We start from the raw sequence: 272,622 nt of genomic DNA on the forward strand, positions 1-272,622 counted from the left end.
ACGCGTTTTCAATAGAAGAAATGAACCGTCGCACTTGTATTCGTACAATGGGCCTCGTCGCAGCACACCGCCCGCAAAATCTACATTGAAACGAATAAAACCCGATAGTGCACGCGATTGCGCGTGTTTTATAGGTTTATCTTATTTTGCGGCGGGCTGTCTGACTGCGCCAGACTTCCCGGTATCTCGCGCGCGTTTTGCATCTGTTTCTGGTACATTCTCCCGCAATTAGTGACCAGTGCGTTCGGCTGGCCGGTGGCGTTTTTAATGTCCCAACGATTTGCATTTTCCGGCGCTCATCTTCGCGTTGAATTGCATTTTATATATTGTATATTTACATCAGGCATATCAGGCCGTATTTCAGCCGGACACGCAGATAGACGGAAAAAAACATATATGAAACATTAGTATACTGCGCACGATTGAAAGGATCAACCGGAAAACGCAAAGTTTCTGCAAGTGGGCGCACAATGCGCACGTTTGCGTTTGATGTGACAACAGGTTGATTGCGGCGGGTTTTCCTGTGGGCAGGAAAACCTCTTTCCTCCCGCACATGTCACGTCCGTTTCGATTGGACGTCGGGCGAAAGTGGTCCGTCGTCCAGCTTCGCGCAGTTTCATGTTTCAATTGCGCGCGGCGTCACAATGTGCCGCCGCTATCGTCTCCAGCGCCGCGCGCGTTGCTATGCAGATACGCAGCGAAAGCGGAAAGAGATATCGGAAGTGGCGTTTTTATTTGCGTCCCCGGCCGTTTTCATCATAGGACATAGGTACATACATCCAGCGTAACTATCAAATGAAAACTTCACGTTCGCGTGTAAAAAATAATTAAAAACAAACGCACGTTAATTGCCAGCCCGAAAAAAGCAAATATATTCGGCCGGGCGCAATGCTAACAATAAGTAACAAAATTTTATTAAACAACGCGCGGAATATTGCGAGCGCGTCGATCCAATATTAATAAAAATGCAAATAGAAATAAATGTAAATATTTTCCCATTTTAATCGCATATTATTCTCTGAAAATAAATTGCACATAAACACAATTTCATAAAAAATAATTGCCAGCGCAATTAAACGCAGTGCGCTGAACGTGCTCTAAGCCAGCCAACTAGCAACGCAATAAACATTCTTACTCGTTCGTTGTCACCGAACGCACAACCAAAAAAAAAACAATAACGAAAGAAATTCCCACAAAAAAAAATTGTCCAAAACTGAAAATTGCGAATTTCAGCACTTAAATTGCGCACAAGAACAACTGTATGCGTTCTGAAATCAATCTGCTATACATACAGCCACGTATGCGGTAGATTTCATTCGTTATCAACCGTCAATGTCGGTGCAGGCGTGCAACAGTGAAAATCCACCCGCGGCGTGTCTAATATTAAATATAACCGAAAACGCATCCAGCGACGAACGTGCACAAAACCCACACACGAAAATTTGCGTCGACTCTCTCGCGTATTTTACGTGTGCCGGTTTTTTGCCATCATCTAGTTTTTTGTTGCAAAAACGCTGTGGGGCGCGCGCCGTCGCCGCAATCGCTGCCTGCGCCAGTTATCATAGCCAATAATAGATGTGCAATGCGTTTCGCTCGCGGAAATTATTTAACAATGGTCAAAATGAACGAACAATAGATCGTTGCGCACCGCACGGAAAAGCTTCGTTTCAATCGTCGATCGGTATGCCCACCGACGCACATAAACTGCCAGAAAAAAAAAACCCACACACGAATTCCGAGCTTGTTGAGCGGATAGAAGCTGGAAATTATGAGTGTGTTAAAAGTGCCCATCGGTGTTTAGATTCTATTTCAATAAATACTCGTATGCCGTCACTTAGATGATAAACGACCCGTCGATTGCAGAATTACAAATGAATGGCTCTGAGCTGATAAGCAAAGACAACAAATCATCGAGACAATAATAACAAACTAAGTAAACTGCATTGAAAACTCCGTACATTGTATCTCCAGCAGTGAGACGATAATAAGCACGATCATTAAAATCCTACGGGGATGTCACAAATGCGCAAATATTTGCACGCAATGCGAACGTTTGCAAAACGACTTGTATCGTTGCTGAAAGTCAATTAGTTCGCATTGTCCTTGAATTCGCCGAATCCGGCGCACAAATTTGTTTTATTACATTGAATGCATTAATTCGATTAATCGGAGCTCATCCGATGTGCGTTCTCGCGCAAAATTTCAAAAAACCGAAACAACGAGCGTTCAAGGTGAACGCAATTATGTCAAATCGACTTGATTCCGTTTCATACGCGGATCATCATTTTTAATTGACGTTGCGTAACGTCAACATTTGTTGGAAAGTCGTGTCCCGGCTGTTTTTCCATTTCGAAACGCATCTGTCTTTATTTGTCTCACGTCTCCGACTGTTTTAATTTTATTTTTGTTAAAAGATATGCCAATTTGGAATATAATACAATGCAACGTTTGGCTACGATACGCAAAAGTGAAAGTTATTTATTATTGGTATTATTTTTAATTTAAAATCCGTGTGCGTGGTGGATTTGTGGGTGCGCGCATGAAAGAATAAAAGTTTAGGGTCAATGTCGCCGACCGCGTAATACGACTAATTGTTCCAGCATGAACCGCGCGGATATAAATCTGGTGGCGTGCGAGGCTAGCCACGATCAAATCGAAATCAAACGTGTCGCTTCACACCCATAAATTGACAAATATGGGCAATAAACCAGCGCCTAGCTATACGTAGATAACCCGAATTTTAATGTTGTAACTTGTAAGCGAAGCGCGGTGGTATGGCGCATAACGCACAACCGCTGGCTCCTTTCCTGCGGGCAATTTAATTAAGCAAATGCACACAGCGGTGCGAGACCAGCAGCCGCCGACAAACGGCCAGCGACGCAACCAACGACTTGTTGTTTTAATCGAATTCTCTTCGTTTTTTCCGGGCCGGCGTGCGTCTCGCGGTGTCCCGCGGGGATGCGTAAGCCGAAAACGCAAAAACGGAATTAATCGCGATAATAGCCGCCACCGCCGCCACCGCCGCCGTCGTCTCTGTCTCCCGGCGGTGGAAATTCGGCACGCGGGACACGCGTCGCATCTGCGGGCGTGCATAATGGCAGGTTGTATTAGAAAATCGTACGATTTTATTGTTAAAGTTTTAATCCGTATCGCGTCGGCACGTCCGGACGGCGGCGGCTGCAGTCGCAGGAAGGAAACCAATAAGAAGGTCGTTGTGATGCCGCCGCCGGCGCCGAAATCGGCGGACTGTCGATCGTGTGCGCGCTAACAGACCGACATTTATTAACAAACTTTTAACCCGAGACGACAATCCGACGATTTCAAACAATTTCGTTATCGTTGTTGTTGTTGTAGCTGAAAAATTTGTTTCGCATGCCACATGAAACACGCGAGCGTATTAATCATACATCGATTTGAACGGGATGCAAACATCAACAAATTAGCAATCGTCGAAAACGCAAACAAACTTATGTCGTGCGTGTGCGCACATTCTGTTTGCGCTCGAGAGCGGGCAAGAAAATTGCGTTGTGTTGCTTTTTTTCACAAATTCAGATCGATCGCCGCTGCCCGAAGCAATTACGATTAATCGAGCGCATTACCTGCACGGATGCATGCACTATAGATGACGATCGGTGCGCAATTACTCTTGTTCTAATTAAAGCAAATTACAAAAGAAATTACGAACGTATGAAAAAATATTATCGAGTAAAGTGCATTGTTGCGCCATCTGTGGGATACCGCGACAACTAACAAATAAACATGGTGAATTATAATTTAAACAAAATTTGCGTAATTTGCGCTGAATTACATCTACTTGGCCGCAAATCGTCTTATTTAGAAGAATAATTCGTTTTAAACCCACAGTTAACATAATACTTTAGTTTGTTTATTTCTTTTCTATGCAGTGAGTAATTTAATCGTCAAATTTGTTTGTTTTTCAAATCACAGCAGAATAGCCAGCGACTGTGAGTCGCCAAGTTACTCATTAAAGTGATTAGTTTTTTGTTATCAATTTATTAAGTCTACATTCCAATTGTAGAAAGATACGATGTTTAGTAAGCAAGATAAAATAATCAAGTATCAAAATACGCAGAGCTCTTTTGCGTTGCCAACAATTAACAAAGAAAAAAGCGTAGGTAATAGAATGTTTTCTTTCGATTTGTATTTTAGATTTACTTTCATTAAAATAAACTATGTATAATATTTGTTTTTTAAGTTACATTAATATAATCAAATAGCACGTATTCAAACAAACCCCTCACATTGCATCTCCTCGATTAATTTTATGCGTGGCAAAACTCACACCACCAATCGCGGCTGTTTGTAAACGAATTAATCAGTGAAAACAATTTCAATTCGATTAAAACAGCGACAATTCGCCTATCGCGCCGACAAACTCCACAAGAAAATCGCGATTATTCATCGCTGAAAAATCGAAAAGTTTCTCATTGAGTTCGACATTGTTTCGTTACAATACTGTTTTCCATTCGCGTCCATCCCTCACTAAATTTAATATAAAACTCTCAACTTAAGCCGGTCATTCGCCAGTGTAAAATAGAAAATAAAGCGCTCTTTGCATTTGGGTATAAATCAATTATTTTGGATTAAACGTTTAAATGTATCATACCTAGATTAGCGTAAATCTTATTTGCTTACAAATTACAATTAAAATATTTCGTTAATATGTACAGGAACTATACGCTATTTTTTGTTTCAGCTAAAGTACTTATTCTTATTTTCATCAAATAAATTTTTTTTATATATATATATTTTATATATACCATAATTTGCAAATATTTAAGTATAAATTTCATATTGTTGTCACTGCATTCTTTCGTTTGCTTAGTCTGCTGTGTTATTTGGAGTCGACGTCGTCCTAGCTTAATATACATGTAGCCTACGCACTATGTGAATGAATCCGAAGTGTTTTCATGTCGCGTGAATGGCGTAGTCACAGCACCTCAGGCCTCGTTCGAATCGTGTGTGTGTGCACTTAGGCCGACGACAAAATGTTCACGTGCACATTCGGTCACAGATTGCCGGATGTATGTTTTGTTATGGTTGCCGGATTCAAGACGGGTTTTGATTTACCTTCTACTCGGATGCGAGCGGTTTCGCCTCCCCCATCCCGTCTAGCTAAATAATACTGTCGCTAAAATAAAACCAGTCTGGAATCGTATATCACATTGTTTTCAAATCATATAAAACATTAATTCGCGTCCAATCATTCGGGTTAGGAAAGAAAACACGTTATCCTATTAGTTAAATGCGCGGCGCGTGCGAATTTCGACCGATGCGCTTCGTTTCGCGTTGAATTTTCGGCGCTTTTCTACAAACTATTGGTAATGTGGTGTTGTGCGCATGTGTCATGCGGGCAGTTCGTCTTTGGTTTTCATCCACCAGTTCCACATTGCTTCAGATTCGATTTCGGGAAGTTATTTCAATCATTATGTACATAAAGTGTATTTTGCTGAGATTCCATCGTTTTTTTAATGCTAAACATTTTAGATTTGCAATGGCAGAAACCTGATTTCAAGAGAAAATTGCGAAGTATTTACACTAATAATGGCATTGTCCACTTGTTTTGGTTTTTTGGTTTAGTAAAATACCTAACTAAATGAAATCAAATCTTCTCTTGCATCAAAACATCCACTGGTAAATAAATAACTTCCAAATAATTGAAAAACTTCGTATTTACATCGTTAAGGTTTGATTTTGTGAAAATTGCACAATTTGTCGGTGTTATCTGTAAATTAATATAGTCTTAAGCAACCTTTGCGCATTATTTTCGCCCACTTAAAAGCATTAAAACTAATCTCGTAAAATTTCCGCTTACATCACTAGGTGTAAAAAATATATTAAAAAAGCAACAGATATTAGCATAAGCAGACGAAACTAAACAACTGCATGAATTCATTGTCTTGCTTGTCATCGCAAGTGGACACACCGTTTAAGAAAAAAAAAACTGATGCGCACGAGCAGCAGAGCAACCCGGCCCACATGACACGTTTACGTTTTGCCGTCTATTGCTAATACGTCTAATTAACCTACCGCCTAGCTAGAATATACCTACGAAGACATTTCCACATTTTCCTACAAATAATGACACCCTGTAACATTAAGTATGGCCATTTCGAGTGGGCGCCGTGGTTGAGTGAGCTCAATGTGCATCACATCCTCGTCAAATGAATCGCGATCGTGATCACCTCCTACTAATAAACCTAATAAGGCATTTGCATAATTTGTTGTAATTTGGTCGTTTGTGTTGTGTCTGCAATTGGATTCAACGTGTTCGATCGGCAATTGGTTCCCCGCGGCGCGGTACTATTGTAATCTAGACCTAATCAATTCGCCACCCTCCGCTGCAGCTAATTATCGCTGTTTCGTTCCTTCGTAACTCGTTTAATGCCCGTTTCGCTATGTGTACCTACCTAACTAGATATATTAATAAAACAAATAGTGGAATAAATCAACTCTATGGCACTTAAATCCTTAGATCAACATTCTAGCGTAATGTTCGCTTTGAATCGTCGAAAATTTAAAAAAAAAAACGTCTGCGCTTGTCATACAAATTTCGTTTTTGTTTTGTCATTGCCACCTTTCGCCGCATTCTTGTGAGTTTCTGCGCCTACCTATGCAGAAAATGTAATTGTGGTCCGAATGCCTGGAAAGGTGGCTGGGCTCAGTAGGTGGCTAGCACGTTGCCGTTAGCCGTTGGTACACTGGGAACAGGATGCGCATTCGCTGGATGCATCAGCGTCTGCTGCAGAATGGAACCGCCAGCCACCGATGTAGCGAGCGCACCGGCTTGCGTCGCCTGTGCCTGCATACTGGCCGCGCTCGTCGACACAGAGATCGGCGGTTGTTGAATTTGGATCTCAACAATCGGCGCTGCATTCGCAGGCAGCTCCTGCTGATGTTTTCGTAGATGCCTAAAACATCTTCGATGTAATTTTCTCCTTAAAAAAATAAATAAATGTGTTACCTAAGCATGTTGCCTTTTTCGACAAACGTCCTGCCACAGTCCGGGCAGGCATGTGGACGTTCACCACTGTGTGATCGCCGATGCGACACCAGATGCCCTTTGCACATGAAGTCCTTCTCGCAGAGGTCACACCGGAACGGGCGTTCTGCTTGCGCGCCTTTATTGTGTGATCGTTGATGGAAGAGCAGGTTACCTTTAAGCGGAAACGACTTGCCGCACTCGCCGCAGCTGAAGGGCCGCTCACCTTTGGGAGGAACGTCTTGATAAGTGCGCTTAAGTGGGAAGGCTACGGAAGCGGCGAGGATTGCTTACCTGTATGCGATCGCATGTGGTTTATAAGGTGTTCTTTACGCGTGAATGGCTTACTACACACATTACAACAATGCGGCGTCTCGCCAGTATGCTGCCGCAGGTGGTTGGTGAGGTGTTCCTTACGCGTGAACGTCTTCTGGCAGAATTCACAACGATGCGGCGATTCGCCCGTGTGTATCCGCACGTGGTTCGTGAGATGCTCTTTGCGCGTGAAACTTTTCGAACAGAAATGACAGCGATGCGGCGATTCGCCCGTGTGCTGACGCACATGATTGGTCAGATGCTCTTTGCGCGTGAAACTCTTCGTGCAATAGGTGCACTTATGCGGGGACTCACCAGTGTGCTGACGCACATGATTGACGAGATGGTCTTTGCGCGTGAACGCTTTCGGGCAATAGCTGCATCGGAAAGGCGTCTCGCCGGTGTGCTGCCGCACGTGGTTGATGAGGTGTTCCTTGCGCGTAAAGCTCTTCGAGCAGTAACCACAGCGATGCGGCGATTCACCGGTGTGTTGCCGCACGTGATTCAGCAGGTGCTCCTTACGCGTGAACGTCTTCGAGCAGAAGTCGCAACGATGCGGCGTCTCGCCCGTATGCCACATGATGTGGTTCGTGAAGTGTTCCTTGCGCGTAAAACTCTTACCGCAAATCTCACAACGGAAGGGTGTATCGTTGGTGTGCGAACGCATGTGGTTGGCGAGATGCTCTTTACGAGTGTATTTCTTCCCGCAAATCGTACACTGATGCGGCGTCTCGCCCGTATGCCACATAACGTGATTCATAAAATGTTCCTTACGCGTAAAACTCTTCTTACAGATATCGCATCGATGCGGCGTCTCACCTGTATGCTTCCGCACGTGGTTTACCATGTGTTCCTTTCGTGTGAAGGTCTTGGCGCAGTACTGGCAGCGGTAAGGCGTTTCACCGGTATGGCAACGCGTGTGGTTCTCGAGGTGTTCTTTGCGCGCAAAGGACTTCCCGCACACGGTGCAGTTGTATGGCTTGTCAGTCGAGTGCCGCTTCATATGGCGCTCCAGCGACGCGGCGTTCGCGAACACGTGAAAACACACGCTGCACGTGAACATACTGCCGCCGAGATGGCACTTTCCATGCCGACTGAGCTCCGCTGCATTCGGGAACGCCTTGCCGCATACCTGGCACGTGAACGGCTTGCGTTCTGTGTGGTAACGACGGTGGACTATTAGTTGGTAACGAAATTGGAACATTTTTCCACAGATATCACAAACATGTGTGCCTTGACGGGAGAAATCACAAAATAACGAAATTACCATGTGCTCACAACTTGCAACACACAACAAAATATTGCCAAGATTGCCAGAAATCATCAATTCAAACAAATTTACAAACAAATTCACAAAACAAAAACAAGTTTTCTTGCATTCACTGATTGAATGATTGACACATATTGACTTTATTTAAAATATTTAACTATTGACTCTTCTTCACATGCATGAACCAACAATCTTGATTTCACATTGAATAAACAGATTCTGCATTGTATTATTTCATACCTGCAATAATAGTTGGTGAATTCTCCGCGTTGATTCCGCTAGTGGAGGCTTCCTGCTCATTCTCGAGGACTTTCGGCACCGAGGCGATGTTATTCACAACGCCGCCCTGTAAATTAACACCCTGCTGGTTCTGCCCGGTCTGCACCAATGTGCCGGCCGTGGGCTCAGTCTGAATCTTGCCGAAAACTTCATGGTACGCCAGCAGCTGATTGAAGTCGTCGACATTCACCTTAAACATGTTCTGCACCATCTCGACGCCTATCGTCTTCGCCAGGTCTTGATCCGGTAAACCTGTCGAGATCTTCACAATACTCCCATCCGCAGTGCGCACATCCATCAAGTTGGGTTTGATATCCTGCAGGCCGAACTGCGCAGACAAAAACTTAGTCGCGCTCTGCAGTGTTTTCTCATCCTTAATGTCGTGCATTTGTTCATCACCGCCGGCGGAATTCGCGTTTTGTTCGGCTGTTTCCATACGTACGACATTATCAAGTACTTGCTGTACTTGCAGCTGCTGGAGATGCTGCACGGACATCGCCTGTGGCGGCAGTTGATTGTTCTCGCCCTGGATGTGCAACTGTGCTTGTGCAAGATGAGTAGCCAGCTCCTTGTGCTCCTTATTGTCATCAATCACTGATACCATGTTGTCTTGCACCTGTACTTGCACCATGTTGCTCTGGCCAAGATTGTGCTGTGTCTGCTGCTGTTGGTGATTGTTCAACTGGTTGTTGGGAGTGTCCAGGTGCATTGTACTTGTAGGCACTGTTAGATTTGCATTGTGTGACAGCAGAATGTTGTCTGGTTGGATCAGGCTTGAGTGCTGAGTCACAGATGTATCCTGCAGGAATAATTAGTTACTTTTAGCAATGTTTGTATGAGTTAGTAGTGATTGTTTATTACTTGAGATAGTTTTTGGTTGTCGTTGCGCGCGGCCGAGCCAGGCAGGCCGTAAACAGACACTTGTGGTATTGGTCCTGGCAGTAGGTTGGTGAGCACCCAGTATTTGGCGACAGAGCTGAGCGCGACGGCGTTGAGTGCGGTCGTGTTCACGCGCAGATCGGTCACGGCTGTCGTAGTGCTGGTCTGTGACCTGGTGGAGCCCTAAAAGCGCACAAATGAGACGCTGGAGGTGTGCGAGCGACGGCGCCGGATACATACTTCATTGTTGCCATTGTTCGCGTGTGCGGGTAGCGCCTGCGAGCCCTCTGCGTTCATGTTGGGGGTGCGATGCGTGCCCGGCGGATCAAGTCATCGCGCGCGAGGCCGTGCGTGCTGTGTGTTTTTCAAATACAATCACGTGAACTCGCTCGCCGCCGCCTGTCAATTCATTGTTGTCGGCCGAAGGTGCCGAGGGACGCGAAGGGAAGCCATTACAAGCGCGGCGCGGTAGCGGCGGACGCAGGAGATATTAGAGCGCACGTCGGCGACGGAAAACGCCGGGGCTATCGTACCACTATTACTCCGAACACTTCTTCAACGGTCACAAGCGTTTCCTGCACACTTTGCGCTGACTTTTTACTCACAAGTCGCATGGACGCGCGCGGGGTGGTGCAAACATATAAACAAACTAAGATGGCCGGCGCGACGTTGCCATGCGTGCATCGCGTTCGACCCAATGCGCGTTTTTTTTTTTTCAAAAATAAATTCGACATCTTAAATCATAAACACTCACTGATTCATTATCTAAATTCACACCATGAAACAACTTGTTTTTTAACCTATTTCTGTTTAATCATGGAGTGATAGCACAAATAAACTCAATTTTTCGAACAAAAAACATGCAGTAACTTCAAACATGGCAACGCCGCATTTGACCACAATGAGGATGCGCGTGGGACGCAAATCTGCGACGCACAACTTTCAAAAACAATAACAAAAACCCAATGTTGATTCTCAATGATGTATTATAAACATGTATATAAACATAAATTTAATGTAGATTTTATAACAAATAAATATCAAACGTTCTTCTTTCTATTCTTCAATAAGTTCCTCGTTAATCTCGTGATCATCTTCAATTTGCTCGCTGGGTTTGTTCAGATTGGGGACGAGAGATGTTACCGGAATACTCAAGCCCCTCGCAAGTGCATCTAGCAATTCTTTATTAACATAGTATGTGATTGGAGTTTGCGTGGTCGATGCTAAGATTTGTCTCAACTCCAAGAAATACAGTTTGGCATCGTCAAACTTCTCGTTTTTAATCGCCATTTGAATCATGAGCGCATAAATGTCCCCGCGGCGCACTGACGTCTCCAATTCGCTATCACCTCCGCTCAATAACATTTTACACTGCTGTAAACCAGAATTATAATCCCCGCGCTCAAAAATGCGCTTGATATCAACAAAGCGCTTTACTGCAGTTAATTGCTGCTGCATGATTTCCGTCGCTCTTCGATGTGCAATCACATCATTCGGTTGTGTTACTTTCGCTAAAGATCTTTGCGCTTCAGTTAAAGCACCCAGAGCTTTCTCATAGTTCTGGAATTCATCAATTTCAACATGTGCACAGGCCACATAAAAATTCGCTAAGAGATCAAGGGCTTTGCCTTTCAAGTAAAAATTGATGATGTTCTTGAGAACATCCGGTTGATTCTGCCAGTCAAGAGTTTGTAGATAATTCGCCGCCATGATGTAAATCTCTCGCTGGCGTGACACTCCAGCAAAGAAAATAATCTTGTCGGTGTCACCCGACTTCAGGAGTGCTTTCATTCCTTTGATTTTATCCCCAGCCTGGGTAAACTTCTTTGTCGCCAGGTGATAGTTACCTTGACTCATCAAAGTCTCTGCGAGACTTTCCAGAATACGCACGCGCAGCTCCTCCGTCACCTCTGCTTTATTAGGTGTGAGTCTTTCAGCCAACTCTTCATCAAGTTGCACACTGTGCGCTAGGCAGAGATCAATCGCATCGGAAAACTTCTTTCCGATAGCAAACATGTCCACAGCTTTCTCATACTGTTCATTAGTAATAAAATATTCAGCACACTTTTTAATCAAAGCCGGATCTGAGTTTTTATCTAGATCCCTGGCGACCAATTGCAGAGTGTCAAACTCACGCGTTTCAAATGCCATGTCCAGCGCTTTGTGGAACATTCCACCTCGGTGGTACAACATGATGGCTTTATCTAAAGCATTAGCTCTCTCGAAGTATCTGGCGCATTCCATTTGTTCGGCCAGACCTGCTACCAATCCTATGTTCCATAGTTCTTCGTCCATGTGGTGCTCAGTGCAGAGTCGCACTGCGTTACAATAAGCGTTCGCTCTCTTGAAGAACGCCACGGCATATTCGATATTCCCTAAGGTTTCATAATGTCGCGCCAAGTGGTAACACGCTGCTTTATCACTAGAAGAACGTGCAAGATCACACGCACGGGATTCATCCCCCAGGAAGCAAAGGACTCGCACCTGGGAGTAAACGTCATTCGCTTTGCCGTAAATCTGCAAAGCTGCTTGCATGTCTCCTTGGCTCTCCGTGTATTGGCCCCACCATTTGATCAAATCACTGAATAGAAAATTTTTACATGTTAATAACTAAAGAAAACAAAATAAATCAACTTACGGATCGGTTGCCCTTGACATGTATTGATGTAATAAGTCAGGGTGATCCATCAGCATTCTAGGTACATCATACTGGTGAGTCATTGCTTTTTCATAGCGTATAATCGCCTCATTCAGTCGACCATCTGCTTCCAATCCGCGAGCTGCTGCATGTTCCGTATTCCTCAAATGAATCCTATCTTTACTATAGGCAATCGCCAGAGACAACTCTATTCTATTTCGTTGGCGATAGAGTTGGTTCAACAGATCATGGCGATTGCACTCAGTTAATAATTGCTCAGCCTCTTCCTACATACAATTAATTAGGTTAAAACATTCAATAAATCAATTGGTAACACTTGATACTTACCAACATGCCGAGTTGCACCGCTAACACAGATAGTTTTGCTTCAAACACCAGACTCTCATCATTCATAGCTTGTCGCAATGCTCGTGCAGCACGTGCGTTACCCATGTGTCCCAGACACACACCAGCTACATCCAAACGCCGAGTCTTCACACACATGCGTGCCAAACTACTCCAGACGCCTGTACTTTGAATGGATTTGATTGCTTTGAAAGCCTCATCCATATTACCCAGTGATAGATTATAGCTAAAATCTAAAACTGCGTCTTTCGTTGCCTTGTTACACGTCTCCAAACCATTGAAGTCATTCATCAGTTCACGATGCACGGAGAGTTTTTGCAATATGGCGATGTACGGTGTAGCCATACCCAATAATCTGGCTTCTGGGTCTGTCATGCGGATGTCTTGAATGGAAATACCGCGATCATGCGAATAAAACATGGTAACAAGGATTTGTTCTTCAAGATCCAAGGGTTTCTGATTGATTTTCTGTATTCGTTTCAGGTCATCCATGATAATCTTGTCTCTAGCGGACATTGATCGTTTCTTCGCATTGCAGCAAAGCAGGCGTGAGTCATCCACGTCCCAGCAAATGGTTAAAATCACGCGATTTGAACATATCCGCGCGAAATTCTCCTGGAACGTCTTCTCTGTCGTCCCGTCTTTATCATAATACTCCTCGGCTTCACCATTGCTATCCTGCGCTTTGTAAAAATCATATTGTACTATACTGTCATCTTCAATGTCCCAGATGTAGAGGATCCCATCGGGGATTAAATTGGCATCGGCCAATGTGAGCGCAATTCTGTTACCAACTCGATTGGACTTTGCTTGAATGATCTCGCCAAAGTCCGGCACCATGTCATACATTGACTTCACTGGAGTCGTCAACTTTGGTTCATCGCCTGATAGATTATACAGTTTCAGAAAGCCGTCCATTGTGAACACTGTGAGGTTTTCACCAGCTAGCTCCATTCCAATTGGTTCCCCTTCGCTGGCAATCACAGGAATCTGTGATAAAATGGTCCCCGTTGAACTGCGAATTGTAATCCCAGTTTGGAACATCACGATGACATTCTTCACATGCAGGCAGATCTTTTCGTTATCGCATGGGAAGTTGCCTAGTTCAATAGCAGTCATTGCCGTTTTTCTGGATAACGAATAGACGGCGATTGCGCGTCCATTGGTAACAGCCAAGTATTCTTCGTTGATTGCCAAGTCTCCAACTTGTATGTCGCACTTTACCGAAGCACGTCCTTCCGGGGTTTCTATAAGGATTTCATTTGCGGTTCGTTGAGTTGCCCAGATTCTTTCTGTGAAAGAAGCTGCAAGTAATTGTTCCTTCATAATGTACACGCGTGTCACACAGTTCACACTCAACAATGGCCGCCGCAACTGAATCGTACCCCAATGCAATTGTTTCACGGTACCGGTAACACCACTAATATTCTGTAACTCCCAGCAATCCTCGGGGTGTCTGGACTTGTTGTTCGCCGCACGTACCCAGAAATAAATCCGGCCGCAATGCGTACCCGCACATATAGTTTGATTCACACGACAATAAGCTATGCACGTGAACATCTCATTCATTTGCCGACTGAGATCTTCGCCGGGAGTACCAAAGTTCTTCAACATTGTGGGCAGGACGTAATTGTATTGAGTATCTATATCCCACACCTGCACGGTGAGATCCCCAGTAAGGATTGCTAATGAGGTGGCACCACACCAGATAAGACCCTGGTTGATGGTCCCACGGTTCATCTGCCCTCGTCCGCTCATTTTCACTTTGACCAATTCACTCAGGTGACCCTGGAAATCCACACGAAAGTGTCCAATGGTAAAACCCTCCATCATCACAATGATTGAGTCTGAATTCGGATGGTAGAGGATATACTTCAAGGGGGTGCCTTCGGTGTTGAGGACCTCGGCACATGCGCCACCTTGGTTGATGTAGTAGATGACGCCGCTCTGGGTGCCCACGAAGAAACAGGTGTTGTCACTGCCGTCCTGGACACGGAATTTTCTCGCTGTTGTTTTGGGGCGCCAATTGCTGAACATGTCCAGGGCTCGCTCGTCGCCATTTACCGCGGCTTTAGCTAAACCTTCAACGTCGTATTCGGGTGAGGTCTTGATGGTCAATCGGAAGGTCACTTGAGTGATGCTATCTTTGAGATCATGGTGGAATGCTGTTATTACTTCGCCCCTTGAATCCACTTTCCAGCCCACCAGATTACCGGCCTTCAAATTTGATTTTTTGAGTGTTTTTCTAATAAAAAAAAATTAAATAAACTTACTGTATCACAACTGACTAGCCTGCCTCCCTTTTCGCTAAACTCCAAGATAGTAATCGGCCCCAAGTGAGGCGTAGCGACGTGTTGAAATTCTTTATCTCCGGTCCATACCTTCAACTCAGCGTTTTCCCATCCGGAGGCTAAAATATGCCGCTCCGGGTGCCAAGTCAATGCAGTCACTTGCGAAACCGCATGATATGGGAAATTCACATCATTCAAAGGCTCACCCTTTAAATATCCAATCAATTATTCATGTATTCACAATCACACAGTGTAATTCTTACCAATTCGTCGAAAATCGTCACGAAACCGCCGCGTTCCTGCGAATAACTGGCCACGGCGAGCAGCGGCGAGAGAGGGTGCCAGATTTCGTCTGTGGTGATGGTGTCCGCCTCGGCGAAGTTCACCGGATTCTCGAAGTACAACGTCATCCTATCTATGCGGTAAAATAATTTGAAATAAACGACCAAATAAATTTATTGCGTCTGATCTTTATCGTGTGGATTTTCTGAAGTCATTTCAATCGATTGAAATCGATTGTTTGAAGCGTCGTCAAACCGCATCGCCAAGGCAACCGAAACGCTGATGCCGCCAACGCCGGCGCGATGATGATTATGTTTGCCATGGCCTTGAGGTGCGCTCGGGCACGCAAAGAAGTATCACCTGTTAGTTACCTGAGCGCCGGGCAGGTGAAATGGTAGGATTGCGGTCTTAAGCTTAGATGGATTCGTATTGTCGCTTGCGCCACGCTCTGAAGTTTGAAAATGTTTTGCAAAATATTTCTTTACCGTTTTTGTGGCCAAATAATCATAAAATTTATAATTTAACAATTAATTTGTAGGTTTATTGATATTTTTTAATAAAAAATTGAGTAATAAGTGTTATTTTTAACAAATTAAGCAGGAAAACGTTTTTTTACTGTTTTGTCAATGAATTAGATGAAATAAATTGGCAAAATTGTTAAATTTGCGTCTCTGGTAGGAAAAAATGTATAAAAAATGATTTTCAGTTGTTTATTAAAGAGATAATTAACTGTATTATTTGTTTTATAGTAACTGTGCGTCCAAGTTGTTAAAAAATTGATTTTGTCAACAAAAAAGTAAGTTTTCCCTTTTGTTTCATAAATTTCTCAGTAAAATTTGGGCTTTCTTGGCGTAAAACATACTTTCCAGAAGACGAAAGAACAAAAAACGTATGAAAAATGACTCCTGGAAGGATAACAAGAGGTGGTTTATATAAAAATGTAGTTTTATTAAAGAATAATTTATAATACAATATATTCTATCGTCCAAATGAAACAATGTAATCAATTTAATATAATATTGTAGGAAAGATAGATATAGTTCACAACTTACTACGACTCATCAATATCCACGTTGAACTATGAATCAATACAAGAACACGCCAGCGTCGTGATTCCTCCGTAATTGAGCTTAAGTTTGTTAAAATTTAAATGTCTTAACTAGGTGTATCTCGTTACTTCGTGAATGTCGGGTTAATGTGGCTTATCGTAGACGCGAATCGGGGGCTAGATAAATACGACGCGAGCGGAATTCGTTGAACGTGCCCGGGCGGGCGGGACTGTGAAGCGGTGGTGCGCCGCTCGTCGTGGTGACGCGGAAGAAGGAAATGGGGGCGCGCGCGCGCGCGGCAAGCGGAAAACGCGCCGAAGCGTACGTATCACGTGAACCCCTCGGTCGGCATTCGTTAAAAACAAAACCAGCGCTGAAGATATTGCGTTAATAATCGAAAAGAAACCTCCTAATTCGTTAAGTAAAAAATGAATCGCGTGTGCGGGCGCGCTCATCGCCGCAGCAGCCGTACACGTCGACGCCGGGCGCGTCGCATCAGTTCTCCTGCTTGTTGCGGCGCTGTAGCGCGGCGGCTAGGTCCTGCCGTAGCGTCTGCTGGTGGCGTGCGTCGTTCAGCGGCTGCTCGCTGCGCAAGCTATTGACGATGTCCTTCGTCTTGCTAAAGTAAATCTCATTCAACGTGTTGCGGATCTGATTCTCCATATTCTCGACCATCTTGCCGATGTTGGCGATGTGCGGGTTTGTCTCGTTGCAGGCCAGCGTCTGCTCCACCTGCCGCGTGAGACTACCACCGAGGTTCATTGTGCCCGAGCTCGGTTTGTTCGTCTGCAGCCAGAGCATCACCGTGCTGGTCATCTTATAGAGCGGATTGCGACCGAGCGTGCGCTCTGTCACCTCGACGACATGGATTGAATCCCAGCAGCCCTTGATCTTCTTGCTGCCATCGCCCGTCTTCTTGATGAGGATAACGCCGGCGAAGCCGTATTCCAAGTCCCAGAAATACACCGAAGAGACACCGCCCTCAAAGTACATCTCCCGATACAAGTCGAACGCGCTGTTGGCCTCAACCTCCAGCTTACGGAGACGCTCTGATGGCAGAGAGCCATCGTCCAGCGGCGGGTCGTACGTGTTCGACCATGGCGACCTTTCAAACACATCACAAACATGAATTTAACCATCACACAACATGCATGAGTCATCTGTACAACCATGCATGAGTTGTATTACCTGTAGGAGTCGCCGTCGCGGTTGTAATCACAAAGAAGATAATCCTGCTTAGTCTGCTTGTCTTTGACAATCTTCAGAGGCTGGTCCACTGAGGAGAGCAGATCATCACACAAGCCTGGAGCCAGATCAATTAGGTCTACCAAATTCTTTTCGATTTCCTGCGGCGGCAAGCGCCGCATCAGGTCTAGCGCGCAGTCGAACTGTTGATCCACCTGAAACAGCAGCCAGCAGGCGGTCAGAACACTTCTCGGGTATTCGTCATGCAGTAGGGTGTGACAAAAGGATTCACCGGAATGCGACGTGGATAGATATGGAAGTTGTATTGGGGTTGGCGGACCAGTCCTACATCGTCGTCACCACCGTGCAGGCAAAGCGTCAGGCTACCTACCATCTTGGAAAGTCGCGTAAAATAATAATTATACTATTCGCAAAATGTTGGAACGCGCTCTTCTATCACAATTTTTATTGGGTTGACAATTGTCAACTCCTTGACATCAACGATCGCGATGTTGCGAAGGTTAAGTTTTTCTCACCAGGTCTACTCATCATTGTCCCCACTCCAAGTGCATTAAAACACAATTTATTCAAAGTATTACTTATTTTTACTTAAACACTAACTATATTCGTTATAGATACTATTATTAATTACAAACATTGATTTTATTGCTATAAAAATGCTTAAAAATCCGATTGATTTACAATTTCTCTAGATTCTGGGGGATTTAAAAAAACACCAGAAAAGCCTTGAAGTATACCCGCCGCGAAATTCGAAGTTTTCTGCGATTTTGTCCATGTTTAACATGTTTTCGACGATTTCACAAGCATAAATAATCAAAATTCACTTGCAATGCAGTAAACAGGTTATTTTTGAGCATGTTGGTCGTTTATTGCTCGCAATTTGTACGCAAAATGTCTTTTAATAAACATCTCTGGGGTGGCCGGCTTCTTCGTCTATTTATGGCCAGTATCCGCATTCCAGCACGCGGGTGGTCCCGCGCTCTCTCTCTCACTCAGCAGCTTCTGCGCAACAAAAGCAGTTAAACCGAAGGCAAAAGCGCAACCAGAGCTTAACTGGCATGTCTTCCAAGAAGGAAAACTGCACGCGAACGACGCCGTAAGACTTCAATGTTGTCGTGGTTCTCGTGACGAAATGCTGCTGGTGCTGTTGCTCGCAGCGGTCGTGCGCTGCGGCGTGATCAACACGACGAACGCCACCGCCAACGACTACTTCCCCTACGTGCGCCATTCCCCCGAGAGATTCGACAAGTCTCTGCTGGACTTAAACCTGGATTACTGCCCGCGTCCAGCGAAATGTGTCCCACTGAACTACACAACATGCATGGGCGCGAAGCTGCCGTACGATTCCACATCGCTCAACCTCACCGACCTGAAGAGCCAGGAGGAAGTGCAAGAAAAACTCGCGATGTATCAATATCTACGCTTCATTCCAAAGTGCTGGGCGGTCATACAACCCTTTCTGTGCGCGCTGTACATGCCCAAGTGCAAGAATGACATGGTGCACCTGCCCAGCAAGGAGATGTGTAAGATCACAATGGGCCCGTGCCGAATTTTATACAACACGACGATATTTCCCGACTTTATGCGCTGTGAGGATGAACAACTGTTTCCATCAAGGTGTAAAAATGATATTCATGAGCTCAAATTCAACACTACAGGCTTTTGCATGGAGCCTTTGGTTCGGACAGATCATCCAGATTGGTTTTATCAAGGTAATACACAAATCAGCATGTTTCTAATCATTTTTATACAACTAATCACTAATTTTCTTTGTCTAGATATTGAAGGTTGTGGATTAAGGTGCAAGGATGCATTCTACACAGAAAATGAACAATATCAAATCCATAAACTGGTTGGATATTGCGTTTTACTGTGTATCACCTTCAACTTGTTCACAATCGTCACGTTTATGATCGACTGGAAGACAGCGAATAAATACCCGGCGTTGGCGATCTTCTACATCAACATCTGCTTCTTCGTGTCATACAGCGGCTGGCTGGTGCAGTTCCTCGGCTATGAAACACGCGAAGATGTTGTATGCAAGAAAGATTTCACGCTGCGTAAATCCGAGCCGAGTGCAACCGAAAACCTATCCTGCGTCATCGTCTTTGTCATGGTTTACTATTTCCTTATCGCTGGAATGGTATGGTTTGTGATATTTGCTTATGCATGGCATATGAGCTCCCTGCAAGCTCTGGGAAAGATCCAGGAACGCGTTGATAAGAAAAAGGCATACTTTCATCTAGTTGCGTGGAGTTTACCGTTGATGTTGACCATCACGACAATGGCGCTTGGGGAAATTGACGGCGACTACGTTACGGGGATTTGTTTCGTTGGCTTTGTCAATACAGCAGCCAGAATGGGCTTGTTATTGACTCCGTTAGCAGCTGCGATTCTAGTGGCTGGTTATATTATCATCCGAGGGTTGATTCTGTTGATTAGAGTGAAGATAGAAAGTCGTGAGATTATCTCGGAGCATTCAAGTCGTAAAATTCGTTCAAACATCGTCCGGATGGGAGTTTTCGCTTTGTTTATGCTGGTGTTTTGTATCATTACGTTTTTCTATCATGGTTATCGAGCTATCAACACAGCCAACTGGGAACGCAGCTTATACCATTATATTTTGTAAGTTATTTATTTGTTTTCTTGATTTTCTATTGCAATATTTAATACTTTGTTGTTTCAGGTGTAAATTGACGAGTTTGAGTAATGATTACTCCTATTGCCGACAAGAAAGTCGTCCGAGTGTGGCAATGCTACAACTGCAGTTGATTGCGGTCTTTGGTTCTGGAATAGCAATGGCGTCGTGGATATGGTGCGGTGCAACGTTACACGCATGGGCGCGATACATCCGTCGGAAATTTCACTGCGAGATTGACGAGCCGATGAAACTACAAAAGCATAAAATCATCGCGAAGGCTTTTGCTAAGCGTCGCATGTTCAATCAAGGCGGACGCATTTCAATCGAGTGTCAAAATCACACCGACCCGGTTGGTTTACACTTCGATTTAAATTCAGCGGCGAGTAATGAGCTCAGCACAACCTGGGCGGCTAACTTACCACGATTGGTGAGTCGACGTGGTGCCGTCCCCAACGAGGTAACCGGCTCGGCATCCAGTAATAATCATTCAATTGATTCGGAAATGAGTTACAGCGTACGACACGTGAGTATTGAAAGCCGGCGGAATTCCGGGGACAGCCAGTTGAGCGTGCAGATTGCCGAGGTGAAAGCAACACGTAAGGTAAATACACGACGCTATCGTAATAGTTGCCGGCGAAAGCGTGATTTTCGCCGGCCATGTCGCGATGTGTTGGGTAAGAAACTTAGCAAGGGTGGTAGTAAACGCGAAAGCAGTACCAGTTTAGACTCGCATTTCGGCCAGCAGCTGCTTAATGTATTAGACGCTAAGCAATTTGCACCAAACATGAATCGGCGTGCTGGAAATGCCGGCCTTGATGGCCAGCATATCAACGCACTTTTGAGTAATGGCCGACTTGTGATACCTTGTCTCAAATCAGGCAGCGAAGACGAAAATGTCTCGGTGACAATCTCCGAGTCGAAATTCAATATGGTCGTCACAAACAACATGGATCTGAATGATGAGTTAGTGATGAAGTCGCTGCGTCAGGGACTACACATCGAGGAGCTGGATGGCACATCATCGTCAGAATCGAGTTGTGATGAAGAGCGCCGACCATTGGTGGTGCAAATTCGCGCAGTGAGTGACGGTGAGGACTCCGACGTTGAAGCAGAACGCGCAGACGCAGGAAAAAACGAATTGTGCTCCAGCAATTCATCTTATCCTGAATTAAAGCAACTAATGCAAAGCTCGATTAATTCAGGTGCGTAAATTCGACACTCAGAATATATTTATTCTGGCTGAACAGTTCCAGTGCAACTATGAGAGCGAGACTGACACCAAACCAATTTGATTTTATTGGGTTTTATTACTACAGAATGAGCAACGAACAAAATAATTTTCTTATGCAGGTCGTGCCTTGATACGTACCTTGGTAAACGATTAACGTAAAGATATACCTAGTAGTTTATAGACTAGATTAATATCTTTGAAATCTGAGATTAATGAATATGTACATAGTAGTTAATAAGCCTAGAATTATCAATTGTATAAAATTGTGACAAAATTTGACGACAAAAAGACTGCCATACTATTTTTATACTTACCTGTTACAAAATATTTGCAAGTAATTTGTATTTTACAGTGATTATAATGAGAAATGTGCTTTTGCAACGAATTGAATAATTGTTACTTTACAAACAGTTTTATACAAGAATGTATTTGATTCTTTTACACGTGTTTCATATGAAGAAATATAATCTAAACCAAAGACTCTTTTGTTTATTGTAGAAACTTGTGGTGCAGATTACCTTGGAATTTGTTTATAATTCTGATATATTTTAAACCATTACAATCGATGGTAATATGATTATCCTGTGCAAAGTTGCGAAGACTGCCCGCTGAATTGCGTTTGACTGCTCGCTGGACTGCGTTTGACTGCCCGCCTGACTGCCTGCTCGACTGTCAGTCTCACAACTTAACCTGACAAACACTTTGGATTGCTATTAAATAAAGCAGAGTTTTGAAGTGCAACCATCGAAAATTGACTGCTAAATTATAATTATTTAACTTCCTCTTATAAAATGCCTAAGGTACGACGCAGCAAGAAGCAGCCTCCTGAAGGCTGGGAGCTAATCGAACCGACTCTGGATGAACTGGACGAAAAAATGAGAAGAGGTACATGTTTAACATAAAAATCCATTTCATTTAAGATAATCAAACAAATTTTTTACTTAGCTGAGAAGGAATCACACGAAGGCAAACGCAAGCAGGAGTCTCTCTGGCCCATCTTCAAAGTGCACCATCAGAAGAGCAGATACATTTATGATTTATTCCACAGACGCAAAGCAATCAGCAGGGAATTGTATAATTTCTGCATTGATGAGAAAATTGCAGATGCCAACCTCATAGCCAAGTGGAAAAAATCTGGCTATGAGAATCTATGTTGTCTTAGGTGCATACAAACCAGAGACACCAACTTTGGCACTAACTGCATTTGCAGAGTACCAAAAGGCAAATTGGAAGAGGTAAGTCCTAAATTTCTAAAAAGTTAACATTACACTAATTTAATTTATTGCACAGGGGCGGATTGTAGAGTGTGTCCACTGTGGCTGTAGAGGATGCTCTGGTTAAGCAATTTGCTGATAGAATCATTTATGCTTTGGTATTCATGCACTTACTTTTAAAAATAATGATAATGTAAACCCTTTTTAGTAATAAAACAATGTGAATCTGATAGGCAGTGAATAAACGCACTATATTTCCACGTCTCTTTGCTGCATAATTGTAATATATTAATACTGGAATGATTTGAGAATCACAACTTCGCATATATCAAAGAAATCGCAACACATTTAACGTGAGGTAATTCGATCAGTCTTGGTTCGCTCGAACATATAAAAATACGTATCGTATTCGAAATGTATCTAAACCTAGAGTCAATCTCAAAACAACTGAGATCTCATTACGTTAGTTATTCCAAATAGAAAATAAATATGAGAATCGTAGAATATGCATGTCTTTAAAGCAGTCGGTAAGTCAAATGAACAGACTTACTCCTGCTTTCAAGAACACTAACTGCCTAGAACTAATGTAACATTTGTTATACATTTAAACGAGAAAAAGTAGCAAATTTTGCGCTTAGACAACAATGGCGGTGACCTCAGGGTCGAAACCAATATGGCGGTCGGCCATGGCGTTGGCGATGTCAAGGATAAGCTCCTTGTAGATAATCGGGTTGACGTTCTTCGACAACAGGTCAAGGAAGAAAAGATCGCCGTAGGAGAAGTTGTCGATGATAATATCAGTCGTCTTCTGGCTGAGGTAGCGACAGCGCGCGCGCAGCATCTTCTCGCGAATGGTGCGCGATACTAACATGCACGAACGGTACAGCATTTGATACGCTGAGAGAATCGCCAACAGCAGGAACCAGAACCACAAGAAGATGAAGAGTTTCTCATTGACGACGTTCAACGGCAGGAGGCACAATGCGTCGCTGTTCTGCTCGCTGCCGCTCATGCCGTAGAAGCGGTACTCGCACTTCGCCAACTTCGGGAACACCAGCGTCATTGGATTGATATCGGTTTGTACCAGCAGGTCATAGCCATAAGTGATGAAATATCCAGAGAGTAACCAATCCGTGAGGAAGATTTGTAAGAACTGTTTAAAATATTGCATTATCACTATTTGCATTTTAAAATTAAATTTGATTTAAAAAAAAAACTTACAACATTGCAAAAGTTTAGAATTTCACACAAAGTGAACCTGAGCGTGTAGTAATTGTGAGCATATTTGCGACATATCAAATAGTTCACGATCCGCATCTTGTTCTCGTTATTCCAGTTGGATGTAACCAGAGGTCCACCAAGATCCTTCACCAGCAGTCTCATCCTGCCAGCCTCCCAAGTCTTCCAAAGATAGTGAGGAATGTAGAATAGCAGTGCCTGGAAGCAGAAGAACATGCACACCCACTGGTAATACTTCTGGACAATGAAACCATTGTTGTTGGTCTTGGTGGCCGGATATCTTTGATCATGAGGTGTAGCAGGAGGTACTGGAGTTCCCAAGCCACTCAAAAGTCCATCTAAGAATGAAAATGTGTCTTTAAACATCTTGAAACATAATTTAATCAATGTTACTTACATTTTTTATGCTGGGTTTTAAGCAGGATGTAGGTGCCATGAGTCCAGCAGAAAGTGTTCACCTGAGATTTCTCGGCGATGTCCACTTTGCAGTCGATCGGATCGCCGAAGTATTGCTTGGAGGTGAGCAACAACGAGAAGAAGAGCAGAATGCATGCGGTAAACTTGTAATGCAGTTTGAATACGTGGTTATCCGTGTGGACTTGCTCCAATTTGGCCAGCGCCCTTAATGAATGAACAAAGTCGAGCATGATGGATGTTAATCGTTAACTTCGTACAGACGAGCACGTGTTTTTCTTCACTCTGGTACCGGTAAGCTCGCGCCTTTTTGCAAAACGCGTTTCGTACGTTTACGGTGTGCGATAGTTTGCAAACTTTGTTCTTTGTCTTGCGTATTGTTTTTGAGTGTCGCTAAGACTTTGTAATTAACTTTATCCAGAAGAAAAGAATGTGTATTCTTGTTTTTTGTTTCCAGTACACACTAATATCAGCTCACAGATTACATTACACGTTTTTATTAAAGAAATCGCAAGATATTTCCGTTTAAATTCAAATATCAATTTGAATTTCATACTTTTTGTTTTCTCCCACTTCTTACCTCTTGCTATGTAACCTCACATCCAAATCATAATTAAACGTGAATTTAACCAAGATTCTTAAGCAAAACGCAAGAAATAACTAAGATCATTGTTATACAATTAGTTAATAATAATGGCAAATAGCAGATTAGAAAAGATCGGAACAATTTACACTAGGTACGTTTAACAATCATTTCATAAAACAGTTTTAATCAAAAGAGAACTTCACAGGACTCGAGGTTTAATTCAGTCAGGAGCCTTACAATACACTGAAAGGCCACTGTGGTTTGATGTCTATGAAGCTTTTCCACCCAAAGAAGAACCGCGTTATGATCGACCAGTGCCCAACATGCAGATTAAAGAAATTTTCTATGAAGCAGACAAAATCAGAGCGTAAATCACTTTACATCAATTTTTTTTTATTAAATCAAGTGTAATTATTGGTTATTTTGCAGTCAGCTGCACAAAAATCTAGGCAGAGTAGGAACAGTACATCTACTGAATCAACACACACCAAGTTTCACACAGAAATTCATTAAAACCTATAAAAAACTAGAGGGTCAATATGGAGCAGGACAATGTGAGTCTGATCAGCTGTATACAGAAGCATTGGATATCCTGAAGAAGGAAAGGGAAGCACAAATGGCTGAAAGCAAAGATGATCTTGATGGTGCATTGACCAGTGCATTCAAGAGTGCCACTCAGGAGCAGAATAAGAGTGCCAGTGGCACCCTGACATCAGTAAATGTCAAAGATTTATTTAAAGATTAATTTGTTTTATTCTTAGATAGAAACTAGTAAATAATTAGGCACTATAAACATGAAAACGCGTGGATTTTGTTTGTGAAATTTATTATGAAAAATGATTGCAACTTAAGCAAGTTTATTCAACAGAATCTCGGATCCTTTCGTCTTTTGTGTCTTCAGCAATTTCACGCAGGGTTCTAGAAGTGTTTTAAGTTGTTCCTGTGTGGATAGCTTGTTGTTTGAGTAGATGTCAGCCAGGAGGAAGCAGCCTCTGTTCAGTTTCACCCAAGATTGAACCTGAAACAAACCACAGATGATTAGGCAATCAACAATAAACTATTTTTAATATGGTGCTTACAATATCATCAGTTAAGCAGTTGACGATTGCTGCGCCAAGAGTATCATCACCCTGAATATTTTTGTCATTCTGGATCAACTTTTTAAGCGACATATTAACACCGCTGTTCTCGATGTACAGCTGTCCATCTGCTTGCACCTCTTCAACTACAAGCTGAGCGAAACCTTTGAATGCCTCGCCGGCATTCTCCATCACTGTGTCATTCCTAAGCACTTGCGCAGTGACGAGTAGAGCTTTGGCATCCAGACACCACGTCTTCGGCAACTCGGCGATTTTCTGCAGGAGGGGTTTGGCGCAATGATCGATGATTTCCTTGCGACGCACCTCTGTGTCTTTCTTACAGGTAGATTCCTTTCTACCTTGTTCCAGTTCGTTTATAAACTGAGGATGAAACTGTTTGCGGTCGCCGGGAGCGACAATCCATGCCAATACACGTCGGCCCCAATCGTCGACAATTAATTCTTCGGATTTGTTGATTATCTCGGCCAAGATGGCTTTGTTTAACAACACGGTGTCGTCAGCTGAGTCCAACAGACAGATAATTGCGGTGTGAGCGTGTTCATGTTTGCACATCTCAACTACGTGCTCTTTGATTGCTTTCATTGCTGCCTGGAAACAAAATAAGTTAAAATCATGGCCAAGCATGAATTTTTTAAGAAATTTTAAGAAAAACTAGTCGCCTGTGTAAATTTGTTTGTGCATTTTTTGTTTTTGTGTATTATAAAAAAAATTGTCGAACGTTGATTCACACAAATCTACCGTTTTCTGAGAAAAACATGTCGCCAAGAGCACCCGATTCTGCTCCGCAGAAACCACTCTGCAAGAGGTGTACGCGTTATATACGCTTTATACGAACCTTCCGCTCGCTGAAAGCCGCATATATTACGCGCAAATACGAAGAGCGCAAGCGTAAATACGCGGATGCACTTAGAAAATGTGCGAAGCCCGCGGCAAAGAAGAAGTGCGCCGCCAAAAAGGTCGTGGTCACGCCGGTGAAAAAACCAACAGCACGACCCAACAAGCAGAAAAAGAAGCGCGCACGCGCCGCTAAGAAGGAAAAGAAGATGGATCCCGCTGATCCAGCTTAAACGTCACGTCACCTTGTCCGCTTTTCTCATCCAGATCCCCAAATTTAAACATTAACCACAAATTCACTTGTGTAATACAAAAAACTTGCTCGGAAATATTTAAATTTGTCGTTTTGCGTGATCAATAAACAATGTACTTACTTTTCTATCTTTATTTGTTCCATGCCAGAAACAAACCATGGCGGCTTTAGCACCGTCTTTACTGTTACTCAAAACAACAATATGCGGGGATAATTGTGAGATCAACTCAGTGCGATCTTCAACGTTACACTCGCTCAAAAACTGTGCGATCACAGTCTGCACAAGACCAGAATCCAGTAAATCTTTGTTTAATATTCGTTGCAGGTTTGCTTTGGTTGTGCTCAGCGCAGCCGCCTTGATGTCTTTGCTGTGTTTGTATACATCCCGCAGGTGCTTAACGCTGGTGTCCTTCGTCTGCTTGTACACATCGCCGAAGAATTCTTGGATCAAGTTTACTTTATCCGCCGGCGTTGCAAACTCGCTGTAGGCGTATTCGAACACAGGAGCGCTCACTGCATGAGTGCAGAGCTTCACGGCATTCCCGTAGAAGGCCTGGATGCATTTCGAGCGAATTTCTTGATTGCTGTACTTCAACATGCGCTTGACGACAAATTTTCCGTATTTTGACTGTAGCATTATGACGGTGGATGGGATAATTTCCTGAATTCAAAAGTCAAATCATGCATTACACATTTGAATATTATAATTTTGATAAACTTACTGAAGATATCTCATCTCTAATTTGTGCAGAACCAAACTTTAACATATACTGCACAATCCTGGCCATATCATGTGAAAGAACAAACTTAACATAATTCCCCTGATTTCCAAGCAGTTGATGCAGTTCCTTGATAAGTTTCGTGCGCTGTTCGCCTTCCATCTTCTTCACGCGGATTTGTTCACCGATTGCTTTCGCCTTGGTGATGACGTCGATGAGACTACGGGTGGCTTTGCGCTTCAGCCGGAGTTCTTTCTTCTCCTTTTTAAACTCATTCCAGTCGGCGGGTTTCTCTTGCAGCGCGCCTTTGGCATTCTTTGCGTTTTTTACTTTATCATATGGGGGTTTTGGGTTCTTATTAAACTTGCTATTCGCGTTTGCGGCATTTTTGTTGGACTTTTCAAACTTTTTACCACCGGTGTTCTGTGCGGGTTTTTTAACTGATTTATTATTCGGCTTTGCAGGGGTGGAAAGTTTTGCTTTCTTGGGTGGGGAACCTTCTGCGGTATCCTGGTTTTTAGTCTTCATTATTTTAAACAAGAATTTATTCACTAGCAATAGTTTTGAAGTCTTTAACAAGCAAACCACGTTATTTACACTAAATGAAAGCAAGTAAACGAACACGTGAAGTATAATTGGGGTTATGTTTGGTTAATAACTCTAAAATCAACCGCAAGGTGGCGACAGTGTAATGTATTTATGAAAACAACAAGTTGTTAGTTTGTTAGTTTTTCGCTCTTAGAGATATTTTACTTAATTACTCTTCACTTCTTTTATAATAGAAACATCTATTAAAATACAAATTAAACGTTAATCACACAAAGTTTTCTTTTCCGTAATTTTGATAATTTTTTATTTCTTGCAATGAGTTTTGCTGTCGCTACTCTTCTGATTCGTGTACATTCGAGTGGTTCGAGTCGAATCGTGCGCGCGCATGCAAGCGCTTCACGCTTATACTTATGGTATACATTCGGTGACAGAGTCTCGGCGATCAGAGCCGCTCAACACCTACAAAGGCTGTCAGCAGTGTCAGCTCTGTCAGCTCTCGCTGTGCGCGGTGCATGGACGATGATCGCGTGCGCCTGATAAACGCGGACAAAGCGCAGCTGAAGAGAGCAGCCGCGGTGTGTGCTGGTGGCGGTCGCGTAATCAACTTCTCGGACGGCGCGCGCGGACCTACACCATGCACGTCTGACCGCCGCAAGATGCGCGCGGATACGCATTCGTTATCAGTGAAACCAACGAGATAGTTCCGAATCCCGTGCGACGGCTTCGCATTCACATGAACGCGAGCGCGCCTCAGCGCTAAACAACCGCCAACGGTGAGTGCTCCTCATTTGTTTTAACCTCACAGTCGCTGCGCTGACCGTCGCTAGACACTATGCGTACATCCATCTAATCACGCACGAACGATCGTGAATTACAGAGCACCAAGGTGAGGTATCTGTCGTCATCGCCGCTCAACCGTCGCGTCCGTCCACGAGATGATAGAGCGCACCTTCGGAAGCTCCAGCGGCACTTACAATGTGCACGCGCTCGAACTCGCCGCCGAGCGCGGCCGCACACTCAAAGGATTCGATCTGAAGGTGCTCTTTCTCGACGACACCGAGCACGTCTTTCATGTGGAGAAGCGCGCAAAGGGTCAGCAGTTGCTCGACCAAGTCTACCAGCACCTGGAGTTGGTGGAGAAGGATTACTTTGGCCTACAATACAGTGAGAATGGCAGCACTCCCATGAACAACAAACCTGAATGCATGGTAAGCCAAAGAATAAATTATTTTAAACAAATATTAATTAATTATATACATAAATAAACAGCGTTGGTTGGATTTGAATAAATCCATCAAGAAACAACTTGGGGGTTGTGCTGAGAAAGTGCTACATTTTCGCGTCAAGTTCTACGTAAATGATCCCAGTAAACTGCAGGAGGAATACACGCGCTATCAGTTCTACCTGCAGGTGCGGCGCGATATTCTCGAATCGCGTTTGCATCTACCGCCGTCCACGGCGTGTCTTTTGGCCAGCTACATTGTTCAATGTGAGTAAATTATCAATTCGATAAATTAGTAATTCACCAATGGGTGAATCATCAATGCATATGCTGAATCAATTTATGATTTATGATTATTCTAGCTGAATTGGGCGATTATCAACCTGACGAACACGCTGCCAATTACCTATCTAATTTGAAACTTGTCCCCGGCCAAAACGAAGATCTTGAACGCAAGATTTCTGAACTACATAAACTGCACAAGTAAATTTCAATCAAATAATTTCATATCGATTATGTATTAAACTATAAATATTATTGTGTCACAGGGGTCAACTACCAGCTGACGCAGAATTCAACTTTTTAGACCACGCGAAACGCGTTGACATGTACGGTGTTGAGTTACACCAAGCTAAGGTACACTTTAATACAATTTTCTTATATAAAATGATTTTTAATTTGTGATTGTAGGATAACCATGACAAAGAAATCTGCCTCGGCGTGACTTCCATTGGACTAGTAGTGTTCCAAAACTGTGTTCGCATCAATACGTTCTCATGGTCGAAGATCATGAAGATCTCCTTCAAGCGTAAACGGTTCTTCATTCAATTACGCCGTGAATTGGTAGGTTTTAATGAAAATTTTTATTGAAAATATGTTGATTTTGATTGTGTGCAGTCGGAGAACTACGATACGTTGCTGGGTTTTAACATGGAGACGTACAGATCGTCGAAGACGCTGTGGAAGGCGTGCGTGGAGCATCACACGTTCTTTCGGCTGCACTCGCCGAAAGTCCGCCGTCGATTTCCGCTTTCGCTGGGCTCGAAGTTTACGTACTCCGGGCGGACGGAGTTTCAGACCGTGGCGGATGTTAAGCAACGCGGTAAACTCGAGAGGAAGTTTGTTCGATCGCCTAGCAAAACTTTCGTACGTTTTTATTATTATATTAAGCGTTTTTTTACTGTTTTATATAAAATTATAGATCAAAGCATCGCCTCCACCAGCATTGGAAGACAAAGGTAAAATTCTACCGGCACCAGCTCGTCCTCCACGCCCATACGACAATAAAGTGACATCTCTCGGTTCGAAAGAGCCGAGAAAAGCCTGGGCGGAAAACACGCATTTATCTGACGAGTAAGTTGTCATCTGTCATTTTTTATTTTATTTTTCTTGATATTTTATCTTTCTGATTAAAAATGAGTTTCTATTACTCATTTCTAAAATATTTCTGCATGCGCAGCGATGGCGGTTTCCTCGACTGCGCTATCGAAGGCCCTTTCTCGCCTGGCCTAGCCGGTCGAGTGTTGAGCTACGCCGATGAGGAACCCCCATCACCGACCTCGAATGGTCTGTACGACACCCCGCCGTACAGCGCCAGCCACTCGCCGGTCTCACAAAGCGCACCCGATGATGGCCTCGTCACCATCGTCATCTTCCCCGACGAGATGGGCAAGTACGGCTTTAATGTGAAAGGCGGCACGACGCGCGATGTACCCATAGTGGTCTCACGAGTCGCCACCAACACACCTGCGGATAAATGCAATCCGCGACTCACCGAAGGCGATCAATTGTTGATGATCAACGGGCAGGATGTTCTGCATGCGTTGCACGCCGATGTTGTTGCGATCATCCACGAGGCGCGTGACTTGAACGGTGGTAAACTTACACTTGTCGTGCGTCCGAACGCCCTCTATGGTATTGTCGATGAAGAATACGAAGAGCCACCCTATCAATATGTACCCGTTGATGAAATTCTGCGCCCGCCATCGCCGAGCAATGCTTTGGAGCAAAGTATTCTTCTGCTGGCGGACGGGCTGGGCAGTGGTGCGCTTATCTCACAATATGAGTTATTGTATCGTAAACATCCGGATTTAACATGCGATGAAGCCGCCAAGCCGAAAAATGTCAACAAGAATCGTTATCGCGACATTTCACCTTGTAAGTTGAATGTTTAACGCGTGAATTATTCATTAAAAAATTTGTTTTGTTAGATGATTCGACCAGAGTGATTGTGAATAACTCACCGACTGGGGATTACATTAACGCCAACTATGTGAACATGGTGATAGCGAACAGCGAAGTCGTGAATAACTACATTGCAACGCAAGGTCCGCTCCAGAACACGATTGAGGACTTTTGGCAGATGGTGCTGGAAGGCGGCTGTGATCTCATCGTCATGCTAACGACAGTCATCGAACGCGGGCGAGCGAAATGCGTAAAATACTGGCCTAGTCTGAACGACACATTGTCGCTCACCAATGTTACGATTAAATGCACCGCAGAACAAACCGACGACTCGGGCAGTTTTGTGTTTAGGGATTTTCTCCTCACCGACAATAAGGTAAAGTTATTTTTATAAATTTTTATTTACAACCGATGAAAATCATGCATGGTATTAATTTAATGCAAGTGAAATATTCATAAATTCTGAGTTAGTGAGTTAATAAGTTGTGTTTGCGTTGAAGACGAACGACGAGCGCACCATCCGCCATATGCAATACGTAGCGTGGCCGGACCACGGCGTGCCCGACTCGCCGTCGCAGTTTCTCGCGTTCACCGAGCGCGTGCGTGATGCACGACAGCGCTCCACTGGCTCACCACCGGTGGTCGTGCATTGCAGCGCCGGCATTGGTCGTACCGGCGTGCTCGTGCTCATGGAGACTGCAATGTGCCTTATGGAAGCCGGCCAACCCGTCTATCCACTCAGTATTGTTCGCACCATGCGCGAACAGCGCGCCATGATGATCCAGAATGCTGTAAGTCTCACCATATCACCACTAAAACAACACACAAAAAAACATATGTTTCTCTTTGCTTACAGAGTCAATATAAATTCGTCTGCGAGAGCGTGCATTCTGCATACATGCAGAAAGCCATCTAGACCAAACCGTGGCGCGCAAGCGCACACACATTCACATGCAAAATGTCCGTGGCCTCCGTCCCTCTTGTAACGAAATCAACTGTCCCGTACTGATATTCTAAACAAAACACAAAACGGTTTACAGTCAATACACCAAATTGCAGAAGCGAGCAACGCGCAAGGTGCGTGGCTCGCAGGAGTGTTTTATTAAAATTTTCTAGTAGATTTATATATTTAAGGAGACACGAGTAAGATATTTATATTCGAGAGGAAATTATTCAGAGATTATTTATTGAGAGAACCGCGTGGGGTGCGCGCCGCCGCCCAGCACCGTGTACAAAGTTTTGCTGCGCGTGCGCGCGCACTCCCTTCTCGTACCTAGGTTTTAAGTAGAGTAGCGGTGTTGTGTTGTCCATTGCTTTCGGGAAAACGCGCCCAAGAAAAGCGCACAAATGAAATTCTAAAACATTTTCACATCATACCCCCAATTTGATGCAATCAAATTTGTTTTAGTGAATTTAGTCATTCGAATATTTTCAACATTCGCACACACAAAAAAAAAAGCATTGATCAAATCGAATTTGTTTGATGAAATCCTGGTGTATTGGTACCAAAGCACAATTGTGACCTGCAGTACACAACGTTTTAGTTTTTGTTGTTTTATTTTTTTATTTTTTGTTGAATTAATTACATACGTGTGTGCATTGTAATCGTAAAACGCACAGTTTATTGTAACCTAGGACTGAATCATTGATAAAAGTGTAGAAATGAACTCATTGCATACTTCATAACTCATAACTGTGTGACACAGGCACCAAATGCATGCTGGAACAAAATTAAACCTAACTGAATTTATAGAGTTTTGTACATGGTAATGTGATTATTGTTTACTCTATCTCTCTATCTCTGAATTTGAGGTTGAAACACAAGGAAAACAAAAGAGTGCTGAATAAACTTAAGTCGGTTTTATATCGGTTTGCGGAATTTCGCCTGGATCCACACCCTGTACATTTTCAGCATGCGGCCGCGGTTCACCTGGAGGCGTCGATCAACACGATTATCAACTTGTTCGAACCCAGCGCTCTTAAATGTTTCGCGTATTTCTTCCTGTGTGAAGAAATATACTCGTGTGTTGTCTCCGCGTGCGTAGAAATTCTCGCCGAGGCAGCGTCCCGGCTTGAATCGCAGTTGTGCTAAGTCATAACGGCCGTAGTCGCGGAATAATAAAATTCCTCCTGGTTTCAAAAAGCGGTAAAGTTGTCTAGCAACTGACTGAAACCTAAAAGTAAAAATTTTAGTTTTTGTGTTGCTTTGAAATTTAATATTACTAAATCATACTTATCAGGATGTATCGCGGATAAAACAAAATTAGCACAGCTACATCCGCGGTGTTTTCCGGAATGGGTGGGTTCCAATTGTCTTCCGTTGCGTCCAGGACAAAAGCGTTGCATATTTTACTATTGTACTCGGGATTTTCTTTAAGAATATCAATTGCTTTCGCACTAAAGTCACAGCAGTAGATGAAAAGTTCTCGGTCCTTGGAATATTGTAAGATTGGAAATATTGTATTGCCTACACCGCAACCAACTTCAAATATAACTTTGTTGGCTTCGTCCTTGAGTTCCGGAAACTCTGTGAACAACCAGTGTCGGTCTTTGAAGAATCTATTCGTGTGAATGTCGTAAAACGCGTCCCAATGTTTATCTGCGTTTGTTTCAAGTTGTTCTAAATCTCCACTGGAGAATTTCACGATTCCGTTGTGTGAAACTTTCTCCCTCGCTGCATTTTCCTGCTCTTCGTCCCATTGGACGTCGTCCCTGCGATGAGAAAAGTATGAAAATTTAAGTAATGTGTACGTTTGGTTGCATACCACGCGTTGAAGTCAAACACTCGCGACTGCTCGACGAGAAAGCGCTCGCCGTGCATCGGTTTCTTGCGGTAACGAGTGTGACACGCACGCAGCAACCGGAGCGCAGCTAGTGAACGAAATAAAGTGTGCGTACCAAGCATTATGCGCGAAGACGTCCTCTTCGTCGAGTAGATAACGATTGCCGAACTGCGGCCTAACCTCGCTGGTTCCTTCGTCGGCCATTATCTTCGCTACTGTCGGTTAGTTCCGCACATCGCCACAAGCTGCGCAACGCCCCGCAGGAATGCAATCCCACTTCGAAGCGGTCGCAAAATCGCCGAAAAGTGCTTGAAAATCGTCGCAAAGAGACCGGCAGGTGGTGAAAGTGGCAGTGATCGTACGCAGGAATCCCCTCGAGGTGAGTGTGGCTGAAATTTGCGCCTAATTCGCTTGTTTTCGGCGTCATATCGTGTCACTTTCGAGCACGTCCGAAACTCTGATAAAACGCGCAAATTGATAAGTAAATCGCTTTAATTTGTTATGTTTCGGCATAAAAACGGTAATGATCGCTAAGGAGGATATTCATAAAGAGTAACGTCATCGTTTTACGTTCGAAACCAGCGTAATTACGACGAAAATTAAGATCGGTGGCGCCGTCATTTGTTTCGAAGTGGTTCATGTAGTGGATGCCGTGACGTCGCAAGCGCTGCGAGCACTCCCAAACCCGCAAGCAGCGCGAGCGGATGACAAGTCGCACTCCGGTCTTCCCCAGCAGCAGACGGGTGCAATCTCGCCGAGACACGCATCCATCGCGACACGACGGTAGCCTGCGCCTCCCGAAACGATCGCGTCGAGGGCGTACGTTGCGAGAGATCGAAAAGTGTCGACGACGGTGAAAAGTTGGCACGCACGCAGGGCGGCGACGTTCGACCGTTTTTTTTTTCCGCCGCGTCCTGCGCCGCAACTCTCTGTCAGTTCACCGCCAGCGCATCCACCGAGGAGGACGACGATCACAGCTCACGACCGACGTAAACGCGCGTGCCATCGCCACCAAGTGCCTTTCGCAACGCATGCACGCATCGGCACCAACACCCATCGCAAAACCCACCGCTGACGTTGTCACCGCCGTCGTCGTCATCGTCGACGCCGACTCCTCGCGCACACAAGGTACATTCATCATCATTCGTATTTCGCATTTATTTTCGCCGAATTCGCCGGGTTGTGCATGTATAATGCATATGTACATGTATAATGCATTCCGTATGAGTGGTGTGGGTGCGCCGACATGGCCTACCTCAACCCGAAACGATTTTTTGCTGCGCTGCGGATTTTTTTTTGCGACACCATCTCTCGCAATCAAACAAAACAACCCGCCGCGATTGTTGCCCAACACACAGCGCTAGCGGCGATTTGTTTATCGCTCGGCGCTTGTTTGTTTACCGATGCGCGCGTTTGTTTTGCGCCCGTGTTGTCAAACGACAAAAATCGATCCTCACTGCGTTGCGCTATTTTTTTTTTCTTTCACTTTGTTTTCATTTGGCGGCCTTCCACACGCGAGTTCTATTGCGCCGCAGATTGCACAAAATAAAATAAAAAACACACACACCACATACACACGCATACACAGTGTGCAAGCAGTCGAGCGTTAATTGCGACGCGACGGCCTTGCGTTTGGGGTTTTCGGCTCTCTTTCCCAACGGCGGCTGCCCCTAACCTCACTTTGTCATATGAGGACGGAACGCAGTCGATGCTGATGATGATGATGAATCACGGCCGGCGCCGCGCATATTTGCATTATGTACCTCAAATCGGGTAAACGCGCAAAAACGTTTATCGAACGCAACAGTTCGCAAACACACACACCCACGACGCGCGCGCGGAGATTCCTGTTTGGCGTGCGCGAAGAGCAGCCACACGCCGCACCAACTGGTCGTTATTTCGATAAGGTCATGCCATTGCAATGAATTATTTCGATACGGCGGCCTTGCGCGCCGCACGAATCTCTCGCAATTATTCAATCGATATTTCGCGCACACCGATGAGAGATATATCAAATTTGTCAACGCGCCGCGCGCGCGCCTCTGGAAAATGTTGAATACAGCCCACGGCCTTGCAGGTGCCTTAACAAGTTCGTGGGATTTACCTCGGCGCATTTCTCCAAACGCATTGTTGGTCCAATGAGATGGAGGTCGCCCTCTTCGAGCGTCTTACACCGCGCGCTTCGCCTGCTCCGCTTCGAAATTGGCATAAACAATACGAAAATGCTTATAATATCGAGTGTCGGGCTCCGCTGGCTGGCTGCTGCTGCTGCTGACGGCGGGGCGCGCTGCATCTCTTTCTGTGTCATGTGCGAGCCGGTCGTCTGGTCATCGACCTCGTTGCGCCGTTTCGTTTACAACCGTGCACCGTGCGTACGGACGCGCGGAGAGTGTATATCGCGGCTCGTCTCTCCGCTGTGTGCGCGCCGCGCCGCTCGCATTGAATGTACCCTGATCTTGTACGCCGGAGCGCGTCGGAGAAAGCTCAATGGGATATGCTAGGTCACGTCGTAGCCTTATTCCGTCGTCCTCTTTCACTCTTCAAATCCGTATGCGCGCGCGAGGCCCCCCCCGATGTGGCGCAAAGAGAGGAAGTTTCATTAAAAATCGACGGATTTTTCGCCCCGTGGAAATGCGCCGCGTTGATTTCACGCTCACAAACCAGACCAGCATTTTTTTTCTTCGCCCCCCCACTTGCACCCCACATGAATTAATTCGATTTTATCGCCGCGATCAATTTTTTCATGCGGGAGGACGGACAATACACCGAATATAAGAATAACAATCATCTTTATCCTCTCCAGTCAACGTTTATTTTTGTTTTCAAGAGTGTAAAATTAAATGATTGTCATGCATGCAAACACGCTGAACGCTGAAATGTGTGTTGTTCATTAGCCGCTTTGTGCTGTTGTGCTTTCCTCGGTTTTGTTTTTGAATTTCGTCAATTGGGAAGTCCCTGACAATGCATGCTGCTCGAACGCGTGAGTTCATTATTGCGGCGCTTCCACGAAATGAATGAATTATACAATATCAATATAACATGAGCACGGCCGGGATCTTATCAGCGCGTTAGATAAGTTAATAATAACCGCGCGCGCGCGCACACAAAGCGTCGTGTGTGTGCTGGCTTTAATTCTGAAATGGTACTTTGGTCGGAATTTTATCTCCGCCAGTGCACACACATTTCCAGCGTCATCGCTGTGCACACATTCGGTGCGTATCGGGCATGTATTTATTGATATCTGAAGGAAAATGGAAAAAATATTTGCTCCGATTGCGAAGTTGATGAACTTTCATAACGATGCCAACATGTTGGCGTCTTCTTGTGGTTTTAAGCATCGGGGGTGTCTGCAGTCGCGCCGACGAAATTAACATACCACATGTGTGCACGTGTGTTTTTACCTTGTCGCCATGCTATTAATAGCCCGACACCGTCGCGCGCGTTTACTACCTACCACCCCTAGATTCGTCTGTGACTAGGGTGCACCCCTTTTTGTGCGCCGGGTGGGTGTCGCGCCCGTCTGGAAAAACCACACACACCGACAAAAACGCATTTCCTCTTTTCTTGCATGATGCGCCCCCCCCGAATATTGTGTTATTCCGCGACGCATTTAGAACGCGCTGCGACGCATTCTTTTCGTCTTTTGTTTCTCCGTTGCAGTGAATGACTGTGAAGGCGGCGTCCTTTTTGCGTTTCGCTTCTTTGCTTGTAACGTTTTATTATCGGCGGCGACGCTGGCTGCTCGTCGTCGTCGGCGGCGCTGGCGGGCGGGCGGCACGCATGCCCCTTTAGCGCGACGGGCGCGTCTCTCTCGCCGCCCCGACGAAAATCGATAGCCACCAAAGAGATGAATCGTTTGACGCCCACGACGACGCGTCTCTTCTTTTCATCGCAATTCTCTCGCGCGCGCATCGAGGAAAAATCCATCGCAACTATTTCGCCTATGCACACACACAATTCATTTCGCTTCGGCGTCGTTATCGCAGCGTGAATTTAATCAGGAAATTTTCTTGTGCGTTGTGTGTGCATGTGCATGCTGCACGTATAATTAAATCAATATTTGCGGGCGCGCTGCTCTCAATGCTACAAAAGCGGCGTACCACCAGCGTGCGAGTTTTTATTTCAGCGCAGGACACACGTATTATGAATGAATGTGCCGTTCGCAATATTTTTTCTTGTATGGAAAGCGAGCGTTCTTTTGTTTTCGATGCGCGTACACAGTGTGTCCGCCGCGAGGGTAATTGGAGACGCGATGCAGTTTTTGAATTTGGTGCTGCGGGCGCACACTTCGAATTGGGTGACGTAAATGTGCGAACGCCCACAAGCGGGCAGGCGGCGGGCGGCACACGCATACACACACGAGACGCGGGCACCGTGCGAAACTGGCGGCGCGTGCGCGCCGCTCGCGGCCGATTCGCGAACTCGCCCCTCGAATGCGCCGAGCGCAGCCTGGCTGCGCCGTGTGTGAGTCGCGCCGACCGTCGAGCGCATAGCAGCGCAAGATGGTGTCCGCGTAGTGTGTGCGTGCGCGTGGGGAGTGGCGATTCCATTAATTCTCGGTTGCGCCGTGGCGTGAAGATTTTTTCGCACGTCGATAGTCGCAGCCGACACGGGCCTGTGTCCGCTAGTCATTGCATTCCGATCGGACGCGAGCAAGTGCTGCGTCGTGCCGCGCCGTGTGTGTTGTTATCGCCTACCTTCCACAGGACGCAGGGGTGAGGCGCGCCGAATGCGACTGCATCCGCGCCGATGGACCTTTGACGGCGCTCTCGTGCCGACCGATTCGCGAACTGCGAAGAAGGGCTCCGGTGCGCGCCGCGACGGCCGTAACAGTTGTGCCCCGTGCCCATGACGGCGGCGTGTTGATACAGGGACACACCCCATTTGTATATTGCGCCGCGCTAACAACCTGTCTGTGATAAAAACAAAAATAAGCAACTAACGTAAACAAATCGCGCGAGCTCGTGTGCGCGCCGCAGCGATGGCCGTTCGCATGGACAACGTCGCCAGGAAACTTAACTACAAGATGACAGTAAGTGCACCCCCTCTCCGGCGCCGCCGTCGCAGCCACCGCCGGCACGGTTGCGATTATTATTATTGTCGCGATGATTTTAAATGCGCGGACGGCCGTCAGAGGGTCGTCGACCTCCGCCCGTCAAATTTTATTTCGATACCCGACCGCACACCGCCGGCGCATGCACGAACACCACATGCTGCTAGCCGCCGCCGCCGCCGCCTCGGCCTGCCGTCGTCGCATCATCATCGCATGCACATGCGGAACGAGCGAAATATTGGGGATGGCGATGCTGTCTGCCCGAAAATCGTACACACCTCGCAGATCACATCTCTACGTATCCCTTCAACCCCTATTTTCTTGGCTTGTGTCATTTAATTCATGCATGATTCGTTACTCAGACTTTTTCTTGCCGCTTTTACCCATAAATGAACGTGAAATGTACTAATGAATATTAGCTGTAAACGTGTCGGGTGGAAACATGTGCGTCGTGCGCGCGCCCCCCCTGAAAATGCAATGCACCCCATGTTTCGTCGGATAGGCCATATGTTTGTTTGTATCAAATCGGCCACGACGGCGGGCGCGGTGCGTTTTTCGTGTGTGAGCGCGCGCGCCGCGTGCGTCGCGTTGCGTCCCGGCGTGCGCTATCGGAAATCGAAGCGAGCAGACGTCTACGCCCCTCTGGAAGCCGGAAGTCGATGACGTCGCCGCTGCGAGCAACTTGCGTTCGGTTGCACGCCCGCGTACGCGCCGCGAATGCAAGACGGCGCTGCCTGGCTGGCTGCTGTGGCTGCGGCTGCGGCGCGACTCTTCTTCCTCCGCGGTTCGGCACTTCGGCTTAGCGGGGCCGCATTAGTCGTCGCCGGTGCCTCTAGTCGCTAGTAGCTCATTTACTTGTTACGCGCGCCGTACACCGAACCGGATTCAGTCGTTTGATCTTGTCCGGATGTGGCGGATGTTAACGTGTCGCGCGCTTCTCGATTAGTCCTTATCGTGCCGTGCAGTGTTCGTCCTTAAGAACGACATCAGATCGACGAGAACTGGTGGGCGTGTAAGGGGTACTTGGCTTAGATTTTCATTTGGTGAGTTGATTTCGTAAACATTTTATCGTTTTCTACCGAGTTTGTTTACGCTAGCGCGCACGTAACGGTTGACGCAAACTGTTTAGAAGAAATTTCTGACTCATGAGAATTCATCACGACGTATGCGCTTGATTTATTATTAATTCTAATAGATGCTACGCGTAACATCGCTGGTATTTCGTTGGGTTTTTTTATCGCGTTAATTGCGTGCGAATTGCCGCGGTGCGTCGTTTTGGTGAAAGAAAGAAAGGACGTTTGCTTGCTGCTCTTCGGTCGGTCTCTTCGCCCAGCGCGCAATTTCTAATATGCATCCGGGTCACATCCTATCGCCGCGCGCGCCGAACCGCCTTGTCATGCCGGCGTTTCACTTCGCGAAAACTATACAGGGTGCTAGGCGGCGGCGCGTGCATCGATAAAAATAGCCGGCGATTGTTGCAAGTGTGCCACGCGACGCGACCATTGCGACCGTAATATGAATCATTTTGATAACTAAATCAAAGTGGGATCGATGCAACGCGCACGAGATAAAAGCCGGCTTGCGGTATGAATCACACGACTCAGGTGCACGGCGCGCATGCATGCGCATTGTGCATGCGGATCGCGAAAAAGGCGCCCGACCTTCTCGCCGATTTATTATCTCTACGCGCGGAATTCAAGGAAATCGAAAAGTTTGAACAAAGTCGCGCTTTTTTTTTTCGTATTTCTATTTCAAGTAATTCGCAGCGCTATGTAAACACACACACACACACAGAGCTAATGTATTGAATGGACGAGAAAGAATGTAGTATTGCGTTTGCGGCTTCTACTTCCACTACGGTAAATTGCATTCCTCTACTTCTTCGCTTCTTCTGAATGCGCGTGGCCGGCCGCTCGTCCGGCCGTCAATGAAGTTCAGTCCGCGCATGCCGACGTGTACGTTTCGAGTGTTTCGTGGTTCGTGCTCGTGTCGCCATAATTAAACGCATTTCAACATTATCGTTCGTCATGTAATCAATTTTCGTGATTTGCCCGCCACGAAGAAGAGCGCACACCGCCCCGGAGCACACGCAGAGAGGTAAACACAGAGAGACACGCAGTCGATATATTCGTATTTTTACATCAAAAGAGCTCTTTAAATAGTCGTCCGCCGCCCCGTCCCGCGGTGTCTTGACACGAAATGCGAATGGAATGTGGAGCAAGTGCATCTAGCCGCCGTCCCCGCCTGCCCGCCCATCTGCGCGCCGGCTTCCATTTCTCTTTTCTCTTCGGCGCGCACGCTAATTTGTTTCATATATCGAACGATGTAAATAAATATCGGCGCGAGCAGATTTAAATTGCGGCGGTCGGGCGCGCGCGCGCGCGGAGAGATGGCACGACCGCGCGCCGGATGGGATGCTCCTCCTCGCATGCGGCGGTCTTGCTTGTTGCTCATCGCCGACCTTGAAAAGGTCAATGACTGTAATGTAGGCGCTGCGGCACACAAAACAGGACAATCGACGATGTCGCCGGTGTCGCGAAGATCCCGCCGCATAGTTGGGAAGAAATCTTCGGCCCCGCGCGCGGCGCGAAAGAAACCATTCTCCCTAATGGCGCGGCACCATGTGTAAGTGTGTGTGCCTTACCATTAGAAAACGGTTCGAAACGTGTGCTTTCACGAACGTCAAATTCATAACGAGAGCCTGGGCGCTGTTTCGTGCTCATGCTCGCGCTCACGGCCATTTATTTTGCCAATTGGCTAACCGCCAGTTCCTACCTTCGGCCGGCGTGCACCGGCGTCTCTGTTCAATTAGAACGAAAGGAAACCACGAATGAGAAAACTCTTAGTAAAAACCGGCGAGATGTATTAACTTCCGGGGCTGATCTATGGATGCTCGTGATCGCCGGAATGAAATTCCGACCTCATGCCACGCATATCGAGATAGTGGACTAATAATCTGGTTTGTAATTGTCACAGACATTCCTCGAATGCTTGTGTGCTTGCGCGCACCCACAACACACTGTTTACATTCACATTTGACATTGTTCTTCGTTTTCGCTCTACCTGCCGAGGACGACGACGCTTACCGATCTCTGGCGTTCGGAATGCGTTTGCTTATCTAGTGGGATTCTTTTCGATTTTTAACTCTGCGCTTGTCCTTAAACCTCAAATGTCGTCATAATTCCTCAAGCCGAACGTATGATGTTTCGATTCCGATTGAATCGCGTCGGTATGCGCGTGGCGGTTGCGGTGAGAGGCCGCGACTCTTCGCGCGATGAGCAGTAGTTCTGCTGGGAGCAGCGCGAGAACGAGGCGCTCTTCATTCTTCGACACTCGCGGCGCGCGCCGGCGAAAGAAGAGTGTAAGCGACCTCTGATAACCCAGATTTTCAATGCCTATGCGCACATCGTAGCGGCGTCAATCGGTTTTTCGAATCGCCGACGAATTGGGACGCAACATCATGAATCACAGCACCCGGACGACGAACAAATCCTAATGACTCACAACATTTTGTTATCTTATCGCGCATACTGGAGTGCGTATTATGTACATGCATGTCGTCTATTTTGTTAATATTAACATTATAGATTTCGTACCGTTCCACATGCGACTGCACAATCATTAGATAAGTGCTATCTTATATTGTGAACGAATTAACGTCGTTTAATGCGCGCTGTATAAACTTGAATTTAGCGATAAGAGGCATTTAAAAGAATTTTCAGTCAGTTGTGCTCTTTGTGTGATAGTTTTCAAGGCTTCCAGCACTTGAAAATGTAAACATTTGGCGGTAGCATTCGACAACAACATGTAAATGATGATGATGACGATGACAATGCGTCAATTCAGTGTATAACATTGCCGCATATCATTTTTTCGTTGGTATTTCGTTGTGGGTGATGATACGAAGAGCAACGACTAATCGGCGTTATCTTTTGTTCACAGAGTAGTAACGGAGGCAGCAGAGCGCCGTTTCCTGGCGGCGTCAAGCCTCCAATGGCTACGCAACATCAGAACTTCCGCAGCGGCCAGTGGCCTAACCACACGAACTACTATCAACGCTATCCCCAGTACACGGCCAATAGCACCGGGAACTACACGTCCACCTCGAATTCGGTGAGTTTTACTACCACCCAAGCATCTCCAAATTGTCCAAATGTAACAATCTGTCACAGAGACAGGAAAACGTCAATGTCACATTTATTTTTTTTATATTTATGTATCTTGTTTGGATTACATCGAGTATTTTTTCGCGTTTATCCATGTTATTTGTTACTTTGTTCTGTTGTTTAAAATGAGACTGAAGAAATCGTTGTATTTCTATTCGCGCTTGCAGTATGGAAACCAGAGGGTGCCGACTGCCGCCTCTCCCAGCAACACGAGCAGTTCCAGCAGCCACACGGGCAGTCAGAGCGGCACGGTATCGACGTCGTTGAGCAACAACGTGCCCCAGGGCAATGGAAATGCCGCCTCCTCCGAGCAGCTATCCAAGACCAATCTTTATATACGTGGCCTCACACCCAATACCACCGACAAGGACCTCGTTAACATGTGTTCTCAGTAAGCCTTGCATCTATCATCTTACCCCCTTTACTCTATAGCACTTGCTGCCAAACAGGAGGTGGTCTCACTTTTGTCGGGGCTGGTCATTTAGGAATGAAATTTGCGCTCATATTATATTGGTCATGCTCGTGTTTATCAAATTTGCGAATTATTTTTTGGATTGTTATTGCATGCGTAAACCAGAACGAAAGGTACGACGATTGTGTGTGTGTGCTCGCCGTTTTTTTTTTATTTTATTATTATTTCACGACCACTGCCTCGTCAATAGTGTTTGCGCCGTTAGCGATGCAATGCAACAACATGATTAAAACGTTTTTATTATAGGTACGGTACCATTATTTCAACCAAAGCCATTTTAGACAAGAATACAAATAAATGTAGAGGTAATATAACGCCCACGATGCGTCGGCTGTTGCACGCCCGATGTCTAATTGGATTTGTGTTCTGTCGTTTTGTAGGATATGGTTTCGTCGATTTCGAAAATCCGGCGTCGGCCGAGCGAGCTGTCAAGGCGCTGACTGCGAAAAACGTTCAGGCGCAAATGGCCAAAGTGGGTAATTGGTTGCATCGTAGGCCCACTGTACGTTTGCATGCAAGTAATACCTTAGCTTATTGAAACATGTTTCCCTTTTGATTTGCCCTTTGATTGATTTCGATACCGACGCCATGATAAAAGAGTGCTGAATACCAGAAAAGAACTCGCGACCAAAAAAAAAATAAGCGCTAATTGACACTTCTTGCAGAATTCGCAATGCGAACGTATCTGTTTTCGATTGCTAGACTCAGTCGCTCTTAAATGTCGATAACATTCCCCGCCGTTAATAATGCAAGTAATATGTAACAGTAACATTGCGAACGTAACCAACAGTCGCTGCTTCATGTTTTATGTTTTTAATACTTCGTCTTGTGTTATTCCTTTTTTTTTTTACAAAATAATTTTTGGTTTTTTATTTACTGTATATTATTTTCATTCGGAATTCCCCATATTCATTGGTTCACATATATTAATAATACCTGTCTGGTAATCGGATAGTGCATGACTCTCGAGTCAAGTAGTAACTAGGCTGTGCTCCTTATTCTTTATTTCAGTTTGATTAAGTATCTATTTTCATTTTCATGTTTCTCATACATTACGATTCGTTTCTCATTGATTTGGTTTGGTCCGTATTGCGTTCTTGAGACACAAGGCTGTTGGCAATGATACCAAAAGATATTGATTTCAAGCATGAACCATTAACATAATGAACAGCAACATAATATACAACAACCGTACTTAATTATTTTCTTTTCCGATTTTCTTAATTATTGAGATTGTTCCGAGGAAATATATTCACGGATACGCCTCATGTTAGATGCAAAATCAATACACGACTGATAGTAGTGTCACAAGTTGAACTCCGTTTCCGGAATGCTGAATTGTGAGGCAAGATTTCATTGCGTAGCGTGTATCTCTTTATTGAAGTTGACGCTGTCAGCTTCGACATTCGTTGTTTCGGACATTAAAATCAGTTTACAGCTACAATTTGGAAAACAAACTTAAACTTGATGCTCACATATCGATGGTTGCGCGCACCGCAACCGCGTCTCTTCCGTGAACTATAATTTGTAAATATTTGAACGCAGTTATATAACTAACACCTGTTATTGGATTAATTTTCATTGAGTTTGTATTAATTTTCTTAATAATCGAATAGTTTATTTAGTCAATTGACGAGTAGGAGGAACCAACGCTGTGCGGAGTGCGCCGGAATTCTCAATCGTCCTTTACTTTCCACAGCAACAAGAGCAGGACCCGACGAACCTGTACATCGCCAACTTGCCGACCACCTATAAGGAGTCGGACGTCGACAATATGCTGTCCAAGTTCGGCCAGGTGATATCGACTCGTATTCTGCGCGATTCGGTGGGCGTCTCAAAGGGCGTCGGCTTCGCGCGCATGGAGTCGAAGGAGAAATGCGAACAAATCATCAACATGCTCAACGGGCACTCTCTGCCCGAGAACAAGGAGCCGCTCCTGGTGAAGTTTGCCGACGGCGGTAACAAGAAGAAGAATCTGTACAAGAATAACGATAACAACAAGGGTATGATCACTACAATGATCACCGGGGGCGACGGCATTGCTGCCGTTAGTTACGACCCCAATGCCCTGGCGCCTAACGGCGTTGGTCCGCACCAAGTCATCCCTGGTACTATTCCAAACTACGGTAGACACTTTTCACAGGTACATTGACGACTTCAGTGTTTAATTTTTGGTGCAGGTTTAATAATATTTTCGTTTTGTTTGATTGAAGGTGCCCAGCTATGCTCAGTGGGTGCCGCAGTATGCGGTTATGCAGGCGGCGGCGACCGTGCCGACCGTCGACGATGGCTATAACTTGACGGCGGCGCATTTGGGCACCTACAAGAACGACGGGCAGCCATCGCGCATTTCGGTAGTCCTGCCATCGGAGACTGCCGTTCCATACCAGCAGATTCTGCCGCCGCAGGTAATTGCCGATCGATTTTACTCACGCGCTCTTAAAACAGTCTGGCGTTAATCTCACACTCTTTGTGCACGCGGGGCGCGCGCGCGCGCGAGATGTGACATAACGTGCGGCGGATCGCTTTCATTTGGATTTTTGTTTGAATAATACAAACTGCAATAGTACTCGTTTCAGTTGACCGCTCAGATGGGCGCGATGCAGATCGGCACGGCTCCGTACATCTCGCATAACTATCCGTACTTCTCGCCGTCGATCATCCACGCGATGCCCATGCAAGATTCGGAGCACACTTCGAACGCTGCTAGCCCGGAGGACCCCTACCAGCCCTACCAGTCGAACACGCAAAAATAAATGACGAACACACGCAAAACTTCGCCGCCCGCCCGACATCGCGATACCGGTCGGGCGATCCATATACTACCGGACTTGCGACATTTACCATTCGATTACAATTCGAAAATTACGATCACATACATAAATGAAGAAACAACAAATTCACACAAAACCAACAAAAAATATGAGAGAATCGCAGATTTCTACAAACAAAACAGTGCCAATCTTCCGATATTTGTTGGCATTGCCCGCAAATAGTTTTATTTTATCGCGTTTTTTTTCTTCTTTAAATTGATTTTTGTTTGCTCGATTTGTTGTAGCGTCTTAACGAACGGAATGAAGCGTTTCTTTCGGCGACGAAACTAAAGATATGAGTTATCTTAGCAATTTTGCGTTAACTTGTTCGTTGGTTAGTAATTGGCCGTCACTTGATTGTGGGACTGAAGCATTAAAAGAATGTTCCTGTTTTGTAAAGTTGTGTATCGGAATATCAAAAACAAAAAAATTGAAACCAGAGAGTCTAATGAAAGTTATTAAGGAATTTTACGCGCAGAGAGAAAATTAAATCGTTAAATTACATATAAATATTTAAGTATAGAAAACGGAGTCAAAAGTGGCTTTATTTTTATTTTCATTTGGTAAACTGAACAAAAAATTATTGAGACGTTTGGGCTAAGGAAGCAGTAAGCTTGTAAATAGTTAGCTTTTAGATAAACACTAGGTCGAATTGGATTCTGAGATTAGAGGATGCGTTGGAGGAGGTGGAGAGATTGGAATTGATAGCAAACCATTTTTCAGTCAGTCAGAGCAGAGGGAAAGCGTCGGAGCGCCGACGGATCGCAAGCAATTGCGATTGTAAATAGAAAAAGTGTCGGCCATTCGATTCGAACTTATTTTTAAAGATCTTCCTTCATTTTGTACGAATCAAACGCTGCGAAGCGACATTTGCAAAGTGTAGACAGTAAAATGATGAAATTCGCAAAAGCAGGCGCACGCGTGCGACAAAATTTTAAGGGTTAATAAGATTTTTAGATAATAAGTAATATTAAGTCACACTTTATTTTTTGAACATGTTACATTACATACAAATGCAGTACCGCAGCAACGTTGAACGAATAAAAAAGCTACTAATACGCGAAAACTACGCCGCAAACTAGAAGGGCGACCCGGGTACGCACGTAAATGCTCATCAAACTATGAATGTCAGTTTATTGACGTACTGAATCAAACATTTCTTCCTGGAAAACATATTATAACAAGCGAAAAGAAATGCGAGCCTCGGCGCGAAGGAGGCTAGACGTTAAGACGAGACAGACTTCCAATAAATGTAAAGTATTAGTAACATAACAATCACGTTTCGACCGGCGCAGACAAGACGAAATTGACACAAAAAAAAATTTGCAAAACACAGATTATTCCGATTCGAGTCCGCAGCGCACTCGTTTTCGTTTCATTTCTGAATTATTAGTTCGATTAGCAGTGGTACAACAACAGCACCGTGTAAGCGTAACATTTTTGAAAGGCATTCGATTTTTGTGAGAAATCGGGAAGCGAAGGAACGACTTTCAATCGAGATCGAGTAATAAGACAAAATTAGATGCGATTAGTTCTCTCGGTTTAACTATAAAGGAAACAAAATAACATAATACAATATAAAGGTAAATAAAATAACATAAAATAAAACGACTGATATTTTATATATGAACAACTTACAAATTGTTGAATAGATTACGGACGTTTTTTACGGACGGATTTTTGAAAGTTTTTCGTTTTTCTCGATGTTACAAACTTTGAAATGAAACTAATGCCCGAATTTCGTTCCACACACACAGACATACAGACACACACTGGCGGCGACGCGTACCGCCACCTGCGCCGCCGCCCCAACTGCGCGCATTTTGCACATTGAAATGCGCGCAGTTGATCAACGCGGTGCATGTGTGGGGTGTCGCGCGCGCCCGCGAATATGGCTTTCCATCGTTTTGTTTCATCAGTTGTGAATTCCCATGAATTACGGTTTTATCTAGAAATCTAGACTGATGTAGCAAACGAATTGCGATTCGTGTAATAATTCAATTAAGAATAATAACACTGCTTAGCGAGCAAATGAAGTTCGAGGCGCCTTTCGATTTGACACAACTTATTAAGACCGAAGGAACTCACAAATCTGTTAAAAATTAGTCGTTTGTTACATAACGTTTAATGAGAGTTACAAAGACAACACACGAGCGGACGAGGAATAATGGAACGCATTAACAATAAACAATCCGAAACACAGCAAGGGTTTTCTGGCAAAAAAATATAAAAGAAATCACGAGAACGAAACACACGCAAAAAAAAATAATTGTCGAATTGGGTACAATTCGCACGGTAGGCTTGACATTTTTATAACGAAAATAGAATTTTTATACACACTACTCATGATAATCATGATTAAAGCAAAATGGTAATTGATAAAAGATACACATTAATACGTTTAAACATAAAACAATGGACTGATGACAAACTAATTATATTTTAATTCAACTTAATTAATTCCGGAGATTATTACCAAAAATTACTAGCGACTAAAGAATTTAAAAGTTCAGCAAATGAAGTTTATCATTCGAGGCGTCCTGCTAATTTGATTAGCATGTGCTTCAGACGAATGCGATGTTGAGAAGGTGAAATGCAGCAGAGTCGCAGGTGAATGCGAATTTCGGTTCAACGCATTTCGTTGCTCGGATGTTCCCTCAGTTTACATTAAAGTTTAAATGGTCTAGTCATTAAATTTGTATAAAATAGTTATTTAAATGTTAATCATAAATTAATATATTTTATTAATTTTATACATTACACCTACGAGACGAAGAAGAAAGCGATGGGGCAGCGGGTAACAATGGGGGCAGAATGATAGGAGGATGCGCGAGATGAGAGGAATTGAAAGAGTCGATTTTATTTATTTTTTATTACATAGGACTATTATTTTTGGATAGCAATTTTTATTTTTGTGTTTAATTAATTTATTTATTATTTCGTATGACTCTTGCTAGTTTACGGTAGGGGTTGATGGCGCGGGGCGCTGTTGTGAAGGAGAAACGCTCAATTGTTTTTATTTTTAACGGATTTTCGCACCGCCGGAAATCTGCATATTCGCGTCTGATGGCGAAATGCGTTGAACTCGCGGAAATGACGAACGAACCACGAACGAATTGTGATCTTACGAGGAGCTGGAACATGAAACAACACACGCGGACTAGACACGACCACTAGTTGAGAAAACAGGTTTAAAAGCCGTGCACTATGAATAACGCTGATACGAACGCGCGCAGCAGCAAGCGAGACGAAAGAGATTTCATGAAAGAAAATACACACGATTGAAAAGTAATTCGTACCGTGCCTTTTCAGATTAGTCCAGACAGGGATCTACTGAAAAATAAATTAAATTGAAAAAGAAAATGAAAAAAAAATTACATAAAAATATTTTAATATATTTTTTTAATAATAACTAAAAATAAATACTTCAAATATGAATGAACTCTTAAACCTAAACAGAATATGCGTTTACCAGTTATCGATTCACAGGAACAAAAGACAAGAGCCCAGAAATTTTTACGAAATCCAAACCGGAAATTACCTGCAATCGGCTTTCATATTCGGTCGATGAATTTTTTATTTCGAGAATCTGGCTTTCCTTCAGTTATCAAATGTCACACAGAGGAAATACTTATAGTGATGTAATAAATAATTAAATTTCAAAGAACGTACACTAGAGATCTTATTTAATTTATTTAAGCGTAATGTTAATGAAGCTAATTAAGAAATAGTATCAAGTATTACAAAATGGAAACACACACACTAAAACGCGCCTTCAGAAAGTTTTTATTTGTTGCTATTGCAATGAACAAATAAAATGTGGGAATTCGGGAATGTACTGATAAGCAAATTGGTCGGATGAGTGCAAATTTAAGTTGTTATTAATTTTGTAATGTTCAACCACACCCAGTTAGATGCGTTTCGAAGTTTAACGAACCTGCAAAATTCCATTGATACGACGATAGCAAAAAGTGATGCGAGAGTCTGACAAACACACACTGAAAAATGAATTCGAACTAGAACGAAACAAAACACGGCACATGTATTTAACTTAAAATCAAATCAAAAGCCACATTTTCGACCGTCACCTGGAAATGTGTAATGCAAAAATATCTTAACATTCACACACTTAGTAAGAGATGATCCTTTATGAGATGACAGAGATGCCTATTTATACAGAATTTTAAAATTAACATTTACTATACAACACGATTACATTATTTGTCAAAACCAAGTATAATAATGGAAAACCTTTGTACATAAACCTTAAATGGGAGGAAAACAAAATGAAAACCAAACGACTATAAATGAAATGAAAAACTAATGCTAAGTTTACGCGTAGTTAGCGTTGTATGTAAATTTAAATCGATAGGTGTTGGCGCGACTCGGACGGTCGCGAGAGAAGACACAAAATATGGGAATGCGATGTGCTGATGTGCATGCAGAGACAGTTAACTGATACGTTTCGTTCTTTTTTACACGACACTAAAGTGGATTCAACGCAAAACTAAAGTAAAACAAAGATTAAACGATGAGACGACGGGGCGATGATAAACGTAGAGGATGAATACTTAGTAACGTAATGTATTTAGCTAACGATAAAGAAAACAACTAAGCGTAAGACTAACTCTAAGCATTAGACTGTAGGTACATAGGGATTAGACACATAGATTTATAAATTAAGTAGTAGCTAGACTTAACAAGGCGACGCGAGCAGGATACGAATGTTAGTTGTAATTAAGTCATTGATATACAAAAGTCTTCGAAGGAAGCGAGGCGAGTCAGACGACGCGCAATGGTTGCGCGCGAGCAAGTTGGCAGATTCGTAATTTGCGCTGAGAGAAAAAAAAACCAATTGAAAAATATATATAAAAATAGCTTCTTTAGTTGTTTAGATGGGGCTTTTACCTATTAGCGTTAGTTTTTAAGTAACATTAAGAAAAATTCTAATATTAAGTAAGCTTAAACTGGAATGTGTGCGCACGAACTTAATCGCTGCGAGAGGAGTGGAACGACACCGAGAACGGTTAATGCGTAACGGCGAGGAGCGAGAAAAGTCGATTGGGTGAAAAGCTTAAACAAGACTTTATTTTTGAGTCACTTTTGAACATTTTTCAAGTCAAACTTAAAAATGGAGGTAGTAACGGACTTTGCTTCTCTCTTTTGAGGAGGTACGAAGATTAAAACGGAGAAAATGAAAACTATTTGTAATTTATAGTTTTAAGTCCTAGTTAAGTAGTTAGTTAGTGATTATAAAAATTATTTAAAAAATTGAAAGAATATTTATTAGTTTTAAGTTCTTTTTTTATTATAATATTGAATACGGATAGTTAAGATTTAAGTTTACATGAAATGATAATTAATTAAGAATGTTGTTATGGACGCATTGGATTTGATGTTTTCTTTCTTAAACCAAACACGTTTCGTTGTGCCGCCCGCGGCGCGTTTTTAGAATTGTCCTATGGCGACTGATTTTATACTGCTGAGGATGTAAATTGCTTGATAGTGCCATGGCGCGAGTTGCTCTTGAATTCGGGAATATCAATGCGAATCCAATGCGTTCAAATCGTGCGTCGTTTTTTTTTTTTTTAGTCATTTGTTCGCGAGTTTCTTTTGTATCAATCGTTATTCGTACTAGTACAGCCTGCATGTAATGATTTGCAGCTCGTTGCGAGCGCCTTCTTTGTTCTTCAGTCGATCTTAATTAATGTTCACATTTTTGTACATTTATTTTCTGATTTCGATGTGTTTTTAGTCGTAAGTTACGTCTTAAGTCGTTTTTAAATCTTAAGTACATACCTAGTTTGTAAAGTAGTCCAAAAACAAAAATGCCGATCTTATTTTCGTTCCCGCTGTGTGGAGTGGGTGGGAAATTGTGGAAATGGTCGAGAAACGAAACAAGTGTATGTTTGCTTATTTTGCGAAATGCCATTGAAGTTGAGTCAAAGAACATTGCGAACCTAACGCAAATATGATGAATGTTTTTGTTGGATATAGAAATTACTTGACGGTGAACTGGAAGGGAACTAAGTTTAATGATAAAAAAAAAGTTAGAGATAAGCAGAAAATAAGGAAGCAGTTTGTTAGGAACGTGCGAATGCTTAATTATTGAAGAGCCGGAAAGCAACTAAAGCGATGAGAGTAAGAATAAGATGAAAGAGACACAGAGATATAATAGATATAAGTATAAATGTTTTCTATTGTTGCGTATGGTAAACGAGAATTAGTTGAACAAATTGAGAGAATGTTGAGAAAGCAGATGATTTTGTTTATTGATTTGTTCCGTTTAAACAATTCCTAAAGAATTCGACATGGTGGTCTTCCGCATCCTGTGGGCCACGACATGAATTGAAGCGAGTATGTGTTTGATGTTCTACGGGAACGTTATCAAATTATACCTAACATGGAGGAAATCATTTATTTTTTTGTTTTTTTTTTGCGTATGTTTGTAAGTTTTATTTTTCTGTGTTGGTAAAATAAAACTGTACTTGTCCAGGATTTTTACCACGAGAAAAACGACCTGCGCAATTTTTAGCACACCCACCTATTGCATTTCTACAGGAACATGGAAGACATTGATCGCCAGCAGCATAAAAACGTAATGTATATTACATAGTATTATAATTCTTGTTTCTTATAGCTCCTCATGATACTTTTGAACAGACGCGGTGTATAGATACAAGTCATTGGGTAATGTAGCATTGTACAACTCATTGGCAATAGCGAAATAACGACGACGTAAATGATATGCAGCCGCCTTTGGTTGGCGTTGACGCGTGAAAATACCCTTATTATTTCCTCCAACTCTTGTATACGCTGAAACATTTACCGAATTATTACAAAATCCGAGATATTTTGATGAATATCTTACTTTGCGCGGTTTTAAAATCAGCGAAGTTCCATACATACTCGCCTATGAACCATTCTTTGTCCCTGAGATGATCAAACGCTTCAAAGTGCTTGGAAAACAATGCAACCTGATATTCTTCGGTCCAAATATACGCCGGATATAAATGTAATCCAGCCAGTGTGTCCCCGCCATACTCCGACATCAACACCGGTTTGTTATACTTTTCATGCCACTGCGTCGCTTCTTTAATCACATTCAACGTGACCATGTCTAAATGTCCCGGGTTACTGTACCACGCATTGTAGCGATTAAAGCTGATGAAATCCATATGTTGTCCCTGATCAATTTAAACGCATAAAACATTGTTTTTTTATGATGTTTTTCAATACTTACTGATTGATCTTCACTAACACCTCGTGCTACCGCCAATGTGATAGGTCTCCTCGGGTCTAGTTTTCGTGTGTGATTCGCTACTTTACCAAAATATTCGCCCGCTGCTTTCGTTTGAGTGCGGGGTTCGTTGGCAATGGACCATGCAATCACACTGGGATGATTTTTGTCCCTTGCAATGAGCTGTGTGAGTGAACTTTTATGTTTTTCCAGTAATGTCGACGAAAACAAGCTGTAAAATGTATAATGAAAATCTGGTCTGAAAAAACAACAATTTATCAATCCAACGTGAAACAATATTTTTAAAATTGCACTACGGTTTCTATAAAATTCTAGCTCTAGTTCGTACCGTGCATTTTTCATATTCTAAATCTCACAGTTCTTACTTACTCTGTATCAACACTTGGACATTCATCTATTACCATAATCCCTGTCTCATCAGCCAGATCCATGATCTCTTCAGCGTAAGGATAATGGGATGTTCTGAATGTATTACCACCGACCCATTTAATCAAATTAAAATCTTTAATAATCACAGGAAAATCTAAACCTTTGCCACGGATGTCAGAATCTTCATGTTTTCCAAATCCGTGTAGGTACACCGGTTTACCATTCATGTATAAAGAGGTATTGCTCCAGGTGACTTCACGAATTCCCACCTTCAAGCGGTACACATCAACAATTTGATCATTATCGTCATTAAAAAGTTCCACTTCCATGGTGTACAAATATCCGGGTTCCGGATCCATCAAATAGGGCCACCATAATTTGGCGTTTGGAACTTTGAGCGTTCCTTCGTTGTTTGGCGTGCCTACTTCGGAGGCGACCGCCTGACCATCGCGATCATACAACGTCAATCGTACAGCATTGTTTACTCGACTGCTGACGTTATAGTACACCACACCAGTTTCACCATCCTGATCAATGACGGTGACCACGGAAACATCTTCGATGAACTGCTGTGGCGTTGTATACAGATGGACAGATCGATGAATACCGGCATAATTGAAGAAATCAAAGGTATATGTTTGGATGTATTTTTTTCCATTGTCCCTAAATTAAAACTTAATATAAATAAACGGTTTGATCTTCATCAGTCAACATTTTAATTGTTGTTCGGATGGGGTCGTCGGGTTTACTCCCGGAACCGTAGATTGTTGATGTCGAAAGGAATGCGCAGAATGTTTACGCATAATAAAGTGCAAAATCACTTACGTGTTGACTTCTTGAACATTGCCTTGGGGCACTGTGGTTGGCAGTAATGTGTTGTCACATGCGACGGTGACACGATTTTCTTGACCGTATAATAAATACTCGCCCAGTTCACTCTCAAACGGCAAATGACCCATTTCATGTACCAGCAATAACTCCCCATTAATCCACTGCAAGGAAATGAAGATTTATTTGTTTATTGCACTACCTGATGTGGAATTTATGACATACCACTTGCGCAGCATATGAAACCGATGAAAATCTTAGCCAAACTCGTTGGGAAGCCCATGATTTAGGCACGAAGAAAGTTCTGTCGTACCATACTACCCCTAAATGGTCACGAAGTTCTGCATCCTGTGTAATGTCATTGTAAGAAGAAGGTACCGGCATTAAAATTGAAGAAACTTGTTCGTTCTAAGGCAAACAATTCATTAGAAATGTTATTTTTAGACGCATAATTAAACATTACTCGGTTCAAATCGTGAGAGTACCATTGTTGATAGAAGCCGAGAGATTTATTTGCCGTTGGGGGAACCGCAAAGTTCCAAAGTCCGTCCAAGGTTCGCACTTCACGAGTTTCCGACTCACGGGGGTAGAGAATACAATCGATTTGGACAGCCGCGTGCGCCAGCACGAAGACGTATATCAGTGGTCCCATTAGCATATTTTATTGTTGACTTTAAATCGGTGCTGCAATCCGCTACTCCATTAACCCACCCGTTGGGATTGGTGATCGCCCGTTGGCTGCAATTTAAAGCAACGTGTTTTGAAGCAGTGTTATCACAACCTTCAGCAAATATCTTAAACTTGTTTATTCGGTATCGGAGTGCGGTCGCGATCAGTCGACAATAATAGTCGTTCGAAATTCGTATCGTATCGCGCCCTGTCGCCGTACCTTCGACAAACTGTGAACACTTTCAACATTCGTGTGTAGTGCCAGTGTGCCGGTGTATAAATCGGATAAACTGAAATTGGGACATCGGCATGCAGCGGGCGGGCGACGATCACGGAACGCGCCACGCTGCGGACCGACCTGATCCGTTTAGCGGTTTTTCTTTTGCTTTCCCGTCGGAGGGTGCCACGGCCTGGACGCGAAAGGTAAATGACATGCCTGGATGATTAGTGTTGTCGCTAGGTGAACATTCGGCGATTATTCAATCTATCATCCGATTATTGTTTTTGTTTACGCGCGTGTGTGTGCTATTGAGACATCGTGCATCATACGAGAATGCAAATTGGTTTTTAATATCAACAAATAACTAGTTTAGGTACGTATTTTTCGAATTAGTTTTTTGTGTGTGACAAACACAAAACTAGTTATACTTTGTTGTTATACATTTGTAAATATTTTAATGACAATTATTTATCGTAACTGTAAAAAGCATTCATAATAAGTTATTTCTATTCACCTTTTCGTGATGTTTATCGTGATTTATCTTTTCGATCAGATTGCCTGAATCGCTAGCGCAGCTCGCGCGCACGCTGGTTATCTGATGAAATGCGTAAAAATGCGTTGCCGTTCGAAATAATTTAAACAAAAAACCAGCATCGAACAAAGAAATAACCAACGCAACAACAAACGCCGCACAAAGGACACACACACGCATTGTTGATGCAATAATGTATTATCATATTTATTGCCTGTTAATTGTGCGTACGAGCGTTGCAACTTTCAAACGCAAAAATGTTAGTTTGAATTTTCAATATGAGTTTTCTTTTAATGCTGGTTTGGTTTTTTCTTACTTATTTTGTAAATGCTCTTACCTTTCGCGGCGTTTTCTTCACCGGCAGAAAATTTTCTCTTTTCGTTAATTTCTTTTTACTCGTGTGAAAACTACTTCCTGATGTGTTACACTTTTGAACACGCGCGAAAACGTTGTCAAACCGTCTTTGGGAGCGCGTGTCGCGCTAACGAGCGCTTAACTTACTTACCGCGGTTTTCGTGTGCGCTCAGCAAGGTCGGCGCGCGTCTGCACGTCGGGAAGAAGCGCTGGCCTAAACGATGCGATGTGTGCGGTGTCGATCCGATTTGGTTTCGCTAGGTAGTTAGGTAGCTGACACGGCTAACAACACTATTAGCACTGCGTCGGTTTGTCACCGTGTAGCCCCTTTTTATAGAACCAGGCTATCGGGTTAAAAGTTATGAGCGAAGCCACTAGCTGGAGAGCGCACTCCGGAGTCGTCGGCGCCGGCACACTCGCGGAGCGCTCCGTACTACCAAAACAAACGTCAAGCCGTGATTGCCTCATTTACGACTGTTTACTTTTTCTGCTCTATATCTGCATCTTTACTATCAGCCGCTGCATTCCGAAATTTCGATGGAAACCAGGACGCGGCGTAGTGATACGAGTGGTTTCTTGCATTCGAAAAAAAATCACTGCACATGACGACAAATATTGATTGCAGCAACGATTACTTTGTGATTCTTGATTATGTGATCACGAATGAAGTGGCACAGCGATAAACGGCACTCAATAAGGGTAAAAATATCCGTGTTATCGTCAAATTGAAAACAACTCTTTACATTCAACAACCTAGTGCAATGTGCAAAGTTACACCTACAATTACTTTAAATTAATCACTTTTAAAATGTTTGAGTTTAGTGAGTGGCCTCATAAATTTTAGGGAAAATTTTACAAATTGCGTACTTAAAGTAAAAAAATACTTAGATTACTCTCAGATAAAAATCCCATTAAATTATTAGTTGTTGCGTCTTTATTTATTTAATTTGCGGTAACAAAATTTATAGCTCATCAAACGAACGCGTTTGCATCGCGTCATCAATAACATATTCTTCGAGATCGGCCGGCAGCGGGGCGTTGTAGAGTTTGTGCGCAATATGAAAATATCTCTTGCGCAATAAGTGTGCGGCGGCTTTCGGTTGCCGCTGGCGCGTGAAGATGCCTTTCTTGTTCCCACCGACGCGTGTCGTCTCTGAAAATGAGGAATTATTAATAGGAAAATTTGCGAACAGATGTCAAGTACGCGTGTGCAATAAATTCAATGTGCAGCTAATAAAAATGTTAAATTGTTATTGCGGCTGTACACACAGCCCGTCGCGATTATTAGCCTGTGATGCACAAACATTGCTGAGACTCGAGCGGCCGCAAAAGATTTCGAGCCGTCGGCGGTCTTTTATAGCAATTAACACTGCACACATATTAGTTACAGTTGAAGTCATCATTATTTATACATTAGAAAAGTTGTAATTATTTATTAATCGAAGCCAAACGCGCTAATGTAACGTGAATGTGTGGTATATAAAATTAATAAGAGGTTCCTATTCAAGCCTCAAAATTTTAATTTGAATACTCTGCCGATATCATATGCATTCCAAACAAATTCCATATAAAATAAATTGCCTATAATTTTTTGGAGTCATTTTATGGCCAGAAAATAATGAAATTCTGCAAAATACGCGCTTTGATGTGTTTCCAAGAGCCATAATTGGAATTATTCATTTATTTGTTGTACTAATATTTAAATGTCAACTACGTATCGTAGTGCATTACTCACTCTGAGATGTTTTGAAGTCAGCAAAGTTCCAAATGAATTCACCAATGAACCAACCCTCGTTTCTTAACGTATCGAATGCCTTGAAATGCTTCGTTAAAACATCCACTTGATACTCCTCAGACCATATGTATGCAGGCGACTAAACACAAATATTAGTGATACAAACACTCGAAAGTTGACGAAAAAAAAAGTTGCCGTACAATGTGCAAACCCTCCATGGTGTCAGCTCCGTACTCCGACATCAACACCGGTTTGTTAAACTTCTCTCTCCACGCACGCGCTTCCTTCAGCAGCATATTCACGATCATGTCCAAGCGACCCTCGTTGCGGTACCAGGAATTATACCGATTGAAACTGACGATATCCAAGAACTGCGCCTGGAAGCACACCATTGCATACTGGTTTTGTTTGTTTTGTCAAGAGTATCTTACCAGCTTGTCTTCGTGAGACTCCCGGTTGAGACTGGCAGTGATGGGTCTTGATGCATCCTGCGCTTTGGCAAATTCCGAAACATTGCGCCAGTATGGTTCGCAATTGGCTTGTTGACTGCGGGGTTCATTGGCGATGGACCAGGCTACGACACTAGGGTGGTTTTTATCTCGTTGTACCAACTCCTTAATAGATATCTGGTGGTTCTTCATTAGTTCATCAGTTACATTTCTGAAAATAATTTTTAAAAAAACAGTAATTTTTTTTTTTTAATTCAAGTATATTCTTACTCAATATTGACAGCAGGACATTCATCAATGATCATTATTCCAAGTTCATCAGCCACCTGGATAATTTCTTCAGCGTAAGGGTAGTGCGATGTGCGGTATGCATTACCTCCGATCCATTTAATCAAATTATGGTCTTTTATTACTGTAGTGTAATCCAATCCGCGACCTCGCAGATCGGAATCTTCATGCCTACCGAACCCGGTCATGTACACTGGTTTTCCGTTCAGTTCAAAGGTTGAATTGGTCCACTTCAAGGTCCTTATACCCACTTTCATCCGGTATACATCAATCAACGACCCAGATGTATCATGCAATTCTATTTGCAGTGTATAGAGATATCCTGGAGTGGTGCCTTCCGGGTTCATTAAGTAAGGCCACCAGAGTTTTGCATTCGGTACTTTTATAGCACTATCTTCACCATCCACTGATGTTATGAAATTATCATCTGCATCATACAATTTTACACCGGTGACCAACCCGCTGCAAGTGTTACAGCGAATATGCACATTGCAATTGATGACTCCCATTGTTGAATTGATAATATCGGTAGTAATGGTCACATCGTCAATGGCGTTCTTCGGTGTTTTGTACAGATAAACAGGGCGATGAATACCGGCATAATTGAAGAAATCGAAAGTGTACACTTGTTCTGCTTTCTGACCATCATCAGTTTCGATCGTGGTAACATTTCCTTGTGGTATCGTCGTTGGATACAGCCTATTATCAACAATGACAGCTAGATCGTTTGCTTCGCCGTATTTAACAACGTCTGTGATTCTAGCTTTAAAGGGCAAATGGCCAATCTGATGCTCAACCACTAATACTCCATTAACGTACTGGAAATTAATCAAAATCACGCAGCGATTAGATGGGATGGTACTTATTGTAAATGATTGCGGGTACATACAACATGTGCGCGGTAATTTACAGAACCAAACCGCATCCAAACGTCTTGGTTCGCCCATGATTTGGGCACGTAAAAGTTCCGTTCGTATCGCACCTCGCCGACATGATCGCGCAGCTCGCCTTCGGTGACCACATCGTTGTAGCTTGCCGGAACCGGCATCAAACGCCCCTCGCTGTCCTGTAAATCGCGTTCGTAATTAATGATGGTGCCAAAGAAATGTAAATCAAACTCTTGTGGTGTATTGAATTATATGCTGGCCGATGATCTGTCTCTAGCCTAGTTCAAGCCGGTTTGTCAATGAGACGTGTTCGATAATTTTGCTTAAACTTTCAACCTACTTCACTGTCCGTGGTCTCGACGTAGAACCGCCACAGGCCATCCAGGCTGGTCATCTCGCGCGTCTCCGAATTCTGCGGGAAGAGTATCCCGAGCTCCTCGCCGTCCGCCCATGACGGTGTCGCCGCAATCAACAAGAACGCGAACACAATAAACAAAGTCATTTTCTTTACAGCACAACGACTTTACTTATAACTACTGCTTGACACGCTCAGCACTGGTCGGGCGATAAACTTTCGGCGGAAGTTTAATAATATTTTAATCGCACATTAACCGCTGCAATTGTTCCAACCGCTTTGTGCGACGAGAATGAATTGTTGTGAAGAGTCGAAGTACTTAAAGGTACCGGCAGAGCTCTTCTTTAATATCACTGTATATAATATGATAATCGAGTTTCAAGTGCACTCAAACATATTACTGATTGCGCGTTTTGCGCTGAGCACCAATGAATTTGTTTCCAATCACATTTAAAACGTGCTTTTCCGTGCATTGTAAAATTCCGCTGTGCACAATCGAAACGGTATTGTAAATATTATTTGTTTACTCAAGATAATTTTGCTTCTCCTTAGCGCAGTTATTGAACAACTCGTTTAGATTTCAAATTGTAGTTTAATGCTGCGCCTACAGCTCCGCAACTTAAAGCGCACGTGTTTCATTGAATGCATACAATCGCAACTAGTTGTTGAATATTTTCTAAAGTATTCTCGTTCGGCGTGCATTTGAAAAGCAGGAAAACAAGTAAATATAAACAATTGATAATCATACTTTTAAACATTGTTGCTATTGCTTTACCTTGGTGTGCCTAGCGTCAGTTATGAAACGTAATTTGTGAGCAAAGTTTACTTGATAAACGCATTCATTTTAAATATTTAATTCTCACGCGTTTGCTCAATGATAAAGATGGTTCGTGCTTGTAAAGATAGTGTAGGTTTTAGTTGATATCTATAGTATAATTATAACAACCATTATAATTGCATTAACATTTGCTTTTGTTTATAATGTAAAGTTTGATAAATCGCTAGATGCACGCGCGTTGCATTATTTTTCTTACATAATCATTGATAAATCGCCAACGCAAACGCGTGTAAAAACAGAAACACAACTGTATAAAAAACAAACTAAAATTATTAAAAACACAAGCGAATGACAGTCAAATTTAATTCCTGTCCCTGCAGGAGTTGTGGAAAATGTAAGGTGAGTTGGTATGAAAGATAATTAGAGCTGAGAATGAGAATTTGTGAGTTTTTTCTGAGTTTTTATTAAATAATTTTGAAAATTTGCATTCAAACGCAATAAAATTTTGATATTACGTTGATTGTTCAAATGTGTGAAGGATTTAGCAGTATTTCTCTGGATTAAATCCTAAATCCAGCACTTGTAATTCGCTCAAAATATGCACAAGCGCAAAAATGAATGAAAAAGAGAAGTCTGCTGCGAGCGAAAGAGCCAACACGTATTATAATATGCGAAGAACGGAAATCGACGCGCGCCGTGGGCGTGCAATATCCGGTCTTTTCAAAGCCATGCGCACGCTTAATGACACGAATGGTCAATGCACCTATTTTTCGTTTTAAGACTGTCCATTAAAAGATTACAATTACAATTTAACACTTAGTTACACACATATGCGTGGACTTGACATTTGCAAACAAATGCCGGCTGAAATAATGGGTCTGGATGATCGTCTGGATGAAACGCACGCCTCGCTCTACACTTTAATGGCCATTGTCTTTGCGAGGGCTGCGACGAAATTTAATAATAGTCACGAGCAAAAATAGAACATGATAACTTTAGTACTAATAAATTTTCGCCCAATTGATTGCTACAAATTTGTTTGTGGTCGGTTTTCAAGTAAGTAATACATTGATTGATTAATTAATGATTACTTGATTGATATAACCGAGATTTAGTTTATTGCTTCATGTGCCTACAGTGGTCGCGCAAATGCATCAGTGTGATTGAACTATTGAACGTGATTCAATTAAATTCACAATTCCACTCGACCTAGTTGTGTCGCGTCAACTTAAAACTACTAATAAGTCAGTTGAATTAACGTGTTTCATAGATTATTAGATTAAACATTTTTTTAGAGCAACATTTTTATTTTTGAAAATTTTTCTATAACGGCTACAATAAATTACACAATTACACACATTGATCACCGCATAATTAAATTAGTCATTTAGATATCATAGACGTATCAGAGTCGACGAAGAGTGTTGTGAGATATCGGCATGCAAAGTCGCGACAAGTGGCTGAAAGAATAAAGGATGCATGAATAAGATGCCAAAAGTGGCAAATGGCCAAAGTGGCGTCGAGCTCAATGGTGGCAAGTGGCAATTTATCAATTATCTCATTAACTACGATTACTATAGCGGGCTACTATAAAACTATAGTGATGGCCAAAGACCAAAGACTGAACTCTACAGTCTAGCGCGCCTTCGCCTTCGTAAACACGCACATAATGCGACGAATTAAGAGTTGAAATTGTTTATTTCATTATCACGTCCATTAAGTGTCGCCAATAACAAATCAACGATCAAATGCGCGTCACATTTGATGCGGGAAATTATTTCTAAATTAGGAAAGTTTATTCTCTACGGAGACACTTCTCATCACATTACAATACATGATTATCAATCGTTCTGCGCAATTGAATTGAATTCATTGTGTGATAAGCGCGAGAGTTATGTTGCTGGATTTTTACATTTATCTCGTTTAAAGAAATAACGAGCACACTAGACCAGCGCAGTGTTTTTCAGAAGCTGTAACTGTAATTGAGAGCAGTTATGATATTATTATATTTTTTCTCCAAACTACATAAAAACATTAAGGCAATGAATCACATTCATTTTGCCGACCAGTTTATTGCGTTTTTTCGGCGAACAAGTGGCGCCTAAATGTTGCATGCGTTTTTTGTTCTTCAGCTGAATGCTATAAATTTTATACAAACTCGTGATGATTCCAAGCTCAAACGGAAATCCGTTCGTTGGCAACGAAGATATTAATCATCTAACGATGTGTGGTTTTTTTTTTGAAAATGTATGCATAGCCACTGGTTAGCAATATTCGATGGCTTCCGAATATTGTAAACTAAAGGTGTCAGCGTGTCTACGCACTATGTGTTAATATTCTCATTCGTATTCTTTCGGATTCATTGTTCCATGCTAATTATTATTCGTACGCGTGTCGCGCAAAGGTCTGCATACAAAGTGGATTCTAAATTCAAACCGAGGGAAAAACTTTTTTATTTTGGGGTATTTCTGGATAACTAAATAGATATGTTTTTCTATTTTCACCTTAAAAGCGCCAGTTTTTCTACGGTTTTTAGATACAAAAAGTGGTACTTTATATACGGTCGGCCAAGTCGTGAGTAATATTCATTATCTACGGGACGGAGCTTGCACCTGCGCATTTGCCAACGGTTAGTTCCACGTGGAATTAACGTGGAGGTACAAAAAATAGCGTAAGCAGCACGTGACTAAACGTTGTTAAACACTCGATTGCTTAAACGCTCGTGAGTAAAGTCCCGGTTTAGCCACTTGATGCATAATATACTATTTACTAAACTTGTTTTCATTTTCAAATCAAAATCAAGTAGTTAATACATAATACGCGATAGTAAAATATATAAATAATGTAAATAATAACGTAAATAGCAATAATTCTTTGTACTTTGAGAATACTTCAAAAACTTCTTGCTGGGTAGAAATCGTACGCATGTATTTTGTTTTGATCCTCGCTGTAGCAGCCAGTCGGCGTCGGGCATTCGTATAAAATTGCCGTTCTTTGGAGTGGCGTACTCAGTTGCTGCAGTCGGGTGCTCGCAGTCGCACGGACTCGCTCGACAGAAAGACGCACACAACAGAGCGCGTGTTGTTCACGGCGCATCGGCGCACATAGACGGCCGCCGACTTGCAGGACGCCCCCGTCCCTCGTGCGCGTCCAGAAACTTTGCCGGCACGCCGAAATATCAACAAACATCTAAGCGTCTCGCGAAGTGTGCGCGCCGCCGATGTGCGATCAATTCAAAATTCCACCACGACCTAAACCGGTGGCCGCTGATCGATGTGAGCGGTAAACAAACACACGAATGCGTTTTAATAAAGAACACGTGCGCCGGAGGACGAAGCTGAAGAGTTAATGGTAACTAATGACGGCGTCGGACGCGCAGCAGCATGAGCAGCACAAAGAGTCGACACTGAGTATGTCAGCGGCAGCGAGGAGCGGCCGGCATTCATACAAATTCATAAACTAATGTGCGTGTGATCATCCAAAGGAAATTCAGGCGGGTTCCCAAACTTACGCATGCAAATCAGCGCATGAATCAGTTGGGGTTTTTGACTGCGGTCTACACAGGAAGACGGCAGAGTAAATTTTACCCAACGGGAGTAAAATTATATTCTGAATAAACAAATAACAAAACAGCGTCAAATGCTTATCAATCCGAGTTGCGCGCGCATGCTAGTTGGGACTATCTTCGACACCTGCAACACCTGGTTCAATCGGATTTAAATATAATTTTAATGATTAAACGAACGTGTTCAATAGTGCACTGCCAAAAGATATTTTAATATTCACTGCCGGAGTACGCGTATTTGCTTCCAATGAATTTACGGCGCTGTAAGTACCCAGTCGTCCTTACCTGAAGAAGCATTACGGGTACCAATAATGACAAGGACCAAAATGTGTTCAGCGACTAAAGTATTCCTGCTCACGCTCTTGTTTAGTGATATTTTACAAGTTGGAACGCCCGTGAGATTAAAAAGGGAATTTATTAACGAAGCTATGGTGAGTACAATCAATCGTTTGCTTCTATTAATTATGCTACAAGGTCCCAACGCCAATTGGAGAAACTGGGATAACCTGATGGCGCGCAGCGAAAAAAAATCTCGCCTGAATGGGCGATTGTAAATTGATCTTGAAAGAAACGAGACGTTCACGTTTACGTCGTGTCGAGCGCTTAACACAATCAAAATTGTTTATAAAACAAACGACAAAGGAACGACAAACATACGTCGCGTGTGAAAGCACTCACTTCGAAAATAAACAATACATAATTAAAGTATGCTAAAAGTAAGCTTCTTCGAACATTGTACAATAAAAATACACGCCAGGTTGGTGCCAAACGTGATATCAGCTATTTTAATATCGCGTATAAAAGGGTTTAACATTGTTTATCGCCCAGTATAACATGTTTCAAGTAACATATTGAAATCTCATTTTCTCACATGTTCCATTCTTGTTTGAGGTTTTTTTTTTCTATATTCATATGTGTTATGTACATAGTTTCGAAGTTGTTTTCGCCGGCACGACGACCCCACAACATGTTGGGCTTTGTTCTCGAGCGTTTGTCCTTTCTTAGAATGTGTGGTATCTGTGACAGAGATACGGCAAATTTATCTAGCGAGATATCGCTCGAAGATCTCTTGTTCACATCGAATTGAAGCGCAACTAATTGTTGCAATTGATGCGGTTAGATGGGATGCAAATTGCATTGCGCACATCCAATAAACGCGCACAATTCCGCGATTCCAATTGCAGCTAATGAGGAAACTGCGAATTAAAATCGGTCAAATTACCCAATACTGACGCAAATCGAACCCCGGCTGCGGCCCGACATCAAACCTGACCATCGGAAGCACGCTGCGGTTTCGCGTTACAGCCCGACCACCAATGATAATATTTCACAAACGATAAACTGTTTTGTTCGCCCGTTTCGGCAGCGCTGTGCATCACACTGCCGACGCGTTAATTCACGTAATTAGCTACAAAGGAAAGTAAATTAGAGCGAAAGTTCAATTTCGAAAAAATGGACCCCTATCGTCGCTGACGCTGGCCTTCCGGTTTTGATTACTACCACCCCTCTCCTTGCTGCATTATATGTATTTATCGAGCAAATACTGCGATCGACCCAACAGCTGCGCGGCTTTTTCATTTTTTTTTTCATTTGATTGTGTTGGTGCACGACTAGAAAACCCGAATACGCGGTGAAATTTCGTTTTAGTCACTTGCGCGTGCGGTCGTGCCCTGCTTAGTCACCCACAATCGGCGGCGATTTTTACGCATAAGCAATTTGCAATCAGCATATTAATAAGACGCTGGCGCTCAGGTATGCTGTTTGTTAACATCGTATAAGGCTTACATGGCGCGGCATGAAATAACTGTCGTTGTAATACAGCACGATGCAAATAAGAAAATTAGTGTGAGCACCACAACCACAAGAATATTACATCTAACCACCGATGAAGACGAACTGAAGAAGCAGGAAGCATATGTTAATCACATCAATTTCATGCATGTTGATATTCAATCTTGTTTTTATTGTAATTTTGAAAGAAATTGTATTGCACGCTGGAAGTTTGTGTTTTTTTGTTGAATGTTTGTGGTCATATTATTTCCCTGGCGCGAAGTCGAAAAACGTGCAAATAGTAACAGTCGAAAGCGTGCTGATAAATTCATGCTGGTATGGTGAGTTCACTTGACCCCGGAAGGGTTACCAAGCCCCAAAACAGACAAATCTATATTACACAACGAAAATAATTTGGGTGAATTTAGGGAAATTAAACTTATAAACACAATTTTTTTGTTATTAAAGTTAGAGTGTCGAATTTAAAATGTTGAACTTCTGGCAACCCTAGTCGCACGCCCCGTTGCACCGTTAAAGCGCTAATATAATATGTAATGTTGATGGAAATGTTGCAGTGTGGGTGTAGTGGTGGCGTAATATAAAACTAAATATCGATCCTGGCGCCAGGCGTGCATGCTTAGTCACCCTCTTCGTCGGCGGCGTCGCCCGCCCTCGGCGACTCTCACATCCTTCTCGCGCATGCAACCCAACGGTCACAAGTCGCAGCGGCCGTTGGGTTTCCCACATTGCGCTCCAGTCGGCCGTATTTATTTGCTTTATCTATATTTGTACTGATATTAAGAAGACGCACGAGACAACCCCAGCGTGGTACGGCCACAGCTGAAACTCCCAAGACTGAAATAACGGAAGGAAGCGTGAATAAAAGGTAGAGCGGTGTGAGGCGGCGGCGGGTGGAGAAAAAAAAAATAATAGAAGACACACTGGTGGGCTCGCGACTGTCTGACGCCTGGCCGCGGATTACGGCCGACGTGCCCGAAGGGTTTTATTACATGTAATGCTGAAAGGAACACGTCGCTTTATATGATTGCAGTCGGTTTGCGTTGTCTCTCGCCGCGGGAAAATGCAATAAACAGGACGTTGCATTTGTTTGTAAACTTTGAACTTTTTGCGGGGCTTTCTGGCCTGCTGCATGACTTTGAACCCGTTTTTCAATTAACATCTTCTGTTTATAATTTGCGCGCATGTGTCTGACGGCGAATCGGCAGGCAATTGGCTGCATGTGGAAAGTGAAGGTCCGCGCAATTATAATGTAAATAAACTTATTTACTTATTTACCTTGATCCCGGCGCACGCATGCATCTCGTCTAACGAATAAATATTCAAACAGTGCATCGGGTGCATCGCGCTGCACAGAGTCGGTGCATTCGCTGCGATCATTCGATTTTACTTGCGACTGCCGTACGCGAAAAAAGAAGAACGAAAGTTGTTAGCCGGCTCTGCAATTGGGCCCACATTGCGGCGTGGCACATTGCGACTTATAATTGGCGCAGTATGTTTACGTTTCAGGTCACTACAGTGGCGGATTACGGCCTAGGCGCACTAGGCGCGCGCCTAGGGCCCCGGCTGCCTGGGGGGCCCCGGCTGCCTGAGGGGCCCCTGGCACTTATATGTCCCATATAGACATAGTAATTCCACAAATACTTCATCAGTTGGTTTTGACCTCAGCCTTTATGAATAACGTATTGGTTTTCACTTGGCGCCCAAAACGGCATTTCACACGTGTCCGCAAAGCAACCGTCACGGATATATAGCTGACTTAAAACTTTTTATCTCCGATTTTATTTCTTTATGACAAACTGTTTAAAATAAAATTTTGATGTTTTCTGCCACGAATTTTTGTGACCTTTTCTTGAATATTGCATTAGAAAGTTGTACCTATAATGCGAGTAGTATATTGCCAATTTTTTTAAATTTCGAACATCTGTGGAGGAGATGAGTTGAGGAATATTCCATTGAGGTTGTAAAATAGCGGGTAACTCTCTTTTTTGGAATATTAATTATTCCGTCTTTCTATCATTTTTTACATTTGCGGAACACGTTGTACCAACGTTTATCCTCCTACAATTTTTATCTTGATTTTTGGGGTGGTAGTTGGATTAAAAAAAAAACAGAGTTCAAAAGAGTTCGATCAATTTGAGACGGCACTGTTAACAATTTTCTGGAACAAACTCCTACAGAGAATCGAAATTACCAGCAAATACTTACAGGAACCAAAGACAAATATTCTTAATAGTGTTAGTTTATTAAAATCATTCAACATTTTTATATTGTATGTGATGTATTAACATCAGAAATTACTCGAAGGGGCGATGTCTATATCAATGATCTTAACGATTTTAAAATTTTCTTTGATTTAAAATTAAGCCGTGTTGAGACTAATAATTGTGTAGAGCGATTATTGTCTAAGTATGAAAAAGATATTGAGTCAGAATATTTCACTGATGAGTTAACTCATTTTCTAAAATACATACAAGAAGAAAATATTAGAGATCCACATGAAATGTATGCAACATTAAGTAATGGTCTAAAATCAACTTTTCCAAATACAGTAGAGTCCGGTTATAATGACATCGAAGGGAATTGACAAACACGTCATAATAAGCGGACGTCATACAAAGCGTTTTGTGAAATGAAAACCCTTTTTTATGTAAATATGTACATATACATACATATTACCTAAATCAAAATCAAAATTGCACGTAATCAGCACATTATAACACATACAAGTGTATTTTTTACTGCAAGTAATCTGTAATTTTTGTCTGCTTTTGTTTTTTCATTTAATTAATTTTCTTGTGATTTTCGAAGCCTCTTCGGTTTCTAAACATTTGAATTGAACGATTGCTTAATACGGTTCTTGTTTTTTTTTTAAAGCATTGAGATTGTCGAATGACCCACGCCAAATTCGGATTAATGGAAAATACGGATTAAGTCGTGGTCAAGGTGCTGCTGCCCGAATGCTTATATTTATTATTTAAGCATTTGGTCTTTCCGATAGTAAATACATAAAAGTAATTTGACAATCATAAAAGAAATGTAGCAATAAATATAAAAAGTTCGCCACGTGTCGAACGTCGTCGGGTATCAACGAACATTACCGGAGGTGTAAAGAATCATGTTGGTCATTATAACCGGACATAATCTATTAAAAATGGGTCATAATAAGCGACATGTCACTGTAAGCGAAGTCATTATATCCGACTTTTTTATACAGAATTTTATATGAAAACCAAACTTGGTAGTGTAGTTACGTCATAATAACCGGTTGGTCAATATAAGCGGAGTCATAATAAACGGATTCTACTGTATACACACAATACTGCAAATTTTTTTTACCTTGCCCGTTTCTAATGCAAGTGGAGAAAGGACATTTTCAGTTTTAAAACGAGTCAAAAACTATCTGCGCAATAGTCTTTCACAAGAGCACTTAAATGACTTCGCATTAATGTTTATAGAAAATGATATTTTTAAAAAACTAGAGTACGACAAAATTATTGAAATCTTTGCCCAAGAGAAGGCAAGAAAAGTAAATTTGTAATTTGTATTTAAATACGATTACCGTTTTTGAGCACACGTACTATGAACTCGAGAACCAAGATAGCATTGAAAACGATAATCCCATCGCGGATAGCATGGCAGAAAATTTTACCTGTGATATTTCAATCGGTTCTGAAAACAATTAACGCACAACACCTGGTCCGTCGCGAAGAGCGAATCGGAAGATAATCCATTAAATTTTGGAATAGTGCGTGTGGATTAGGCCTGCTGGGGATACCACGATAAAAAAAAAACGCGCCACGTACTCTACCTCATGGTGGTGAGGAAATGAGTTTTTGGCACAAACGAATGTTGAAGTAGACTTTGCGGCGCCCGTACGCTAAAACTATTAATTTTACTGGGCTAATAACCGTTTTTGAAAATTTTCGGATTTAGGGGCCCCAAACTTGATTTGCGCCTAGGGCCCCACTGGAGCATAATCCGCCACTGGGTCACTAACTTCATTAATAGCATCGTCTACCCTACGTATGTACATATTGGCAGCTGAATCTAATTGCAATTCGCATATTGATCGTCTAACACAAACGCGCACGTCTTACGTCCATCCCGAGCACGTACGCGCCGAGAAATTCAAATAATGTGCACACGTTGGCGGAAAAAAACTTGGTCTCCGTGATGATTTCGTCCAATTTCATATCGCGGCTGCGGTCGTCGCACGGCATAAAAGTTACATTACATTTAGAAGCGATAAAAACGCGCGCTGCTTCTTTCGCAGCGGCCCGAGGTGCGCATAAAAACGTCGTAAAAACGCAAACGCGTTTCACACAAAGTGTGCAATGCGCTACAAGTTGAAATAATTGTTAATGCGCCAATACCGTGCGCCCGCTACACTTAGCAATCGTAATCGTAATTGATTTCAATTGGCAATTATGTGTTCATTCACTTTTGAAGTTCTCCTGCGCTCACACGAAACCACGATGCGTTGTCATGCACGACAGCTAGACAAGAGTTATCAGGAACAAAACAGCTCATATTTCAAACATCTATCTCATACCTGTGCAAACAGCACATCTAGATCATCATAACTTAACTGATTGGGAAAATTCCAGCGTTGTGTGTTATTTCTGTGCACTTATGTTCGAATGTCGTCCGATAAAGATATATAGGAAGTTAAGTCCACAAAGCCGCTCCTTGAAAGTGAATAAAGCAATCGAAATCGCACGATAATAACGCTCACCTTAAGTAGGTGTATTTAATAATTCAACTTGGCTTAACATTACACTCCAGAAGACGTTGGTATATATTGATCAGATTGCTTGACTGGTTGATTGAACCATTTGTCATCGATCTGCAATGCGAAAAAAAGCATCAGGCGGAAAGTAGCTTTATTCAGGTGGACAAATCGACGAAGCAATCTTGCGGACGGCGTAAACAACCCATCGCATTAGAGTCGAAGCTATTAAATGCCCGAAGAAATAATGTGATACAAGGGTATTGCGTGCGGATAATTGACCGGCTTGTTTTCGCCGTTCTGCAGCCGGGAACTGTCGCAAAAACGAGCAAATAAAATATAATAAATGATACTTGCCATCTTGCTTGATACGCTCTTGACATGATGTACTAAATTCGCAACCAACAACATTTTTCTGCCTCTGCCGCAGAAAAAGTTCTATTGAATTATTTCGAATGCGCAAAAACGGGCGAGCAGAACGTGTGTGTTCTTTGAGTGGTTGGTTTTCTTTGCATTTGCGAGCAAACAATTTGACGTGACTGTCGTCCGCGCGCGCTGCTCCTGTATGCAGATGTCTTACACTGCAATTTTGATCGAAGGAATAATCGAACTGCGCGCTCGATTGCATACGGTAATAGCGAGCGCTTCTTGTTCGTGTGGTGGAAAATTGCAGACTTGTAGGTTTGGCGGATACCTAAGGGCTCGCAACAAACACGAAAAAAGAAAGAAAAAACCTGCCGACAATGCGAAACCGCCGCACGACGCACAAGAAGCGCATGAAGCCTTGGCACAGTAAGACAGAAAGACGGTAACGCTAAGTGAAACAATAATGCAGTAATGCATTAAAGCAGTGACGCGGCCACAGCGGCCGATCGAATATGGTAAAGCCCACTCGACCAACTCGACCGGTCCGTTTTTCTGGCCGGGCCGGACTCTTTTACTGTTGTATGTGCAATGTGCATGGTGCGAATGCGCCATGTGCACTCGTTTATTGCGAATATTGCAAGCGCATCACAACGCGAGCTTCTGAAAAAGCTCAACAGGAGCACAGAAAAATATTAATATTACGCGAAAAAACGTGAATCGAAAATTGAAAAGAAATTCGAAGCCGATTGGCACTTAGATTTTTATTTTCACACAGAATCGAGACACGTTGCTATGACAACCGTAGACTAACAACAGTCTTTGCGTGGTTGTTGAGTTGTTGAATTTACCCAGCGTGCATAATAATATTGCTTATTACGCGAGGTAAAAATGCTTCTATGCTCCCGACAAGTTTTTTCCATGATTTATATTCAGTACAATTAATATTTCTCAATGGAAAGCAGATAAAGAAAGAAATTCACAATCATGACATGCAATTAAACAAGCAATTAATCAATTAATCCACGGCTGTAATAAAGATTGCGCGGAATGAACAATAAAACACTGCTGTGCAAAGTAGCAACCGCATCGTTTGTCTTTCTTTTTTGTTTTCGTTAACTTATCAGCGCAAAATCCTCCCGTCTTGCGCGAGTCACATCATGCGTCTCTGCCAGCAAACAACGCGCCTAGAAAAGAAGCGAGCGCTTTGTAATTTATCAAAAGCCCATTAATATTAATCGACCTATGCGAGTGACTGACTGCACATCAGCCCGCAACAATCTTACATCATATGCATACATTTTTCCTCTCATACAATGTGTCTTCTGCCAGCCCAATTAGAAATGAAAAACGCGCCAGCTGAAGTCGTTCGCAGTAATCATCTCGCCGGCTATCAGCATTAAAACCTAGTTATCATTATGTGCGTGTCTCGTTTCGCGAGCGTCAAAACGCGACGCGTAAATAGCTCCGGAGATAAATAGCGACTAGATAAAGCGCGTGCTCACGCTGTAACGACAATGAACTTTTACACTTATATGTTGTATTTACATTCACCATTCACATATTTTCAGTTACATACTGATTGGCGATAACCTTTTCCTTCTTTGGTGCTGCGATTTTTTCGAGCGTAATCGAAACGGATTTAATGTTGTGGATATAAAAAGGGAGATCACTTTGCACATCCCGCGCTATTTGTTTTATAAAAATATAAAAACTCAAAAATACGTTACGAGTTTGTTATATATTATCACTATAGGCGATTTCATTCATGTTGCTGTTATTATTAGGCACTTTTATTTGATAACGCAGCGTAATATTTTATTTTCGTGCTTTTACTACCCTCGCTCGTAAAACTCGTAAAACGTATGCTGGATTTTTGGTCTAGTCTAGTCTAGTAGGTTTCTGTTGCTTCTGTCTTCATAAGTTCCGTCTTATCTCCGCGCTCCAGCCGCACGAAACAAAGCCATTCATTCATATTCAGTGGGTCTTTGTACTTTTTGTGTTCGAGGCAATTCATTGCTTCCTCTTTCTTTTGTCGTCGCTTGGTTATCACGCGACCATGTGTCAGTTCCGGCTTTACGCTGATCCCCACCGCAGCGCAGCAACGCATCTATTCACTTTCCTATGTAAATAAATATGTCAAAAAAGAGTTTCGGTTGTTTTCGGCCCCGAGACTTGAAGCTGGCGAGAATTGATAGTCTACGCGCATAATTTCCACGCGAAATTATCTGCACGCAGAGCCTCCGAGTTGATTAATGATTAGGAAGCGCGCGAATCATTTGTTTTGCGCTCGAGGCCTAATCACTAATCACGGACTGCAGACGTGAACTGTATGATCTTGCTTCGTGTTTGCAAGATACAATGCAATACATGCTTTATGCGCACGATGTAAGGTAGTCCGGCATTATCTGGTCGTGCCGCGCGTGGAAGTCGACCCTTTCAGATAATGCGATTACAAATTATGGCGCAGTAAAACCGAATCGGAAAAGGTTACGGATTGCACGTACAGGAAGCGCGCGCTTTGTCTCTGCGCGCCTTTCTATCGCTAATCGTACATGGCGTAACTGTCATTGATTCAATCGCTAGTTCGATATCGAACTAATAAAAGCTGATTTATCACGGAAATATCAAGGACACGCGCGGGATACCGTCATATCAAACAAGAAAAAAACCAAACAATCACATCATACACGTGCCGCGTGTTATATCACATCGGCGCTCAAATATAGTTCTTTGAGCCGCGCCGCGCAGATAAGACTTTGAAATTGTCGACATGAACAACATCAAAATCATCGCCTGGTTAATCACCCAATCGAGTGCGGCTGATGAGCGCCGAGTGAAGTGGAACACGCTTATTATTTATTAATATTAATGACCAGCCGTACGTGATTTCCCGTGTAAATACTTACTGATTCGATCTTAGCGTGTGGTAGCTGATGAGTAAAAACTAACAGTGACCGAAAATTGACGTATGATTCATCATCCTCTTCAAATGCTTATTTAATTCAGAGCTGACCACACTAGCACTGCATCATTCGTATGCGAGACGGGGAAAAACTATGAACCGCAAATTTCAACGGGAGAAAATAAAAATTGACGCATGCTTTAATTGTGGAGCGGCGCGAATTAAATCCGGTTGCAGTTGCGTAAGCAATCGGCGTGCAAAAAAAGGTGACTAAACGTGCATTCTAACTGTTCATCCTCTCACATTCGCACGGCGGACGCGCCTCGAAGTGTCAGGTTTTACAGCCGAAAATCACCGCTTTTTCCTGCGGTCATCCACGAATATAAATGCATAATGCAACATGCGAGATTTCCTTATGTCGGCAGTTGGGTCACCGGTTGGAATTCGCGACAAATATTCCATTTCCTGGCTTGCGCATGCAAGATTTATCACGTTATCACGAAAATATGCCACTATTACACCCATCCATTATGCATGATGCGCGCCTGCAGTGCGTCGTAAAGAGGCGCGCGATGATTTTCATTCGCATGTATGCCACGAGTGCGTTACGACGCAAAGTGACATCGACAATAAACGCAATCGCATCAAACATTTTCATAATAACGGTACCTATCGTTAAACACCGTGCGTATAAAATACGTGTTGCTTTGTTTCTTCAGCTGGCGCGAATTGAAAAGGACGCGTATTGCGTTACACGCGTTTTACGCCCCAAGGGCTTCAACTTTATTTTATTCCGATTGAATTGAAATCAGCAGGAGGCAAGTGAATGGCTCCTAAAGATGCATAGAGGATTTGCTGTAATGTAATTGTTGTTTTATTACGACAAGCGCGAATAAAACGTTGAGTGTGCTTTCGAAAATTAAATTCTTGTGATATTTCGTCATTTCCTGCTGGCGCAGACCTGCAGTGGGATGCTGCAAGCGTAAAACTAAGAGTTTCGGAAGTTCCGCCTCGTCTAGTCGTTCATTTTTCCCCCTTTTTTTGTTAATGTTGTAAACTTTAGACGCAAATATTTAGTAGACTTTTCCGGGAATACATCAAACGCGCAAATTTGTATGCAGTTGCAAATGCAGCGAAGCATCCATCCAGAGGAGTGAGGAATTAATGAAAAGTGAAATGCCGTCTGCGTTTATATTTAGATTCTATTTCCTTTAATTTATTTAAAGTTCACATTTATACAAACACTATTTATCTCGGAATTTTAATAACCCGAGCGAAATTAAACAATGTTACTTTGGGTACAAGTAAATGCATCGCCCAAGGTGCGCATACATCACTCCAGTTGGTCCCCGGCGTGCCGCTGGAGTTCATATAAAATATCTAAATCTAGATCTGTCCGTCGAGGAGTGGCCGGGGCTTAGAATTAGAGCCGGGCGCGATGTAAACGAACGAAAACGTGCTGTGACGCGCGTCGAAGAAAAACAACGTCTTGGTGGAGCAATCTTCGCCGAAAATAGCCGCCGACGCAGGGCAATGCCGTAATGCGTCCAGAACGTCGAGAGTCTGCAACGTGTCAGCGTCACTTGCCGCCAATAGGGAAACACTTATTTATATCAGAGGCGTTAAGGGCAACGCAACTGCGTGAAAAATTAAGGGCAAGGGCACAAGACACAGGATTTCCAGTCGGTCTTGCGTTAGGTTCGCGACAAACAAGTGCGCGCGCGCTGCTAAAAATACACGCATCGAGAGTTGAAATAACTATCAAAGTGCCAATAAAACGTTCGCCGGTTGCTTTCATTAATTAGACGGACGGTATAATTGCGTATCAAGGACGACAGCGCGTCATTCATCATTCGCGCCCCGTTCCTGCGTTTCGCAATAGTTTATGTGCGTTTCACACGCACTCGTAATCGATGCCGGCCTGTGTGTTGTTACATTTATAAAACGCAAAAAATACTCGATGTAGAACTTTGGTAAATGTTGTTTTGCTGTTTATTTGTTGTTTCCCCGCTTGTACGCTGTCAATCAAGGTGCATAATTAGTCACACTCGGGAAAATTGTTGCGGCACTCGCGTTGCGCAATCACGCCGATTAGAATTACAATTCATAATGGCTGCATACCTGGAAACTGTAAAATGTGCGCGCGTATAGTTGCACATTTGATTGACAGACTGTTGCCGGCCGAAGTCTTTCCGCTGGTGGTGCGTGGTGTGTGAGCCAACAAGCTCGAATTGTTTCGTCCATAAAAAGTCAAAGCCACTGACAATAAAATAACATTTAAGCGTTTATCAACTTCGGTCGGCTGCGGCCGGTTGGCAGGCGCAGAAATAGCTCGCCGCCGCGGACAAATGGCACAAATCCGACGCGCAAATGCAACAAACATTATCGGCGGGCGCGCATGCCGGCGAAGTTATGGCGCATTCTTTTCCACGGCGTGCGTGCGAGCGTGCCCGCGCCGGCGAAATAGAAATAGACCTTTAATAGTATAAATTTCAATTGAAGATAAAATTAGAAACGGTTGGGGAGTCGCGGTACAAATAAGGCGAATATCAGGCGTGTGTATTCTTTGTGCGCGACATTGTCTTATTGTGGCCGGAGTTTCCATGCACCATGCGCGCGGAAAAATGCCATTGTACTTTTTCTACCGCTTCGGATATGGGCCTCCGGTGAGTAATGTCGATATCGAGGCCGCGCCCTTTCGGCTTTGTGTCCGTATATGTGTGTTTTTTCTGTCTTTTTAACGAAATAATTACGCTCGTGTCTGGCTATGCCCGCAGCCCGAATGCTACAGTTGTAATTGTTTCGCCGCATTGTTTCACGCTTGACTAATCGCGCATCTGTTGTGATAGGCAATTAAATATCGATTAAAATATCAATTTCTCGAGTCAATATAGTGCACAAAAATGGGATTGTCTAATTAAGTGTGTTTGTAACAATACAGCACTAAATGCCATGACTTTATGACCAAATCACCTTTCGGGAAACTCTAGCCATGTGTGTCTATAAACAAATGTTACACAACTAATTAGGTATTCAGTGCTATGAAAATTGAAATCCACCGCAACTGATTTAACGCGTTTATAACTTCATAATCTCCTGGGATTGGAAACCTGTATTCAATTTATGCCCTTTCTCATGCGCGCGCTGGTAACGCGCAACTAAAGTTGCAGATTTCACAAATTTGGTTTTCACCAATTTCGAATTAATGAGAATGTTACACGTGCACTTTACAAGTGTGAAAGTTAGCAACTCGCGCCGCAAATGACTTTCCAACCTCATGCATTATTTACGCCTGGGCACTTTTCTCACTTCAGCGATAATAATGCGTAAATATTAATGCGTCTCATTTCGGCTTCCGACAACTCGGCTACACTCGCAGAAAAGTCGCGATGGCGAACGTTGTCCGCATCACGCGCCGCTCGAATCGAACCTTTCAAGAAGCCGTCTGCAATTTATAGCCCATCGCAGCCGATGTGGTTGAACCCGCGACGATCCGCGCGTTCCCACATGCGCACCCGATTAATGAGCGAATTTATGAATGATGCTCATGTTCGCGCTAAGAGGCCAAGACGCGCTCGCACCGTCAGACGTTTATTAATAATGCAATTTCTTGTTGTGCGCTTATAAATAGTTGCGCCGCAAGCCTCAACATATTTGCACTGCCAGTAATGTAACTAAATTCGTTTCGTAGATCATCAGTAGTCATTGCCGCAGACATGACTAAATTTGCGGTTTTCTATTAGCAGAAGATGTCACAACTTTTAGGAATATCCGAAAAAAAAACGCGCGTGGGATGGCGCCAAGGCGCCGGGTGAATTAATCATCACCCGGATGGATGATCTTTGGGTCTAACATATCGGAATCAGTCAATCACCACGTCTCTTCAGACGAAAAAAGATTCATCCCGGCTTTTTATACCTACCTTTGAAAAATGACTTAGGGTTTCAAGATAACAATCGAGTGCTTTTAAATTTTAGTCGTGGTGAAGATTTCACTTTTCGTTTAATGAAAGAAGGAAAATTCACGATCGATAAATGTCGTATGTAAATATGTACAATAATTATGTAAATGGGTTAAATGCGCTTAGATGAATTTATGAATACACAATGCACAATAAATACTAATAATGACAACGTATAAATCTCACGATGCAAGCACGAAGAGATGAGAAGAAGATCCCAATAAGCGATATAACATGACGATAATGCCGGCATAATGCGACGTTATAATATGCACGCGGTTTCTTGTCCTGTCATTCACCAAAATTGAATTATGGAACGAGAGTAAGAACAAGCCTTTTATGATAATCACGAAATCGGTTTTCAACGCCGTCTGAATACGACTTTTATTCGAATTTCGACCGCGGCGGTTTTTCTGGACGCAGCCGTCATTCGTCGTCGGCTTGCCTAGGCGCGATGAAGCAATTCCGCGCGTTGACACGAAACATTAGCGCCGTCAAACGTCCTTAGTTTATAAGGTTTTTATGTTTTCGAAAAGCTCTCCGGAATGAAACGTGCCTTTGTGCCTGTCGCATCCGATGGCGGACGCATGCTGCAACCGTAACCGTATCCGAAATGTTTAAGGCTTTAAGAGCTTTAAAGCTGTTGCTCTCGCGTCGCTTCTTATAAATGTCAACGTAGCGTTTTTATTTTTAGCGCCCGACCTCGCCGAATGTATTTGCTTCCCTCGTCGTGCACGTATGCGTGTGTGTGGACTACATGCGAGACAATGCGGCCGATGGTGCGTGGAGTATTTGCCGAAAAACGCGTGGCAATAAGCGAAGACAAATTCCCCCTCATCAATTAAGCGACACCGGCGCGAGCATTTTCGACATTTTTCTCAAAAACGCCACCCGCCCGCCGGGAATTATGAATCATCACGAGTTTGAAGGCGCGCCGCCGTGTTTCTAATTAGTCATTGTAGCGTGCAATTATCTACACACCAAATAAGATCAAAGCGACGCATTTATTACGTTGATATTCAGAAAATGCGTGTCCAAAAACGCAACTTTAAAAGCGCTTTTCGTATTGGATGAGTGTGCACATGTTGCACGTTCCAGGCAGGACGCGCATTAAATCGCATAAACATCGTACCTACATCCCGAGCATATGTAGTTTTTTATTGAGCTGTTTTTGCTTGCATAAATTTCGTCTGCTTTCCATTCATATATCTTTTGTCCGCGGCCGGTTATTGCCCGAATCACGTGGCGGTGTTTTTTCCGGTGCGAGATTTTTTGCGACGTTGACCATCGTCTCGTGTTGCAAAGCCTCTCAGGTTTACAAGGAAATAATGACCATAGAAATATAACGATCGGCACGCCGATAAATTACCGCCGTCAAAAATCAACTACATGTCTTCCTTGACATAAATATATTTATAAATATATTTGCTTGCAATTCAATAGGGCTCAAACGGCACAATATGCGTGCCTCCAGTGATTTATAAATCAATAAAAAGCGAAAGTTATAAATCGTCGCCCCAGCGAGGACGAATTTCGAATGCAGTCGCCAAGTGAAGTGAACCTGTAGATTCAAGTTCATTGGTACTGCAGAGAGGAGAAAAAAAAAGAGTAAAAATAAAGAAGTATGTGCTTTCGTGGAGAAGTAGATGAGATGATGAATGTGAAATCTCTTTTTGGATTTGAACCAGTAACGAGCTGTATTATACTGCACAGGCTGGCGATGCATGTGCAAGCAACAGAAAAAAAAATCCGAAGAAAAAAGTAATGTATGACGAAAATAAGAATCAAACGAATACGAATTTCGTTCGGTAAAGCCTGAGCCTGATTCCCTAACAAGAATTTATGTTTCCTTTGAAATTTACACAATTTTAACGAATCAACATGAGTGCTTTACGCTTTCTGCGCGCTTCATCATTACTCTTCATATTGTCGCGTTATTTACGAATCGCGCGTAAATTTTGTTGGGTGTGCGCCACATCAAACTAATTAACCCCGACAATTAATCATCGTTATGTTGTTGGAAACGTAGTAGCACCGCACTGCGGAGGCATTCAGTTTCTGAAACGAGTTAAACACGTTCTTATAGACCTATAGTACCTATGGAAGTATTTATTCTAATAAAAAGTGTCGTTTGACTTTCAGCACGATTATTTAATGAAATACGGGTATCTCAGTCACGACGTGGCCGGCGTCGGTGCACTGCGCACCGAGGAATCCGTCCGACAGGCTGTTAGAGATCTCCAGCGTTTTGCTAATCTGCCTGTGACGGGGGAGCTGGACGAACCCACTGCCCGGTTGATGATGACGCCAAGATGCGGACTGCCAGACGTCCAGCCAGGATCACGATCCAGGCGTAAGAAGCGTTTTCAAGTGCAAGGACAACGATGGTCGAATACAAACCTGACATGGAGGTTGGTATATAGATTTTTTGTTTGTTTTTGATCATGCATGTATTCCGTATGTACTATGTAAAAGTATGAGGAATATTTTTAAGTTAACGCCCACGCGTTTTAAACTCAACAAGTGGTTTCGCTGTGCTGACGAATGCTGGCATCTATAAAATCATTCCGAAAGTTCTACAGCAGGCACCGACTGGTGTAAAAGCTCACTTTGCTTTGGCGTAGTGCTTCGAGATGGCGCTGTAGGGATTAAAAGCTCAATATGCTCGTGCCTTGAGACTTTTGAAAGTTGATTGTATGAGTTACAGCTTATAATGAGAAGTTCTTGAATCGGAGCTTATTGTAGTTTGATTCTTGCGAAATTTCTTTCAATAGAACGGATCAAACTCGGCGCGGAGTTTTGTTGAAAATTTCCGATGGTTTCCGGAATGTTGAAAGTGCTTAAAGCTTCTTAAGTTGCCAGTCGAAAGTAATTAGGTCTTGTTGGAAAGCACGTTTTGTTTGCTTTGCGATTCGCTTTCAATTTGCGCGCGATTGCCGGCGACTTTTTGCGCGCGCTCCATCGCCTCGGCTTTCAAGTTCTGATCAGTTGATCAAATCACTATTGCATTTCTTTTAAATTCCCCAAAGGACTTAGACAAAGCCTTCTTTCGCCATCCGCATTTTACCTTTATCGCGCCGCTCTCGCGGTTTAATATATTTTAGAATAGGTGCACACTTATCCGTCTTAGCGCATGCAGGCGGCAAGACACCGAATGTTTCGCGAAATTTTCCAGCTTTGCGCTGGTCGAATGGCGAACTGATTGCGTGTGACCCAGTGAATAGCGCTAGGATGCGTTGCATAACATAGCAATAGTCGTCGTACCCCCTTGAGCCCTAAGTGCCTTTGGTTTTTGTGCCTGCGGCTGACGCGCCGCTCCCCGGCATCCGTGGGCCGGGGGCGGGCGGGTCGGCGGCGCACTCACGGCGCGGCGCGCCACATCAAAACACCCACCGATGTGCCTCAGCCGCGACACCCGGCAGCGAAGGGGGTGCGCTCGCGCGAGTGAGGAGCGCTTGACAGATCGCACTCGACTCGTCTATAAGCCTTGTCGTTACCTTTATTGTCTCCCAGCTCGTTCTATCGCGGTGGCGGTGGCGGCGTCGTGTTTCGCGAGCGCGTATTAGATCCCGACCCCCCTGTACCGCATTCCGCTCGGCGCGCCCGCCGGCCCCCCGACCCACCAAGCGCTTCGTGCCGCCAGCTTTGCGCGTCGCATCCTAGTCACTTTTCACTTGTCAACCGCACCGCCGCCGCCGCCACCACTTCTTGGGTAACTCGGGTATCACTTACTTTCCTATTAAGTTGAATCGAATATAAAACGAATTAAATTAGCCGAGCATAAGTAGTTGTTACTACTTCAAAGAATCAGAAGCGCTCGGCAGCTGCGACCGCCCCCCCGCCTCCACCGCCGCTGGCGGAAACCCGAGTAGAACAATTGCGACTCCCAAGTTTTGTTTGGAAATTGTATTTATTCCACGGAGCGAGCGCTGTCGCGCTTCCTTCGGTGCTGCGCGCTGCTAATTGGGCTCCGAATTTCAGCAGCGCCTGTTTGAGCAGCCGCGTGCGCCGGAAAAGTATTTTAAAGAGAGAGGCGGCGCGCGCGTTAAATATTTGTTCGGACACTTTACGATTTCGAATTAAGGAACGCTTTGTTCTATTAGTTAAATTAACATCGAGCCATCGGTTCGGGTCCGTTTATTAGCGTCGCGTCGCGCGTCTCGTGTTAATTTAACTCTCCGTCGAATTCCGATACAGGCACAAAGTTATCAACATGTGTGAGCGCGGCCAGCGATATGAAATAGAAAATAGATTACACACCTAATTTAAATTGTACCATTTGCACAGCGCCCGTCGCGATTCGAATGTCTGAATCGAGTTCGGAAATTAAGCGTTTCGAATTTCCAACCGTTCGCGTTTGTTCCGCGAAATTTGACATTGGATCATTTAGCATCAATGATCAATGTTGCATCCAACGAGTCAATCAAACTACAAAATTCTTTTTTGCTTATCGTAAATTTGAGCCTGAAACGCTACCTGCTACGCTTTGGTAAAGTTAATAACTCTATGAGCGCGCTTCTTTTATTCTGCCCTTTCGCGCACCCGCGAATAAAAACGCGCGCTGTAGCTGGATATTTCCATTTTCAACGCTAATGATATTTAAATGTCATCGATCGCATTAAGGTCGCTTAATGTAGCGCGCTGGCAATATGCGTGGCGTCCTGCAGGAGTCTCAATCAGTCATCAACAACAGATGTATCTGCCACGTGCGCGTCCTTCGCGATTCGGCCAGCACTGCTTATGGAAATAATGAGATCCACTAATTATTTAATTAATCGCTTGATTAATACTGTGTGCACTTTAGGCGAAGTCTAAATTGTCGAGTAATTAATTACTCGCTCAATCAATCAGTGGACGGCGGTACTGATATGGAGACGAATACGCATTGCGTAAATCTGCTCGATGACTCGATTTCATTGTTCGCTCGTCGTCCTGCGCTCGAACTTGACGGGTTTGTGGGACGCACACAATTTTGAAGGGCGCGTAGCGTTGATGCCTTGTCAAGTGCATACCAATACCTCTACCTGCTTTTACGCTTCATTATCTTCGTTAATTTTTGCGCGGTAAGGAAAATTCACTGGATTTGTGTTTTTTTCCCTCTCCCTGCGCCGTAAGTGGGGTTGTTGAGGAAAAAAATGAAAATTCTTAACAAATTTTGTGTTTATTACAGTTGCATGAGGTATGTGCGCTGTGTGACAATTACAACTATGTCATTTTTGTCACTTTTCCAATTTAATTTCAATCAGCGACAGCATGCGGCATCCGTTTCACTCGAGGATTTATTTCCCCGCGATGCTCTGCATATGCTGCGATTTCGGGGCCGGGGGGCGCGATTTTCGTATCGGCCATCGGCACTTGACGCATTCGATTCGATTTGTGTTTTTTTTTTCCTGTTCCGCGGCGGGCGTGTGCAAACTTTGTAAAATTGAAACAATGAAACTATGAAATCACGCGCAGGACATGCCCGTGTCATGTTCATGATTTACATCCGCAGCGCATCGCGAAAAGTTCGCGCGCTCTGGCAGTTTTTATTACATCGCGGATTAAATATGTAAAGTGTGTGGGCATTGACGGTTAATTAACTTTTTGTTCTTTGCGCTTAAAGGAACTGTCATGTTAGCGTGTACGTCACCGTGGAAACACACGTATGCAGGGCGCGCGTGACGCGCGGGAGCGGTGCGTGCGTTTTGTTGAAATACCCGCGAATTGTCCCGCGCCGCCCCCCTTGGCTTGCGTCGCCCGCCACTCACGGGTATGCCGCGTGCATCAGAGGCCCTCGACGCGATGACGCTGCACGCGCGGCGCGATGATACAGAAATGGAAATGTGTCTGCCGTTGACACACACGATATTGAGAGATTGGGACAATAAGCAATTGTTGAAATACTAATAATAAAACAACTGGACGCGGGCGGCGGTTGCGAGCGCGTCGAATGTGTGTATTAACAAGCGCGCCCCGGCGCACTTCAGGCGCCCCGCTTAAAAATACTAGACGAAAAGAATCAAAGTCGGTTTCAATTAAAATTAATTGGTCTCGTGATTCGATTCGATCAACACACACACACTTCTAGATGTTCAAGTGTGGGACATGTACGGGTATGCAAAACGAGCATATTTACTATATTGTTTTGTAGTGACAGATTGAAAATCGTCCCCGCATTGTGTATTTGTTACGCGGTTTTGTTTCGTTTATTCCGGAAAATGCGCGAGTCTCTCGAATAGCTCGTTTTCCAGCGCGGTCAAAAATTGCGTGCGCTCTAATTTGACTTGGTTGTTTGTGCCAATCGGTCGCGGCGGGGTTTGGGGGCGGCGGTGGTTCTGTACTCGAAAAAGTGCGCGCGGCGCGCAAAACCCCGACGAAATGCGATTTGCCCCCTCGGCGCGCCGTTTTCCACTAATTATATTTTATAAATTGCGCGTTAATTTAATTGGCGCCGATGTACAAATTGTACTTGCCATGTTTAGCGTTCGGTGCTCGATCTTGTAATCGACGGGGATGGATGGATGGATGAATGACTGCGTGTTGTTGTCGGTGTCGCAGCTGATTGCCGATCGACAGGCATTGCCGATGGGTCTTGACGCGTCGCCGCCGCTCTCGGAATTGATTTGAATTGATTTAGTTTGCGCCCTGTCGCCACTAGCCGCGATGTCGATAATACGCACTCTTTCATTTCAATAAATTTGATTTATTGTCGCACGCTACGCGCACACGAGATTATTTTAAAATATGAGTTAAAATAACCGCACAGGCTGCATTATCATACCATTGCCGGAATTATCATCATTACTGATGAACATGCATCGACATGGGCGTGGGTCTAATCCAAACAACCGATCCGAAATCCTATATAATTGCAAAAGTCAACAGAACGTATTAGGTTACGCGGTGAATTATTTTTGTCTGTAGGTATTATATATTTTATTTCGCGATTCGTGATTCGGCTTGTGTGCGTGTGCGACGCGCTATGATGCGACATGTCAAAATTCGATTTTAATTTAAATGTTAATTTCACTAGTGGGATGCCGCGATGCGTCGCAGTGCGTTTCGCACGAATCGCACGTATTTTTCTATTCGCGTTTAAAATTTCAATTAGGCTGAAATAATAGAATTTAATTAAATAATTAATAAATTAATGGAGTGCGCCAAATCGAATTAGAAAGCACTCACGATACAGGTCGGCGAATCGTTTGAAGATTACGGCATGAATTAACACGATTTCGAGTCCGACTCGAACGCATCTTGCACTTATCGGATGCGATGGATGCGAAGAATTAAAAAGGACTTATTTCCTCTTCACAATGTAACAAATGTACCGATGATTAGCCTAATTGAATTCGCCCTCTTCTTAGCAACGGCCAGCGACGCACTTGAATGCGGATATAGATCTGCTGATGAGAAAAGGCAAAGGCTTGTGATACGCACATCAAGCGTATGAAATTTCGACTTGGAGAATTCCGAATGGTTGCATATCCTGGCTTGCGCCGTGATTACTTTTTGTAATCTTCGTGGTTTTTTCGTGCATCGTGCGCCCGCCGTGTGGGTTGCTTGGCGGGGACTCGCGTATTCTTTCAATATTTCTCCTCGAGCCGCGTCTCGGCACTCGAGCGAGCAGCGGTCGGAGAGTAAAACGTAAAATATGTTTAGTGTGTGATGAAATTTGCGGGCGAAATGCCTGAAAGGAATGTCTCATATTTGTAGTGGTGGCGACATTAGGCGCGCCAAGTGCGAAGCCCGAAAGCGGGGCGAAATGATTGGTAATGGCCGGAAGAGGCGGCGGAGGCTGCGAACAAGAAAAGCTGATAAATATTATTGCTTCGTGACCGGCTTTACAAAGTAGTTTAATAACTCACTTAGCGTTAATATAAATATAGTGAGCTGTGTTTTGACATGCCGTGAAAAACGCTCAAAACGCTCCCTTGGCTCGCCGACGAAAGTTTCCAAACCGCTCGAGGGAAATTGACGATGATACATTTTTTAATATCAAATTAAAAATGTCTAATTAAGTTAATTAGATCAAGCGTGCACTAAACTTGATACGACTCATAAAAAATTGCGGTGAGGTGGAGGAGCGTCTTGGGTTGTGCCGGCGGCGGCCGGTGCCCATTTCCCAGTCGATTTTCGTTTAGTTCATTTTGATCGTTTCCAAGTTCATAAAACATTCGTGATTGAACCGACCTCGCCTTCGCCGTCGCGGCACGATGCGTTGTTATAAAGGAGCGAAGAGCTTGTAAGTGCGCCTCGGCGGCGGCCGGCAATAAGGCGAGCGCGCGCGCGACCAATGAATCTCGGCGAGACGGAGAGGCGGCAGGCGGCTGGCGGCGAAGACGAAGCGCGCGATGAACATTTTGATTTTTATTCTCGTGGCATTTTTTCCCAACCGACGAGCGAAACCCTATAGCTGGGTGGATGCCGACGATAGTATCGTGTGACACGAGTGCATTTCGGTGCGTGTGCGCACTCGCCGCCGATATGATTTCCCAACAATGTAGCGCGCGCGTTCGCGAGCCGCGTGTGTGCCGCGCGCACGAGAGCCGCGCGCGCGGTGGGCGAAGGGGTTTCCCGTCGCACACGCCGCCACGCCGCCTCTTCGGCTGCGCGCCGGCCGGCGTTATATAAATCTCGCCACTCGGTCACGTTTCTTCAGTGGTGATCGGGCCGGCGTGAACGGCCGGCTTCCCGAAGAGCTTTGCGGCACTAAACCGACGAGCTTTGCACGCCTCTCGACGTCAGCGGCTCAAGTCATATTCGCCGCAAAGCTTTTAATACCGATTGACAACCAGCACTTTGCGACGCGTTGAGCAACCGAAACGAAGTACAAAACTAACAGCGCTTCGATATTGCCGTAAGTTTCCCAGCATGTTTATCTACTCTATTCGATTTTTTTTTTCTTGCTCGCAAAAAAGTTTCTCATAAATTTTGATTCAAAACTCGCGCCGATGAAAAGAACGCGTGTGCATGACAATTATTTATTTATCTGCGAGCGTGCACGGTCAGCCGGGCGGGATTTTCGCGTGTAATCACAAATTGTTAATTGTTAATGTCGCGCGTAAATTGCCAGGAAATTGGAAATTATCACTGCGTCGTTCGGGCCGCCGTTAAGTCGTCGTCGCCGACGCACGGTTATTAAAACACCTTCAGGCATTTGCAAATTGTCTTCGGGAACTTTCCTCGCCGACGTTTAGTGTTTACCGTCGTAGTTTTTTAATATCAAGCTCGAAAGTTTTATTAGCTTTTGAGTCAACAGCGACAACAACGACGACGACGTCGGCGGAGTCTCCACTTTAATTACGCCACTGAAGAAATGCGATTACGTCAATGTTTCGTTTTTATTTGGTCGAAAATGATCGTCAGTGTTCATCAACTTGATTTCATCGTAATATACACTGCGCACACGTGCGCAGGGCCAGATTAAAATTTAATTCACAATTGAGTACTTCATGCATGCACGCCATCGACAATAGTGGGTGGCACCGCACAAGAAGCGACCAACGCAAAAGAACCGAAAAGAATCGATAGAATCAAATCATTTGGAAGCGAATAGAAAAATTGAGCGCTTGACGCAGCGCCTCGCCGCGTACATATGTAATATGTGTGCTCGTAAATCAATTTAATGCTGTACACGCGTCTCATGCACGATCAAATTGTTTATAATAGTTCACAGCGGCGCTGAATAAATAGGTTAATTTGTGTATGGTTGTGAAGTGTGGCTTGGATTGAATGCGGGCCGGCCTGCCGGCCGTCTGCTAATTCGTTCTAACGCGTCGCCACTTTAAACAAATTCACTTTTCGAGCGGGTTTCAATTAATATTCGATTTCGAGGCGCGCGCGTACTCGAAGCGCGCGATTTACATGCTTAACAGCCCGGAATTGGGAATCCGGGCATCGACGCGATGCCTAAGATCGCATTTTTGTACCTATCCCTCGGCGTTTGGTATTCGTGGCGCCCCATCCGCAATGCAAATGTTTGCGTGATTGCGTCAACTGCCAACAGTGCTAACAATCAAGCAGATATTCGCTCGCGCAGATATGTCAGCGGCACGGCGGAATGCCCGAGCGGCCGAGCCGAATCAGCGCTCGGTGAGCATTAGGTCAATTGGCATCCAATCGTCGTTATTCGATGTTAATGAGGGCCATTGTAATCGACGGCGGCATTCGGATGCCATCCCGAACGAGTCCAGCGCTGCCGCTGTCCGGGCGAGTGGAGTCACCATCATCAAGTGGTCGAAGTGCTCTGCTCGCTCGCGTCTCGTCGTCGTTGACACGCATCAGCAGGCGCGCGGTTTTTTTTTACTGTTTACCCGCAGCCGGCCCTCGTGCCCCGAGAGAGCTGATCGTTAATAATTCGTAAATTACGTACGCACACGTCATGCGAGCCTCCACAGCGTCTATTTAATTGACTGTTCTATTATTAATTTTGTTTTCATCGAGCGGGGCCTGGCCCGCTCGCATTTATGTTCTTTTCTTGTATGAACTTACAATGTACACGCGACGCTTTCGGTCGCTCCGCTCGCTTCACTTTGATCAACAACAAATCTATAAAATCTTTTATTTCCGCCGTGTTAATACTCGCTTGCCTGCGCGCTCGAAATTTCCAATTTAATAGTTTTGGGTTACAGTTTTAATTTCCTTTCCTTCTAATAGCAATTACCGAAGTAGATACAATTCGCTTTTTCGATCTGGGAGATAGATCAACGTCGGCGGTGAGGGTGCGGGCATGCCACGCGCTGCAAACGTATCTCCCGAACGAATTCAACGAAGCCAATAATAAGTTTTGTTTTGTTTCAACATCTCAACGTTTATCCGCTCGTTATTCCCATGTTCTCGTGCAGGCGTGCACTTTGTGCTCTCGGACATGCAGGGAATTAGGGGTTTGAAACGAAGCAGCAACAAAAACCGAGCAGTGTTGCGTCGGGTTGCAGGCGAAGGTGAACTTGCTCTCCGCGTGTTCGTGCTTTCCTTCCATTGCGCGCCGCGCTCGAGACTTATCCCGTTAATTTGTAATTTGCAATTTTATAATAGAATGGGAAAGCGCTCTCTCGCAGCGCGCATTCGCGTATTGTGTTCGTTAAGTAATATAAACGCGAAACAAAAACCGAGAGGCACGAACGCGCTGAAAACGTTGACGAGCGGCGCGAGGACGCGGAGGAGTTTCTGGGCAACAAAAAAGCAAAACGCGTTCGTGGCGCAAAAAGAAGACGCGCACTGGGCCCGAAAATTCCGCGCGTCCGCGCGCTCACAAAAGGAAACCGCAGCTCGAGTTCCTCTTGGTACCGCGCGCCGCGAAAAACAGTCGAAAAGTATAAAATCCAATATACTTTTTAATTAGTTTTTCTTTTTGCGTGTCCGCGCCGCGCGTTTTTTGTTTTTCATTTAAATCAAGGATTGACTTCCGCGCGGACGCAGAAATGTTGTTAATCTGCATGTAAAAGAGATGCGGGTCGTGTCGCGCCGCCGCTTGCTGAAAATGAGATCGCGACGCCCGCGTGCATTGCAGTCAAAGTAAAAGCACCACGAAAACCTAACCCAAATGTGAGTGCAAAGCAATATCCCCGAAGTTTATTGGATTAATCGTAAATTTACCGCATCTAATAGAGGACGACGTCTTGGCACCTCATCTCTTCATGGTGGCGTCTTTCAATCTTCTAGTTGCTCATCTCATATTAAATACACGGGTTGTTTGCGAAACCCGTCGAGATTTGCCGCGCACCGCTCCTTCTACAATCGCAGCAGCGTTGTGAATATTTATGCATATCTCTTCCTGATGCGCCCACAATCTCAAACGATGGTAACCAGCTGCGCGCGTCGGGCACAAAATGAAATTTGATTTCATGTTTTAGGAATCAGTACGTTGTGGGTTGGCGTGCGCAACAACCTGTATGCATTGTAGTCGAAATTGTAGGAATAGGTAGTTAAACGCCTTTGCCATCCGCCCGCGCCGTATATATCGCGGCGGGAAACGCCAGGGAGCGTTAGGAAACCGTGTTCACTATTGGAAACATCCTTCGATCAACGTTAAATTTATTATGTCACGGCATTTCCTTCCAAGCAGCGTTTCGCTTCGGCGCGACGTGCATTTGTTGCCGGCGCCGTAAATATATAACACGCTCCCGCCCCGAAACCGACAGAAAGCACAGCAAACAATTTTAACCTTCTTCCTGGCTGCCTGCATACATTGCGAGGTTTTTAGTGCACTCCCTCCATCGCGCGCCCTTTCTAACCCGCTTCATTACAATGGCGAGACAAGTGCTGGAAAGGTGCGAGCGCGCCGCGGCATGCCGACGGGAAGACAAGGAAGAGCTTCAATGAAGCCGTTAGTCAAGTATCGACGTCGGCTAGAGTCCGTCGTTGACACATTCCGTTGACCTTTTCTCATTTGCCGTGATGCCGAGGAATGCTTCGAAATCAGGCGCGGTGATTTTTTATTTTAATTTCGCAAAATAGGAAAATAAGGCCGCAGATAAGTAGATTCGTGCGATTTACTCCAGCGATTGGCGATGGAAATTGCGCTGTAATTTAATGCAATTCGCGCGCCCGCCGCGCGGAAAAGTGGCGGGGGCGGCTGCGGTCTCTAGGGTGGTGGTGTGAGGCGAAGAAGCGCGCGCGCGACAATTTGCCTGTCGTCGAGTTTCGCAGCATGCTCGGCGATTACCTTCGCGGCACTTGATTGTGCGTGCCTTCACCGAAAGGAAGCCGCCGAAGATAGAGGCGGCGTCGAGAGCACGACTGTCCGTCCGGTGACTCACTCAACCTGGGTGTGATGTGTCTTTAGATGTGTCATCACAACCTCCTTGAGTGAGCGACCGGGTGGGCATCATCAACGAGAAGCCCCCAGCATCAACATCAACCAGATGATGAACCAGACAGCGCATACTAATTACGAATTATTACCGCCCCACCGCCTAATTACCTTTCTAATTTTTTATGCTTCATTGTATCATTAGATCTAGCTTAACCGGCCCTCTTTCCACTTGAGCCCGTCTGCATCGTTGGCGTCTGTTTCTCGCATCCGAATTTTCTTAAATTCACAAATTGCCTGCGTTTGCAATTAGCACTAACAGTCCCGAAGTCGCTTAATTGGTTAATTAACATGTAAAAGCAAAAAATTCGGGGGAAAACCTGCGCGAACTCTTTATTTCTCGCGTTCCATTTCCATTCCTATTTCCACTTTCCACTTAACTAATATCATTCCTTTCTGCGCTTCCTTCCGCGCTCCGGCTTCCTGCCGCCTCCGCACGTCCGGCCGCTCAAACGCCCAATAAAAGAAAAAAAAAACACTAAATACCGCGCCGGCGAAACGTCGCTTTCGGTAAAATTAAAAAATCTGCGAAATTAATGTCGACCAAACGTCGTTAACTGGGGGGCACGCAAAGGCAATTGACGCATTTGACGAACGGCGTCGTCGCCGCCGCCTTGCGCACGTCCCTCTCGCCGCTGTAATGTATTTAATGCGTGCCACTTTATATTAAATGCGTACGTAAATTGAATCGAATTGAAGCCCTCTCGTGCCGGCCCGTCCTTCGGCCGCGCGGAATGCTCACGAAGATATGAATTTTGTTCGAGCGGCGTCGCCGCCGCCCCCGATGGCAGCACGGGGGTTTCTGACGCGGTTTGCTTCGCCGGCGGCGCGACTGATAATTAAGTGACATTTAACAGCGCCGACAATATTCTTCCACTCTTTTCGCCTGCGCCATCGCCGGCGAAATTTACGACTACGAAGCACTCGGCCGGATGTTAAATGAAGTTGATTTTCATTTATAACAAGAACACGACGAACTACCCAACGAACGCGCCACTATAACTCATTAGTCCTATTAATGTCCTGACACTAATCAATAAACTTTATTGCGAGCACAATTTTATGCAGTTCTGGCTGCTTGATTGTTTCAGCCTGAAGAATCGTAACCTGCCAAACTCTTATGAAATTCGGTATGTCTTTTCGAAGGCATTGGACTTGTGGGCGCGCCACTCTAAGCTCACCTTCGCCGAAGTGTTCGACGACAAGGCGGACATCGTTATCAGCTTCCACCGGTGCGACCTAACAACATCAATTTCACGACATGATTCTAATTATCTATGTGTCTAGGGGGGACCATGGCGACAACTACCCTTTCGACGGCAAGGGCCAGATCCTGGCACATGCATTCTTCCCAGGCTCTGGCCGAGGCGGCGACGCGCACTTCGACGAGGACGAGATCTGGTGGACGAAGGAGAACGAGACGTCCGGAGAAGGTAACGATGATATTAGTAAGGCGTTCTACGTGCGGCGATCTCGCGATGGCGGTGCTCGACGCCTTTGTGCGCGAGTGGAAAACTTCGGCCGGCAAACTTCGCGGCGCCTTGTCGAAACTTCAGCAAGTTCGGCTCGAATATAAATTAGCTTTCGTCGGCGTGGTGACATTCGCACTACTCGCGCGCGCCGGCAATCGTCGCCCGCGCGATGAAAAGGCTCCGCCGCCGCCGACAAAAAAGGAGATTCACTTTTATCTCAGCAAGTCACACGTCCGCTACGGATATTATGAGCCGATAACGTCGCCGCGCGCAAAGAAACTAAAAAGTTTTTGATGGGGCCTTTTTATTGTAATATGTTGCGCGCGATTGGCGATAAGCGATGTTGACGAACTTTAAAAGCGCGCATCGATTAATTTTTACACCCTACGCAATGCAAACAGACGTCCGGGCGCACGCGGCAAAAAAACCATTGATTAATCGAAACTGATGAACTTTAAAAGCACGACCGAGTCGATTAATTCGTTGGCTTTTCGGGGTAAAAACATCATAATAGGCGCGCACTTTGTGAAACATTTTCGGCAACGTTTCCCGCATTCAAATTTTTGACTTGGCCTGAGTGCAACTCACGTGCGGCGTATAAATAAACCCGTAAAATTTTAACAGCGGCCGTATTACACAAATATACATTAAATACAGTATTAGCAAGACGCCAATAATATCTCGGCGCAGTCCTGCCTGACGCAATATCGTGATCCGCGATCCGATTTTAGTCGAAACCAAATTTTGTCGACTATTTGCAAACTAGCTCTCTAGCGATCGCCGCGAGCACGTTTCGCTCGCGGACGTGATCGCAAACGTGCCAATCGGACCTAAACGAATTCCAATTTTTAATTCGCTTGCAGCACGCCGAATCTCTTTTATTATATGTGCGCGGTTTGCATTTAATTAAAGTGGCTTAAAGTGTGATCGTCGCGTTGAAGACAGGAAATGTAATTTTCGCCCGCGTCGAAATACCGCTCGCTCGGGGGTGGACCGCATCTCATCGCTTTGGCAATTTCGGATTTTCACACGCCACCACCAAGAGCCAAGCATGTGCGGCTGGACGACAAACTGCTTCGTTGCGTGGATCTTCCACTTCTACATCAAGGGTAATCGTATTTAATCCGACGCGATGAATTAAACGCGCGAAAATAAGCGGGGCGCGAAAATCGGCTATAGGTTTTTTTCTTCGCGCCACTTATCATTTGTCTAACTTAAATTATTTTGCGCGCAGGGGGCTTTCGAGCGCGCGATTATATGTTTTTATCTTAATGAAAATTTGGTACACTTCGACGCGCCAAGAAGAGGGTCGTTTATAATTAATTGCAAATAGAGTGTACACTGTACACGCATTGAACTCAAATCGTTGCGAAAGTTCAAATCACGTCTCTCGCTGCTGCTACCGCTCGAACCTCTTTGCTTTCCAACTTTTCTCATCCGCATTATTGTCTGTCAACAATCTTAGGTATGAAGTTTTTCTTCCATTTTCCATATCCATGCGTATCGCGTTTCCGTTCGTTTGTGCACACATTCTTTGCAGTCATAACATGTCAGACATTCCTTTTAATAACTTTAATGCACCCCCAAGTGAACCCAGCCTGCTGCCAAGGCGTGGTGCGGCTTTGACATTGCAATATAGCTTTCTACTTCCTACTCTCATTTTGAAATCTATCTATTCATTCCCGACATCTAGTGTTTTCTATTCTGTAATGTTATCATAATTCGTCGGCGGCTTCTTGTTACGTCGCAGCGAGGATCGGCGGTGCGCGTTTCCGCTCACGATCCGGGTACGTTTCGTTTCGGGCTGAAAACTATGCGCGATGACGAAACTTTGCTCGTGACATTCGTACAATAGAGGAAATATGCATTCGGTCGATGTGATGAGAGTTACTTCCCTCGACGCTCGCGCTTATATTTTCTTATTATGATGATTATCGTTGTTAAGACACGATTTATCCTTTGAAGGATTACACTTGAGTTTCGAAATGAAATGCGTAGCGGGACGGGACGGGTGCTCGTCTCTCGAGGCTGGCGTTGATTGTGAATAAATTGCTTGAATTCGCGTCTGGCCGGGGCGGTTGGGGGCAACGATCCAATTATAATTATCTTTCCTTCGGCCCATTGTCAGCGTGTTGTTTTGTTTTGCGAGGCAATGCATGCGGCTGGCTGCATGCAAATGGCGGTAGGCAAACTTTTTAAGTGTTCTCTCTCAGTGCGAGAATGCACTACAATCGTATTATAACGAACAATCAACGTATGCGCGTGAATATAGGATTTTATTCTGGTCTCACGTTGCGTCACGTTTTTCTCATTGTTTCTTATTGTGTTTCTCAGGCACCAGTCTGTTTCACGTGGCAGCACACGAGTTTGGTCACTCGCTTGGACTTCAGCACACACCCGTCGAGGGCGCCTTGATGTATCCTTTCTATCAACGGATTCAGAACTCCTTCGATTACGAGCTGCCCGAGGACGACCGGGCCGGCATTCAGCAGCTTTACGGTATTGAACAACCACAAGCGCTTCCTATTACCTGGTGATTAAACGGCTTGCATTTGTTGTTAATTAGGCGCTAGGGTTGAGAAACAATGGGGTATAATACCGAAATACCATTTCACGACAACGACCACGACCACGACGACCACACCTCGGCCGCGGGTGCGGTACCGAGATCGCACGCGTACTTATCATACGCACAAAGTGTATAATCCGCGCAAGACCAACCACCCGAAATACCCCGGCAAGCCTTACTATACAACGACCACTTCCACGACAACGACGACGACGACCACGACGCCTGAGCCAACCACACAACCACACCGCCGGCGGCATTCTACATCCAAGGATCCTCGCAAGCCACCACCACCCGACACCTGCAATACGTCATACGATGCAGTCGCCGTTATACGGCGAGAAGTTTTTATTTTCAAAGACGCTGTGAGTTTTTAAACTGTTTTTACCACTCAATCATGGGCTCTTTGTTTTATTTATCAATATCACGCAGCATTTTTGGCGGATTGCGGACAGTGGTCTCCTTCGTGGTTATCCAGTTGAGATTACTAGGATGTGGAGTGGTCTGCCGCGGAATTTCACCCACGTGGATGCTGTGTACGAGCGCCCTGATGACAAGATAGTGTTTTTCATTGACCAACTTATCTACGTCTTCACTGGGAATACTCTGGAACGCGGATATCCGAAACCGTTGACGTCGTTAGGACTTCCGGCTGACCTGAAAAAGATTGATGGCGCTACCGTATGGGGACACAACGGCAAAACGTTCTTTTCAGCGGAAATCGCTACTGGAGGTAAACTAATATAGGACGATGTGCAATATCTTTCTAATTTTATTGTTGATTCTTGATTATATTTTTTAGATATGACGAAGAGTTGGAACGCGTGGAGCTTGATTATCCTCGTTCAATGGACATGTGGACAGGCGTTGGAACCGATATTGATGCCGTGTTCTTATGGAAAGATGGTACGTAATTCTTCATTCGCTGCAAAATCGTTCATATTACTAATTGCTTTTGAAATATTTTCAGGTAAACTTTACTTTTTCAAAGGTAAAGGATTTTGGAAGTTCAATGATATGCTAATGAGAGTTGAAAAGCCAGAACAAATGGATTCTGGTCCTTTCTGGATGGGCTGCTCGAAGAACTATAAGCGTCTCGAGAGCGATGAGGGGTCGGGTCACAAGTCTATCAGGTTTACCAGCGCGGGGGCTGATATCAAATTGTCTTCAGTTCTTGCATCTCTTGTTTGCTTTGCATATGCGCTTCGTCGCTAATTTCTACGTATATTTCAATATTATAATATAATAATCGAAATATTATATTATAATAGAAATAGCGCGACATATTCAATTAAAAATCCATGTCATACCATGTTAATTTTCAGACTGAAGCAAATGTCCAAAAAAAGAAATGATGAAAGTCTTACGTCTATTTCTGTTTGCGTTTGTAGCATGATTGCAAATATTCATTGAACTATTAACTTTATAAACTTGTGATTGTGATATTGGTGCGATTCTGCCTGCGTTGCAATCTATCGGTTTCTTGAACAACGTATATTGCACAATTCTATTTTTGTCGAAGCAGATTTATTTGGTCATTTTAAACCATTTTATACCTATTTTGTACTGTTTTCAAGGCAAAGTGTACACAAATCTGTGATATTTCCTGTTTTTAGTGGTAGCATAAGAAAATCTAATTGTAGGATATCATATTTTGTAGAGCATTAATTTTTGACACCGATAATTAATATATATCTATATAGTACTAAATAGTTATTCTGAAATATTTATAACAGTTGTAATATAAGATAGGTGATAAGATTATGATAAGTACATTTATTCCTGACGAGTACTATCATTTATCATAATTTTCTTATTCTTGTAAATAAAATGTATCAGATAATATACTAATTTTAAGCTAATTGATTGTCGAATCTGGTCGACATTTTATTTTATCAGGTGGTTGTATTTATTATTAACAATTAACAGTACCATTGTATAGAGGGGTTCTTAATTACTTTATAATTGTAATTTGTTACACATTCGTGCGCACCGTTTGCGAAATGATAATGTAAAATTAATGTACGCAATCGCAGCACACCCTATAGGAGTAATCCAACTCAAAATGAGTATAACACCTATAAAATTGCTAGGAACTATGTAAATGCTGAAATAAGCAATATCAAAACAAGTCACCTTGTTTTAAAGGAAAAACAACTTTTTTACCGCTGTGAACTAAACCAATGCTGGCGCTCGTGCTACGAACGTTCCAACGTTTCAGTCTGCTCTTATATTCACGCTGCGTGGTACCGTTCTTTCAATATTTTGGATTAAATTAATTGTATTACATTTTATCAATTAATATCGGCCTTTAATGACAATAGACGTGTCCAGTGTTTTGCTAAAGATGAGTTCCGCGTGTAATGATTATAAACTCGTGTGTTTATCTCTGTATTTCTGTTTCGACGGCTATTGGATTACTTAGATGCTGAGGATTGGAATTGGAAATATGTGTTCTGTTGATAATTTCGAGTAAGTACCATAGCTCGTATAATTAAAATCCGATCAAAAAGTCGATCAAAATAGCACTTGTCTTTCAAGTTCGTTATCCGACGGAACGGACTTAGCAAATGTGCAGCATAGTGCAAGTTGTAGAACACGTGCTCTTTCTGTATTAGTACTTTCTGTAATTACCCTATGTAAACTTACTAGGTTTGTAAACATTTTCACACTACAATTACATTTTTATCTCAAATCGTTTGTAACGAGAGTACCGTAGTAACTAAAAATTAATGCGTACCGTCGGATGCGTTTCCAGTGACACTGCAGATTGCGGGTTAATCCATGTCGATCGTAGGTTTAATTGCACGTATTTTTCGCAGTTCTTTTGATTTCCTAATTCTGCAGTCGCGTTAACGGGTTATTCACTGTCAAAAATCGAGGAAATAAATTATCAAGCATCCCCTTGCTCATTTTTTCTTATGAATTAAAATTTCATCTCTTAAATTTCCAATTTAACTACCTTATTTTATAGAAAATTTTCCGTAGATTCAGACTTTGTGATTCGTTCCTCGTCAAAAATTGAAAAATTTCAATTTTTAGCAGTTTCAGTCGCGGGGTAAAAGGTCTACCCCCATTAAATAGTTTAGAATCACTTAATAATATAATAATAATTGTAATAATATTATAATTAGATTCATTTACTTTGAATAAGTATATCCTATTGACTTATATATTTGTGGTTTTGAGTTATGTGCAAAAATTGCTATTTGTTTAGATAGGGTGGTGCATGCGCATTCTCGTGTACGTGTGATACACGGACACGGCCACTTAAGTGCGTGACCATTCACTGACTCATACGCAATCGCTCACTGCCTCATATGTACGCCATACTTTTTGAAACGCTTTGTATTTTCTGGAGGTACAATAAAGTATTCTCAGGAAGCGCTACGATGCATGTTTTAACTAATAATACTGCGAGTGAAAGTCGACGTGCACAGTTGTTATGCCGGCACGCAGCTCTTACTTCGTGCGGCAGATAAGAATACTCCGTCGAGTATTCGTGTTTCTCATTGTAAATTCGGTATATCGCGTTTTATTTTATAGAATTTAGTGTTAATTGTCATTCGGTAAATATTTATCGCGTATGTAATCTTCGGAAGTCAATATTTTGTGTGATTATTACAATTTCGCGTGAATTTCTGATGGGTTGTCGTCGGACGCCGGCCGGCAGACTTTGTGTGTGATTATAAATAATATTTTGGAGTTGTGCTAACCATTTTTGACTTCTGCACAACCCGTTGGGTCATAGTGTTACCTGGTACGAATACTAATTTAAATAATTATGGAGAACAACACGAAATTTATGGTAAACATTGTAACTAATATTTTGTTTCTTCTTTATTTCAGTATTTACTCACATTTGATTTGCGGTGTTCGATACACTGGTAAGTAAAATTTTTCATCATTTATAATATCTGTTTTCCTGATTTCTTGCAATTAGAAAATTGATATCTTTCGCGGAAATCTTTGCTTTAATAAAACTCAAATCATAAATCATAATTTCATGATTTAAATTTTAGTTCACTAGAATGAACTAAATCATAAAATGTATTGTATTAGTTTTGAAGACAGTTCTATTATCAGTGTTTGTCTATAAACAACTTTCTTATCGCATTCGCCGTGCGAGATGCTACGCATAAGATTCTCGTCGCGCTGTCGCATGCAGCACATTTTAGTTTAGTTCTTATCACAAGTACCGTGTCTATTGCAATTCGTGCACAAGGTCGCGTGACATCGACGCGCTGGCTTTGCGCATCTATTGCTTGTACCTGCCGGGGATATGCAGCAGGCACAGGATCCTATTGTGAACTGTCGCATCTTTGCGTGCGCAGTTTCGGCACGCTCTATTGATGGATTGCAGCTAGTTTCGTGCCGCTCTCTGCCATGTCCAAACGTTTTATCAGACTTTTATTTTCAAAATTTGCATTATATTCGGTTATCTATTGACTGAGTCGTAATATGCATCTGCAGTGTTTTCCTAATAAGTAATTGTGCGTTTAATGTGCCTAATTTTTTTTCGCTTGCTTTTAATGTTTATATTTCAAATTCAAATGCTGCGGTTTTATTGTCGGTTATTGTGGGACGTGGTCGATTGCTAGATCAATTGGAAACCTATTCGTGCTTAAGTAAGTTACTTTTATCTGACCATTGCGATACTCAGCACAGAAAGTTTGTTTTCTCCCATGTGTGAATATAATATTATCATATTGTATGAAATGTTTTTGTTTTAACTTATGTTTTCTTTTAATTACAGTACTTGCCGTATTCTTGCAATCCGAGGAGCGCTGCATTGGTAAGTTTATAATTAAGTTATATTATTCAGTTAAATGTTTTATCACATTTTACCTGCGTATTGCAATATCCCACAAATTAGGGGGGTCGTATAAATTTTACATAATGGTAATATGGAAAACGGATCATAGTGCGGAAAACCTTTGTAAAATGATCAAACTTTTTATCGGATTCTGATAGCGCATGAGGGGTTTAGCTAACTTATTTTCTAGAGAATTATCTATAGATTAAGACTCTGTCATTCGTTCCTTTTTATATCTTTTAGTATACGAAATATTCGCAATTGATATGAATCGTCAAAAATTGAAATATGTCAATTTTTAGCACTTTCAGTCGCGTGTTTAGACCTTTTATCCCATTAAAATAAATTATTTCTATGATTGAAAATTTTCCAGTCTTCCATAATATGCAATTTTATGGTTGCTATCTCTTTTAGTTTAAAAGATTGGCAATTTTTTTCTTAAGACATAAAATTTCATCTCTCGGATTTCCCTTTTAACGATCCTATCTGATAGAGAATAGTCCGTAGATTACGACGCTGCGATCAGATCCTGTTTATATCTTTTAGGTTACGAGATATTCACGATTGAATAAAGTAGGCAAAAATTGATAAATGCCACTTTTTTGCACTTTTAGTCGCGTTTTTCGACCTTTTACTGTAGGAAATATAATTATTTTATAGTTTTATCTGATAGAGAATATTCCAATCTTTCATAATCAACAATTTTCTGGTTGCTAGCGCTTCTAGTTTAAGAGATATTAATTATCGAAAATCGTCGATAAAATTATCAAGCACCCCCTTGGCGATTTTTTTCTTAAGATTTAAAATTTCATCTTACAGATTTCTGTTTTAACTATCTTATCTGATAGAGAATGGTCCGTAGATTAAGACGCTGCGATCAGATCCTATTTATCTCTTTTAGTTTACGAGATATTCGCGATTGAATAAAATCGACAAAAATTGCAAAATGTCACTTTTTAGCACTTTTAGTCGCGTTTTTCGACCTTTTACTGTAGGAAATATAATTATTTTATAGTTTTATCTGATAGAGAATTTTCCAATCTTTCATAATCAACAATTCGTTGGTAGCTATCTCTTTTAGTTTAAAAGATATTAATTTTTGAAAATCGTCGAAAAAAAGAATCAAGCACCCCCCCTTGGCGATTTTTTTCTTAAGATTTAAAATTTCATCTTACAGATTTCTGTTTTAACTATCCTATCTGATAGAGAATGGTCCGTAGATTAAGACGCTGCGATCAGATCTTATTTATCTCTTTTAGTTTACGAGATATTCGCGATTGAATAAAATAGGCAAAAATTGCAAAATGTCACTTTTTAGCACTTTTAGTCGCGTTTTTCGACCTTTTACTATAGGAAATATAATTATTTTATATTTTTATCTGATAGAGAATTTTCCAGTCTTTCATAATCAACAATTCGTTGGTTGCTAGCGCTTTTAGTTTAAGAGATATGAATTATCGAAAATCGTCGAAAAAAGTATCAAGCACCCCCTTGGCGATTTTTTCTTAAGATTTAAAATTTCATCTCACAGATTTCCGTTTTAACTATCCTATCTGATAGAGATTGGTCCGTAGATTAAGACGCTGCGATCAGATCTTATTTATCTCTTTTAGTTTACGAGATATTCGCGATTGAATAAAATCGACAAAAATTGCAAAATGTCACTTTTTAGCACTTTTAGTCGCGTTTTTCGACCTTTTACTGTAGGAAATATAATTATTTTATATTTTTATCTGATAGAGAATTTTCCAATCTTTCATAATCAACAATTCGTTGGTAGCTATCTCTTTTAGTTTAAGAGATATTAATTTTTGAAAATCGTCGAAAAAAAGTATCAAGCACCCCCTTGGCGATTTTTTTCTTAAGATTTAAAATTTCATCTTACAGATTTCTGTTTTAACTATCCTATCTGATAGAGAATGGTCCGTAGATTAAGACGCTGCGATCAGATCCTATTTATCTCTTTTAGTTTACGAGATATTCGCGATTGAATAAAATCGACAAAAATTGCAAAATGTCACTTTTTAGCACTTTTAGTCGCGTTTTTCGACCTTTTACTGTAAGAAATATAATTATTTTATAGTTTTATCTGATAGAGAATTTTCCAGTCTTTCATAATCAGCAAATTTCGTTGGTTCTAGCTATTAATTATCGAAAATCGTCTTTTAGTTTAAGAGATATGAATTTATCTTTTTAATTTACGAAAATCGTCGAAAAAACCTATCAAGCACCCCTATCTTGGCGTCGATTTTTTCTTAAGATTTAAAATTTCATCTCACAGATTTCTGTTTTAACTATCCTATCTGTTAGAGAATAGTCCGTAGATTAAGGCGCTGCGATCAGATCCTATTTATCTCCTTTAATTTACGAGATATTCGCGATTGAATAAAATCGACAAAAATTGCAAAATGTCACTTTTTAGCACTTTTAGTCGCGTTTTTCGACCTTTTACTGTAAGAAATATAATTATTTTATATTTGTATCTGATAGAAAATTTTCCAGTCTTTCCTAATCAGCAATTTTCTGGTTGCTAGCGCTTCTAGTTTACGAGATATTAATAATCGAAAATCGTCGATAAAAATTATCAAGCACCCCCCCTTGGCGATTTTTTTCTTAAGATTTAAAATTTCATCTCACAGATTTCTGTTTTAACTATCCTATCTGTTAGAGAATAGTCCGTAGATTAAGGCGCTGCGATCAGATCCTATTTATCTCCTTTAATTTACGAGATATTCGCGATTGAATAAAATCGACAAAAATTGCAAAATGTCACTTTTTAGCACTTTTAGTCGCGTTTTTCAACCTTTTACTGTAGGAACTATCATTATTTTATAGTTTTATCTGATAGAGAATATTCCAATCTTTCATAATCAACAATTCGTTGGTAGCTATCTCTTTTAGTTTAAAAGATATTAATTTTTGAAAATCGTCGAAAAAAAGAATCAAGCACCCCCCCTTGGCGATTTTTTTCTTAAGATTTAAAATTTCATCTTACAGATTTCTGTTTTAACTATCTTATCTGATAGAGAATGGTCCGTAGATTAAGACGCTGCGATCAGATCCTATTTATCTCTTTTAGTTTACGAGATATTCGCGATTGAATAAAATGGGCAAAAATTGCAAAATGTCACTTTTAGCACTTTTAGTCGCGTTTTCGACCTTTTACTGTAGGAAATATAATTATTTTATATTTTTGTCTGATAGAGAATCATCCAATCTTTCATAATCAACGGTCAACGGTCAGTCACGGATGCGTTTTCAGTCTCTCTACAAAATGTCTGGTATTATTCTTTTGTATTTTTAATTCTGAAATCGCATTGACAATTAAATATTGCTCATACACTGTTTTTAAAACGAAATTTCAATGTCCTTCGCCCATGCCTGTGCGATGCCGTCGGGCGGCACTTGAAAAATTGCATTTCGAGCACTTCCAGTCGCGGTTTTAGACTTTTTACCCCATTAAAAAAATTATTTTAAATTTCCGTCTGATTGAAAATTTCCAAATCTTCCATAATCTATAATTTCCTAGTTGCTACCTCTTTTAGTTTAGAAGATATTCACTGCCTATTTTTTCTTATGAATTAAAATTTTATCTCTTAAATTTCCAATTCAACTAACTTATTCTTTTCATATGCCGAGAAATATTGAAAGTAAAAGTAAATTTCGTGTATGTGTATTTCAACATTGTAAATTTTTAGTTTCGTCTTCTCAACTACGTGTTTATCAGTACGTTTGGGTATAAACAACTTTTTTTGTACGACTGACGCGTGATATCCCTGCATACCTGCCTTGTACCCCGCTACGCGCAGCGCACACGGCAGTTGTTAAACCGCGTGGTCCGCGAGCGTGTCTCTCTAATCGCCACGCGTTTTGAGGTTTTAATTGGATTAATCGTCGTGTATTCTTTCGACCATCGACAAAATGTTCGCAATATGCATGTGTGAATGTTTTGTTTAATGATTTATGGCGATTAGAGTCTTCGTAAGTTAGAAATAAGTGTCCGTTAATCCCTGTGCCAGTTTTCAGTTGATAGAATATATTACAGGATAGAAAATCTCCTCATCAATGCACAGGTGGGTAGACAATTAAAATTTTTGCGGAAAGTTAGGAGGTTTAACTTAAATTGATTTTTCAATAACATGCTTCATTTAATTATTACAAGCACGGTTTTAAAATTATCTGAGGATTATTAAAATGACAATATTCATGTGGTCGACCACGCTTACTTTGCCGCCGGCCGTCCGTTCGGTCATGTTTTCGAGGATCACGTAAACATTTTTAATCGAATTGCATCATTAAATTAATAATTCTTGTTGAAATAAAATCTTAAACGGTGAATAGTTTTTCTTTTTCGCAATCTCAGTATATCTTAATATTTACAAAGAAATAGTTATTTTTATGGTTTTTAACCACTGTGTTGCTACGCGCCGTCGCTTGCCGTCTGTTGATTTAGATGTTTTCCGTCGGATATTCTATCAATTTATGATGGTGCTTCACCCGTCGGTTACCTTATACAGTTGATGCTACCATCAATTAATAAATATATATTCACCATATCTTAAAATGTATGTGTTTTATTTTTGTAGCACCCTTTGCTCAATTTTCCAATGTTTTTCGGGCAAAATCTCAGTTTTTATATTAAAATATTGTTGTTAATTTGTAAATTTCCTTTTTCATATTGTAAATATTGACTCCCTTTGTAATTTCTAAAATTTTCTTTTAGTGACACCCTGTATATTAGTTTTCCTAACAGCACGTCGAAAACTACCTTTAGTTGTGAGTTTTGAGTGTTCTCAGTTTTGAGTATGGAATTTTCTTTCTAGAACACCCTGTATATATGTTTTTCTTTGTGTCCGTGAAAATTTTGCTTTAGCTGTCGTTTTCAGTATTTTCCCGTTTGCACATTGAATTTTTTCTGGTACACCCTGTATATTAGTTTCCCTGATCGTCGAGTGAAAACGAGCGGCGTTTGTATTGTCGAGAGTTTTTTGTTTGCACTTTAAATTTTCCTTTTGTAACACCCTGTATATTAGTTTCCATTTTCAATCACCTAGAAAATTGGCTATTTACTAATATAATTATTTCGGTATAACTTTATGAAGTAGTAGTACTTGATGGAATGTGAGCGGCTGTGCGGGTCGTCCTGTTTCAATATGTGGCGACATGAATTCTGTTGACTTGTAAAATATAAACTTGTATTCTATTGTTAATAAATAAATAGTAAGATACATTGACTTCTTTGATTTGTGTACCCCTTCTATCATTTCAGGAACAGGTCTCTAAGAGAGTTCCCTCTCTCAGGGGATGATCCCCACTATAAAAATTGTTAAGGTATCCTGTATGATTTGTGTTCTCCATCTTTCATTTCAGCTGCAGGTAAGAATTTGTAAGAAAATTTTTAAGTGTCCCTCTCTTGAGGCGACTTAAAAATTAGAAATATTTTACAAGTCCTTAAAAGGATGTCCTTATAAGGAGTTCCTCTCTCTGGGGTGATCCCCCACCATAAAAATTGTTGATATGCCTGATAATTTCGGGGATGAAGCGCAGAGACATCGTAGCTGTAGGATGGGCCGGGAGCAATGGACGCATCGAAGCAGTGGGCGATCGACCAGAGCGCCGGAGGCGCTCTGGGAGATCGACCGTAGACTGTCTTATAACGACACGTGCCAAAAAATTTAAAAATTCCGTCACCCCGATTCACTTTTCTTCCTGTACTCTCTCTCTTCTCTTCTTACTTCTCTCCTATTCTCTTGACTTGCTCCTTCCGCCATCTATCTTCTACTTATTCCTATTGTTGCTCCGTACTCTGCTCTTCAACTCATTTCTAACATTTGAATGTATATTTTTGTGGTATGCAACCCACATTTCTTAAATTTCTAATTATTTAATAAAACTGCTCTCTACAACTGAGATTCGAACCATGAACCACGAATCTCTAGCATGCTAGCGTACGCACATGCCACCTGAGCCACCGAGCTCTCATATCAAAGTATATTCGTTCCAGGCGTAAATGTTGTTTTTGTTACCGTTTTAAAAACAACAACATTTATGTACTCGTTATTCGCATTTCAAACAGGTACTATTCGCATTTCAAACACACACGTACTATCAAATGTGGTCTATAAATCTAATTCTGAAAACGACAAAAAGGAAACATAGACAAATATACTAGCAAATGTAATATTACAAGTATAGTTTATTGCAACTCATACAATCACAAGAATACATGTTGAATTTTAAAGTTATTTGTTAAAATTAAATTATTTTCAGAGTATTTACTTATTCAACGCTTACCTCGCTTTTCCATAACGTCTGATAAATTCATTTCGTCCATGAAACATCATCATTAATTAATTCATTCATCGAATGTTAATGTTGCAGTTACCTACGTGCACTTTCTCGGTTAAAATGATATACACGGGGACAAACAGTGTTTAATTTCACAAATTAATATCATAACGCAAATAAAGCCACTGCAGTGGACTTCTTAGCCGACGTAAGATATCCGACGACCGACGGCAAAAAACGTGCGCATATTCTAAAACTATATAATTCTGACTTCCACGCGCGAGAATTCATTAACTGCATGCCGTACTAGTCCGTTAATTGTAAATGTTGTCTTTGCTGATTGATTCTAATTCAACTACCCACTTAAATTCACAAGAAACGTGCAAACTAGTTACGACGATCAACTTGTGAACAAAACACGTGTGTACCGAACAGCATCGCACGATCGACTAAACAAGGAAAAGATATAGCAGGCTACGTGAACAAAGCAGATATGAAAATGATAAGAATTTCAATACTCGCAATTGAATGTGGGCACGATTGTACACCGACGTCACGTTCAACTCCTTGAGATCTAAAAACAAACACAAATCAGATGCACTGTGATTTGTTACTTTAATTCATTTTTAATTCGCTAAAATTATCCTTTATTGGCGGATTCATATACATTAATTATTATAGCAATGCAATTAAAGTTAAGTAAAAACTTACTGTACGCTATACCCTCACAATATCGCTGTAAAACGATATATTACAAAACCATTGCAAGTCAATGCAATGTGAGGGTATAGCGTACAGTAAGTGTTTACTTAACTTTACTTAGCTTATACTCACCCTCTCGTACTACCATTGTATTTCAAAAGCAATGCAATTGCAACTGTAAAAATTAAAAAGTAAAACAGAGGTAAATTTTACTTTATATATAACATTAAGGGTGCATTCGCGTTGGACGCTTACGCGCTGTGAGCGCTCACGCTTATAAGCACAAATTTTTAGTGTTCGAGATGGCCTATAGGCGCTTAGAATCAATAAATAAATTTCGTTCGTTTTGGATATTGTGAGCGTCAATAATCATCAACATGGCAACTGTTTATCAAATAATTTAAATTTTTATTTTTTAAATTTTAATTTAATTGTAAATTTTATTACTTTCTGGATCAGTTAGCTCAACAGAAATTAATTTTGGTTGACTGCTTGCCATTTTTGCGGGATTGTAAAGAATTTAACAATTTAGAAATAAATGAAATTTTTTGGTTAGCTTATGCTCAAGTTGCATTCGTTTTGACAGATAATAAAAATTGGCGCTCACGCTTTCGCTGCCCTACCTCTGTGGCGTGAGCATAAATGAGCGCGAAGTCTGTGCTACGAACTCAGCCATGAGCGTACTTATGTGACACTCACAGCGCCAAGTCGAACGATGAAAATGACATGTAAGCACGCTCACAGCGCGTAAGCGTCCAACGCGAATGCACCCTAAGTCAACTATTTTGTTCGTTCATCCATAAAGTACTAAAGTGCACAAAGACGTTTCGGCAAATTGTTAGAAATTACTCACTTTAATATTTTTCCACTAACAATTTATTCCACAGGCGGAACACAAATGGTTTATTTTCAAGAATTAATACTTGAACAATTTTGATTAATGAATCCAATTCCTAGAAATCGAAGCCACAGAAAAAACGGCCGTCGGCGTCAAACACACGAGGGCACATGATACTAAACATGACGCTAACTAAATCGTTTGCTTTTCGACAGTAGAACTAAATACCGCGGAATTTAAAATAACAGCGCAGCACAGACTAAGTGGGAAATATTGATTTTGATTGCTATCCGGATAATGTAACATAACCCGAATGCCATCTAGTAGCGGCAACCCAAACTAATTTACAGTGTAGTGTGAACAATACCTAGCGCTATCTAGTTTCGAGAGCAGGAACTAGAACCACGTTGCGGGAAACTAATATTGAAAACTGTCATATAAGGGGGAAATTTGTCAATCAAAATACAAGAATGCCATTTTTGTTGCTAATTAATGAGCTAATCACCAAAGTTATTTATGAAAATGATAAAGAATTTCAATACTTACAATCTGATGCAAGAATGGTTCTCCTAAGATATCGGCCACAGAATCAAAACACCTAAAACAAGCAAAAATCAGTCTTTCGAAACACAAAAATGCAATTTTTGTTGCTAATTAATGAGCTAATCACCAAAGTTATTTATGAAAATGATAAAGAATTTCAATACTTACAATCTGATGCAAGAATGGTTCTCCTACGATGTTGGCCTCAGGTGCAAAACACCTAAAACAAGCAAAAATCAGTCTTTCGAAACACAAAAATGCAATTTTCGTTGCTAATTAATAAGCTAATCACTAAAGTTATTTATGAAAATGATCAATAAATTTAATACTTACAATCTGCTGCAAGAATGGTTCTCCTACGATATCGGCCTCAGGTGCAAAACACCTAAAACAAGCACAAATCAGTCTTCCGAAACACAAAAATGCAATTTTCGTTGCTAATTAATAAGCTAATCATTAGTTATTTATGAAAATGATCAATAAATTTAATACTTACAATCTGATGCAATATATGATTTTAAATATGTTTGTATTATCTATAAAAAGAATATTTATTTCTTAACTAACATCATAACATAAATTGTATTTGCTCTCACAAGCAAAAAACGTGATAACATGATAACATAGTTGATAGACGATCCCTCCTGACGCTTACACTAGGGTCATTGTAATATTCAATTTGATTGGGGTTTCTCCAGTTCTGCGTTTAAATTCGTCCTTCAATCTAAATAAAAAACATAAAATACATCAGTATAAATAGACACTCAAACGTAATACTCACTCCTCTAAAACCAATTTCTTTCTGGCACTTTGCTTGATCTCCATGCAATACCGCACAATGCACAAGGAATGCGTGCAATCTTTGGAATGATAATATACCTTTTGGTAGTATTTCTTGCACCTCTCACATTTGATTACGCTCGAGGTAGTTTTGCATAACTGCACGTGCAAGAGCAACGCCTTCATTTCCAAGCATCCGTCTTCAGGGCAAGCAAAATTGAGGCAATAGATACTATGAATTAGAACCTGAATGTATTTTTCAGTTTCTCTCTTGCGAGCCTCCTGCTGTTCCCTGTTGAGCACTAAATGCATCTGATTCATGCTAGTTCTACTTTCTTCGTTGTAATTAGAGAGTAAAGATTATAACTGTCGGCAGGATTACCTCAGTTAAAATTTGATTTCAAATTAAATTGACGTTTGTCATTACAATGTCAAAAATAAATGTTAACGACTAGAGGTTCTAGACGTTACTATGGTAATTAGTTACCGATAAGTAAACGAAACAATTGAAACTTAACTCGAGAGAAAAACAACGATATAACAATAATCATAAATACAAAACAGCATAGCAAAAACTCAATTAGCCAAGTAATATTGAAGCGTGATATCTGAGATAGTAATAAACAAAAATGGCACTATGTGCTAGCTATAACCAGTAAACAATTAACTTGTAGCAACTACCTTGCAACAAACCAAAGCTACCTAATACTAAACTTCTACTAAAATACATGTTCCCATAGCTCTAACATTTAAAACTAAGAAATAACAACAATTTTTGCCCAGAATTGACATAAATATTAATAACAACGTTATATACAAGATACAAATGTATAGGCACATTGATTTGTGTACTAAATAGTTAAATATTTAGTCATAATATTTCTAGCACCGACATAATTTTCGCATTCTTTGTAAATAACAACCATATTATAGGCCGCTTCATGCTTCAAGTCAAGTACGTCTTCGTACTGCTCATATAGGGGATGTTGGAATTCCAACACAAGTTTATAATAATGCACGGCAAGGTGCATTATGCCATACTGATGGTACATGCGACCTAAATTGTAATATACCTCCGGCATTGCATCTTTGCCACGTTTGTTCGCGTAATTAGAAAAGAAACCGTAACTGCATTGCGTCAATTTTTTCTTCATCTCGCGATACTTCTGACAACTCATCTGCAGAAACGTAACCCCCAGTAGCATATACACAAACGGCGTTGGCTGTTGTTTCAGATAAGGCAGTAGATACATATTTGCAATACGATACGACCCCGAAGTCATGGCAACGCAGCTTTCAAGAACTTTCAAAAGTCATACTTGCGTGTCTTCCCCAGACGCATTAGAAAACGTGTCTGTTTCATTTCTTCCTGATTTTGCATGGCTATATTAAATAAATTCCAAAGACGATGATTTGGTTTCGTAGTCTTTCTGATTAACAAATCACGAATTATAGGAAACGATAATGCACTATCTCTAGTTAATAAGCAAGAATACAGTGCCACAATTGTTATTTCGTAGACGTACACCTTGAATCTTTGAGAACAGAGGCCATAAAACGCAAACTTTTTCAATTCGATATAAAATTTGTTCTTGTAACAAAAATTCAAGATACTCCGATATAATTTGTATTCCTCTTCAATACTAGGTTCGCGTATACTTGTAATATCAAGACTCACCAAATCATCGCCTTTCGTCTGCCTAGACCTGTTCAATCGAGTGATTTTCTCCGTGATGGTCTCCTGGAACGTCACTTGTCGCAATTCATCCTTATATTTACAAACTACGCAATGCCGCCGCAGAAAGACATCCACACAATCCAAGTATTCCTGCGTCCTTCCATGTTCAAGCAGAAAGTCCATTTGCTTCATAAGTAGTTCCACGTCCAGTTGATGTGAGTCGGGTTGTTGGGACATAGCAACCAGTGCCTCGTCATACCGACCTGTGTTGATCAACAGTTGCGCGAGCGGATGTCGCACTTCCAGATGCATCGGTGCTAAACGTACAACCGTCTGATACGCATCAATAGCATCAGATTTGCGGCCACATTCACTCAAACATTCTGCATACTTCAGCCACACCGCAGCCAGACTAAAGTTATTACTTTTGATTAATGGAATGAGAAGTTGCAGAGCTTCCATGTACTTTCCCTTGGACATAAGCGCTTCGGCCACGTCCAGGTACAAATCGCCGTTCTTCTCAACATTCTCTTCGTCTTCGAGAATCGGCGAGATTAGCGTATCAACAAAATCAAATGCATCTAGTTTAACCAAACATATAATAAATTTAATACGCAAATCAATCTCGAGCGTCTCGGGCATTGTGAATGACAATACCTGAACTTTGTTGTCTTCATTTAGGAATACTTCAATGTCAATATTGCAGTATTGAACAAACACATCAAGGCACTGAGGATAACTTTCATTCAATAGCAGCAGTTCCAGGTACATGTTGACTAATTCCGGAGTGATGTGCTTCTTTATTTTCATAAATGGAACAGAAAATACTTCTACTCCCTTGGCATAGTCTTTTTCTATATGATAATGCTCAGCCAGCTCTTTTGCCAAGGCAATGATTTCAGAAACACATTTTTTGCTATATGTATGCAGCAATTGCACTTTGCACCTTATTGCAAATCTATTATCCTCTAAAATTCCAATCAAAATATTAATTAATGGAAATTCATATAAAATATTCAGATAGAGACATTTTCAACTTACTTATTAGTTCTAAAAGTTGTATCCTTCTCAAATGCAGGTCATAATTTTTTGGTTGGGCCCTCACAGCTCTTGTATAACAAGTAACAGCTCCTCTGTAATTCTTCTTAGTGTCACAGTAGTAATCTCCCAATGTAACCCACCTATCTGCATTATTTTTGTCTAAATGAGCAGCAATTGTTAAATACTCAATGCTGGTCTCTTTATTCTTGCTTTCATTAATTTGTGACAATGTCTGGTAGGGTTCAAAAGCATGTGGCTCCTGTCTTATCAACTCATAGCACATTTTCTCAGCTGTTGCCCAATCACCTCTGGCAAATCTTAAATTTGCTTCACCCATAAGACCCCGCAAGTGCACTGGTATTTTGGATCTCCTCCTGTTCCTCTTCACCTTTCCTTCCTTTTTAGTTTTCGTCTTTTCCTTTTTCTTGGTTAAACCGATCAAATTGTTCTCAATTTCATCTTCATAATTTTCGTTGAGATTCTTTGACACGGTAACTTCTTCGTCGCTCGATGAATCGGAGTCATCTTCAGATGAGGAAAACGCTTGTGTTCCGCTTGTTCCAGGGGCGTTTAAAAATTCTAGTTGGTCTTCAATTTTACGCTCCATTTTTTAAAACGTCGGAGGTGATGAACCGAGCCGGCACAACTTGAAAACAAACAAGAATTTTTAAGGTTAAAACACGTTAAATACTGTATATACGGCATATCATGGTATGCAACCACATGTACATCGAAATTTAAATTTACCCACAAAAATAATGCAGAAATAAGTATAAAATAATTAAAAATATTGTTTATAATTGCGCCTAACCAAAATTAAATTAAATAAAAAAACTGAACCAAATAAAATTGGAATTTTATTATAATTTTTTGTTATTATGAAATAAAAGCTATAATTATTATTTCATTTAATTTAATTTCATATTTACGTCATTTCCTGCGTAAAAAATAATAATGATAGCGTCCGCCAGACAAACAAAAAACTGATATGTATAAAAAACGCGCAAAAAGGAAACAAAAAGAGCAAAGTCCTTCACAATTTTGAATATAAATAACTATCGGTTGTTTTGAAACAAAAATTGATTTCAATAAAATATTAAAGTTTAATGAAATACAAACAATCATATTTAATACATTGCAATAACATTTGGTTTATTTATCTTTAATAATTACGGTAAACTTCATTTTAGACTCGCGCGCCAAAACCGATGATCAATTTTAAACTAGAAATTCTATAATTCATGTTTACGTTCGCAAATGATTAAACATTCCCTAAGTCTGAGAAGATAAAACATTAATAATCAACGAATTTTGAGATTATTGTCACGACTTGTAACCTTTCACAATGTGTTTGTGAATAGATAAAACAAAACATCGCACAGACGCATACCTTGCCACATAAGTACACCGAAACCACTTCAATTGATACTTTTAACGCGATTGTTTAATTTATTAGGGAGTGGGAACCGCATTGAATATATCGTAACCTTACGAAAGCCTCAATGTAACCGTCGCATTTCGACGTCAATCACCAAACAGCTTTTATTCATTGTGTTGGCGGAGCGCTACTTTTTTAATTTCAGCATCGTGTTTCACGCATGCGTTCGCAGCTTAGTGCGCGGCGGCTCGAGGTCATGATTCAAATCACAAACAGAAAATAATAGATTTATTAGTCGTTAGACGAGTGTCACATATTGTTGGTACACAGTTAGTGTCCGAGATTCATCCGAGCGTGTCGCGGCTAGGAACTGCATCGATTTAAACCTTTGCGTCTTTGTGTGTTTGGTAAAAAAAATTTCAAAGTGCGCTTGCGAGTTCTCAGTCGCAAAATGTACTTTATTCTCTTTTGCGTTGCAATCGCAACGGCGGTCTGCATCTATTGGAAGCTAATAAGACCACACTCCCACTGGAAAAGACTCGGAGTAAAGCAGGGAAAGCCTGCGTTTCTCATGGGCGATAACTCCCAGGCAACCAAAAAACACTCGTTCGTCGAGATGGTTCATCACATGTACAAACTTAGTCCACAGGATAGGTAATTGATGATTTGTTATTGCGGACTGATTTATTAAGATTTATTCGCGCTTATTTTCACTTAGACACTGCAACTGGAATGTTTCCAGCCGATTTATAACTTGGACTTAGGTATAACTATTTGTTTTAGATACACAGGCGTTTATATGATGCTGAATCCCATGCTGTTGGTACGCGATCCCGAGTTGATCAAACAAATCACCGTGAAAGACTTCGATCATTTCTCTGATCATGTTCAGATGATGCCGACGGACCATGACAAGATGTGGAGTCAGAATTTATTCACGATGCGAGGTGACGTTTTTTCGTTATTATAAACGCCGCCCTGGGAATCCCGAAAGCAAAAGCCAATACAAAAATGTGTTTGTATTTTAGGTGAGAAATGGCGCGACATGAGAGCGACGCTAAGTCCGGCATTCACCGGCAGCAAGATGAAATTGATGTTTGAGTTGATGCGAGAGTGCGGCGAGCAGTTCACCAGCCACTTTGAGGAAACCTACGGCGATGAGACCGTTGAGCTCGAGCTGAAGGATGCTTTCCAACGTTTTGGTACCGATGTGATTGCATCATGCGCGTTCGGCGTCAAGTGTGATTCTCAACGTGAGCGCAACAATGATTTCTATCTAATGGGCAAAGAAATGACTGACATGGCCTCGTTCAGGAAGAGAATGATGTTCTTCGTCATGTTTATATCACCAAAATTGGCACAAGTAACTCTTAGTACCTATTTTTAATCACAATTTACTAAAATGAGGAAAAGTTTTTCGGTTTCACGTTCTTCCCGAAAAAAGTCGAAGACTTTTTCTTGGATCTGGTGCGAAGTACAGTGGAATATCGCGAGAAGAATAATATTATTCGCCCCGACATGATCCATTTGTTGATGGAAGCGCGCAATGGACGCCTGCAGCACGATGCGCTCGAAAACACCAAAGATACCGGCTTTGCAACCGTCGAGGAATCCGCAATTGGTAAGGATCGTCGCAATAAAACTGAAAAACAGGAGATCACGCTGGAGATCATGACCGCTCAGGCCCTCCTGTTTTTCTTCGGCGGTTTTGACTCGGCTGCGACTCTGGCCAGCCTATGCTCCTACGAACTGGCGCTAAATCCTGATATCCAGGAGCGTCTACGCGAGGAAATCCATGAGACCTTGCGCGAATGCAACGGCAAGATCACGTACGAGGCGTTAATCAATATGAAGTACATGGATATGGTCGTTGCAGGTCTGTACCAACCAAAAAAAAAAAACCACAAAAACTGTTTACTACTTAGAAAAAATTTCCAGAAGCCCTAAGAAAATGGCCGCCGGGGTCAGTCGCTGACAGACTCTGCGTTAAGGACTACACAATTGAACCACGCTGCCCTGGAGAGCCACGTATCAATTTGAAGGAAGGTGATAAAATCTGGATACCCTACATCGGCCTCCACCGCGACGAAAAATACTTCCCGGACCCGGAACGCTTCGATCCCGAACGTTTCAACGACGAAAACAAAGCCAACATTAAGCCGTACACCTATTTTCCGTTCGGCTCAGGGCCGCGTAACTGCATCGCGTCGCGCTTCGCGCTTCTAGAGACCAAGACGGCGATGTTCTACTTGCTGAACAAGTACGAACTGACCGTGATCGACAGGACGCCGATTCCCCTCGTGCTGGAGCGGACTGGCTTCGCGCTGAACGCCGAGGGCGGCCTTTGGATTGGCTTCAAGCCCATCAAGCGGGCCGCCTGAAAGTTTTATTTTATTTTTTTCATGCTTTCACGTTTAATGCGTTATAATCCGGGGGGGACGTAGCTGTTAATGTGTGAGCGCCAAAGCACATATTAATAATATTTTGTGATCGCCGTGCACGGGGGAAGTTTAGATGCGGGGGAGCTATACGTATTGTTTCACAGTTTCACAGTTTCACAGCCCGATTAATCACTCCCTGCAGCACTATTGCTTTATTACCGGTCGCGAGCTGAAAACTTCAAATCAAATATTTGAATGTGCAAGATCAAAGTGAAAATAGATTCGTGATTGCACTAAACTTTTAGGAATTCAATATAACATCTGTATTTGCGTGAATTAAATAGCGCTCGACTAAAAAGTTGTTTTTTTCCCGCGAAAATTGGTTTATAAAGAGATTTATACGCGGCGTAGAAAAAAATCATATTTTATAGGTGCTTGTTCTCAAGGAGTACGATTAAAAGAAGCTTACCCTATTTGTCCTAAAGTGCGTTGGGAAAAAACGCGAATCGACCGCCGTCACCGCCATCAAGGATGGCGCAGTTTTATGATTTCATATGATAATTGCCTTGATTTTATTCACTTCTTAAAGTGCCTCTTCAAGACGGCCGAAAATAGACTTTACGACTCGGTAACAAAACGCAGGCCTACACAAGGGGTTGGCGATTATGAAAGGATCTATTTAATACGTCACTGAGCGCGCGCTTTTCGTTGATCGCGTCTCGCGTCAAGCATTGTGTATCGATTTACGGCCGTGCAAGATAAAAAAATACCAGCGAATTGAATGAGTCGTTTTCTGCCATACTCTAGATATATTCTATATTTCACGCTTCGGGAGACGGACGCGTTTGCGTTTCGGACGCGGCGCCGTCTGCGGGCGGCGCGGCGCGCTTGTTGCGTGCGCCCAGAATCGGGGGCGGCGTGTGCGACGCGCGCGCGATTTCGCGATTGAAAAGTTTGGCCGCTCTCGACGCTCGGGCCATCGTGTGACGCGCGATGGTCTCAGTCTTCTCGCGTCCTCCGTCTGGCGAAAGTTTTCTGGTCACCTCCTTGGATGTGCCACTGATGTGTGTACGACGTGCGTGCGCGTTTTCCCACAGCCGACAACTTCGCCGAGAGCACTCCACTAATGTATGTACTATTTATAAAATTTTGTGTAAATATTCAATTGCGCGCACGCGGTTGTAAGGTACTCATGCATGCAACGCGTACATAAACGTCAATCATTTTCATGGCGATGCAAAACGGTGGAGTGATAATATTAAAGAGCACACCGCTAAAGGAATGCCCCAAAAAGTTTGATAACATTTTGAATATTTGCCATCCATCGTCCTAAATATATTTGTTCAGCAATACCAGGAAGATACATTTTTTTGAAATATATTTCTGCATAATGCGATGCGCAAACTTTTCTGAATAAATACGCTAGCGGAAAAAATTAAAATGCACCCAATTTAAAATTATCATAAAAACTACGCGGCGCGATTTAATTTGGCGCATAATTTTCATAATCAATACAAAAATATGTGTTGTGACTTCAAAACTTTATTCAACTTAAATATTTCTCGCTTCTAAATTTAGTTTATATTTAAGAAAAGAACAGCAAGAATTACGTTTGTAAACTACAGTTCATTTCAGCGTAAACATTTTATTTGCAAACTTTTCGTCATTATTTTAAAATCGATCAAATCCGCACGTTTTTTTCTTCGTTTTAATCTCCGTGTAGATGATGAAATGGAAACACTTTATCTCACAAAACGCAGAACGCAAAAAGTTGCCGGGGTTTAAAATGGAAAACATTTTCGTAATCTTTTAAAACCTTAGCCTTAGTTTATCTGCCAAACGCCCTTCGTGTTGAAATAGGAGATAACAAGAAGTTAACACAAAAGTTAATAAAAGACATCCGGCTTGCTCCCACGTTTTCCGGACGAAAATGGCTCGCTTACCGAAGACCGAGGGTCTGCCGCCCGAAAGTTTTGCACCTCTTTGAACATCGCTCATAACAATGTATCTTCATTGCCGCGCATTGTCCTAAAGCCTGCCATATTTTTGATTTAGTTGTAAAATTTTCCTCCGAGTTATTTGACCTCTCCTAAAGCATCGGCCAGCAGACGCGATTCTCTATCGGCGGAAAAAAACGGCGCAACTTAAAAAAACACTCGTAAAACACAAGTAAACGAAGCGCACGAGCAATTTGAAAACTATTACATCCAGCAAAATAATTTCCAGGCGTAATGGATACTTTGAACGACAGTTATATGAGCATCGCGAAGGAAGTGCAGGATCCGGAAAACTCGTACACGCCGTATGAGGAGCGCCCCGAGACGTACATCGTGCCTGTCGTTTTCTTTATTATTTTCGTGGTGGGCGTCCTGGGCAACGGCACATTGGTCATAATCTTCTTACGACATCGCGCCATGCGTAACGTGCCCAACACGTAAGTCAAACGATGCGGCGCTGAAATAGCACCACATTGCTCCAGGGGGGTAAATAACAAACAAAGTAAAACAAATTTGAGGGGCGGTCAGATGATTTTAAGGGGGCGCGCGCAAAAGATATAGACATGACAAAACTGTTTTTCGTTGCCCGCATTCGGTTTCCGTCGCGCGGTGAAAGTTTGACAGCGCGCGTCGCGATACCGTTGCCATTCATTATTCCGTTATCTCTCCAGCGCCTGCAAACTTTCATCTCATCGGCGGAAAGCGCTCCGCAAAGAAAACTTTTGTCCACCAAATTCAGTCGCCCGCCCACCCACGCAGCCTCTTTTCATTAACTGCGATAATCGAACGCGCTTGAAAAAAAAAAGCGATTATTTGACGAAATTGACTGACAAGCATCGTCCGCTGCGTTCGACATCCAGGTACATCCTCTCGCTGGCACTGGCAGACCTGCTGGTGATCGTCTCGAATGTCCCATTTACGTCCATCATCTACACGCTACCATCGTGGCCGTGGGGCGCGGCGCTTTGCAAGATCAGCGAGACGACCAAAGGCGTCTCCATCGGCGTCTCCGTCTTCACGCTCACAGCGCTATCAGCGGAGCGGTATTGCGCCATCGTCAACCCGCTGCGGCGGCTGCAGGTAAGTCGATCGTTCCGCTTGTTAAACCTGGGGGTGGCCATAGCGGCAGGCGATCGGATTAATTACTTCAATCGACCACCGGCGGCCATAGTAATGCCGCGCGCGTGGCGCGTTACCAATATGCGACGGCAATGTGGCGCACGTAATTCCGCCCGCTAATTAATACTTCATTTCCGGGCGCTCATAGTAAATACAGAGCGCGCATTCATGTAGAAAACTAATTTGCGCGTCGTTTCTTTGCCCGAGCCGGCGGCCGGCATTGTTTCACACTTTGCATGCAGGCGATTTATTTGACCGTGTTTGAATAATGAATAACGCTGCATAATTGACGTGGCGGAGCCGGGCAGGCAAAGTTCCAGCAACAAGCCGTTTATTTGCGTAGTTTCTTCAACGCATTGTATTCAGGGCATTTCCGGGTAAAGGGTGAACTCTAACGCCCGTGATTTCAATTTCACGTGCGCTGTTATTGTTGAATATTCGATGCACAACGTGCGTAGCCGGTTCGCGGTGACAAATGCGTCGCGGCGCTGCGTGCCGATGCGAATGAAAAACGTGCCGCGCGAAATTAACAAACGCGCGCGGAACTGATAGAAAATTATCGGCGTATTCCATTTGCGATTTGCTCATTTCTCATTTGTAACGAGCGACGCAAAATGCATTTATCAAGGGTGGAAAAATGCACAATACCTTATCCTTATCAACGCGTGCGATCGATTTTAAATTCGATTTACTATGTCACACGCGCATGCCTTTCTCTTAGCGTAATTACCGATCGAGATAAAGCGCGCACATATTGTAATGCTAATGCTAATACCAATCAAATACCAATATAGATAACAGCAGCGAGCGCCTCCGTGCATCTTACTATTGTTGTCAGGCGCAATTAGCGTGTAATTTATCGGCACTCACAGACGCGCCGCCGCCGCCGGCGACGCGAAACTCGAGCGCGGACGATTCCTGATCGTTTCGCGGTCGTTTGCGGCGCCGGCGTGCATAAATTGCGCCCGCGCGTCAAGACGTTTTCATTAACTTCAATTACACTCGAAGTTACCGAATTTCGCGCGCCCGATGGCAAAGTTTTAATTGATTTATTCAGACGAAGCCGCTGACCGTGCTCAGCGCTATTCTTATCTGGGTGCTGGCCGGCCTCCTGGCGCTGCCCGACGCCATCCTCTCCGACCTGGAGGTGATGCCTGTGAACGACACCCGCCAGCCGAACATCACCATCTGCACACCGTTTCCGAACGTCACCTACTCCCGGTACAGCGTGGCGGCAAAGGCGCTGATCTACTACGTGATTCCGCTGTGCATCATCGCCGCCTTCTACGTGTTAATGGCGAAGCGTTTGCACGCCAGCACCAAGGAGATGCCCGGCGAGATTCAGGGCCAGAGTGTGGCGCAGACTCGTGCCCGCCGGCACGTTGCTCGTATGGTGCTGGCGATTGTCTTCCGTAAGTTACCGCCGCCGCCCTCGTGCTGCAGCACGTCCCCACGTTAATTTTACGTTTCAGTCTTCTTCATCTGTTTCTTCCCGTACCACGTTTACGTGCTGTGGTACGTGTTCAATCCGCATTCGGAGGAGGAGTACAACGAGTACTGGCACGCGCTCAAGATAATCGCATTTTGTTTGAGGTACGCGCAATAAACACATTGCGACTTAATTACTTGTTTGCTAGTATTCCCCTATAATAGTGAAAATATTCTATCGGCCAACATGCTAATTACAATATCTCATAATTACAGTTTCATAAATTCGTGCGTCAACCCGGTGGCGTTGTACTTCGTGAGCGGCGTGTTCCGCCAACACTTCAACCGCTACCTGTGCTGCCGGAACAAACGCTTACTGAAGCGGCCGACGTCCAACACTAACTGCGAAACGAGCTTCAATTCCACCTACAAAAGGCCCAACCAAGTAGGTGCCCGCCGATGTAATCTTGCCCCGCAACCCACATCATACGCAAATAATAATCATAATAATACGCGATGCCGCGAAAAAAACATATTCAAAATGAATGAATACCTCCTGCTCCCACACCGGCTGTGTTATTATTTTTTCTTCGTTGTTCGATATTGTTATTTGACCTCGACGTGTTTTCTTCCGGCCGCGTGCGCCCCCCTCCAGATATTAATTAAAACAAATCACCGCACATTTATTACAGGGCACGCTAATTGAACGGCACAGCGTAAAAGCGAAGAGCGGCCGAGGCGGCGGTGGCGGCATCAAAATGGGAGGTAAGAGATTTGCGAGATTGTTACAATAGCGTGCGCGGTGTGAGCTAATGTGCGGATGTGTGTTATCGCAGGGCGCGTCGACTTTCGCGAGAGCGAGCGCAGCGTCGACGACGTCAGCGAGACCTTCGTTCGCATCGAGATCCAATCAGATTGCCACGAGAATCAGCGCCGCGTGCACATGCATCGCACACCCAGCGGGCAGAGATGAGACGCCGGAAGTTGCGGTGGCGCGTCATGCGGAAAACGCGACGCGACGCACTAGTAGGGAAAAAATTTGTGAATAAAACGCCTTCTGTCAACACGGTTAAACGAATTTCGCGTGCACACGCCGCGAGTTGCGGGAAGTGAGCGCGAATTCCAAAGGCGGATGGAATTATTTTCGTATTTCCACTAAATGTTGTCTGTATGAATGGTCGTAGGCACCCGTACAAACCAGTACCACGAGCAGGGATGGCAAAAGTCGGCGGCAGCGAAGAAAATTGGATTACCGCGGCACCTAACGAAAGCGAGTCTCTTATAAGCACTGAATGATGCGAAGCGGGGGAGTGAATCTGCCCGAAGAGATATTTTCTATTTCCCATTGTACCATACACGATATTCTCGTATGTGTGTGTAATAACGGCATAACTAGGCGGCTGCGTGCCATGCTATATTTCTGTGTGTCTATTCAATGTTGAGATATTAAACGTTTTATGAGTTGAAGCGACGCCTACGTCTCAATCAGGAATGTTTTCGGCCCTTTTCACTATTCCGCCCCGGCCATTTCCTATGTTTTATGGTCCCACGTACACACACACACCTATTTGCACAAAATTTTTTGCACCCTCGATGACTTTTCTATATTCCAGGCAGGCGGCGATAAGGAATATGGAATTTCGAACGGTAGGCCCTCCAGGCGCTCGAATCATCTCCCCTTGCAACGACCCATCCTTTTGCGGCACTCTATCGCCGCTGTTGCTTGTTGGTTTAATTTTTTTCTTCCCGAGGCTAGTGCCGTGGAGGTGGCGGCGTGGCACCAAGAAAGCGCCCTTTGAAGACGCGCTCGCGTCCCAACGTTGTCTGCCGGCGACACATTCGCTACTTTTTTCTCCTCCACAGCGCGTAGATATGTTTGCCAAGCTTTCGCGCTGTGCGGCTCTGTTGCGCGTATCGCGTTCACGCATTTTCCTATCGGGAATTTACTCCCACGGAGCGGGCGCGCATAAAGCCGAATCATATAGTCAAATGTATACGCTGGCAGAATGGCGACGCAGGTCGCGCGAAAACTATAAGCTTTGCATATGTTTACAACCCTATTGAATTATGACTATTAAAGCACTTTGCGCAAAAACCGAACGCAATTTTCGCCGCTTCAAACACAGCGCGCGTTTATATGAAGAACGACTAGATGCAGATACAAAGGCCGGGCACAAAGAACCGCGCAAAGCGCAGCTGGGCATAAAAAACGCGTTTCGAGTATAAAAGGTTTTTTTGTGATGTGGCCCTCGAATGGGAAGTTTTCAATATTTTACAAACAAACCGCGCGCGCGAGTTGAAGCGCATTGAAACCATCAATAAACGCACGGCGTGAAAAATGCAAAATCATAAACTTACGCTTAGAAATAAATCGAGCAATGCTAAAACGCTAATCTTATAAATTGCACCTCCGTGCGGGTCGTGTGCACGAATGGAAAATTTATATTTAAATTTTCCTCGCAACCGCCTCTTTCCTGCTCGAGGGGTTGAAGGCGGGGAACGCCCGGCCGATCTACTTAGCAAGGCTAAATGAAGATTTTTCGAGTTCCGAGAACGAGCCAATTAATTGCGACGTTTTGGATTTCCGCTCGCAAAGATAATTTGACACACGACGCGCGCCTAGCTGAAATGTGCACCAAACCAAAAACACAAACAAATTTCTATTGTGTAACTGAATTGTATCCCCCGCCGCGCGGCTCTTGATCGCGCGGACCGCGGGTCTCCAAATCGTGAATCCGGATTCCGTGCCTGATAATTCAATAAAATGAACCAACTCGCCGAATAAACGAATGAAAGCGAATCGGAAATTGAATTTATTATGCTTTATCGCAGCCTTTATTAATACTTCGCTTTCATTTTCGGGGGGCGGCACGAGTTCGGTTCGTGCCGGCGTAAAACTTTTCCAGCGCTGGTTTCCAGCCCAATTAAGTCAAACATTTGAGTTGCCAACATTTATTTCTGCATTATTGTTAATTATATTTCACGTGTTTTACTTTAAGTTGTTGTTTGGCGGCGCATCAAGCGATTCGCAGATATTTTCGTCAACAACCACACGCGATGCGCTATAAAATGAACTGGATTCGAGTTGTGCTTCAAAAAAATATTCTAACGCGTCATCAGAATGATAATCTTCTGGTAGGTATTTATTTAACTTTTTACTTCCACTTGAATCTCGAGTTTAAATATTCATTGCTTCATCATCTGGCTAGCTGGCTAGCCCCGCGCGGCTATAAAAAACGCGATGCTATGTATTTATTTAAAATATTCATTAATTATACCACTACAAGACCATGATGAGTACGTGAGCCTCTTGAGAGACGCTGCTGAGTAGCTCAAATTAATTAATCCTTGCAGCTGTATTCTTTTTATCTGCTGGTGTCGCTGAACATTTTACATCGTGCATTGTTTCGGCTCACCATCGGATTTGACTTTTATTAGGAGGTTGTTTACGCCGGGGTGAATTCCCCAATTGATGCGCGGCGCGTGGCTGAATTGCGAATGTAAAAATTCTCCCCGTTTTTTTTTTCGACACGCGTCGAAGTGTTATTCCGGCTGTAGATTACCGACAAATTATGTGCGCTTTTTTCCGACGTGCAAAGGCAAAATATTTTTATTTAATTTCGATGCTTCAACGAGTGAATTGAAGTGCGCGGCGGTCGTTGAATCACGATATCAATATCATGCTGCCGGCGCAAACCGGGCAGCGATATATTGATAATAAGTGCGAGCCGAAACGCGTCCTCGTGGGTATTGTTAATTATCGGCGTCTCTTCGACAGATGGACCGCTGCGTCGCGCGGTACAGCCGCATAGCGGACGACAAGTCCGTCCGCATTATTGACGGGTTCGGGGCCGCCGTCCATGGTCGATCGGCGAATAAACCACGCAGAAATTGACCGGTGACGCACATCGGTCGAAACATCACCGGCATTTACAGAAACACCGCGCGGCTACTGGTCGTGTCCGTACCCGTGCACCATGCAGCCGACGCGGTCTCGATTTAATGATTACAGCTGACGCTCAGCTTGCCGGCGTGCACTCGCCACGCGTTTTTTTTTTGTTTGCGTCGTCTCTTGAGAGCGGCGTCGTTTCCCGGAAGATAAACGAATTCGAATTTCCAATCCCGAGCACCACCCCTTGAAATTACTCGACAAAAAGGCAAATCCGGCCAGGCTGAACGACTAAACGACGAAGTGCTAATTAACAACGCGTCGCAAAGTTGCCGAAGGCATAAATTACAATAAATAAGCCCACAACAATAATACACTTCGGCGTGCGACATACAGAGAACGCGATTACGTCAAAAGCAGCAAACGAGCATAATTATATCCAACTTTCCTCGTTAGAAAAGTTGGCGAAAATTTTCAGTAATGCGGGGACTGGCTGGGCGTGTGTGCTGTTGCTAAATAATTACGCACATTGTAATGAAAACAATCGTAGATTTTCATTTGCGACGGCGAATATTCAGCTTGATTAGTCGGCGCAATTTGCACCGTACACGATGTGCGATTTGTCTGAGGCGGCCGCCTGCCGAACACACAGCGGTCGTGTCGCATGTTGTTGTTGTTTTGGAAGTTGTGTAACACCTGCTTCCACGCATCGCACATCGCACACGAGCCTACGCCGGCGAGGACGAGGTGTGCAGATGGCTACTACCCGTACCGCCGTACACCATACCCCAAATACACTTCTTGTAGCCCTCGCCGCACTCGCCGACGAGTGCGTATTGTTTAGTCTACAGGGTGTGAGGGACGGGTGCCAGCTGCTCGACAACTGCTTCACTTTTGATATCACTTTGTCAATTAAAATCTCGTTTTATTTGCCGAGTTTTACTTCGATAGGAAAGTTATAGGCAAAAAACATGGCGCTAGCAATCAAAATTAGTACTTACATTCACGTTACGCAGCCATGAGGAGAGAAAACAGAACAGCAACAGTTCACACCAACCACCTGTACACTACTAAAGTTAGAAGCGTTAGAAGACTACTTTTAGTCAATTTTATTGACGAATATCTAAAGTAGATAACCTGGAGGACAAGATAAAATATCAACATTATTTTCGTTGTTTACATCAACAATTCGACACTTCTACTGCAATCCAAATGTTAATTTATACTTAGACTATTGAAGGTGTGTTTTGGTGTTTTGTAACACCCAGTAGACGGGGATCTCCCCTATTTAATAGCACCACCAGTGCGCGTAGTACGCCAGACCAATGTATGAAAGGAGCGCACGCACGAATCGCCCGGCTGGATCGAAAGAGCGAACTACCTTACGGCGCACACCGTGCAACCTACCACATCTGCCTCGGCCGGCAACAGCTGCCGCACGTGATTTCGTAATTGTGCCGGGGTTTCGACCATGCAGGCGCGCCGCGCGCAGTCGCTTCCATCCGCTCCTTCGACTTAGTTCCGATCTCTTGGTGGTGTGCACGAAGCGCGACGCACCTCGTGTCTCCCCGGTCTGGCGCACAGGTACCACCTCGTAGTGCGAGGCGCACCTTCTTCCGAGGAAGTCGCTCGACGGATGTGCGCGCGGTGTCTTCAGTTCAAAACAAGTGAATCAATCTCGCGATGAAGCGACGTTCAAAGGGCGGCGCTGTGATAAACAAACCGATCGGCCGGCGTAAAAAGGTAACCCCGATTCAAAGCATAAACTAATTAATTTTAAGTTTTCGACATAAATTTCCGGGTAGTAGAAGTTGCAATTAGCAGACGTTTCGATGATTTCATGCACGCCTTGGCACCCCCACGGGGCACCGTCGTAAAATTGCAAACGTTAAAGAGTTTAATGCATGCACGTCTTGTCTTCGTATCATCGACGCCCGGTTCTAATTCAATTAATTGCTGTCTTGTAGGCGAAGAGCGATGATAACCTGAACGTGATGCTCCGCATGTGTCTAGAGAAAGTCTGCGAGCTCCAGCACGAGCTGAACAAGGCGGACGAGTGCGAGGAGGACGCGCAGGCTGCCGGTTACGCCGCGTGCGCGATGGAAGCGCTCTCCTTCCTCGCGCGCGAAGGCCTTCCGCAAGACCACCCGATGGTGACGGCCCTCACCGAGAAGCTCGCCGGCGGCGCGGATGCAGCCCCCGCCGATGATCACGACCAAGGTCAGGCCTGACACGTGCGCGCGCGCGCTCTTCACCCAGTCAAAGAAAGCACGTTCGAAAATATCGCTACAAGTGCTACAGGATTTTATATATAAAAAAAAATTTGTATTCGAGTCACGTATGAATCTAGTCATTAGGCGTACTTTCGCGTTTAGAGCTCAGTGAAAAGCGCAACGGATGAAAAATGTCGCAACAACAAAAGCTCCGTGGCAACGGCATGAACGGAAAGGATGTATTCAACGTCTAGTCATTTTTGTTTACAAAAAATTTAATGTTATTATAAGAGACACATGTCAATTAAATTTATGCGTAGAGTAAATAATTTTTTAAATAAACATAAAATAAACTCTGCTTGTCTTCTATATCCTTAAAATTAGTTGACATTTGGAATTCGTTCAATGGCACCATGATGGCATCCGATTATTTGATTCTTGGGTATAGACTAGGCAATTATTGCAGGCTAGTAATAATAATATCAATGGCCGTAGTTAAAAATGCTTTCATTCTTTTCTCGGAGACGAGTGAGGGTCTTGATGCAGTTCCACAGAAACACCGCTGTGGTACTGCAGGCTTGGTCCCTGGAAGAAGTGCAGAATGATTTTCTTCAGTTCGTCCTGGTTTAATTCGGCCATATCGATGGGATTGAGGAAGTTGTGCAGTGCCTCGGCCGCTGTCCCCGGGTTAGTACGTTGCGCTGCGCTCCAATCTGGGCCCGCATCAGATCGTTTATTCGCCATCGTCATCCTTTCACGTCGCCAACTTTTACGAGCACAATATTTTATTTATTCGTTATCTCCGTGGATATGGATGTTTCCTATCGTTATGCGCGCGATGATTTGCTTGCACTGACTTTTATCGCTTTTTATTCAAACGACTTGAATGCGGCTGTACCGAAGTCCGGATCCGGCTGACGGGGTGTTTACAGCTGTGCGGGTGCAATATGCGTTGTGGAATGCGAGCAGTGGAAATTGCGCGGCCGCGTCGTCGAGGAATGGGAATAATATCTCTCCCTCGAGCGTGGTACGTGCGCGCCCGGCAGAAACAGCACTGAAAAACTAAAACTAAAAACGCAGCGCGCCTCTCATATTGCACGGATGCACGTGGCCAGCGGCGAAGGCAGCGGGAGCGTGCGAGGGAACAGGGGAGTGACGAAGAGCGTGCAAGTTTGGCGACACCCGTGCATGTGGACAACACAACACAGCGCAGGCAGGCAAAGCGAGCTTCAATCGAGGGTGTGTGCCTCGGTGTGTGTGAGTGGATGTGGGCTGGTCGGTTGGCGAAAGCCAAACATATGTGCGCCATCGGTAGGAGCGGGTAAATGAAAGCCGGCAGCGCGGAAGCTTCGCAACGTGACGGCCCCTGGGGTAAGCAGGCCCCGCAACGCGAATGCTTATTTAGTGCACTTATACTGGCACTTTAGCAGACTTACCGGGCGGCTAACGGCCCCCGATATCAAACGCGGTCACTTCAAATGGAAAGTAATTTATGGCAATGAGCCGGACACTGGAAGCAGTGGAAAAGAGCGATTCTCGATGTTATCGTGCGGCGCAACACGGCGCGACCCCCGAGATGCACGAAACCTAGCGGCGAGAAGCAATTACGGCTTTGTATTAATAGATTAGATCATTTAGTGCCTGTGTGGCTTTAACATCATATTCGGAGAGCTTCGCGGTTCCCGGCGTGGTGTTGTTTATGTAGTTCCCTTTGGTGCCGCTGCGAGAATGCCACAACTTATCGCAACTTGCGGCAAACTTGACCGCAATTTCCAGCAGCAGCACCCAATTTCACAAGCGAATTTACTGCGACACGCTGAATCTTAACTTCAATATGCATATTCATGTAATTCGCATGTGTGATGTGTTCCAGACACAGTCGGCGCTTGAATAATTATTATAAGGATAATAGTCTTTCACCGCAACTTCGAATGACATGCTTTGTATTCGAAGGTGCAACTCGAAATTCAGATTTTAATTGTGTGCCGCTAAAGGGTGGTATTAAGGGCTTTGCGCGAAATATAGCCAGCACCCACTTTAGCTCAACTGTAAACAAATCCTTTTCGGTTGGTACCTACGCAATTACTCAGTTCGGTTTTGATTGCTTATCATAACCGATATTTGCGCTTTAGTTGCGTAATAAACAGAGAAAAAATATTTCAAAACAAACTCGCGTAAAGTTGGCAAACAAAAGCTTTCCATTTTCATTTTATGCGGCTTTGCAGCTACGTTCAAAACGCTCGTGGGACTCCACGCAACTGCAACTTTATACCTTTAGTATGTAATGCACTCATGGTTTTCATAGAAATTCGATTTTGTTGCCATGCACCAAAATATAAAACCAAAAATTAATTTGTAATGCAATACAGCGATTTGCAATTTTTAAAATTAAGCACACATGATTTTTATTCAAAAAAAAAACCAACGCAGTAAAGAATAAGGAACAAAAAGCCTCAGAAATCAGCTCCGAGCGAAATTATTGACTTTTTGCGCACATCGCGCGCAAAAAAAAAATGACATGCAAATTTGTTGTCGGTAACGGTAGCGCTATGAGGGCGTCGCACAATGGATGAAATTGGGCAACAGTAAAAGCAGCAAATCACCGAATAAAATTCAATTAAAACTGAACGCGTAACCATCGCTCTCGATATTCTTCAAACGGTTATGAAAGCAAAATTACCTGTTTATCGTTAATTATTCCAGTGACAAAGGCCCGAAATATATTCTCGTCTAGTTAGTAGTCATGTTGCATTTATGAATCGTTAATTGTATATATAGAGAGAGAGTACTGAATTAAATTGGTCATAGAGTATCATACATAATTAAAATCTCCAATACATTGATTCGTAAATAGATATTTCCGGCGATGCTTTCGCTGAAAGCAAGAAATTAATTAAATATTTGACATCACTGGGCGATATTCGCAGTGCGCACTCTTCTTTCTTGCATAAAATGATTAAATTCTCGTGCATGAATTTGTGAAAGTATTCTTATAAACGCACAAGCAGCATAAAATTCTGGATCAAGTGATAGCGCGGCCACATGCCTTACCAGACTCAACATTGTTTCATTATAAAAGTTATAAATTTTCTTTATTGCATGTATCTATTCACTCATACAGACCGTACAGGACTTTGAACAGATTGCAATTTCCGCTATTTTATACAAGGTGAAGTGGTACAAGTGTACACATGGCCGTTTATTTATTATTTATTACAAAGTGCAAAAATAATTTTTCGCATTTATTCGGATCATTGACTTTCAATGAGTTAAACATCGTTTTGTTATTTTTGTTCGTAAAAGTTTTTGAAGCCATCTATTCATGTATTCAAGCAGCATCGTTGGCTACGTGTCCCCAAATTCCTAAAGAAAAGCTTTTCAAGTGAAATTGATATTTTGATCAATGAATATTAAAAATATATCTCTACTGCAATCGCTGGAGGTAGACACTGTAAAATACATCAAGCGCTTTTATCTCCGCCGTAAATAAATATGCGAATTTGTTCTAAGGACCGTTCTAAGGAGGAAAAAGGACTAACGATGTTTACGTTGCCGGTTTTGATAGCTTGTCAAAGACAATCATAGTATAATTTGATTCACAACCTGTATCACCTCGTACCAAGGTGAATGAATTTGATTTTTTGCACATATTTATATTATGTAATTCACTAATTTCATATCTGAGTCATTTTATGCCAACAACTTTTTGCTCGACGTCAACGCTCCACTGGTGCAATTAACTAGCGTAAACGAGTACTTACCAACTTGTCAAACAATTACCAACTCACGATTCAGTGAAAACCACTGTTTTATTGCCATTCATATGCATTTCAAACAATATTCAAGTTGCAATGAGTTAAATTTCATTACCAAGTACAACACTGCAGCGAATTTACCGAGGTGTAATGAATACACCATAATTAAATTAGTATTATGAGCGCAGTTCAGTAAATTTCCCAGCGCGTTCGCAAATCTTCGCCGCGAATGCCAATTTCGCGCTGAACTTCAATTGTGCACACACCACTTGTGTAATATTATGTTTAAACATAGAAGTCGCGCTCGCATATAGTGCTATTTGCTCACGTATCAAGTTTCCAGCAACTGCGCCGAGTGACATATAAAACGTTCGAAAATAAAAAGAGATTAGAAGAGATTAACGCGCGCGCGAATGGCATTGGCGTTGGATTGTATGATAAGCGAATAATATACGCCTTTTAAATCGGATAATGTAGGTAATTAATTATTACAATCAGAGATTATATCACGCGCAAATTTATACTAATTAGGTATACGGATTTATTGCTGCCGGGACGCATCGATGTGACAATGGTATGGCGGGTTAATTGTTCAAAAATAAACCACAATGGATATGCTTCACAGATTTTTAATATCGCAGAGCGCACAAACGCGCCAGCGAGAGCAATATTGCGAGGGCGTTTATCCGCGGAGAAATTCCTGCGCTCGCTACCGTTCCCGGCCGATTCCGATTCAACACGGTGATTCTGCCGTGGACTTCCGGGTAGATAACTCGTCGCTTCTCTATATAGTTGCTGATGATTTCGATTTCGTTGGTGTCCTCTATCGTGCGATTAAACGCTTTGTCACGCAACACCGTATAGCCATCGCCACCACTCAATATGAAATCATGGCTCACAATGCCGTAGACCTTGAAATGGTCTAATGGTTGATACACAGGTACTTTACAATCAGCGCAGCGTACGTCCACTTTCACCACCCGGGAGCCAACAGGTTTCGCCAGGTCGTACGTGATGCGCAACCCGGAGACTTGCAGGAATTCGCCGCGGGACGTCTCGCCATTGCTGCGGATTCCCGTCTCCAGAGTCTGGAGCAGGTCGGCTCCAGTAAGCCGGAAAGAAATCACGTTCATATCATAGGGCAATGCGCCGAGTATTTCACCACTAGTGATCTCGCCACTGTCGACCGCTGAACGGAATCCACCACCGTTCAGGATAGCAATAGACGTATCTGACCATTGGGAACTTCCTGCATAATTCATCACGACCTGCTCCAGATAAGCGTCCGCGAGCAGGTTACCAAAGTTGCACTCTTCCAAGCGACACTTGTCAATTGGAAGGTCTACGCGTGATTGACCAACAACCCTCTTCGTGGCTGCCTCTAGACCAGGCCTGTACACATCCAAAGCCTCCTGCAGTTCGAAGACTTTCGGTACTTGACTAGTCAGGAGAATCGGTTGTCCTTCATATTTGATCACATCGCCCTCATCATTGATGGTGATGTTCAGTCGTCCAATGTATTTAGTATACGCGTACGCTTGAACGACCGGCACGACTTTTCCGGAGGCCTGTGTTTCCAGAACCGGATAAGGTCCTTCGGGTACCTCGCTATCCGGTTGTTGTCCGTTCCACAGGAAAGTGTTTGTATGACCACCGACGACCAAGTCCACTAATGGACACTCCTTGGCAATACGTTTATCTGTATCGAAACCGGAATGACCCAAGGCAATGATTACTTTAACACCCTCGGCGTCCAGCTTTTCCGCCTCGGTGTTAATCGATTCTACCTCGTCGAAGAACGTCACATTACCGGTGGAGGATAAAATTTTCGTGTCCGGCAACAAGTAGCCGATGACGCCGATTCGTACGCCGCGCACGGTCAAAACATGCGATTTCGGAATGCTGGCCGTGAATTGTGCGTCCTTAGAGAAATCCATGTTGGCAGCCACGAGCGGAACTTTCAGATTTGTTAGAAACGGCATGATTCCCGCAATACCATAATCAAATTCATGATTTCCAAAAGACTGAAAAACAATCATTTTACTCAGACGATTTTAGAATGATGTGATGCTAGGAAACACATGTAAGTAGGCGTTTTATGAACTATTGCTGACTGGTCTACTGCTTGAACGAAAGAAATCTTTACGACAATTTTTAGTTAGCCGCCTATAAATACAAACACGCGCTTATTGTGCGGCGGGTTTTTCGTTCACGCCTTGCCAGAAATGCAGTTTAAGCGTAAAAATATGCTTGCGCTGTGGTTTATGGCCGGTATCAAGTGCATTTCATTCAAGCGGGAAGGCTGTTTAAAAATATTATTTGGATAATCATTTTTTTTATAATGCAAAAAATAGCGACGAGGTCAGATATAATCATGTCTCTACGGTTCTATGATTACGCCTGTAGCAAATTAGTTATAATTTCATTGACTCTACTATTAGGTACCAGGTGAATTCAGCGACGAGATATTGTGCCTTGTGACCGAAAGCAAAACGCAATTAAATTGATATGCAAATAAATGTTTTGCTTACAATGCAATCAGGATTTAATCGGTTGATGAAATCAACGGCGATTTTCCATTTGTGTACGCTGAACCACGATGTGCCCGTGTAGGTATCACCGGCGTTAAGGAAGAGCGTTGCAGGACCAGCCGGATTTCTCGCCGATGCGTTACGATGCTCACGCACAACGTGCGCAACGCGTGCGAATCCACCATAGCACTTATCACTTCCGATTTGTTTGCACGTACCGGAGGTTGCGGAAGTTTCGTCGAACCGGCCGTGCATGTCGTTGGTGTGCAAGATCGTCAGGTCCAGATCGCCGAGCACAGCGCCGACGACGCACAAGAACAGCGCGATTGTCCGCAGCATGTTCGCGAATTGAATAAATGCCGCACGAATTAAGTATGCGTATTAACGAACTAACAAACAAGCATCGAAGTCCTTCCGGATCAGTTTGAACCGCCCGAACCGACTTAAGTCACTAACTAAAAGTTAAATCAGTCGCGCAGTGCGCGCTTTGGAAGTTTGAAGCGAGTGAGCTAACTTGTGATAGCCGACTGAGCGCGTTCGCACCGAATGAGAGTCTCGCTCGTTGTTACGTTTGCGGCGAGACTAGGCAAGAGTTTAAAAAAACATGAATGCTAAATGCCGGGCTCGCGACCGCCGGCTGGAAGCAACTTGACTTAAGTCAGAAAACCAAAGACACCGGAGCGCTTATAGTACCTTCCACGAACGGTATGGCATACCTTTTTATGCATTGCACACACGATTACGAAATATTTTGTTAAAACTATTCAAGTACAATCCAATATTATTATTTCGTGCCACTATTCGAAACGCAAAACAATTTCGAAAATTGTTAGCGCACGTTGATGATATAAGTACCTGCATTTTTATTCACCGCGACACTTTTCGATAAAATTTGGATTTTAGTGGTGTCAATTAGAATAATGAACATAAAGTGGGCAATTATATAAAATTCCACGTGCGAATCGACTATATTCAACATCGAAATTATTACGCTGTAAATAACGAGCGTAAAAGTGTATTTTCACAAGATAAGCGTTATGAATACTGTAAATAATAAAATTTATAAGCTCGTAATTTCATTACTGTCTTGAAAACGTGTCACTAATGAGTGTTTTACGAATCGTCAATGATATAGTGCAGTGTGTGTTCTCATGGATTCATCATAGTGGTAAAACATCATATTTTATGTTAGACATGTGAGTCGTGGGAAGATTTAACATGAAACTAATCACAGAAACAGAACCGCGCGCATTTCTTCGAGTGAACGCTCGCCTGAACCTCTATATTCCAGGCATTTTTTCCAGCCGCCCAGAGTACTAATACGCTGCAATAAATCAATGGAAATAGAGTGGAACAGAGCTTCCTTTTGGTCAGGACGAGGCGTCGAGCACTTGAATGTTTGCTACTGTGAGGATGACGAAAGAATATGAAAAAACTTGTGGCGTGCGTAATGAATGCAATGATGAACAGCACCACTTGAAGAACTTTGCTTTTTTTCTAAAAGCAAAACTTTAAATAAAACCGACAAGTTATTATTGAATTACTGCGCTGTATTAAATGGCAATTATTTTTGACGCAAGAATGCCGTGTGACAGTATGTGTTACATGCGTAATTTGCCAATCGGGTACTGATAAGCGTAATTTTTTGTTGCGGATTTGCATTTTACTAAATTGCATTACACCGCAAAATAGACAACAAAACTTTAAAAACAAAGAATAAAAATTGATGAATTGCCAAAACAAGGTCGTCGCGCCAACGACGAAACAACGAAATTTATTGCAAACTAACAAACATTTGCAAAATTCAGAAATGTTTTATTATTAGAAGGCAATAAGGAAAATCGGTTTAGCAAGTTTACGACTATCGATTGCGATTCACGTTGCCATAAATAAGCACACTAAAAACTAAAAACAATTCTCATCATGCTTGTGATTGTGGCTAATTGAATACAAGTTTTACAACTTGGAAATGAGTGTGTTTTGAAAAATATTATCATCGGATGGTAAAGTTTATCGTTCTGACCCAATTCAACTGTAATAAATATATTTTAATGATGAGCCAATTATTCAACATGTCAGTCATACCGACAACAAAAAACCAACGAGCGTCGTAAAATCTCTTTGCGCATATCATTAATCAACGAATCGTTTATTTGCCAGCCGGCTGTAGCACTCCTTGATGCATTCCTGCACTCCTTCGATGTTCGCTGCGGGTTGCCTGACAGCTGTGAGCACGCGCGCTTTTCCGATAAGCGCGTCGAGTATCCGCAGAATACTTTTCCGATCGGCAGCTTCCACAGCAGCGATTTCATCAGCTGACACATCCGGTTGACCTGCAACGATTTTGAGATCGTGATAAAACGGCCAGTCTTCCTTGCACGCCTCGCAGTTGCAATCGAATAAGTACTGCGACTTGAGCTGCTGTCGACGCTCATTTCTCGGCATTACAGCAAAGTGGTACCTACAAACGTGAAAGGGGATGTTCAATTTTGTACTAATGATCATTACGAACAGCGAAAACAAACCCATAATTATCGAGTAGTTCTTCTCCTTGGCGAATGAATCGTATTGCTCGCAAGACCGTTGTGGCGCCATAACAATGCCGCATTACATTCGGTGCGCACGAATGGTTGACCATTGAAAGAAAACTGTACGCACCGGCCCCTACTTCAATCATACTCCCGCTGGGTGGTGCCGACCCACTGACAGAGCGCAGTTTTTCGTTGATCGTGTGGAAATTGGACGGCCCGGTTTGCATATGTCGCAGGAGTAAGCCCTTGAACACATCGCGGTTCTTTCGTGGGCCGAGATCATTCGCGGTTGTAAAAAATGTCGTGTTCGCCTCGACGAGCTCGTAAATCAGGGCGGCGGTGACAGAGCGCCGAAAAAGGTCGGCGACGCTACGCATCGGCGTATTGGTGCACAAATTGTGGATCTCTTTATACCGGTCGGATTCGTACCTTTCTTCGGGGAGGTCATTTTCAGTCGGATATGTCTCAATCACGTCGTAGAGCGGCGCGGTGATGATGGCCAGCCGGATGGCGAACCGCGTTAACAGCGGTAAGCTGGGGCTGACGATGAGACACTCGAACTGATGATGATGCTTCCACGCATGCGATTTACACGCGGCGGAGCAGTACATCGCAAAGGTGCACTGGTCGCACGGGACGGGCGCATAATTCATTCGCAGGCATTGTTGACAATGCGTGGCGGTCACGTCGGGGTCGGCGTGCGCGATTGCGACGAACGCTTTTTCCACAGCAATTACCTCGCCGATTTGTATATCCTTTGTGGCTGCCACGAACCGCCCGCAATCGATGGTCTTCTTTATCGTTACCGAATCCCCGGCGCACGCAATTGCACTATTAGCGGCGTGCGTTACCCGCGGTATTACCTCTTCATCATCAACTCCAACTTCGTCAGCCTTTTTCGATTGTGCTAGGCGCGCAGATTCGAGTTTGGATTCGACTTCGGCCGTGTTTGCGTTCGCGCATTGGGCGGCTAATTGCAAATCCTGAAATGAAAACTCCATACAACCGAAGAAGAAAAAACAAAACAATATAGACCAATGTAGTCTCCTCAAGAAGCAATCACCTCGATACAACTGTCGAAAAGTTCCAATTCGTAAAGCACATCGCTTCTTTCAACATAAGCCTGACCGAGATATTTACCGCCCGCGACTCCGTGTGCTACGGCTTTAGTAAGAAGTTGTAAAACGTTGTACAATTTCTTTTTTGCATTCGGCGGTAAATTATCCGCTTCCTGCAGGAGTAATTTGCATGCGGCATCGTCCTTGGCGGAACAAGTGCGTACCCGACCGCAAGGCAACAGATTTTCGCGCTTTAGCAGCTCGTGAGCGAACTCCACGCGCGCTCTATCATCCGCTAGCCGAGCGAACTCGCTCGATACGGCAGCAACCTCGCCAGCAGCTGCTAGCTGCGAGCACAGCGCGTTGAAAACCTCGCCGATGGTCGCGGCGTCGCTCATGATAGCAGCAGCTGAAGGGCACGCACCCACATGGATCGATTTTCCAACTTGTTTGAAGGCTCGCACCGCCTATGCGAAGAGCGGGTGCGTCAGTTGTGAGCCTCGCCTTGCAGGAACTGGCCGTGTGGTGTGCGCGTCTCCCGACTTTCCTTCCCTGGTAGCGGCGGTGGCGGCGCGTGTGTGTGGTACAAGGCGCGACAATGTCCCGATACGTCACGCCGTTCCTCGTTATCAATCTGGGCGCCGAAATGGTCTTCGTCGTCGCGCAACGGCTGCAGGCGCAGGGCGTCGACCACGAGCGTTCCGCACTTGGTATGAGACTACTCGCACAAATACCCAACGTGTCTGCCTGCGGTCTATATTTGTTGCAGCGTAAATAAAATGCGTGCACTGCGTCCACCCGTCCGGCACCAATGCCACCATACCACACTGTTCCACACCCGGCACGTACACATGCGGCTTAAGCGCGTTTTCGTTTTTTGCAAGGACGCATGCGCTGCGGATTTCAAACCGACGAGTTTTCTTTGTTTTCCACACGCTCAGCGCACAAACTTATTCGTTTTTTAACTTGCATACATCGTATTTTGTGTTTTGTTGTTCGTTCAATAAAGAAACTGCGTTCGATTCACCTTCACATTGTTTGCGTTCTGTTGATTTGTTTGTACTCTCGTATTAACGCACCAATCGATACGATGTGAATAAACTTTACTAGATTACGATTAATACCGTGCTTCCTCTATTCCATATCGTACCCTATAGTACTGGACGAAATCATTTCCGTCCTCGTGTCGCAGCAGCTAGTCACTGAAATAGTTAAGCCGCAGGCGGCTTACACGCATCAGGCGCTCAAGGACCTCATCGAGGATGTGACGCAGTCGTCCATGATGCGACTGGACGCTAAATCGATGGATAAACTCTGGGACCTTATCACAATGGTCTTCAAATGGCAGATCACGCTCAGTGAGGACCTGCTCAAGCTCACGCAGCGCCATTTATACGAAATCGAGAACTACGTTACGCATGAAGCAACGCAGCTGCAACTGCACAAAGTGCAGAATGTCTTCGATAACTTCACGAAGATCCTCAGCTCGAGCGAAATCACCGAACTACGTGACGCCACGCTCAATTGGCTCAAAGATTTCCATGTACGGGTCTCGCTTCTGCTTAGAATCGGCTTGCAGGACAATGAAGGACGTTTTGTCGTTGACAATCTTGATCCGTTCGCGGAGGATATGCTGCGCAACCTAGGCGAGAACATCTACAGCGTCACACAGAACGGTAAACTGCTACGCGACGATGAAAACGAACGAGATATGGACGAGGAAGAGCCCAAGGACACAAACCGCAACGAAGCACTGGAACTAGAAATGCTTGCTGGACAACTGAAAGGCAGCAGCACCGCCGGTAACATTACCAGCAACGTTCTCAAGTTGTCTATTAACTATAAAGACAACCGAAGCGCTAATCATTTCGATAGTATTGCAACACGCACGGACAATTCAGTTGGCGATAACAATAATGGCAGCGCTGGCAGGCTGGAGGACATGTTCGAAGACCTGCAGCTTACAGGCGCCCCAAATGACAATGACAACGACAACTTCAACGAAGACTTGATCAATATGATCGAGAACAGCGCGAATTAACTTCACTCAATCAAAACAATCACGTACTGATCTGTCTCGCGTTAATAATTATAATAATAATAAGCTTCAAGAGGCCTATTTCTATATACTGTATATGTAAATTATGTATGTATTCATATCGCTAGGGTAAGTTGTTGTTGCTGTTGATGAAAAATAATAAAGGTTCCTACACTGCAAGGGCAAATCAATCAACATTGAAAAGAACTAGCAAGTACACTGAAGTTAATTGAACTGTGCAATCAATATTCATGCATGAACTTTGATAATTATTAACTTCTTACAGCTGGCAGACTGCCACATGAAATATTGATCAATACATTATAGAACTTCAATTATTGTAGCATGCATGCATGGCAATTCACCTTTTGAAGAACAGCGAGGTTATTAATTTGCAAGCTATACCCTAACATTACTTACAGATATTGATTTCTATGCTATTAAACTACATATTTTATTTTGGAAGCCTTCGATATCATTGTTGCAGAAATAGATGTTCATATACATACCTGAAACAATCAATATGGTAAGTATACATAATATATTTACAGAATTAAATATATGAATAGATTAAGGCATATTACGAATCGATTATTTTCATAGGCAGCCTTAGTTACCTTAGAAGACTAGTAATGTGGTAGTGTAATGGGTTAGGGGGCCTTGTAAGTGTAGAGTTCATTTGTTTTCCTCAAATGTCAGTTCACACACGGTTTATAAAATCAATAAAATTCTAACCTCAGCGCAAGCGCTCCGATTTTTCGCCCGTTTTCCTTATTTCGCCTAACAAAAAAATTACATATTTCGATAAAACATGAATCTCAGCAGAACCGTCACCATTTTCAAGCAAATTCGGAGGTTTGCGCACACCATGAACTCATCAAAATTGATCTATCGTGAGTATGGTGACCCCCTGAGCGTCGTAGAGAAGATAGATGCCACAATTCCACTGGTGCAAGCGAATCAGCTGCTTGTGAAAATGCTGGCAGCACCAGTCAATCCTGCGGACATCAACACCATACAAGGCAAGTACCCTTCTAAGCCGACCTTGCCTGCTATCCCCGGGAATGAAGGCGTAGGTGAAGTGGTGCAGATCGGTACACAAGTAACCAATTTCTCGATCGGCGATCGTGTCGTGCCAATGACAACTATGGTAGGCACTTGGCAGTCGCATACGATCTTAGAGGCCGTAGAGGCGTTCAAAGTTCCCGCCGACTTGGGGCTGGTAGAGGCGAGCACCCTCACTGTAAATCCCTGCACGGCCTATCGCATGCTCGTAGATTTTGGAGGCCTCACCAGAGGCGATGTTGTTATACAAAACGGCGGTAACTCTGCATGCGGTCAAAATGTAATCCAACTGTGTAAAATCTGGGGCTACCAAAACATAAGCATCATTCGCGATCGACCAAAAGTATCCGAATTGAAGAAATTCTTACTCAAATTAGGCGCCTCGCATGTTATGACAGAAGAAGAGCTACGCACAACTCAAATATTCAAAAACCGTGAGGTACCACGGCCGAAATTAGCTCTGAACTGCGTAGGGGGCAAAAGCGCAACAGAATTGATGCGGACACTAGAACATAGCGGTACGATCGTGACCTACGGGGGTATGTCCAGGGAACCTGTAACTGTTGGAACAGCAATGCTCATATTCAAAAATCTACAAGTGAGAGGATTCTGGATGACCGATTGGTCAAAGAAACACGCAAAATCCCCTGAAAGACGTCAAATGCTCGAAGAACTCGTTGAATTTATGCGTAGCAAGAAACTGAAGGGCCCCGTTGCGAAAATGGTACACTTTGACAACTACAAAGAAGCTCTGACGAATACTCTGTCAGATCGAGGAATGACTGGTCTGAAGTACATCATAAACTTTAGCAAGTAATGACTGAATATATCATGTAGACATAAAATTTTTAAGTTTTTGAAATAAATTCATATTTTTGTCACCACTTGCCTTTCTGCCACCCAAAGTGGAACATTTTCTTTCAGATCTGTGATGAGTTTATAAATATGTACGTTTATTTCTTATATTCTTTGTATATTTGAATACATCTATATTCCTATGTATAATATAAACGTTTTTTTATATACAAAATTGCAGTACATATAATGCATTTTATATTTAGTTCAAAGAGCCGGAAGAATTACGTATGTATTTACGTTAAAAAAAACGATAAACGCTAAGCTTACTACTTCTCCGCGTGCGTTTGTACTCGTTATTTACACCAAACATTTGCAAATATAAGATATAAGTGTCGTAATAATATTGGCGCTTAATATGATTACATATAGAAATTGAATAATATACATTATACACGTAAAACGAAAAATTCAAAATATACTCTTATAATAGAATTAGAAAACATTCAATCAATTATTACTTTAATGTTACATACAATTATTATGCGTCGAGTGAACCCTGCAGCTGGTTCACTCAAAAACATTATGGCTCTTGTAAATTTTGCATTCGCATCGTCAATCTGGCTCGAATCTCCTGTCACTTGGCGCAAAATAAATGCAAGGCGCATGCGGCATGCCTGGAAGACAACGTTGTTCTTGCACCAAGTGCATAATCTGTCATATTGTGTTTAATACTTGTAAGAATAAATGCGGACGCAATGGCGTCAGTAGATAAAAACACAAATCAGACGTAGCTTTCGCTTTCGGCGTCGGTTACCAGCAGCAACCTGGCCGTAGCGTACGTCGGGGGTGGTGGTGGCGGCGGGCGATAGATCGGCGGTAGATGCACGGGTGGTAGGTGTCGTAGAGGCGGTGGCCGACGCGGTGGTATCGGTGGCCCGCAGAGGCTTTCGTTGGATGTGCAGAATGCCTCGTCTTCTTCGATCCAATTGTTGTCGAGGGTGCGCATCCTCGCCGCTTGGCGACTCCAGTCCGATCTGTGAAACGAAGGGTTTGTGTATAACAAGCCCGGTGAGTCCCGGTCGTCCTCGGAGAGTGTGAGACCTGAATCACGGGATAATGATTTCTGGTCCTTGGAGAGCTCGACTGAATCCAGAGAAAGTCCCACAGCTGTAAAACATGAAATTTTCGTGTTTTTTTTTTGTTTTAAAAAAATTAATTTAAAGAAAACTTACAATGAAGACTATCTGATTCCTCGGCACCACTATCATGGGCGACTTCGCCGAGTAATGTCACCACTCGAGAACCAAACAAATTTTGGCAATGATTGATCAACATCTCGACTAAAGTCGGAAGTGTACGCATCGGTGCATTCTGCGACGGCTCCCAGAGCAAACTCGGCCCAACACAGACTCCTACACACAAAAACACAATAATTAGCGTTAGAATTGTCGTTGACATCGAACGGAAGCGCGTACCTAAATTGGCGGCCGACATCAGATTGAATCGCGATCGCTTCACGATGTTGTGCAGTACGCTGACAATATGCGCCAACAGCATGTGATTTTCCCTGGGCAACGTCCGCAGTAAACGGCGCAATTGTTCCACGCGGCCGGTGCTCGCCACGTTCAGCCATTCCTGTGCGTTACCGCTGAGAATTGGCTCCGGCAGACTGCGGAGAAATTCTTTCAACAATGCGGCTAACAGCAGCGCGGGCGTCGACGCGATTTCCGCGCAAATGGACGCTCCTACAACAAGCAAACAATGGCGTACAGTGTCATCCGGTAATGACGCATTAAATCCTCCATACCTTGACAGTCAACTTTTTCGCGCAGCTCGCGCAACGCCCTGGCGGATGCACAGCGCCGGAAGATGCCCTGTGTTTGTGGTCCTCGCTGGAACAACGCTCGGAGGATAGACATCAACACCTGCGGCAACACGTTGTTGACGCAGAGGCGATTCAGCGGCACGCCGAAAATCTTACACAGGTTCTTTCTGAACAACTTCAAAGGTGTTCTGCAAGTAATACCACAACATAAACATCATTAAAAACTATTCATAAAACAAACATTTAACATACTTTCTGTTAGCAACGGATGGTTTGCAGTTCGGCTTCAATTCGAAGACAATATCGCTGGGTATCCGATTGTTGTTGCAGTGAGTCAGGTCGAAACCCTCCTCGGTGCAAAGGGACTGGCGTATCCTGGCGAGTTGGATAGAGTGTGGACGCTCACAACCCAATAGTGGACAACCAGCCGAATCACGATCTTTCGCGTACAATGTGTAGCCCCATTCGTTGGCTCTGGTTTCGTCTAATGCTAAACGAGCCAACTCACCTGAAGACGTATCTGGTCCCACGCCAATTGTTTTTGACTGAAATCACACTGGTAAGTATCCGGGAAGAATAGGAAAGCATTGCAACTTACGCATTCCGTTCCGGACAACGGATCCCGAAATATGACTTTGATGTTGGTGACGGGCGGCTCCAGTCGAAGCTGCGCCTGCAACGCCTGTTGCAATTCACGCCACCATGAATCTCTCGCTGCCTGTGTGCAAAATGACACCAGGAGGGTCCTGGCAGGATTTGGCCATCCAATAAGGAATCCTGTCTCGGATTCAGGGCATGCTGCGAGCCATAATTCAGACACCCTCACGCTCTCCTAGAATTATTCCCCAAAAAGTTATTTGAAGTTCGAGAATAAACTTTAGGATTAAACTTACTTTAAGCTTGAATGTGCCACCGCTGCGTGGCTTGGCGACCAGCAGCAGATCAGAGAACAAGAACAGGTGACGTGGTTTCGCCGTCATCGGGAAGTTGGGCAACGCCATGGCACACGGTGCTTCGACCAGAAAGATACGATTGCAGTCGCGACTGAGCTCGTGCGCCACCAGCGAGAGGTCCGAGAACGACTTCTTTCGGAACGACTTGGTCTTCTGCAATACGCGAACAATTATGTAGGTACATGAGACAGGTTCAACGATATCACTCAAATATGCTAAGTCCGTTGGCCAAATAAAACCGTCGAGGCAATGATATTAAAATCCACGCACCAAATGCAAATCTATCTAGAGATAGAAATGCACACGCACCGCGATAAAACGCATAAACGACATAATCCCACGTCATTCGTAAATGATGAAAAATCTCTTGCGTTACGTAACGCCAACATGACAAACCAAAAATGCTTTGTCATAAAAAGCCCAACTTGAGATTTGGAAGAGTCCAGATTGAAAAAAATCGCGTCCGGATTTGTTTTGGGGAAAACAGAAATGTTCGTCGACGGTGTAATCTCTTAAGTCGACGCTCGCTTCGATTTGGTAATAATATAAATAAATGTGCATCATCTTCGGGTCTCGGTCGCACGTAATTGTGCGTGCGCGCCTAGGAAGCGAAGAGCAGCGCGAGGCGAAGCGAAGAGAAAAAAAAAACGAACCGTAACGGCGCGGATTACGACATTGCAACATTACATTAGCTGCCTGGACCTTCCTGCTGCCATGCGGCCAGCGACAGCCGGCCGGCCGCACGAAAAACCAAAACCGAAAACCGACCAGCTACGTGGTGTAAAATGTAAAATGTTTCTTCACACATTTGTACATCGCCACGACGACGAGACATAAATAAACGGATAGATGTTGTGTGCTGTTGCACACGCTGGTGGTTAGCCGGAGACGTCGACGACGACGTTGTTTGAAAGCGCAGGCTCCGAATAATTCGCCAGGCGGAAAAAAACGCAAATCTCCACCGAAACGACGTGGTGGAAATGTTTCACGTGTTTGCGGTGAGCCGTCGTGCCGTCGAGATTTTCAATTAAATAGGAAAAAGCGCGTTTTTGCCGCGCGCGTGTGCACCGGGAGGACAAAAACAGCGAGATGAAACAAAATACGGAAGCGCGTGCAAGTAGATCATAGCCAGCGCGCACAATATTCTATTACGGCGGCGAAAGAACGCGCTGTGATGCGGTCTCGTCTTCTCTCTGTGTTTGTCGATGCCAGATGAAGCGGAAAATGCAATGCACACACCCATACACCCGATGCGCGTGTGTGTGCATTGCATTGCCTTGCCCACATCGGCGCAACGAGCGAATTCCCCGAGCCTAATGTCGTATTTTATAACTTTTAACAACGCAAACGAAACAGAACGATAAATGACGTAACGGCGCTGATTTGTGACTCCCGTCTGCGGCCAGCAGTAGTCGGACTGGCAGTGCACATGGCCCGCTTTTTAGATAAAATATCAAATATAATAAATAAACGAATGCAGCAGCATGAAGAATGATCGCTCGGCTGGAGCGGTTGACAGGGACAGTTTTACGATTTGCATTTTTAATTCCGAGAGCGCCCTGGAAATTCAAGCCGTGTCTAATAAATCAAATTTTGTATCGCCGCCTGTAAATTATTTCGACAGCGCGATTTAACTGTATATCTGCGTGTCATGCAATTGCAAACGGAATCAAATCTCCAAACCCCGAAATGTTCCGTGAATGAATCACCAACGACGTTTTGAGCCGAACAATGAATGCACTTACGACATGATACGATGAATTCGCTTCGCTTGCGTGAAGACCCAAGTAATCATTGGGGAAGAGGTCCTGTATCCTGTCCAAATCCTTTTTTCTTCCGTTGAGGGCTGGTTGGGATCCGCTTAATAATCGGCCGTAATCCGCAAGGCGTTCAGCCTGAAACAAAAATCAATTTCGTTGAAAATACCAACAAAACACAAACTATAAAATAAATTTTTATTGTTTCTCGCATTTGCTATGCAAGAGCGCTTTCAAGATGAGAATATGTAATGAAATTAGAAACGTATCTAAGCGTCAGAGATAGAATCCAGCGGTCGTGTTGCTCTCGAGTGCAAGAGTCGTAAGTAACTCTAAGTAACTTTCTTTTTTAATAGAAGAAAAAAGTAATACAAGGTTGTTTGTCACACACGATAGCGAGTACATAGTTTTGTGATGTTTGCCCGTGTGTTGTCTTAATGTAAACGTTTAACATTCACTCCGACAAGACAAACGAGACGCGCGCGCGTCGGCGCATTCTCGCGACCCAACGCATTCAATTCCGCTGCGCTGCGCGGCGCGTTGTCGTTCGATTTCGATTTTTACATTCCCCGAGACACACTGCAGCCGAAACAACAATGCGCTTCGAAAAAGCGCGCATGTTTCGAGAATTATTATTACGCGGCGCGCCGGATTCGTTTTAAGCGGATAAGTGGCTGGAATTATTGGCAATTAGAGATCTAGGTCCACGACTTTTATTTTCAATCATCGCCGCGTGCGCCGGACACAGCGAGAATTATGAAATTTAATTGTGATCGAGAATTAAGAAGCGATTTCCAACTCGCCGGCGCGCTTAATTGCCAACGTAATTATTTGATTTAACAAGCGGTATTATTAATAAGTTTCGCAATCGCGCCCGAATTCAATCCGCTGCTGCACCGAACACGTTTATGTTTACATCTCGAATTGAAAGTAAATACAATCAATTCAATTAACTCCAGTGCACGATTTTTTCCGTGCCCCGAAAATTCAAACCACGAAATAGATAATTTTCCAATTAAATGCGTTTACCTCGCGACGCGGTAAAAACACTAAAGAAACGTTCTCTTTCCATCGCCGGGCTGGTATAGGTATCGATGCTTATCGGATCCGCCGTTATTCGAGCAAATTTTTGACATCGCATTACACGCACCGAGCGTACGTAATTGAAATTTATCTGAAAAAGTGATCTCCAATTACCGGCCGCCGGTAGCTCAATTAGTTCGACTGTGGCCCGCGCGCGCGCACCATCGTGCTTAATTAAGTTAAACAATTTCATTTGCGTCTCGCCCCGACGCCGTCGTTTGATTGATGATTTCGGCGAATGCTGCGTACCGTTTTTTTTTTCTTCTCTCTGGTCTTCTTTGTATATTTATCATTGTTCGGCGGTGATTTTCGGGCGATCACATGTCCGAACCTCGTCGAGAGAGGATTAAATCGGTTTACTGTTAGCCGCTGCTAAGTAGCGCTTCTTTTGGTTATCGATAACGCGCACTCGAACTTCCCAACGGTACATAACATACGTGGACAACAAAAAAACTATTCAGAAGCATCACTAACCAGAGATATTTATATAATCACAACTAATAAATAGAGCAAAAAAAAACAGTGTTGAAGTTTAATTACGGCAAATGCTTGTTGATAATTGTTTATAATTAATAATTAAACAGCAAAAAACAGTCGTAAAACTAAAAATGGTGGCCAATTAAAGCGCAAATAGAAAAAACCGCGTGTGAAACTCGCATATAATATAATCAATCGTAAATAAATAACTAATAAACCAATTAATTTTTTTTTCAAAGAGGATTTAACTAACTGTTCATCTGCCATTTGGAATGGAATGTGATATCATCGTATGTATGATGTAATGATTGACAATTTGATTATTTGTCAAATGTTCAACAGCGGCAAAAATCTGTTTCAAGTTTTGAATCGATCGTTAAACTCTTAACTTCCACGATTCTCCTGTTACTAATCCCAGACATTATTTGTAAGCAAAGTGCACGCAGTGTTTATTATCCTGACTCACAGATTTGCACTGCGTTTACACCATCATCGCCCGCTGAAAGAATGTAATCGCACTAATTGAGGCAGATAAATTCGATCGTCGAGAGCCAGGCAGCAGCACGTTATGAATTGCAGGAGACGCGTCTAGGATAAACACAGCTGTGTTTATGCGATGCGTGCGTTTCTGGTTTTTGTTGGGCACAAATTCGAATTCAGTGCGTATGCGTGCGCCGCTGTAGAATGTCAAACGAAAGCAAGCAAATCTCTTTCGCAAGTGCACAGGCGCACACAACATCAAAGCAACCATCCGCAACATCTGTTCCCATCGGCGCGCACGCAAAAACCGGCAAAACACTGAAATGGTGCAACATCGGCGCTGCGTTTGTGCGTCGATTGTTTATGCATCAATCACCGGCGATAATCCGCGGCATTCTTGCAATATTTGCCGCCGATTTACGAGCGCGCGCATCAATCGAAAGTCACTTAGCGCGAATTTATTACCGCCGCACTTAATTAATGGGACGCGCGATTAGATGTTTTTTTTTTTGTTTAGAGCGCGCGAATTCACGCTGACGGTGCTGTCGAATCAATTCATTAAGCAGAACGCAGGCTTGTTTTATTATCGAGTTCCACTTAGTTTTTGTTAAAAATTAATGCGTTATCTCTTTAAACTTAACGTAAAGTTTTATTTTGCGTCGATGTGCATAAAGTTCACGTTTTGTAACATTCGAATATTTTCGAGAACGAAGACGTGCATATTGAGTTTCTAGGCATAAATTAGCTGAGCCAGGTTGCAATATAATGCATGCGAAATTAGCATACGTTGTTGCAACTATGCAATTATTATTTAACATTCAATTAACGACAGCACGCTTTGCATAAAATAAACATTAGCGCAGTGTTTGTTCATTTTTCAACGCGGTAGTGATGGCGATTACGATGCAAAGTTCGCCGTAAACCGCTGCCAAAATCGCACTAAGCAATTTTCATTTCTCGGTAAAGCGCATTTTTCAACAACGCCGCGAAGACGTTGGCCAATCGTCGCCGTGCACACTATAGGTACCTAAACGTATTGATGACAAGAGAGGGCTTGTGTCAACACTGCCGATCGGCAGCGCAATGACTTAAAACAAGAGCCATTTGTTTTGCAAACAATTACGATATTCATTACGCTTTATTTATGCGTTGTGCCATTTCAGCGTCGTTGTTCTCACGATCAAATTGTTTCTGGCCGGAGAACAATGATACGCGCTCAGTTTAAATGTTTAATGAACTGAAGAATGCATTGCCTTCATTGACGTGCGCCGCGCACCAAACTGAAGACCGAGGAAAAAAAAGTAAATCAGGACACTTATGTCGAGCGTTATTTCTTGAAATTTTTCACTGTTACTGCAAAAAAACATGAATAATTTTTCGTGAAAAATTGTCACACAGTGAAGAAGTTTACAGCCCTGTTATACGACACGCCTCGACACGACCGAGTTCTCTTGTCACGTCATTCATTATGATTATCATTGCCATTATTATTATTATCTTCATTATTATTAACATAAATGCTATACCCATAATCGTGCATGAATGCGAAGCAATCATGCAAACGTACGCGTCTCGCCCGGTCGCTGAATGCTGCACACATGAAAAGCCGAACCCGACCAGTAACCACTTTTCTCGCAAGCCCATCTCCACACACGTGTGCGCCGTTGTTTCGCGTACATTTCATTTCTCTTCTTTTCATTTTTTCCGCCTTTATGTTTTTAAACAACGCGCGCGCCTGAAAACGCACGAGTTTTTTTTCTTTCTTCTGTTTGTCGTCTTTCTTCCAGCGCGCGCACACACAAGAGAAGAGATATACCACACATGCATCTTCAGTGCGCGCGCGAGACACGTCGCTGCCCGCCGAAGACACGACACGAAAAACGCAAGTGAAAGTTTTGCACTTGCGGCATGTAATAAATTAAGCGCATAATTGCCACTCATAATACACTCATATCGAGTTAAAAACGCAAGTCAAGAGACGCACACACACCAGCGGAGTACCATGTGCATAATGAGTGCGGAGTGGCGAGAAAAAAGAAAATCATAATATCGCTTGTAGAACGATTTGAAGCAGTGTCCGAGCGACGTCCGAGCCAATTAGGAGCAGGAGCATTCCGCGCCTATCGCTGATGATTCAAGTTCAAGTTAGAGATCAGGCGCGCTTTAACGTTTTTCAGGTGAAAGTTATTTATTGATCGTTGATCATCTAAGATGTATGTGTTTCAATTTCAATGCGCAGATTCGATCGGTGCTGTCGCATTGTTTCGCCCAACGCGAACTTTCTTTCATCAATATTGATCATATTAGCGCATTCGCGCGCGAATTAATTTGCGTGCGGCGGCGAAAGTACGGTCCACTTTTATGATTTTAATGATTATTATCCAACAGCATTCATTTATCGACTGATCGACTAACAATTAAAAAAACTTTCTATTTCATTGTCAGCCGCAGTGCGCAATTGAATAGTATTGTGTAAGATCGCAATCTTCCTTCATTGCTTCCATTAGAAGAAGTGCCTGTCGATAGGTTTTTAATTGTTCGTCGCTTTCTTCCTCGTCCGCACACACACACACACACACACACACACGTGAAAAGCAATTGTGGAGCGCGCGCGATTTTCGCCATCACCGAAAGGTGCGGCCCGAGCAAACATTCGTCAAACTTCCGTCTCATCCGCTCGTCATTTATCTACCTGCGCTGATGGTGGAATTAGCGAGCGGTTGGGAACTTCCGACGCACTCTCGAGAATATAATAAGTCGGGTCCGAAGAGCTGTGCGAGAAGAATGGCGCACCAGACGTTTCAGATAAACAGATAAGTAGCCGAGACGAGACCGAGACGCCGCAGATACACAATTGTCAAGATTGGCAGCGCGGCTCTTAAATACGTACGCGTTTTGCCGTGTGTCCCGATGTTGTGCAGCGCGAAAATTGAAAGCATGAAAGCAGGAAGTCGGCGTTGAACGCAGCGGGAATTCTGTTTGCTTTGCCGCGACGAAAAATACGCGTTTAAGAGATAATTTCCGATCGGTTGAAAAATGCGACGCGAGCGGAGAGAGATTTTTCAGGCCGATGTACACACGTCTCTGCCGCAATCCGCTCAAGTGATCTGAATGCGACCTAACTGTACGCGAACAAAATACGACCGCAATGTAAACATCATCTCAATATGATATCAATATAATAAACTCGATACGCCGATAGGTGCTCATCGAAATTTTTGATTGACATCGATTGTTATCCAAGTTATCGTTGCGGCGCGCTGCGTTTTTTTTTCTTTCCATTTCGTTTATTTGCATCCAGCGTGCATTCAATCTTCCTTGGACGTCAGTTTTTCATTTTTATTGGTCGACCTGGAGGGAAGCCCGCGCTCGCCGGCATTATCATTATTTGCCCGGTTATTATTAGCTTTCTTGCGTCGTCGTTTTCGTCGTCTGTTCTTTTGTGTTTTTAATACATTTTTTCGTATAATACGGGTACTATTAAGCCATATAGGTGTACGCAGGTATTCTGAGGCAGCAGCGCAGACAAATGCATCAGCGCTATTAAATTGGGATGTGGATGCATTTTTATTGATATATTATTCTTATTATGGCGCGAAGGTATTTTATATTATGCGTATGCATTATTCCGGCAATATGATAAGTTACTACCAATTTTATGACTTTAATTCATCATCCATCGCGCGATGGCATTTTATTCGATTTTATCAGCCGTCGTAACTTCGAGGCGATGTCTATTACGATGTCTATTATCATATCGATATCACTGCCTTCTTTTTTCACCTCGATTTTTACGGGCGCGCATTCGGATTGATTTATTACGATTTTAAGTCGTATTTAATGGGCGGACATTCATATGATGATATAACGCAATAAAAAAAAACACCACACGTTGCTAATTACATTTACACATGCTCAAACCTAGTACCGACTTGGTAAATATTATTATTTTCTTGTTCGCGCACACAGCGCGCAGAATTTTATTCTCTGATTGTTATTAAACACTGGCATGTTATATAAACACCCCCATTGTGTGTGTGTGTGTGTATGTGATTGTACTTCAGGTCGTTAAATAATAATGCGTAAATAAATTTTGATAACAAAACAGCCGAAATAATGATAACAGAAGCGTAGAATATGTCTGCGCGCATAACATTAGCGGTAACAATAGATCCGACAGATAATTACTCATAAATTACACGATATTCACGTCAATTAAATTTAAAATTACCTAAACACAATTAAACGTTTTTTCCCTTCCAAGTTCCAAGGCGCGTGGCCTTAAGATTCAAAGAGAATGTAAATGTACGCATACGTAAGTCAATTTATAAAAAAAAAATCTGTTCATCAATCATACCTGGATCTGCCGCAAACATAGAAATACATAAATTAAATGTTAAACGTTCCAATGAAGACATATTTCAAGGACGTGTGAATTGATTCTGTTCGTTCGTTATTTTCGCCTCAAAAACAAATAAATTAAATAATGAAGGATATTTCAGTGTCACATGCTTTCGTGCATGTCCTGCCGCACGACGGGGCCACCGACAGAAAATGAAAACGCACTTTTAACAATAGAATTAACCGCGCCGATAAATGCAACAGTGAATTACAGGCGCGCGAGAAGCAATTTTAATATGGAGATTAATCTCGAGATTAGGCCCGAAGTGAAGTGAAATACAAATTAAAATAAAAAGACAATGCGCGCGCGCGGATCGGGACAGCGGACGAAGAAGGCGACGACCGTTCCACATTTCGTACTTATCGCTTACAATTTTACTTTCTATTGTATGTGTCTCTTTGTCGGGCGGGCACGCGGCGCGAAAGAAACGCGTCGTCGGAATCGGAGGTTTTCGAGAATATAACACAATAATAAAGCAAGTAACTGACATGCAAAGCAAACACATCCACATGGTGTTGGATGGAAAGAAAGTGGATGTAAATTCCAGCACGGTGCCCCGGCCATTATCTCCTTCGCTGTGCGGGTTCATCAAGAAAATGAATTCCTTTCAGTCACGGAAATTCCGATCCCCTCGAGTTGGTTTTGTGTCGGCGCGTGGAATTCCGGCACCACCTCGTATGCTGGTCGTGGCCGATTCGTGAACGAAATGAAACGCAGCCGTGCCTAATCTAAGGTTAAGGTAAACACGAATGAAGGTGACTCCGGCGACGCGTGTCCTGCTTATTACGGCCGCGCGCCGCACGGCGAGCTTTTACCGCGTGCCACAACGTCGATCTCCACCCACGATTGTCGCCGGGCCCGCCGTGTGTGTGTATATAGACGAAAATCTCTGGCCGCCGCCGCGTTCACGCCTCGTAATAATTCGATATGCGACATTAAATCGACGCTGCACATTCAAATAATCGCGCGCACGTGCGCATTGTGCGAATTCGCCACGGCAAAGAAAAGCTCGCGGGAATAATTGCGGTTGCGCGACGACGTCTTTCCGACTCGTTGACGCCCCGGCAAAGCGATCGACACCTTCGCGCGCTCTTGTTATAATTATATCATCGATGTAAATGAATCGCGATCATCAACTACGCATCACTAGCGACAGGCGTAAATAAATGTTTGCGGGCGCTAAATAAAATGCTACACGCCTATTCGCGCACGCGTATTAATTTCATACTTATTTGCATATCATACGGCCGAGGCAGTCAGTAATACAACACCGCTGTAAGAATTAAATCCGCGTTCGTTTTGGGCGTTTGGAACACTCTGCGGCCACTTAAAAACCTCATCGAATATGCATAAACATATCTCATTAATCTGTTAACATTTTTCTTGGATAATTAAATAGCGTTGATTTTTTTTTTTTTAGTTTTGGAAACAAATCGGATACCGACGCAATTAACGTTTGAGAACTTCGGGCAATAAATCACAAATTCACGTAGATTTCTAAACGCGATGCAAATTATTTAGTTCGCGGCTAGGAAAAGTGCTGGTCCATTGCATGCAGTCGCATTTCGCGAATTGCAATTGATTATAACAACAAATATAAGTTTCGAAGGCGCGCGCGCGTGGAGAATATAAGTGTCTATGCATCGTTTCACAAATGGGTTACATTAGATTGCCGCGCGGCGCATTCGCATGCATTCGCGAATTTTTGCCGTTTCTGCTTGTTTATCAGCAGCAGCAACGCGCAGACATTTCGTGTCTTTCCTAATTCATCTCTCGCGAAATGCCAGCGCGCAAACAACGCGTTTTATTACTTCATTTCGATTCATTTCGCGGATTCGGATCGCACTTGCGCAATTTCGGCGCTTTGTCGTTGGCTAATTGCGACGGCAATGCGCTGGATGCGGTCGAATCGGCGGTTTAAAGTTGAGATGGAAATTGTGGGTCATAAGTACCGCGAGAGCGTTGGGTGCGCGCGCGCGCGCGCAACTCGATTGCTCGCATTCCAGAGCGCGCACGGCTCAACGTACTCGCGCTCAACACTTCGCGAGTTCTTCGGGCGAGTGTGCACGGTGCACAACACACACGGGCTGCCGGCGCGCGGATGATCCGCTTCGCGGCGGGATGCGAAACGCGCTGATTAGAAGCGGCCGCAGGACGGCAGGAGCGCGTCGCTGCGACGTCGTCGTTCCGTTAAAGGTACGCAAAAGCCTGCGTGCCAGCGTGTGCAGTGTGCGCGCGCGCCTGCCCTCTCCCGTCGTCGCCGGGCGCGCATCGCGTCTGTCTCCGCGGCTACTTCTTCGTATTCCGCTGATGTGTGCTTACATTTTCATGTTTTTCCTCTTGTCCGGCCGCGTTGCGTGTTCCCGCAGCCACCGCGTCTATTGTACACTTATACGGCGAATATAGCTAATGCAAAGCAAAAGCAAAGCACTTAAACCGCAGAAGGCGAGGAAGAAACCAAAGAAGAACGCGCGACGAGACGCAAGGAGGAGCAGCACCGCGTACGCATATGTATAAGAATATAAGGAGCTGCGCGCACAGCTTGTTGATATGTTGGTTGATGAAGTTTAACGACCTTTTTCGATTGCAGCCGCGTTTTGTTTCGTATTTCATCTCGGCGCGGTCGTCGCCGGGTGGTTGTGCGCCGCGCACGCATGGCGAACTTATTAGGATTCCACATCGCCGACCATCACCAGGACCCGCCGTCGTGTTCCTCCACAAATCCGAATTAATATGGCACCATTCCGGCGATAAAGGAGCCACATAAACAAGAGGACGCACTGGCAGCACACGCGAGGAATGCAATGCCACGGCGACGATGACGACGATGACGGCGACGACCTTTGGCCTTAAATTTCGCGAAACGCCGGATCTTAATCGCGATCGCGCGGCCCCGGCGCGCTCGCTTCAGGTAAACCCCGACGGAAATATCAGGTTTTGGGTCTGTGCGCGCCTTTGTGCGAAACGTGCGCGCATTTTTGCCACGACCTGCCTGTAGCCTGTAGCCTGGGTAGGAGGTACTTTATTGGGCCTCGCATTTCGGGGATCCATCTGGCGAGCGCGCGCGCGCGTGTCCCTTCGGCCGCTGCTTCCCAGCATATAATATAGGTGATGCGAAAACCCGAAATGCACAAACGAGTTAAATGGCATTCGCGACGGGCGTCCGCGATGACCTTGCCGATTACAGTTATGGCGAGCGTGCCCAGAGCCAAAACGTTTTCCGCGCCTCCTTTACATATTTTCATTGTTTCTTAACCCATCATTTTAATTCGTTCTAGGTGTCTTTTTCTCCGCACAGCCTATGGAATCAGATAACGTGGACGTGTGCGAAAAAATGCGGACAGCTCGCGGGCCGTACCACAACGCGCGATCGAAAGTAATCTGATAATGCGTTATTAGCATTTTCTTCCCTTTAATTTAGCCGGCGTGTGGTGTTCCAGAAATTCCTTTATCATCGCCTCCATTTCGTCACTTACTTTTCGACGACGCGTCGCTTGATTAAATTTATGTTTTCTTTTCGAAGACATGCGCCTTTATCTCATCTCGATTTCTCATGCCGGGCGTGCAGCGGCGTTCGGATGTGCATTTCATTCTTTCGGGGTCAACGTTTTTAGGACTCCTTATCGCCCCAGCCAGTCAGCGCTGGCTCATCTTTTAAATTAAAACGTAAATAAATAACACATTCGAGGATCTCAAGAATGCAGCAGCAGCCGAATTCACTCCACTTATTATTATCACACGTTATCAGGCGTCGCGAGTGACTTTTGAGAATATTTTCTCATCAGCAGTGTTTCCATGTCGTTAACACTGCGGCAATCATCGCGCACAGCATAAGTAGCTAATAATTTTAATGAGCTATGAACGGTCGAACAAAACAAGAAGTGAAATTTTCAGGTACATATTGCAATGGCCAACTCTCTCGTTGTTCGGTTTTATTGGCGGAGTGCAATTCGTCGAATAGAGTTTTCATGATTTCCAATTTTCGTAAACATGCGCGTAAAACGCGCTGCGTTATTGCACTTGTCGATAAGAAATCAAATCTGTGTTTGCACTATTTTTCGATTTGTTGCCAACCATACACAACGCATTCACGCCTGCAACATTCACGAGAGGCGAAAAAAAAAAAAGGAAAACGATTGTGTGGAATAAATCAACATCGCATTGCGTATGCTAAGTATAGATCGGTACGCACAAATAGCCAATTGGTTATTTTCTAAAGTCAACAATGTCAACCATACACAAACATGTCGGTTGTGAGTAGAAATTTAGGCCGTTTTGAGCAGCGCGCATGTTCATTTGACCCTACGCCGGAGTTGTTTGCCGACATGACATGCAAATCCTTACAGCTCGGACTTCTTGCAAACATGCAACTATTAAATTCAGCTCTTTCTCTAAATAGAGACGTGCGCATGTCATGTCAGCGTATTACCATTGTGCACTTGTATTCGGATGCGCGTAATTTTAGCGCTGCACAGCGCCGCGGTCAACTCTCCAGCCCGACAAGAATAGAATTTCGAATTAGATGTAAATGCCAGGCGCAGGCATTCGCAAAAAGATGCATAACTTGCGCACAAATCGCGCGCGGAATTAAAAACGTTTGGGAGGCATCCGCACGCACGCGCCGCGCACATTTCTCGAACACCATGTGAATAAAGTTGTAAAGATGTCGGATAGAGAACTGGAAGTCATTAAAACCTTTCTCTTTAATAAGCGCGTTCGAGTTCTTGGCACGTATTTAACCCTTTTGCACTTACTCGATTCTTCTTGCGCGCGGCGTGCGAGAGATAAACTTCGAAATGAGTGATTTTCACTGCCGGCATGGCAAATGGGGAAGTGCGTTTTTCTCGCTGGCGCGTACCTTTTGAAAATATTAATCAGCGCACGACCGGTCGCGCATGAATCGGCGCGTTTTCCGCGTTTCCAGCAATTCCGGCCGCCGAGCGCGACTAAACGATTTTTGATTCTTTTGCGCGTGCGACACAATGCGAATGGACGAATTTCTATCAGCAGGGTTACACAACTTCCGGTCGGTCGGATGCTCGCGTGTCGTGATTTCACATGTGTGCGCGCGGATGATGGACGCGAACGCAAACATTAAGTTCATCGCTTCCATCTATCTCTGTGCATACATTTACAGCGTGAAAAATACAACGCGCTGGAAACGGATATAAGGATCGTCAACTTTTCTTTTCACCGACGCCAACAAAACAGAATCGAAATTATAATCCGCCGTTCACAAACGCGCTAAAATTTCAAACCGGCAACAGCGATTGTTGTGTGTCGCCGCGTGCAGAAAAATTTCCCATCCGCGTAAAATTCGTCTAAAAGTCCTCTTGAAAATGTAGTTATTACAATAAGTGCTTGCTTTCCAACTGCAGCTACATACCACCGATCGTCGTTCGCTCGTCACACCCTGGGAAACACATACGTTTTTCTCACAGCTATTACACTGCCACCGGTTGTGTTCCCTCACACATAGACACAACAATAATAAACACACATTCGCCCATACCAACAACAACAACAACAGCAACAGCGAGTATGTGGTTTCGCGCGCAACAAAGTTGAAATTAGTCGGAATTAAATACACACTCGAGCATGCGAGTGCGCATACGAAAATGTCGGGTACACGCTTGGTTAGTTAGGTGCTTATTAAAGTTTCCGTTCTACATGACAAACATATTATGACCTTTTTTTTGTGAAGCGCAACACACATGATGAATTTCGTTCGTAATTAAAACCGGAGTGTCGAATCGAGATCGAATTGGAAACGTATAAACCCGCTGAGCTTTTTGTCGCAGCGAACGTGCACTAATACGTTTTTAATTTCGAGCATTGCGCAATTGAATAATGACGATGTTCGGATGTCAGTTTTTGATCCAGAATTCAGCGCTTCATGCATGACTGCCAACTGGATTAATTTCGAATGAATGAACAAACAAGCACTGCTTACCCACAAATCACGCATTTTTGCACAAAACACACAAGTTTACAGGTTAAAATTAAAACTCTTCGCGTGCACGAGTCCCGCGCGACAAGACGACCTTTCGATGACTGCAGGCGCACGAAGCCAAAATGTGATTTGACAAATTTTCACTCAAATTGACATGACAATCATCGCCGCGTCTCTTTCCAGCACAACCTGTGCAGTTTCTTTTCTTCTTCGCACGCAACACAGGCCGGTTCTACCTTTCTTAACCATATTATGCATTTATTGTCTGTGCCTGCGCTTATGTTTATCTATTTGTCATTATTCCACGTTTGACCCACCCTGGCCCATCGGCCGGACAGCAAGCGAGGCGTCTGGTCGAGAATGGGTTCATCACGTACGGTGCGCAGTAGCTTCTTGCCGTGCCATCGTGGGAGTCAGTCCAGTTGTTGCGTTATAAATATTAGAAACGGAATTGCACTGTCGTAAACGAGCATAATACAATTCGAGGGATTCCGAATGGTGACGTGACATCGAAGATGAGCGAGTATAAAAAGTGCACAAATATTTGCTGTTATCTTTCGGGCGGACGTTGCCGGCTTTTATTTGTGGCCATTTCCGCCGAGCGGACCAGCGGGCGGGTCTCGTCTAGTCGATTCTCGTTATTTTTCAACAGGTTGCTGTTTTGGCACGTATTTACGTAAAAATACAGTCATTACCAGCACGTCATTAGACACGCGCACGCTTGACTCTTTTTTTCTGTGTATTGTATATTGTATGGTAGGGGTACAAATTCTCGTCGGAAATTATTTAAAAAAAAAACTTAAAAACACATAATTAAATATTGAATTTTGTTCGCAGTTAGCGTAAATCATGAGTTTGCCGTAAAAAATCTAAATATAACAAAATTTATTTATACTTGCAGTGATTAAAGTACTTTAGTCACGGGGTGGAGCTTGCGCATGCGCATTTGCTGCTCAGCTTTCTCCATGAAAATCAATGCTCCCATAAAAATTTTTAAAATTTATAGAGTTTCTGTGTGCAATTTAAATTTTTCTCAATGATTAGCAAAAAAACATGATGTATTGACACCGAAACTCAGTGGCATGAGACAAATTGAGAAATATATTTTTCGTTTTTGCGTTCAACGCGCGTCATACTGCTTTGTTCTAAGCCTGGTATGCACGACGCGTACGGAAAGCGCAAAGCGGCCCGAAAGTTTATCTCTAATATTATAAATGCATGATTGTATGCAAATCAGAGCTGCGGCGTGCTCGGACGCTTGGGAGCGTTCTGCGTCCCTTCGGTGCGCGCTCTCACCGCGCCGCAGAAAAGTCGCGTGTAACGCAATGAAGCAATGAAATACTAACTAACGCAATCAAACGAAAAGCGTGTCCATTAAGCTGTGTGTTTGCGCCGCGGACGAGACAAACGACGAGTAGGCGCACAGTGCGCGCGGCCGCTCTCTTTATGCGTCTATAATTTTGATTTCTTAATTCCATTTAATTTACTATTACTCATTGATGTCCGCGGCGAGCGCGCCTATTTAGCTCGCAGCTCGTTCGGCGCTAGGAAATCTAGGATAAGTGCTCGTAATGAATGCTTGATTAGCTACGTTTCTTGCGCATCGCGACTTGTAAATGATAATAATTAATTGCGTCCACCGGCGAGAGCGCCTGAAAGAAATCTTTGACATTTTCTGCGTTCACATGATAAATTACTTCGGATGCATTTTAACATCGAGCGAATTAAAATCGCAAGAATCGAAAATTCGATTTAATATCTTGAGATTCATAGTCGTGGCTAAAGTACTGCACTGTAGGTAAATGCGCCTGCGCAAACTCCACCCCGTGACTAACGCCAGTGACAAAAGTACTTTAGTCACGGCCTTGGTCGTCCGTGATTAATATAAGCCATTAGCCAATCAGGGCTGTGCACACTGGACTAATAAAGTACTTTTTCTACTTCCACCTTTAAAATGCCCGTTTTTCCTAGATTTGATACACAAAAAGTGTTTTTTTTAAACACAAACAGTCACGGCTGTGACTAAAGTACTGCATCGTTAGCAAATGCGCAGGCGCAAGCTCCACCCCGTGACTAACACAAGTGACTAAAGTACTTTAGTCACGGCCTTGGTCGTCCGTGTTTAAAGTAAAGAAAATATTTAAAATTAAATAATTTTTCGCTCACCGGGTGAAAATCATGCGAAAAGAAAGGTTATTGGTCGCATTATGCGGATTCTCTCCTTCCATTGCCCCGGCGTAATTGAAATTCTCATTCTAATCGCATTTATTTAATTCCGAATCATATTCCACGTCGTATTCGTGCGCGCTCTCGTTGCGGCCGCGCGTGTTGCGGTTCGGAAATTATTCGCGTAGTTATTGGGGATTATTACCCAGCCTCATTGTCATACAATAGAATTACGCCGCGCTGCACGCTTTGTTCGCGGCGTGCAGCGGAGTTCGCTGACGCTGACGTCCTCCCTGTTCCTGTTCCGACTCCTCGGCGCGGCGAACAATCGTGGATGCGCATTCTATTCATAATAGAACTGTTATCTCAACCTTTCCAGCCGCGACGCGCGCGAATTTCGAGCAATAAAACTATGCAAATTTCCGCGCCGCGGAATGTACCTACCTATATATATATAATATCAACTTGTTTTTTCGCTGGTTCTTGTTTAAAATATATATCTGCAGGCGCGAGCGGGACCGTTATCCCCGCGTGCCGAAAATGTCCAGAGTGAAATGATAATTACGCGCATTGTTTCATATTCGATTCGCTAATCATCGACGCGTGGAAACGCGTTTCGAATATTTTCCGCGAGATCGGCGCTGACCCGCGCAGCACTGTGTGATAAATCTATTCCGGCGCGAACGTGCGCGCAGCATTCAATGCATATATCATATTGTTGTTAATTCCCGCGCGATAATATATAGAATTGCGTTGTCGGTGCAGCGACAGAGCGCTTTCGTTTTGCCCGAACAATCCGCGCTCGACGTGCGCGCTGTGTCGAGCCGTCCGTCCGCTCGAAAAATGTGCGAACTCGAAACTCGTACGATTTATTATTAACTAGGCGCGGTCATATTATAAATTACATTATACGCATGTCATCCGCGCGCGCGTGCGCCGGTGTGAGTGCGCGAATGGATTTGATATAGGTGTTTATAAATAATAAAATATAACGCGCGCAGGCTGCAGGGCTGGACTCCGGGGCGGCCGCGCGCCGATTTCAACCTTAATGATCCCAGTTGTGACCTCATTTGCTTATTGTGTTACTCATTTACGGCACTCGATCGAATGGCGGCGGTATCAATTTACAAATTCCTCTCGTCCGAGTCCTCATTTCGCGCGCGTACAATGCCGTGCAACGCCACAATGCGGCTTAATAAAATGCATTCGACATAAATGTGATCCATATAAGTGCGCCGAGAGTCTGATATAATGTATAATGCGCACTTAGAGAGTTATTTGTTATTTGCCATTCGACGTTTATTTGGCGCGCCGCGCTGCATTCTATAAGGCGTTAAACGCTCCGCAAGTTTCATGTGCACGATTTAATCTCCCATTCAAATACATATTCAATTACATCCACTCAAAAATAACACGATTAAATTTTACATGCTTATGATGTTTGTTGAGCCATGCGCATGCGCAGGTGTACCGTTAAATATATAAAGAAAAAAATTGATTTTTCCGCTTTTTTTTGTTTCGAATATTCGTAGCATTCTTTCGCGTGTGCAAAGTGCAGATGCGTTCGCGTTGGGACTTTAGATTCGTCGTTTCGAGCGCACATTTCAAGGCTTCTCCGAGGGTCGTTTCCATACGCGAGGCGCACGATATTCGCACGCCGGCATGCTCGGCACGCCATATCTAGCGGCTTCTAGCGTCCGCGCGAGCATCGCATGCTCGACGGCGGCGACTTTTTCCTCCGATTATGTCCGAGCCGCGATTTACGCACGCGTCTAATTGTGAAAAATTGTAAACATTTTAAACAGTATGACCTCCTCGACGCCGAGCCGCGAACAATGCGCTTTGTTCCGCTCGTGCGACAAGTGATTCCGAAGTAATCCAGAAAAGCAAAAAAAAAAATATCAACTGCACTCACCTCTTTGAGACCGTCCAGTCGGCCAAGACTGCGCGCCTGTCGGAGTCCGGGCTCGGGCACCCGCCGGCCCTTGCGGCGGCGCTCCAGGAGACGCGGTTTCCTCGTCGCGCTGGTCGCGCTCGCCGGCAGGCACTCGTCATTGTCCTCCGGGTCCGAATGCACCTCCGGACAGTGATAGGTGTGGCGGCGGCGCGCCGCCGGCGACGTTATGCGCGTGATCAGGTTGTCGAACATGCTGACGGCGGTGTTTCTTCGGGGGCAGCAGTTAGTCGCACATCCCTGAAACAATTAATAGTATATTAAGTATCAAGTGGAGTAAAGAAAAGTTTTTGGCACAAAAAAAAAAAACAAAAAAAAAACACGTTTATTTTACTCCCACGACAGTTTTTTCACCGTTTTGAAAACAAAACGTAGTGCGGATGCCTAAGACCGTGACAAAAATACTTTAGTCACGGGCTTTAGTCACGGGGTGGAGCTTGCGCCTGCGCATTTGCCCATGGTGTAGTACTTTAGTCATAGCCGCGACTGTCCGTGATTAAAAAACAACATTTTTTGTCTAAAAATCGCGAAAAAATTGACATTTTAAAGATCGAAGTAGAAAAAGTACTTTATTAGTCCACTGTGCTGGGCCCTGATTGGCTAATGGCTTATATTAAGTCGTCCGCGGGTACGTGCCGCGGAAAATCGCATAAATATTAAGTGCCCCGCGATACGCGCAACGAGAGCGAACATTAAAAATGTAAACTTGATGATGATAATAATGATACCCATGCACGATATTTAAATATCTGCGCAGAGGAGCGCGCGCGCCGCCTGCGAGAGAGGAAGTCGACGGGGGCAATTATCCGGACTAGTTTTCACACACTTAGAAACTACGACATATAAACTTATCGGACAAACGTTTGCCATTTTCGTCCGATCTTCTTCCTCATCTGCTTGTCTTCCACCGGGCTTCTTATCGGCGCGACGAAACGTATGCGTTTATTCACTTATTCACCTTCGCCGGGGAAAATTCAATCTCACGCGAAAGAAAACGAAACCGTCTATACGCTGCGCTGACGAGACGCAACAAGACAAGTGCGTAACTCGCGTAATTGCGAGTTTCTCATGATTATAATATTATTAATGCGATTATCGCGGCGATCGCGCGGATTTGAATTTCAAATTTTTCACCGTAAATGTTTGTTTTCTCGCGGCGGCGGCAGCGGCGGCGCACTCATTAAAAATCCAACATATTGTTGTTCGCAACATTTTCCGATTTTGCATGCGACGTGATGCGTCTCGAGTGTTCTCAATAACTTGTTGGTAATACTAATTACACGATGCAATTGCGAGTGATACTCACACCGACCGACGACTTTTTCCGCTCGCGTTTTTCATCATCATTATCATTAAATGCATGTTGCGAATGGTGGTAGTCTCATCCTTCAGTCGCCAACACACACACGCACTTCGCACGCAGCCAGCAGCGACAGCACACGCAATTCTTCACTTTAATGCCGCTTGCGGGTTGGAGGAGAGCGCGACTCAAGAGCCCGGCTAATAGTTTATACATAAATGTATGAAGTCGCGCAAGTATATGCACGCGTAATACGTATAATACTCGTAATAATCTTCATTCAAACTTTTCCTTCGCGTACACGCTTTTTTGCGCGAGCGCTCGCGCGATGGCGAATAACCAGCTTTTTTGCGCCGCGCGACATGCACGCCGTGAGACGAGTAGATCGACAAATAAACCGCGATGAAAAATGCATAATTTTCGCATGCATTAGTTGAATTTACGGACGGCGAACGCGTCGAGAAACCGGAATTCAGAGCGCGACAAAAACGACACCGACACCGAAATCCCCAACATAGTTGATTGAAAAAACGACATCGAAGTGCTTCTCATTGATAAAATATTTCTATCCGCCAATCGCCACTCGTTACGACTTCGTTATCAGGTAATAAAACCGATTGCAACTTAATGAAATTATTTTAATTTTTAATTAATTACGGAATAGAGCTGCGGCGCACCACGACACATCCTCTCCACGCACGCTCGCAAGAGACCTCACCATTTCCATGCAAAGCACACATAAATTTAATCATTTTAATAACTACGAGCGCGGCACTAACGCGAAACTGGAATCGGAATTGTCGAAGGCTTTTAGACGCGGAAAATGCACCGACTTAAAAGGCGAAACCGTTTTATTTTCCTCGGCCCGCTCGCCGCGGCGTACCACCTTTTTCCATTTATTCCGCATTACATATTCAAAACGTATCCGTCTTTCTTCAAATAATCAGCTGAAAGATATGCATACATGCACATTGCCATGAATATTATGTACACACTCGTTGCGTAATTTAATAGAAAGTCATTTAGTGTTTGAACTCGCCTGCCGATCGCTCGGAATAACTGGGTAAACACTAAACAGCTTCGCAGCGCGCAAAGATTTATCATCACACCGCGTCGTTTCCTATTTTGCATTAATTAATATGTAATCTGTAATGAGCGCGATCAATCAACGAATGTTCTTATCGATTCCCTGCGTGTTGGCGGTTCAAGAAACGTTTTATTTCGCTTTTATTTCGCTCGCAAGCACGCAAGCAATATTTTCATATCTAATTTTCCTTCCGTTTCGTGCGCTTCGCATTGTTCCCCCGCCGTTTCAATTCGCGTTATTGTTATTATTTACAATGCTTTGACACTTCGTTGAATCCATTTATCAGAAGAGTAACAAAACGTAACGAAACGTTTAGCAGGCGAATAAAAAAACAAGCAGTGAGTGAGAGTAAAATTGCATTTATTGCGATGAATGAAGTCATAAGACCTGCGCGTCTGCGTATCCGAGCACGAAAATAAAAAAAAAGAAGAAGAAACTTACATCATCAGCGCACAATGCCGATTACATAAAAGTCGATTAAATGTGCTTTTGAACGCGCTAATGCACGAAAACGCCGCGATACACAAACACGTGCTGTAATGTCAAAAATAAACAACAATAACCACTACCGGAATGCGCGGATTTGAACGCGAATCGACGTAAAAGTGCGTGCATGAAGCTAATCACATGACCACATGATGTGCGCGCGCACACTTCCCGGTATTCATATCTTAAAATGATCGTTTAATTTCGCGTTGAAGCAGGTTATAATTTCGCGACCCTGCTTAATAAATCTACATCCACCTTAATCATGTTAAAGCAAATAGCAATCTAAATGTATATCTGCTTAACTTAATTAAGCCGAGCGAAGTATTAAGAAATAAGTGGAGCTTTTTGCGCGGCGACGCGCACAGTTGGCGCATTTATAATTGCCGAGAAATATTCCGTTTTCGCGTGGCGGGCGCGGCATTTTCCGGTAGTGCGAGCCGGAATCCCTTCGCGTTTGCAAATTAGTTACATACACGTTGAATTACAAGCGACATGCATGTGCGGCGCGGCCGCTCGGCTGGCAGCTCGCCGCGATTCTAATTTGTAGACATGATGTTCGAATGCATGCGAGAACAGGCTGTGGAGTTTGGGCCGCATGCGCGCGCGCATGCTCGCTCGCTCGCTGAAATCGCGGAAAACCGTAAGAAACTACTTTAGCTAACGGTGCATTTGCAAATATGCGCGCTTTTTTCGCCGGCGCGCTTGCAGCGCGAAAATAAACAATAAACGAACGCCGCAGCGCGGTGCCACGCTAATTGATTGGATAAATTGTCAAAGAGAAAGGAAAAAGGAACGCGCGCGCGCCTGCGCGTGTATACGCTGGACATTTTTACTTTCGCACGGGAAACGCGGGCGACACACACTCACTGTGTTATCAACACGTGCGTGCGCAATTTGCGCGCTGTGTAAAAATAGCAAATTAAGGAAATTAACGCTGCGCGCGGAATGCGCGACACCGCAACGAAATTGCATTCGGCGCGCTCGTGTTAATTACGGACAATTGCGACAATTAAACACTTCCTTCCCGTTCGTCAATGCGATAATTACGCGACAGACTGCGCAAATGACGGCGCATTCGGTCGTTACTCGTTACTCTTCTATGATCACGTAGCGGGCAGAAATTTCACATTTTTCACTGCGCGCGCGCGCGCTAACAACAAAGTAAAAGGCCGATTACACTCAGAATATATTCCTGTTTCACAGCCAAGGATAAATGATTATTAAAAAGTGGCAATACACAGTTATCGTGTTTTATTACCTGCAGCCTTTAACAAAACGCGGGAATTGCGCGCCGTGCACGACGACACAATGAAAGGCAGCCGAACGCGAAAACAAATAAACTCAGCGTAGGTACAGCGTGAAAGGTTTACGTCTTCGGCACACGGCAAACAATAATAACATTATTAATTAAATTACGCTGACAATGCAGCGGACGACCGCAGGCACGCGAATAACAAGCAACAGAGAAGAGAATTGCAGTGTTTACACGGAATTATTCTAATCAACAATATGCTAGGGAAGTAATTAGGCGCGGGCACTCGCTGGCAACTAATTAAACTGTTAATGAAAGAGGCTCGTGTCAATTGTAACATGTTCGGCTTTAAGATTACTTCCTGCATTTGTGGCAAATGAAATTTGTCACCATTTAAGCGGAGGATTTTATTAACGACTGAAAAGGCGAACGCGTTTGATTGTAAATTAATTATGGAAGATGGGCCACAGCGCTGGTGAAGAACAAGGCGGCGCGCGCGCAGCCGCTGCATTCCTGAGGACGGGCTGTCGGCGTCGCCGCCGCAGCATCACCGTTTCGCTAGTGCCAATAAAACGAACGAAACACTGACGAAACACATAAAATCGTTGTGTACCGACGACGTTACCGTTAAATCGAGACGATTGGAGACGCACCACGTTGCGACTACCGCGGCCCGACGCGCCGGAGCGCTCTCCGTGCTACGGTATATAAAGTATTTTCCGATGCGAGCGTGGATTGGATAGGTCATATCGCTGTATGAACACACCGCGCGCGCGACTCGTGTGATCGTGTCGCATGCGTTTTGTTTGATGAGCTGAACGCGCCCGACCTTTCGCGGCGGATGGATTCGGTTTTGCATTCATTACGCCCCCGAAACAATCCGTTTTGGGCGTGCCAGCACACGTAATTATCAGGTAAGACAAGATGAATTTTTCAATATCAATTTAGCGGTTGTGCTTTTAGTTGGAGTTTGATTTTGAAGAAAAAATCGGGTCGAGATGGGAAATATTGAAATTCTTCGTCATAGTAGCGCTTCGTGGAATGAAACGAAAAACGTGACGAAATCGACACATTCACTATTCGTTCAGTGGTCCAATCGACGACGACGGGCCGATTCGCGGCGTGCTCCGCAACACAACTTCTTCGTCGCAGAGAGCTGCTGCTGCTGGCTGGCTGCTGCCTCTCTCGCCGGTAAAACCTGAATTTTAACTTTTACGGCAGAACTTAGAGAGTCGAAGAATTCGTGTAAATTCGCAGTAAGGACGTGAATCACTCAATGAAATCTTATATTCCTTGAATGGTTGTTTATATCGTGTACAACTTAAAAACTCAGATAAACCCATACTAGCAGATGGTGATCATAACCGGAAAAGCAAAAAATAAAAAAATAATAAAACGGCGATGACCGCGAGTTAAAAATTCGCCGGCCGAGAACAATTAGTAAATTCATCAAATCTGTACAATTAGCAAACAACAGTCCGCGGTGTTATTTGTGCAAACATCGCATAAAAACAGGTTTTTTTTCGAGCCTGCAAACGTCGTCCTTGATTCGAAAATTAAATACTAAAATTAACAACATCGCATAAAATAACAACACGACGAAACATCACATCACGTCATGTTTTGTCCGAAACTCTCATAAATTATAAACATTTTATTTACGACGCGCGGCCGGTAGGAGGAATTTGTCCAAACACGAAGCCATCCATCGCACAATGTAAAAGGAAGAAAAAAAAAAACGAGAATCGAAAACTAAATCGTCTGCCCACCTAACAGCATAATATTCCCATAAACATAATTAACCCCTTTGCTCAATCAACTCTACGGCGAACTGCGCAGGAATCAAGTTTTTATAATTTATAATCATCCGCGCAGAGCGTTCGAGACCGTAAATTTCCCTTATTCCCTACTAATGTCTCGAAAACGAGCGGATGACGACATGCCTGTCTTCGCTTCATATTGTCGGTGGACATATAAATTATCACAAATTAGTCATGTCTAGTACGCTTTTATACTTGAAATATCCCGAATATAATTGCGTCGGATGTCTGCGACAACAAAAAAAAAACATTAATCGTGTGTCTGGACCTCAAAATTCAATCTCGAAAATTTCGGGGATTCTCGGAACGAATGCGGCGTTTAGGTTTAATCCTCAATCCTTATTGGGTAACGAAATGTCACGGCAATCAAAGCGAAATGATGAAAAATATTTTTGGGGTGGCGTGGTCATCGAGAGGGAAATGCCGCAGTAATTTCGCCGAAGAGGCGCACCGGTGTTACTAATGCGCGCATTCCGAAGGTGGTTAAATCTATGATTAAGTAATTACGCGGTGCATGGACACTTAAAACGCGGAAATTTCAGCCGCGGCGGCGTCCGCCGACCTGCGCGCCGGTGCGCCGCGCTTCGTTAGCGCTCCGCACATATTTCATTCGGCGCGAATCGTTAAAGTCACCTTTCACGCGGGCACATCGTCGACGCGGTCGACACTTGCGACTCGCGAAAAATCCGCGAGCGCGCCGGGCATGCATGCATGTTCGTGCGGATGGCGTGCTTAAATACGCGTTAAAAGTGGCGATTGCCAATTTCGCATCGCGCGGCGCGTGAGACGAACGAAGGCAGCGGGAATACTGTTAGGTGCACCGTGCACCGTCTATTAATAAGACGATTGTTACAATGTAATCGCCGCGCGGCGCGAACCGGAGCGTTATCATTCGCCGGGCCGGACGCAGGTAAAGCACCGAGAGATGCCCCACGGCGAAGATGGCGAATTTCCTATTAATCATTTCGCGTATCCGCGAGCATATGGTATGCCGCAGCGCATTTGGAGCTGCGGAAAGCGCACGGCGAACACGAGTCGCGAACATAATATGATGATGTTGATTTTATAGGTATCGCATAGTTGTGTGCGCCGCGGAGAGAAGCCCACCGCGCGCTGGCTGAACGTGCAGCGTTACATACGAATGGGTTACATAATCACGCCGAGTGCCGGAATAATATAATGTGTGTAAAAGTGCAGAAAATACAGCTACACCTGCTCGGCGAACAGGAAGCGAGCGCGAGTCGCGCACAATAAAACGCGGCGAAAAATGATTTTGAGCGGAAAAACGCGCGGAACGTAATAATGACGTTAAGAGAACGCTAAGAATCGCTTATTGCAGGAAATGCCAGCGAATAATAACAACATCATGGATCGTTTGCATTGCTCGGATTAGTTATAACTTGTATAATTACCAATTATGCGCGTTTCCCTCTCGCTGAATGCAAATTTACCGCGCGAATTAAAAATCATCGGACGAATGGCACACAAACGCACAATGAGCGTGTGTACGCCCGTGAGCACCATGGCACTGTGAATAAGTGAATTGAATAGAAGTGATGAGCAATTATACGGAGAAGCGATCAATCGGCTTACGTTACAGTCGGGGGGCATAAAAGAAAATATATAGAGAACGAGAACGCGAGCGCGCGGCTTGGTGAAAAATCGATGAATCGCAGTGAATAGGATCACTCCACTCGGGGCCGAACGGAATCAAATCAAATGCGCGCTGATGCCACACACCGCACCGCCGGCGGAGAGATGCGTTCGTACAAATTGACCTAAAGACCTAAAGAGTCGTCGAGCGGGCTCGCAGCGCGACGACCGCCGGCGAGAAAACTAAATGTTACTAAATGTTGGCTTTAGCTTTAGCTAGACTTTTGCATTGCGCTGCCTGAAATGAATTGCACGACTCTAGAGTGGATTTCTGCTGATGTAACACAGCCATCAGCACTCGTGAAGAAGACCTACATCTTCGATTTGTTATTTAATTTTTTTTCGTGGCTTTTAAGTAATAGCTAGAGACGCGTAATTACCGCCTGAGAAGTGGGAAACGTTTTGGCGTCGTTCGCGCCTTGTGCATTCTTAAACAACACGCATTGTTTGCCGGCATTGTTGTCTAACTTGATTTTTATTCTCTTAAACGTCCCATTGTTGATGTAACGCGCGCGTCGATTTAAATTCGTGTTACGAAATTCCCAAAATGTATAATTCAATTTGTTTTTGTATCTAAAAATATCGCCTTGAGATCATCTATCTTGATGCTGTAATCCACAGCGGTTGAAACTAACTGTCTGGTAAAGTGAGTGCGATCGCGCCAGCGATAAAATAAACGAAATTAAAGTAAAAAAGCAATTGGCATGGGAGTGCAATGTGGTAGCTGATTAATTCGACGCTAATTTAATCTGTTTAACAAGTAGTTTTCCGTCTGGAAAGAGGCTTTCCGGCGGTTCCCATGCGCGATTATAATTACAGTTTGAAATGAGCGCACTATAAGGTCATCAAAAGAGAAATAAAAGCGCCAAACATACGGGAAGAGGCGGTTTTCGATGGTTGAGATGGAATCATAGCGATACATCGCAGAGCTAACTGTCAACAGTTCGTTAAGTTTAACTGCCCCATATCTATATCAACGACGATTTATGCCCGCATTGCCAAATTTGCGCGAGTCGTTGCGCCTGAAAAGGCGACCGCGCGCGCGCTGGAGACGAAAACGGGAAAAACTCTTATTCTTTTATGCGTTTTCCGACTTCGCGTTTACGACTTCCCATTCCCAGCGCAAGAGCAAACCTAGTTTACTCTTTTTCTCTCCTCGCGAGCGAGCGCACAGATAAAACTATAAAGTGTTATTGTCATTTTATTGTGGCAGTAGATTACGAGATTAGCACTACGTATTTGTACCGCATGGCGAGTCGGGGAAGCGATACTTCAAGAGCGCCTTATTCGGCGAATTCAACTCGGCGCTGCTTAATCCAATTCCGCGGAATAGACGCCGTGTGATTATTTAATTGTGACCGGGTGTACCACTCACTAAATCTACGACATTTCTATCGAATCACACATAACTACATACAATCTGCCACCAGCTGGTAACCGCAGAAATGAATGCCGATAATATTAAACAAGACAACAAACAACAAAACACATTCAATTTACTTACCTCGGTTAGTCATTTAGTCATTTCGGCGAGCTGCGGTTTGCGAATTGCTCGAGTGACATGCAAATTCCATTCTGTTTACATCGTTCGCATGAAATGACATCGAATTAAACAACAACATGCATGACTTTAATGACTATTCGATTCAATCGTGCGTGCACTAGTTTTCAGCCATATTTGAGCAGATAATACATTTCACTGGTGGTTTTCCTTCCTGACGCGTCACCATACGCCTTCACTGCACGATCTGTTGAACTGAATAAACACTCTCAACAACACAACACAACACATACACAACATGAGAAGACAATCACAATTAAAATCAAACTTGATCGAATGTGGTGTGGTAAGAAAACCGATTGGAAGATGCGTTTCTACTAAATTTTTTTTATTTGAAAAATTGATGAGTTGTTCCACACGAATGATTAATTCGATTATAATTATGAGTAGTAGACATAGATTCGTCTAAAATATACCATGTGGTTAAGCATTTATCTAGTTCTAGCGTAATCCAGTTTCCGACGAAATAGAAAGCAATGAAAATCAAATCTGAGTCGAAACCGCAATTGTTAATGATTACTTATTATCCCCGTTGATTTGACTTATCTCAAACGTCCGGATCATTCGAAACACATTCCGAGCACTGCACTGCGAGGCAAATAGGTCGCGGTATAATGCTCACGTAACAATTTCCTGAAGAAATTTGCGATGCCAAGAAGAAGACGCACTCAAAAACGCGTTTCGACGAATCTTTCGTTCGCAGAGCGACTGTAATGAAGTGGCTCGCGCAATTCAGCGCTAGTTAAGTGAGCGCACTAACGGTTGACATCAAAAATGTGAACAACGCGTTATCGTCATGTGCAATTAACTCATCAAAATGAATTTTGAGCAAAAAAATTACAAAACTTGTGCGACTTGTGCCTGCGCATCAAACCATTAATTAGTGAGCAATAAAAACAATTGCAGGAATATATAGCACGTGAAGCGAGTGCGGACGTGCAAAATGTCCGTAGACGTAAACGTAGAACTTGAACTTCATCGCGGGCGAGCACGATGTAATATTTATAAGTATTACAATATTATTAATTAATTGCAAGAAATTCTAACGGCGCACGCCGGCGTGCAATGCGATTATGCGTAGTATGGCGCATGAAACGCTTATAAGGACATTTAATTTTCACGGCAAACGCTTATGAATATCGTATTCCTCTTCGGGATTCAATAACGCGGGCTTTTTACAACCGGCGCGCGAATTGATGAAAGAAAGAGGAAAAGCAATGTGAGCGTCGAATTTAATTTCGTGCGCTTCCCGGTAATCGTAAACCGAATTCCGAAAATCCACCGGTACTTTATTGATACGCTTTAAAGTCGAAAATTGCTTTTGTTCTTACTTATTACTTAACTTATTGCGAGTGCGCCGCGCTCGCCGTCGTCTCTCTGTACGGTTCTTTTCTTCTGGTCAATCATCGCTCGCATCTTGATATCGCCGGCCGCGCGCGCGGTCTTTACGGTGGTAATTTTACGGACAAACAAGCGACCTCTTGTCTTAACTCCGAGGCGAGGCGCTTCGTTATGGGCTAGATGTGGAAAAATTCGGAGAAAACCAAGATCGCCTGCCCTGCCACAGCCGCACGCAGCTAATTAAAACCGAACAGATTCCGGTTTACGCTCACAATTACAGAATGTGCGTGTAATGCGATATTTTCAGCGTGCGGGGTGAGTGAAATCCGAAAAAGAAATTATGGCTAGACCCATAGAGAAAAAATAAACTCGAAGCCGAGGGCGGTCGCACCGAAATCTGTCATTCAGGTTAAAACAGTGAGGGGATCAAATGGCGCGCACCCCGGGCGAGTCTAATGATTTCTGTCGTTTTCGGAATGTTGGTGAACCCAAAAATCTGATACTTCTGCTTGTTTATTTACGTGTTTTTCATTGTACATGTGTCCGTTTTTATGCCTGCCGTTTTCCAGAAATTTATCGCTTTCCAACAGCATTTATATCCGTGTGTTTATTTAGCATTTTTTTTATATTTATGTTCATTTTATGCGCACCTCTCTTGGTTTTCCTCCGGGCTGCGCCTGCCTGGCGAAACGCTGCATTTGCGTGCCATTAGTTAAAGTGTCCCGGCAATCTTATAACGAGCGCAAATGAATATAAATGAACGTTAAATTAAAAATATAAGCGTGTGGTGCGCGCCGCGCGACTTCTTCGCATGAATAGCGAAGGCGAGTGCGGCCGCGCGGCGCGCCGATGAAAAATATGTGTAATATGTGTGATAAAAAATGGGATCAACCGTTAAACCCAGTGGGTTTGACCCGAAAAAGAAACGTCGCCGTATTCATAATACGCCGGACCGGACCGCGGAGGGAACCACAGCATCTCTTCAGCTCGCGCGCAAGCATAGAAGAACCAAGAACGACCGACGACGTTCTTCATTCGTCATTCGGAGACTCGAAAACTATTCACGGAATTGGCGCGCTCATAACAGGTTGCTCTTCGCGCCTAATTTATTTCGTCGTGCAGTACCGTCCGGCCGACGTGCTTATCTCTTATCCAGCGCGCGCGAACACGGTAAAAACGCGCGCGCCGGACGCAATTGAATTGAAAAAGAAGAAGAAGAAAAAAACGGACGACGAACCACAGCGCCCGTGGAATTAACGATGACACCGGCCCGCGCGTCGAGGCGCGCCGGCAAACCGGCCCAAACTAATAATAATAAACGACGATAATTTGTATCCGATAATGCTGCAGTGGGACCGCATTTATAATTATTATACGATGACGATATATCAAGCGCGCGCCCGTTTTACATATGACCTTGTCTCCTCCATCGCCTCGCGCACGAAGCGATCCACAAACGACGCGCGCTCCCAGCGAGACCCGACCGTCTTAAAAATGTCTTCGCCTATCACCAATCGTTACGTTAACGTTAACTTTTTGTCTGGCCTCGGCTTTGTTGTACAATGTTGTTGTTTTATGCGACGCGGCGCGAGTGAGTGTTATGGCAATTCCTGTTTCCAGCCGGCTTGCGCGGCAGCCGTGAGCGCTGCGCGCCCGCAAAGAGGACAAAACGAATTTAATTTAGGCCGTCGCGCGCGTCTTCGCTCCGTCTTCGCTAATTATTCGACATTTAAATTTTTCCGACCGCCGAGGGAAAAAATGTGCATTAAGTAATGCGAAGATTTATAGACGATATAAAACACGAGCGAACAGGACATGACCACATGAATAAAATACAACGAAAAAAAAAAAAACAAGCAACAGACCCTAAGAAATAAAATTTAAAAAGAAAACCACGCGCAGCCAAGAAAGAAGGAATAAATAACGAGCTTTTAATGCTAGGTTTTCGGCGTGTGTATACGTATTAAGTAAGCAGTGCATTCTGTAAGCGCGTTTTCATTCTTCAATTCTTCCGTTTCTTCGGTAAATTTGATTCTTAGCGCTGCCCGAGGTGCGCGCACAGGTCTCAACCTCTCAACTTGTAATTTAAAGAGCCACCAGCAACGGCTAGACCTAACTATTTCACGTATAACGCAGGTTAGAAGTGGACTAAAAACACGCTGATACTAAAGGTTATAATTTAGGGTCTCTAGGGCAGATGCCGGCCGACATGCCAGCGATGACCACGGGCGCAGCAGCGACTGGGCACTCTCTCGCGCGAGCTGAGGTTTTCACGCGGAGTGACTTACGATCGCAGGGCGGCGATTAAAAAAGAGTCGTGCACGTGCGAATGCGTGTGCGAACAGAGCGAAGTTTAAGTACGCAATACCCATAGCTTCGGGCGCTTGCGCTTTGCGTTTACGCGAAGCGCATTAGAATTGTGCGCAGGAAAACCCGCGTAGCAGCGCAGCGGCCGCGCGCGCAATGCATGTGATCCAACAAGAAGCGACCACAATCAGTAAAGTTAAAGAACTGTACGGGCACACCGAGTCAGCGCTGAAGAAGTCCCAGGTCTCCCAGGCCGAGAGACGCAGCCGGCTCGCGTCTTATAAAGTCCGAGCCAAAGAAGCAGTCGCAGAGTGCTGCACCTGCTTCTTTTGCTTCTTTTTCGTTCCGTTTTATTCGTGTGCGTGGTTTTTTTTTGATCTGCCCGGCCGCGCGCACATATATCTTTCCCTTAATTTCATTTCCATTTTATAAATTTCGCCAGCCTACTCGTTTTTACTTTTCGCACGGCGCGCATTTAAATTCGTTCTTGGCGGCTGGCAGCGAGTTCAAGTTCGAATTTCGCCGCGTTCGCAATGTGCGCGCACAGCCCCGACATAAAAAGAAGTTTAACCTTTCCACCAAAACTCACTTATGTCACTAACGAGCGCGCAGAAGCAGGTTGCTTAAGTCGTGCGTCACGCTTACGTTATTGATATTCAAATTCGATGCGCTGAACTGACTTACCACTGTCGCAAAGTGTGCTTAAAGATAATCCACAATTGACGCAATTTTTCGCTTGTAACACTGCACTAGTACGAGAGTCGAGTTCACTGTTGTGCGATGCGTTATCATTTGCCCCACATGCGGAAATCGTCCCAAAACAAAACGTGTTGTAATATAATAGTCTTCTTCGAATCGTTGTGTGAAGTTAAAGAAAATGTCGCGATTGGAAATGCGGTTGTGTTTCCAATTGGAGTCCGGTGTGTGTGCGCTGCGTTCTATCACGATTTCTGGATAATTGAACGGAGCGTTACGCGGACATGGTCTACCCGAACATGCGTTTCGCGCACAACTGACTCCGGCGCACGTTCGACTTAAGCGACTTGGTGTTTCGCTGTCGCTCCGCGAGTGCGCTGGTTCGGCGCGCTGGGAATGGTGCGCGCGTCGTTTTCGTTCTTCTGTTTCGCTCGCCTTTACTACACTACTACCTCTCCACGACGCACGCTCGCAGCGCACGGGGAGAATATTTCTCTCGTCCGCGGGCGACCATCACATCACATCGGGGGTATGTCTTTCGCGCATCGCGCAGAAGTGACTTATCCTGCACCTGCGTCGCTCGCAACAGTTTTGCGCCGCTGTGTATTTACTGCCATGACCGGCAACCGTCCACCTCATACGGCAGGTATACAGAATGCCATTCTTCATCTTCCTCTCAACGCGCGTCCTTCTCCTCTGTATATACACACACGTAACGCATAGACAACGTAAGGTGCGTGCGTCGAACCGAATAGACTTAAGTTACTTGCGCATCCGTCTTCGCTCTCGGCCGCCCATCGCACAGGCGCGTCGTTGAAGTTGCCTAGAAGACCTCTTCGGGGCAAACGCCAGTACGCAAGCCAAATAAAGAAGAAAAGGCTGCCGGGCAGCGCCGCGAGATGAGACGCGCGCGCGCGCGAAGAAGGTGATGTTGAATAATAAGAAGATGAGTTGTTGTTACGTTTGAATTTGTGGTTGTTATGGGTAGTAAATCTTAATGTCGTACGCGTCTTCGACCGTCTTCGCCCTCTCCCATCTCGTGCGCATATAATAGTTCGATGTTTTAATGAATTTCTGATGAGGCTTAATTAGAGATGCACGACGGTGCCATCACGATGATGAAGATGAAGATGATGTTCACTGCATGTTATTGAAATACATACAAACACACACACATACGCACGCACTCGCTGCGTCCGTGCATGTGAAATAAAAATCGATTTCGAATAAGACAAAAAAAAAAATCACAGGCGAAGGGATTCGAGCAGTAGGGTTGAGTGATGATCCACACTTTAAAAACGAGCCAGCACGCATCAATTGGACACAAGTGATACAAAGTTTTAGAAGCGATTCATTCATTTCATTCGATTCGCATATCTGGATTTCTCGACGTCATTTCTCACCTTCTATGCCCTCAATTTTCATGTGGACTAGTTTCCCGCCGCATCTGAAAAATGCATTTTTATCAGCGCACTTATCAATCAACATTGTTTGGCATGTGCGTACACACTTACCGAGACTGATGGTGTTATGCGCTAAGTATTAATGAGCGATAACTCGAATGGGTCAACAAAATATGTGATACGGCGCGATGAACAATAAACCGACAGATAGAAACAATTAGAACACACACAAGAGAGTGTGGATAACTGAAATAAGCGAATGCCGCTCGTGCCAGCAACAAGAGTAATTCATTTATTATATTATCGCTTGCCATGTTTGTACATTATTATAAAACTTTATCGCAGCGGCGGCGTGGCGGGCCGTTCCGTGTTCAACATTGTTGAACATTGTCGTTAAGATATTGAACCGGAGTGAACAAACTGCTTGACCAAACAATGAAAAAACAAATGATAGAAATCAACGCAAGAAAGCATGACATGTTGGAAAATTTTGTTACTTATATGATAGCAGCGCAATAAAACTAATTGTGCCTAGGTGTGTGAGGAAAAACAATAGAAAGTTCGACAGAATTGCGACATCGCGCGCCGAGAGAAAAAATCAACACAAAGTGGCACTTGTTTTTCATTGTTCGTAATTAGAAAACAATTGGGACGTTGTTACGTAACGCGCACGATTTTTAATTGAAAAGATGTTTTTTCAGCTTTATATAATTTTATTTTAAGTGGTGCTTATCGAAAATCACAACCAAAAACGACTTCCAGCTGAACTAATATGCGGCAAGCTGATAAAACGAGTGTGGTGTGGTGTGAAGGAAATATGGACGCGAGAATTCAACTCGACGCGGACTCCCTGAAAACACCCGCACATAAATAACGCATTCTGGAGCGGCGCGCAGCGTAACAACGTATTTATATAAAAATATGCGTCGAACGCTCGTTACTTACATCGTTTTGATTGTGCTCTAAGTGGCATAAGTTCCAATAAGGCTCTCGAGCGCTGCCCGCACGCTCGTTATTAGTCGGTTTAAGTTTCTGTCAGTGATGTAAGTAGTCGCAGGAATGGGAATAAGTTGCTGCGGCTCGCTGCGCTCCTCCGCGGGAGACGGCGTTTCGGTTTTCTACCGGGCTAACATTCGGTTTTCAATTAGAATTTCTACCAGCTAGAGCCGCATGTGCTTCGATGAAAAAGTTTCGGCCCGAAACTCGTGTGCGCGTATGCAAACGAACGTAAACGGTGACTATCCAAGCGAAACATGAGCATAAACACGCGGTTATTATGGAGATACAAATGAGGAACGAAAGATACAAAAACGAGCTGAGCGTCTCATCGCATTGTAGCGTTTCTAATGACGTTGACGTTAATTTCGAACACGTACGCGATATGTAGAAAATTTAAACATTGAAAAGTCATTCGTTTCGAAGATAAATATTGTAAATATTTATACGCAAAAGTTTTGCGTGCCGAAAACAGTGATTACTAACAATAGGTGCGATCGGAAAGTTATGCAGTGCGAAAATGGCAACAAATCACCATTTCAGCAACGGAGATGCAAACATACGCATTACTAATCGTTGTTATAACTTCAAAAACTTCAAAAATGTACATTAATAACTATCAATTGTTGATATTTCAGAGGAACACAATGCTGGATAAATTAATTGCAAAAATTACGCATCAAGTTGTGACAAAAGTACTTTAGTCACGGCCATTGTCGTCTGTGTTTAAAGTACCACTTTTAGTATCTCAAAACCGTGTAAAAGCGAGCGATTTAAAGGTGGAAGTAGAAAATAGTATATTAAATAACAAGTGACTAAGCGGGAGTTTGAGTCGCGAGATTGATTAAGAGCGAGTGTTTAATCAATCGAGTGTTTAACAGCGTTTAGCCACGTGATGCTTACGGTATTTTTTAACTTCCACTCTATTTCCACGATGAGGGTTTTGTATTTGAACTTTTGTAGTTCCACCCCGTGACTAAAGTTCGGGACTAAAGTTCTTTAGTCACAGCTTTGTCTATCCGTGTTCAAACTACCACTTTTTGTGTCTCAATACGGTGAAAAAACTGGCGATTTAAAGATGCAAGTAGAAAAACATATTTTTAGAATTTCAATAAACAAAATGAAAAAGAAATTTGATGGACACCTGTCAAATACAAGAGTACTTTGATTAAAATTATGTTATGTTATGAATTCATTCGTACGAAGTCCAAAGTTCGACGGGATATCCAGCACTCAAACTCAACATTCGCATTGTATACGAAAGTGCACTTGACCATAATGTACATTTCAAACGGATAAATATTTACACTAATTAGCACTTGATGTTGATATGCAATAGTGTTCTTGTTTGGCTTGCTCCATGTTTCTAACAGTTAATCTGTATAAGAAATTCTCGCACTTTATTTATAATTACAGTCCATTGGTATTCCAATATGCAATTTGTTAAATTTCCGCCTGGATTTAAAGTGGAAGTTTGGAATGCTGTTTCTGCGGCAAAGTTTACACAAACAATAGGTGCTTGCAATAAACTAAACATTCCGTTCAATCTGCACGATGCTGGAATTTACTCGCACTCAAATACAACATATTTATAATTAATGTTTGCCGTACACACCTCTCACAGGTATATTATACAAGTAGAAAGGGTGCCAAAATGTATAAATAACTTTCAATCATTAACTATGTCAACCCATGGCATTGCGCGCTCGTTTTCACCTTGTTTTCATTCTACGTGAGTGATTTTCACAACGCGCTGATCTCGTTTGGCATTTGTTCGTGTTCCATGCCGATGACACCAAAAGTTTGTTAGCGTTTAGCAAACATGCGCCCAACTTTTGGAAGTTTGGCTCGTTCACACCGGCGAAACCGGAATATTCATGCATCCGCGCGTTTTGCATGCAGCCGAGGCACTTATGCGAACAAATGACGACCAGTCGTGCAAGGTAAGTACACGCCAAAAACAATTAAACAGCGTTTACTTGTGATATTGAATCAGCGCACTTGTTCGCGCAAATCGTCGACTTTTCAATCTCGGTCGGACGCATCGACATCGCCAATTGCACACCACAAGTGTCTCCACATGCTGTCTCTTCACTTCACATGCGTTATTGTCCAACTTTTTATTTGTTGCTTACTTTTGTTTGTACTACTTACAACGTACTTACTTGCTTACATACTGTGAGTGTGTTTCATTTGCGGACCGTGTCATATCTACTTATTTCTGTTGATGTTTGCTTTTCAATTATTTTAAATTACAAAAGTTTTATATTCACGTGAAATACTCAATAATTTTTTTTTGAAAAAAAAAATCTGTTGAATGTAGCCGTTTCCAGTAATAATATAAATCAATTAAAGCAAACTTTTCTTTCACCAGATGGTCCCACAGACTCCCGACGTGCAATTTCTAGGATTACCTTATCTATCAGTCTCGCACGCCGACCCGAAGGAAAGTAAACACCAAAAACGAATATGAAGGAGTTTGAAAGCAAATCAAAATCGCCATAAACCGCCAATCGATTAATTGGCATCGATTATGTTGGGAAAATTTTCTCCGAAGGCAAGCGCGCTTCGCTAATGAACGTTTCGTTTCATATTAAAGCGACGACCCAAGCCCCAGCGAAAAAAAAAAACCACGACGCACCAATAACAACGTATCCGAGATACCTACGTACGAGACCTAAACGTGCGCGATGCTGAATACGAAACGCAGAAATCAGAAATTGCGTTTCGTTTCGTTTGAAAACGCTTCAAAACACACGTACGGCACAAGTGCTGCTACAACATCGAAAAACGTGCATGCCCGTATGGTAGTATGGTAGTCGCGAGTGAAATCGCGTGGCGCACCTTTGTGTTGTTGCCGTTTGATGTTGATGTTTCACCTGACACCAGGCTTCGCCTGCACGGCGAAATGCCGACCAAACTTCATCTTCGAGAGTTGAAAATTTCGCTTTCCAAACCTCCGACGGCGCTGATACGACAAGCCGACAACTTCGTCATGCTCGACATACGAGTGTGTTCGCGCTACCATTTCGCTTGTGGTGAAAAATTTCGCGTTATTTACATAATTTCATCCGCGGCCAGCCGGCGACTTCCGTCAGAGTGACATTGCGACATTATCTAACCCTCGGAAGCATACACTTAGCATACATCTGCATAAATTTACAAATATTTATCCAGTGAACTTTTAACGCGTTAAAATGTTAGTTTCACCATAGCGCTATGCACCTAGTTTTCGAAGCTGTGCGCAGATCGTTCGAGAATTTCACTTTTCTACGAATATAGACAAATAGCTCGAAGACAAGTCGATTATTTAGGCGCGCTTTAGTTTTGAATACTGCAAAAGCCTCCGGCTACACGACTAGCCAAAGTTAAAGCTAAAAGCAGTGACGCATACATTACTAAAACAAAGATTTCAAATTTAAACGAAATTGAAAGTTCCGCCGTTATTAATTAAATAATAAATAATAAATCTCCGAGTACAGCGCAGCGGATGTAAAATGTCAATAGATTGTTTCGAAAAAAACATCATTTAGCTATGTATAAATCCAATTATTGTTAATAATATGACGAAACCGCGTCACGAACCTTCCCGCCGGTGTCACGAAGATTTCGTTTTCAATTGCGCACCAAACCCATCTATTAAACATTTGTTTAATGAGTGCCGCAAAAAAAAAAACGCAACCATAAATTGATTATTGCCTGCTGAATGTAGGTATCAAACACAATTAGAAATATTGATATACTCGCACAAGCGCACGTAGAACGTTAATTGAGCGAATGAGTAAATTTACGCGGCCATGAGCTGTCGGTGTAAACGGAATCAACTGAATCATCCGCGAAACGTTCTTTCGCGCGTTTCTGCTCACGTTTTTTCTCCTAGCGCTGTGCTGCGCAGTCAAAGCGAATGTCTATCGCCTAACATCAACAACAACCAACATCAAACGTTAGATGTGCGTTTTTTTTTTTGTTTCACGTGATTGAAGAAAAAAAATGTGCATACAAATCGTGAATCGACGTTAACACGGTGCGAAACTGAAACTGAGCTAATGCGTTTATTGTGTGCGCAACGGATAGTCAATATCCTGTTTAATTATGACGTTGTTTAAGTGATATTTACACAAATTGCATTAAATGTACAATTCTTGATGTTTTTCTTTAAATTTAAACGATTTTAGCAATTTTTAAAACATAATACTTTGTTTTAATTGCAGTTGGGAATAAAATATCTTATTCCGCAATAAGTAATTCGTAATTACTTCATTCACACCTTAAAATAATTTCGCTTATCGCGTGAAACGCGAGCGGCGAACAAGACGAAAGCGGCAAGGCCACCAGCCAGCGATTGAAGCGATATATCCATGGCGGATCTGATAGCGTCGCGTAAACGATCAATAAAAGTAAAAAGTTCGCGATCGCTCGAAGGAGCGTCAATGGACGCAAAAAATATTAATGTATAACACGGCGGCGTGAGTCCAAAAAGCGCACAGGTGACGTCTTTCCGGCCGCCGAAAGAAAGCTAAGGAGAGTTTCGTGTATGTGTAGATTCGTGTGATGTGCATGTTCGGCCGCCGAAAGATCCGAAACACGTCTGCTCGTAAACAGGTAAAACACGCGATGAAGATGAAGCACTTATGCTCATGTTGCTCCGAGTGATTTCGATTTCGATTCGAAAGTGATTTTTGATTTTGATTTATTAGACGGATTCTTTTTATGATTTCTATATTTCATGCGCGGTGTTTTACGATCGCCATCTACGCAATCTAAGCTCGTCTTAAACTCTTCCTAAACGCGCGGAATGGTGGTTTTAATTTCGTCAATGTGTTCGTTTAATGTCCAATTTTTATGTGCGTGGTGCGTTTTTCGATTCGGATTGCATCAATTTCGTTCGGTTTCATTTCACTTCATCATTTCTTCAATTTGTCTTTTATTAATATTATTACGAGGCGGCTAAGAAGGTCATTTCTCGCCTGCGCGTTCATCAAAATTTCTCACTCAAAGTGCCGAACGCGCGTTTCGATTTCGTCGGACTTACAACTTTTTTTTATACTTCGATTCGATTTTTATGGAGCTTCTTGCCTTTGCCTTTAATGCGAGATTTACTTTCGTCTGCCGGTTTATCTCGGCGTGTTTGACACGCTTTATAACAGACAGAAGGCTAGCCTCTGCTCAATATCGCTTAAATTCATTACCAGCGCCATTACTGACACCTCGCAGTCAGTAAAAGTAATTTCTAATTTGATTGCATTATTTATTTAACAAGTAAGTACCTGCCGTACCTGCGCGACTACGACGGCGAGAAGATTCAAAAGTAAAAGTTGGCTGTAACCACGAGCGAATGTCGTGCGCACATAAAACTGCGTCGTAACATCGTACGTCGCTTAATTGGTGTCATCTTCATTTTAATTTCTTCTTTGCCGGAGTCGGCGACGCATCGAAAACAGGGTCATACACATATTACTTCGATAAATACAGGACTAAAGTGCGCACAATAATAAAAGTAGGCATCTCGCAATTTTCTGCGCTAGAAAATAAAGCCAGCAGTTTTCGTGCGAATTCCTGCGATCATATGCACGTGCATTGATCATGCCGCCACGCGTTTGCGCGTTTTTCTTCAATCCGCGCACTAGTTTCATTGTCTCGGCAGTATATTCACAAATTCCGCGCTGCTGGCGCACTAGTTAGGAAAATCGTTGAAATAGTTAAAACGCCTAAAATACTCAAATGCGTTTTGCTTCATTTTCGCGCCGAGATGCATGAATCCGCGCCTCGCCTTCGCTTGTGCACCGCACACAACACCGGCGAGAAGACCTTGGCGGTGGATTTTTTCGCGCGGCGCTTTTTCCGCGCCCGCAGCGCTGCGCAGCTACTAGAGACGTCGTCGTATCATGCATGCAAAGTGCAAACTTATAGCTCACACCGAGTTCTAAATAGTTGAAGTTCACATGTCGAAGACTAAGAAGGTTAAATTACAAGATTCTCGCCTGCGCGCTACACGCGCATCGATTTTATAGATTAATTCAGCATTCAGGTGTGTGTAACAACGCCGCACAGCAGCCGTTTAACATTCTGATTTAGCAACGAGTAACAAATAAACTGGCGAACAACAAACAAACGCACCGCGTCGAACAGGTGTTTGTTCGTTTAATATGTACAGGTATTAGCTAACAGCCGCTGGAATTTATTTCGACGACATCGGTTTGAAAGCGCAGAACTAATACCACACACACGCATTTGTTTGACACTCGGGATGCTGACAGTACGCGCAACGCCCTGTAGCAGCACCTGCGCAGCATTTGTTCATCGCGTAAATGAGAGAATTTAAACAAATGTGTCGCGGTTGATTTTGAAATCGAAATTCTTTTTTCGTTCTCGTTTCATGCGGCGCGCGCACATTTTACTACATCGACACCTATGGCAATAAAACCAAGGACATTAAACGTCTTATTATGTTTCTTGTTTTTTTCTTTTATTTATTTCGAGTTAATCAAGTTATTTATCGATGTTATTAGGTTTCGAGAATGTGTAATTGTGAAATATGAAATTATTGTTGAAAAAGTTTAGTTTGGAGTCGTTGCTTGAGGTGTGGAGCGTGTTGCGTCAGAGTCGTAATAATCTTATGCCGATTCGAAAAACTTCTTCAGTTTTTTAGCTGTTTCAGCCACGCGAATCTCTTGACGTATTCTAGCTAAGTCCATATCGTTCAAATCAATTATTTCAATCGGTTGATCTTCTGTTTCTAGGATTTGTAGGGTTAGATGATAATATGCTGATTATATTCTACGCACGTACCTTTTGGTAGTGGTTCTGGTGGTGGTGGTGTCCGTCGATAGGCTTTACGCGCCAATCGCTCCTCTTCGCGTATTTTTTGTACTTGCCTATCGATCAAGTCCGAAATGCGCTGTGCGCTCCTCGATGAAAATAGGAAGCCTCACCACTTTTCGGCAGTCTAAACCGTTTTATCTTCGAAATTTTCGGCGAAGGCGCAGGTTCCGACCAGCGTTTCAAACATGCAATACACGTGGTTTGTTTCACATTATAAGAACCATATGTGGGTCTGTCAGTGTCCTCGGTCACACATTCTTTCGATTGGCTCGAATCCGGCAGGAGATTCTCCATCAAGTTTTGTAAATCCATGGACGCTTCCTCTCGCACCTTTTGACTAAACATTAAAAAACATGTAGATTTTGTTAGGCGACGTGCGGATAATGCCCGGATGAAAGTCCAAGTATGCGCTGCGGTAAATAAGGTGTCGATCCGCGCGCTGACATGCTATAAAATAACATGTAAAACAACGCGCAGGAAAAAGAATCAAATAAAGCCCCGACGCATATTACCAACAATGAGCATGCGTTACACCGACGTCGGGGAGAGGAAAAAGAAAATTATGAATTACGCATGCAACGCACATGTTCGGAATGCTTGACGTCGTCGCGGCCGATCGGGCCCCGTGCAGAGAGAGAGAGCACACCGTGATTTTACATACGAAAACATTGTGGAAACATTGTTTTACGAAGCGTGATTTTACTACTAACAATTACGCCGACCGACGACCGCGCGTACGTGTTCGGCGTGCGTCATTCCGCCTTATTCGTTATTTTTATAATGTATGTATTATTTCCACGCTGTGGATTGCCTTCGATTGTTTCGCTTCGGCGTGTTTCTAATGACATGTGTCTGACCGTTCATGGAGGCACTGACTTTTCGACAGTTTCCCTCTGTTTACTTACTCGAGGAGTATTGCTAACTCTTCCAGTGGTAGATCCTCATCAAAAGTTGTCCGGTGGTCATCTTCGTTGATCTGCATGTTGGAAAATCCCAGCTGGAGATTTTTCATGATTTTCGGCTGGAGTGTGATCATCGTTTCGCGTTGGACGACGTCTTCGTCACTGCACTGATCAATGTTCAAAAAGAATTCTGGGTCGTGTTTGCTCAAGTTGCACACCACCGATGATGGATTCTCGATGGGGGCGATATCCTTCATGGTGTCTAATGTTGTTGTAGCAAAACTACTTTTTTCAGTTGGTTCCAAAATGGTGGACAGATGCTCGGCGGAGTTGGAAGGACCAGCGCTTGAAACGTCTCTGCTATACTTGCAATCGCATTTTGGGCATGGGGGAGGTGTTGGAATTGGAGCGGGAGCTGGAGCTGGGGCTGGAACTGGAGCTACTAAGGCGGGTGTTGCTCGCCATGTACGGGCGCTAGGAACCAGCAGTACGTTACTACGCACCAGACGAATTAATTCCTCCAAGGGTTCCACATCAACGCGAAACGATATCGAACCCTTTTTGGGAATTGTTTCTAATTCAAAGGATTCGCAACAGGAGATGATGTTTTGACCATGTAGGGATCTATAGAAGGCTTCCATCTTGGGCTGCATCATCGCGTTCTCAATGCGAGTCCTGTCATGTGCCAGATACATGAATTTCCGTATCATTTCCGGATTGCTCACTTCCAGCGCGATTTTAACTGAGTTGATGATACGCATGATTTTGGTATTGACAATCACCTTGTCTTCTAGGCGTGGGTCCCGTTTAGGTTCAGGTTTATTAGGCATGGCCGGGAGCTCTGGGAACGAAAAATGGAATGTCTGGGTATGGAGCGGATTGTAGACATACCTAAGAGGAAGAGTGGTAGGTTTTTAAAGACTTTTTGGCGGACACAGCTCCTTCGTTTGGCGCGTCCGATCAATCTCTCCAACGGTGACAGCTGGCGGGCCTTGAAACTCTGCCGTGGCGTTTTCGGCGGCATGCCCAGCGTCTCCGTCTTGTGAGCAGTCAGCAGATATAAGCAAAGGACTTTGTCAATGTCGAGCTCCCCGTCCGTGAAGAGTAAAATGTGCAGGTCCTTGAAAACAAAAAGATGTGAGGATGATAGTGGATTAGCATATTTTCGGCCGGGCAGCTAAAATAAATAATACGCGCGATGGCCATCATGGAACGACACCAACTTGCATGTTGACCGACGAGCTCTTTATGTAAGACGACTTCAGCTGACATTCCCCGTTACGGTGGCGGCAAATTTCGGGACGGTGCTGCGCCAACGACGACGGCTGGAAAGTCGAAAGCAAATATTAATTAAAATCACGAGCGGAGCAAAGAGAGAAACAAATGAAATGAGATTTTCAGTCCGTCAGCCGAAAGACTGATATGCCCCGTGCAGAATGTGGACCGCTACAGCATCTACACTCCGAGGTTCCAGGTTTCCAACCGCTGATGACGCCAGATAACGAACGAGTTGTCTTTAAAAATATAAATAAATACATCTTGAATAACGCGCCGTCCGAAAATTAATTTAGATAAACATCTCGTAGAGAGTCGCGAATGCAAAATGCAAAATACAAACACAAAACGTGTTGGTTAGGGTCTCGCCCTCTCTGCGAGAGACGCTGTGACGTTTTCAGCTTTCTTCATTTAAATTTTAAATGGTAATTGCACATTCCAACGCCACGAATGATAATAAAATGATAATAACATTCAAGCACAATGTTTCAAAAATTATGCAAAGTGTCGTGATGCGTTATGCGTACCCCGGCGCTTCTCTCCCCCCGTTGGGGATATATAATGTTGTATCTTTGGTAGGTATTATTACGTATTCGCATTTCGATGGTTTTTTCGAGATATGAACGCTCCACACTAGAGCGGTAGGAAGCATCGACGTGATCATTCTTTTTCGGGATGGCTGAATGGTCGGCACCGCTCACAGTCGGAGTTCTCTTATCTAATACCATGGTTGGAATAAATTGTAATAAATCGAAATAGAGAGGAATTGTAAACGGTGCAGTTTGACTGATAATGTATTGCAAAAAATTTCCGAAATGTGCCAAATTCAAGCTGATATGATTTGACACTAATCAATTTGTTTTTTGTTTTTATTTATTAAAAGTTTAAGCATTCTTGATTTAGTTGCTGGTTGGTTATGGGTATTTTCTCATGGTAGACACATGTGAAATGCTTGCAACACGACGAAAACGAACGTGAACAGGTGGATAAATTGGTATTATTTATAATTATGGGCCGACCGAGAAAAATGCATATTTACAATTATCTCGTTTAAAAATGAACTATTAATTTATGACACTCCATGCCTCTCGCGGGCTGCGAGTGGTACCCGTTTCTTGTAGCCATCGTCGGAACATTGTCTCTTCCTTCGATTGCTTTTGCTCTGCCTTTACCTACATACGAACATATTCACTTACAGGCATAGAGCGCGTCGTGCGTACAAATATTAGAGATCGGGGCGAGGTACAACACAACAACAACAAAAAAATTCCAACGAAGGTAAAAACAAAACGAGGCCGTGCCCTGCGTACCTTTGAGACATCGCGTCTGCTCCGTGGCTGAATTACGTCCAACGACGACTACTACCAACCGTCCGCGGCGTAATGGAATTTATCATTTAGTTTTTAATTTTAATCATACGCATAACCGGCCCACGAAGAAGCTAGGCGAAGCGAGGAGGCACGGAGACTTGTACTTTTAATCATTTACATGAATTTAATCATGATGTCCGTACGCGGACGCAGCCGCGTTGGCTAGGGACGCACATCGGCGAGTAAAACTAAATTAACTAATTTATAAGCTGCGGCTGGAAGTGACTTAAATAACCTAACTTAAGTTATTTCGACTTGCCCGCCGCTACGCGCGATTTTCGAACGCTGCGTGAATTCGTCCTTGGTCAATCTCATTCCTATTCACATTCTCATTTTCATTTGCAATCGACGACGCACACACGCACGCGCGCAACTTTTCGCCTGCGCAATTGAAATTAGGGCGGTTGGTATTTTCGAGCGTTTGAAAGATGCGAAGAAAATCGCTGAAACAAGTTCTCGGCACCTTCTTCGCGTATGCATATTCTGCACATTTCATAAATACGTTTCGCACGTTCGCGGCGCGCCGGCCGCGGTGAACACACACCTAGAATAAAAAAAACAACACATGCACGCGCGCACGCTCGCGCGTTGCGAATAAAAGCGCGCCGAAGAAAGAAGTCAATACACGCAGGAAAGAATGAAACTCATTATTATAACTACTTGTTACCGACTTATAAACTGATTAAATGTTGCCGAGTGTGAGTGTGGAGACGGTGCGTGCGTGCGCGCGCGCGCAGTGCAAGGGGGAATGCCCACCGATGCGAGCTGCAATTGCTATGAAGTTGTTAATTATCCCATTGTTCGCAAGGTATCCTACGGGGTGTTTGAACGTCGACACATATCGGCACCTATTCGCGCATTAACCGCCTCCCGCAAACAGTGCTTAATTTCACGCGCAGCGTAAATCTATATTCAAAATTTCAGCCGGAGTCGCACGAATGCAACGTGGAAATTTTGTTTGTGGTTGCGCATGCGTTGCAGTGATACCTTGTATACGAAGACATCAATAAATAACTTTTGACCAGCATATCTACCTACCATACAGGTTACAAGTAGGTATCTCTCTACACATGATACAGATGGGCGAACTATAAATCAGTATTGCAATTAATAAATGTTGCGATGGTACTTTTGCACACTGTTATTCATGTTGCGCTGTTTTCTGAGCGTGTTGCAATTTTGTCGGTAACAATGAGGCTAAATAATGTTGTCCTTTGGTGTTCGCCCTTTCAACCTATCGCATTTTAAAATATATTTTCTTTGAGTGGGGATGTAGATACCAGTTTGAAAATAATCAACGGATTGCGATGATGCAATTTACATATACGTGGAATATGCAGCCTGATACAGAACTTTTTAGCGAAACGAAGCACTGGTATTCGAATTATTTATTCATATAAATGCGCCTGACATCATACCAGTATTTACGTTTGGAATTTCTATATATTTCGTACTTGCTGATGCTTGTGTGGATAATATATCGCGAATCAATGCGGAAAATTTTGTTTGGCGGCTGGAATTGATCATTTATCAATTGGAAACACATAATTAGATGATTCGAGTTACAATTTATATAGTAGAATGTTAAATCTACAAACATTTTTGCTGAATTTCCTGCAGAAATTAATAAACAATTAAGAATTAATGAAATATAAACAAATAATTATCAATTATTTTCTATGTGTAACATAGGCAACCATGAATACATCAAATTTGAAAACGCGGGAATTTTACGTAAAGGTTAAAGACTGATCAACAATTTTCTCAGATAAATTCTCCGCTGTATTACAGAACAAAGGCTTTAAAATATGTTACCCTTATATAAAAGTAAAAATTAAAGACTTACGACTACAACTGACGATCCTGCTTTAAATATTCAACTCCGTAGTCTGTTCTGGGTACACAGGACACAAGCAGCTGTTATTTTTTAGATCACCAGCACTATCTCCACGTTGTCCTCCACAAAATGATTACTACCACTTCTGTTCTTGTAAATAAATAATATTCTCTTGATTCTAGCACTGATTAACAAGTTACATTTCACAATGTCAAAAATTCTGTCACTTGTTCAAGTGCTCAAACGGATCAAACTAACATATTACTTGCATTATTTGTTACCTATCCTGCCATCTACCGAGATGCGAGGACACTATCCCGACATAACCAAAACCCCTTGGCAATCCAAATAAATTCGTTTACGTGTTATGCTCATTTTGGAAAATCAAATTCTACTGTAATTTATCAGAATGGACCTCAAAAAAGACTTGGACGAGTATCTCCTACTTCAAAGTGACCAAAAGAAGTCTTTCAAACTCACAATACCCAACATACAGAAGCCTCAGTGGTTCAATCGAGCTCCACATCAGGAAGAAGATGAGACTTGGTTCCAGCAGACAAAGAAAGGCTGTTGTGAAGGATGCTGTCCAACACTGGTAATATACTATCAATCAGCATATATAAAATTATACATTTTATTTGTATCTTGCAGAGTCGGATGCAGAAAATTGTTGGATTTGGTTTCTGCCTTTGCATGGGAATTTTATGTTTTTCACTCTCACTGATGTATATACCAGTATTATTATTCAAAGCTAGGAAATTTTCGTTGTTATTCACACTTGGAAGCTTCTTTGTGATCTTGAGGTAAGTATCAATCAACTACGAGAAATAACTGGCCTAATATTCAAATTTTAATTATTCTATGTCATATTTCACAGTTTATCATTTCTCTGGGGTCCAGTGGCATATCTAAAGTACATGTTTTCACGCGAACGCGTCTTCCTGTCCATCGCCTACGGCAGTACCCTGTTTGCAACCCTCTACTGTGCAATGCACCTGCAGAGCACACCGCTGACAGTGCTTTTTGCTGTCGGTCAAGTGATTTCACTGCTGTGGACCGTCATAGCAAACATTCCCGGCGGCACAACTGGCCTGTCGTTCTTCGGCAAGCTGTTTAGTCGGTCGGTTAGTCAAACTCTGCCTATTTAATATACAAATTACGTACTTTTGTACAGATTTGACGATCGTAACTTTTAAATTATTGTATGTATACATACCTGTACATTATATACAACATTCTATATCGTTTTAATATATAACCGCATTATCGCATTATCAAAATCATGCATGTATACATCAGATTAAGTTTAATTTATATGTGATATTGATAATTGTAAGGCTCATTTTACCAAACTTTAAGGAAACGACTGTTAAAAATCAGTTTTACTTCAGTTTATGCATAAAAACATTATATTTGTGTGTTGTACGTGTGTGAGACCATAAGATTTTTGATATGCTGGTACTCATTTATTAAATTTTGTAACAGTACGTCGTAAAACAAACTATGACTAAGTCTTTTGACTAATTTTATCTCTTAAATTTAAAATCGACGTGTCTCACATTTGTTTCGAAAGTATTCTCCAACTTATATCCATATTAAAATACATATTTATACACTTATCACAATATATCTGTGTGTAACGTTGAATTTCTGTCACAGGCGCACAGCGTATGTTCACTAAACGCTTATCAAATACATATTATTATACTAAACGTGGCAGAAGAATATTCCAAGTCATTTAAAATCGAGTAAAAGTAAAAGCGCGTTTTTTTCAGACGCTTTGATAAACATTGAATAAAATTAACTTTACAAAATACAACTCTACAATTCGTCCCTAGCTTTAATATAAGAGCATGTTATTATCATCAAACACTAACCGTAATAATTGCGCGCGCTTCAATTGCTTAATTTCTAATGGTTACGAAAATAGGTATCATTCAAGCATGGATATGTCGACAATTTAATACTCGGTGTAAGTCCATTTGTTCATGAATTGCTCTTGAAAGTCAAAGACGTATTTCGATGGACTAGTGGGTTCAGGCACGGCGGCCAATTGTGCTTATTGAAAGATGCGCGACTTCGCGAGGAACTGCTGTCGTCGGATTGCCTTCTCTTCTTCCATGCGCTTGCGCTCTTCCTGTTCTTCGCGAATTTCGCTCTCAAATTTGCTTCGTTTAGAGAGTTCGTTTATCTGAAAGAAGATGGCGTTAGTGTTAATTGAAAATTTATTTAAAAAAATTAAGGAAAAAATTGCGAATTCACTCAAAACTTATCATTTTATCAATCTTACTAGAATTAAATTATTGCGTATCAAAATGTCATGGCTGCTTACTTTGGCTTCGAAAAATTCTTTGGCGCCGACCACGCCAACCTTGTCCACATCCACCTCAGTCAATTTGGCCAACTGTCCAAGCCCCGAGTCGGCGTCCAATTCACCAGCGCGTGCTTTGCGATAAACTAGCAGGAACTCTCTGAAGGATAGCCGACCATCGCCGTCCTCATCCACTTCGGCGATCATGCCCTTCAAGCCAAGGTGAGTTTGTGGCGCCCCCAACACTTCCATCATGCGCTTCAACTCATCTAAACTCAAGTAGCTATCTTTGTTTGTGTTGAACCTGCAACAAAAATTATCATATCTCAATATTTGTTTATTTATACGTGCTTGGCAAGGCACAATAGAATAGAAAACAATTAAAAACAATAATGATCGTATTACATTGCACGCTGTTGGTTTACCATTAAAGAGTCGCGACGATAACAGCGCTAATAAAAAAACGATAACGGCGGCATTCATTGCGCGGTACAACATTGCAATACATACCACAATATGCGAGGCAAACAAATACAGCGATATTGTGTATTGTCACATGTTCAAGACACGATTTTAATTTTAATATTCACCACGACGACGAGCGAGTTGAAACAGTGGCATGACGCACACGAGCAATTTCGGTCGTTTTAATAATGGGGTTTATTGTCTTGTTCGGTCAGGGAGTCAGCGGATTGTAATGTGATGCTGAAATTTAATTCAAAGACAAACAGTCCTTGAACCGAACGCAATTAACGCCTATCAATTCACTAGAAACACACTGTTTTGAATGAGTTAGCATATTTGAAAATTGAAAGCTAATTTACAGATTGAAACTAAAATCACAGGGAATTAGAACGAGCGCGTGCGCATCGCAGATGTTGTTTACGAAATTGCCTACCACTCCCAAAAGAAGATAAATTTGAAGAAACAACCGAAACTCCAACGGAATCACGTTGCGTAGAACTAATCACAAGTTGTTTGCGGTAATTATGATTGATGTTAGTGTAATCAATACACGTGCTACTTTAAGATTAACGCATGGCACGAAGAAAACAACTAAACACTTTTTATCACCCAACAGGTGAGAAACCATGGAATTACTTCTTATTAACTCACAGAATTACAAATATTTGACGTGAAACATTTACTGCGACTGCGCAGAATGATAAAAGTGTCAATTGGTTTGAAAATCACGCAGATTTGTTTACGCACGCGGCCAATTCAAGGCAACCAGGCAATCGCGTCGAATATTTGGAACGGAAGCATTTATCCCTCATGACGAATGAGTTGTGCGTTTTTTGCGTGCGTATCAAACGAATCATCTTTCGCGTTGCACCAGGTCAGGGCCCACTTTATCACGCGCATATTAATATCATTGTAAACATCCGATCGAAAAAAACACGCGCGCTGTCATTGACATGACAAAAACGCGCATGCTCAGCACGCGGAATGCGAAAGAAATCAACGACGACTCCACAAACTAACAAACACTGCACTAAGTCATCCGTAATTATATTAATTTATGCAAATGTGCGATTGCGTGGTCGTGTGCGTTTTCTATTTTCATACGCGTCGCGCATACGCTCATTCATTTCTTTGACATTGTTTATCTACAATTAAATCGATTTCCACTCGTGTGTGTTTTTTCTTCTCTTTTCGTCGAGCGCGCAAACGCAACAGAAAAGATAGTCCACGCAGCGTGATTATTTTATGGTAATTTTTGTATAATTATAATACGCCCAAATGAGTTTCCCCATACGCACACTCGCTTTCATTCACAATAAAATGATAATGAATAAAATCGATTTCCATTCGGAGCATCTGCATAATCCGATTGCGTTGTTTCAATGCAGTTTTTTGGTCGATATTTTTTATTTATATTCAACCAAGCTGAGTAAATATTTACAATTCAAATGGTTCATGCGTGTAAATCTAAACGCCTGCCACCCATTCATATGAATTCCACGACGAATGTCGAATCAAACAGAAATTGAAATTCAAATTTGATTTCAATGCGCACGCGCGCCGCCGCGAAAAACAATGCCAGCGAAAGTCGACTTTTACACCGGTTCTTCAGCGACGTTTAACTTTTCCTTCTTCTCGAGACATCGGTCGGCGGAATGCCAAGCGCGTGTAATCGATCAATAGACAATCATCGAGCAAATTGGTCAAAGCAACGTCCAAACAAACCATTCATGTTGTGAAGTGCACTTGAGATCAGCAAACGTGTTTGCACTGCGCATGTACACAACTGTCAATTACTGAAATTCGCCAGTTTCACTGCGCTATTATCGCAGTTTCTCAAGCAATGAAAGTCCCAATCGCAATTCGCATTGATTCACGACGGCGACGAGTAAGGAAAGTCAATATTTTCCGAGCGCTAATTTCACTTCGAATTCGACGATCAAATTCATCCGGCTGTTTGTTCATCGTGAGTCACATGCGGTAATATTTGCGCTCGGCGGAAAGGGGTTCGTCCTTGCATGATTAAAAAAACGGAAGTGCGTAAAAACCGCAGGGAACGCACAATTTCACATGCGTTGTGTTCGCATTCGCATCGGATGCTTTACGTATCGTAAACTGGATTTAATGAACTTGCGTTACGTTTGTTTATCCTGCGTCCGACTTGTGAGTCACTCGCGTTGACGAAAGCAAAAGCAGCAAATCAATGCGCTAGTTAAATGCCTTTAATATGTGACTAATTTAAATATCCGCATGTCATTGAATAACAAGCCGTAATAAGCCAGCAATCAGGCAATGTGGTAACACACGAGCAGGTTGACGGCTCCGAAAGAAAACCCAGCCGAAATTAGTCCTGCTATTGCAAGATAATCAACCTTGATTACACAAATCACAACAATGCGCGCACGCAATTGTTAACCGAATTCAAGAGTTCGAAAACCCATTTGTGCGGTTGCGAACACACAACAACAAAAAAAAAACAGTGAATTTTTTTCGTTATTCAGACCAACAGGAAGCCGTTATTTAACAGGTCACTGCTAAACATTGTGCAAATTTATTTAACAACTAATTTCAGGCATCATAGGAGCAACAAACCACAAAATGAAAGTCAGAATTAAAAAAAATTGCGATTTGTGATTACGATAAATATTAAAACAACAATATGACGTCAATCATTATTCACAAATGTGTAAATTCGTACAATGCATAGTCAACAACTGCATTTTATCACTTTTCGGAACCTTATAAGACACAGAAAAGTCGTAATCGTCATGAATCACATTCGATTCCCACTAGAAATGTGAATCAACTCGAATATAATGATTAACAAATAAAAATCTCCGCATTAATTAATCCATTACGTTACATTTAAGATGTTAAACCGACAATGGCGAATTAGTAAGCGTAGGTGACGACGCTGCAGGTGAATAAAAGCGAGAAGCCAAGGATTAATTATATCGATGCAAGGTGTGATGTGAATTCGCGCTGATGTGAGTGGAACTACCGCGTTTATCTCTCGGCAGAACTTTCATTTCTCGCCGGAGTCACTTTTTGCCAACGACTGCGAACTTAATTAACTGTGCACATAAAAATACATATCGAAAATGCGCAAAAACACGCCGGCGATACCCGTATCAAGGCATGGTATTCACTTTCAGTCCTTTTTTAAAGCGTTGTCTTGTCATTTTCGGAGTTGAATTACACACGAATGTCGTAAGTCGTAATGCAATCCATGAATTCTATCGTAAACAAACAATGGAATGACAACCACATAGCTGGGTATTTTGTTATGCGCGTATTTATTGCATTCGCCTCCTTTTCACACTGTTTTGTGTTGTGTTTGAGCGCTGATTTTCGATCTCGTTCCCAAACATTTCTTCTTTCGTTTCTATTGTTGCTTGGGGCTTGATAATTAAAAATCACGCATTTCTATGATTACATAAAGTGCCAAAACAATTCCTCGGCGGTTCTTAATTAACCGGTCGGATTAAATAATAATAACGATGAAATGAATGAATGAATGAATCAAGTTTCTTTTCTTTCTTCTCCGAGGTTGAGAATTAATTAAAATGCATTGTGGTGGTTTTTCGGCGCGGCTCTCCCGCAATGTGGAACTATTGTTGCTCACGGGGCACTCGCAACTCGCTTCAAGAAGATCAATAACACTAAATGCGTTGGGTTTTATTTATAAATGCGGAGCGTCAGTGATTCCTCCGCGTTTGTATGGTTACGCTCCGTGAGGTCGACGAAACGCACACACACACACCGAGAAATTAGCCACGATTTTCTTTCACTCGTAAAATACTCAATTACACTACACGGCATTGTATTTAAAGTGTTTGTATTTGGGTGCGTATGGCACGTCAACAAATTCACGACTGTAATCGATAATTGCGGATATTTTGTGGTTGCTGGTTGGAATTACGTGAAATCGGACACATTTGACGGTGCAACGGTAATGCGCGGTTGCACGTACCTACCAACACTTGAACATTATTCTGATCAGCGTGTAACGAATCGGTAATTGAAAAATAACACGCATCATAACCGGCGCAGATCGCATAAATAAACAATCGCCGACGCCCCAAAAATAGGCCCCAATAACTTGCAGTTCATTACGTTTCGGGCTTTTTGTGTATACAAGCGCGCATATGAAGTAGAACATTCGAAACATACTCGATGCACATGTGCATGACTATATTTATAAACGAAGAAATTGACCAAAAAATAATCCAGTTGGAGAATACATCTCGAGATGTATTGATCGCAAGGAGGATCCATGCTGCCAAGGACAGTATGCGAATGCGAGAACAATCGACTCCCGAGGGTTCAAAAATGTCTCACACTGAAAGTGACAGTGTGGGCGAGGTGACCCAAATAAAGCCGGCACTAAAAACTGCATCAAGAGTGGCCGGTAATTTGCTATCGAAGAAAGGTTGAGTCGCGAGGACGTAAAAGGACAAGAAGGACGTAAACAAGCGAATAGCCTATTTTTACAGTGGAGGTGCGTTTATTTTACGCTGGACGGACGAAGGCAAGCGGCAATAACACCGTGGGCATGCATGAGCGCGACCGCGACCTTTTACAACATTTATTCGATGCTCCATATTCAGTTTTATATCCAACATACAGGATGTTCACATAAAACTCCATAATATTGCGACATGCACTACGTTTTTAATTGAAAGTGGAAGTCATGCATGATCTACGGGTTTATTTAATTAAAAGATCAGTTTTGTACCCTAGGAAATTTATGTAAACAACGCATAGTATGTTTGTATCATTGGTGCGTTTGTGAGAATACCATTCTGGTATTGATTTGTTTGGCCGCGCTGACCTTGGAGGTTGTACGAGCTGTTTTGCGACTTCTTTGCAACATTATCACCAAATATGTCGACGGGGCCATGGCATTCCAATGCAAAGTATATTTTTACTTCATCTTAATTTCAATCACCTAAAAGGTAATGGTGCAACCTGTGATAAGCGCGTTTGACCGAAGTCGAAGTCGACCCTTAGCGAAACAGGTAAAATCCAAAGTGCCACCGAAACGATAAAAATAGAATGCGTTCGAGTTGGTAAAATACGTTAAACATTCCGAGATATCCTTCTGCTAGTCTATAGGGCACTGGGTGAACCAGAATAGGTGCGCGAGTTTCAAAGTCAAGAGACAAATCGATATTTGGTGTTCAAAGGGCACACGCACAGCAAACACAAGTAAGCGCGCAGCGGGAGCCGAGAAAAAGGGTTTCGTCTGTCTTGAAGGTCATGAAATGCTTTTTCGTTGGTTGTGAGTTGATGTGAACGCGTCTTCTCTTCGCATCTTCCCGACGTGCGTGCGTCACGACGACGCATAAAAAATCTACCACGTGGAGTTTATACTACTCGCATACACCACACCAACAAGGGATGATAAAAAACAAACAATTAAATTTCAAATGAAACAATGAATGAAGAATGTTGCGAAGCGACAAAGATAAATCTGTCTATCTTGTACAAACGTCGGTTTCCGTTGTTTTACAAAATTGTAAATTTCAAGTCACTGAAAACGTGTTGGTAACTTCCTCTCTAAGTGCATTACTATTTGTGTATATTGTTATCTTGGACAAATATTCTTATCGCTGATGTTAATTTTAAATTAATTTTCAACGTACAAATTATTCAAAACTCGTGATAATGAATTCTATACTCACTTTTTGAAGGTGCTCTCATACTGCTTGATTTCCTTGCGTGTGAACTCGCAGAATTCGGTGTAGACGTTGACGATGCGATATTTGACGGTGACTTCTTCGCCGTTGTCCAGCGCGTCGTTGATCTCCTGCCGACGCATCAACACGGACGTCAACTCCGAGCTTCCAGACATGTTATTACGAAGAACGAAGATGGGGGCGAGATGTATGCGTGTGTGGATGGTATGAGCTCCACACGAGAGAAACAAGTTCGGGCGCAAGATGCGGGCGGGCACGTGTTCGCTGTTCGACTGTAAACAAGCTGACGAGACTCTTCGTGAGCAGCGAACCACCGCTGAGAACGACTTCGTGCGGTTGCGTTGCCGTTTGGCGCGCGACTGGCTCGGGAGCGCGGTTTTAAACACCGTGAACGCCGACTTATCGGTTGGCGCAGCCCGCCTTCACCGCCGTGACGAATGCGCATGGAACAGAAGGCATAAACATACACGATGGATGTGTTCACGAAAATTTTGAGGCGAAAATGCACTGCACGTTCAATTTTGACGGTGTCACATGTGAGTAATTAATGTATACACTTTATAAACAATCAAAAAATTGATTTCCCTGGCGTTCAACATCATCAAGATCATTTCCTAGAGAGAAATATTAATTTGACACGCTTATATCATTATTACGACGTGTAGTACTCGTGTTTCTTATCATAATTCATGTTTGTTTGTCGCATGATTAATTCTTTGCGGTATCTTGTTGATTAACAATTATCACCAGACAGCTCATTGCCTTAATGACAGTGACATTAGAAGTCACCAAAGTTTTGATCGAATTCATATTCTAAATATACTATCGGTTATTATCATGCAGATGATAGTAATCATGAATCTGATGAGTTTTGGTGGTGAGCAAGGAGTACCAGGAGACACACAACTTGGAAATTTTGATCCATTATGAATCATTCTGATGATAGGTTATTGGTTTGTAGGTTTAGCAGGAGCTCTCGTTTGTTTATCGTTGGATAAAGTTTAATGCTTTCCAAAAAGTATGTTATATAAACAGTGTGCTTGTTCACATATAAATTACAAAAAACGCTGCTGCGTATTACGCGTAAACATCAATATTTGCGTGTGCCGAATGCAAATTCAATTCGTATCAGTCACAAAATTAAAGGGAAAGCGCAATACTATGACTGGTAGGTGAAGGTGACACTTGATGATTGTTTAGGTATTACCATCAATCATATCACTAAATTGAATGAGGAATTTCATTATTTGCCAAATAACATTCACGTGCATGAAATAGTATTTGATACTTTAAAGTTTGATCAAACGATTGTTGATATAATATGTTGATATACCATGAAGTATGGCTCTATATAAATAAGGGAGTTATTTGTTATAATCGTACTTGTCACTGGTGATAAGATTCGGAGAACCACTCCAGTAGTGCCTACCATGCCGACGCATATTGCACCAGAGGCGGAACGTCAGGAAATACAGAGTTTCCACTGCGGAAAGAAATGAGAACCCGATGAAGAGTCCAAGCAATCCTCCACAGTTGGCGAGAAAATCTGTCAAACCGTAGAGTTCGTTGCGTGTGGAGGTGATAAACTGCATTTCTTTAAAGAAGATGGTAAGGCGTGTTATTTGTACTCTAGAAATTAAAAAAAAAAAAGATAAAAATTAGAAAATTGATGGTGAGATACTAGGTAAACATATAGGTACCCGGGAAATTCTGACACGTTCGATCTGAAGGCCTGGAAAACTGCGGGCCAGTTAAAATCGGCTTGCGACATTTCCGCGTTGTATGTGAGAGAGGTGCAAGCTGGTAGGCAATCGCATTCTATATTCGCCTGTGGAGTTGCAGAGTCGCCAGCGTTCTGTTTCTCTAAACCTGTGGTTACCTGCTTGGCGAGTAATTCACCTAGAATTATTTCAATTAATTAATTTTAACTAATCTTTTTATCTTTGGAGTAATACTTGCTTCTTGCTTCATGCATGCAAAATTGCTTCCCGCTTGCACAAATTGGTGTAGATTCGTCATCTGGGAAACAAAAAAAAATGCAAAAAAACACGCGTTGTTTATATGATTGCATACAAACGTACGTGGCATGTGATAAGCAACGCATCCACAATAATTGTATGTGAAATTTGTGAGGCACTCCACTTCACAGTTCTGTTGAGTGTAGTTCTGGTAGAATCTCAGTTCACGTTCAGTGGAAAAGTAGCACTTTCGTCTGTGCGGATCGTAATCCCGAAGACTGTCCGACGTGGTCATCATATCCGGTTTGACATTAACGATAACTTCTTGATTCAACGGCGCACGGAAATACTGCGTTGATACTCTGGGTACTTCACCAGGATGATGAAGTAGAATCTACAACAGCCTCTCAGATGATACTAGTCTAACTGTAGTTTGATTCTCAGCTTACCTTGAAACCCTGCACGGGGCCCTTACAGATATAATCCAGATCATAATCGAAGGCTCGTAGTAACATGGACATACCAGCACTCTGTCCCGAGGACATTGCGCGATTTGGGAATGTATCTTTACCTGCGTCCTTTGCATATCCATCTTCCAGAGTCCACCCGTGCCGATCAAAGTTGTGATGCAGAAATTCTTTGTTATGGTACACCTCATTGGTGAATATATCATCGCGATCCAACATGTTGAAGGTATAGCACACACCTTCTTCGGTCAGTACCGGTGTGAATAGCGTATCGCAGGTGTGATTATGATTAGTCCACATACAAGTCCAGAAAACCTGCGAAAACGGTGGGGCTATTTCGGCGAGAAAGTCAATGGTGCTGTAATCCGTGGTCTCATTGCCTTCTGTGTATAGGTGATTGTCGCAGACCAGGGATACCTTCTGGTATTGCTTCAATCTGAATAATATTGAGGAATATAATAAACAGTTGAATAATTTTCTTTTTAATTTACTCGTCCATGGTCAGGTTGAGGTCCAGTTGTCTGTTGTAACAATCTGTGAAATTGAATACAGATTGACGCGCTTTTGTCTCTGGGCAAATGGTCACTGCAGGAAACGGTATCTGCCATACTGGAGTTGGACTCTGCGCAAAACTCACAATGACTGGGCTACTGTCCCATTTGTGGTATGTTTTCAAAATCAAATCCACACAGACATATAAAGAGACGACAAAGACGATGAGCCACCATAATCTGCAAATATTAAAAGTTTATAAAAAAATATTTTAAAAACAATTTAGGTACCTACCGCTCAAAAATATTCCTCTTCGTTTCACCCAGGTATCTCACTCCATGCAAACTAGAATTTTCGGTGTATTCCGTAATATAGTTGCCTAAGTTCCTCACAAATCCCGGATATTTCTTGGTTGATTTCTTCTTTCGCTGTACTGGAAACGTGGTACCCTCCTCCATGTCTTTACAGTCTGTTTTATCACCGACATCCATCGTGATGTGTGCTTCCCGCCCTCTGAGTACGCAGAGTCTGACATTGGAACTCCATTATCCTGTTTCTTTTATAGTGTTGTTTCAACGTGTCCGCGACGACACACAAAGGGTTGGGTTTTAATTCCCAGAATGGTTTTTTAATAAATAACTGCGCGGTACAAACGGCAAGCCTTTTTGTTTTGATCAAACAGCAACAGAAATAAAACTAAACCCTGTGTGGTCGGCCCACCCGAGTTTACAAAATCCCGAAGGCATTCCACAACATATCATTACTATGTGAAGTAGATTATTTCTTCTATGCGATAGGCAAGTTTTTAATTAGAAGTTGATGAAAATTAATCCTGGGAATTATTAAAATGCTAATTTTACCATTAACGCGTTTTGCGCAACAATAAACATCATTTTTCTGTGTAAACAATATTTAACATTATTTGTTTATTAATTATTATCGCAAAAATTAATAACGGATTTAATTCTGTTGCTGACGAAAATATTGTTTATTATATCATACTATAGGCAACCCAACATGCTCAGTAGAAAGTTTATTCAAAGTTTCCAAAAATCAATTCAGATTTCGGAATCTAAGACGCCTGTACCGAAACAAAGATTTCAGTATCTATTGACTTTTTTTCATTATACAGTTTAACGCTGATCACATCGCACTCCACTCAATCGTACCTCCCGAATTCCGTGTATTTATTCCCTTATAAAACGCACCACACAAATCCGATCAATGAAAATTCAGACCTACCTTCATGTAAATCTATTTTTTTCAAAATTCCACAAAAAGATGGCTTACCCGATCATGTCTCGGGGCTTCGCCGATCAGTCCTCCGTTTTGGGTTACATGGTACGCTATGAGAATAAATTCTGGGGACAATCGTCGATACCAATATCTCCTGGTATGACGATTCAAACAAACACCGCAGTGTGGTACCGCTGTCGCGTAAGGCCACCGAGTGTCTCCGAGCACTGTTCTTCGTGCTCAAGTGGACCTTCCATCTTGGATTTGTCCCCTTCGTCATCTATTTGGGATGGACCAAGGGCCCTGATGAGGGAAGCCCACCTTTTAGTTTTACCAACTTTCTACTGTTCTATTAATCTACATAAAATTGAAGAGAAGCACTGCATGCAAATTATGCTAATAATTCCTGTCTGAGAAACGTCAAAATTGATGGTAAGTCTAATCGGAGAGGTATTTGATGTTTTTAATTATGGGAATCTTACTGTCTGATATCTGGATTAAATTAGATGTTATCAGTTATGATTTATTAGAATCAATTCATTTCAAAGGCTTAAAAAAATATGTTAAACTAAAAATACTCAAAACACTCATTCGATAATAACAAAAAATTATTGATAAACACTACCTACTTGATTTACCTAGGTGCTACTCGCCGAGCAACTCTTGAATTTCAATTAGACTCTTGCCCTTTGTTTCAGGTAGTACTACAATTAGAAACAGTACAGTCAGCGCACACAAGCCACTGAAAATCCAATATGTCGGCGCCGAACCGATGCCATCCTCCAGTAACGGAAACACGAATAAAATAACAAACGCCACAATGTTGTTGATCAGAATCGAAATGGTCGACATGACGTTCTTTGCGTTGTCAGGCAAGATCTCGCCGATAACCACATAGGTGACGGATCCCACACCAACGGCGAACGCCACAATGAATACCAAGATGGACGCCAATGGTAACCAAGCTAATGCACTCACATCATAGTCGTTACCCTTTAGGAAAAAGTAGGCACCCAATGCTGTGATACTGACAGTGACGAAGATCTGGCCAATTGTCAACAGAATCTTCCGGCCGAACAGATCGACAATATGTGGTATGACCAACATGACGACCAGTTGTAACAATGCCACGTACACTGAAGACATCTGTGGTGAGATTCCGGTGTCACTTTCGGTGAAGATGGTTTCCATGTAGGAGACGACCGGGTTGATAATCGACACTTGGATGGATACCATCAATGCAATGGCGATTATTAACGCCTTTCGGAGCGCACCCTGAGCAAACAGTTGCTTGTAATCCAATTGTTCTTGCTTCACTGCAATGCACTGCGAGATTTCCTGGAGCTCGTCTTTTAGTTGTTTATCGTCAGCGCCGGGTCGTAATCGAGCCAGTACAGCTTGCGCCCTTTCCATGTTACCTTTGTCTACGAAATGGAACGGACTCTCATCGACAAACAGACCGATGAGGATGAAGGCACTGCAGGGGAATACCAAGTTGATGTACTGGAAGTTCTCGAAGGATACACTAGGTCCCACTGCGTAGACATACACCTGTCCAGTAGCCAGGAAGATGGCGAAGAAACATCCGAGCGCACCACGTCGTTCCTTGCTGGCGATTTCCGCGACGTACACGGGTACCACCTGCATAATCGCACCCAGCGTAAGACCGTTGAATATACGCGCGAAGTAAAACGCAATCAGGTCTCCGGCAAGTGCAAACATCAAATAACCCAACATCGTTGGCACTAACATGATCATCAGCGAGATCTTTCGTCCCAGTTTTTTCACTATGACCATCGTAATTAAATTCCCAATCATGGCTCCGATGAAGATGAATGCTGTCAGCCATGATGATTCCGCCAGTGTGATTTTCTCAGGCAGTGGATTCACGTGTGGGTCCTTCGAGCCGTTTAGGTATGGAATTGATGGTGAGGCCCAGGAGAAGGTGAGCCCGGCAATGAAGGACATCAAGTTCACTAAAATTAAAAGCAAATCGTAAGCATTTTGGGTTTAACGGCGAATTTTATGGAGTCTCACATAAACAACATGTTATAGTAGCGGCGTTAGGCAACAATCGGCTAATACACGTTGTTTTATACATTGTGACATGCATGTGCGACTGACAAACTGGCCCATTTATACGACAACCAAATCGCAATTAGTGATTATTATCAATTTATCGCGGAATTTCATGTAACGCACGTTTTGCCGTAGAAGTGGCATTGTATTTGTTACGTATGTAAAAAAATTTTGGAAAAAAAAATGTGAAGCTTGTTAAAATTTGTGCTTGTTCTTATCAGTGCTTCTAAATATCACTTTCCACAGTTTCAAATACTGTACAATCTATAATAAAAAGATTTTTCACAGCTATATAATTATTTAACATATGTTATCATTTTAAATATTTTCGAAAAATAATTGACATAATTTAAAACTTTTTAATATTTTTCTTTCTACTTCCGCTTTTACTACGGTACTTTAAACACGGACGACCCAGACAATGTCTAAAGTACTTTATTCACGGGCTTTAGTCACGGGGTGGAGCTTGCGCCTGCGCATTTGTCTATGGTGCAGCACAAGAAGATTTGCGAAGATTTAAAATACAAAAGATCAAATAAAAAAAACCCCAAAGTGAAAATAGAAAAATAGAGTAAACATCACGTAGCTAAACGTTGTTAAACACTAGATTGACTAAACAGTTTCTTCGGTCACTCTTAATCAATCAAGTGACTAAAATTCCCGTTTAGCCCACTAGATACTTAATATACTAATACATGTTTTGGTTATGTACATAATCAAATATACGATTTACACGTGTTATAAAATTCAGTGTCAAAAACAAGCTGTCTAACGATGATATCAGAAATATCTCTTCTGGTATGCGCTCGCAAACAAATTATAAACAGATTATGAGATTTTGCGCACGCGGATTACCTCATACGACTCAAATTCATTATCAGCGCCGTAACATACGATCAATGACAATTGTTTAATGAGATTTACGCAAATCAAACAATGATAACATCGGAATACTATAGAGATAGTTTTGTTGATGCACATGGTAACTGATATCAAAGTTCAAGAACAATGCGAAGGATTAGGTGAGATTTCGGCCAAACTATGCGTTATCTAAACTATCCGGTAATCCATCTATAATTTTATCGGTCATACGTAATAACAATTTATCTAAAGTGCACTCCACATTTCAGTAAAAAATAGTCTGTTATTAATTGTTTACAAAAAAAAGCGGATTTCTACTTACAGGAAAACGCAGTGAAATAAATGTTGAAGAGTTTGATCCAATCCTCCAGCCTTGAGCTGTGCGCAATTGGAATTTTGATTGTCATTTTCAACTTGTTGATGAATCCAGTCACAGCATACGAATGTGTTAATGAGTGGTGAAAATTGAACGCATTACTCAGGTTCACATGCACACTGAAAATCCGAGATAACAGCAGACCTTTTATAAAATTTTCGGGGACATCCGTCAAGCGGCGGCGCTTGAGTTATACAAATACGGTAATCTTGCCTTCACCTCACACTAGACACTCATCTCCCACTATATGGAAATGTTGAAAAGTTTCAACAATTCGCAAACGAAATTAACACGATTAATTAAACATTTCTTGACGCGGATTGAAAATAAAGTTTCGTCTGGATCGGTAATCAATCACGCGGCCGGTACAAGTCGATTGGATGCTGGTAATATTGTTACTATTGCGTTCAACAATTTAATAAATATCTGTGACGTTTAATAATTGCTCCGGCACCAACATTTTTGCGTGTTTGAGTGGTTTTTTTTCTGTTTGCTTTGTGCCGGCGAACTGCTAAACACGAACTGAAAACCGCCGAAGGCCAAAAACCAACAAGGCAACAAGCTCATACACACTGCTTTCAAAACAGCCAATCGGCTTAAACCTAATTTATCATTTTTGCAGAACCGCTATTAATAATTATGCGTATTGAAATGATTGATTGAAATAGACACGGGGAGTTTATTGACTTCATATCACAAACTTTACATTTGCAAAAATATTTCGTAGATATTGCGTTTAAAATTTGCGTTTTCATACACTTTTGCAATTACATAACAAATCATAACAAATATGAAACAACCGTACAACTGCGAAGCAATTACAGTTAATATATTTTTAAGTGGATAGCAATTGTCGAACAAAATTGATACTTATTTCAAAGCGATTTAAAGCGCAACATGTGTATCAGGAAGAATTTTTGGTACGTTCGTTGTTAGTCACCATGTACGAGTAATTAAATAGGCATTACACACGTATGTATGTTATCTTTTTATTATTTGTAGGAATTTTGTGTTTAATTTTGAACAATGTAATAATCGTATTTGTTTCGCAAATATGTAACTCAGTGAAATGGAACTTTTGTCAACATCAATTTAAATCAGGATATGTTCCTCCTTGATGGTTTTAGAGCTGGAAGATGATGAATTTGAAGAAGTTGAAGAACTTGAAGAAGAAGTAGACGTGTGTTGGGCGTGAGCAGTTTCAACATTCCCGTCACCTAAATGTTTTGCGAATGATGTCTTGCTGGATTGACTAGTTTCATTCGTATGGCTAGATTTACTTGAAGATGATTCCACATGTTCAGTTTTAGTATGAAGCAGCTTGGTATTAACCAATGGTACTGCTGCTTCTTTGTCAAAATTTAAATTTTCAAACTTCACACTTTGAATTTCGTGCTTATTTCCATCTGTTATCAAAAATTTCTTCAAAACCGACTCAGAATTATCAGCTGTATTTTCAGAAATTTCAATTGAAGCGCTATTTTCTTCAATATTACTCCGACGTGGTCCAAAATCATCATACGCAATACCATATGTTGAAGAAGACAACCCGTCTTCATGTTCTTCGGAATCGCTGATTTCGTGTTCGTGAGTTGCAACAATTTCATCATCATCATCACTCCGGAACAAATGACCCGACTGTAGCACGTGATAAAGATTACCGCCAACCTGATGTGAATGATGTGAATCAGCGGTGTCAAAATAAGCTTGAGTTTGGCTTGGTTGTAGCGATGTGAATCCGTGTTCATGGTCTCCATAAACATATTCAGTTTCGTACGGATTCAAATGATCATTGTAGTGTGAGTCTCCTCTATCTAAAATAATGACGTGGTGGCGGTTGCGTTCAAGATCGTGCGCATGGGTTTGATCGTAATTATGAGAGAATGACGACGCTGAACTTGAACTTGAGGTTGTTTTTGAAGCAGAAGTAGATGTACCTGATGTTGATGATGAAGATGCTACAGCAGAGCCTGATCCTGTAAGACCATCGTATCCACTAGCTGCTTGTACCTGCGCACCTTCTCCTACTGCTATGGCACCTGCGTAACCATGTCCATAAGTTGGTCCTTGTACAACTTTAGAAAATGATAGTCCTGAACCATCTAAGTTGGAGTAGGTAGTTTCACTGGTTTCAGTATTGTGTAGGGGTTGTACTTCAGTAAAACTATGAGCAGATCCATCAAAGGCTGTTGATGTTGCAGTTGCCAAATTACCTCCGAAACCATGTCCATGGGTTTCTTCTTGTGCAACTTTAGAAAAAGTCACTCCTGATCCATCTAAGTTGGAATAAATAGTTTCACTGGTTCCAGTATTGTGAAGAGGTTGTACTTCAACAAAACTATGAGCAGATCCATCAGAAGCAGTTGATGTTGCAGTTGCAGTTGCAAAATTACCACCGTTTACTACATGCACCTGAGATATTTCTGCATCATTGTCCTTATTATTAAAAGAAGCAGTTTTTGTTAAGTCCATTTCGGGGCCATAAAGAAATGGATTGGCGGGGTTTAAATGAATTTTTGTTGGTATAGTGTTACCCATCGTTGAAGATACAGCAGAAGCAGCAGTAGATGTTCCCGAAATCGATGTTGCAGTTGATGCTTGTAGATGTGTGTTATCTCCATGCTGCATATTTGATTCCAAGATTGTCATTTCCTTCATACTCACAGAAGGTTGTTTCAATTCCATTGCAGGACCAAACAAAAAAACATTTGAAGGATTCAATGTAATTTTAACGGGTTTAGGTGTTGGTGATGTGGTCATCGATACGTGTGATGTTGAATGACTACCCGCGTTTGATGAACTTGCTGAACTAACGGCTGACATGTTTTCAGATGACGTGGAGTCTAAATTCAATGTTGAAGTTGTTTCGGAATCTTTATGATGCATACTTGCTTTCTTCAAGTCTACTTCTGGACTGTACAGAAACACATTCGACGGGTTTAAATTGACTTTGACTGGTGGTACTGGTATATTAACTGATGATGTTGAAGTACTTCCAAAAGATCCAACTGATGAAGATGCAGAAGATGTTGAAGTTGATGTTGAAGCAGATGAAGATGCTGATGTTCCCACATTATCCAAGTCCATGGCGGATCCATATAAGAAGACATTCGACGGATTCAAACTGATTTTTGTTGTTTTTAACGCGGTGTTACCTTTATGGGCATTGCCCACATGTTGAGGCAACAAAGACGTATCCGGGAATACATTTAATGGATGCAAACTAATTTTAACCGGGAGTACATTAGATCCTGCTTCAGAAGAATGCACATTTACTGTAGATGCAGAAGAAGTGGATGCTGATGATGCAGATGCAGACGCAGATGCTGAAGAAGTAAACCCTTCAGAGTTTTCAATATTTGACACAGAATCTGTTAATTTTTGAAGATGCAGCGTAGGACGCCAAACAAATGAAGTTGGATGAAGTATAATCTTCTCTAAAACTTCATGTGGTTCAAACAAAGTTGATGCAGACGAGGACGCTGCAGCTGAGTGCGCCGAAGCAGATGAAGACGAAGCGGATGCAGATGCAGTTGACGAAGTTGCAAAAGATGACGAAGCTACGTTTTTATGAAACGCAGGGACAGGAATACTGTCAAAGATGCTCACATGTTGTATTTCTAAAAATAAAAACATAATAACGTTGATAGTTATATTGAATTTCGCAAACAAACAAATTAAGCAAACAAACTTTCAAATATTTGACTTATACTTTCATGCATTAACAATTTGACGGTAGAAACATGCATTACATCTATTTAAATATTTTTTTAAAATAATATTTATTGACTTTTTTCATTGTCAACACAATATGAGACTTACTTTTGTGAGGAAACGCATTTGAAAAAGTGCTCGTGACAAGGACGATCGCAATGCCAACAAAATACCACATTTTGAAAACACTTTAGTACTTCACTTGTTCTTTGTTGAGTTACAAGAAAATAATGAATTTGAAGGAGAAAAACCTACGTTTATATATACGTTTCATCCCCTCAAAAGTTTGCGCATTTCGTTTTGTTATCAGACGTCAACGCATTATGGTTGCATTCCAAGAAATCACTAAATGACTAATCCTCTGAGGGTTTCTTGTGACTGACGGTCACCTAATGAGATTGCTACCTGGTAAAAGTCACGTTAGATAAGCAAAAAAAAAAACGATTAAGTACTAAACTGTCTTTGGCGAATGATTGACGTGGTTGGAAATTTGGGCATTTACGATAACAGGTAGTAATAGGTAACTACCTGAGCATTTTTATTTTAAAATAAAATCAAGTTTATATTGTGATTCATTGCAAATTTCCATGTTTGAGTAATTACGATTGCTTACACCTAAAAAATCATTAAATGTGATTAATTTCGAGTTGAAAGTTTGGGCGGAAGCATTAAATTAAATAATTCCTCAGCTAAATTGTAAAATATTATTTACTAGTATTAACGGATTAAAAAACAAAGCAAAAACATAAAATATAAATATATGATAGTGTATTAAATATCAAGTGGTTCATCGAGTGTGTTTAATAACGTTTAGCCACGAATTCATATGTATAATTTGTTGCATAATTCTTGTTGTGTCTGCATACGTTTTTAAACAAAAGGAATCAATAATGTGTGTATTAAATAAAAATTAATAGAAAATTAAGTAATCGGCACTTATCATCAAGACAATAACAATGAGCATTTTATGGTGTTTATTATTTTACAAAACAACCTGATCAGATAATATTAATTGTGAATGTTATCATTTTATCTAAGTAATTACTACATTTTAAATTGATTATACTATTTGAAAACAACACTTGCATAAACTGCAAATTGCTGATATAACAATATTAGATAATACACGCAGACCTATTTAAATTGCAGAATATACAACACATACAATAAATAATTGCATATCATGCTGCAACAAATGCATTGCTTGCGATTTTCGGCGCCATGTGTCTTCAGCAACACGCAGTATATTGTTTACGTTGTGTCCACACATCGGACTTGTAAATAAACACGTTCGACTTTCTTCTGCTATTACTTTCTCCCGGTATGTCGATCGGGCTGCGTATTTTGGCCCACAGACGAATTTAATTGTCGAGAAAGCGAGGCTTATGCCGGCAGCAGTATAAAACACAAGTGTGCAAGTCGATGGTATGTTATCGAACACAAGCGGCGAGACGATCTAGTGTGCGCCTGGCGACAGAGAAGTGATAATCGCGGGATTCAAAGATCGACTCATCAAAATACATCGATAATGCCGCCGTCTGAACGCGTTCAGGGCCAGAATACCAAAGTGAAGTTTCCGTATGATATCAATTTGGTTGATAAAGAGACCACGGATAAGTTATTGCAGGACTTTACAGGTATTTTTGTTTTTTGTGTTTTTTTACCATCAAACCAGTTTGGTTTTAAAAGCGAATAACTATGATTTAACAGTAGTTAAAGAAACAACGAGTTATTAATAGTGAACAATGATTATAAAATCATAGTAACTCGATTTTTTATTGCCAATAACAATCAAGTTGGTAATAAAAAGTTCAATATTTATTAATAGAACATGTATCTTTAGGAGAACGCACGGGATTCGTGCAAGTGGGCCCTAAAAAATATTTCTTTCCTTATAAATATTTACACGACGCCGAAAGTATCTACAACTTTCCGGTGCGCCAAGACGACGTGTTCATTGTGACATTTCCGCGCTCAGGTAAAACTTGACCCGCGCACGAAACAAACCGTTTAACGCTTGAATCATGATTTTTCAGGTACGACATGGACGCAGGAAATGGTCTGGCTGCTCTGCAATCAGCTCGATTTTGAGGGAGCCGCCCGCGTTCCACTTTTACAGCGCGTGCCATTTTTCGAGTACAGCCTATTCGTGCACAAGAACATCAAAGCCGAGCTGCTGGAACGCAACGCGGGCGACGATGGCAAGCTACGTGTGGTGCAGGACATGGATTTGCCAATGTGGGACGAGCTGCAGAAGGTTAAAGGTCGCCGGTATATCAAGACCCACATGCCGTTCAGTTTGCTGCCGCCGAATTTATTAACTTCCGGTTGCAAGGTAATATAAACACGAACGCTGTTCGCACACGAAATTGGCCACGCGCACGACATTTATTTAAAATTGTGCCGGGCGGGGCCAAAAATGCTTCAACTTTGATTCAAACTGCAGATTATTTACGTCGCACGCAATCCGAAAGACGTGTCCGTTTCATTCTACCACCTCAATCGCTTGATGCTGACCCAAGGGTACAACAAAGACTGGCGTACATATTGGGAATATTTCTCGAAAAATTTACGTATGTTAAATACTAGAAACTGTAAAAAAATATCATTTAAGCAAGTATTTTACTCCTAACAGAACCATGGACGCCATATTGGGAACACATCAAGGAAGGGTACGAACAACGTAATAATCCTAATGTTATGTTCATGTTCTACGAGGAAATGACGAAAAATGTACCGGCGGTGTTAAACAAACTCTCATCGTTTCTGGACGTTCAGGTTGACCCTGATCAAATGGAAAAACTTGTCGATCACTTAAGTATTAAAAACTTTCGCAATAACAAGTCGGTTAACTTTGATTTGCTGGGTCAAGTAGGAGTTTGCATCAATGGCGAGGAAGGTTTTATCAGAAAAGGCAAAGTTGGAAACTCTAGCGATTTCGATGAGGAATTGAGCAAAAAGTACGAAGAATGGTTGGAATACAATCGGAAAAATGTTATCGATCTTACTTTTCCCTTGTAGTCAAAGTGCAAGTTATTTATTTATAGGTTAATCATTAAATCATGCAGTGTAAGTTAGTTCTAAGTTTCTGCTCGATATCTTTTGAATTTTAATCAATAATATTTATTAATTATGCACTTTTGATAAGTTTCCTTTATAAACTTTGCCGAAATTCCTTTCTTTAACGTTTTAACAATCAATTCAACCGCAAAACTTTGCAGTTTTGCTTCTAAATCGTAGTTTTGTGTAAAACAAAAGAATGGAATGAGAACTACGGTAGGAATAAAGTGAAATGTGATCGTATTCTTTATAGTTTTAATGGAATCGTATTGTACTCTTTGCACTTACATAAGACACTTTATAGAACTTGATTTTTAAAATCTCTGCATTGATTTGTTTAGAATTTGATGCTTTATCTACACACTTAACTTAATATAATTGCATATTCGTGTCACTTTTATATAAAAATATAAATTTCTTTAAAATTTTCAAATACAATCTGATTTCTCCTTCGCCAACTTTTTTCTATAATTATAAATATAAAGCACTTCCGTATTGCTCCACGCCATTATTCATATAAAGCTCTCAGCTGCTCAGTATTTTTCTTTTTCTAAATCTAAATTCTTAATCTGCGATAAACATTCAGAAACGTTCACTCGTTGCATAAATACTGTATGTATAATCCACGCGTTCCCAGGCTAATACTATGCGTTTGCACTACGTTCTACATTTTCTCGGTGATCTTGAACATTTGCCACCAACAGTAAAATGATTCTGGTAACAATGTCAATAAAATTTCAAAGTTGCGTGCCGCCACGTACACCTCGGAAGACGCTAGAGTAGAAACTATTGCAACATTTTTTATTATTCGTGGCAAAAACATGGCAAGAACATTTTTATTCATTCCGGTGAATTTCATCTAGACTTGTGCGCGATCATCTACTGATCATAATGCGCTCGTACTCCTCGTCGTCGTCGATGATACCGAGCGCTTCCAGCTCACGGAAACACGTCGGGATGTAGTTGGGATCCGGATATCCGGCATCGTTCGTTGTTGGTCCGAATTCGGTTTTGTGCGGCACGTTCCATGCGACGACGTCCTCACAACCGGTTGTATGTGACCGCGAGACGGTGAAAATCAGCCGACGATGCCAGGCGATCTGCAGGAGTTTGAGCAACTTGCGCCCATGCGGCGAATCCGGGATATATGCAGTGCGAGGAAAACCCACAGCGTAATATTCTCGACCGGGATTTGGATGCTCATCACCCTGGATTCCACTTTGAATACTATTAAACAAACAAAAATTTCAAAAATCAAAAACAGCAGTTAATATAAAACTAGTTTACATACTTGTAACGAATCTGTATAGTCCGAAAATTTTGATAACCGGGCAGGCTACGATCCTGTATGCACCAATCCATCGACCCCGCCGGTTGATTACCATGCTTCTCCCCAAACACACAACCACACACATTACACTGAATGTGCATATGCGATCCCAGCTGCTGTTGTTCAGTGAGCGAATAGTTCAGGCAATCCAAGTGCAAGACATGATTGCATGGCAGCGCCACCACAATCGTCGAAGCTTTCAACGGCAGGCGGCATGATGGACACGGCTGGCGAGGCGCCCACTCTGACGAGTTCGAAACGCGCACATATTTCGAAATAATCGAACTGGCATCATCAATTCCTGCGCAAATTGAATTATACAAATGTTACAACTGTGATTTGTATTTATGAGGGTGCTGATTCACTTACCGACGATATCGGAGCAGTGCCGATCCTCGCTCGTGCCATTATCCGGCACGCAGGTAAGCAAATCTGCAGTGGAGACAGTCGCTTGGCTTTCACGACTCTCCTGGCTTAAATACGTCGAGACTGTGTCCAGGGAAGGACGTCGCCCTGACTTGATACTAGAACTATCGACGTCCAACACGTATGCACCTGCATCTTTACGCTTCGTGTTTTGATTCTGCAGCTGCGTTGGATTATTATTACTGTTGCTGCTTGATTTGTGACCTACGCACGGATTAAATAATTCATTGAACATCGATATTGATCGACAGGTATAAAGCGCGTTGAAAGTTGTTTTACTCACCAAAAATATTCAAGTTGTGTAGAATGGCTTTCGCTAAATTGATGCTATCGTTGTTCTTCCCTTTGGATCCCGACTTTTTCTTGTTTGGAGCAGCAGCGCCATTCGTCGCGGCGTTCTTTTTCTCCGATGTGTTCGTTGGCGCCACATTATTATTGTTATTATGCTGATTCTTGCCACCGGAAGGATTGCCACCACAATTCGAGAGATTCCTCGTCGACTTCCTCACCTCGGCGGTGCGACGGCCTAATTGGCGCAATTTGCGAAATTTAAACAGATCCATTAGACACACACGGAAAGCGAATGCTGCGCGCAACAAGCTATGTACAATGATGCAAATGATGCAACGCCGGCGCGGATCACAGTCCGCAGCTGGTTTTACACATCAAAGTGCATTTTCAAGAGGCAAACAACAAGATGCGAGCCGCTCGTAAAATGTAAACCGCTCCACGACACGTCCGCGTCGTGTTTGCGTTTGGCCCGCGCTTCAGTGGTGCTTTGCGCGTCTTGGCAACGCGCCAGCGAGCGCGATTTCGATACAAACACGATACGGTCGAAGGCGAGACCACGGAGCGACCGAAGGATTTGATTTATGAAATGAATTGGTGCGCCGCGCGTTCCGCCGACATTAGCATTACTACTCCGCGCCCGCAAAAAATCAATAATCAACGATTATTTTCTTACCGCAGCCAGGAGGAGACGAGGCACGTCTCCCCTATATTAATAAATTACATTGCCGGCGTAAGCGAAGGCCCTATTAGCATAAGTAATCGAGCTAATTAATTGGCCTGGCGATAAGTTGATTGCAATGAAAACAAAAGCGGAAAATTAAATTGAAACAAAACATCCATAATGTTTGACATGCAATGGAAATAATTACGATTTGCATCATGCATTAGTTTAAATAAACAAAAATAAAGTTTTACCAATAACTGTAGACATTTCCTCCAGTCTGACTTTAATCAAAGGATATGGAGCCTGTTTAATTCTTCTCACATTCCTTACATAGCCATTTGTTAGCCACTTTTGTGTCAGATTACTAAAGTTGATGATGTAGGGAAATCCAAGGTGTGTTTTACTCATATCAATAGTTAAATCTCCCTGAAATTAAATTTACAGTAAACAAAGATGATTATTAACAATGATAAACTTACTCTAGCCCAAGCTTCTTCAATCAAGCACTGAATATCCATATCAAATGCATGCCATTCATTGCTGCAGTCTGTACTGGCCACTTCCCACTTAGCACCCTTACCAGCAGGAGATGTTTGGGGGTAGCATCTTCTCCTGACCTTCACTACAATATCTAATAAGAAAAACATTTTTATTAGATGTTTATTTGAAAAAAAGTAAAAAAAATTACCGGAGTCTTCCAGCTCCTGCATAAGCGTACGCAAGTTAACATAGTAGTTGAGTAGCTGGGGGTCGGCGTCAGAGAGCAGCACCCTGGTGAGCTGTTTAACATTCGCACGTTCCAGATGCTGTGTGACCGCCGGACTGTACGGCTTCCAGTAGTTGGCGCGATGCTCGTACTCCCACACGACGACCGCATGCCCGGACATCCTGGTGCGGCTAGATATCGCTCGCACTTTTACCAGACACCAGCAACGGCCGTCCGTGCCTAACCCATCGTCGGCGGCGGTGGCACTCGGCGAATGCTGCGCGCGATGAGGATCACGCCGAGATTGGACGCGCGCACGCCCCCGCAACGCGCGAAAACCACACGATCGCTGCCCGCCGCACACTTAATTGGCATTTGTTGATTGTTTTCCCACGCTGGGTCAGCACGGATTGATGCGTTTGTTGCTTCTTGTTGATTGTTGACGTTTGACACACATCGAACACGGTGTTTTGGAAATCAAACCGTACACGCAGCGACATCTAGCGCCCCTTTAGCGAACTAAAAATATAAGAATTTAAACTGAATTGATATAAAATCGTCCAATTGGACTATGACTAGTCAGTCGTGAAACAAATTCTAAATAAGAAATTGGTTGCTATGAAAACATTCTATATATTCTTGTGAAGGTCTGAAAATAGCTTCCACCAATCAGAACTACTTGAACCTGCGTTCTACGCTTAATAAGTTTCAGAGTGCGCACTTCATCGAAATGAAATAGATACAACTCTTGTAAGTGCAATACGCGTTGGGTTAGCGGAATAGTGCGTGTGCAATTTGATAATCTGCGGACGCTAAAAAAAACCCACGCACTAGCAATAAATACCCGGCACGAGCAATGTGTCCACGAAGGTAACCGACGTCCCGATTTATAAACGCGCGACCGTTTCGCGCACGTTTGTTTCAGAGTTTGGCCAGCGACAGCGAGCGCGCAACTATTGATTAGAAACGCACCAGAGTCGCCGCGCAACACAACTTTTCCCAGAGAGCGGTGCAAACAGGTGATCCTCCCAGCCACAGAACAGACACGCATACAGTCGGTTAGAAACTATCCTCTCAACTGAAAACAATGGCACTAAATGGCACATCACACCCGCTGAAAGCAGCCGAAACGGTCAAGTTTGACGATTTGGGTAAGAATTTCTTCATTTCTACGAAATAATATTCTAAGTTCTTGAGACATATGGAGTTTGGCTGAGTAAAGTTTGCAATATCGACGTGTATATTTCTTTCGCGTTGATGATTCCCCCCCTTTAATTCAAATTATTCAAATGTTCGCGATTTGTATGGAAAAAAAGTAGATAAAAGTAATAATTAGAACTGCATCGTTATCTAAATTGGTGCAATAAACGATTCACGCGAAACCGGCGATAAATACTTTAAATTTAGAACGTTTTAAAGTTTTACAAGCTAGCGTAAACACCGTACGTACGTGTCATAAATGCTAGAGTGATTTATTGCCCCCGAATGATGATTTTTACAACGTTTAGTAATTCAACAGTAAACATGTACATTTTGTTTGATTTCAGACGTTATCGTGCAAACATTGCTGCGCAAAGCGACAGATGCGCGTGAATTAGCGTATGCGCCGTACAGTAACTTCAAAGTGGGCGCTGCCGTGGAGCTGGAGGACGGCAGCACGGTAACAGGCTGCAATATTGAAAATGCATCCTTCACCGTGGGCACTTGCGCCGAACGCTGCGCGCTTTTCAAAGCAATCAGCGAGGGCAAGAAACGATACCGGCGCATCGCAGTCGTGGCGTATCAAGAGCGGGGAATCACATCGCCGTGCGGCGCCTGCAGGCAGTTAATGAACGAATTCGGTGATTTCGAAGTATATCTAAGCAAGCCGGATTTACGTGAGGTGGTGCGCACCTCAGTGCACGGTTTGTTGCCGCTCGGCTTCCATGTTAACGCCGACTACACCTTCTAGCGCGCATTTAGCGCATTCACACTTTTACAGATGTATTTAAGCATGAAATAAACGTCATTCAGTGAGCCGATAACCGTCTATGAGCCGCCATGTTAACTCCAGCTGTAATAACACTTGTACATTATTTTTATTGAACGTGTAACGCAACATAACAATGAATATACTCGCATCGACGCTCGGTGCATCGACGCTAGCTATCTACATGTAATAATCGTATCTATCTTCATAGCACACTAACACGAAATACTTATTTTGCATGCTCCACGCCATCACCATCTGTTGAATATCGTCGTACATCGAATTCGTCATACATACCCAACCTTGTGATCATATTGTTTACGGTGTATTGAATATTGTGTATGTACATGGAGACGAAATAATGCGTGCGCGTCGCGCACCTACCTTCGGAATGTTCTTATATGTACATTAAATTTAGATTAAGACGAATTAAAAGTGCGGTGAATATTGATTAAAACCGATAGCGAGTAGTTTAGGCGCGGCCCGAAATCACCGCGCTGCCGGGCTTTGCATCGCCCTGCTCTTTTTCCAACTGACGGCCGAGGTACTCCCAGTTGTGAACCATCAACTTCTGCACAGCGAGGAGAGCTTCGTAGCGTACGTTAGGGTCATCGTGGGCCAACAACTGCATTACCAACTGCTTACCGCCGAGCTGCTCGATTACACTAGAAAGTAATAAAATTAATCCACCATTTTTAGTTTTAAAAAGTAATTAATATAGTTACTGTTTGCCACGCGGATAATGACGAACGTATTCGCCGATATCGAAGCTAGCGACGCTGAGCACAAGCGGATCTTGGCTGGTCTCCAAGTAACGAATAAGGATGCGCAGAAGTTCGTAGTTCTTCTCATTCAGACGCTGCGCATTCTCGCGCCAGAACTTGCTCTTGTGCACTGGCGACCACTCCAGTCGACCAGACTTCACTTCAGTGGCATACTCATCGAACGAGCTGAGATCTTGCACGGACGACTGCAGTTTCTCAGTGAGGAATTGCACATCGGCGGAGATATCCTCGTCATCGTACTTGCGCTGCTCGAAAATCGCCAGCTGCTTCAACACCTTGCATTGCACCATGGCAATGCAGTGCTCCTTGGCCACCTGCGCGTCCTCCGGCTTCTCGATGAGGTTGCGGTACACGGCGAGAATAATACGCGTAACCTTCTCCTTGACAGAATCGCTGAGGATATCAGCGAGGATAATAATCACATTGAATTTGTTCATCTTCTCGGCGAGCAGCGGGTTGAAGGTGAGCACCCAGATGCAGAAGATGAGTTGGTATTGCACCTGGAAGTTGACGCGTCCAGTGAGCACCGAGAGCAACGTCGAGATGCCATCAACGGAGACGAACGCGAAGCGGTACTCGTCAATGCGCAGCATCATCTGAAGACAACGCGCCACCGACTGGATGTGCTCATTGTTCTAAAACACACAATTACAGATTAATTTCGATGGCTCAGCGGGCAATGGGAGCGAATGAGATGTCGAAGGTAACCAGATAACAACGTGCGGTTAATACAAATGAGTGTGAGTGAAGGTACTCCCTGTGAGAGACCGACCGATAACTCGCTGCCACGCTGCTCGTCGATGCTGAACGACACCTCCATGTAAGTCTCGGTGGGCTCGCCCTTGCTGGGATCGCGAAGGCGCGCGTTCGACATGAGCGCATCGTACTAGATATTAAATAGGAGCAGGCGAGGGAATACGGGAGGTGTAAATGAGAAAAGAAAAACAACACCGGCCAATTAATAAACTGCATGCAAACTCAATAATACGTCCTAGCCACAACCTAAAAGGCAAGGTGTTAATCTCTTGTTAATTCCTTGCGATAGTCCATGGGATGGATACCCGGTTAGTTACACGATTCGTTCGTTAAAAGTCCCTTTGCACTAAACACCGCTAGATTTTGCAGTGATCGATTCGTAAACTGTCTAATAATTAATTTCAACATGCATGAAATCTTAAAATTGTAGAATTGATGAATTAATAACTTGACATGCATTAATTTGTCTACAAATCTCACACTGCAGACACAAATATTGAATGATAAATGAAATGAAGAAAAAAGCAACGAACACAAACAAATGCAAAACCCATTGCAGCTCCACGCCAGTTAGCTACCTGCACTTTGAGCTGGTCCTTCAACCAGGTGAGGTAGAAGTGTAGATCGCTGCGCTCCATCTGATTCTGCGCCCAACACGCGATCTTCGCGATAATACGCGAGGTCATGTTGGTAATGAACTCGTCGGGGCGGTTCAGCAAGTTGAGGAATGGTCCCCAGACGCTCTCCTTTGTCTTCGCGGCGTATTCATGGAAAATCTCCACGCGTGTCCTATCCTCCTGGATCATATCATCCACCAGCACAAGAATATATTGCAGAGTCTGATCCTTGCTGATATGACCAAGCAGATTCAGGAAAGTTTTCGCGCATTGCAGTCGGTTGGCTTTCAACAATTCCTCGCGCTTCTGACTGTCGGTCGTGTCAAAATTGCAGATAAAGTTGTAATCCTCCTGGGAGATCATCTGCGATCTAAAAAACGAGCGTGATTGTTAAATTTGACGCTGTAATCAACATTCAGCAATGATTTCTGTGACATACTGCATGTAGGATTGCCAGTTGACAGTCTGTGCGCGAACGTCGGTGGCTTTCTGTTGGAGCACGCTGGTGGCGGCCAACATATCTGCAAGCAATCACAATATTTAAATAAATATCATTAATTTTACTGGGAATGCAAAGACATATTTATTTTCAAACGTCACGTGATTGACGCGCCCGTTTTGGATTACAAGCGCGTTTGTTTATTGTACCATCATCCAATATTTTAAATTAGTTTTCTAGTGTGCAAATAATCTGAGGGAGCTTCACAGTGAACAAAGTAAGTCACCCTCAGAGCCCTGGAGTTAAGTTATGTGCGATTTTGGAAATGTGTTGAGCGTAAAACGTACCGATTTTATCATCGTCCAAGGAGGTCATCATCTCCTTGAGTTTCGGATCCGTCGGTAGATTGCTCATCTTGGCGTCGGTTTATTGCACTTTCACAGAGGTAGATTGAACGTCGATGCGCACCCGAATTATTGCACGATTTCAGCAGCTGCGGAAAAGACGAGAAGGCGATCGAGTATGCGGCCCCAGTCAGTGTGATCAGCTGACACACAGGTCTTGTGATTTCGGAGGCGTACAAATGAAACAAACCACAATCGAACGCTGCAGAGAGGGGATTGACATTTGCTAGAAAACGTTCATGCGCTGCATCGTCAAACAAAACATACTTATTTAAAACTGGATAAAAAAGAACTATGAATTAGTGTATCTATGATAAAATAATAACATTTAATAGAAATATAAAATAAGAGTGATAAACAAAGGCATAACACGTAAGTTACCCATGAATGTTTTATTAATAACTCATAAGAGGGCGCCACTAACAGCCTGAACGAAACTCGCTCGACAATTTACCAAAAAAATATAAATAAAATATCTCACAAATTGATTTATTTTATTAAACATAACATAGTTAACAACAAACATAAATCCTGAGTTTAATGTACTAACTCAAATAACTTAATGGGCATTTCATCTAAGTACACTTAATGGGCATTAATGCGGAAATCTAAACCTTGTATATTGCCTATGAGCAGACTTTTCCAGCTTATTACAGCATACGTTCATCACAATAACGCGATTTTCTTCCAAACTCAAGTCATAATGTTCCTCAGAGATCCCAGGTTGTTCATCCAATAAATCTAGTAGATCTTGTGATGTTTCTGGTGTACAACCATCCTGATACTGCTGGTGTAAACTATGTACTGCCTCCCAGATATTCAAAGGCCTAAGATCATGGCGCCGCCTCTCCTCCAGAAAAGTCCTGAAGGTTTTTCTTTCATCCTCATTAGAAAGAATGTCTGCCATGCGAGACATAAATCTACTCTCACTGGTGAACATCTTGTAACTTTGGTATTTGCTGATTTGGTGATGTACTTAAAATACAGACAACTGGAACAGGTTGTTGCATTGTTTATATAATAATATGTGCAATAATAAATTACTCAATGGCTATCAAGAGGTATTTACCAGGTCTGAATGCATAAGAATTGGTGAATCACATTGAAGATAGGCACACTGTGTCTACAATTTGATGTTCTTCCAGGTACTGAGAACATATTAGGATATTTTCGTGGCTGCGCATCGCTACGCAATTTATATTAGCATCTTCGTGTATGAACCAACGATGATTTATGCACAATATTTTTCATTGTTTATCCTCAGGTGAAGGTGAAGATAACCAGACACCGGAATTGTTTGGTTAGGCAACTTCATAAACACGAATTCTCCTTTCACCCAACTCTATGTACCTATGTAGTTGGTTGTTTAGTTCACGCGCTTTTGTTGTGTGTTGGCTCGAATCTGAGGTTTACGTCGGTAAATCACGCTAAATTTAGATTTAAACTCGTTGGTATTTAGTAGTAATATAAATGCTTGGTATTTTGATATTGATTTGTCGCCGGTGGAAGCTTCGCAATGATGAATTCACGAAGTATAGATAAGTATAGTATCTTATCTACTCGTATACTTCGTGGATGAATTAGTGCATTTTTACCCGTGCGTTTGTGATTGAATTGCTTATGAGATATGTTTCTGGTGCGGTTTTGAACTTAACCTGCAGGATAACTACACTTGTTAAACTGTAAGTATTGAAATTCTTTTTGTTTTCATGTGTAACTTTTGTGATTAACACAGGCATTAAAATGACATTTTTGTGTTTTGAAGGACTAATTTTTGCTTGTTTAGTGGTTTTGCACCGGGACCCGACATCGTAGGAGAACCAGTCTGGCTTCACATTGTAAGTTTTGAATTTCTTTATCATTTTCATACATAACTTTTGTTATTAACTCATGAAACAACGACAAAAATTGCATTTTTGTGTTTCGAATGACTAATTTTTGCTTGTTTTAGTGATTTTGCACCTGAACCCGACATCGCAGGAGTACCATTCTTACATCTGATTGTAAATATTGAATTTATTTATCCTTTTCATAAATAACATTTAGTGGTTACTTAATTAATTAGTAACAAAAATGTAATTTTTGTATTTCGATTGACAAATTTCCCCCTCGTATAACAATTTGAATATATTGAATTGTTGCGGCACTTACATGATGAAACTTCATTATAATTTAGTTTTTTTTAAGTTTTAGTGAAACCCTTAAGGTTTATCCTTTCTATCAACAATTTTAATATAGTTTAAAAATATTTATTTATTAAAGTTCTACGTGATTTTTACTGGATTTACATTTTATATAATGAGTTTGACATGTTTCGCCCTGAGGGCATCTTCATAAACTTTAGTTTATGTTTAGAAGTATATTCCAATCTTCCGTAATCAATAATTTTCTGGTTGCTATCTCTTTTAGTTTAGAAGATATTCGTTGTCGAAAATCGTCGATAAAATCTATCAATTAATAATATAATAATAATTATAATCATATTATAGTTAGATTTATTCATTTTAAATAAGTATATCTTATTGACTTCTATATTTGAAGTTTTGAGTTATGTATAACCATTGCTATTTGCACGTGTGATACACGGCCACGGCCACTCACTTTGTATTTTCTGGAGGTACAGTAAAGTATTCTCAGGTGGCGCAACGATGCATGTTTTAACTAAAAATATTCCTGCGAGTGGAAGTCGACGTGCACAGTTTTGATGCCGGCACGCAGCTCTTACTTCGTGCGGCAGATAAGAATACTCCGTCGAGTATTCGTGTTTTTCATTGTAAATTCGGTATATCGCGTTATATTTTATTAAATTTTGTGTTAATTGCCGTGTTTGGTCGTTCGGTAAATATTTATCGCGTATGTAGTCTTCGGAATTCAATATTTTGTGTGTTTATTACATTTTCGCGTGGATTTCTGATCGGTTGTCGTCGGACGCCGGCCGGCAGTGATTATAAATAATATTAAGGACTTGTGAGAACCATTTTTGACTTCTGCACAACTCGTTGGCTCAATGTGTTACCTGGTACGAATACTATTTTAAATAATTATGGGGAACAAGACGAGATGTATGATAAACTTTGGGTCCTGCCGGAACTCATTCTTCGAAATTGTGTAACTAATGTTTTGTTTCTTAAGTATTTACTCACATATGATTTGCGGTGTTCGATACACTGGTAAATAAAAGTTTTCATCGTTCATAGTATCTGTTTTCCTGATTTCCTGCAATTAGGAAACTGATATCTTTTGCGGAAATCTTTGCTTCAATAAAACTCAAATCATAAATCATAATTTCATGATTTAAATTTTAGTTCACTAGTATGAACTAAAAATCGTAAAATAGAATTGTATTTCTTTTGAATCATATCAGCCTTTGTGTATAAACAACTTTCTTATCGCATTCACCGTGCTACGCGTTAGATTCTCGTCGCGCTGTCGAATGCAGCACATTTTAGTTTAGTTCTTATCACAGGCCATCGACGCGCCGCCGACATTGCGCATCTATTGCAATTCGTGCACAAGGACGCGTGGCATCGACGCGCTGGCTTTGCGCATCTATTGCTTGTACCTGCCGGGTTTATGCAGCAGGCACAGGGTCCTATTGTGAACTGCCGCATCTTTGCGTGCGCAGTTTCGGCATGCTCTATGCATGGATTGCAGCTAGTTTCGTGCCGGTCTCTGTCATGTCCAGACGTATATCGCGCAACGCGTTTCGTTTTCTCTGACTTCTATTTCCAAAGTTTTCATTATATCCGGTCATCAATCGAGAATATGCATCTGCAGTGTTTTCCTAATAAGTAATTGTGCGTTTAATGTACCTAAGTTTCTTGCATTATTTTCATTTGCGCCTTTTTATTAAATCTGCATTGATTTATGCGGCGTTAGACGCGTTTTTGCAATATGGCCGCAATTCAAACGTCGTTTTCACGTTCGCAACCACCAAGTTGCATCATCCCATAAAACACATAATGTCTACAATGTATCTATTCCAATTAGAATGTAGTTTAATAGTGCAGTCGAAAGGCCTTATCAGTTGTTTGTCTGCTTTTCACATGTTTCAAACGTTCACTTTGCGGCAGTAGAGTGCCAATTTTACAGCACTGCTAACACAAAGAGAGGCCATGTTGTTGTTTTGATTTTAACATTCCAACACAATTCGGCACTGCTGATAACGCACTCTTATTTTTATTTTCAAGCGTTGCATTTATCATTTAGTTATTCTTTAGTACTTGTTACATTTTAATTCTGTTTTATTTTCTGTTTCTTGTGTGCGATGTTGTTGATGCTGCATTCCGATCGGATTATCAACCGACTTCTTGAAACCGTTCCTGTTTCCCATCGCAGGCATGTATATTAAAAAAATAACTGTTCTATTATTTCTCCTTGTGCTTAAAATTTCCTGCTGTTTCTAGATGACATTCCCCGGTCCGCCACAAGATGTCCAGGAGTAGTCATGCTTTCCCAGGAATGGGAACAGGTTTGAACATTGCTACAAAGTTTTTACATTGTCTCTAATAATTTTGAATTTTTCTGTTACTAACTACTTTCTGCTTGTCTTTCAGGTACATATTTGATTTATTTGGGCATTTTTGTAATTCGGGCGCGTTCGTTATAGGTTTATGTACTTTGTGTGTTTACTAATATTCCACTCCTTCATGTTTAAACAAACTTCCTCTTAATATCATTATTATTTTATTATTTTTTAATTATTTTTTTATTCTTTTAATATTCTTTCATAATTTAAAAAAATCCTTGCCAATTTAGATTAATTTATTATTTATTTATTATTTTATTCTTAAAAAAAATTAGTTCCGAATATCTACTAAATCATCCTTACCCAGTATTTTTAATCTTCGTTTGATTCACAGGTATAAGTGATAAACGTTATTCGCGAGGGACCTGGAGAGGTGTAACGAAATACTTATCGAGTGCGGGTTGCGACGCGTTTTAATTTAACAATTTTATTGAATCGCGATCAATTAGCTACCGAAGGAGGGTCGTGCCTTGTCCCCTTTCACCTGTTAGGGAAAGTACGCGGTGTTTATAAATATTTATCCAAATATGCGACAAATCGAGTGCGGGACGCGATTAAAAATCGGAAAGTATTGCGTAATCCGTATTGTTCTATTATAATGCGCGATAAAAACAATTCCAATTCCATGAAGGTTTGTACGGGACCTCAACGGACTTCAAGCATCCTACCAGCGGTTTGGACTCAAGATTGTATTAAAATATCAACGCCTTAAGTAGTGAGTACACCTGACACCAAACTGGCTGTCTCGCATCTTTATGTGCCATAAATGCACGTGCATACTATCGTCGGTATAGCTTCGTCTGTTACCCCAATAAATTATATTATGTTAATTATCTATCTATCTAACAGAGAATTTTCCAATCTTTCATAATCAGCCGTTCGTTGGTCGCTTCCTCTTTTCCTTCAGAAGACATTCACTATTGACTATAGTCGAAAAAAAGTATCAAGCACCCCCCATGGCAATTTTTTCTTAAGAATTAAAATTTCATCTCTCACATTTCTGTTTTAACTATCTGATTGAGAATAGTCCGTAGATTAAGACGCTGCGATCAGATCTCAATTATCTCTTTTAGTTTACGAGATATTCGCGATTGAATAAAATGGGCAAAAATTGATAAATGTCACTTTTAGCACATTTAGTCGCGTTTCTTTATCTTTCACTATTGGAAATATAATTATTTTATATTTTTATCTAAAGGAGAATTTTTCATTCTTTCATAATCAGCAATTTGTTGGTTGCTATCGCTTTTAGTTTTAGAGATATTAATTATTAAAAATCCTCGAAAAAAAGTATCAAGCACCCCCCCTTGGCAATTTTTTCTTAAGACTTAAAATTTCATCTCTCAGATTTCCGTTTTAACAGTCCTATCTGATAGAGAATAGCCCGTAGATTAAGACGCTGCGATCAGATCTTAAATATCTCTTTTAGTTTACGAGATATTCGCATTTGAATAAAATGGGCAAAAATTGCAAAATGTCACTTTTTAGCACTTTTAGTCGCGTTTTTTGACCTTTTCCTGTAGGAAATCTAATCATTTTAAATTTTTATCTGATAGAGAATTTTCCAATCTTTCATAATCAGCGATTCGTTGGCTGCTATCGCTTTTAGTTTTAGAGATATTTATTATCAAAAATCGTCGAAAAAAAGTATCAAGCACCCCCCCCTTGGCAATTTTTTCTTAAGAATTAAAATTTCATCTCTCAGATTTCCGTTTTAACTATCCTATCTTATAGAGTTTAGTCCGTAGATTAAGACGCTGCGATCAGATCTTAAATATCTCTTTTAGTTTACGAGATATTCGCGATTGAATAAAATGGGCAAAAATTGAAAAATGTCACTTTTTAGCACTTTTAGTCGCGTTTTTTGACCTTTTCCTGTAGGAAATATAATTATTTTATATTTTTATCTGATAGAGAATTTTCCAATCTTTCTTAATCAGCAATTCGTTGGTAGCTATCGCTTTTAGTTTAAGAGATATTAATTATCAAAAATCGTCGAAAAAAAGTATCAAGCACCCCCCCTTGGCAATTTTTTCTTAAGAATCAAAATTTCATCTCTCAGATTTCCGTTTTAACTATCCTATCTGATAGAGTTTAGTCCGTAGATTAAGACGCTGCGATCAGATCTTAATTATCTCTTTTAGTTTAGGAGATATTCGCGATTGAATTAAATGTGCAAAAATTGATAAATGTCACTTTTTAGCACTTTTAGTCGCGTTTTTCGACCTTTTCCTGTAGGAAATATAATTATTTTATATTTTTATCTGATAGAGAATTTTTCAGTCTTTCTTAATCAGCAATTCGTTGGCTGCTATCTCTTTTAGTTTTAGAGATATTTATTATCAAAAATCGTCGAAAAAAAGTATCAAGCACCCCCCCTTGGCAATTTTTTCTTAAGAATTAAAATTTCATCTCTCAGATTTCCGTTTTAACTATCCTATCTGATAGAGTTTAGTCCGTAGATTAAGACGCTGCGATCAGATCTTAATTATCTCTTTTAGTTTACGAGATATTCGCGATTGAATAAAATGGGCAAAAATTGAAAAATGTCACTTTTTAGCACTTTTAGTCGCGTTTTTCGACCTTTTACTGTAGGAAATATAATTATTTTATATTTTTATCTGATAGAGAATTTTCCAATCTTTCATAATCAACAATTCGTTGGTAGCTATCGCTTTTAGTTTAAGAGATATTAATTATCAAAAATCGTCGAAAAAAAGTATCAAGCACCCCCCCTTGGCAATTTTTTCTTAAGAATTAAAATTTCATCTCTCAGATTTCCGTTTTAACTATCCTATCTGATAGAGTTTAGTCCGTAGATTAAGACGCTGCGATCAGATCTTAATTATCTCTTTTAGTTTACGAGATATTCGCGATTGAATAAAATGGGCAAAAATTGAAAAATGTCACTTTTTAGCACTTTTAGTCGCGTTTTTCGACCTTTTACTGTAGGAAATATAATTATTTTATATTTTTATCTGATAGAGAATTTTCCAATCTTTCATAATCAACAATTCGTTGGTAGCTATCGCTTTTAGTTTAAGAGATATTAATTATCAAAATCGTCGAAAAAAAGTATCAAGCACCCCCCCTTGGCAATTTTTCTTAAGAATTAAAATTTCATCTCTCAGATTTCCGTTTTAACTATCCTATCTGATAGAGAATAGTCCGTAGATTAAGACGCTGCGATCAGATCTTAATTATCTCTTTTAGTTTACGAGATATTCGCGATTGAATAAAATGGGCAAAAATTGATAAATGTCACTTTTTAGCACTTTTAGTCGCGTTTTTCGACCTTTTACTGTAGGAAATATAATTATTTTATATTTTTATCTGATAGAGAATTTTCCAATCTTTCATAATCAACAATTCGTTGGTAGCTATCTCTTTTAGTTTAAGAGATATGAATTTTCAAAAATCGTCGAAAAAAAGTATCAAGCACCCCCCCTTGGCAATTTTTTCTTAAGAATTAAAATTTCATCTCTCAGATTTCCGTTTTAACTATCCTATCTGATAGAGATTGGTCCGTAGATTAAGACGCTGCGATCAGATCTTAATTATCTCTTTTAGTTTACGAGATATTCGCGATTGAATAAAATGGGCAAAAATTGATAAATGTCACTTTTTAGCACTTTTAGTCGCGTTTTTCGACCTTTTACTGTAGGAAATATAATTATTTTATATTTTTATCTGATAGAGAATTTTCCAATCTTTCATAATCAACAATTCGTTGGTAGCTATCTCTTTTAGTTTAAGAGATATGAATTTTTGAAAATCGTCGAAAAAAAGTATCAAGCACCCCCCCTTGGCAATTTTTTCTTAAGAATCAAAATTTCATCTCTCAGATTTCCGTTTTAACTATCTTATCTGATAGAGTTTAGTTTAGGAGGTATTCGCGATTGAATGAAATGGGCAAAAATTGATAAATGTCACTTTTTAGCACTTTTAGTCGCGTTTTTCGACCTTTTACTGTAAGAAATATAATTATTTTATATCTTTATCTGATAGAGAATTTTCCAATCTTTCATAATCAACAATTTGTTGGTAGCTAGCGCTTTTAGTTTAAGAGATATTAATTATCAAATATCGTCGAAAAAAAGTATCAAGCATTGGCAATTTTTTCTTAAGAATCAAAATTACATCTCTCAGATTTCCGTTTTAACTATCCTATCTGATAGAGTTTAGTCCGTAGATTAAGACGCTGCGATCAGATCTTAATTATCTCTTTTAGTTTAGGAGATATTCGCGATTGAATGAAATGGGCAAAAATTGATAAATGTCACTTTTTAGCACTTTTAGTCGCGTTTTTCGACCTTTTACTCGCGTTTTTCGACCTTTTGCTCTAGGAAATATAATTATTTTATATTTTTATCTGATCTGTTTACGCAGTTTCGGCATGCACTATCGGTGGATTGCAGCCAGTTTCGTGCCGGTCGCTGGTTAATACAGTCGTGTTTTGAGAGACTTATATCGTTTATTCGGACTTTAATATTCAAAATTTGTGTTATACTGGAAGATCAATCGACTATTTATTTGTACTTTGCGACTATAGTAATTTGTTTAAGTTAGGAAATGCCGGTTTTTGATCGCGTTTGTTATGTATATTACAAGTCACGTGATAGTGGATTTGAAAACATTCTTCACTCGGCATTGTGTTTGGTGTCGGTTGCTAAATTAATCGCATATATATCTATCGCCCCCATTCAGAAAGATCCATGAGGCTCGTGTAAGTAATGTTTTAACAGCACAGATTGTTTATTTTGTGTTGCTTGTTAATTACATAATTCAAATATATGAAATATATTTGTTTTAATTAATGTTTTCGTTTAGTTACAGCATTCGTTGTGCCCGGCAGTCCGATAAGCTGTACACTGGTAAGTTTACGAGTTAACGTATTATTCAATTATATTTTTCTCCCTGTATTGAAATTGTAGTTTTTTTAGTATAACATGCGAACGCGATGCTAGAATAAGTTTGGAATAATTTTCCCAGATGCGGAATTTAATTCTGTATCTTCCTGTGTTGAAATTTATTGCGTGAAAATTCCGTAACCCGAGTTATATTGAAAGTTGTGTGTCTCCCACCCCTTGCCCATTTTTTCTTATGAATTAAAATTTTATCTCTTAAATTTTCAATTTAATTATCTTATTTTTAGAAAATTTTCCCTAATTTAAGAATTTTTAATCTGTTTTTTTCTATCGCGTTTAATTTTTGAACAAATTGAGAAAAATTAGAAGATTTTCCTTGTTGCTGTTATTTACTATTGCCGCGTTTAATGTACATTATTGATCAAAAGTGGTGATACTTTTCGTGTTTTGTATGCATACTTATGCAAGTTGTTTTAACTTATGTTTTTTACAGTATTCGCTGTACCATGGAGTCTGATGAGTTCTTAATTAACGTAAACGTTAACGCTACCCATCTACGGTGCCCTAAATGGGTGTAACTTCTACCGCTACCTTCGTACGGTGCCTTGAATGGGAGTCACTTCTACCGCTATCTTCGTACTTTGCCTTAAATGGGAGTCTTTATGGATCCTGTAAGAATAATTAATTTAATTTATGTATATGTATATTTCATTTACATAAACATTTTCCAGTTGTTGAATGAAGCATTAGCTAATCCTGAGATGGACAACTTTATCAATAAGGACCAACTGGAGAGGTTCCGTGGTACTGGTGGAGTGCGTATTGAGGATTATGTTTTGTTTACTGAAGATGGATGTGTCAACTGGACTAAAATACCCAGAACGTATGTTATATTTTGGCAATTTATAATATTTTATATTTTACTATTCTGTTATTCATTCTGATTTATAGTGTCCAAGAAATTGAAGATTGGATTGCCGGTGTTGATGATGATTCCAAATACGATTGAATGAATTTACAACATTTTGAAGCTGATATTGATATCATTTTTATGTATTTTGTTAAAAGATATAAAGCATTATATAATTGCATATTATTATCCTGTTTTCATGCATGTTTTGTTAAAAATGGTGTATATATTGAGAAATTGTGTTTGTGAATCAACATGTTTCAATAAAATTGTTGTTTTATATTTTTAACTATAAATTTTTATTGTTTTATTTGTTCCAAACGGGGAACATAGCTCGCAACATCGTTACTCCTTTAATTAATTCATAAATCCCTTAAACTTTAATGGAAATGTCACTGCTAGATATGGAAAATAGTTCAAAATCAATTTTATTTTGTATCAATATTAATTTAAAAACGGTATCACTAGTGTCATCTATCCACGAGTAACTAAACTACGCCGCTATTCAAGATTGCTGGAGATTCAGCCTACTGCACTTTCTGCGATCCTAATATTCAAAAGATTTTTGTTACCAATTTCAATGGATTTCTCGACAAAATTTGTCGAGAAATTTGCTGAAATGTTGCTGCTCATCAGTCTGTAGTATTAGGAACGCAGAAAGTGGACATAGACAGTTCCCGCCAAATTATTATATATATTATTTCAGTTTGTGTCGGTACATATTCAATTTTTTCTATAAAATTGCAAATAGGGCCTAAGCAGTTAATGCTAGCAAAAAAATACCAAAATAATTGATGTAGAATTAAATTGTCTATCAGAATTCGAAAACAGAATTCAAAAATTCCAACTTTTAATTTTCATCATAAAAAAGAGAAATCTTTTGCCTTTTTTATAACAAAATCTTTTCTTTAAAATTTTTTTGTGCCATTTTGATGATTTTTCAATAATGATGCCACCTTGTAGAGAATTTTTCAAGGATCAAGATTATGTAGTTCTTAATTTTCTAGCCCTCTTAGTTGTCGAGATCCTTCAGAATTCGAAAACCGAATTTGCTGAATAAAGATTTTTAAACATTCATTTTACCCGCCATTACTAGTTACCGCCTCTTTTATTTACATACCTCCTCACCCTTTCTGCGATCCGAATACCAAAACCTGAGTTTCGACTGTTTCGAGTCCAAATTTTGTGTCATTTTGCCTCTCAGAGTCGACAAAATAAAGATTGAATATTAGGATCGCAGAAAGTTGAGGAGGCTGATAAAGTTTTCGCGGTAACTAGTAATGTGCTGCCTCTGGTGGCGACGGACCGAAGCTCAAAACTTTCGGTTGTTGTAGTTTCTAATTGATAGATGGCACTAGCATGCACTTTTCAAAATAAATGGTTTAAGGGATCGTTAAATACGTGATCAGGTAGAAATAAGAGAAATAATTATAATTAGAAAAACTTTAAAATATTCTTTATTAAAGAAAACACACAAGCATACATTTTGGGAGTCAATTTGTGTAATAATCACAAAAGTTATTTAAGATAATGAAATTTATTACTAACAATCTGATGCAAGAATGGTCCTTTTACGATGTTAGAGTCAGGTGCAAAATCCCTAAAACAAGCAAAAATTAGTCCTTCGAACATAAAAATGCAATTTTGGGGGTCAATTTGTGAGATAATCACAAAAGTTATTTAGGAAAATGATAAAGAAATTAAATACTTACAATCTGATGCAAGAATGGTTCTTCTACGATGTCAGACTCAGGTGCAAAACCCTAAAACAAGCAAAAATTAGTCCTTCGAACATAAAAATGCAATTTTGGGGTCAATTTGTGAGATAATCACAAAAGTTATTTAGGAAAATGATAAAGAAATTTAATACTTACAATCTGATGCAAGAATGGTCCTTCTACGATGTCAGACTCAGGTGCAAAATCCCTAAAACCATCAAAAATTAGTCCTTCGAACATAAAAATGCAATTTTGGGGGTCAATTTGTGAGATAATCACAAAAGTTATTTAGGAAAATGATAAAGAAATTTAATACTTACAATCTGATGCAAAAATGGTCCTTCTACGATGTCAGACTCAGGTGCAAAATCCCTAAAACCATCAAAAATCAGTCCTTCGAACATAAAAATGCAATTTTGGGGGTCAATTTGTGAGATAATCACAAAAGTTAATTAGGAAAATGATAAAGAAATTAAATACTTACAAACTGATGCAAGAATGGTCCTTCTACGATGTCAGACTCAGGTGCAAAATCCCTAAAACAAGCAAAAATTAGTCCTTCGAACATAAAAATGCAATTTTGGGGGTCAATTTGTGAGATAATCACAAAAGTTATTTAGGAAAATGATAAAGAAATTAAATACTTACAATCTGATGCAAGAATGGTCCTTCTACGATGTCAGACTCAGGTGCAAAATCCCTAAAACAAGCAAAAATTAGTCCTTCGAACATAAAAATGCAATTTTGGGGTCAATTTGTGAGATAATCACAAAAGTTATTTAGGAAAATGATAAAGAAATTAAATACTTACAATCTGATGCAAGAATGGTCCTTCTACGATGTCAGACTCAGGTGCAAAATCCCTAAAACAAGCAAAAATTAGTCCTTCGAACATAAAAATGCAATTTTGGGGGTCAATTTGTGAGATAATCACAAAAGTTATTTAGGAAAATGATAAAGAAATTTAATACTTACAATCTGATGCAAAAATGGTCCTTCTACGATGTCAGACTCAGGTGCAAAATCCCTAAAACAAGCAAAAATTAGTCCTTCGAACATAAAAATGCAATTTTGGGGTCTATTTGTGAAATAATCACAAAAGTTATTTAGGAAAATGATAAAGAAATTTAATACTTACAATCTGATGCAAGAATGGTCCTTCTACGATGTCAGACTCAGGTGCAAAATCCCTAAAACCATCAAAAATTAGTCCTTCGAACATAAAAATGCAATTTTGGGGGTCAATTTGTGAAATAATCACAAAAGTTATTTAGGAAAATGATAAAGAAATTTAATACTTACAATCTGATGCAAGAATGGTCCTTCTACGATGTCAGACTCAGGTGCAAAATCCCTAAAACAATCAAAAATTAGTCCTTCGAACATAAAAATGCAATTTTGGGGTCTATTTGTGAAATAATCACAAAAGTTATTTAGGAAAATGATAAAGAAATTTAATACTTACAATCTGATGCAAGAATGGTCCTTCTACGATGTCAGACTCAGGTGCAAAATCCTAAAACCATCAAAAATTAGTCCTTCGAACATAAAAATGCAATTTTGGGGGTCAATTTGTGAGATAATCACAAAAGTTATTTAGGAAAATGATAAAGAAATTTAATACTTACAATCTGATGCAAGAATGGTCCTTCTACGATGTCAGACTCAGGTGCAAAATCCTAAAACCATCAAAAATTAGTCCTTCGAACATAAAAATGCAATTTTGGGGTCTATTTGTGAAATAATCACAAAAGTTATTAAGGAAAATGATAAAGAAATTTAATACTTACAATCTGATGCAAAATGGTCCTTCTACGATGTCAGACTCAGGTGCAAAATCCTAAAACCATCAAAAATTAGTCCTTCGAACATAAAAATGCAATTTTGGGGTCTATTTGTGAAATAATCACAAAAGTTATTAAGGAAAATGATAAAGAAATTTAATACTTACAATCTGATGCAAAAATGGTCCTTCTACGATGTCAGACTCAGGTGCAAAATCCCTAAAACCATCAAAAATTAGTCCTTCGAACATAAAAATGCAATTTTGGGGGTCTATTTGTGAAATAATCACAAAAGTTATTAAGGAAAATGATAAAGAAATTTAATACTTACAATCTGATGCAAAAATGGTCCTTCTACGATGTCAGACTCAGGTGCAAAATCCCTAAAACCATCAAAAATTAGTCCTTCGAACATAAAAATGCAATTTTGGGGGTCTATTTGTGAAATAATCACAAAAGTTATTAAGGAAAATGATAAAGAAATTTAATACTTACAATCTGATGCAAAAATGGTCCTTCTACGATGTCAGACTCAGGTGCAAAATCCCTAAAACCATCAAAAATTAGTCCTTCGAACATAAAAATGCAATTTTGGGGTCTATTTGTGAAATAATCACAAAAGTTATTAAGGAAAATGATAAAGAAATTTAATACTTACAATCTGATGCAAAATGGTCCTTCTACGATGTCAGACTCAGGTGCAAAATCCCTAAAACCATCAAAAATTAGTCCTTCGAACATAAAAATGCAATTTTGGGGTCTATTTGTGAAATAATCACAAAAGTTATTTAGGAAAATGATAAAGAAATTTAATACTTACAATCTGATGCAAGAATGGTCCTTCTACGATGTCAGACTCAGGTGCAAAATCCCTAAAACCATCAAAAATTAGTCCTTCGAACATAAAAATGCAATTTTGGGGTCTAATTTGTGAAATAATCACAAAAGTTATTAAGGAAAATGATAAAGAAATTTAATACTTACAATCTGATGCAAAAATGGTCCTTCTAGGATGGCAGACTCAGGTGCAAATTCCCTAAAACCATCAAAAATTAGTCCTTCGAACATAAAAATGCAATTTTGGGGTCTATTTGTGAAATAATCACAAAAGTTATTAAGGAAAATGATAAAGAAATTTAATACTTACAATCTGATGCAAAAATGGTCCTTCTACGATGTCAGACTCAGGTGCAAATTCCTAAAACCATCAAAAATTAGTCCTTCGAACATAAAAATGCAATTTTGGGGGTCTATTTGTGAAATAATCACAAAAGTTATTAAGGAAAATGATAAAGAAATTTAATACTTACAATCTGATGCAAAAATGGTCCTTCTACGATGTCAGACTCAGGTGCAAAATCCCTAAAACCATCAAAAATTAGTCCTTCGAACATAAAAATGCAATTTTGGGGGTCAATTTGTGAGGTAATCACAAAAATTATTTAGGAAAATGATAAAGGAATTTAATACTTACAATCTGATGCATAAATGGTCCTTCTACGATGTCAGACTCAGGTGCAAAATCCCTAAAACAAGCAAAAATTAGTCCTTCGAACATAAAAATGCAATTTTGGGGGTCAATTTGTAAGATAATCACAAAAGCTGTTCAGGAAAATGATAATGAAATTTAATAATTATAATCTGATGCAAGAATGGCCCTTCTACGATGTTTGGCTCAGACGCAAAATCCCTAAAACAAAAAAAAATTAGTCCTTCGAACAGAAAAATGCAATTTTGGGGGTCAATTTGTGAGATAATCACAAAAGTTATTTAGGAAAATGATAAAGAAATTAATTACTTATAATCTGATGCAAGAATTGTCCTTCTACGAGGTCAGACTTAGGTTGAAAATCTTTAAAACCAGCCAAAATTAGCCCTTCGAACCGAAAATGCAATTTTGGGGTCAATTTGTAGGATAATCATAAAAGTTATTTAGGAAAATGATAAAGAAATTAATTACTTACAATCTGATGCAAAAATGGTCTTTCTACGATGTCCGACTCTCTAAAAGAAGCAAAAATTAGTAGCGGTAGAACTGACTGCCATTCAGGGCACCGTACGAGGGTAGCGGTAGAAGTGACTCCTATTCAGAGCACCGTACGAGAGTAGCGGTAGAAGTGATTCCCATTCGGGGCACCGTATGAGGATAGTGGTAGTAGTGACTCCCATTCAGGGCACCGTACGAGGGTAGCGGAATAAGTGACTCCCATTCAGGGCACCGCAGGAGGGTAGCGTTATCGTTTATGTTAATGTTACTGCAGAACTCATCGGACTCCAAGGTACCGCGTATACCGTAAAAAAATCACAACTTATTTTTCAATTCGTTTCGGTGCAAATTCATTTTTTTTAGTAAAATTGCCAATAGGGCTTAAATCCTTAATGATAGCAATTTAAAGAAAAAATTGGTTTTTTAAGCGTGGTCGACCACATGAATATTATCATTTTAATAATCCTCAGATAAATATTGAATTGTTGCGGCACTTACATAATGAAACTCCATTATAATCGTTGATAGAAAGGATAAACCTTAAGGGTTTCACTAAAACTTTTACCACTCTGCGACATGTTTCGCCACACTGTGGCATCATTAGGCAGATGAATATCTATTAAGATTAAGATTAAGGTTTATCCTTTCTATCAACAATCCTCAGATAATTTTAAAAACCGTGCTTGTAATAAATAAATAAAGCAAGTTATTGAATAATCAATTTAAGTTAAACCGCCTTAACTTTCTGCGAAAAATTTTAATTATCCACCCACCTGTACATTGATGAGAAAATCTCCTGTGAAATGCTGTAATACATTCTATCAACTGAAAACTCGCGCAGGGATTAACGGACACTTATTTCTCACTTAAGAAGACTCTAACCGACATAAATCATTAAACAAAACAGGCACACATGTCTATTGCGAACATTTTGTCGATGGTCGAAAGAATACATGACGATTAATCCAATTAAAACCTCAAAACGCGTGGCGATTAGAGAGAGGCACGCTCGCGGACCACGCGGTGAAACAACTGCCGTGTGCGCTGCGCGTAGCCGGGTACAAGGCAGGTATGCAGCGATATCACGCGTCAGTCGAACAAAAAAAGTTGTATATACCCAAACGTACTGATAAACACGTAGTTGAGAAGGCGAAACTAAAAATTCACAATGTTGAAATACATATATACGAAATTTACTTTTACTTTTAATATTTCTCGGCATACGAAAAGAATAAGTTAGCTCAATGGGAAATTTAAGAGATGAAATTATAATTTATAAGAAAATATCAAGATAGGCAAAGTGCCGTCCGACGGCATCGCACAGGCATGGGCGAAGGACATTGAAATTTCGTTTTACAAACAGTTTATGAGCATTATTGAATTGTCAATGCGATTTCAGAATTAAAAATACAAAAGAATAATACCAGACTTTTTGTAGAGAGACTGAAAACGCATCCGAGGGCATGCGACAATTTTGAGTTATTACGGTACTCTCGTTATATACAATTAAAGATAGAAAAAATGTTTTGAAATATTTACAAACTTACCAATGTTGCAGGTAATCAAAGGAAGTACTGAAACAAAAGAACACGTATATAAGATCTCGCACTATGCTTCACACTTGTCAGTTCCGTCAGATAATGGTCTTGCATTGCAAGTGGCATTTTGACCCACATGATCCGATCGTTGCGAGCAAGTCAACGTTCTTAAGCACCCGTGAAATCCTGCCCAGGACAGACGCTATAAGTACTTGAAATTAACAACCCTTGTACGGTGTCCTGAATACGAGTCACTTCGACCGCTGCCCTCCCTTTTTAAACTAAAATCTCAAGCGACCAACGGATCAAAGAATATGAATGATTGGAGAATTCTCTAAAGGTAAAACAAACAAATACCACCCGATAGAGAATTTTATTCCGCATCTCTAAACACCGCGCTAAAATTAGTGAGCCGCCTATATCGCGCGCAAATCCGAAAAAATACAAACATTTCTCGAGAAAAGGTGACAAAAATCACCTTTTATGCGAATTTTCGCGGGTTGCAGACCGAATTCTTGCAAAACAAATATAACCCAATGGAGAATTTAATTCCGCATCTGCAGACGCCACGCTGAAGTTAGTGAGCCACCTAGATCGCGCGCAAACCCGAAAAAATAAAAACATTTCACGACATCGAGGTGAAAAATTCACCCATTTATACGAATTTTCGCGGGTTGCAAGTCGAATTCCTGCAACACACAAATAGCACCCGACGGAGAATTTAATTTCGCATCTCTAAACACCGCGCTGAAGTTAGTGCGCAGTCTAGATCGCGCGTAAATCCGAAAAATACAAACATTTCACGAGAAAGGGTGACAAAAGTCACCCTTTTATGCGATTTTTAGCGGGTTGCAGACCGAATTTCTGCAACAAACAAATACAACCCAATGAAGAATTTAATTCCGCATCTTTAAACACCACGCTGACGTTAGTGAGCCGCCTAGATCGTGCGCAAACCCGAAAAAATACAAACATTTCACGCGAACGGGTGAAAAAATCACCTTTTCGCGGATTCCTACGGTGCCCTGAACACGAGTCATTTTACCGCTAGCCTCGTATGGTGCCCTGAATCGAGTCACTTCTACTGCTCACAAATACCACCCGACGGATAATTTAATTTCTAGACGAGGCAGTTTGTGCGTGAATTGCATTTGGCAGTTTACCTGGGATTAAAACTAAACTAAGATGCAGCAACATGCGGTGTGAGGTGCTGGCAAACAAACACAATTCTTTGTATCGAAGGTTCACGCTAGCTGATAAATATAGAAATAAACAATACAAGTTTATTTTACAATGTTTAGTGCATGCTATTGCCATCTATAAATGATGTATTAGTTTCGATTAGTAAAGGTAATAAAAATTAAAATTCGATTTGCGCAATTCTGATTTCTTATGCTATCAGATTGCCAGATTTTAAATCAAATATTTAAATGATATTTATTTTGAACATGCATCGTTTCTCATTTACCAGGTAACACATTAGTCCGTAATCATCTGCTGATAATAAAATGTATTAGAAATATTATAAAATTGTTTGTTATATTCATGAAAGAATTGAAGAATATTTAAATTTACGATGCTAATATAATAAACAACAACGGTGTGTTTTGATTCCACGAAATAAAGATTCAATACCTGCAGGTAAACAAGCTTATCTTTTGTGCGAAATCGCGTGATCCACACGGACACGCTGTGCACTCACTACCACCAACAAGCAATATTTAATGCAAAACCGTACATCGTTGCGCCATCTAACCTTTGAAAATATTTATGAACTTAAAAATATTCAAAACACATTTATCAAATATGCAACAAGGTTGATATTGCAATGAAATAGAGAACAACGAAAGTCGTACCTGAAACAAACCAGTAAGTAAGTAACTCGTAAGTAAAGTACTGAAACAGAATAACGACGCTTGTTATAATTCGCAATATGCTGCGCACTTGCTAAGTCGAAATTGTTCCGATCATAGCGAAAATATACACTTCTACCGAAAGCAAACGTGGATCACACATATTCGAATTTGCCAGTTGTATACATATATCTAACTCCAATGCTGATTATCAAAATAATTGGCCGACGGAGCACTTACACACAAATACACGACTTTTATAATCGCTTCACGCACAAATTATCGTTAATTTAAACACGTCTCTTGTCATTAAACGCCGATGTTTATACCGATATTTATACCAGATTATAAAATGTAACACAATTCTTTGAACTGAAATGTCGGAAAGAATGGTGGCGAGCCGCGTGCAGGTAACAACAGACTGAAACGTTCGAACATTTGTAGCGCTAGCGCAGCAGCATGTAGCTGGTTTAACGCGATAACAGAAGGCGTTTACACACAAAAAACACCAATATTAATTAAATGGCATCGATATCTTAATCGAAAACAACGCGATTTACCGAATTAACACTTCGTCATTGCGACTCGTGAGAAGCACCACACGCGCACGCGGACTGGAGCCGATTGTGTTCCCGCAAAGTCGAATGTTAAGGCGCGACTGGCCGAATCGTTGCGCGTGTGTTCACACGGCAAAGGGATTGGCGGATGTAAACAAACAAACTGATAAAAAACACAATATGGCATACAAAATCGCGTGATCTCACTGGACCCGCAACTCGCCAGTTAGGCGATGTGCACTCACTACTACCAACAAACCGGTTGCAATCAACGAATTCAGAATTTCAATATAAGTTTGCTTATTTAAGCGACATCTTATTTAAAGTTAAAAAATTATACTTAAGTAAACATGACACATTGATTTCAGACGGATTCAGTCTCCTCCATTTACTGAAATTCTTCACGGCCTTGGCCGTTCGTGATTAAAGGGCCACTTTTCGTGAATCGAAACCGTAAAAAAATGCTTTGAAAGTGCATAGTAAAAGCTTTTATTTATTAATTAATTTTCGTTTTGTGTTAATACATTAATAGATAAATATATTTGTTTTTATAAATGTATATATGTGTATATATGAATAGAAAACTAAGGCGATTAAAGAAACAGGTCTAGCGCCAGGCTTCGATCTTGTAACTCACGTTCATAATATCAAGAAGCATCATTTTTTTGTATTTTTTTTAAATATAAGTGAAAGCAAGGTATAAAGCTGCCTAAGCGGCGTAGCAGCGAGCGTTATCAAAGTTCGTTACTCCAAATATTCGCAAACAGTTGCCTTCAGTTGCGCATATCCTGGAGAAATAAACTAAAGCCCTGCGACGCAAATGCACCATGCGCGCATTGTATAAATTGCGTAAATAACAATGAATATAAAAAGAAAACAGCAACATTAAACATAGATAGAAGTACAAGTGGAGTACGAAAAAAGTGAGACAACTGCACGACACAACTGACTGACGGTGCACACATATGTTCAACACATCACAGCAACTTATGAGAGACAGATGATAAATCGACGCAATGCCGAACAAAATAAATTTAGTCCAGATCCTTGAAGCGTCTGTAGATCGACTGCACATAGGTGAAGACGCACTTCCAATCAGGACGACGCGTCTCTACCATATCGTCGACGTCGAGGAGCGGCGCTATGTCGGCTTTGTCCCTAAATAAAAATAATTAAAACCAAAACTGTTCATGCTAAGTTCAGTATAGACTTACTCGGCGACTTTGAAAGCCAGCGTAAAGTTGTAACGTCTGTTGTTCGGCGTCAGCTTGGTGTAGTCAAAAGCGTCCGGTAAGAAATGATGCACGAGTGCACAAAATGCCAGCCCATCAGCCCAGCATGTCGAGAAGTTGTCCAATTTTATGTTCTAGAAAAACAGATGAATCAATTTTTTGCACCGCATAGTAATGCAAAACTACAACTACACAAAAAAAGCAAACTATTTGTGATAGCCACTCGGCACCCAACACGTTAATACGACACTAGAAGGCACAACGAGCACTCACATCGTATTCCCTCGTTTTCATTTGACACCAATGGAGCAATCTCTCTTTGATAGTACTAGCGCTTTGACTCAAATTCGGGTCGGTAAATTTAAACATCGGACCGCCGCTTGTCGGCGTCTTTGGGGTGCTAGGGGTGGGCACGCGAAAATCGAAGTATTAGTAATGATACGAACCAACTTTCATTGAATCACCTTCACCGTATTAATAATAAAACCGAATGGATGAACATATTTACCTGGGTGGTGTGTTCAAGCTGTTTTGTCTATCCATTTGACGGAATTTTGCAAATGGTGACATTGGCTTCTTGACGGTCTGTTGCTGAGTTACTCGCGTTGTCACTGTGACATATAAGGAATGTGTTACGAATATGTTACGTTGTGAATTGAATAAATAAATACCTTGAGTTCTCGTCATGGGACCCTCGTTAAACGACCTCGTTGTTACGATTTTCTCTGAAATTACAGCAGAGTTTAATCACGCAGTCTCGCAAACCACATACAAGTAAACACAATGTTAACATGCTCTCGCTGGCTAAACTAATGAAGCGAAACAAATGTTTATACTCATTTTAATTACAAGACAAAACTAAAACGGACAAATGCTTAGTTTAAGTCTGTGTTCAGAAATCAAAAAAGGGTGGCTGGCCCATGGGCGCAAGCGTATTAGTTCAAATATAGGAGTGCGCACACCAAAAATGATAGAAATTACGCAATTACATATTAAAGTAAAATTGTAATAGTAACACCAAAGCACACGTCAAGATATGTCTCTCACCATTAGCCGACGTCCGACGACGTTCGCATTGATTAAAAGTTATATGATACCGCGCTTTAATAATTTCAAAAAAGATTCTTTTCATTGATTAGTTTTCATTGTTGGTGTGCGCACCGCACCACCAATACACTGTGCTGTTCATAATTTCTCATAAATCAGTGTGATTTCTATCCATTCTATTGCTGCTTGCGTCTTTCAATTCAATTTATCTGTTCGACTTGTATTCCGTGCAATCTATGATCGAATGAATGCATTTCGAAGACAACACGATAAACTACGTATTCAAATCAATAAGAACAATGCGAACACAAAGAAAATAAAAGACGTACACATTCATATGCGTTATTCATCTCATCGTCACTCATCGAGCAAACGAATTACTACAAACGGACGTTCAGTTATCAAAAAAGTCATTTTCAATTATCTCAATGAATCAAATCGATGCAAAACACGACACTTGTTTAAAAAAAATGGAATGATGGTTTATTGTTTTAATGCTTCGATGCGGTCGATCCTTCCATGCGATGGTGATACGTGTTATTAGCTAGTCGACTGAAACAGATCCTCGAACGCCTCGTCGACGTTCGTCTCGTCTAACAGATCGGGACAGACAATGTCAGGCAACGTGCGTGATCTACACAGACCTGTCGTCGACGTGGAAATCTTTTGCGTTGTCTTCGTGCGATTGACCGCACGGTGTTTGTAAGAGAAGTTATTTGTGGTCCTCGTCGACGGCGCGGGTTGGGGCTGTGGTAGCCCACTTTGCCCGAAATACGCTTCCATAGTGCGTTTCTTTGTAAGCATTTCGTCTTTGCTCATGCCGGCCTCAAACTGTTTGGGCAATGCAAGAGCATGCGTTGATTTAGATTTCATCACAGTGCGAGCGTTTGGCGAAGCGCGAGGAGAAGGTTTCCTAGCAACTTGCTCCTTCTGCACGACCTGATACCACGAGTCAGATTTACTCAACTGTGGTGAAACACGTTGTTGAGGAATCGATGGTTTCAATTGAGAAGGTGGTGGATGTTGCGCAGGAATTTGAAACTTGCCTGTAACGATACTCTCTCCTTGCGAGGTTACTTCTAAAGTATCAAGACTGAGAGGTTCATCATTAACGCAGAATTTCGGTTTGTAGGATGAGGACGCAGCGCTGGTATTCGCCGAAACCGGTGACTTTGCTTTAATCTCACTTTTGATCTGCAGGGTGTTTCTCAGGTTAAACGCGGCATCCATTTCGTGCTCATCGCGACTTTTGGGTTTGTTGGTCACGGTAACGGCTTGTTGGCCCACTGGTCCTGACATGACTTTACTGCTCACAGCTAGGTACTCGTGCACGCTATCTGTAGAGGTTTGACTGTCGTATTGCGGGCGTTGTGGTTGCTTTTGTACCGGTTGATAAGATACATTATTATAGAAAACATGCGGCTCATGTTCGCGATGTTCATGCGATGGTGGAATAAAATCGTGTTGATGTTCGGCTTCTGGTAACGCATGATTAGCCTGCTCCGATTTCGGCGATGAATAAGTGGCATGGTTCTGTCCTTCGGAAGCGTGCCCGTGACGCATTTGTATGCTTTGTACAGTGGGACTAGTGGTATGGAAGCTTGCAGGTATATTATCAACTTGTATATGGTGTTTGTTAGTATGATTATGATGATGTTGATGATGATGCTGAGCATGGTGGTGGTGATGATGAGGATGATGTTGTTGATTTGAATGCTGATGATTAAAATCGTTATTAATTGTTGGAGAATTCCTGGCGTTTTGATGATCAGCATATTTTTCATACGTAACAGGAGACTGTACATAATTACGGACAAAAGGATCGTGTTTCTGAATCGGAGTATTATTGAATTTCTGAGCAGGCATTGGTTGATGTGTTTGATGATTCTGTTCCTGATGTTGATTACGTGATTGAGGTACGGGAGCAAAGGCACTCTTATATTTAACATTCGATTGTGCAACGTATTCCGGACGCGTTTCTGATTGAATATTATTGTACTGTCCGCTCAGCTTTCTCACTCCTCCAGCATTGGTCACAGGAGGTACATACGTAACAGTCTTCTCTTGTTTGTTACTCTGTAATAAAGCAGCTGGTGTTGTAATCTTCTCTTTGCTTAATCGCCGTGGAGTAATTTTAGGTTCTTCCGGGGCATGGTTTGCAACTTCAAATTTGCTCGCAGCCAAACTGAGCACACGTCTTTCCCCAGTACCATTGTAATGGTGGGGCACAACATTTACAGTTTTATTACTCCAAGGTGCCGAATTGAGCACTGGTGATTGCACTTCTGATGATTTTGGACTATACAAATAAAATGGGGTCTCTGGGGTGTTAGATTCAGGTGTGCTACCGTTTGTTTTAATATTTGCAATCACATCCGGCTTAGGAGTTTTATGAATTGGTTTAAAAGCGGATTCATGAGGATTGTGCGTGAATTTGTTGACCGCGAGTGGTTGAGGTTTGTGATTTTTATGCGGCGGTTCAACTTTCAGATTTCCAGTGACAATATGTTTGTTCATAGGTGGGTCAGCACCAAAACGTGGTCGTCCATTTCCACTATGATTCGAAACAACTTGATTTTCGGTACTTTTCCAAAAGTTCCTCGCTGAACTCTTCGGCTGAGCAGGAACTACATTGGGCTGTTTGTTATCTACTGCCACACGTTCAAAGTTAGTCTTAATGTTTCCAAACTTCCTGGTCCAGTTAGTACCTGTCGGCGATTCCGTTGTCTGCGTTTGTCCTGCTTTATCCCAGAGAGAAATCTTATTATTAACAGCGGAGTTAGAATTTTGACGATTAATAAACGCAAGGAATTTTTTATCAGACTCCGTTTTTGGTTCAAACGATGGTACTTTTGTCTGCACTGGTTTTCCACCCTTGCCTCCTACCCTGATAGGTCCTCTAAGTGCAAGGTAGTTACTTCTCCGCGTTGATTCTGGTTCGGTGAGATCACCATCACTATCGGCATCTTCGTAGTAATAACTGGATGGTTTAGGTATATCAATAGTGTTAGCACGTTTCATACGAGACTTCTTCGCGTTGAATCGATTCGACTTTTCGACGTCTTGCGCATATATTGGGTTTGTCTGTAGAATCACAGGCTCCTCGAATGTGGGATTAAGAATACTCGGAGTTGGTGGTTCTATTTGCTGTAATTGGGTTTGTGGAGGAGGATAAAGACCTTGGTCATAGAGAATAACTGTATCCCCGTCTTTCAGCTCGTTGGGTTGTCGGTAGGGACTAACTGAAGGTTTCAATGTATCGTCATCGGTTTCGCTTTCGTGCACGTATGAATCTGGTTGTGATTTGATCACTGCTGCTAGTTGCACCGCATTTATAAGTTCAATGTTCTGATCATCCAATGAATGAGTCTGATGTAATTTGGGCTTGGGATCTGCGGGCATTTGATCAAAGGACATTGACTGCTTGTAGCAGTATCTGTCACTTTCCGGTACCGTACATATTTCATCGTCGTGTAAGGGAGGTGGCAATTCTGGTAACCGTTCCATTTCTACGCTCTCGTTACTAGGTGTCTGCACTGAGGAAGAGGTACCCGAGGTGTTTGCGCTGTTTGTGAATGGTTTTGGCATCGCATTTTAACGACTCCTTGGTTGACCTTGATGGGTCCGAATGCGGGCTTATCATCTAATTTATCCTGTAGTGCAGGCACGTTATCCTGACTGCTGCTTAAAACAAACTCTTCCATAAGTCGGCGTGCATCTTCTAACTCTTCACTGGTCACACCTACTGTGTGACGACCGTGTCGTTGCCGTTGTTGCCTACGGGCAAACCGTCCACCACTCAACCGCCGCTCTTGACTAAAGCCGGCTCTATCAGAATCGCTGCTTTGCGCCTGTGGGGCGACTACTAGGTTTGTTTGTAACTTAGAAACAAGTTGGAGTAGCGAGTTGCGCCTCTCCAGACTAATATCGGACGATTCGCTACATAAGCACGCCGAGAGCTTCTCCAATGCGTTCTGCACTTCGAGTATCAACCCGGAGCGCAAGTCTTCGCCGGACTCGGTACCCGAGTCCGCGGTTTGCTCAAATTCGGGCGCCTCGAGCGCACTTTGAAGTAGAGGTAACAGTAAAGACTCACCGTGTACGTTTCCGCCGGGGGATTGCGATTCCTCGAGTGTCTTTTCCATGAACTCAGAGCATGCTGGAACATAGAGATATATTTTGTGAACAAATCGTCAGCAAGGTGATCGAGCGTATGCGCTGATTGACATACCTTCTTTTTCGGCCATAACTTGTTTTAATCTGAGTCTGATAATGCGGCGTTCTTCGTACTCGGTGCTTTGCTCCAGCTGAAAGCAGTTTTAGTGACAGTAGAGTAAGAATAACACATTGAACATTCATACCAAAAGACGCAACGTCTGCTCGTTCCAAATGGTGTTCAACACCTCTTGCGTAATTGGATGCGTGAACGTTCTGGTGTTTGTTTTAGGTACACCGTTTTCCTGCAAAATCGAAAAGAAAACATGTTGAATTAAAAAAAGCCGCGCAATTAATTATCGCACCATTGACCTGTACGGAATCGTGGTAACGTCAGCGCCGTGCTGGCTGCAAACGCGAATTTCCTCATGATCGAAGAAAAAGCGGTGGAAAAAAGATATATTTTCAACACACATATGCTTATTCCCCGCCGTTGTGTATACGAAATTTTTACGTGGCAATCGACCAAGTCAAGTGCTACCAAAATAGGCGACTCGTAAGCGGCGTACACCGGTCGACGTCGCGACGCCACCGTGCCACCATGTGTGTGCGTATGCTGTGCGCTCGCGCAGCATGCACAACTCATTTATTTATATTTTCCGCGCGATGATTTAACGATAACGGAGCGCCGCAGGTATGCAAGAACAATTCGCATCGCGTACAACTCGGGTCGTTGCAAAACCGCATCCGCATTACGTTGTGCGAGACGGTCGTGTCGGCGACCACCGATCCGCCATTATATAATTAACAATATTTCAGGCGTCGCAGATTTGCGAATGGCTAAAAATGGCGATATTATCGAACGCGCGTTGACATTGAGGATGAAAATAGCCAGCGCGCCCAAACTCCGTTTATGTCTGTCGCAAACCACGCACGAGTGTAGGACCAAATTACCAAATTGTTGAAATAATACGGGATATTAATTCCAGCCGATTGCATATGTATTTAAGTGTGCGTTGCATGAGTTTTATTGCAGGTGTCAAGAATGCGAACGCAATTGCGTTTTCTGCTACTTAGTATTAGCATTGTTTGGCCTATTTATAATTTTTGTTTGTTTTTCCAAAAGCGAATTCTATTTGCGTAGCAAACGTTTCCGACTGTGCCACGTTTACTCGACGCACTGCGTCGCGGAAATATGGAGCAAACTCCAGAAAGGATCAAGTCGAGGAAACTTATTATTCGCATCACGTTCCAACTTACGTATCAGTGACTAGTTGATAGCATGCATGACTTTTTTTCACTCATCTAATCACAATGTTAATTCATCTGTGTTAATGATGCAAATTTAGCTGATAGAAATTTGTAATGAGTCTTAAGTTTCGACGCGTGCGTGCTGAAATATTTCCACATATTCTAAGCTCTGATGCGTAGTTTACGTGCCAAACGCCTTATTTGGAAACGAAGTCGAACGAAGAACGCGCACTCGCACCGCACGCGCGCATCTCGTTCATCACCTTATTCGCCACAACTCGTCACGAACTGATTGCAAACTTAAATAAAATTGAACGGTCATCGAGCGCATTTTATGTAAGCGCACAACTAATTAATCACGGCGCGCACGGTGAGCGAACAACTCGGTAAGTCGGCTGCGATTCGAAAATTATGGCTAACAAAGCGCATAATCCGCACTTGTGCTCACGGATTTCTACGCGAGACATATTTTCTTTTCTTTTACATCGCTTTCCCGAGCTGGAAGCAACCACTGTATGCGCTGGAGCGTCAAGGGCTTAGTAGTGACTTGCAAAGCAATAAATTACCTTCGGATACGGCGGGCTCCTGGTAAATCCAAACAGGGTGCGAACACTTAACGTGACGGTGTGCACTCGACTCGTTGCCCAGAATTCGTGTAAACTAGTAAACGGTGCTTACATACGGTGTTAGCGGTGCACAGTGCACTGTCGCGGCGGGCGCGATGGGTTCGATGGGGCGCGGAACGTCCGCGGCTGACGTCAGCGGCGTCGACAAATTTAGATACCGTAGAAAACGGCCGGCACCGCCGCGAGTATAGAAACGCGGGGCCGTGATGCTGGCTGTGGCTCGAGCCGACGCGCACGGAATTCGGTAAAAAATAAAAAGCGCGGCGAGCATATTCGCCGCGCGTACTTGCCGTTACGGTCGTGGTCACCTTCGTCGTGCGCTTGTTCCCCGTCGTGGTGGACGAGGCGGAAGTGGAGGTGGTGCTCTTCATCACGTTGCGGGTAGAACTACCTCCCTCCATGCCTGCGAGAATTACCTGGGAACCAAGAAATTTGTTCAACATTTGACGCGCCTCTGCGTCTTCACTGGTATCGCCTTCCACGCGCTCCTCTGTTTTCATTCGGGTGATAACATCTTGAATACCAGTCACTTTACTGGTGTTCGTGAGAAAGCTTCCGGTTGTTTGTTTGCGGCTGGTCTCGGGTGTACTTTCCCGGCTGCTGGATTTCCTCTCTTTGAAACTAGAGGTCCGCAGAATCAAACCTGCTTTGTATGAGTTTTTCCGTTCGGAGGTATTAGATTCAACTGTAGAAAAGGGAATTAGAATAAACAAAACTATAAAATTACCTGAACGAAAAACTTACTGTTATTATCGATGAATTTTTGCGTGATCTCCTTTACAGAGTTTCTTCGAGTTACTTTCGTTCGTTCGTCTACTTTTTTATCGACGCTCCTACCAATGCTGGAAACAGCTTTTTTCGTACCAATCTTTTGAGTGGTGGTCTTAGATTGAATTCCATGCGTTGGATCACCAGAATATTTGGTCACCGTGATCTCTCCTACTGGTTCCTTTCCATTTTCAGAATAGAATGAACTTTTAGTCACCTGCCCCTGCACCTTTGTTTTATTATGAGCCCTTAAAGCCTTTAGGCCAAACAAGGGCATTCCGTTCTCATCAGTAGGACCAATACCATAACAAGATGTGATAGCGTCAGTGGCATCCTTACTGGGACTACGCTCTTTCTTCACTTCCTTGCGTACGGTTGTAGTAGATATAAATCTTTTTGTTGTTGGCACAACCCTCTCGCTAGCTTTACGCAACGGACGCTCCTTAGCCCAGTCAGGGCGATCGTCTTTCTTGGTCTGCCTTTCAGGACTACGTCTGAATGGTTTGAATCCCATTTTCTCAGGGGACTTGTCTTTACGTATAACACTCGGGCGCTTCAATATGTTTTCATCAACTTTATCTCCATCTCTAGTAGTGGTTATTTTCTTGGTGACTTTATAGTTTTCCGTCACTGAGACGTTTTTCTCCGCAGAACTACGCCGCCTCGGCATGGATGTCGTAATTTTTTCTTCACTAATCATTTTCTTCACAATGCGTATTTGTCCACGGATTCTACGTCTTAATTCGTAGTTGGTAACAGTTTCTAACATGGTTTCCAAAATTGTCAAGTCATAGACATCTTCAATTTCTTTTTTAGCACCGTTGACCTCGATAGTTGTAGATTCTTTACGCTCAACAACGTTTTTCTTCTCAGAATCGGTTCTCCTCAGGGTCACACCAAACTTTGTTTTATGTTCCTGATCTGTCAAATGAATATCCTCATGGAGTTGCGTAGTTACATGACCTTTAGATATTTCTTCCAACTCCAGAACAGATTCTCGATGAGGACTGGTAATCCGTAAGGATCTATCAAGTTGTTTCATGTATCCAGGCACATTTTCATCTTCATAAGTAATAGTTCTGCGAACATCATCCAAATGTGATTTGTCTTGTTGGATTTCCTTTGTAGATCTTAATTTTGAAATAGATGAGGTATTTTTTGTAGATTCCGCTGCTGTTTCAAAAAGAACCTTTGCTTTCTTGATGCTTTCAGAACTTCTTAGTTTACCAACAGAACTTAAGTAAACTTTCTTACTTGATTTTGGAGTATCATCCAAAATCGGAGCAGTCACAGGTTTCTTCTTGGGCTTGGGGCTCAGATCACTCAAAGCAACTTCTGGTTTTTTCTTTAATGTCTCCGCAGTATCCACAAATTTAATCACCTTTTCGGATACACTCAACAAACATTCATCGTCTTTCAATACCTCACTCGACTGACGCCGTTCCTGACGAACATCTTCACTTGTTGTTGTTTTACTAGTGGTTGTAAATTGACATCTTGGAGACTTGGGACGCTCCGGAATTGAATCTGCTTTCAATTGATCCGCTGTAGTTTTAAATTTATGGACTTTGTCCGATACACTCAAAAGACAATCATCACTACGTAATGTCTCATCAACATTGAATTCCGGGCGAGAGACTTTTGGCGCTGGGCCCTTCGATTTCTTCGAAGTATTTTTAGTATGCTGGAATTTGTTGACTTTTTCATTCACAGTCAATAGACATTCATCTGTTTCAGCCACTCTATCTACATCCGTGATTTCCGTATCCACTAATTCAGTGATTCGGTTAAATTCTTCAATGCGTTCATCTTCATCAATTATAATGTCATTTACCTTGGTCTTCCTTGAAGCATTGCGGCGACTGTCTTCTGGTTCTTGAATTTGATCTGGATAACGTGGAATACCAGAATCTTCTTCGGTTTGCACAGGCCAGACCTTTTCAGGGGAATCTTCACGGGATGACTTGGAGCGCTTGAGGTCAACGATAATTTCACGTTGTTCGGCTACAGCCTCATTGATGATTATACTCTTAGTAGAAATGCATTTGGGTGTTTCCTCTGGACGCGACTTGGGTTTGCTTGTTTTGTTACCTGTAGTTTTTGGTGATGTTTCCAAATTGATAGTTTGTGTAACCAGATTTGTTGCACTATTCTTTTAGTTGGTGTTTTCTTCCCGGTGGTAACTGTAGCAGTAGTTGTTGTTGTATCGGTTGTCTTTTGCTTCCTTTTCTTCTCCTTCTGTTCGTCGAATGACAAATCTTTCTTAACGGTCTTATGTTTGATGGTTTCGATTTCCTCAGTGATAATGTCTTCTTCCACCAAACGCCTGGGTGATTGCGACTTGCTGCGTCTATCTACGGCGGGTTCCTCTTCATCTTTGCCTAATTTATACATAAATTTCTTAGTAAAAAGCGGTTCATCTACTTCGTCAATCTGCTTACCCTTCAAGTGCTTAACATTTGATTTCATTAACTCATCCTCCGTTGTCTGGACTGTTTTGTACGTCTCTGAACTCTGCTTTTGCTTAGTTTCTTCTTTCAACAGACTGTCAGTAGTTTTCTTCGGAGACGTTTCCCTCTGGGGACTCGCACGAGGTGTTGTGCGAGAAGGGCTTGATCGCTCCGGGCTAGCGCGTTGCTGCACAGAGATCTCCTTTTCAACGTTAATAAAATCAACAGTATACGTCTGACCATTCTTTGCAGTTGTAAAAGCTCGTGGAATCATATCATCTCTGCAAGGCGACATGGATTTCTTCTTAGCATCAATTCGATCGGTAACAATTTCTAAATCAATCGCAGGTGAACATGTTCTTTTACCACCATGATATTTACGAATCTCTTTCGCGGTTGCTGTGCCTTTATCGGGAGAAAAGGTAACCCTATCAGGTGTCTTCCGTTCTGGTGTTTGACGCGGTGCTGATGGTAGCCAATTTGTCTGTGGAGCGATATCTTTCTCTGGACTTTTTAAAGAAGGTTTCCTTTCTGGATAAGAAACACTTGTCCGCTTTTGGGCCGGATATTCCAGGACCTTCTTTTCGGGACTTTTGCTTGGCCTACGAACAACATCGGGCCAAGATGGCTTGCGATTGGCATGACGATCATTTGCAATAATATCACTGACATCTTTATCCGGCTTTGGTTTCTTTTTCTCCGTAATTCCAAGTATCTGACGCACACGCTCTTCATAAGTATCAGTGCGGCGAAGGACCTTATCAGTTGGCTTTTCTGTGATTGGCTTTTCCCTCGGGGACGAACTGCGTCGATCATACTCCGTATGAACAGACTTGGTAATAGTTTCATTGCTGCCATACTGTTGGGAGCCCTTTTCTCTGATGTGATTCTAGTCTTCTTATCAAGACTTGGATGGCGGAAGGATTGAGTCCTGCGGTCACGATCTGGGGTGACGCTACGTAGGCTGCGAGCAAACGCATCGTGAGTTGGACTAATATCGACGCTGACGCGTTGTTTATCCTGCGTGAAGCTGGTAGAATGAATGGCGGTGTTCGTGCTTTGTTTTTCAGTGTGAACTTTCTCGGTTTTATTTGTATTAATAACGTTCACTGATGAATCACGCTCAACGACCGTTTGCGACGAACGACGCGAATCTATTATTTGCTCAGTGGGTTTACCGACGTTTTTGTTGGTGGTGGTAGTGGTTGTAGTTGTAATGGTTTGGACGTTTTCCATTTTGGGAATGGATGTGTCCTTGACAGATTTATCTTCAATTGTACGTATTTTGTCGTGACGATCATGTTGTTCACGGCTGCATTTTTCAGATTCCTGAACACGTCGTTCTTCGCGCTGTTCTCTATGAACATTCACACTGCTCCTCTGGACATTTTCGATATTTTCATGGTGTTCCCTGTGTTCTTTGTGAACATTTTGCACATTCTGCACATGTTGCACGTTTTGAACATTTTGTATGTTTTGATTAGTTTCCTGGAGTTGTTGACGTGTCTCCTCCCTAACATTATGCGCACTTTGCTGCAGTTGTTTTGTATCCTGAGTAATCTCACGTTGTTGAATCTCACGTTGTTTGCTCTCGCGTTGTTGACTCTCACGACGTTGACTTGACGTTGAAGAACTTTTAACAACAGTGTTGCTACTATTTTGCGTACCCGAAGTCTTGGTGCAGGCACCAGTGGTCTCATATCGTGTCTTTGTAACTCTTGTACCATCAGGAAGAATCTTGGTCTCGGTAAACACCTTAGTGTTGGGGTCTTTAAGCACAGCGTCTGGAACGTATCCTTGGGTGGACGAAGATTTTTGCTCACTCACATAACGCGATGATGTAGAACTAGAAGTGCTAGTAGATTTAAAACTGGTATCTCCATCCACACCATGTGCCTCCTGCTTAAGTACACTAGAATTTGAAGTGCCAACCGCTTTCTTAAAGTTCTTATCATCGCCATCCTGATAAACCGTTGCCTTTGCTTCATTCTTAGCGGCATAGTGAGAAACCCCACCCTGAATCTCCTTGGAACCCGATGTGGTAGCCAACTTGCTAACGCTCTGAGTCTTACCGTCACGACTAGACTCCTGTGTCTCTTGCACGTTCCATCCACGATCCGAATGAACGGCAGAGCGAGAAAAAGCCAAATCCTTCGTGGGACTTTCAGAATCGCGAATCTCTTTCGATTTTAAAGATTGGAAGCTGTGATCCAACAATGAATCTGCATGATGCGTATTTTCCGCGTGTTTACTGCTACTGGTTTTCGTTGTTATGTTGGAAGTGGTTTGAATATCGCGCGCCACTTCACCGCTAGTATAAAACTCTTTCAATCGTTGTTCGCGCACTTTGTACATATGCGCGCGTATTTGTTTCTTTTGGCTGAAGTCGTCTGTTTCCTGCCACTATAAAATCAGACAACTTGAATTAGTGGCAATTAAGAAGTAACTGAGAACTCATTCAATACGCAAAAAAGGCAACTAGGAAACTGTCAATAGATGTTAGATAATTATAAATTCACATACCATGCGCCTAAGGACATCTTCGTCCTGTATCTTAGTGACGTCGCACGTCTGGGACGCCATCGTTGACCTCCTTTCTCTGAAACAAAAAGCACACGTTTAGTGTCAATTCATCAAAATTGTACGCGCGCAAATCTCGTATAGACGCGACGCGACAAACAAGTATAAAAAGTGAAAATACTTTTACGTAATAATCCGCAAAAAGGTCTCGCATTAAACGTGTAAGGACCATGAATATTGCGTGGCGTCGTGCGAACGCACAAATAACGACCATAAATGGCAGTTTGCGACCAAATATGGTTATCTAGGGTAATATGAGTCTTACGAACAAGACGTCCTCCGACCGTCCATACACTGCGCGACCGGCGTACTCGCACCAGACGCCAGCCTCAATCCGAATGACTCCTCGCGATTATTTATATGATTACGAAAAAAAAATCAAACAAACAATATATAGGTATGATTAAGCAGACGCGCACCTATATAAGCAGCGACCATATGGTCCATCATTAACACATTCGCACGTAATGAATTCGTTGAAAATTTGAGCATCCATAAACCAAAAGACAATAAAACCCAAAAAATCCAACGCGATAATTCGCGAATCGACGAGGATGGGATTCGAACCCACGCGGGCAGAGCCCATTGGATTAGCAGTCCAACGCCTTAACCACTCGGCCACCTCGTCCTGTTCCTTATGGCGAAACACGCGAATGAAAAAGGCCACGGAATCATTCATAACTTTTAAATCCAACAATACATGCATGACGATTATAACTTCAAACAAGCAATAAGCAATGAGCATGGCATCATTTCATTAGCATCGAAAATCAAATTAATCCTCAACAATTATAACATGCAGCAGCCGAATGAAATGAGCAAATTCGTGGGTGGTTTTAAAAATAAGCGACATTGAAAATGGAATGATCGAAACGCCTGACTAACAAACGACACGTGTTTCTTTTCCAACGCGTTACTCAAAGGTGTTTTAATTGTCCGGCCACGTTTGCGGACGTTCGTAAGCAGCCGGTGGAAGAAGACGTGGGTGCATTGACAAAATCGGCAACATGAATGATTCTCATACGCGCTAATAAGTTCAATGTGATTGAGGCCGGCCCAGAGCGACGCAGAAATTCGCCTTACTTGTGCTTCGTTTTCTGCTCGCTTGTTTAGCGCTACGTAGTTATTGCATAATGATGACAATAATGACAATGTTGAGCGGATAATAACAGGTGTAGGCGTTGTTTTGATTTTGCGCTGCGTTCTAATAACAGCGGATTGTTTGGTACTAAGTGAGCTATAAAATTCGTATAAATCACGTACTAATATGGTTATTTATTAATCAACGTGCCGTGCACAATTCAACGCGCGGTACACATTGCGCGTGATGTCATCTATTTATTTTGAATAATGCACTGCAATCGTGTCAACGAATGCACATTGATCATTGTTAAATTTCCACGCAAATGTTATGCATCATACTTGATATTTGAAATTAACACAAATAATATTGCAAAATCGTGGGAAAAACATAAATTATTTAGTGTTAAACGATCATGTGAACATATAACAACTTTATAAACTAAATTTTTTTACTAAATTTCGTTTAAATTGAAAAAAAAATTAATTTTTAGAAAAATGTTTTAGGTACTCACCGAAATTTCGTGTCGTTCGATGTGTTCGGAACAATCGCAAATCTAACTTCCAAACCGCTGATGGTAATCAAAGTACTTAATCAAATCACACTTGTGGTAGCAAATCAGATCCCGGTGTCGGACTCGTCGATATCGAAAAGCGGCCGTTCGCCGACTGAATGAATCCGAGCGTGTACGTGCTAAAAACACGCGTGGGGCTGCAGTGCCCCCGCAGATTGCGGTGACGTCAGCCGCAACGGTCATCCATGTCCGAGGCAACCTGTTCGAAAAAGAGCGCAGCATCCAACGCGCGCCAACAGGCGGGTGGTAATCGCGCTTCCTTTCGATTTCCCAGACCCCAGCAAGCCGCCGTCGCGCACCTTCCAGGCGGCTTCGAGAAAAAGGAACATTCGTGTCTTCGCTCGCGCGCCGCTGCCCAAAGATGGACGGCTCGGAGACACCAGGTGGGCGTTTGATGACGTCATCGAACGATATTGTTCTAATTCGTTCGATTTCATTAACAACGCGCGAAAACAGTTGCGCATTGCACGCATGATTTCTTTTCGCAATAATAATAAGTTATTGCGCGCGTTGGCATCCTGTTTGATTTTTTTGTGGGCCATGGACGGCCTCTTCCATCTTGGGCATGATCTCTTCGCGCGAGATTAAAGTTTGACCAAGTAAGGCAACGCGGATCGGATTTCGAGCCATACGCTCAGTTTGTTCCAAATATTAATATTATCGGATTGCCAAATTGCGAAGGTTTACTTTTATTATTTAGTGGTGAGAGAAAAGTGTCATAAGGAAACCAGTGGAGACATTGGAGACAGAGACAACTGAATATTTAAGCAGGATAACGGTCAAAATTTAAATATTGAAGGAAATATTGAAAAGATCGTCGTTGCTATACACATACAATCGCACAGCACTTGAAGCGCAACATGTTTATGAAATAAATAAACAAAGCGGGGACAGTCAAAGTAGACATGACGGGGCCAATCGCCCAAAAGAAAAACAATATGTATGTCCAATATAGCAACTATACCTAGAATAAGTGTGATGTAAATATTTTGAATCTAATTAATAAATTAATTAATGTATCTTTAACATCTTAAACTGAAATTCATAATCATATGTTCATTGATTTGAAATTTTGGTTTCTTTCTTTTAATATTATTAAATTAAATTATTCTTATTTTGGTTTCGTTCTTCTAATATTAATAAATTAAATTGTTGAATTATTCTACGATGAAAATAAATATTATTAAAATAAGAACGCGGTCCTACACAGAAACAGCACAGCAAACATCCAATTCACACAAGTATACTCTGATAACGGCGACTTTTTGTTGTTTGTTTGTGTTTGATGCAACACAAAAAATGCAACTCGAATAAATAAAGTCAAGTAAATAAATATATTGCACTTAACAGAACTGTAGTTGCCATCTTTTATCACAAATGTAAGTTAAGCTAATACATTCCGACGGAGACTTGAAATTAACACGCATTTAATGCAATTCTTCCATTTTGCTCCAACATTAGTAGCATCATAAAACTTAATTACCCTCAATCGCCCATAAATATCCCATCAAATACTAAATATACCTATTAATAGTTTTAAATAATTATATTGGAGGTGAAAACAACTACAACTGAACATAAGATGCATACTGAAATTTTTAATCATTTTTCATTATTATGAGAGTAAAACGAGTAATAAATGATATAATAATATTCAACTCATCTGTTTAACGACAACCCAGCGTGCTGTTTTGAATTTGTAACACTTAAAAACGCCTGTTTCTTGCTTGTAATATTATTAACACGAGAAGACACAACTTAAGAAACAAATGCACATAACTAAACGTTGATAACAGCAATAAATAAATATATTGGAGATAAAATCAACTACATCTGAGCATAAGATGCATATCAAACTGAAATTCTTAATCATTCTTCATTATTATAAAAGTAAAACGAATAAATAACTAAATAACATTCAACTCATCTGTTCAACGATGACCCAACGTGCTGTTTAATGAGTTTGCTACACTTATCAACTCCTATTTCTTTCTTATAATATTATTAACACGAGAAGACACAACTCAAGAATCAAATGCACATGACTAAACTTTGATAACAGCAACTAGTTTGTGTTTAGGACGAATCAAAACAAAACAAAAAACAAGGCAACCCGGAATCAGGTAAATGTAATTTTGCGCTGTGCAGTACTGCTGTTGGCATCTAGGGTCACAGAATTGCACTAAACTAATGCATTCCGACGAACACGAAACCAACACGCATTCAATTCTGCTATGATTTACTCAAAAGAGTTAATTTCACTCAACACGCATAAATTTTCCATCAAATACAAAATATACCTATCAATAGTTTTAAATAACTATATTAGAAGTGAAATCAACTACATCTGAACATAAGATGCATATCAAACTGAAATTCTTAAGCATTTTTATAAGAGTAAAACGAATAAAAAATGATAAAATAATATTCAACTCATCTGTTCAACGATTACCAAACCAGCTGCTTAATGAATTTGTGACACTTAAAACTCCTGCTTCTTTCTTGTAACATTATTAACACAAGAAGCCCCAACTCAAGAATCGAATGCACACAACTAAACATTGATAACGGCAACTAGTTTGTGTTTTCGCGACACATCAAAACAAAACAAAAGCAAGGCAACCCGGTGTCAGGTAAATGTAATTTTGCGCTGTGCAGGACTGCTGTTGGCATCTAGAGTCACAAAATTGCACTAAACTAATGCATTCCGACGGACACGACACCATCACGCATTCAATTCAGCTATGATTTACTCGAAAAGAGTTGATTTCACTCACCACGCATAAATTTTCCATCAAATACTGAATATACCTATCAATAGTTATAAATAAGTATATTGGAGGTAGAATCAACTACATCTGAGCATAAGATGCATATCAAACTGAAATTCTTAATCATTCTTCATTATTATAAAAGTAAAACAAATAAATAACAAAATAACATTCAACACATCTGTTCAACGATGACCCAACGTGCTGTTTAATGAGTTTGCTACACTTAAAAACTCCTGCTTCTTGCTTGTAATATTATTAACACGAGAAGACACAACACAAGAATCAAATGCACTCAACTAAACTTTGATAACGGCAACTAGTTTGTGTTTTTGCGACACATCAAAACAAAACAAAAACAAGGCAAGTTAGAGTCTGGTAAATGTAATTTTGCGCTGTGCATAACTGCTGTTGGCATCTAGGGTCACAAAATTGCACTTAACTAATGCATTCCGACGGACACGAAACCAACACGCATAAATTTCCCAACAAATGCAAAATATACCTATTAATAGTTGTAAATAACTATGTTGGAAGTGAAATTAACTACATCTGAACATAAGTTGCATATCAAACTGAAATTCTAAACCATTTTTCATTATTGTAAAAGTAAAACGAATAATAAATAATAAATGTTCAACTCATCTGTTCAACGATGACTAAGCGTGCTCTTTTCTTACAATATTATTAACACGAGAAGACACAACACAAGAACCCAATGCACACAACTAAACTTTGATAACGGCAACTAGTTTGTATTTGCGACAAATCAAACCAAAACAAAAAACAAGCCAACCCGGAGTCAGGTAAATGTAATTTTGCGCCGTACAGTACTGCTGTAGACATCTAGGGTCACAAAATTGCACTAAACTAATGCATTCCGACGGACACAACACCAACACGCATTCAATTCAGCTATGATTTACTCAAAAAACGTTAATTTCACTCATTCACGCATAAATTTCCCATCAAATGCAATTAAAAACTTGAAAATAATTATGCTATAAATTAAATAAATTGCATGTATGTTAATAAAAGTCGTCTCTATTATAAAATTTGAACTTGTACAAAAAAGTCTAAAACTCTGCGAAGTTAGATTCACAAATGGACGGATTTGTTACGCATCTGCACTTAAGCTTAAACATATAACTAACAAAATCACATTGCTATATAAACAACAAGTCCAAGAAGCAAACTGGTCATAGAAACCGTTGTCATGTGCCCATTATTACACTCATCTTCAGAGCAGTAACACTCCTCCCAGTAATCTCCATTGATGTATACACCCCAGTTGCAAACTCCAGTCACACCAGTCTCAGCAACTGATGCACATCTCCTGATAACTTGCCTCCAACGCCCATCCCCTATTATTTATTAATAAATGAATATTTAACTGTATAAAATTGTGATTGTTTGACTTACAAATGAATCCCCTGGGGCCCTGTTGAGTGACTTTCATGCAGAAAGAGCCAGGCATGTGGCTCTCATCAGTGTTGCACTCAATTGCGATGTTACGTTCTTTGTCGAAGCGTTTGTACGCCCCGCAATTGTCCTCTCCCTTGGCGTCCTCGCTGGAAGCGCATTGATAGCACCGCACTGCCAAACCTGCAATTGTTTTGATAAGATAACAGACGTGGTCGCCATGGGAACTTGTTGTTGATGCTCACCTGCGCCCGCCAACAATGTGATGAAAAACGAAGTAAGTACAAGTTTCGTGAGGCACTTCATCTTGCTGAATAACTGTGTGGTACTACGTACGATTGCCTCAATTGGGCGCTGCGATGATGTTTAATTGCGGTTAATTATTAAAACGACTAAACGCGACACTGGAAAAGTGGGTGTGCGCCGCATGAGTCAAAAACTCACGATGCAAACGATGCAAACAAAACAGCGCACACGCAACACGCGCACACCTTATCCTTGTAACTGACGCAAGCGAACTAAGCGTAAAACGTGTTTGTGGCGACAGTACAAAAGTACTGCGTTGATGAGTTCAACCTGTTGCGCATGCGCCGAACGCACACGGCTAGTACCATCGTCGGACGTTTCCTCGTTGAGTGTTGAGTCTTTGGTCTTTCTGTTTACATGTCGTTTCAAAGCACTTGTTGCCGAGGTGTTTCCCCAAAATTAATGCGGTCGCATTGCAGTACTACCACCTGTGTTCAATAATAACGTCAGCAAATCTAATGGAGCTGAACATTAAGTGCATCTTACTGGCGAGCATCGTCCTCTTCGTGCTCATTCGGCAAGGTAAGAGGCGTTTAATCACCAAGTTGTCTAAGAACCTCACCCTTTTTTCTCAACATGCATAAATCACACAGGTCTCGCTATCAAATGTTGGGACTGCCGGTCCGACTTCGATCCGAAATGCTCCGACCCTTTCGATAACAGCACATTCTACATGACGGACTGCGCCCAGCAGAAGTTGGAGTTTCTACCTGGCGCCAGGTCGACAATGTGTCGCAAAATCCGGCAAAAAAGTAAAATTTCAATTATACACCCTCTAGAGAATCAAATTGATTTTCATTCTTTTATTTCATATTAGTCCACGGCACTTGGCGATACATGCGCAGTTGTGCATACCTGGGCGAGCCGGGAATTCAAGGCGATGAGCGTTTCTGTTTGATGCGCACAGGAACCTACAACATCTTCATGGAGTACTGCACCTGCAACAGCAAAGATGGCTGCAACACCAGCAGTCACCTACAGTCAGCGCACGCCGTATCGCTAGTGGCTATTATTTTAAGTGTGTGCATGTATTTGAGAAGAGTATAGAGATCTGATGTGCCTTCCAGAACGCAAACGAGACGCGTTCTCCACGATGATCAAAACAAATCCGTCCAGCAAAGCGATTATTAACTGTATTTTTTTATATGTGTAACTTTAATATATAAAAAACACATTTTTTAGTACAAAATAATATTTGATACACAAGAGAATACGCGTAGAAAATGTTTAAATATTGGTAACCATCCTAAACAAGAACTAAAGCTAACATTTTAGACTTACCTATTATTACACTGCAACAAAAAAAATGCCTCATGCATGTTTCACGCATAATTTAGCTGATTGTTAAATTAAACAGTCTTCTGTTTCTATATAAAAAAAAATAACAAACGGATTTTATTCCGTGCCGAACTCATTGCGTATCCATGGATATTTCGGCGGACATTCCATGCATGTATGAAAATAGCGCTCCTGCTGGAATACTCTACTATATAGTTTGCAAACATTTGGAGCATCGCATGCAACTTCGCTTTTTGCAAAACGACTCCTCTCACATCCCCAAATATCTTGTTCTTTTGACATCACACGCGGGTTTCTCATCCATTTGATTGCCTGCGAATTTGTTACGAACCAAACATCGGGTTGCCGGAGTAAATCATCTACGAACGTCTGAAATTAGAAAATTTATCCATTATTTTGCACATTTGCGCGGAAAAAGAACTTTTGCGAGTTAAACATCACAGGATGACGTCAGTGTAAGTATTTTGGGTCACTCAACCAATTCACGGACTTACGACGTGCCCAGAATGTCAATAACTTACGTAACTTAAAAAATGTTAATCTCGTTTGCATGCTGATACCTACTTTCCACTTTCTGTACACAATATCAGCGAAAAATTACGACTTCAAGCAACATACCGAAAATGCGCGTAGATATTCCGGCTTCTTGAACCACGCCGAATGCAGATGCAACCCAAATGGCGCCCGATTGCTCAAATAATGCCGCTTGAAGTTGTGATGCAGTAGTTTATAGACTTCATTACCAGACAAATCAGCCGGGCATGTGCCTAATTTAATACACATGAAATCATTTGCGATGAGCGGATTGAGTGGCAGTTCCCAAACACCAGGGTGCGCGCGTGTTGGACAATTCTGTGATTGCGCACATGCATGCGGCAAAGCGTGGTCTAAAGTATACGGCCAATATGGCGGATCGTGATGCGGAGCAATAATGGAACTATCATACAGGAAACCAAACTCTTTCGCCATTAAAAATTGTCGGTTCCAGCCGACTTTCAAGAACGGCGTGCGCATTCCCTTGATTTCAGGCAGGCGTACACCAGCAAAGCGATGTAAAATATTCGCCTGCCCCACCATTTCATCGAAGTAATCTTCAATTGTCGCATTATTGGCCCACCAATCTTCAGGACCACGATGACTGTACAAACAAAAATAAAATAAAACAACTGGTTTTTTGTCGTCATGAAAAGTATGACTTACGTGATTGAATGAACAGCGATTTCGTGTCCATCATTCCACAACTTCTGTGTTTGTTGATAATTGTTATACTGATGACTAACAAAAAAGGTAGCGACGATCGGACAACCATTCGGATTGGTGCGATTGGCGTTGAACAGGAAGTTGGAGTACAAGTCGAAGTTGTCAAAGTTGATGGCGTCGTCGAACGTCAGCAGCACCATTTGTGGCGTGTCTGCGGCTGGTAAACCACCAGGTATATTCGTACCATCAGGATCACACCAACAATCTGGCAGGACACAAATTGAGGGATCGCACTCTGGTGGTAAATTCTCATCATTAAAGTTTTGACAATGTCCCTCATCGCTGCCATCGGGGCAATCCGTGGACCCGTCGCAGAAATACTGCTCCGGCAAACAGGTACCATCACCACAACCTAGTTCAAACTCATTCGGACACTCCGCCGCGGTGAGCAGTGGTTTTGGCACGGTGGCCTCTAAGAAATCCAACGAAAACAATCCGTAAGTTGATGCAACTATGAAGATGTAAACGCAGATAATTACCGGCAGTGATGTCGCAATTCTCGACGTTCGCCTTGAAATCGCAGATCTGCCTGTTGACGTCGAACAATAGCCCGACAGAACAGCGAAACTCGAAGACCTCGCCTTCGAGGCACAAGAAGTACTTTGCGCACTCGTTGCTCGTCCATGTTTTGGCCTTTGCGCGCTCCGGGTCGCGATAGAATCGTCCGTTCTCAACGCATTTGATGCACCGGCCGAAGTCAACTGCAAAAAAAAAGCCTTAAAACGTTTGCCGATGAATGCACTCAAATGAGTGTTTAGTGGTGTGTTGAAACTTCTTAAGTGCATTCAGCTACCTTGGGAACTCGTGTTTTGCATTGCGAACAATTGTTCGCCGCGCGATTAACGAGCGAAATTTGCGCTGTTTAGCATGCTGATAGTTCACAGTTCGCATGCATTACGCGTGGTTCTACAAAAACATTTATTCGATGCAAAAAAGAGAAATTGACCGTAATTGTCGTTCCAGTTTGAATACCGCAGACGAATCGATTCGAGCACGCTCAACTAATCGAATGACAGAGTTAAGTAATGTGAATTTTTGGCGCGTGGGCTTACCGCAGAGTAAAACGATGCTGACTGCAAGTAAGAAACGATGCGCAATCTTCGACCGCATGTTGTCCAAGCGGATCGTTGCCCGATCGATGGATTAATCGGTGATTATTTACTTTCCACGCGAAGAGCGCAATGTGTGTGCGGTACGCACCGTGCACGTCTTTTCAACTGACTGCCGCTGCTGGTTGCGGCTGCGGCGAGTATAGTGCGTCGTGTCGCGCGTTGAGAACTTTGGAGAGTTCGTGAGATATTCATTCCGTGCGCCGACCACTTTCTCATCGTCGCCGCCGCAGAACACCGATGTAGCCTATGTACGAGATGCACATGTGGAAATCGACGCAGCGCGCGCGCGCTGTTCTATTCAACAATTAAGGCGTCAAGAGAAACCAGCGAGTTCTACTTAGCATACGCAATTATATTTAAATTCTCTTCATCGCGCATCTAATACACACATTTTCAGCATAATAACAAAATTAGTTACGGTCAAGGTGTAGAATAACAATAGCAATAATTGTTGATGTTGCTATAGGTATTTTTAAATTTTTTTTAAAAAGTTTTTTTAAATGTTTCATAACTTTGCACTCCTTTGCTATATGCAACCAATAGTACACAATTTTGACGCTTGCCAGAATGTAAACAAACATTCGAACCACCACCGTTAAACGTTTCGTAATGTTGCAACGGACATAATTTAAACGCGAGTGAAGCATTGATTATACACTAGAAATGCAGATATTTACCTGCATTGCCTCGTTTTTAGTGCTGCTTTTTTATGCACTGGCTTTCGACGAGCTGATATTTTTCGCCAATGCTGAGTTATCAGTGCAGGATATGCGAAAGGCGGGTCGCGAGCAGTATCAGGTAAAATCTCATTTCTCTACTGTATTTCCATAGATAACATGCGAATATTTATTTGCACATCTGTACAGATACTGCAAGAACGTGGGAAGCTGCCCAAATACGGCGAATGCTGGAAGGCGGCCTTGGAGCACGTCGAAGAAAGTTGCCGGCAGCTGACGGAGGAAACCCAAAGCGACGTCGCGCTGCACATCACCAACTGTTTCCTAGAGATGTCCGGCCATGATACCTACAGTTGCGGCACTGATAAGAAGCCAAATCTGCGCGCAATCTGTCTGCAGAGTATGACTGACCGGGCGTTTAACGTTTACACCGAATTTTTCACTCAGGCACAGAATATCTGCTGGTTTCTGAGGGGCACACTCTGGCAGGAAACCATTGAGGAAAACACGCGGAAAGTCGGCAAGCAGTTGGATAAATCCTCGAGGAATCAAGAGACTTTGCTGAAGAATCAACAGCATTCTCTGGAATTACAAGAGAAGATGTTGAAATACGGCGAGGAGATGGACGCAATAATGATGCGCTTCATGGCGACTACGAAACAACATCACGAACTGATTCAAGTGCTCAGCACGTCCGTGAGCAATCTGCAATCGTGGCTGATCGGCGAAGTTTCATGGCTGGACAGCGCAGTATTCTATCTAGTCGCTTCACTTGTCGTTATTTTTGTGACATCGTCACCTAGGGCAATGGCAGCGCGTCTACCGATGTTAATCCTATTGGGTTGTAACATTTTCTTCGAGCGAATTCTCTGCTATGGCATCAGCCATGGGAGTGTAATGAACGCTGAGCTGGTTCATGAAAATTACTACACTTATGTGTCTTACATGCGATATGCGTTTATTGCGTTCATGGGATTCACGCTGGGATTCCATGCGTTGATGTACAAAGACTACCTCATTGAGAACCACCTGATTCTGGAGACGATTCAGGAGGGCATACGTGATTTGCAACATTCCCTACAGCCGGTGGTGATGCACGCTGAAAGTCAGCAGCAGGATCGAGCTGTGGAGAGTATCGAGCGAGAATGCTTGGAGAATATTCCGCGCGCGCGACCGCGGAAGAACGGTACAAATGTCACACCTCGGCGTACATACTATTTGGACTTGTCCAGAGGGTCAACGGAATCGACGAGGAGCAACGGACGGTACAATTTGCGCGTTCGGCACGATACCGGCTTGATGTTGAATAGCTTTGAATAGTTTACAGCTTTCATTGCCAACTGCTGACTGAATATTATGACAAAGATATAGTTTACTTTTAATTTATTGAGCAAATGAATAAATATTACTGATTAGTTATTATGTTATTATATATTCGATAAAAATCCTGCATTAGCATGAAAATGTGTATAAAACCGCATAATTCCCATGGATATAATCTGTAAATTAGATTTTTCTTTATTCTTTTGCTTTAATTAAACAAATAAAAAACAAGACTGGATTTCGCGCATGTGTAGCATTATGTGTATATGAACGTCGGCTAACCTAAAAATTCTACGCAACGCACAAGCGTCGTTATTCATTTGTTTCGTTCGTTGAGTATCCTCACTATGGCTGCAGCAATGGATAAAAAGGTAACACAATTTCACTATACCAAAACTTTGTTAATTTAACATTTCCCAAGGCCCCAACTACAGGCGATGGCAAAGAAAAGAAACGTAAAGAGTCAATCTTGGATTTATCAAAGTACTTGGAGAAAACCATTCGAGTGAAGTTTGCGGGCGGGCGCGAAGCCGCTGGCATCCTCAAAGGTTACGATCCTTTGCTTAATCTGGTCCTGGACAACACCACAGAATATCTACGTGATCCCGATGATCCCTACAAACTGGTGGAAGATACAAGACCCCTTGGTTTGGTTGTCTGCAGAGGCACCAGTGTTATACTCATATGTCCCATGGAAGGCATGGAATCAATACCTAATCCATTTATACAGCAAGATTAGTTTACTTTAGGATAATGCTACTTTAATTTTTATGTCTTATATTGTATTTCTTTTGATTTATTTAATGCTGGCATTCTTCATAACAAATTTCACTTGACTGAGTAATGCTTGTTTTGATATAGGTATATATATTGGTTTTGGAAATTATTCCTTTGTTTTGATTTATGAACAATAAAAAACTTGTTTGTAGAAGTAAACAAATGATTAATAATTTAGTTATTGTTGTAGAATGGTGCAATAAATGTTTGTGTACTGTTGGAAAAAAATATGTATATTGGGTTGCCTATAGTACGACAGGAAGTCATTTCGATTTGAATAATTCGAAAGTTCCATGACGTAAACTTAAGCCGATAAGCATGCAAAATGGTACATTACGTAATACCACAAGGTGCACTCGGCGCGCTCGTTAACTCTGAGACATATCAACAAAAACATTGACTCATGCCGAGCGAATGAATGAACATGCAAGTCGCCCATGAACGCTATAAAAATAGCGTCGCGTTTCTTTGTCCGAATTGTACGGCATACTTTTGTTGCGCGTCGCGCCTACTCCACGCACGTACTTTGACCGAACGTACATTAAACGAACGTGTCCATTTAAATAAACAAACGTGTTTCAGTTACGCCAAGTTACAAGGACCAGACGGCGACTTACATCGGCTTCCGCTGCAAGCGCATGAAAGTGAAAATGCGTGCGCATTGTGCGTGCGGTCGGAAGCTGCGCATTGCGGGCGGGGGCGCCGAAAAGCGCGCCGACACACACGCTCGTCCCCCTTAGTACCCAGCCGCCAGCCCGCTAGCCCGCGCCCGCGCCTCCGCCTGCAACGATCGATTCCGGCGTTTGGTCTCCGCGTCGTCGTCCTGGTCGTCAACCGCCAACCGCCCGCCGCGGTCGCGCTCCTGTAAATAGCAATAATTCGCGTTCGTTTTCAAGGTCGGTAAGGCCAGGCGCGGACTCCCGGTGCAGCTACACGTAGTTCAGTGCATCATCCGCCGGCGATCGTCGCATCCCACCGTCTCCGAAAAAAAAAAAAAACGCCAAACGCGCTTGTTGTTAGTGCTGTGATCGCTATCGTCCTTCCGTCGTTCGTTCTTCTCTTCATCGTCCTCCTCCGCAATGGCAACGACCGTTTTTTAGCAGCGTTTACCCAGCCGCTCAGCTTATCGCACAGGTAATAAGCCATTTCGTAATTGGCGGTGATGCGGCGCATGTGATGCCGGTGGTAATAAAATTAGACGTTATTATCATGCGGCAGGCGCGGACGCTTTATTTACTCTTCACCTTGAATCATCGAGTCGTTAATCGTCTACCGTGCGTTGAGAAATGTCTTATCGACGCGATTCGAATTTCATGAAGGTGTAGATATTCATTACACGATTGTAAATCGCGCATTCTGAGCTTCAAACACGCAGCAGACAATCATTACCAGCGTATTATTTTCTATAACGACGAGGCGGATTGCTTGTTGCGCACGTTCAATATGCAAACTGTTATATTATTAAATAGATTACGATACAGTGGCATTCGGTTGTTTGTTTGTTTGAACAATAACGCGAACAATAATGTGACATTCGAGACAAATGGATTGCCATTCTTCATAATGATATATTGCATATGTGACCTTTGTCGGAGTTGCGACTGGGACTGTTGGGACTGGGCCACTAAGTAGAAGAAAACAAAAAGCACCCCTTGTAGAATGATGAGTGAATCATGCTCCCGCTCTCGTGCCGCCCTCACCGCCCCTACCATTTGCGCCACGAGCGCTTTTATGTAATAAGTTCAAAGCAGACGGCACACAAGTGCACGCGCGTCGCCTTGGGAGGTGCAAGGCGGCGCGCATTGCCCGAGTGCAAGGTTAAGGATGCACAAAGGAGCAGGAGACGCAGCGGCGGCGCACGATTCATTGATTGCAAACACACTCGCGCCGTGGTATTTCATTAGAGGGCTGGAGTGTGCACATAAGGGGTGCCCGCATCCTGCATGCCTGCATGCCTGCAGGATGTGTTATCGATTGTCGAGGCACCTCCGACGGGCTGGCGGCCGCCGCCACCGCGCCGCGATGGTGAACTTGTGGCTGCTCGTCAAGGCCGCGCCCGCCATCGATTTTTCACTCCGCAGCCACACAGTTACAATAACACTATCACATAATCAAAACCCAGCGGCAAACAAAATTCCGTTTTGTTTGTTTGTTTGTTTGTTTGCGCTGCGATAAATGTAATAATTGAATATTTACAATGTTTAGAGTTTACGAAGACGGAATCGCCGGCTCTGATATCAGTAACGAATGCGGATATTAAGTGCACACGGAGATAACGGCGCGCGTTGAGTCAGGATTCGGGTACCCCGGGGTTCCGTCCAACTGGAAATATCTCACGGCTCGAGAGCGCCGCGCGCACTCCTGACATAACAACGCATAGTAAACTTTGTAGTAGCGCGCGCGGCTGGTGATAAAGTCCGTTAGCCTTTTGTCTCGTTCGCGCCCGGTGGCGGTAGGAGCGGCGGGCGATGATGATAAGAGCGCGGCGGCACGGAAAGCGCGAGAAAGACGCGCGCGCGCGCTCGCTCGGCGTCGCGTTCGCGCCCGCTGCGGCTGCTCTCAGTGCGTAAAGACGGCGCGCGCCGGCAAGTTGAAAGTTTAAGTCAAGTCCGAGTGCGCTTTTCGTCGTGTGTGCGCGGCGACTCACTCACGCGCAGATAAAAACGAAAAACGCGCAAGTACTTCGTCAGTGCTGGCCCAGCTGATGGCACAAGCGGGTTGAAACAATGGACAGCAATCATTCTACTATCCAACGCCATTGATAACACATTAAATATTGTTTAAATATTCCATCAAAAACTGTTTTCATTTAGTTTTATTCAGTGCCAGTGTCGATTTTCCACAAAAAGAAAACTGCATCAGAATGCGTAAGTGTCGCTAAAACTTTGATACAATTTAACGCTGAGACAAGTTCAAATAAGTCGCCGTTATTTTTCGTCCGATTGAAGAAAATAAAAACATCGCCGAGACAAGTGTTAGTACTAGTCCTGCGTCCTGGGCGCGCTTTTCGTTGAATCGCAAGCCAAGACTATTGGCACCGGAGTGTTCGCGCGTGCGGACGCGCCGAGATCTATCTACGTGCGCGGTGTTTACATATCGACGAACTTAAAAATAACCAGCGCGTTGTATGCACACACACGTCCCTTTTGACGCGGGAAGCGCATTTTCGGCCGCACCTGCTAATGAATTCATTCGCTGTAAATGCGCGTGCAAAATTTCGGCACAACTACCGCACAAAAAAAAAACAACTACGTACATAGGTACTCAACGCGATTCGAGTTGATAATGGCCGCATTTTTCCAGGTGATTTTGATTGCCAATTGACATACTTTGTATTCATTTCCCTCGCGGGCGCTAATCACCGTGCGAGCGATTCAAGGCCCAATCTCACGCTATCAGCGCATTCATCGCTAAACAATCACGCCGCGCGAGTAATTACTCATCAATCCATTGCGCGCTCGCAACGACGTACACGCCGCGATTATCTTATCGCCAGCTGAAAGAGCTTCGAACTTTCATTCTCGATGACTTATCGGTGCAAAGAGAACAATCACTTTCGATGATACCACTTGTCATACGAAAACACACGCACTCAGAAACATGCTACTAATTAGAAAATAACTATTCGGGAATGCATGTTTATTCTTGAAGAGACAAAGGAATGAATCTTTTTTTTTGTGATTGAAATTACTGTCATGCATGCTTATTGTATTCGAATGTAGAACGAATCATTTTCCATTCGCATGAAATAAATATTTACATTCTTAAGTTGTTTATTGGACACCGCACGAATCATATTGCTTTTATGTTTATAAAACGCGTCATTTTACCTAGACTAGATGATCAGTTTCGAATTGTTTCACAAATAATCAAATGTTTAATCGGACGCTAATGACTTACCATGTACTGAGAAGGTATTTCGCGATTACATCGCCGGCACGACCATGAGGCGGATGATAAGAGGCTAATGATATTATGTACTTATTATTATTAAAAAAAATCGAAACCGAACAAGTATCGTGATTGAATGCCTCGATTAGCGTACAAGTTCGGACTCTTACAAGTGTTACAGCACTCACTTGTCGATAACGACGCTTATGAGATGCCGAAATGAGAGAAAAAAAAAAAACGCGACCTAAATCAAGCGTGCACACGCGCTCGCACTTGTATGCGACTGTTTGATTATTCGAGAAATGCGGAGATGAGAACACAACAATAGAACGCCATGGAAGTGGAAGTGACCGACAGCGAAAGGTTATCGGCGATTGCCCGATTGCGGTTGAATCTCGCCTGGTGGTGACCGCTAATTCTTGCGGGTCGAAAAATCGAAAAATCATCCAGCGCGGCCTGCATTCCAATCAAAACAAACGATATATGAATACAAGCGTCAACACATTCAACACGTCCAACACACAGCTGATGTACGTACTGTAAACACATAGGCTCGCTCGGAAAATATTGGGTAATATTTTCATCCGGTAGGGACAGGCGTGCCAAAGATGAATGAGATGGCTCATTGCCATAAGATGATCCGATTTCTGCGCGTCGCGGTTTTTTTTTTTTTTTTAATTAAGCAACTGCGCATAAAACTAGATACACAGTTATTGCACGACGACGACACACGCCGCGGTCGAAGAGAATTTTTACATTTGGGCAGATATTCAAGTTGGGAGTCTAAATTTATCCGCGTGTACCCGCGCGGCGCGCACTTGCAGTAGGATTTATTGCTAATAATAATAAGCGTCGACTTATTTTTAGTGTTGTCGCATAAATCCAGCATCGCACTATGCGGCGTTCACGCCTTCGTTTGCACGAAAAGTCGAATGATACGAGCATTATGAACAATAGCCATCGAGAGGAAACCGCGAACAATGTATGGAATACGCGTATGCGCTCGCTGGGAACGGGAATATTTCGACAACGCGCGCAGCGACTTTGTTTATTTACAACACGGACAAATTGCCGGCCTGGTTGCCGGTTGATAAAATTGATCCTTTTGTTAAGCAATTAGCACCGTATTCATGCGACATGTGGAAGCGCGCTAGTCCAACCGTTGGATGTCTACTCGTATGCCGCCATATCAGTCGGGCCCGATCGTACATTCC

The 272,622-nt window shown here is 42.3% G+C and overlaps 40 protein-coding genes, 6 long non-coding RNA genes and 1 other non-coding gene across 80 annotated transcripts in view; 22 read left to right on the forward strand and 25 right to left on the reverse strand.

Moving 5' to 3' along the window:
- Positions 1–4,137: 4,137 nt before the first annotated feature.
- LOC135793753 (intraflagellar transport protein 140 homolog) lies at positions 4,138–15,628 on the reverse strand. The gene is given in 10 exon segments (XM_065304837.1): positions 4,138–6,932; positions 6,986–7,244; positions 7,298–8,551; positions 8,829–9,666; positions 9,729–9,929; positions 10,737–12,327; positions 12,385–12,671; positions 12,733–14,967; positions 15,024–15,248; positions 15,305–15,628. Coding segments are annotated over 10 exon segments (7,287 nt in total). The 5' UTR covers positions 15,452–15,628; the 3' UTR covers positions 4,138–6,682.
- A 622-nt stretch (positions 15,629–16,250) lies between these two features.
- cpb (F-actin-capping protein subunit beta) lies at positions 16,251–18,107 on the reverse strand. 2 transcript variants are annotated; one of them, XM_065310046.1, is made up of 3 exons: positions 17,949–18,107; positions 17,561–17,772; positions 16,251–17,477 (listed from the first exon to the last, which is right to left on the reverse strand). In XM_065310046.1, the coding sequence occupies exons 1-3, from the start codon at positions 17,949–17,951 to the stop codon at positions 16,868–16,870; spliced, it is 825 nt and encodes a 274-aa protein (XP_065166118.1). In that variant the 5' UTR covers positions 17,952–18,107; the 3' UTR covers positions 16,251–16,867. The 2 variants fall into 2 exon arrangements, with proteins under 2 accessions (XP_065166118.1, XP_065166109.1); XM_065310037.1 differs by having other exon boundaries at positions 17,850–18,060.
- A 327-nt stretch (positions 18,108–18,434) lies between these two features.
- smo (smoothened, frizzled class receptor) lies at positions 18,435–21,928 on the forward strand. The gene is made up of 3 exons (XM_065309913.1): positions 18,435–19,290; positions 19,357–20,203; positions 20,265–21,928. Exons 1-3 carry the CDS (start codon positions 18,711–18,713, stop codon positions 21,427–21,429), a joined length of 2,592 nt encoding a protein of 863 aa, XP_065165985.1. The 5' UTR covers positions 18,435–18,710; the 3' UTR covers positions 21,430–21,928.
- Positions 21,929–22,122: 194 nt separating this feature from the next.
- l(1)10Bb (BUD31-like protein) lies at positions 22,123–22,894 on the forward strand. Its single transcript, XM_065310084.1, has 3 exons — positions 22,123–22,335; positions 22,396–22,685; positions 22,741–22,894. Exons 1-3 carry the CDS (start codon positions 22,242–22,244, stop codon positions 22,789–22,791), a joined length of 435 nt encoding a protein of 144 aa, XP_065166156.1. The 5' UTR covers positions 22,123–22,241; the 3' UTR covers positions 22,792–22,894.
- Positions 22,895–22,949: 55 nt separating this feature from the next.
- Positions 22,950–24,807, reverse strand: LOC135797583 (innexin inx2-like). Its single transcript, XM_065310027.1, has 3 exons — positions 24,301–24,807; positions 23,886–24,241; positions 22,950–23,817 (listed from the first exon to the last, which is right to left on the reverse strand). Exons 1-3 carry the CDS (start codon positions 24,548–24,550, stop codon positions 23,299–23,301), a joined length of 1,125 nt encoding a protein of 374 aa, XP_065166099.1. The 5' UTR covers positions 24,551–24,807; the 3' UTR covers positions 22,950–23,298.
- An 86-nt stretch (positions 24,808–24,893) lies between these two features.
- Positions 24,894–25,754, forward strand: mRpS23 (mitochondrial ribosomal protein S23). The gene is made up of 3 exons (XM_065310072.1): positions 24,894–25,054; positions 25,109–25,270; positions 25,333–25,754. The coding sequence occupies exons 1-3, from the start codon at positions 25,011–25,013 to the stop codon at positions 25,646–25,648; spliced, it is 522 nt and encodes a 173-aa protein (XP_065166144.1). The 5' UTR covers positions 24,894–25,010; the 3' UTR covers positions 25,649–25,754.
- Positions 25,713–28,471, reverse strand: peng (Pumilio and CPL domain-containing protein penguin). Its single transcript, XM_065309962.1, has 4 exons — positions 27,813–28,471; positions 27,212–27,751; positions 25,983–26,591; positions 25,713–25,921 (listed from the first exon to the last, which is right to left on the reverse strand). The coding sequence occupies exons 1-4, from the start codon at positions 28,335–28,337 to the stop codon at positions 25,751–25,753; spliced, it is 1,845 nt and encodes a 614-aa protein (XP_065166034.1). The 5' UTR covers positions 28,338–28,471; the 3' UTR covers positions 25,713–25,750.
- A 309-nt stretch (positions 28,472–28,780) lies between these two features.
- Positions 28,781–32,884, forward strand: Ptpmeg (protein tyrosine phosphatase Meg). Its single transcript, XM_065309907.1, has 12 exons — positions 28,781–29,131; positions 29,236–29,566; positions 29,628–29,847; positions 29,943–30,063; positions 30,129–30,216; positions 30,271–30,423; positions 30,478–30,726; positions 30,782–30,933; positions 31,040–31,737; positions 31,791–32,140; positions 32,265–32,555; positions 32,621–32,884. Exons 2-12 carry the CDS (start codon positions 29,294–29,296, stop codon positions 32,678–32,680), a joined length of 2,655 nt encoding a protein of 884 aa, XP_065165979.1. The 5' UTR covers positions 28,781–29,131; positions 29,236–29,293; the 3' UTR covers positions 32,681–32,884.
- Positions 32,885–33,302: 418 nt separating this feature from the next.
- Positions 33,303–34,787, reverse strand: Mettl2 (methyltransferase-like protein). Its single transcript, XM_065310060.1, is given in 4 exon segments — positions 33,303–33,938; positions 33,998–34,028; positions 34,031–34,476; positions 34,663–34,787. Coding segments are annotated over 4 exon segments (879 nt in total). The 5' UTR covers positions 34,752–34,787; the 3' UTR covers positions 33,303–33,625.
- Positions 34,785–53,567, forward strand: shep (alan shepard). Of its 6 annotated transcripts, none has more exons than XM_065309994.1 (8): positions 34,785–34,926; positions 43,543–43,713; positions 43,934–44,157; positions 44,485–44,543; positions 44,619–44,740; positions 45,938–46,381; positions 46,452–46,646; positions 46,806–53,567. In XM_065309994.1, exons 2-8 carry the CDS (start codon positions 43,594–43,596, stop codon positions 46,992–46,994), a joined length of 1,353 nt encoding a protein of 450 aa, XP_065166066.1. In that variant the 5' UTR covers positions 34,785–34,926; positions 43,543–43,593; the 3' UTR covers positions 46,995–53,567. The 6 variants fall into 6 exon arrangements, with proteins under 6 accessions (XP_065166066.1, XP_065166073.1, XP_065166061.1 ...); XM_065310001.1 differs by lacking the exon at positions 34,785–34,926 and adding an exon at positions 35,226–35,675; XM_065309989.1 differs by lacking the exon at positions 34,785–34,926 and adding an exon at positions 39,013–39,579 and having other exon boundaries at positions 44,619–44,710.
- Positions 53,568–53,642: 75 nt separating this feature from the next.
- Positions 53,643–57,817, reverse strand: LOC135797517 (beta-glucuronidase-like). 3 transcript variants are annotated; one of them, XM_065309922.1, is made up of 8 exons: positions 57,436–57,817; positions 55,973–56,247; positions 55,735–55,917; positions 55,507–55,673; positions 54,682–55,344; positions 54,295–54,550; positions 53,923–54,238; positions 53,643–53,867 (listed from the first exon to the last, which is right to left on the reverse strand). In XM_065309922.1, the coding sequence occupies exons 2-8, from the start codon at positions 56,165–56,167 to the stop codon at positions 53,686–53,688; spliced, it is 1,962 nt and encodes a 653-aa protein (XP_065165994.1). In that variant the 5' UTR covers positions 56,168–56,247; positions 57,436–57,817; the 3' UTR covers positions 53,643–53,685. The 3 variants fall into 3 exon arrangements, with proteins under 3 accessions (XP_065165994.1, XP_065166009.1, XP_065166000.1); XM_065309937.1 differs by having other exon boundaries at positions 54,295–54,523; positions 57,436–57,801; XM_065309928.1 differs by lacking the exon at positions 57,436–57,817 and adding an exon at positions 57,268–57,416.
- A 383-nt stretch (positions 57,818–58,200) lies between these two features.
- LOC135793997 (beta-glucuronidase-like) lies at positions 58,201–61,454 on the reverse strand. The gene is made up of 7 exons (XM_065305128.1): positions 60,984–61,454; positions 60,646–60,822; positions 59,739–60,574; positions 59,451–59,679; positions 59,220–59,396; positions 59,020–59,158; positions 58,201–58,437 (listed from the first exon to the last, which is right to left on the reverse strand). Exons 1-7 carry the CDS (start codon positions 61,143–61,145, stop codon positions 58,247–58,249), a joined length of 1,911 nt encoding a protein of 636 aa, XP_065161200.1. The 5' UTR covers positions 61,146–61,454; the 3' UTR covers positions 58,201–58,246.
- Positions 61,455–64,815: 3,361 nt separating this feature from the next.
- On the forward strand, positions 64,816–97,290 carry LOC135797536 (matrix metalloproteinase-2-like). Its single transcript, XM_065309951.1, is given in 10 exon segments — positions 64,816–65,772; positions 81,233–81,501; positions 92,978–93,118; positions 93,174–93,319; positions 95,693–95,857; positions 95,925–96,292; positions 96,360–96,636; positions 96,639–96,660; positions 96,730–96,833; positions 96,898–97,290. Coding segments are annotated over 10 exon segments (1,857 nt in total). The 5' UTR covers positions 64,816–65,652; the 3' UTR covers positions 97,143–97,290.
- An 849-nt stretch (positions 97,291–98,139) lies between these two features.
- Positions 98,140–100,856, forward strand: LOC135793246 (uncharacterized). 2 transcript variants are annotated; one of them, XR_010548588.1, is made up of 3 exons: positions 98,140–98,399; positions 99,777–99,814; positions 100,684–100,856. It is a non-coding gene; the product is annotated as an uncharacterized lncRNA (long non-coding RNA). The 2 variants fall into 2 exon arrangements; XR_010548587.1 differs by lacking the exon at positions 98,140–98,399 and adding an exon at positions 99,498–99,687.
- An 8,821-nt stretch (positions 100,857–109,677) lies between these two features.
- Positions 109,678–110,640, reverse strand: LOC135792406 (uncharacterized). Its single transcript, XR_010548306.1, has 2 exons — positions 109,896–110,640; positions 109,678–109,838 (listed from the first exon to the last, which is right to left on the reverse strand). It is a non-coding gene; the product is annotated as an uncharacterized lncRNA (long non-coding RNA).
- A 26-nt stretch (positions 110,641–110,666) lies between these two features.
- Positions 110,667–139,689, reverse strand: LOC135792396 (general transcription factor 3C polypeptide 3). Its single transcript, XM_065303024.1, is given in 4 exon segments — positions 110,667–111,219; positions 111,222–112,540; positions 112,614–113,259; positions 139,549–139,689. Coding segments are annotated over 3 exon segments (2,400 nt in total). The 5' UTR covers positions 113,221–113,259; positions 139,549–139,689; the 3' UTR covers positions 110,667–110,745.
- Positions 114,163–116,730, forward strand: LOC135792343 (cytochrome P450 9e2-like). Its single transcript, XM_065302969.1, has 5 exons — positions 114,163–114,645; positions 114,775–114,938; positions 115,020–115,354; positions 115,405–115,867; positions 115,930–116,730. Exons 1-5 carry the CDS (start codon positions 114,443–114,445, stop codon positions 116,370–116,372), a joined length of 1,608 nt encoding a protein of 535 aa, XP_065159041.1. The 5' UTR covers positions 114,163–114,442; the 3' UTR covers positions 116,373–116,730.
- Positions 116,850–122,385, forward strand: LOC135792362 (neuropeptide CCHamide-2 receptor-like). Of its 2 annotated transcripts, XM_065302999.1 has the most exons (9): positions 116,850–117,500; positions 118,428–118,541; positions 118,599–118,806; positions 119,230–119,449; positions 120,546–120,900; positions 120,961–121,081; positions 121,193–121,361; positions 121,609–121,681; positions 121,753–122,385. In XM_065302999.1, exons 3-9 carry the CDS (start codon positions 118,604–118,606, stop codon positions 121,887–121,889), a joined length of 1,278 nt encoding a protein of 425 aa, XP_065159071.1. In that variant the 5' UTR covers positions 116,850–117,500; positions 118,428–118,541; positions 118,599–118,603; the 3' UTR covers positions 121,890–122,385. The 2 variants fall into 2 exon arrangements, with proteins under 2 accessions (XP_065159071.1, XP_065159062.1); XM_065302990.1 differs by lacking the exon at positions 118,428–118,541.
- insb (insensible) lies at positions 126,213–127,387 on the forward strand. Its single transcript, XM_065317837.1, has 2 exons — positions 126,213–126,548; positions 126,773–127,387. The coding sequence occupies exons 1-2, from the start codon at positions 126,489–126,491 to the stop codon at positions 127,034–127,036; spliced, it is 324 nt and encodes a 107-aa protein (XP_065173909.1). The 5' UTR covers positions 126,213–126,488; the 3' UTR covers positions 127,037–127,387.
- LOC135792333 (protein 5NUC-like) lies at positions 131,387–133,949 on the reverse strand. Its single transcript, XM_065302957.1, has 2 exons — positions 133,305–133,949; positions 131,387–132,797 (listed from the first exon to the last, which is right to left on the reverse strand). The coding sequence occupies exons 1-2, from the start codon at positions 133,641–133,643 to the stop codon at positions 131,403–131,405; spliced, it is 1,734 nt and encodes a 577-aa protein (XP_065159029.1). The 5' UTR covers positions 133,644–133,949; the 3' UTR covers positions 131,387–131,402.
- LOC135792352 (SET and MYND domain-containing protein 4-like) lies at positions 135,036–136,966 on the reverse strand. The gene is made up of 2 exons (XM_065302981.1): positions 135,830–136,966; positions 135,036–135,765 (listed from the first exon to the last, which is right to left on the reverse strand). Exons 1-2 carry the CDS (start codon positions 136,834–136,836, stop codon positions 135,438–135,440), a joined length of 1,335 nt encoding a protein of 444 aa, XP_065159053.1. The 5' UTR covers positions 136,837–136,966; the 3' UTR covers positions 135,036–135,437.
- OSCP1 (Organic solute carrier partner 1) lies at positions 137,266–139,111 on the forward strand. The gene is made up of 2 exons (XM_065303016.1): positions 137,266–137,603; positions 138,051–139,111. The coding sequence occupies exons 1-2, from the start codon at positions 137,492–137,494 to the stop codon at positions 138,932–138,934; spliced, it is 996 nt and encodes a 331-aa protein (XP_065159088.1). The 5' UTR covers positions 137,266–137,491; the 3' UTR covers positions 138,935–139,111.
- Positions 139,595–140,877, forward strand: LOC135792376 (enoyl-[acyl-carrier-protein] reductase, mitochondrial). The gene has a single exon (XM_065303009.1). It carries the CDS (start codon positions 139,743–139,745, stop codon positions 140,811–140,813), a length of 1,071 nt encoding a protein of 356 aa, XP_065159081.1. The 5' UTR covers positions 139,595–139,742; the 3' UTR covers positions 140,814–140,877.
- A 51-nt stretch (positions 140,878–140,928) lies between these two features.
- On the reverse strand, positions 140,929–175,726 carry LOC135792315 (rho GTPase-activating protein 20-like). 3 transcript variants are annotated; one of them, XM_065302942.1, is made up of 11 exons: positions 175,339–175,726; positions 170,950–171,201; positions 161,806–162,084; positions 145,318–145,467; positions 143,513–143,725; positions 143,218–143,451; positions 142,872–143,164; positions 142,602–142,807; positions 142,270–142,539; positions 142,027–142,206; positions 140,929–141,961 (listed from the first exon to the last, which is right to left on the reverse strand). In XM_065302942.1, the coding sequence occupies exons 3-11, from the start codon at positions 162,037–162,039 to the stop codon at positions 141,576–141,578; spliced, it is 2,166 nt and encodes a 721-aa protein (XP_065159014.1). In that variant the 5' UTR covers positions 162,040–162,084; positions 170,950–171,201; positions 175,339–175,726; the 3' UTR covers positions 140,929–141,575. The 3 variants fall into 3 exon arrangements, with proteins under 3 accessions (XP_065159014.1, XP_065159007.1, XP_065159022.1); XM_065302935.1 differs by lacking the exon at positions 170,950–171,201; XM_065302950.1 differs by lacking the exons at positions 161,806–162,084; positions 170,950–171,201; positions 175,339–175,726 and adding an exon at positions 157,725–157,754.
- On the forward strand, positions 166,609–167,270 carry LOC135792413 (uncharacterized). The gene is made up of 2 exons (XR_010548309.1): positions 166,609–166,886; positions 166,936–167,270. It is a non-coding gene; the product is annotated as an uncharacterized lncRNA (long non-coding RNA).
- An 8,464-nt stretch (positions 175,727–184,190) lies between the features above and the next one.
- LOC135793762 (uncharacterized) lies at positions 184,191–187,576 on the reverse strand. Its single transcript, XM_065304847.1, has 7 exons — positions 187,276–187,576; positions 186,697–186,798; positions 186,365–186,593; positions 185,477–186,314; positions 184,634–184,908; positions 184,539–184,580; positions 184,191–184,485 (listed from the first exon to the last, which is right to left on the reverse strand). The coding sequence occupies exons 1-7, from the start codon at positions 187,474–187,476 to the stop codon at positions 184,364–184,366; spliced, it is 1,809 nt and encodes a 602-aa protein (XP_065160919.1). The 5' UTR covers positions 187,477–187,576; the 3' UTR covers positions 184,191–184,363.
- A 2,653-nt stretch (positions 187,577–190,229) lies between these two features.
- Positions 190,230–191,195, forward strand: LOC135789950 (uncharacterized). The gene is made up of 3 exons (XM_065300036.1): positions 190,230–190,550; positions 190,607–190,758; positions 190,833–191,195. The coding sequence occupies exons 1-3, from the start codon at positions 190,365–190,367 to the stop codon at positions 191,101–191,103; spliced, it is 609 nt and encodes a 202-aa protein (XP_065156108.1). The 5' UTR covers positions 190,230–190,364; the 3' UTR covers positions 191,104–191,195.
- A 151-nt stretch (positions 191,196–191,346) lies between these two features.
- Swip-1 (EF-hand domain-containing protein D2 homolog Swip-1) lies at positions 191,347–198,912 on the reverse strand. Its single transcript, XM_065300046.1, has 3 exons — positions 198,419–198,912; positions 192,288–192,570; positions 191,347–192,146 (listed from the first exon to the last, which is right to left on the reverse strand). Exons 1-3 carry the CDS (start codon positions 198,586–198,588, stop codon positions 192,015–192,017), a joined length of 585 nt encoding a protein of 194 aa, XP_065156118.1. The 5' UTR covers positions 198,589–198,912; the 3' UTR covers positions 191,347–192,014.
- A 500-nt stretch (positions 198,913–199,412) lies between these two features.
- ppk26 (pickpocket 26) lies at positions 199,413–201,937 on the reverse strand. Its single transcript, XM_065305307.1, has 7 exons — positions 201,645–201,937; positions 201,350–201,589; positions 200,841–201,294; positions 200,515–200,785; positions 200,393–200,452; positions 200,134–200,332; positions 199,413–200,062 (listed from the first exon to the last, which is right to left on the reverse strand). Exons 1-7 carry the CDS (start codon positions 201,839–201,841, stop codon positions 199,798–199,800), a joined length of 1,686 nt encoding a protein of 561 aa, XP_065161379.1. The 5' UTR covers positions 201,842–201,937; the 3' UTR covers positions 199,413–199,797.
- Positions 201,938–202,187: 250 nt separating this feature from the next.
- LOC135792493 (uncharacterized) lies at positions 202,188–204,961 on the forward strand. The gene is made up of 2 exons (XR_010548335.1): positions 202,188–203,018; positions 203,285–204,961. It is a non-coding gene; the product is annotated as an uncharacterized lncRNA (long non-coding RNA).
- LOC135792479 (facilitated trehalose transporter Tret1-like) lies at positions 203,089–206,409 on the reverse strand. 2 transcript variants are annotated; one of them, XM_065303131.1, is made up of 2 exons: positions 205,849–206,409; positions 203,089–204,562 (listed from the first exon to the last, which is right to left on the reverse strand). In XM_065303131.1, the coding sequence occupies exons 1-2, from the start codon at positions 205,931–205,933 to the stop codon at positions 203,232–203,234; spliced, it is 1,416 nt and encodes a 471-aa protein (XP_065159203.1). In that variant the 5' UTR covers positions 205,934–206,409; the 3' UTR covers positions 203,089–203,231. The 2 variants fall into 2 exon arrangements, with proteins under 2 accessions (XP_065159203.1, XP_065159210.1); XM_065303138.1 differs by lacking the exon at positions 205,849–206,409 and adding an exon at positions 204,624–204,721.
- A 4,497-nt stretch (positions 206,410–210,906) lies between these two features.
- Positions 210,907–213,103, forward strand: St4 (Sulfotransferase 4). The gene is made up of 5 exons (XM_065308744.1): positions 210,907–211,253; positions 211,460–211,594; positions 211,653–211,951; positions 212,063–212,189; positions 212,252–213,103. The coding sequence occupies exons 1-5, from the start codon at positions 211,145–211,147 to the stop codon at positions 212,635–212,637; spliced, it is 1,056 nt and encodes a 351-aa protein (XP_065164816.1). The 5' UTR covers positions 210,907–211,144; the 3' UTR covers positions 212,638–213,103.
- dx (deltex E3 ubiquitin ligase) lies at positions 212,918–216,877 on the reverse strand. The gene is made up of 7 exons (XM_065308714.1): positions 216,076–216,877; positions 215,867–216,018; positions 215,639–215,813; positions 214,716–214,958; positions 214,376–214,636; positions 213,968–214,307; positions 212,918–213,903 (listed from the first exon to the last, which is right to left on the reverse strand). The coding sequence occupies exons 1-7, from the start codon at positions 216,272–216,274 to the stop codon at positions 213,552–213,554; spliced, it is 1,722 nt and encodes a 573-aa protein (XP_065164786.1). The 5' UTR covers positions 216,275–216,877; the 3' UTR covers positions 212,918–213,551.
- A 135-nt stretch (positions 216,878–217,012) lies between these two features.
- LOC135796644 (cytidine deaminase-like) lies at positions 217,013–218,117 on the forward strand. The gene is made up of 2 exons (XM_065308757.1): positions 217,013–217,244; positions 217,641–218,117. The coding sequence occupies exons 1-2, from the start codon at positions 217,181–217,183 to the stop codon at positions 218,042–218,044; spliced, it is 468 nt and encodes a 155-aa protein (XP_065164829.1). The 5' UTR covers positions 217,013–217,180; the 3' UTR covers positions 218,045–218,117.
- Positions 218,118–218,152: 35 nt separating this feature from the next.
- Positions 218,153–221,255, reverse strand: VhaSFD (V-type proton ATPase subunit VhaSFD). 2 transcript variants are annotated; one of them, XM_065308725.1, is made up of 6 exons: positions 221,007–221,255; positions 220,660–220,741; positions 220,182–220,590; positions 219,620–219,733; positions 218,788–219,482; positions 218,153–218,727 (listed from the first exon to the last, which is right to left on the reverse strand). In XM_065308725.1, the coding sequence occupies exons 1-6, from the start codon at positions 221,071–221,073 to the stop codon at positions 218,535–218,537; spliced, it is 1,560 nt and encodes a 519-aa protein (XP_065164797.1). In that variant the 5' UTR covers positions 221,074–221,255; the 3' UTR covers positions 218,153–218,534. The 2 variants fall into 2 exon arrangements, with proteins under 2 accessions (XP_065164797.1, XP_065164806.1); XM_065308734.1 differs by lacking the exon at positions 219,620–219,733 and having other exon boundaries at positions 221,007–221,254.
- Positions 221,256–221,536: 281 nt separating this feature from the next.
- LOC135796704 (uncharacterized) lies at positions 221,537–222,509 on the reverse strand. The gene is made up of 2 exons (XR_010549380.1): positions 222,133–222,509; positions 221,537–222,054 (listed from the first exon to the last, which is right to left on the reverse strand). It is a non-coding gene; the product is annotated as an uncharacterized lncRNA (long non-coding RNA).
- Positions 222,510–222,602: 93 nt separating this feature from the next.
- On the forward strand, positions 222,603–231,665 carry LOC135796653 (xaa-Pro dipeptidase-like). Of its 10 annotated transcripts, none has more exons than XM_065308778.1 (9): positions 222,603–222,745; positions 222,850–222,901; positions 223,015–223,066; positions 225,470–225,534; positions 225,620–226,306; positions 230,422–230,465; positions 230,953–231,130; positions 231,191–231,342; positions 231,411–231,665. In XM_065308778.1, exons 7-9 carry the CDS (start codon positions 231,110–231,112, stop codon positions 231,466–231,468), a joined length of 231 nt encoding a protein of 76 aa, XP_065164850.1. In that variant the 5' UTR covers positions 222,603–222,745; positions 222,850–222,901; positions 223,015–223,066; positions 225,470–225,534; positions 225,620–226,306; positions 230,422–230,465; positions 230,953–231,109; the 3' UTR covers positions 231,469–231,665. The 10 variants fall into 10 exon arrangements, 6 of the variants coding, with proteins under 6 accessions (XP_065164850.1, XP_065164842.1, XP_065164858.1 ...); XM_065308770.1 differs by having other exon boundaries at positions 225,926–226,306; XM_065308786.1 differs by having other exon boundaries at positions 222,631–222,745; positions 222,829–222,901; positions 225,470–226,306.
- A 1,145-nt stretch (positions 231,666–232,810) lies between these two features.
- LOC135792420 (uncharacterized) lies at positions 232,811–239,628 on the reverse strand. Of its 10 annotated transcripts, none has more exons than XR_010548320.1 (16): positions 238,406–239,628; positions 236,836–236,875; positions 236,346–236,397; positions 236,182–236,233; positions 235,856–235,907; positions 235,692–235,743; positions 235,367–235,418; positions 235,203–235,254; positions 235,039–235,090; positions 234,226–234,441; positions 234,063–234,114; positions 233,899–233,950; positions 233,736–233,787; positions 233,408–233,459; positions 233,244–233,295; positions 232,811–232,969 (listed from the first exon to the last, which is right to left on the reverse strand). It is a non-coding gene; the product is annotated as an uncharacterized lncRNA (long non-coding RNA). The 10 variants fall into 10 exon arrangements; XR_010548316.1 differs by lacking the exon at positions 238,406–239,628 and adding an exon at positions 236,932–237,613; XR_010548314.1 differs by lacking the exon at positions 238,406–239,628 and having other exon boundaries at positions 234,226–234,277; positions 234,390–234,441; positions 236,836–237,613.
- A 1,651-nt stretch (positions 239,629–241,279) lies between these two features.
- On the reverse strand, positions 241,280–256,682 carry LOC135797202 (titin). The gene is given in 14 exon segments (XM_065309441.1): positions 241,280–241,964; positions 242,021–242,172; positions 242,312–242,438; positions 242,547–242,649; positions 242,710–242,763; positions 247,182–247,244; positions 247,317–247,392; positions 247,447–247,545; positions 249,408–249,802; positions 249,862–252,034; positions 252,037–253,212; positions 253,215–254,738; positions 254,859–254,934; positions 256,511–256,682. Coding segments are annotated over 13 exon segments (6,126 nt in total). The 5' UTR covers positions 254,919–254,934; positions 256,511–256,682; the 3' UTR covers positions 241,280–241,840.
- Positions 243,416–246,813, reverse strand: LOC135797195 (alpha-protein kinase 1-like). Its single transcript, XM_065309434.1, has one exon. The coding sequence runs from the start codon at positions 246,671–246,673 to the stop codon at positions 243,626–243,628; it is 3,048 nt and encodes a 1,015-aa protein (XP_065165506.1). The 5' UTR covers positions 246,674–246,813; the 3' UTR covers positions 243,416–243,625.
- TRNAS-GCU (transfer RNA serine (anticodon GCU)) lies at positions 255,462–255,543 on the reverse strand. The gene has a single exon. It is a non-coding gene; the product is annotated as a tRNA-Ser (tRNA).
- Positions 256,683–260,365: 3,683 nt separating the features above from the next.
- Positions 260,366–261,278, reverse strand: LOC135796336 (uncharacterized). The gene is made up of 3 exons (XM_065308326.1): positions 261,009–261,278; positions 260,764–260,946; positions 260,366–260,705 (listed from the first exon to the last, which is right to left on the reverse strand). Exons 1-3 carry the CDS (start codon positions 261,067–261,069, stop codon positions 260,500–260,502), a joined length of 450 nt encoding a protein of 149 aa, XP_065164398.1. The 5' UTR covers positions 261,070–261,278; the 3' UTR covers positions 260,366–260,499.
- A 91-nt stretch (positions 261,279–261,369) lies between these two features.
- crok (crooked) lies at positions 261,370–262,280 on the forward strand. The gene is made up of 3 exons (XM_065308315.1): positions 261,370–261,591; positions 261,663–261,821; positions 261,887–262,280. The coding sequence occupies exons 1-3, from the start codon at positions 261,528–261,530 to the stop codon at positions 262,114–262,116; spliced, it is 453 nt and encodes a 150-aa protein (XP_065164387.1). The 5' UTR covers positions 261,370–261,527; the 3' UTR covers positions 262,117–262,280.
- Positions 262,206–264,985, reverse strand: ChLD3 (Chitin and LDLR binding deacetylase 3). Its single transcript, XM_065308189.1, has 5 exons — positions 264,681–264,985; positions 264,108–264,329; positions 263,569–264,040; positions 262,987–263,506; positions 262,206–262,737 (listed from the first exon to the last, which is right to left on the reverse strand). The coding sequence occupies exons 1-5, from the start codon at positions 264,736–264,738 to the stop codon at positions 262,465–262,467; spliced, it is 1,545 nt and encodes a 514-aa protein (XP_065164261.1). The 5' UTR covers positions 264,739–264,985; the 3' UTR covers positions 262,206–262,464.
- Positions 264,986–265,303: 318 nt separating this feature from the next.
- On the forward strand, positions 265,304–266,836 carry LOC135796292 (uncharacterized). Its single transcript, XM_065308250.1, has 2 exons — positions 265,304–265,538; positions 265,607–266,836. The coding sequence occupies exons 1-2, from the start codon at positions 265,404–265,406 to the stop codon at positions 266,735–266,737; spliced, it is 1,266 nt and encodes a 421-aa protein (XP_065164322.1). The 5' UTR covers positions 265,304–265,403; the 3' UTR covers positions 266,738–266,836.
- Positions 266,837–266,970: 134 nt separating this feature from the next.
- LSm7 (U6 snRNA-associated Sm-like protein LSm7) lies at positions 266,971–267,680 on the forward strand. Its single transcript, XM_065308338.1, has 2 exons — positions 266,971–267,111; positions 267,162–267,680. The coding sequence occupies exons 1-2, from the start codon at positions 267,088–267,090 to the stop codon at positions 267,477–267,479; spliced, it is 342 nt and encodes a 113-aa protein (XP_065164410.1). The 5' UTR covers positions 266,971–267,087; the 3' UTR covers positions 267,480–267,680.
- A 527-nt stretch (positions 267,681–268,207) lies between these two features.
- LOC135796217 (uncharacterized) overlaps positions 268,208–272,622 on the forward strand; it is a 9,118-nt gene continuing 4,703 nt past the window's right edge. Inside the window, exon 1 of one of the 2 annotated variants that reach the window (XM_065308152.1) lies at positions 268,208–268,651. The gene's annotated coding sequence lies outside the window, so the exon portion shown is untranslated. Of the gene's footprint in view, positions 268,652–270,036; positions 270,385–272,622 lie in introns of those variants that run through there. The other variant, XM_065308150.1, reaches the window with a different exon arrangement.

The sequence above is a fragment of the Atheta coriaria genome, unplaced genomic scaffold, assembly GCF_025399875.1.
Source record: "Atheta coriaria isolate IRGN ID8LTWV9N9 unplaced genomic scaffold, Caltech_Dcor_3.1 hic_scaffold_1_pilon, whole genome shotgun sequence".
NCBI lineage: Eukaryota > Metazoa > Arthropoda > Insecta > Coleoptera > Staphylinidae > Dalotia > Dalotia coriaria.

What these genes read in the sequence shown, in the direction of transcription:
- LOC135792315 (XM_065302935.1), bottom strand. Translation starts at nt 162,039, where the DNA reads ATGTTCGACAACCTGATCACGCGCATAACGTCGCCGGCGGCGCGCCGC. An exon ending in CGAATTCATCGTATCATGTC is followed by an intron (nt 143,726 to 145,317) that starts GTAAGTGCATTC and finishes CGCGTATTGCAG; the next exon opens with AAGACCAAGTCGTTCCGAAA. An exon ending in GTGGCACATTCAAGCTTAAA is followed by an intron (nt 143,452 to 143,512) that starts GTAAGTTTAATC and finishes GAATAATTCTAG; the next exon opens with GAGAGCGTGAGGGTGTCTGA.
- LOC135796336 (XM_065308326.1), bottom strand. Translation starts at nt 261,069, where the DNA reads ATGAAGTGCCTCACGAAACTTGTACTTACTTCGTTTTTCATCACATTG. An exon ending in CACATTGTTGGCGGGCGCAG is followed by an intron (nt 260,947 to 261,008) that starts GTGAGCATCAAC and finishes AAACAATTGCAG; the next exon opens with GTTTGGCAGTGCGGTGCTAT. An exon ending in GGGCCCCAGGGGATTCATTT is followed by an intron (nt 260,706 to 260,763) that starts GTAAGTCAAACA and finishes AATAAATAATAG; the next exon opens with GGGATGGGCGTTGGAGGCAA.
- ppk26 (XM_065305307.1), bottom strand. Translation starts at nt 201,841, where the DNA reads ATGGATGTCGGTGATAAAACAGACTGTAAAGACATGGAGGAGGGTACC. An exon ending in CGTTGCTTATCACATGCCAC is followed by an intron (nt 200,453 to 200,514) that starts GTACGTTTGTAT and finishes TTTGTTTCCCAG; the next exon opens with ATGACGAATCTACACCAATT. An exon ending in AACGTGTCAGAATTTCCCGG is followed by an intron (nt 200,063 to 200,133) that starts GTACCTATATGT and finishes TTTAATTTCTAG; the next exon opens with AGTACAAATAACACGCCTTA.
- LOC135793997 (XM_065305128.1), bottom strand. Translation starts at nt 61,145, where the DNA reads ATGACTTTGTTTATTGTGTTCGCGTTCTTGTTGATTGCGGCGACACCG. An exon ending in AGTCTCACGAAGACAAGCTG is followed by an intron (nt 59,397 to 59,450) that starts GTAAGATACTCT and finishes GTGTGCTTCCAG; the next exon opens with GCGCAGTTCTTGGATATCGT. An exon ending in TGACTTCAAAACATCTCAGA is followed by an intron (nt 58,438 to 59,019) that starts GTGAGTAATGCA and finishes CCTCATTTTCAG; the next exon opens with AGACGACACGCGTCGGTGGG.
- peng (XM_065309962.1), bottom strand. Translation starts at nt 28,337, where the DNA reads ATGAAGACTAAAAACCAGGATACCGCAGAAGGTTCCCCACCCAAGAAA. An exon ending in TTAGAGATGAGATATCTTCA is followed by an intron (nt 27,752 to 27,812) that starts GTAAGTTTATCA and finishes TTTTGAATTCAG; the next exon opens with GAAATTATCCCATCCACCGT. An exon ending in ACTGCTTAACTGATGATATT is followed by an intron (nt 25,922 to 25,982) that starts GTAAGCACCATA and finishes GGTTTGTTTCAG; the next exon opens with GTTCAATCTTGGGTGAAACT.
- LOC135797517 (XM_065309922.1), bottom strand. Translation starts at nt 56,167, where the DNA reads ATGCTAATGGGACCACTGATATACGTCTTCGTGCTGGCGCACGCGGCT. An exon ending in ACTCTCACGATTTGAACCGA is followed by an intron (nt 55,918 to 55,972) that starts GTAATGTTTAAT and finishes TGTTTGCCTTAG; the next exon opens with AACGAACAAGTTTCTTCAAT. An exon ending in TTTCATATGCTGCGCAAGTG is followed by an intron (nt 55,674 to 55,734) that starts GTATGTCATAAA and finishes ATTTCCTTGCAG; the next exon opens with TGGATTAATGGGGAGTTATT.
- LOC135796292 (XM_065308250.1), top strand. Translation starts at nt 265,404, where the DNA reads ATGCAGATATTTACCTGCATTGCCTCGTTTTTAGTGCTGCTTTTTTAT. An exon ending in CGGGTCGCGAGCAGTATCAG is followed by an intron (nt 265,539 to 265,606) that starts GTAAAATCTCAT and finishes ACATCTGTACAG; the next exon opens with ATACTGCAAGAACGTGGGAA.
- LOC135793762 (XM_065304847.1), bottom strand. Translation starts at nt 187,476, where the DNA reads ATGGTATTAGATAAGAGAACTCCGACTGTGAGCGGTGCCGACCATTCA. An exon ending in GGGGGGAGAGAAGCGCCGGG is followed by an intron (nt 186,799 to 187,275) that starts GTACGCATAACG and finishes TCGACTTTCCAG; the next exon opens with CCGTCGTCGTTGGCGCAGCA. An exon ending in GCTCGTCGGTCAACATGCAA is followed by an intron (nt 186,594 to 186,696) that starts GTTGGTGTCGTT and finishes TTTGTTTTCAAG; the next exon opens with GACCTGCACATTTTACTCTT.
- shep (XM_065309973.1), top strand. Translation starts at nt 39,529, where the DNA reads ATGGCCGTTCGCATGGACAACGTCGCCAGGAAACTTAACTACAAGATG. An exon ending in ACACGTCCACCTCGAATTCG is followed by an intron (nt 43,714 to 43,933) that starts GTGAGTTTTACT and finishes TCGCGCTTGCAG; the next exon opens with TATGGAAACCAGAGGGTGCC. An exon ending in CTCGTTAACATGTGTTCTCA is followed by an intron (nt 44,158 to 44,484) that starts GTAAGCCTTGCA and finishes TTTTTATTATAG; the next exon opens with GTACGGTACCATTATTTCAA.
- Ptpmeg (XM_065309907.1), top strand. Translation starts at nt 29,294, where the DNA reads ATGATAGAGCGCACCTTCGGAAGCTCCAGCGGCACTTACAATGTGCAC. An exon ending in TTCAATTACGCCGTGAATTG is followed by an intron (nt 30,424 to 30,477) that starts GTAGGTTTTAAT and finishes GATTGTGTGCAG; the next exon opens with TCGGAGAACTACGATACGTT. An exon ending in GATCGCCTAGCAAAACTTTC is followed by an intron (nt 30,727 to 30,781) that starts GTACGTTTTTAT and finishes ATAAAATTATAG; the next exon opens with ATCAAAGCATCGCCTCCACC.
- insb (XM_065317837.1), top strand. Translation starts at nt 126,489, where the DNA reads ATGAAGCGACGTTCAAAGGGCGGCGCTGTGATAAACAAACCGATCGGC. An exon ending in CGATCGGCCGGCGTAAAAAG is followed by an intron (nt 126,549 to 126,772) that starts GTAACCCCGATT and finishes GCTGTCTTGTAG; the next exon opens with GCGAAGAGCGATGATAACCT.
- crok (XM_065308315.1), top strand. Translation starts at nt 261,528, where the DNA reads ATGGAGCTGAACATTAAGTGCATCTTACTGGCGAGCATCGTCCTCTTC. An exon ending in CTTCGTGCTCATTCGGCAAG is followed by an intron (nt 261,592 to 261,662) that starts GTAAGAGGCGTT and finishes TAAATCACACAG; the next exon opens with GTCTCGCTATCAAATGTTGG. An exon ending in TCGCAAAATCCGGCAAAAAA is followed by an intron (nt 261,822 to 261,886) that starts GTAAAATTTCAA and finishes ATTTCATATTAG; the next exon opens with TCCACGGCACTTGGCGATAC.
- LOC135792376 (XM_065303009.1), top strand. Translation starts at nt 139,743, where the DNA reads ATGAATCTCAGCAGAACCGTCACCATTTTCAAGCAAATTCGGAGGTTT.
- LOC135792343 (XM_065302969.1), top strand. Translation starts at nt 114,443, where the DNA reads ATGTACTTTATTCTCTTTTGCGTTGCAATCGCAACGGCGGTCTGCATC. An exon ending in GAATTTATTCACGATGCGAG is followed by an intron (nt 114,939 to 115,019) that starts GTGACGTTTTTT and finishes TTTGTATTTTAG; the next exon opens with GTGAGAAATGGCGCGACATG. An exon ending in CATGGATATGGTCGTTGCAG is followed by an intron (nt 115,868 to 115,929) that starts GTCTGTACCAAC and finishes AAAAATTTCCAG; the next exon opens with AAGCCCTAAGAAAATGGCCG.
- mRpS23 (XM_065310072.1), top strand. Translation starts at nt 25,011, where the DNA reads ATGGCAAATAGCAGATTAGAAAAGATCGGAACAATTTACACTAG. An exon ending in ATCGGAACAATTTACACTAG is followed by an intron (nt 25,055 to 25,108) that starts GTACGTTTAACA and finishes AGAACTTCACAG; the next exon opens with GACTCGAGGTTTAATTCAGT. An exon ending in GAAGCAGACAAAATCAGAGC is followed by an intron (nt 25,271 to 25,332) that starts GTAAATCACTTT and finishes GTTATTTTGCAG; the next exon opens with TCAGCTGCACAAAAATCTAG.
- LOC135792352 (XM_065302981.1), bottom strand. Translation starts at nt 136,836, where the DNA reads ATGGAGTTTTCATTTCAGGATTTGCAATTAGCCGCCCAATGCGCGAAC. An exon ending in GAACTACTCGATAATTATGG is followed by an intron (nt 135,766 to 135,829) that starts GTTTGTTTTCGC and finishes TCACGTTTGTAG; the next exon opens with GTACCACTTTGCTGTAATGC.
- cpb (XM_065310037.1), bottom strand. Translation starts at nt 17,951, where the DNA reads ATGGTAGGTAGCCTGACGCTTTGCCTGCACGGTGGTGACGACGATGTA. An exon ending in TCTATCCACGTCGCATTCCG is followed by an intron (nt 17,773 to 17,849) that starts GTGAATCCTTTT and finishes CTGCTGTTTCAG; the next exon opens with GTGGATCAACAGTTCGACTG. An exon ending in CGCGACGGCGACTCCTACAG is followed by an intron (nt 17,478 to 17,560) that starts GTAATACAACTC and finishes TGTGTTTGAAAG; the next exon opens with GTCGCCATGGTCGAACACGT.
- VhaSFD (XM_065308725.1), bottom strand. Translation starts at nt 221,073, where the DNA reads ATGAGCAATCTACCGACGGATCCGAAACTCAAGGAGATGATGACCTCC. An exon ending in AGGACCAGCTCAAAGTGCAG is followed by an intron (nt 219,734 to 220,181) that starts GTAGCTAACTGG and finishes TTTAATATCTAG; the next exon opens with TACGATGCGCTCATGTCGAA. An exon ending in AGCGTGGCAGCGAGTTATCG is followed by an intron (nt 219,483 to 219,619) that starts GTCGGTCTCTCA and finishes TGTGTGTTTTAG; the next exon opens with AACAATGAGCACATCCAGTC.
- smo (XM_065309913.1), top strand. Translation starts at nt 18,711, where the DNA reads ATGCTGCTGGTGCTGTTGCTCGCAGCGGTCGTGCGCTGCGGCGTGATC. An exon ending in TCCAGATTGGTTTTATCAAG is followed by an intron (nt 19,291 to 19,356) that starts GTAATACACAAA and finishes TTCTTTGTCTAG; the next exon opens with ATATTGAAGGTTGTGGATTA. An exon ending in AGCTTATACCATTATATTTT is followed by an intron (nt 20,204 to 20,264) that starts GTAAGTTATTTA and finishes TTGTTGTTTCAG; the next exon opens with GTGTAAATTGACGAGTTTGA.
- LOC135796644 (XM_065308757.1), top strand. Translation starts at nt 217,181, where the DNA reads ATGGCACTAAATGGCACATCACACCCGCTGAAAGCAGCCGAAACGGTC. An exon ending in GGTCAAGTTTGACGATTTGG is followed by an intron (nt 217,245 to 217,640) that starts GTAAGAATTTCT and finishes GTTTGATTTCAG; the next exon opens with ACGTTATCGTGCAAACATTG.
- ChLD3 (XM_065308189.1), bottom strand. Translation starts at nt 264,738, where the DNA reads ATGCGGTCGAAGATTGCGCATCGTTTCTTACTTGCAGTCAGCATCGTT. An exon ending in CAGCATCGTTTTACTCTGCG is followed by an intron (nt 264,330 to 264,680) that starts GTAAGCCCACGC and finishes TTTTTTTTGCAG; the next exon opens with TTGACTTCGGCCGGTGCATC. An exon ending in AATATCTACGCGCATTTTCG is followed by an intron (nt 262,738 to 262,986) that starts GTATGTTGCTTG and finishes TTCTAATTTCAG; the next exon opens with ACGTTCGTAGATGATTTACT.
- OSCP1 (XM_065303016.1), top strand. Translation starts at nt 137,492, where the DNA reads ATGTCCCGATACGTCACGCCGTTCCTCGTTATCAATCTGGGCGCCGAA. An exon ending in CCACGAGCGTTCCGCACTTG is followed by an intron (nt 137,604 to 138,050) that starts GTATGAGACTAC and finishes CGTACCCTATAG; the next exon opens with TACTGGACGAAATCATTTCC.
- LOC135789950 (XM_065300036.1), top strand. Translation starts at nt 190,365, where the DNA reads ATGGACCTCAAAAAAGACTTGGACGAGTATCTCCTACTTCAAAGTGAC. An exon ending in AAGGATGCTGTCCAACACTG is followed by an intron (nt 190,551 to 190,606) that starts GTAATATACTAT and finishes TGTATCTTGCAG; the next exon opens with AGTCGGATGCAGAAAATTGT. An exon ending in AGCTTCTTTGTGATCTTGAG is followed by an intron (nt 190,759 to 190,832) that starts GTAAGTATCAAT and finishes CATATTTCACAG; the next exon opens with TTTATCATTTCTCTGGGGTC.
- St4 (XM_065308744.1), top strand. Translation starts at nt 211,145, where the DNA reads ATGCCGCCGTCTGAACGCGTTCAGGGCCAGAATACCAAAGTGAAGTTT. An exon ending in GTTATTGCAGGACTTTACAG is followed by an intron (nt 211,254 to 211,459) that starts GTATTTTTGTTT and finishes ATGTATCTTTAG; the next exon opens with GAGAACGCACGGGATTCGTG. An exon ending in TATTAACTTCCGGTTGCAAG is followed by an intron (nt 211,952 to 212,062) that starts GTAATATAAACA and finishes TTCAAACTGCAG; the next exon opens with ATTATTTACGTCGCACGCAA.
- LOC135792362 (XM_065302999.1), top strand. Translation starts at nt 118,604, where the DNA reads ATGGATACTTTGAACGACAGTTATATGAGCATCGCGAAGGAAGTGCAG. An exon ending in ATGCGTAACGTGCCCAACAC is followed by an intron (nt 118,807 to 119,229) that starts GTAAGTCAAACG and finishes TTCGACATCCAG; the next exon opens with GTACATCCTCTCGCTGGCAC. An exon ending in TGGCGGCATCAAAATGGGAG is followed by an intron (nt 121,682 to 121,752) that starts GTAAGAGATTTG and finishes GTGTTATCGCAG; the next exon opens with GGCGCGTCGACTTTCGCGAG.
- LOC135797583 (XM_065310027.1), bottom strand. Translation starts at nt 24,550, where the DNA reads ATGCTCGACTTTGTTCATTCATTAAGGGCGCTGGCCAAATTGGAGCAA. An exon ending in TAAAACCCAGCATAAAAAAT is followed by an intron (nt 24,242 to 24,300) that starts GTAAGTAACATT and finishes TTTCATTCTTAG; the next exon opens with ATGGACTTTTGAGTGGCTTG. An exon ending in TTCTAAACTTTTGCAATGTT is followed by an intron (nt 23,818 to 23,885) that starts GTAAGTTTTTTT and finishes TATTTTAAACAG; the next exon opens with TTCTTACAAATCTTCCTCAC.
- LOC135792333 (XM_065302957.1), bottom strand. Translation starts at nt 133,643, where the DNA reads ATGCTGCGGACAATCGCGCTGTTCTTGTGCGTCGTCGGCGCTGTGCTC. An exon ending in GATTAAATCCTGATTGCATT is followed by an intron (nt 132,798 to 133,304) that starts GTAAGCAAAACA and finishes ATTGTTTTTCAG; the next exon opens with TCTTTTGGAAATCATGAATT.
- dx (XM_065308714.1), bottom strand. Translation starts at nt 216,274, where the DNA reads ATGTCCGGGCATGCGGTCGTCGTGTGGGAGTACGAGCATCGCGCCAAC. An exon ending in GCAGGAGCTGGAAGACTCCG is followed by an intron (nt 216,019 to 216,075) that starts GTAATTTTTTTT and finishes TTTTCTTATTAG; the next exon opens with ATATTGTAGTGAAGGTCAGG. An exon ending in ACTATACAGATTCGTTACAA is followed by an intron (nt 213,904 to 213,967) that starts GTATGTAAACTA and finishes TTTGTTTAATAG; the next exon opens with TATTCAAAGTGGAATCCAGG.
- Swip-1 (XM_065300046.1), bottom strand. Translation starts at nt 198,588, where the DNA reads ATGTCTGGAAGCTCGGAGTTGACGTCCGTGTTGATGCGTCGGCAGGAG. An exon ending in TATGAGAGCACCTTCAAAAA is followed by an intron (nt 192,571 to 198,418) that starts GTGAGTATAGAA and finishes TTTTTGTTGCAG; the next exon opens with GTTCAACACAAACAAAGATA. An exon ending in AAGAATTTTTCGAAGCCAAA is followed by an intron (nt 192,147 to 192,287) that starts GTAAGCAGCCAT and finishes ATCTTCTTTCAG; the next exon opens with ATAAACGAACTCTCTAAACG.
- LOC135796653 (XM_065308778.1), top strand. Translation starts at nt 231,110, where the DNA reads ATGGGAGTCTTTATGGATCCT. An exon ending in TGGGAGTCTTTATGGATCCT is followed by an intron (nt 231,131 to 231,190) that starts GTAAGAATAATT and finishes AACATTTTCCAG; the next exon opens with TTGTTGAATGAAGCATTAGC. An exon ending in TGGACTAAAATACCCAGAAC is followed by an intron (nt 231,343 to 231,410) that starts GTATGTTATATT and finishes TCTGATTTATAG; the next exon opens with TGTCCAAGAAATTGAAGATT.
- LOC135797195 (XM_065309434.1), bottom strand. Translation starts at nt 246,673, where the DNA reads ATGCCAAAACCATTCACAAACAGCGCAAACACCTCGGGTACCTCTTCC.
- LSm7 (XM_065308338.1), top strand. Translation starts at nt 267,088, where the DNA reads ATGGCTGCAGCAATGGATAAAAAG. An exon ending in CTGCAGCAATGGATAAAAAG is followed by an intron (nt 267,112 to 267,161) that starts GTAACACAATTT and finishes ACATTTCCCAAG; the next exon opens with GCCCCAACTACAGGCGATGG.
- LOC135792479 (XM_065303131.1), bottom strand. Translation starts at nt 205,933, where the DNA reads ATGACAATCAAAATTCCAATTGCGCACAGCTCAAGGCTGGAGGATTGG. An exon ending in TTATTTCACTGCGTTTTCCT is followed by an intron (nt 204,563 to 205,848) that starts GTAAGTAGAAAT and finishes TTTTAATTTTAG; the next exon opens with TGAACTTGATGTCCTTCATT.